The 209,767-nt window shown below is 44.6% G+C and overlaps 18 protein-coding genes, 2 long non-coding RNA genes and 1 other non-coding gene across 44 annotated transcripts; 8 read left to right on the top strand and 13 right to left on the bottom strand.

The window, feature by feature from the left end:
• Nucleotides 1-2,489: 2,489 nt before the first annotated feature.
• Nucleotides 2,490-17,679, bottom strand: abca3b (ATP-binding cassette, sub-family A (ABC1), member 3b). 2 transcript variants are annotated; one of them, XM_049745387.2, is made up of 31 exons: nt 17,419-17,679; nt 16,637-16,704; nt 15,153-15,399; nt 13,696-13,823; nt 13,409-13,574; nt 12,211-12,470; nt 12,003-12,119; nt 11,808-11,928; nt 10,769-10,942; nt 10,413-10,594; nt 9,754-9,900; nt 9,553-9,682; nt 9,279-9,433; nt 9,028-9,183; nt 8,759-8,969; nt 8,504-8,654; nt 8,324-8,422; nt 7,378-7,576; nt 7,012-7,318; nt 6,663-6,936; nt 6,387-6,591; nt 6,086-6,305; nt 5,826-5,984; nt 5,573-5,745; nt 5,318-5,452; nt 5,046-5,240; nt 4,788-4,975; nt 4,545-4,715; nt 4,255-4,451; nt 4,091-4,164; nt 2,490-4,021 (listed from the first exon to the last, which is right to left on the bottom strand). In XM_049745387.2, the coding sequence occupies exons 2-31, from the start codon at nt 16,688-16,690 to the stop codon at nt 3,890-3,892; spliced, it is 5,127 nt and encodes a 1,708-aa protein (XP_049601344.1). In that variant the 5' UTR covers nt 16,691-16,704; nt 17,419-17,679; the 3' UTR covers nt 2,490-3,889. The 2 variants fall into 2 exon arrangements, with proteins under 2 accessions (XP_049601344.1, XP_049601345.1); XM_049745388.2 differs by lacking the exon at nt 17,419-17,679 and adding an exon at nt 16,842-17,001.
• Nucleotides 17,680-17,911: 232 nt separating this feature from the next.
• Nucleotides 17,912-25,764, bottom strand: ccnf (cyclin F). Its single transcript, XM_049745461.1, has 17 exons — nt 24,480-25,764; nt 23,580-23,731; nt 23,312-23,418; nt 23,167-23,234; nt 22,752-22,945; nt 22,595-22,648; nt 22,403-22,507; nt 22,096-22,173; nt 21,864-22,018; nt 21,630-21,794; nt 21,423-21,546; nt 21,043-21,220; nt 20,879-20,966; nt 20,488-20,587; nt 20,274-20,407; nt 19,832-20,007; nt 17,912-19,738 (listed from the first exon to the last, which is right to left on the bottom strand). Exons 1-17 carry the CDS (start codon nt 24,490-24,492, stop codon nt 19,284-19,286), a joined length of 2,346 nt encoding a protein of 781 aa, XP_049601418.1. The 5' UTR covers nt 24,493-25,764; the 3' UTR covers nt 17,912-19,283.
• A 127-nt stretch (nt 25,765-25,891) lies between these two features.
• On the bottom strand, nt 25,892-30,616 carry LOC125983929 (transmembrane protein 100). Its single transcript, XM_049745656.2, has one exon. The coding sequence runs from the start codon at nt 28,373-28,375 to the stop codon at nt 28,007-28,009; it is 369 nt and encodes a 122-aa protein (XP_049601613.1). The 5' UTR covers nt 28,376-30,616; the 3' UTR covers nt 25,892-28,006.
• Nucleotides 30,617-30,757: 141 nt separating this feature from the next.
• LOC125983865 (tubulin epsilon and delta complex protein 2) lies at nt 30,758-34,216 on the bottom strand. Its single transcript, XM_049745561.2, has 9 exons — nt 33,775-34,216; nt 33,346-33,389; nt 32,532-33,027; nt 32,392-32,442; nt 32,229-32,307; nt 31,810-31,954; nt 31,446-31,538; nt 30,977-31,164; nt 30,758-30,901 (listed from the first exon to the last, which is right to left on the bottom strand). The coding sequence occupies exons 1-9, from the start codon at nt 33,876-33,878 to the stop codon at nt 30,758-30,760; spliced, it is 1,344 nt and encodes a 447-aa protein (XP_049601518.1). The 5' UTR covers nt 33,879-34,216.
• trnat-agu (transfer RNA threonine (anticodon AGU)) lies at nt 33,611-33,684 on the bottom strand. Its single transcript has one exon. It is a non-coding gene; the product is annotated as a tRNA-Thr (tRNA).
• hmox2b (heme oxygenase 2b) lies at nt 33,691-37,222 on the top strand. 4 transcript variants are annotated; one of them, XM_049745601.2, is made up of 7 exons: nt 33,691-33,732; nt 34,775-34,873; nt 35,361-35,452; nt 35,644-35,761; nt 35,857-36,348; nt 36,468-36,591; nt 36,667-37,222. In XM_049745601.2, exons 3-7 carry the CDS (start codon nt 35,382-35,384, stop codon nt 36,792-36,794), a joined length of 933 nt encoding a protein of 310 aa, XP_049601558.1. In that variant the 5' UTR covers nt 33,691-33,732; nt 34,775-34,873; nt 35,361-35,381; the 3' UTR covers nt 36,795-37,222. The 4 variants fall into 4 exon arrangements, with proteins under 4 accessions (XP_049601558.1, XP_049601557.1, XP_049601556.1 ...); XM_049745600.2 differs by lacking the exon at nt 33,691-33,732 and adding an exon at nt 33,751-33,864; XM_049745599.2 differs by lacking the exon at nt 33,691-33,732 and adding an exon at nt 34,238-34,292.
• A 499-nt stretch (nt 37,223-37,721) lies between these two features.
• Nucleotides 37,722-41,526, bottom strand: dnaja3a (DnaJ heat shock protein family (Hsp40) member A3a). Of its 8 annotated transcripts, XM_049745522.2 has the most exons (13): nt 41,284-41,526; nt 40,905-41,029; nt 40,745-40,828; nt 40,467-40,673; nt 40,145-40,297; nt 39,819-39,966; nt 39,668-39,732; nt 39,450-39,578; nt 39,255-39,370; nt 39,056-39,153; nt 38,750-38,876; nt 38,634-38,660; nt 37,722-38,602 (listed from the first exon to the last, which is right to left on the bottom strand). In XM_049745522.2, the coding sequence occupies exons 1-11, from the start codon at nt 41,498-41,500 to the stop codon at nt 38,764-38,766; spliced, it is 1,455 nt and encodes a 484-aa protein (XP_049601479.1). In that variant the 5' UTR covers nt 41,501-41,526; the 3' UTR covers nt 37,722-38,602; nt 38,634-38,660; nt 38,750-38,763. The 8 variants fall into 8 exon arrangements, with proteins under 8 accessions (XP_049601479.1, XP_049601478.1, XP_049601480.1 ...); XM_049745521.2 differs by having other exon boundaries at nt 37,722-38,660; XM_049745523.2 differs by lacking the exon at nt 38,634-38,660 and having other exon boundaries at nt 37,722-38,526.
• A 494-nt stretch (nt 41,527-42,020) lies between these two features.
• LOC125983835 (proton channel OTOP2) lies at nt 42,021-45,851 on the bottom strand. The gene is made up of 6 exons (XM_049745480.2): nt 45,364-45,851; nt 45,149-45,285; nt 45,007-45,065; nt 44,067-44,335; nt 43,101-43,972; nt 42,021-43,001 (listed from the first exon to the last, which is right to left on the bottom strand). The coding sequence occupies exons 1-6, from the start codon at nt 45,791-45,793 to the stop codon at nt 42,831-42,833; spliced, it is 1,938 nt and encodes a 645-aa protein (XP_049601437.1). The 5' UTR covers nt 45,794-45,851; the 3' UTR covers nt 42,021-42,830.
• Nucleotides 45,852-47,605: 1,754 nt separating this feature from the next.
• ush1ga (Usher syndrome 1Ga (autosomal recessive)) lies at nt 47,606-53,336 on the top strand. Of its 2 annotated transcripts, XM_049745533.2 has the most exons (4): nt 47,614-48,193; nt 51,430-51,883; nt 51,966-52,756; nt 52,840-53,336. In XM_049745533.2, exons 1-4 carry the CDS (start codon nt 48,030-48,032, stop codon nt 52,841-52,843), a joined length of 1,413 nt encoding a protein of 470 aa, XP_049601490.1. In that variant the 5' UTR covers nt 47,614-48,029; the 3' UTR covers nt 52,844-53,336. The 2 variants fall into 2 exon arrangements, with proteins under 2 accessions (XP_049601491.1, XP_049601490.1); XM_049745534.2 differs by lacking the exon at nt 52,840-53,336 and having other exon boundaries at nt 47,606-48,193; nt 51,966-52,760.
• A 786-nt stretch (nt 53,337-54,122) lies between these two features.
• otop2 (otopetrin 2) lies at nt 54,123-57,002 on the top strand. The gene is made up of 7 exons (XM_049745504.1): nt 54,123-54,339; nt 54,544-54,935; nt 55,032-55,168; nt 55,278-55,336; nt 55,428-55,552; nt 55,904-56,682; nt 56,752-57,002. The coding sequence occupies exons 1-7, from the start codon at nt 54,287-54,289 to the stop codon at nt 56,920-56,922; spliced, it is 1,716 nt and encodes a 571-aa protein (XP_049601461.1). The 5' UTR covers nt 54,123-54,286; the 3' UTR covers nt 56,923-57,002.
• Nucleotides 57,003-57,166: 164 nt separating this feature from the next.
• Nucleotides 57,167-62,724, bottom strand: hid1a (HID1 domain containing a). Its single transcript, XM_049745451.2, has 19 exons — nt 62,504-62,724; nt 61,963-62,112; nt 61,392-61,562; nt 61,203-61,319; nt 60,718-60,824; nt 60,523-60,639; nt 60,246-60,453; nt 60,126-60,182; nt 59,912-60,052; nt 59,684-59,774; nt 59,444-59,595; nt 59,277-59,355; nt 59,010-59,174; nt 58,677-58,904; nt 58,464-58,600; nt 58,286-58,369; nt 58,115-58,206; nt 57,881-58,039; nt 57,167-57,806 (listed from the first exon to the last, which is right to left on the bottom strand). The coding sequence occupies exons 1-19, from the start codon at nt 62,567-62,569 to the stop codon at nt 57,743-57,745; spliced, it is 2,385 nt and encodes a 794-aa protein (XP_049601408.1). The 5' UTR covers nt 62,570-62,724; the 3' UTR covers nt 57,167-57,742.
• A 383-nt stretch (nt 62,725-63,107) lies between these two features.
• Nucleotides 63,108-64,888, top strand: LOC125983931 (uncharacterized protein LOC796453 homolog). Its single transcript, XM_049745659.1, has 3 exons — nt 63,108-63,650; nt 63,974-64,088; nt 64,178-64,888. Exons 1-3 carry the CDS (start codon nt 63,634-63,636, stop codon nt 64,385-64,387), a joined length of 342 nt encoding a protein of 113 aa, XP_049601616.1. The 5' UTR covers nt 63,108-63,633; the 3' UTR covers nt 64,388-64,888.
• Nucleotides 64,889-71,760: 6,872 nt separating this feature from the next.
• Nucleotides 71,761-145,677, bottom strand: LOC125983944 (uncharacterized). 2 transcript variants are annotated; one of them, XR_007486817.1, is made up of 4 exons: nt 145,351-145,677; nt 144,686-145,201; nt 144,145-144,276; nt 71,761-71,885 (listed from the first exon to the last, which is right to left on the bottom strand). It is a non-coding gene; the product is annotated as an uncharacterized lncRNA (long non-coding RNA). The 2 variants fall into 2 exon arrangements; XR_007486816.1 differs by having other exon boundaries at nt 144,686-145,675.
• LOC125983788 (BAH and coiled-coil domain-containing protein 1) lies at nt 80,187-126,283 on the top strand. 7 transcript variants are annotated; one of them, XM_068653434.1, is made up of 29 exons: nt 80,187-80,441; nt 82,484-82,809; nt 103,747-103,929; nt 108,916-109,041; nt 109,231-111,672; nt 112,247-112,361; nt 112,459-112,658; nt 112,743-112,901; nt 113,137-113,420; nt 113,501-113,846; nt 114,293-115,222; nt 116,171-116,340; nt 116,420-116,556; nt 116,638-116,748; nt 118,662-118,776; nt 119,030-119,243; nt 119,332-119,508; nt 120,226-120,399; nt 120,510-120,790; nt 120,916-120,987; nt 121,064-121,196; nt 121,278-121,398; nt 121,544-121,619; nt 122,199-122,307; nt 122,388-122,501; nt 122,576-122,722; nt 122,818-124,049; nt 124,114-124,350; nt 124,421-126,283. In XM_068653434.1, the coding sequence occupies exons 2-29, from the start codon at nt 82,638-82,640 to the stop codon at nt 124,628-124,630; spliced, it is 8,787 nt and encodes a 2,928-aa protein (XP_068509535.1). In that variant the 5' UTR covers nt 80,187-80,441; nt 82,484-82,637; the 3' UTR covers nt 124,631-126,283. The 7 variants fall into 7 exon arrangements, with proteins under 7 accessions (XP_068509535.1, XP_049601330.1, XP_049601328.1 ...); XM_049745373.2 differs by having other exon boundaries at nt 112,740-112,901; XM_049745371.2 differs by having other exon boundaries at nt 121,064-121,398.
• Nucleotides 135,308-141,544, top strand: LOC125983854 (fascin-2). Its single transcript, XM_049745517.2, has 5 exons — nt 135,308-136,631; nt 139,338-139,494; nt 139,569-139,690; nt 139,768-139,935; nt 140,004-141,544. Exons 1-5 carry the CDS (start codon nt 135,809-135,811, stop codon nt 140,207-140,209), a joined length of 1,476 nt encoding a protein of 491 aa, XP_049601474.1. The 5' UTR covers nt 135,308-135,808; the 3' UTR covers nt 140,210-141,544.
• A 54-nt stretch (nt 145,678-145,731) lies between the features above and the next one.
• LOC125983906 (transmembrane protein 235) lies at nt 145,732-151,201 on the top strand. Its single transcript, XM_049745633.2, has 5 exons — nt 145,732-145,872; nt 146,014-146,225; nt 147,489-147,566; nt 148,045-148,182; nt 150,085-151,201. The coding sequence occupies exons 2-5, from the start codon at nt 146,054-146,056 to the stop codon at nt 150,324-150,326; spliced, it is 630 nt and encodes a 209-aa protein (XP_049601590.1). The 5' UTR covers nt 145,732-145,872; nt 146,014-146,053; the 3' UTR covers nt 150,327-151,201.
• An 11,168-nt stretch (nt 151,202-162,369) lies between these two features.
• Nucleotides 162,370-164,922, bottom strand: LOC125983913 (suppressor of cytokine signaling 3). The gene is made up of 2 exons (XM_049745639.2): nt 164,739-164,922; nt 162,370-163,648 (listed from the first exon to the last, which is right to left on the bottom strand). The coding sequence occupies exon 2, from the start codon at nt 163,555-163,557 to the stop codon at nt 162,943-162,945; it is 615 nt and encodes a 204-aa protein (XP_049601596.1). The 5' UTR covers nt 163,558-163,648; nt 164,739-164,922; the 3' UTR covers nt 162,370-162,942.
• Nucleotides 164,923-175,431: 10,509 nt separating this feature from the next.
• Nucleotides 175,432-193,424, bottom strand: cyth1a (cytohesin 1a). Of its 4 annotated transcripts, none has more exons than XM_049745568.2 (13): nt 193,136-193,424; nt 183,391-183,473; nt 182,353-182,417; nt 181,390-181,456; nt 181,186-181,304; nt 180,502-180,582; nt 180,316-180,428; nt 179,819-179,967; nt 179,629-179,741; nt 176,817-176,895; nt 176,670-176,738; nt 176,418-176,572; nt 175,432-176,337 (listed from the first exon to the last, which is right to left on the bottom strand). In XM_049745568.2, exons 1-13 carry the CDS (start codon nt 193,152-193,154, stop codon nt 176,259-176,261), a joined length of 1,191 nt encoding a protein of 396 aa, XP_049601525.1. In that variant the 5' UTR covers nt 193,155-193,424; the 3' UTR covers nt 175,432-176,258. The 4 variants fall into 4 exon arrangements, with proteins under 4 accessions (XP_049601525.1, XP_049601523.1, XP_049601524.1 ...); XM_049745566.2 differs by lacking the exon at nt 193,136-193,424 and adding an exon at nt 190,942-191,132 and having other exon boundaries at nt 176,817-176,893; nt 179,630-179,741; XM_049745567.2 differs by lacking the exon at nt 193,136-193,424 and adding an exon at nt 188,661-188,936 and having other exon boundaries at nt 176,817-176,893; nt 179,630-179,741.
• LOC125983953 (uncharacterized) lies at nt 189,707-193,589 on the top strand. The gene is made up of 2 exons (XR_007486827.2): nt 189,707-189,880; nt 193,089-193,589. It is a non-coding gene; the product is annotated as an uncharacterized lncRNA (long non-coding RNA).
• Nucleotides 193,590-194,327: 738 nt separating this feature from the next.
• Nucleotides 194,328-202,882, bottom strand: usp36 (ubiquitin specific peptidase 36). Of its 2 annotated transcripts, none has more exons than XM_049745413.1 (20): nt 202,767-202,882; nt 200,611-200,876; nt 200,315-200,536; nt 199,992-200,102; nt 199,063-199,165; nt 198,918-198,985; nt 198,769-198,839; nt 198,604-198,686; nt 198,423-198,534; nt 198,190-198,330; nt 197,838-197,938; nt 197,630-197,768; nt 197,184-197,552; nt 196,860-197,087; nt 196,315-196,421; nt 195,626-196,222; nt 195,276-195,451; nt 195,009-195,197; nt 194,813-194,928; nt 194,328-194,687 (listed from the first exon to the last, which is right to left on the bottom strand). In XM_049745413.1, exons 2-20 carry the CDS (start codon nt 200,861-200,863, stop codon nt 194,550-194,552), a joined length of 3,324 nt encoding a protein of 1,107 aa, XP_049601370.1. In that variant the 5' UTR covers nt 200,864-200,876; nt 202,767-202,882; the 3' UTR covers nt 194,328-194,549. The 2 variants fall into 2 exon arrangements, with proteins under 2 accessions (XP_049601370.1, XP_049601371.1); XM_049745414.1 differs by having other exon boundaries at nt 195,303-195,451.
• An 803-nt stretch (nt 202,883-203,685) lies between these two features.
• Nucleotides 203,686-207,800, bottom strand: LOC125983908 (metalloproteinase inhibitor 2). Its single transcript, XM_049745635.2, has 5 exons — nt 207,544-207,800; nt 204,909-204,988; nt 204,740-204,833; nt 204,448-204,572; nt 203,686-204,274 (listed from the first exon to the last, which is right to left on the bottom strand). Exons 1-5 carry the CDS (start codon nt 207,671-207,673, stop codon nt 204,077-204,079), a joined length of 627 nt encoding a protein of 208 aa, XP_049601592.1. The 5' UTR covers nt 207,674-207,800; the 3' UTR covers nt 203,686-204,076.
• Between the last annotated feature and the right edge of the window lie 1,967 nt (nt 207,801-209,767).

Genomic DNA, 209,767 nt, shown 5'->3' with positions numbered 1-209,767 from the left:
AAAAAAAATAATAATAATAAAAATGGTGTCTGCTTGGTGAAGGAAGACCCATGAGCAAGGTGTCTACCTTGTATTTGCGGATATTTGGCCATGAGCAGAAAGGCCCATCTCAACGTGGTGGCGGAGGTGTCGGTGCCCGCAGCAAACAGATTGTTGACCATGAAAATCATATTTTCCTCATTGAAGTAACCCTGCTTGCGACCTGCTTCCTAGAGGAAGTGAGAAACATATTCAATACATTTAGTCGACCAATCAGCATCCAGGGAGAGGGACATCGGTTTTGAATGCGATCAGTCATTTTTAAAAATGTTAACTCATTCACTGCCATTGACAGCTATAGACGACAAATATCCATTTTCACCAGGCTGGCAGGAAATGATTTTATTGGATTATTTTACCTTCATGGCTGAGATGTGGTTGTCCTACAAATATTACTTGCAGCCTAGAAAGTGAGACAAACCTCTTCTTTTTGCTGGCGGACAAAGAAGCAGTCAACTACCCCCGTGCACATTTCGGGGTCAAGTTTCTCCTTCCGTTGGCACAGGAGCTCCTTCACATCCTTTATGGTTTCATCACGGTTGTCGAGAATACACTGCCGGAGTTTCACCCAACGAAACAACCACGGGAACATGTTGTAGAGCTGCCGCATGAATAAAATGGAAATTAAAATAATCTCAAGGCAGGAGAAAAATCAAATAAAAATGCACACACCTGTATCTGGAGCGAGCCAAGGTTTCGAATGCTCTCATTGTTTCGTCGCACCATGGCTGAGAAGCGAGGGTCGCTGTATTCAAATCTGTTCCCGTACACGATGGAGCAGATGATGTTGGATGTCGCCCAACTCATCGGCGATGTCGTATCAAAAGGTTGCCCTGGAGGAAAGGTTTGGTAGTTTGCTCTTTCAAATTCTTCGGAAAACATTAAGGTGGAATTTCAAAATGTACCACGTTAGAATGCATAACTGCATTAAACAGCTCATCATTTATTGACGTGAGAGATTACGTAACAATTTCCATGTTTGAGATTAACGCAGTAAACAAGAATAAAGGTCATCACGGGACACATCTCGATTATACGAACCTGTTTGAGAATAATGTCTGCTATAAAACAATAACAGGAAAGAAGAACAGAGGTCATCACAGGACACAACTGGATTATACTCACCTGTTTGAGAATGTCTGCCATAAAACAATAACAGGAAACAAGAACAGAGTTCATCACAGGACACAACTGGTTTATACTCACCTTGATGGCTCTCCAAAACTGGAATAAGATTGCTGCACTCTTCCAAGACTTTGTCCTGTGTGAGTTTTTTGCCCATGCCAAAGTCTCGCAAAGTGCTGAGGGCAAAACGTCTCAATTCTTTCCATGACTCCCCGTTGGCAAAAATAATCCCTGTGAAAGATACATTTTTGCCTTTTATACAGGTGAATCTGGAAAAATAAATCAATAGAGTTAAAGAAAGGTCCTACCATGACCACTTGTCATGTCGGCGGGCATGGGTTGGACAAAGCGTTCTCCAAATTCCATGGCATGGCCAACCAGAGCCTCTTTGACCGTCTTGTATCCAGCCAGGACCACCACTTTTCGGGTGCCCAGGTAGATGGTGAACACCGAACCGTACTGTTTTGCAAACTACAACAACAAGAAGAGTTAAACCATCCCTTGAGGCAAGCAAAGATGTTGCACATTTACCCGACACAGAGTTTTGTTGAGCCACGGGAGATCCAGCTGCAGCAGGTTGCCAAGCAACGGCAAGGGCCTCGGTCCCGGTGGCTCCTTTCTGCCGTCCCGCGGTGAGCTGAAGTGTTTGGAGACGAAAGCTAAGAGGGACAACGCGGCCACGCACGCCAGCACCGGCGTGGCGCTGAATGAAAGCAAGGCGGCTGAAGAGTCTTCCGAAAGAGACATGTTGACTTTGGGGCGGACCTGGTGTTTGTGTGACACTCACAAGGGCTGTCTCACTGTTTTTATTTGTGGAGCACTCAAAGAGTAGCCTCGCCCACTTTGGTCATCCTTTGCAAATAACTGGCTCAATAACTGGCATCACAAAGTGCAAATAAGTTAACCATTTGAATTTAGTACAATGAAAACAGCAGCAGGGTTAGATTTTAACTTCAAACAATGAATAATAAATTACAGGTCTGTATTGTGTAACACCACTGACAACAATAAAAATCAATCCCTAGCTCGATCCTAAATTGCAGCAATTGGCTCGTCAAATTAGCAGGTCAGAAATCTTAGATCTGGAAAATAATCTTTTAAAAGTATTAAACTTTTTCCTGTTTTTACCTTTTACTTATTGCAGAAGAAAGTCAATGGATTATTAAAGTAAAAAGTCAAATAAATAAAAAACAAAATGAATGACACTTGCCCTTACAGATCTCAAAAACAATCTGCCTTTGAACCGAAACCACTTTTCTGATCCAACCGGTTTTCATTTTGACCCCCCCGAGTATGTGCAAAAACAACAGCAGGCTAGCTCCCAATTGCATAGAGCCTTTTTTTTTTTTTAATGTAAAAAGGAAGATGGCGATACATACATACATATACAGTGGACAGGGTGAGTGAGCTCCATACAGCTACAATGATGTCACTATTCCCTTTTTGAAATATCATACAGCAGCATCAGCAGCGCAAACCCCCGACTAATACGCACTTTTGATTCAAGTCGTGCACCGAAGTGATGATGTGTGCAAAATACAATTATAAAAAAAATAAAAATATTAAAATGCAAGAAAAAAAAGATCATACCTGTGTTAAATAATCTTTGCGGAATGTCAGATTTTAGGAAAGCTCTGCAAAAGCATCTCGAGCTGCCGACACATTAGTAGCGCTTTGTTTTTTTTTTTTGCTTGGTAAATACATTCATCTCACATCTGACAATATTGTACGTTGAGGACAGCAAGATTATTACCGTAACAATTCCTATGGATTAGGAATAGACATATAATCTATTTCATAGTGCAAAAAAAGGCTTTGTAGGAATAGACTTGCGGATTAAAAGAGGAATAACCAGCCGTCCGATCATTCCACATTAGCGAGAAGGCGTTTTAAGTGGGGGAAAAGCAGCTTGATATGAAACACGAGGCATTTGCAGCTTGTCCAGAAGCACACTTGAGAAACTTTCTCTATTGTCAGACATTGATTTCAAAGTATTATATACATTACAGTGTATACGATCTAATCCTCACATGCGCACAAACAGCTTGATGTTTTGTTTTTTTAGTTCAGTTTTTTTTTTTTTTTTGGTGCCACAGCCGTCAGTTGTTTTAAAGGAGCAAACACAGAGAAAGAAAATGGATGCCAGTTAATAGTTTGAAATTAAAAAATATTTTGTTGTACCATTTTCTCAGCCAATCAACTCCTACGCAAACCAACCAAAACTTGAAATGCCCTATTCCTTTTTTGGGAAGGGTTGCACCTTGAGCACATCACATGATTTTTGCAGCTGGCAACATTTAAAGGCTTTAAACAAAGGCAATAAAAAAAAAGAAAAAAAAAAAGCAAACAAACTTAACCTTCATTTGTTTAGGTAAGGCTTTCAACAATCATGAACAAACAGTGGTTAATTTTTCCTTAAGTCCTTTGAACACATTCTAAAATCACCTTTTAAATAATACACGCACACACCAAAAAAGTTGGACGCAACTCGGCGGCGACGTATGACACCGTTGCCTTTCACCTTACTAAAAAGATAATAAAAAGCGATAGCGGCGAGTAGCTAAACGACTCCAAGTCTGTTACGCAACAGTGGTGTGATGCAATGGAATCGGCTGCTTGTGTCAAGTCCATGTCAACCGGTGTCACACACACACACACACACACACATGCAAAGGACGGACGGGTGTCGGATGTGTGTGGAACAGGCGTCGGGGAAGGACGGGCCTTACTTCCTCCTGCCTTCAATGCAGTGTTGGAACTGAGCAAAGCTGAGGAAGACCTGCTCCAATGAGATCTGGCTTACGCAGTAGTCCTCAATGCTGTACTTCTCCTTGGCTGCCTCTAAGGTGCCAAACACCTTCAAAAGAGGACACAGGGATTAAAAAAAATCTAATCAATTTAGCTCAAATTTCCCTGTTCTCAATACCTGAGCCCAAGTTAGCGTCTTGTCCGTCAAATGATAGTGGACCATCCCCTGGTGTTCATCCTTCATTTGACTTCCTGTAAGAGAAGACAAATCACGGCTAAATCTGCCATTCAACACCACATAAGGAGAAAGTCAAATAAAATTCCGTTTAGTGAAGGTCTGACCTGGGAAGGTGCTTTCGATAAAGTCTTTAAAAAGCTTCAGGTCGCTGTCCTCCAACTCGGCCTCGACGCGTACTTTAGCTAGCAGCGTGTAGCCGCTGCCGAATTTGCTCTTCAGGTGCTGGGGGCTCCCGAGACACTTGAACTGCCCGTTGACCATCACGGCCAGTCTGGTACAAAGCGCCTCGCATTCCTCCATACTGGCGGAGGAAGCGCGTTTGGTTAAATATACAACACCTAAAACTTTGGAAATAATACAATAAATGATATAAACGTGTTCCCCTCACACTCACCTATGCGAAGTGATGATGATGGCCTTGCCCGATTCCCGCGTGCGCGTCACGGCGTCCCACAGCAGCCTCCTGGCGACAGGATCCATCCCGGTGGACGGCTCATCCAGGAAGATAACCGGAGGTCCGCCGATGAGAGCCGTGCCGGCGCTCAGCTTGCGCTTGTTGCCGCCGCTGCGTGTGCATAGCGACCGTTACGCTCAGCCCAAAATTAAATCGTACAGAAAAACCGCCATTTTGTCTCACCTGTAGTTGCGCACCAGTTTATCCGCGTGTGGTTCCAGCAGCAGAGACCTCAGAACGTTCTCCACGCAGCCCGACACGTACTTCTCGGGTATTCCTCGGAGCCTGGCGTACATGCTCAGGGTTTCCCTACCCGTCATATGATCCAACACGGCGTCAAACTGAGGGCAATAACCAATCCGCTGTTGCACCTGTGAAACAAATAAGCGGTGGTTCATCACATTCGACTTTTACAACGGACAAACACCAAACAGCACTTACCTTCTTAATGTCTCTCAAGATGCTGTAACCGTCGATGTAGGCGTCGCCGGAGGTCACGGTCTCGTCGCCCGTTAGCATCTTGAAGGTGGTGGTCTTCCCGGCGCCGTTGAAGCCCAGCAGACCAAAACACTCTCCTTTACCCACGGCCAAAGACAGGCGGTCCACGGCCAGAAGAGGCTCGCCATTGCAGTACACCTGAAAAAAAGACCACGACATCATTTTACATATATATACGCAGATTTACGAACCACATAACGAGACATGAAGCACACCTTGCTGAGCTCGTGCAGAATAAGGGGACTCCCGACCATGGACTCCACCATGGGCTGGCACTCAAGAACCCGCTTTCTCTCATCTGCTACATCTCGGTCCTCGGCAAGGAGCGTGGAGTCTCCTAGAAAAGATAACTGACACACAAAAGAGGATTACAGGGAACCCTCGTAATTTCGACTATGAATGAAGATCATGGCTGGCCCGCTAATACTGTCGCAAAAGATCAAGGTCATGAAAGTGAAGAAGTCAAATACCTGTTTTCGCCTCCTGCAGAGGGAGGAGAGGAGTCGTCGGAGAGAGCGGACGCACTGGAGTTCGATGATGAAGAGCAGAAGGATGAAGACGACGCCTTGTATGGTGAAGGCCAACAGGAAGCGTCCCACGCCGGGCTCGGATATGGAGAAGTAGTTGGGTTGGTACTTGATATCTAACACGAGAGAAAGGTTGACATCGCAAATGAAAAAAGAAATTCTCCTCTTCTCAAAATATTACTTGCAGATAACTTACTTAAATATTTGCAGATGGCCTCCGTGACTGGGCTGGACGTGCAAAACGAGATGAATTCGTAGTTCTGATAGAACTGCGAAAAGGACATTCCCAGACAATAGTTTGGGAAGATCAGGAACACTTTGTCCAGTAGGCGGGACATGTTCTGCAGGTTCAACTCTGGGCGGGAAAAGGAAACCACATTGAAAATTATATTTATGATTATATTGTGGATGAAAATGTCTGGCTTGGATCTTCCCAAACTTTCCACTCTCTCTCACCTGGGATGGTCATGATGGTGACGGCCAGGAATGTGGCAGTGCCGGAGATCATGTTGAAGATGGTGAGGCGGGTGTAAGCGGTGGCGGCGGAGGAGAAGAGGAAGCTGAGCAGGTACATGAGCGGCACCACGGCCCAGCCGTACAGCAGGAGCATCAGCAGCACGTCCACCAGCCGGTTGTCCAACGTGAAGGCGTCCACGCTGAAGGCCTGGAACACTCCCTGCCGAAGAAATCACCGTGATGCAAAATCAAAATGCGTTCATGAATATCAAAAGTGTGTCTTCAACATCCTGTTACTGACCAACATGAGGAGACACGGCAGCAGGAAGTTGACCAGGTCCCACAGCAGCGCCGAGAACCAGAAGTTGGACAGGTAGACGCCGCTGACCTTCTGCACGTGTTTGGCCTTGATGGCCGATTCGGTGACGAGGAGGAGCGCGAAGGTGCTGGACAGGGAGGCCATCCCGTACATCAAGTTGATGGCGATGATGAAGCCCGTCTTTCCCCTGAGGAGAGATGGCGACCATTAGCTAAATTGAAATCGTACAACGTGTCATCCCGTATCTAAGTCGCATACAATGTGAGCTGGCTTTGGGCGGCCTCGGAGAGATTGCGCGGCATCGGGTAGTTTCCCGCGTGGATGGAAGCGTTGGGCCCGGCGAGGAGTCTGAATAGAGCGTTGTCCACCATCATGAGAGCCGTGGCGGGCGTGTGGTAGCCCTCGTTGTTGAAGTACGCCGTCGCCTCGGCAAAGTGCTTGCTGCTGCCGCGGAAAGCGGCGCCCACCACGCAGCGCTCGTTAAAGCTGCCGCCTTCTTCCTCCGCCTGGTTCAGGATGTAATCGGTAAAGTCTGGGAGGAGAGAAGAAACATGATTTTAAAGTGGGGCTGACTGATTAATCCAACCTCTTTTTCCTCAACACTTACCCGTGATGTTAACGAGTTCTCCACGCTGAGCGAGGAGCTGCGATCCGAAAATGTTGGCCAAGTCGGAGGCTAAGGCGCCCGCCTCCATCTGGAGAGCGACGGGGACCCGGGTGGGGCCGTAACGGCGCAACTCCAGTCCCAGCTGAGGAGCGTTCTTATGGTTGGGGAGGGTGCGCGCCACCACTAAAGCCACCACGGTGAACACCAAGGGGATGAGGAATTGGGCCACCATAACTTTCCAGTTTCGCCAGCTGTACAGCGCCCTCTTCAGGAACATGGCGTAAAACTGCTGCAGGTAAAGTCTCACCTGGTACAAAAAAAAAGCTGTCATTGAAATCCCTCCAACTTTACTTGATTTGAACTCACCCCTGTGTTCAATTTGATGTTGGAGCAGTCCTCAGAGATGAGAGTGCCGCTGTCGGTGAAGTCGGTGACGTCGGTCATGCCGCTGATGCTGCTGGCGTCGTCCGTCGTCCAGTCGTGCGAGCGTCTTTCGTGCTGGTACTGCAGGGCGGGCAGTTGGATTGCTTGGATGTCCAAACTGGAATCCACCAATTTGCCCACTCTGAACACACAATGCAGAAGTTGATGGGACATAGACTTGGTGAAGCAGCATGTGGCTCACAACCCTAGGTGATTTTGCCCTTTCCATTTCAATTAATTGCTAACAATTAGAGGCTAGATAGATAGCGAGGCAGCTAGTGCAATATAAATAGCAAGAAAGAAAATAGATAGACTTGTGAGTTTAATCCCGGCTAACAAGGGAAGGTGCAGGATAAAGCCACAATAACAAAGTAATAGAACCATTCCCGTTCCTATTATTTTCTCCCTCAAGGAGCAAACATTTATGACATTTGAAAAAGCATGGACAGCCACTGATTGTTTCCTGACTGGATTTGCAGATAATAAGCCTAGGGGGGGAAAACATTCGCAGTAGCACCAATTATAATTTTTCCCGTTGCTAGCCAAAGCAGCATGTTGTTGTAAATTGTTGCCATAGAGACAACGCGGGAGGCAAAATGAAGCAGTGTGAAGTCAAAATGCAGAGGAAAATGATGCCAAGTAGAAACTTTCCTCGAACAGCTGTCCATCTGTGATCATTTGAAATGTGAACACTCGTGGAGATTTATTGAAGTCAAATATTTATCTTTCCTAATTATTATGTGGAATCATTATCAGCGCCTTGACTCCGATGAATATCATTAAGTCATTATCACATAATAAGATAATTATGTTATTGTAGCCTTTAATCTGAGTCAAAGAAGCTCTCAGTTTGCACAACAGACATTTCGTTTTTTCCTACAATTCCGACCTGAGAAACACCTCCTCCATTGTGGTAACGGATGCGCCGTAGCTAGCGATGCCCAATTCTTCTCTGTTCATCTCCAGCTCGGCAAACAGCAGCTCAAACCTGAGAGACAAAAAAAAAAAGCTAGAAATAATACAATCTCAGATTATATTGAGATACCTAAACAGGATCCGCATGACCAACCTGCTGGTGCTTTCCTTCGGGAGGATGTAAGACAGCTCGGCCCCGGCGCTGCTCTCCAGCGTGGCGTTCGGAACGTAGAGGTGAACGAGGCGGGTGATCTCCGACACGTTGCAGAGAGCTTCTTTGACGATCACCATGTGGTAGCCGGCACCTGGAAAGCACAGTCATATTTTATTTAAGTCATTCACTGCCATTGATGGATATAGACGTCCATTTGAGCTGAATCCATCCATCGTCTCAAGAGCTGGTCCTCACCGTATTTGTTCTTGAGGAAAAGCGGCGAGCCGCAGCACTGGAGCTCCCCACCGGCCATGATGGCGATGCGGTCGCCGAGCAGGTCGGCCTCGTCCATGAAGTGCGTGGTGAGCAGGATGGTGCGCCCGCTCTTCTCCCCCTGCAGCAGATCCCACGTGGCGCGTCGGGCTGACGGGTCCATACCGGACGTGGGCTCATCCAACATCACCACCTGGATTGCAGAAGATGGAATTCAAATTTGACAAATAGCATGCCGAGTGATTCCTCACCTTGGAGTCGCCGATGAGGGCGATGCCAATGGAGAGTTTTCTCTTCATGCCGCCTGACAGCGTCTTGGAGCGGGCGTGTCGCTTGTCTTCAAGTTGGAGGATGCAGATTATTCTGTCCACCTCCTCTGGGATCTTCTCTTTGGAGAAGCCTTTCAGCTGAATCACACAGCATATTCATCTTCTACTTTTACGGTTTACATCCTTCACCATAAAATATGAAGCCCATTTTTTTTAAAGACAGGTGCAAATACCTGGGCATAGAAAAGCAGGTGCTCTCTCACAGTCAGATTATCGAACAGAACATCGTGCTGGGGACAGAGTCCGAGACTGCGTCGGATCAGAGCCATGTCCTGACAGATGTCGTAACCGTTGATGTAGGCCCTGCCGCTGGTTGGGGGGAACAAACCTGTGGAGGAAAAAGAGAAGGGGGGGTCACATTTTTCTACAATTTATCCGGTGTCGCTCTTCTGACACAAAATGGAGCCACAGCTCAATATTGTTTACGAAACGTAACATTTTGGTCACCTGTCAACATGGACAGCGTGGTGGTCTTGCCGGCACCGTTGTGTCCTAACAGCACCGTGATCTGCCCCTCAAACATGTTCAGCGTGAGATCCCGCACGGCCTTACGGGTTTTGTTGCCCACTTTGAATTCCTGCCACGGAACAAGAATAAATTATTTCACTTTGAAAAAAAAACAATCAAATTACTGTCTGCTGTGCTTGCCTTGGCAAGATGCTTTATCTTAACCCCGGCGACGACTCCGTTTGGCTCCTCCTCTATAAATTCTCCTTTCAGAGCCTTTTCGGCGTCCTCCTCTTCCTCCTTTTCGTTCAGCAGAGCCATGCGAGGGCTGCTGCACCAGTAGGAAGGCTGAACGTGGAAAAGAAGAGCTTAGACTCAGGTGGCGGCAAATCAAAAATAATGAACAAAACTCATTATCTCACATCCCATTCATTATGGATGAGGCAAAATTATTTACGACGTCAAGCTATCACAATATTGCTCCATACCCTGGGACTGGATGTGTCTTTTTTTTAATTGCAAAAGATTATTTATGTGCCTGTTTTTTTTTTTTTTTTATCATCCATAACTGTAATGATTTGCGGAGGCTATTCAGGCTTGAATCAAATATGACAAGTAGGAGTGGGTGATATGGGCTCAAAATGATATGCTAATTTTCTACAAAATTTTGCAATTATATTTTCAATAATATAATTGCTGCTTGTAGGTAGCAGCAATGATTAATCTAAACTTCTAAGTTCTGCTTCACCGCCCTCACCACATTGTACGTACAATAAAGTGAAACGGACAAACTGTTCCCGTCAAGTTTTGGATTAAATCAGTTTGATTAGATCGTGTGCAAAAAGCTGAGCACAGCGTACCAGTATGAAGAAGTATGAGGGCAACGGCACGCCGTACTCTCCAGGAAAAACTGCCTCCACATACCAGGCCACCAGGCCGTAGAGAACGGCGTCAAACAGCAGCAAGCCCATCACCTGAGCCATCGAGAAATCGTCGTCCACCGTTACCGAATCAAACAAGTTACTCCATTGAATGCCCGTGCCTGCGGAGGACAGGAAAAATTTATTGAATAATTAAATTTGAAGAAAATAAAATCAAAAATAATACATTTTTATTCAACTACAAAACAATATATATTTTTTTTTTTACCTCATCAACAAATAACATTTTAAAAATCAAATATGGCTCTTGAGAACAATAATGTCTGCCGACCCACCTTTGCCTTCAAACATTCCCAAAAGTTGAGCTCCCATGGCCATGGCCACGTTGGAGATAAGGCAGGCCGAAACCTTCTGAGCATGGCTGAGTAGGTCATAACGTGGCCACAGGAACAAATAAGGCAGATAGCTCAGGAAATATGTAAAGCCGCCTGCCGCCGCTGCCACGTTGGCTGCAAAATAAAGAAAAAGGTACACTGAGGAGAAAAAAAAAATAATAATAACGCTAAATATCTGTCTGACAATGAAAAATGTGGCAAGAAAGATATCTTTTTCAGTCGTCGCCATGGTTACCAAAAGGAATAAGCTGCTCCGAGAAAACTAAATACTACAGCAATACATGGCCATTATAAAGTTGACTAAAAATAGCTTTTCATCTGAAATGCATTTGTGGGATTATTGTGTCATGCAAAAAGAATTGATCACTCTGATTAGCTAGTCAACTCTGAGAAAAGTACGCAAAAGAATAGCCTGGTACATTAAGATCAGCATAATTCTTTTTTTTTTACTTGACTGACTACTCCCGACTACCCACACAAAAAGACCAAACTGGACCAAGTGTGAATGCAAGATAATTAATGGCAGAGCCGGATAAAAGAGCTTCGGCTTCCATTTGCGACAAAAAGAAGCTCTCAAAAGAAGTGTGACATTTGGAGTGCACTTACAAAGTGCGTTGCGAGTCGACGTCATGCCGAAGCTGCTGCTCGAGCAAAAGCACATCGACGACCCTCGCAAGTCTAATTAGGAGACTTTGTTATCAAGCATTTTAATTAGCTTGGAAATGGAGCCATGAAATGCGTATCCGGGGATTGTTCAGATATATGATGACATTTACCAGCGTTATTGCCTTCCAGGCCCAGTAAAAAAAAAAAAAACATTTTAATATGTGAATTGCAAAAAAAGGATTTTAGTCTGTATTCACACACATTTAGCTATAGACTAACATCCATGTGACCTGTTGACCACCAGGTCACCATGATACAATTTGGAATAATAAATCCTTAAAAAAATAACAATCTCAATCAATCAATCACACACCTCGTGAAAAGAAGGCACTGATCATGAAGCTGAAGTTGATGGTAGCCACGGCGAAGATTAGAAGAAAAGCAAAGACCAGCGTGGGGTCACTGTAACTCAAGACCGCTCCATTTGGGCTTACCTAAAACAATAAAGCACATACGGTTAGTTAGTTTGCTCGAGGAGGTTATTAAATTACAATTTTAGCAAACTCACTTGAATGCAGAGGAGCAGCGTGACAAAGAAGACTGAGATGGAGAGGAACAGGAAAAACATGAGGAACCAAGCAGTCCAGTGGAGCCAGTTGCTGAGTCCCATCATCCTCATGTACTCCTGAGATCCACAAAAGAGCACAGACAAAAACGATTAGAATGCAAATTGAAATAAATAAATGGATTAAAAAAAAAAAAAAAATTACAGGCACCTTCAGCTTCCTCTCCTTCTCCTGCACCACGGCTCGGACGATGTTGAGGGACGTGTAGGTGAAGCTGAGCACCAGCAGCAGAGGCAGTTGGTTCTGGATGGCCAGGATGAAGACGTCGTAAATGAAGGGCGGGTAAGGAAAGCGGGACAGAACCACTCTGGTCTGTCCCAGAAGCGTGTCGGCCGCCGTCCTGTTGTAAGAGCGCATGATGGCTTTGTCCACGGCGTGCTGCACGGCCAGGAAGCCCTCACGGAAATAACCTTGGAAGGGAAGAAGAGCAGATATTTACTTTCACTCTTAATGAGGCTATCTTGATTCTGGATGGAAACAGAGATGTCTTTTTTTTTTTTTTTTTGCGGCATGAGGGAAACCATGGCAACGGAGAACAATTCAATCTTCTGAGGAGCTTCGATGCATCTTACAAACTCAAGTTGTCCTCGCCACGTCGCAAAGTCTCGAGTGTGTGTACGAACGGCGCCTGAACGCCTCGCAGATGTCACACTGCACAGAGGGGTCACACTGAACGTGGCGGATGGCGGTTTCCACGGAAACGTAGCCTTGTGCCGAGAGGCTGCTGAGATTAAGGGCGGGGCATCTGCTGGTCTGAGGATGTCAAACAGAACTGACTTTTTAAGCACCACGAAAATTTATGGACTTATGGCTTTATTCTAATTCATTTGATTTTATTGCCCTAAAGAAAACATGCTGGGCCTTCATTTTGAAAAATCCAATTTAACTGACTTTTTAAGTATCAGCCTCATCGTAATGGAAATTACAACTGACATTGTTTTGCTATTACACAAAATTACACCTGAAGGGAACTGAAAGGAGCGAGAGAGTTTATTGTTTTTACAGCTTATGGTCTTTTGGCAAACTTGTCTTCCAGACTAGATACAGTGGATATAAAAAGTCTACACACCCCTATACAAATACCTCCTAGGGAGGAGACTAAAGTGATAAACCTCCAGAATATTGAAGAAAAAAAATCACGCATATATATATATATAAAATAAGGCCGTAACACAAAGTTTGGAGAAAGTGCTCCACTTTTATAGAGGCTTTCCCGCAGGAACGATTAAGAGTTAGTGTTCCTCAGGCACGAGATTTATCCGCAACAAATGGCCGCTTTATTTCTAAACCAGCACTGGCACCAGCTTGGATTGAAAATAAAGAAGCACGTTAAAAGAAAGGCTCTTACCAGGTGTTCCCCCATGCCTGTCGTATTGTTCTCTCGGGCCGGGGAGCTGAAAAAGCGGGTAGAGGCTGAGCGTGTGCCAGTCCAAGTCGCTGTTGGGGTCTAGCTCCGATTTCTCTTTGGGTGGTGCGTTGCGAGGGGTGAAGGTGAAGCGCAGGTGGTAGCTGACCTGCATACATGAGCGAATAATAAAAAGTTCAAGAAAGGATTTGAGACAATTGCAGAGCGCACATTGTAGACTCAGTGTTTGGGTTTTGTTATCAATTTTTAATATAGGGTGGCACTTATACCTGAAGGGGCAAAGGCTCGTCATTGTGACAGCAGGGCTTCTCGAAAACCATGGCGGCCAGGAGATTTCCAGACTCGGGGTCATTCCTCACAAAGTCCTCAAAGTGCTTCTCCGTCTCAAAGCCACGCACTGGGGAAAGATGACGTTCTTATTATTTTTTATTATCAAACCAGTCTTATCAAACGCTGACCCACCGCGCATGAGTCATATAAAAGCATCGTCTGCTTTCTTTTTCTATTTGGTCATATTTCCGTTCCAGAAGTTACAAAAGATTGCACTTATCACGGCCACATGCAGGTATTGAGAGTGCGGTGGGGTTCGACACGCATGCCCAGGAGGTTAAATCTGGGTCAGACCCAGCGAGTAAACACACACACACATACACACACACACACACACACACACACACACACACACACACACACACACACACACACACACACACACACACACACACACACACACACACACAGCAGGACAACAAAGGACGAGCAGCTGCATCGGTTCAAATGTGCTCGCTCTGCTTCAGCCTGAGATGAATACTAAAAGGTTCTTTTGCAATTTGACAAAATGGTTCAGTGCAATGACGCTGAACATTTTCAGGAAATTGACGCTGCATTGTCTACACCGTATTTTTTTCAGTGTACACATAAAGCGTGTTCTAAAGGTCACGAAACACTTTCTTTTTTTGATGACCATAAAGCTCCTCTACAATGTATATATGATTTTTTTTTTTTTTTTTTTTGCGTACACAAAGTGTGTTCTAAAGGTCACGATACACTTTCTTTTTTGATGACCATAAAGCTCCTCTGATGCTAAAAATCATGTGGGGGGGGGGGGGGGGTCTTAGTACAAATCAATTCATCCATCGATTCAAACAGTCATGATGAGCCAAATTTTCAATTGATTTTAAATATTAAGATTAGTTTTGGAAAAGTCTATACTCAGAAGTGAGATTACACAATGTCTCATTTCGCAATAAACTGTGAAAAAAAAAAAAAACAGCTAAAAAAAACATGCAGACATTTCAAAACCACGACTGTGACATTTTAAATATCAGTGGGCGTTTCAGCCACTGAACACAAAAGCAACCGAGTTGGCTTTTTGTTGTTCTTGTGCGTACGTACTAATTGTCGGCTCTGGGAACAACGAGGCCGATTTAATTATTCATTGGAGAGAGGTTGCGGAGTGTACAGGACGACACGCTTCACACTGTGGCTTATTGTCAGCTGGCTTGCATATGAGACAAGTCCCACTGCTGAGCAAAGGTTGCAGGCATATTTCTTTGTGTATAAATTGAGAGGAGGGCGTGGCGCGTTTACACTCTTGACCCGGAGGAACCAGTTCTCTCGGTTTTGAATGAAAACAGTGTCTTTGGCCCTGCTACTATAAATGAATTTGAGGTGGTGCTTGGTGTAAAAGGTTTATATAGAAAATGAATGGAGACACCAAACCCACCTGAAGCGATGGCGAGGTTGAGTCGCACATCCTCCGCCACTTGCCGCACGGCGCTGGAGTTGGCCGGCACGTAGGCCAACTGCAAGTGCCTCAAGAAGTTTTGAGGCAAAGCGCCGACGGCGAAGCTCTCGTAAACGGTGGCATTGGGGAAGTCCTTGAAGGGAACCTTCTGGCGCAGTACAATGAGGATGCCGGAGAACAGCAAGGGCAAGATGATCTCCACCAGGGTTACCAAGATTTGACGTTTCTGTTGGGGGTGGGTAATTGAGATCACGGGTTATTGGTCATGACTTGTCGGTCATGGGTTTGACATAATGAGAGGAAGTACATTGCCGCATTCAAGTCTTCAGAGGAAGTGGGAATGATCGCTCTTGATATTTTCAGAAATATTTGCTTACTTTCCTTTGTTTGTGGAAAGTCTTGTTTTTCTAGAACTCAAAAATTTCAGAGGGGCTCTTTGAGAAATATAAATGAAAAGATGGGGTCTGTGCATCCTTCCAGAACGCTTCCTAATTAATGGTAATTAATGGCAACATGGCCTGAAATGACTTGAAAGTAGAAGTAATTGGATTCTTGTGATGGCTGATTGGAACACACAATGACGCAAAGGCAATTCAGTCACGTGACCACATTTCATTTAATGTCTTTTTTCTACCTCTAGGACTCACAGAAAGCATGCATTACATAATTTTCACATCCAATAACTTGAGTCTATATTTACATTACAGACAATATGACAGCTACACCGACATCTCCCTCTACTTCACCTTATTGCAAATTTTAGTTAACAGCACAAGCGAACAGAACACGCTTTTCTTTTTTTTTAGTCATGCAAGGGATTAATTTAGCATGCAAAGTGAGCCAGGGTCAGGCATGCATTGCTGAGATTGGCAGTGTTGTCCCAAAGTGAAGCCACAGGGGTTCAAAGATAACATTAGATGGAGCAACAACAACTTATCGAAATATGTGTTGCATTGTGCAAACTTTAACTGAGATTTGCAAGACGCTATTCAGAAAGGCACAAAGCCTGATCTGCCAATATTTGATGCTCGTCACTTTTTGGAATTATTTCCAAATAGTTCAGCTTTGGGTTAAGTGGAGCCAGGTTTTGATATTTTTCTTTGTAATATTAAGGTTTCTGATTTGTCACTCTACATCAAACATAAGAAGATCACAGAATTCTGTTGTCATCAACTGAACAGCCAGTACTTGCCAGATATTCTTTCAGATCCTACAAAGTTGCTCTCAGCCTCTTTGTAGCCTCCCTGTCCAGTTGTCCATTATCGATATGACATTATCTCAGTTTTTTTTAAAATTATCATCTAGGTCTTACACATCCATATAAAACTTGTACAATACGATATGAGCAGCAGCAGGCAGGTACGAGTCGACTTAATTTACAGCCTCTGTAACCTAAAAACACGCACAGATTCTTTCTCGCAATCGTCACTTGCACTTAATAGCTCCACCTTGCTCCAACTTACCTGGTGAAGGTAGTTTTTCCAGACCAAGAGTCCAAACTGCCGCACGATAGCCATTTTCAACAGTCAGGCTAGTGGCGTGAAAAAAAAAAGTGAAGAGAAAGCCAAGTTTAATAATATAAAACGTGCAGAACGACACACAAACACGAGATTAATTAGACAGTTTCAACAAGCAACGAAGTAATCAGTCCAGTGAATAAGAATTTACCTTAATTATCTCGTTTAATTTCAACACGATCCCGGAATCATGGTCCTAATATTGTTTGTATCTTTACCAGTATTCTTAAAAAATAAAAATTCCTCAAGACACCAATGTTTCCTTGTTGCTACAAGCCACGCCTTCGTACACCCTGATTGGTCCATCGGGACAACCTTGGATAAAATAAAATATAACTTTTAGACAAATAAAATGTAGCTTCATTATTGCTTTGATGTTAACGCAATCCTTAATAACTTTAGTATAATAACCATATATCGTTTGCAAAATGATATCTGCTTTGTTTTATTGAATCTGAATAAATAAACAGAAACGCCTAAAAACGGGAATAGTTTCCTAGTTGCCATTCTGTCCTCCCTGATTGGCCCAGCGGAGATATAACGCTCTGTGATTGGATAACAAACCTGCTCGTCAATCCCAAATGCTTCCTGATGAATGTAAAACGATGGAATTGAAGGTTAATAAATTAACCGAATTAAATACCTCTCGCAGGTATGTCTTCTATTTTGCATTTAAAAACACTATCCTGAATCAATTATTTGGCGTGTTAAAAAAGTCAACAAATTACCTCAGTATCGTTGTTTGGCAGGTTAACTTCCCAGGCTTGCAGTCCCAATTCTGTCTCGTCGACTTAATTTAATAGAAATAAAAACATCCCCGTGTGAATTTTTTTCTTTCTTATCTACGGTCCTCCTCTACTAACATAAGAAATCGCATTGCTCCAACAGCGGGTTTCGCCCTTCGAGCCTGCCGGGCTGCTAGCGAGGCGATGACGGCGCACTAGCTCCGGCGGTGGTGAGCTCGCGCATACATCACGAAATTACAGCGGAATAGTCAACAAAACACACCACGTGACCCACTGTGGAATCGCCGGTGTCACATGACTTCATCGTTCCAACCCAGATTACGGATTGGTTGTTTGTGACGTCACCGACAAATACATCACTATAATTGAAAAACATCAATTCAATACATAACCAGTGTGCGACGCAGATAGTCACTTTCTAAATCAACAACCATTTGATTTCATTCTCAATTTAGAATGCAATAGGTTCAATAACCAAGTTTCACAATCCATGATTTATTTAAAAAAAAAAACTAACATTCAAAAACATCACAGCTGTGTACTGTATGGTAGAAAAATACTACCTAACGTGTGAACGAACAAATTTGTTTCAAGCACATTCTCAAGTAGTAGTAGCACATTTGTTCTTCACATACTGTGCACAAAAGTACAGTACATTTCAGAAAACACAGGCGAGAACCAGTCCAACAACTGATGTTATTCATATTGATATCATAATATGAATGTTCAGTCAACTATCATATAAAAAAAATGAATTTCTGAACCTGTCCGATCTATTTTCCACGACAACGCAGCCATGTAAAATGATGTTAAACCGGAGCATCAAATGATAATCCACTTGCATTCAGTCTGGAATGTTAGAAAAATAAACATAAAATAAAAAACTAAATGCCAGACTTAATTATCACGAGAGGCAGAGCTTGGGGGGAAAAATAAAAAAATAAATAACACTGAATGTGGAGACCTCGGCAGTGTCTTTTTAGTGTGCTGCACTGATGACTGAAGAGCACATGTTGAGATTCACATTTTTTTTTTTTTTTAAACTAAAATAACAACAGTACCTTTGGCACACAGCTTGTTCAGTGGCTTGGCAAATACAAGATGATCTTGTAAGGACAGTGCATTTGAAAAACGGACAAAACCCCAAATAACCGAAGTTAGGGTCCCCTCACAGTTTACAACTATCCACTGTAAAAAAAACCAAAAACAGGTCCTGAGGTACGTCGGTAGTTTCATAAAAGACAACTAGAGGTTTCAAATGTTTTTTTCTTCCTGTAAACAAAAATGAAACGTACTGCGTGATCATCAGTGCTGCCAAGATTTTACATTTAGCGTCATTAGTGATAGGGAAAAAACAACAACGTAAGATTAAGCTCTCAATGGTTCAGAGAAGGCGGCCCACTCACTTACCGCAATACTTATTCGTTTTATATTTACCGCTGATGACGGCTTTTTTTGCCTTACAAATATTTACTGCAATTATGACTTAATTCCATCCACATCAAGTTGCGACCATTGAGTTATTTTGTGCCAAGTGTTTTTTACATTCTAATATTATTAGATTTAATATTAAATCTATTAATTTTACATTAATGTGCAATGAGCTTCTTTTTATGGGTTTTCCCTTTTTACCAATATATCCAATAATATATCTATGATAATAATGAGAGTTCATCACTCTGTGTTTCTCACCCAGAATAAGATCTGTTCTTAATACTAATGCCTTTGGTCCAAATTGGGATAGTTTCGTTTCAATTAAAAGCCATTTTTACATACACTATTCTCGAATCGTGACATTTCATGATAAACCTAAAATGCATTTTCGTGCATCCTGAAACAGTTGCTGTCTACAGAATCCGGAAGCCCACATTGGCTGAATACTGCTCATCTTCCGCCTCTTCCTCTTTTTCCTCTTCCCTCTCCACCTCACCTCCACTGTGCGCCGCAGAGTTCTTCCGCTTCACTTGTTTGCTGGAGTGGCCCCGAGGCCTTTGCATGGGGACCAAAAGGCGAAAGCCCGGCTGGGAATGAGCCGAGGCGGCCTGGTTGGGGTAAGCGGCAAAAGTTTTGAGCGAGCACGGGACAAGAGAAGAGGAAGAGGGGGAGCAGGACGAAGACGTCGAGCTGACACTCGGCACCGACGAGTAGCCTGAACTTTGAAGGTCCCTGGAAAAGAAAAGGCTGCGGGGTTCTTTGGGGAGGCGGGCCTGGTCGCTTTCATCCTCTTCGTCGCTGGACAGCGCTCTGCAATTCTCTTGACTGGTGTCTGGGATGGCATCCATATCGATGGGTATCATGGAAACTGTCAACAAGAGAAAGACGTCATAGGATTTAAACAGTGAACGGAACTGATTCATCACGAGCAGGTGGGGGGGGGTCACATTTCCACACTCACAATCTCCATCTTTCTCCCACTCGCTCTCCTCGTGGTCACCCTCGTAGCCAGAGGAGGTTGTGTCCAGACTCCAGTCCAGGATGTCTCCCAGCAAACTCTGCTCCTGATTGGACAGCTCTGCGGTGGGCGTGGTCACTCGGCTGCCTCTGTCTGTCTGCGTGCCAGCATTGCGGCTCCTAGGGAGAAGATGAGAGGTTGGGGTGAGTCATTAGATTGTCTCACAGATGGATCCAACAAACAAACCCCTTCTGGACTAAACAGTTCACGTCTGTTGTGAGGTGGAAACTTGTAGGATGCAAGCTAAATGAGCACAGCCAGAAGGAGGATTTGTCATTTTGTGACTCATTCATTCATTTTTTTTTTTTGTCTGTGTGTGTGAAGAGGGAAAACAAACAAAAAATAAAACTACAACATTTCAAGTAAATATTTTTGTGTGCATTACTTTTTACTGGTACTGGTAGGTGAGGCAAGGAAGACATGGATTTCTGCTGTTGGGCCAGTGGGACTGGGAGGCTCCAACTGAGGTTCCACTTCAGGAATCTCAAGAATATGACACAGCTCCTTGTAATCCATCACCTTGGAAAGCAAAAAAAAAAAAATTGGTTTATAAATAGCCATCATTTTGGAGACAGAAGAGACCGTAAAGGTGCCTGTACTTTTTCCCTGCTGATGTGCTGGTAGAGGTCATCTTCGAAGCGCTGCTTCACGCCAGTCAGAGACACGTGTCTGTAGTCTGTCGGAGCATCTTGATTGAAACTGGAGAAAAAAATGGAGGGGGAGGCACACGTTTCAATTCCACATTTTAACTTTTGAGCCCTATACATTCGACATCCATCTACAATAATTGTGCCTACAAGAGACGCTTTTACCAGAGATGTAACCAAACCACTTTTTAAACACAAAATAAAAATCCATCAAGGTGGACAGTTTCCTCGGCAACGACGCAAATTATAGGTTGTTGTGAAACCGGTGAATAGCAGGATTCAACATGTGTGTGAAGCGGGGCTGCATAATAGTGGTCGATTGTGCTCGTCGACAGCGGCTTACCACTTGACATAAAGCAGCACGGCGAGCTGAGTGAGGTCTTGCTTGGAGAAGCCGGTGTAATCCACCAACTGACTGGGCCAGACGGGAGCTGCGTTTGTCAAAAATAAAACCAATCAATCATCGGATTCAAACGGCGGCTCTCGGCCCGGGCGGCTGCTCTTTACCGTAGTGATGCAGCGCTCTCGTGAGCAGCAGCACGGCGCAGGCCATCTTGGCGGACCTCGCCGTCAGGGCCGTGTGGAGCAAGGACAGCTCGCAGATGTAGCTGAAGAGGTGAGCGGTCCGTCCCGCCGTGGGGAGGAGGGACAGTAGCACCTCGCCGTAGTCCAGCAGCGTAGGGCTCTGAGGTGGACCACACGGAATAAGAAACATAGTCCATCCTTTACAGACTTGCAAACCACTTTATTAGGTACACCTGTGTGTCTGTGTTTGATAAACCAATTAAATAAAAGCATGCATTGGGTCTTATTAAAACAACAGGCAGTAAAATGGCTAGATTGTTTTTATTTGGACAAAAACAATTTTTTTTTGTAGTTAGACTCACCCTAATTTTCCCCTCCAGCACAGCGACGACCTCTCCCATCATTCGGACCAGGTCCTCATACTTGTAGGTGTTGTCCGTGAGCCACACCGCTTCTCTTATGGTAAGAATATCCTTACTGATATAGCTACAAAAGAGAAAAAAATCTCAAATCTAAAAGAAAATCCACCTCCCTCCAATACGCAGTAACCTGAAAACGATTATTCTTACCGTGTACAAACCACCATGCAGGCAATCCCCAGCAGCTGAAGGCGAACCCTGGGGACGGAGCGCAGCGCCAAGTAGCGGTCCACGCAGCCGACGGTCACGTGCAGCATCAGGCTGGAAAAGTCCTTCATGGTGGTCACCTCCACCAGCCAGTCCACCAGAATGTACCTGCAGAGAGACAAAAAAGGGTGAGGAGCCAGCGGAAGGATAGCGTTACCGCCGAGGAATTGCGCTTACCTCATGGTGTCTTTAATGCCCCGCCTGAGGATAGCGTCACTGCCGTGCTGTTCGGCCTGCTGGGAGGTGTTAAAAAGTTGAGACACCAAGTCTGCGCAGGCTTTAGCCTCCAAGCCCAGTGGATTGCCACTGCTGCACACTTTGGCCAGGGAGAGCTGCAAGGACAGAGGCAAGCTGTTAGACACATAACATTGAAAATTAATTGTATCACGTGTATTGGACACAAACTAACCTGCGCCTCCCAGCATCCTTTTGCAGCGCAATCCCGGAGGGTTCGAATACACTGGAGGTACCTGCCGGGATCTGACATCTGCAAGTCACAAAAAATGTCATCTGTTTAGTTCACTGGGGGAGTGAGAGGGAGGGAGGAAATAAGCTTAAAAATATTCAAAATGGTTCCACCAGTCACAGGTAAGCTATCTCATTTGTAAACAAAACTTGACCCTCTCAAATCAAATATTTACATTTTTTCAGGTATTTTTAATCAACTTTGAAACCCCCAAAGTTCAGTGCCAGGATAGTGGAAATATTGAACTTACAGCATCTTTGCGGTTGTGCTCCCACACAAGAAAGCAGCTCTGCAAACAACCTGAACGTGAAGACTCTTCCAACATGGATATGGCTTCAGCATGTTTGTCATCCTCCTAGACGAAGGTAGGAAAAGCAATGAGTATCACTCCAAAAAATTAAAAGTACAACGCTGACCACACCCGGATCTAGGTGAGACTCACCTCAAATAACTGCAAGATTCTTGCCAAGCAATGCAACAAGTGACCCTTCTTTTCCTAGGAAATGAAAGATGGGAAAAATTAGCGACACATTGTAAGCTTTTGAGAAAAACAAAAAACAAAAACAAACAACCCTGTCTACAATTTTATGGCAGCCCACCTTGTTGTCACACTCAGCCTTGAGGTGCTCAAAGACGACCGCCTTGCAGCAGCTGCCGGTGGGCGACCACGGCGGCCTGATAAACAGCCAGCTGAACGGGTCGGCGGCAGGGGAACGCAGGCTCTCGGCCAGGCTGAAGAAGTGCGACGCTTTACGCCCGCACACGTCGGCGCGACCCTCGTCGCTCAGCAGCGCTATTTTACGGGGAAGGTTGAGCTTGAGTTGAGGCACATTTGGCCAGAAGATTTCAGTTAAAGTGCAAACTATCATTCTTGGAATTTTTTTAGGGTGACAGTAAGAATAATTGGGCCCAGAATGGGTAAAATAATATTTCAAGTTGACTGTAATGGAACAGATCACCTTGCATGTGTTTTAAAGATTCTGCAGTAGATGAGGAAATATAAATTTTACTTACGTCCTTCGTTGTACAAGTAAGCGATCCCTAACTTGATGGCAGCTTCAAAATTCCCTTTTTCAGCAGCTCTGTGAAACAAATATTTGTTAGGCCAAGAAAAAAAAGCATGAAGAAACATACTGATTGATATAAATATTTTTTTTACCTTTCAAATAACCACAAATTTTTAGGGGATGGCCAAGAATCTCTGAAGCTGGTTCGGGCCCAAACACTGGCGTGGTTGTCAACAATGTCACGAAACTGAGAGTGAACCTGCAACAGAGAGCGCTTCATTTAGTCAACACAGCCACAAAAACTAAAGACGCTCAAGCCGAATAAATGCAGGGGGGCACGGCGAAGCGTGTGCTTGTGAAAAGTGGTGTAGACTTGTCAATTGTGTGTCTATGTTACTAATGATGAAAATGGTGACTCACAGCCCTGACAGATGGCAGGTCTTCAGCAGGGAGGCACTGGAACACACAGAGAAGGACCTCCTTGGGTAGACTCAACAAAGTGATGGTTGGCGTGCGCAGGCGGACCCTCTTTCGAACCGGGACGGAGTAGCATTTTGGGCAATGGCAGTGGACTGATGACAAAACAAGGCAGTGGAAAGTCAGAACATGTATTGGGTTTTTATTTTAAAACAGTCTGTCACAGACTAGGAAAACTCATTAAAAATTCAGATTCACAAATATTATACATATTATTGCACTCCGTCTTAATGTCAGTTTCTGCATATTTTAGCTGTGCTAATGTTTAGTTTTCAATTTTCTTCAATTGTCTTCATTGTGCCATTTTATCATACTAAAAAATTGCATGGGAAGAAGTAGGCATTTTCTCGCCTTGACGTCATTCCCCCCACGTTCAAAAGTAGATTTAACAATTGGAGTATTAAATCTGTGTCAACTCATTAAACCACCAACTTATATTCAATACTGAAAATAACATTTAAAAAAATATGGAAAGAAAACATCCTTTACTGACTAGAGTGGATCGGAACGCGCTGGTGAGCTCAACAAGTCAACCCAAGTGAGCGCTCAAATTTCCCTCCTGCGGCGCAACTGGGGTAAACTTTAAATATACGCTAAAATTTCTCAAAATTCAACATTCGCAGTATACTTTTTGATAATTTAAAAACGTAATAGTCATGTTTCACAGAAATACTGAGGCTAATAGCGCGTTAATATACACTATTTAGCCTGTATGCAGAGCTAGCCATGCTAACTCGGTAATAAGTATTGCAATAGTAATATTGTATGGAAGTCCTTCACATGTATTAGTTACAACATTTGCATCAATAAGAGATTATTTAAGAGGAAAACAAAAAGACTTACCACCGGCTTTCATTGCAATTGTACTCAATGTACAGTATCTTGAATCTTCCCACCGGCGATCTTTGTAGCAGCGATTTAAACTAGTGTTAGATACACCGAAACACGTGCAAATTTAAAACTATCTTTATGGGGAAGCTTGTCGTCAAATGACTCCCTCGCTTTTCCAAGTTGGAGCAACACAAACTACTAATGTTTGAAAATGCTGGCTGAATTCAAATCCAACCATAAGTCCCGACTTGCTCGGCACGCCCCGAAGCTCTCTGAGCACCGCCCGCGTCGACTGTTTAAACACTACATTTGATCTGATTGGTTGTGCTGAAGTCCGCCACCATTGGCTGGAGTCAGCCAAGGCCGCTCTTATTGGCCGGAGTTTTATAAACATCAGAACACCACGACGCAATTGGATAAAATGGTTGCAATTCGAAGTACGCGCTCGCCAACGAGGGCGTGGCATTGGTTGACCTGATTATCAAGAACACCCATTGAGGATCGTATTGAGGATTATGGGATATGTAGTTGTGGATAATAACGTACAATTTAAAGGTACGGCATTTAAAGAGACAGACACAATCACCAGAGGGATAAAGTAAATCTTTAACTTTTTTTTTAACTACTCTATTGAAAGAATCGTGTTCAAACAAGACATTGTACAAGATGATCGTACCCAAAAGAAAAAAAAAAGAAATAACTGCAGCCGCAATATTAAATTCTTACAAGAGTATCAGGACATAACTACTAAAACATGATCAACTTAAAATGCAAAACTATATCAGGAGAAAAAGAAAATGGACCTTAATTATGTGTTTTTTCAGATTAGAATTTTTCCAATGACCTGGTGGATTCAAGTGGATTTTAACATTATTTTTTTTTTCCAAAATACAAAGGGAATTATTCCAAACTGTGTTTTGCGATCCAATTGTTTTGTAACTCAATGACCTCAGCTGGAGCAGAGGCTGGGACATTCGTAACGTGGCTGTTTCCATGGAAACTCCAATCCAGTACACTCAATAAAACACAAAGTGACCAGTAAAAGGCTCAGGGGAAACAGAAGGTTTAACCACAGTTAAAAATAATTACTACCAGAGAATAAAAACATTTACTGTAATTGATTTATGAACAACATTTCTTTCTAAATTCTATGAAATCAAAGATGGTTGACTGCCAAGTGCACAGAAAGCAGCGGAGATGGACAGGCGGATGAGATGCTCCCACATCTTGTTTCCTGTCATCTGTGCTGAGGCTTGCAAAGCAACCAACCGCTTCCACCACATGTGCTCCATGGCCCCGTTAGCCTCCACACCCACTTTGTTCAAACATAAACGTCACACACATTCGCACTCACACGCAGCTGTTTTCCAGTAAAATTTTCCTGGCGGCATAACAAAAAAAAAAATAAAATCAAATCAAAGACATTTATTTATTGTTCACCATTTATTTACACCATTGTAAAATGTACATCTACATAGAAATATACAATACAAATATAAAGTTGTTGCATGTACAGGACCAATACACATCTCCACCAACAGCAAAAGCAGAAAACATTGTCGTCCTTGAGGCAAAAGTACAGCACTACAAAGTTGCCCGACCTTGCACAGAGGTAGAATTTCCCTTAGTTTTCATATTTAAAGGCAGAAGGGAAAACAAAAAACCTACAATATCTGGTCACTGGTCTGTCGACACTTCCAAATTCTTCCCAACCGCATGATTCGATACCACACCAGCGAGGGTTTAGAATTCATTACTTCACAGGATACACTCTTGATTGTTAACATTGAACCCGATTTTTAAAATGGGAGACCTCACATGACATCCGTTGTAGTACCAAGACTGACTTGTGAGAGAAGCCAAAGTGCATCCAGACTGCCAGAAAAACAAAGAACAAATTACAACACTTACATCTCACTGATCCTTTTTGAGTTGAATTAAAACTTATTGATTAAATGGTCTCATGGGGCCTGATTTCAATTCAACCCTTCAGACACGCCATTGAATCCCTTATTTTCCCAGGCCAGCGATATGTCATTTTCCTCCCAGTTGGGGTTGACTTTGGCATTAAGTGTTGTTGTATCTGCTACTTCTGGATGCATAGACACATTTGATCGGCGAGTTAAGTTATTTTCGAGAGTAAGGTGGGGGCAGGGCATCAATCTTAATCTTACATACATTCAGAACATTGGACTTTGGACAAGACATTAAGAAAATTAATTTTGGTCACAATACAGATCCAACGTGCTCATAAAAATGCTAATTTGTGACCACAAAATACAAAATGGTGGCCACTTCATACATTTTCTTATTTCAATATTATAATTTGGATGTTTTGGCTGGATTATGTCTTGCTTTGTTAATCACGCTACACATCTGAATCCTATAAGAGGTAGCGTTTCATTGTGAAGTCAGCATTCACATTCATCAAATGGAAAAAAAAAAAAGTTCCATATCAATTTGCATTCACAACTCACCGATGGTCACGAGTTTGGAACAGCGAGTTAAAGACGACAACCCCGGGACACAAGTTCCCTCGACAATGCTACATTGACTCGCTAGTTTGCTCCGTTTCACTGAGTGTCTAATAATCATTTTCAGCTGTGAAAACGATTAGCGGGTCGTGTAATGGGAGATGGACGAAAAAGTGCTGCCTGGGAAAGGAGCACGAGGTTGAGCGCGAGGGCATGAGTTCATATGGAAACATACGAATGTGACAAGAGCCTTTTTCCATGTGTGCTTGGTCAAGGCACGAAGCGGGAGGGGCTTCTGGCTGAGCGGGATCAGACAGGGTCCCAGTTATGGCATGTGTCCTTCAGTAATCCTGGCCTGACTTGTGCGGAGTTGAGGTACCCCGCACAGAGATCCCCGTCATCGCCCATTTGGGGGCTTTGCTTGTGTAAATATTGGTGTTCCTCTGTAAGAAGGTCCCGGAGTCTTTCATTTTGAGGACTCCGATTTGATGCCACCATGGAGATCTTCGCCGACTCAAGTTCCACTCTCCCGTTGCATAAAAAAGCCCCCCCGACACATTGCTGCGGTGTCACAGGACGAGGGAGTGACGCCGTCCGCTGACGTGGGTGCGCTGCTCTTTGGGCCCCGAGTATCGGGTTGCCGTCTTCGGGCCCTTTCGGAGAGTCACCTGTTCCGGGGCGGGAGGAATGCCGCGACTGACGCGGCCGGTGACGCCAGCAGTGACTTTGGCGGCGCTTCTGCATAGCGAGGGAGCTCTGCCAGTGCGCGTAAATATGCACGCGGTGTGCCGTACATATTTGCTTCGTCTCCTTGGAGGTTGTTTTGACACTGGACACCTGCTTGATGATAAAACACTATGTGAGACACGGTGTATCGCTCCTTGCCAATCCAAAACGGTCCAGACTAAACAGATCCGGAACGTCTGTACATTGGCCGCCCCCAAAGCTGGGAGAAGAGAGGAACGAAGGCATACGCCGGAGGTGGAGTGCTAGCTTTTTCAGTCAGCTTTCCAACCTCCGCTTCGGAAGTTCCGACAACACTTTCCCCCTCTCCTCGCGTACGCTTCACAGCGGACACTGCTCCGAAGCAAAGGAGCCTCCTTCTTTCTTTTTCCTCCTCTTCCTCTTGTGGACGCTCCAGCAAGCGGTGGCCATCAGCAGAAGCAACAGCCCGGAGACCAGAAGCACCAGAGACACCACCTTGGTTTGGGGCAAGTCGTTGTAAGCGTAGGTAACCCCCGTTCCTGCTGCCCCGATCACCAAGGAGATGATTCCAAAGGGGAAGATGCAGCGGTACCAAGACTTCTCCATACCCCCCGTAGCCTGGGACAGACGCTCCAAGGAGGAGAGCACCTCCGGGACTTTGGCACTTCCGGCTTCTAAGGACTGGCTCTCTTGCGGCTGGCACGCAAGGGGCCCTGTGGTGCAGCCCATCCTTGCTGCAGGGGCAAGTCAGTCTTCGCTTGAGCCCCTTTTGTACAGTCACTTGGATAGAGAAAGTCCAAACAGAGAGACGAGGTCTCTGCAGACAGGAGCAGAAGAAGCTTTCAGATGAAGTTGCTCTGAAAACCACCCTTACGTTCTCCCCCTCCCTTTGTGAGCGTCTCTACTCTGACTCTCTGGCAGCACATTGTGCACTGGGACTGAGCGCAGTGGCGAGGCTCATATAAAGCAGCGTGGGGAGGGGGAGGAGCTCTGGGGGAGTCCGAGTCCTCCCATTGGTCCTCTTCGGGGTGACGATAGCAGCGAAGGGGAGCGTTAACAGCTTCCTCTTTTTTCCCCCGCATCTCCCCATCAATGCCTCACATTTGTTGTATTTTCGATGTTATCCAGTCGGGGAAAAAAAAAAAAAAAAAAAAAAGCCAGAAGCCGTGACGGAGAATCCCTTTGACGTAAATTTGATATGCTCTGCACCACTCTGCAATAACAAAGGTGTGTCGCTTCACCACCATGTAAAAATTCCCTCCTGATGAGGGGGTCTTCATTTGGATATCTACCCACGCCTTTCCGTGCAGCGAGCAGGCAACATGTTTACATGCATAAACGCTGCTAGCCATCCCCTCGCTCAATATCAAAGTGGTGCTCGGGTTACCCGATCTCACGTGGCCACTGAGTTGAGTCTTTTATGACTGAAAATGCGACCAAAACGAATTAAGGGTTGAAAATTGCAGGAAGTAGGATGACTTTGGCCGTCTTCCCGTGATTCGATAAAAGGACGGCTGCTCCTCAAGGCCCGCATTACGAGATAATTGAAGACTTAATATTCTCATATGAACCACATAAGATCTTCCGAGATAAGGTACACTTTTTTTCCTCCCGTAAGATACAGCACACTGTTTTGCTGTGATATTCGAACATCTTGCTCAGGGGAACGTTGGAAATGGAGAGTACCACACACCCATATGCAGCTGAACACGGTGACTAAGCGGCCAATGCTGTTGCGCCAAAGGAGACCTCGAGAGGCGCAGAAGCCAAAAACAAAAGATGGGAACAGGAGGAGAGGAATGTTTTTGTAAGCACTGAAGGAAAAAACACGTTCAAGAGAAAAGCGGAGATTCCTGGGGGAGCTTTCGAGTTTCTGTGGAATTTCTTTTTTAGCTTCTGGGGCAAAATGAGAGATTCTTCAACTCTGGGTGAGAGGCGGGTTCCATTGAGGTCGTAGGACACATGGAGACAAGCGTTCACGCTCGCATTCAAAACCCGTTGATGACCGAGTTGGCCAAGCACGGCAATTTTTTCATTGCGGTTATGCTTAGACTCCATGAACCCTACCTGGCAGGCGGCCACAACTCGTATTTGACAAATGAGTAATTCTGCTGATAGCTACGGTTGACATCGGAAACAGAATGTCGTCCTCACCGGAAAATGAGGATATTGGGAAAAAGAGAAAAACGGGCATGAGACAGGCAGGGCGAGGCCAAGCGGGCGGGAGCGCTGACCTGGTGACAGCTGAATGATTCCGGTCAGAGAAAGGCTGCGCTACGTCGGCGCCACCACAACTTGGACCCGAGCTGATACGACCTGGCGGAGGATGCTGTCTGAGACTTCTGATCCTTGACGAGAGGTCGGACTTTTAAGATTCACTCGGTAGAACATGTGAACTTCAGCTCTTTTTCTAACCCCCCGCCCCCCAGGAGGGAAACGTTGGCAGTTCCAGATCGTAGCATACGGCCGAGCACCTCCCCGTGTGTATCATCTCAGCCTTGGTGTGTTCAGAGAGCAGGCTTCCAACACCCACGTCCTGCTGTGTGAACTCGGAGCCACCTGTCGCCCCGTCTGGCAAGTCTGAGGCCATCCGAACGTCATCTGGGGGCGCAAGCCCTCAAGGCCTCTTTCGAGGCTTCCGACGTATTCCCCTAACGTCACATTTGCTCAGTAAATAAACCCACAATGGCCGAGTTTCTCCGCATCACAGATGGGGAATTACTTTGTACTCTACACACTTCACTAGAATGAACCATTTTAGTGACATCTTTTAATTCCCTGAAGTCTGTCGCAATGGCTTGAACTTCTGACGGTTCTTTTATCTTTATTGTCCGAGATATTAACTGCGAACGACTAGTTTTCAAAGTTAGACTGTGTGGGGCATTTTAATGGGAACCACATCAACTGAGAGTTTCGAGCCATTTTATGCTCAAATATTGAATTAAACAATCATGAACAATGTGGTGGTTGACTTACTTTGTGCGCCGGTTCAGTCGTCACTTATTGCGAATGGTGGTCCAACTCTGCGCGTCCCCTGCAACAGGCGATGTAGCAAACACAAAAATTTATTTTTATATTCCAAAACAATCTTTTTGAAAAGAGGATCAATCCTTACTCAGGCTCGGAGTCCAGGACGATGGCAGGGAAACGCTGACCTCCTTCACCTAACAGGGAGTACAAGTCTCTCAGCACACTGCGGTTGGTACACGAAGGGATGATGGACGCCAGTTGAGGGGACAGAGCGTCCACTAGAGCCTGTGACGAGGACGGGTAAACGCCATTGGCTCATTTATGAAATATTCCAGAATGAGTGCATTGCGCAATACTCACCTGCTGCAGGTGAACCTCCTGCTGCAGCAGAGCCACTCGCATCCTGATGGCCTCCAGCTGTCGCAGCTCGGCCTCTGAGGCGTAAGTGACGGTCACAGGAAGACGGCTCGTGATCGCCTCATCTTGTACCGGCTCGCCGGCGTGAAGACAAACGGCGTCCGGCTTACATCGATCCCACGCTTCCCACGCTGGTGAAAATTGTTTTTAGAGTGGGTGCAACCGTAAGCCTAAAATATTTGGTGCCTTAGCTCGATGAGCCAGGGCGGCTCAAATGGCTTTCACGGGAAATGCATTATGGGAAATGAATTTTTAATCGCATACCTGCCCACCTCATCAAGTGTCAAATTAAACTACCAAGTAAATATTTAATCCGTCCATAACTGAAAATGGGTTAGGGTACTAATTGTGGAATAAATATGTGACCACGGTTCCCTTTAAAATGGAATTAGCATAGTAATAATAAAAAAACCTTGTTTCGCTCGCTCTGCAACATTCCGAAGCTCCGTTGCTGTTGTTTGCAGTGTCTCGGGCGTGAGGCAGGAGCGGCAGTTTTCTTTCATCCCTGCAAGGATTCAAACAATGCGAGGTGTTCAATGCAAACATGCTTTGAAGATGTTACGGCTTGCAGTCTTGCCAAAAAAAATAAATAATAATTGAGTCAAGGAGAAGCGCAAGAGTGAAAATTCCTAAGACAACCACTTCCAATCAGCTCTCAGGCCTCTACCAAGGTCAAAGTATAATTAAAAAGCCTGGATTGGATTCAAAATGTCATAGTTGTTCCTCTTCTCATGTTTTAGTCTTCTGCCAAGGTTAATTAAAAACTTCGACTGTACCCGCTTCCGCGCTTTGCTCTGAGGTCTGCTGATCCAGAAGGTTCATCGTTTGGCACTGCTGGTCGAGTTCAGCAACCCGGTGAGTCAGTCTGTCGACCAGACTTTCGATCTGCTCTGGGCTTCCAGACGGCCAGTCCTTGGGAAACTGTAAATGTCACATTAACAAAGGATATAAGTATCCATACTTCTGGACCAAGTTATTTTCTAGATTTGCAGGACCATCGGTTGTTGAGTCCCATTCAAAATGGATTGTGTGATTATTTGAGGGCACTCTATGGGGAGTCTAGTCTTCAATAAACGTTCTCACACACGTCGACTGTGAGGCAGATGTGCTAACCGCTACTCGAGTGGGGAAAATGTGCGCGAGAGTTTTCCCACCAAAATTTGGCAGGGGTCACTCGAAAAGAGGAAGGATATACCGTTGCTCTCATTCTCTCCATGAAGCGACTCCTCCCAGCCGCAGGTTTCCTTTGAGCGGCCATCACTTTGTCCCACATTCTGTCCAGGAAGGAAATGGCGGAGTAAGGAAAGTAAGAAACGACCTGTGTAACGGTCGGACGAAGAGGGAGCGATTTTACACACCTGTTTTGCTTGTGCCTCAAATAAATCCACTCTTCCTTCTGCTTGCTTTGTCTGGATGGAGATAAATTAATGTCTCAAAATGGCAGATTTCCACATAATGCAAACCAGTCACGTTCCTATTTAGTAGGTCGAGCATGTACCTTCTCGGTTGAGGCAGACTTCCATCTCCCATGTCTCCTTTGTCATGTGACGACGTAGCAGCTGAAACGTTGGTCCGATGCTCACCACTTGCTGCGATATTAGCTCCGGTGATGCTCACTGGGGCATTCTGCTGAGAACTTTTTACAGCGTGATGTTGGATGGTTTTCAAACGGGTCCCATTTTTACGCGTGGTATTTTTACACCTTCCGGGACCACAGGTGGTCGAGGAACTCGATGATGCCCCGGACTTTTGAGGCGCTTTTTTGTCAGTAGTGGTGGACTTGAGGGTTGTTTTGCTGTTTGTCGGATTTCCAAAGGTCTTTAAAGTCGCCTTTTTAGGTATGGCAGCAAAGTCATTTCGAAACTGAGTGGGTTTGTTTCCCTTGTGGTCTTCACTGGTAAGCCTTTTGCCAGTGCGCACGCAAAGAGCTTTTTCTAATGCTTTCTCAAGCAGCATCATTTCTTGGATCTCCTCTGGAAATGATATGGTTGGGTCTAAAAAAATACACAAACATTATTCCATAATTTAGACGATACATCTACGATATATGAGGTACACTAGCACAATCTAATTAGCTCCATATTTCCTCAAATATTAGCCCCATGTCAGCTAACTAATTGCAGTGTGATGCACCCAGCGTCATCCACTTAAATAAATAAGCACCTCAGCACAAATAGAAGACATTTTCCTGAGCATCGAATGTTCCTCCAAAGTGACTCACAGTTATTTAACACAGCAGTTTTTAATATATATATTTTTTTCCTTTTCTTTTTTTTTTCTTAATATTACCGGGGATTTTTTCTTAATATTACCGGTCAGAGCATCATTAGTCGGTTCTGGTTCTTCTGGAGCAGTCCTGGAGGGAAAAACAGAATGGGAAAAATCATATATAACTAGGAAATTTTAGCAACTACATACAATAGTCAAATTAAAATTCATTTAATTTGATCCACATTGACTTGATATATGCTTTTATTAAAAGATGACATTTTCGTTACTTAATATATGACAACAGCAATACAATCGTGCCTGTTTAATACACCTAGTTAAGTAACATTACGTCACATCGCGTCAAAAAGGCACTGCTGGGATTCGAACCCAGGATCTCCTGTTTACTAGACAGGCGCTTTAACCAACTAAGCCACAGCGCCAGGTGCCCGCTGAGGCGACAGTCATCAAGTTGAATCGGCAGTAACTAGGTAAATATTACTGCTCCTTGTCGAACAAAAAAGGGTACTTACAGGCTATGTAGAAGGTCTTTGTATAACTGAATGCGACCATTTACCCTCGCCTGTTCGTCTTTGCACGACTTGATGGCTGTCTCGACAGAGGTAAGCAGCGACATACTGTAGTTGTTGTGCTGTTCTGAACTTTAAAAAAACATAAAATTGGGATGAGTTGATTCGAAAGCGTCGAAGTGTGCCGTTATATTTCCCCCAGAAAACTAACAAGAAAAAATTCGAATCGCTATGACCTATACGGAAGTAACTGACAAAAGTTAAAATAGTACTAGCAATAATGACAATTCTTAATACGCTTGTGAGCCAAATTACCCCGTTTGACAAAACACGAACGACTTTTAATTACATAAAAACCGACAAAAGCAGGAACGCGACTTTTGTATCCTCGTGGTTTGGAAACTGGCCCTTATTTTTTCCTGTTTTCAATCACATGGTCATATCACGTGATGCTCTAAATATTATTGGGGGTGGAACTTGACATGCGCAGTGGACGTCTAGTTCAAGTGACTGGAGTGAAGGTTAGTACGGCGTTATAGCAATACACCATTGTGCCGTTTTAAATCTGAACTCTAAAAGTGTACAAAAATAATCATATGTTACGTTTGAATCTTAAATTTGCTGACCGTCTTGTTGCAAAACTTAGCCGAGACCTTTCTAGGTATTAGCGTGCGTCTTGTTAGCAAAGTTAGCTGTTGTTATTGTTGTCATAATGACGTTTTTTTTGCAAAACTCTTCCTCAAAGAAGCAGTGTATTAATCGTATAGAGACGAAGGTTGTAAATCTCTCATCAATAAAAGTTGACCAAATTGTAGCCGTGCCATCCATAATCTACGTGAATCACAGCGGGCCTCTTTGTTTTGCTGTTTTTTTTGTTTTTGTTTGCTAGTATTAGTGTAGTTAAACTACCGTTCTGTCCTTTTAACCTACAGTCCCATTTAACTTTAAACCAGGCCTGTTTTTAATCAGCTTTCAACCGACCGTTGCTTTGTCATCTTCCCAGAGGCTGATATCTTGCGGCATCACCACCACCGTAATCTCAGGGAAATCAACACCACAGTAGGGCCACCTCTTTTTCCTGATCCGAACATCTGGCTCTTTGGTAAATAAGCAAAACATTGACGCAGAAAATCCATTCACTCTTGGACCCAAATTTAACTAGGTTGTACTTGCCTTTATATTCTTTTGATTCTGATCTTTACTCACACAAAGTTAACACAGGTTTGTTACTAAGACACATTGGAGCTGTTAAAAAAAAAATACAAAACATAATGCACAATGTTATTTCCTCATTTTTGTTCTGTCATCAATGCATGTGACTGCTTCGTATAGTATAAGGCAAAGTGATTACTCATCACAAACGGTCTCACGCTTTGTACCATTGTACACAATACAACGTCTGACGTCACATTCGGCAAGCAATACAGGTGCTTTATCCGAAATTCTGACTTGACAAAGTTAGTAATTGTCTGTGGCACCTCACCAAACACAATTTTATATTTATCACACTATCAATCACAACTTTGATTTTCCATTCAATCTTACACTCTTGGGGGCTTTCCATATTTTTGGTGTTTTATGATTTCTAGGGGCGGCAACCATCAGACAAGATGGCCGCAACGCCAGAGACTGTGTCCAACGGAGGAGGGCCCATGCACAAGGAGAAAGACGACACCCTCAGGTTAAACCTCTTGGATTTTTAGTATTTCTTCAAACAGAACCAATTGATTAATATTAAAGGATCATTTTTGCAAGTATTATATCACACAAGTACCAAACTATTTTTCTGACACCGAGAACAGAAAACTAAGATGTTGACATACCACCATCAATATTCGTGACCACAGAACATTATTCCATTCTTCTCCCCAGGCCCGATGATTTATCAGAGATGCTGGCTGCTGGTACCAAAGAAGTCCATGAAAAGGCAGAGAACACACAATTCGTGAAGGATTTCCTGAGGGGTAGAATCCGCAAAGAGCTCTTCAAGGTGAGGAACAAAGATGAAAGTAACACAGACGGTTTTGATGGAAATGATATATATATCATTATATATATATCACGATTGCTATTTTTCCCCACCAGCTGGGCGCCGTAGCTCTCTACTACACCTACACAGCCATGGAGGAGGAAATCGAGATGAACAAAGAGCACCCCCATTTCGCCCCACTGTATTTCCCGGCCGAGCTGCACCGCCACGAGGCTCTGGCCCGCGACCTGGAATACTTTTACGGCCCTCAATGGAAGAGCGAGATCAGCTGCTCCCCGGCCACACAACGCTACGTGGAGCGCATCCACCGAGTGGGCCAGGAGGACCCGGCGCTCCTGGTGGCCCATGCCTACACCCGCTACATGGGCGACCTGTCCGGGGGCCAGGTGCTGAAGAAGGTGGCGCAGAGAGCCTTGAAGCTCCCTCCCACGGGAGAGGGCCTGGAGTTCTACCAGTTTGACGCCATCGACAACGCCAAGGCCTTCAAGCAGCTTTACCGTAGCCGCATGAACGAGCTGGAACTGGACGTTGACACCAAGAAGAGCCTGGTGGACGAGGCTGTCAAGGCCTTCCAGTTCAACATGGAGGTAAGACGCCACTCTTGTAATGCAGCCAAGGACAGATACTTTGTTGCAGTACTGAGGTAAATCCCGAACTGTGAAAACTTAAGACAGACAATATTAACAATGGTTACGGGCATGAACAGGTTTTCGAGGAGCTGGAGGAAATCGGGAAAACCTTCCAAGAGGAAGTCTCCGAAGCAGGAATGCCCGTTCATGGAGATACGGGAGGTGACATCAGCAAATGTCCCTACTATGCTGCCAAAATGGGTACGCTTTTGTTTTTATAACATACTTAGCACTCGGCCTACTAAGCACTTTCATTTTTTGTTCCTCTCACTTTAGCGGCAACAGGTGGGACGGCGTACGCTTATCAACTGGCCATGGCCATCCTGCGGCACCCCACAGGGCAAGTCCTCATCGCCGCGTGGTTCGCTGCTTTAGCCGGCGTGGCTGCCTGGTATCTGATGTGAGGAGGGGAAACACTGAAGGGCAGGACGCTGGAAGAAGGCCTCAGGCTCAAAGACCAAGTCAAGTGTATTGAAAGCTGCCTCGTGCAGCCATCGGAAATCTGCCTGGATGTAATATTCCAATGTGTTAACCTGATTGACCCCTCACCCTGTCTATTATTTTTTCTACCTCCTTTACACCATCCGTCCGTCCTGTTATGTCATCACATCAGGTTTTCTCTCACTTTCCCCTAACTTGACAGATGATGGAAGCACAGGTCTTGATGATGTTTAATAATTACTTGGTCAAAACATATGCACATGTTGCGGAAGAGCGTTCTTAGTGTTTTTGGCTATACAGGGACTCGATTTGACTCAGGAAAGAAACGGTTTTACCAATAGAGCGGTTTATTCCTTACACATAATATTATTTGATATTGCAGTGTGCTAAACGGTTGATGTACTGCTAAAATAAAAAAAATGGGTTACATTTTATCATTCCTACACGGGCCTTTCATGTTACCTATTTCCTCACGTATCCATTTATGCAAGTGCAGAGATAAATAGATGGGATAAATATTTTTTTTCTTATCACGTATATTAAAAAATATCCCAAGTAAGAGCTGGTTAGTAGAATATTGTACAATTTATTGTAAGAATCTGTAGATGTGTTTTACAGATGTCATCTCAGCTATGCGCAAGATCGCAATCCATGTTTTATTTATTGGATTGGACAATAATGAGGAATGGGATTTAAAAGAGCAATGGAGGAATTTTGGTATCATGCTTTGACAAGTGAATGATTAGTGCTAAGTATTTGGGAATTATGCACCAGGGCTTGATGCATTAGTTTAAAAAAAAAAAACTGCCTTTTTCTTTTTTTTTTTTAAACATTGCACAGTTTAACCCCAACATGAATGACAGATCAGTTTAATATGCCAAAGGAGTCTATTAATAACACTGCAATACTATTTAGCTTATAGTATGATGGTGTAGACAAAGGAGATTGTTGCTGTGTTTTTTTTTTTTTTTTAAATGGAGTAAAAATAGGGCACATTACATGAAGGCCTATTTGAGTATTTGATGGAAGGTTAGGTATCAATTTATAAAATAGTTTGTCGGTTGCATTCATATTTTTCCTTCCTTTAATTCATACTGTATGCTGGTTTATTGTTTTTGTGTACATGTAGTGTAATTGCACACTTTAGTGATTTTAATTTGAATGCTGACATTTTTAACTTCTGTATTTTCCCTCAGACATGGTGATATTATTTTAAAGGACACTCTAATTTCAAGGCAATACTGAGATCGTATTGTATTTTGGAGACTCTTGAGACAGTCAAAAGAGGGCAAAGCACATGTCCGGCATGCTAAGTCGAATGGAAAACAATGTGCATGCACTTGTATTGCTGCTCTCATTATCTGGACAAAACTCTGCTGTCTGAAATCAAATAAAACCCATGTGACTGATATATGGAATCATTTTTTGTTTTTCTGAAGTGGATCCAATAGATTGACACATGATAAGAAACTAAATGCTTAGTTTTACATTTATTACATATACACAAATTTAAAGATTCTCCGGAAGGCCAGATAAACTTTTCAAGTTATAAAATAAAATGAGCGTGTCAACATGTAAGCACGATTAACAGCAGGGTGTGTAGTGACAAACCTTTCATGATTGCGTCTTCGTATATCATTTATGTTTGTGGATGAGGAGACTGCTACGATTAGCCATCTTTTAGAGTCGTTGAGGCTGAAGTGGACGAAACGTTTTAATCAGCCAAAACGGGATCTTCTTTGCATCGCGGGATGCGTGCGGGAACGCCGAGGGCATGCCGGTCTTTGCGCGGGAGGACCGAGCCTCTCAACTCCAGGAAGACCTCTTACCTGGAAGACAATCAGAAATATACTTGAAATGCGATGAGGACATCGGAGCCCGATAGCCACAAACCAGAGGTGACCTGTACTCGTCCTACCTGGTTTGTGGCTGTCAGGAGGAACTAATCAATTTCTTGAGTCTGGCGAAAAAGCCCTCCTCTTGTTTCAACTGGCCTCCTTTTGTGTCAAGCCTTTCCTCAAATTGCTTACCACTGCTGCCCCCTCCTGGACATACATTCACCCCGCGTCAGACATTACTCGTAAATTAACTACTGCAAAACGAAGTGGTGCTTCAATTTACAAGTGACCTGATTTTTGTTGTTGGGGGGGCTATAACAAATTAAAAGGCATTCCCACTCATTTCAAGGTGGCGAAATGAATCGAGTGAAATGAGCAACATCTACCTGTGGTGGTTGCTGTGACGCCGTTAACCGTTCCTTCTACATCCGCCTCGTCCTCAGCGTAGCTCAGGAGTAGAGCTCTCTGCCGGTCCGTCAGCATCCTTCGAAGAGGGTTTAAAAAAAAAGAAAAAAAGCAACCGGCGTTATCCAAACAGGTCAGGTCTTGCGATGAATATCCACACGTCCCCCTCAAATGTCTTACTTGGGTACTCTAACTTTGATATGGACATAGTGGTCTCCAAATCCGTAGCCGCTGATGCGGGCGATTCCTTTCCCTGCCAGGTGGATTCTATGGTCTGTCTGGACGCCTGCTGGGATCTGATCCAAGGACCAAAGTCAAATACTTGACCACTGTTGTCCTCACGAGGCTTTTTTTTTTTCTCTCAAAAGTATTTACCGCTAAATTGAGCGTTTCGTAAAGGCCTTGCGTCTTGGCTGTGCCACCCAGGATTGCTTGCGCCACAGAGACGTAAAGGTCCGAGTGGATGTCGGCGCCATCCCGTCTGAACATTGGGCTCTTTTGGACCTGAAACCACAAACGGTTTACACTGAAGGATGAATTCCTGTCATTTCCTTAAAAGTTTATTTATTCAAATGCAGATCTGAACTACTCACCCTAAACGTGATGAAAATCTCCTTCTTTCCAACAGGCATTCGCACAGTCTGGCCATCCTCCACTCCTGAAGGAAAAAAATAAACATTCAATAGTTATTTGATATTTGATACTTTTATTGCTGATGGCGTTCACAATGGCGGCGTGACGGACCAGCGGGCACAGGAACCGTGACAGTTTTCCTCTGCTTGGTCTGTCCAGTCCCGCGGCAGGTGTGACATGGGTTGGAAATGACCGATCCCTTGCCGCCGCAGCGTCGACAAGTAGAGCGCATCACAAACGGTCCCGTGTTCACCGTTTCCTGCGGGACATTAATTGCGGTAAGGCACCCATTTGAAAGGAAATCTGCATTAGTGTTACAATGGTCATGGCGCATCCAGATGTTTACTAAAATGATTACGATTCGAGCCTAAGCCACATTTTGAGGTCATACATGCTTAGGAAGGAAGTGCGTTGAAGAAGATAGTAGATAGTATTACCGTGCCGGAGCCATTGCAGGAGTGACAGTGCTGGACCTTGGAGCCAGGCTCGTGGCCCTTCCCGTCACAGCGCTGGCAGGTGGCTTCAGTGTTGACTGTCATCTCCTTGTTGACTCCCTTGGCTGCCTGAGTGAACGTCAGCTCCATGAAGTACTGTGCAAAGAAAACAAAATACAAATTGGGGCTATGCAAACACTTTTTGATAAAAATGTTGATTTCATGACAAACAACAATACTGGGAGGAGATAAAAACATAAATGGAAAGAAAACCAACAAGCATCATATAATCTCTTAAAGCATCACCGTAATCTAGACAACTGACCTCCTGCGGCTGCTCAAAAATGGCATCAAAGTCTCCAAATCCGCGTCCTCCGGAGTATTCCCCAAAGATCTTGCGGAAAAGCTCCTCAGCGTTCACGTTTTGCGTCTGCCCGGACCAGTACTGCTGCCCGCCGCCTGCCTGTCCGGCGTTGAAGCCCGCTTGGCCATACGTGTCGTACTGCTTCCTCTTTCCTTCATCGCTGAGGACCTAAGGAATAAATGTTATAGTGGTTTGAGCCTTAAAAAAAACATTCGAAAGCTAGAAGGGTAACGCTAAACCTCATAAGCTTCAGCCAGCTGAGCAAATTTCTCCTTGGCTTTTGGGTCATCTTTATTGGTGTCCGGGTGGTACTTTTTGGCCATCTGGGGGACGACAAAGAAGCCGACTGTGGTAAAAGAGACAAAATACGTGTTGTAAATCTGCCCAGCAAAAGCAGACCTGATAGTAGGCCTTCTTAATCTCCTTCTGGGTTGCTGTGCGAGGTACCCCAAGGACCTGGTAGAAGTCCTGCTTATTGTTGGCTGAAGTGCTTGTATGAAATCCGCATTGAGCTGCTTTGAATCCTGGGAGGTTAAAAGACAGCACAGATACATCATGAAAAAAAAAATACAAGTTTTGGTAGGGAGTATCAACTATGAAACAAGAAAAAAAAAACTTAAGTCAGCTTTGACGATATCTACAGAAACTGCATACTTCAAAGAACACTCAAAGAACAATATCAAATAATTGTGAGGTAATTCAAATCGAACTGCAAAACAAAAATGACACCTAAATAAAGCCTAGCATTAGCCCAATGCTAAAACAAAACGTCACAAACCTGGTAGCCCTCTCAATGTCAATCCTTTCCCAACAGCGCCACATGCCTTACTCCCACCGGTCCAAAGCGTCCCGGTTCCAAACGTGCAGACGCCCCGGAGCGAGCCACGAGAAGCAGTGACAATAGCGCCCGTCACACGGAGGTGCCGGTGGTGCCCAGACGACACGATGAGAGTTAACCAGCGTGAGGAACAGCGGGCAGCAGAAGACGCCATCATTCCCTCACTTATGGTGCACTGCGCATGTCCGGAAGTCTACGTCACCGTATTACTGCGTCATATTTGTTCTGGAAACTTACCTCTTGAAATGTATAAATTGAAAAAATGGATAGTTGGTACTAACGTGAAAAGCAGTAAAATAGGTTTCCAAATTAAAGTTGTTAAAATTGTAAAATATGGTTCAAATTAAGTAAATATTAGTTCCTTTTAGGAGCGTGTAGTTGGCAGAGCAAACGCTGCCACCTGCTGGTGTTTATGAAACGTTTTATTTCTTATCGATAGATACCATAAGAAAGCATCATCCATTTGAAAAAATCTGAAATACACTTTTTGGGAAGAAATATATAGATTATGTTTTTTTACAATAAAATCCAGTTAATGTTTTTATGATAACAGGAGAATCCTATATGATAACTGTATTGCATCAAGGTCTAAAAAATCTTTAACTTTTTGTGTTATCTCAAGTAATAAATGACCAGAAGCAATTTGACCAGAATGACAAATTACACAAAGGCAATAATCATGACCACCTGAAATCATTTTTATTATTTTTTAATACACGCTGAAGCCTATAAAGAATGCAATTAATTTATTTTCGTTCAGCATCTGTACATTACACCTACACATGTATTTATTTACGGGGTAAAATAAATACTTTTCTCCCTTAATAATAAAATAAACATCATTAGCAATAACATCAGTCAAAACTTTACCACATTACTAAAGTGTCTTTAGAGAAACAAAATTTACATTCATATTGTACAAACATTTTGTGGAACCGCGCAAATGGCGGACACGTCAGCCTTAAACTGCACAGAAAGAGTGTTTGCATGCTTTTTCTATGCTCGATTTGGTTTTCTCATTATGTTGGCTCAAGTGAACACTTTTACTTGTTTGAGTGTGACTGGTTGTTCATTCAGAGTATAACAAACTTTCCCCCTCTTCTTGCCCAAAGTCAGCTTGGATAAATTCCAGCTTTCCTCTCATCCTAACTAGGATAAGTGGAATAAATCAAATCCCCAACCACCAGGCCGCGACTAGTACTGTGCGGCACAAAACGTTTGAAGAAAAAGATATTAATTTGTAAATCTGCATCTTAAAGTTTTGATTTAAAAATCAGGCACAGACTGGACAGAAGAAAGACGCTCACAATTTCCCCAAGATGGGACCGGCAACAACAACTCCGTTGAGTGTTGCTAAAGCTAAGCTAAAGCTAAGTTGTGTTGTTAATCACTTGTTGAAAAATTGCTTAACGTGAAACCGGTCTTCAAAAAGAGTTTGTGGACTATTGGTTTGATAAAAAAAAGAACAAAACACGGAGGTCGTCCACTTAAGAGATGACAAACACTTCCAAGAGGGCGGCCACTGAGTGCATGCGGTAAAAGATGGCAAAAGGCAGTCCGACATTCACAATGGCCGCCCACATGTTAAAGTCGTAGAATTCCGTTTCAGCCGGGTGGTCAAACTGGGGGCGAGCGCCGAACGCCGGCATGATCCACAGCTGGCGAAAAGAAGCAAACGTTAGCAATTTTGTTGTTTTAAAATAGTTGAGTGTAAAAGATCAGCGATGGGTTCGCCGGGTTGGTAAAACGATACTCACAATGATGTTGGCCAACATTAAAAAAACGGAAACTTCCTTCAGGACTCTCCTCTTCCACGTCAGTTTATGCGGGTAGTGCACGATGCGGTTAAACGGGTCCACCGCCGGCACCTCCATCTCAGGCTTGGCTCTTATTTCCGATCCTTGCAGACCGTCCATCTCTTTGCTGTAGTGCTCCACGGCGTAGATGTTGGTCATCGTGGTTATGTGCTCATGATGTTCTTCGTGGAAAGGCTCCCGGTGGAGACCTTCGACGATGAAGAAGTTCTGCAGCCCGATCTGGATCACCATCAGTATAGCCCAGGTCAAGTTGAGCCTGTTAAGGTGGCCCTGGGCTCCAGATGCCACCATGGCGACTATCGTGAAGTAGCTGATGATGAACTGCCCCATGGAGGTTCCCACCAGCAGGCCCACGTCCAAGCTACGTGTGGGGTTCTTCTCTGAGTCGTGTTCCCGGCGGTCCAGCTTGTAGATGGTGGTGCCGACCAGGGTGGCCACCAGCATCAGGCTGATAATCACGATGTTTATGATAAAGTGGATCAACAGCGCTTGGTCTCTCTTGCTGTGGTCATCTTCTTTGTCCTCATTCATCTCCATCTCGTACACGATAAATGTGGCCAGGGCGGCGAAAACCAGCAGAACGCCCACCAGGGGGCCAATGAGTGCGTCTTTCAGGTGGAACTTGTGTGCGTGGCCGTGGCTGTGCGGGTCGTGGGCCTTGCCCAGTCGCCCGACGTTTTTCCACATGACGTAGGCCATGGCCGAGGCGAAGAGGCTGTACTCGATGTTGAAGGGGTACAGGTAGAAGTAGGCGTCTTTGAACAGGGTACAGGACGTGTGGCTGCAGTTGCATTGGTCCTCGCCGTAACTCGCTGCGGCGGGAAAAGAACGCGGGCGTATCAGATCCGCTTTGAAACTCAAATGCGGTTTTGAGCTCAAACGATTCTCAAATGGCATCTTCTGTACCTTTCTGGATGTAGATCATCCGTCCCCACATCTTATGAGAGCTGTTGTCATGGTGGTCGTCGGATTCGTGCGTGTCGTTGCCGTGTGCGCCACCGTGGTCGCCGCCGTGGTCGCCGCCGTTATCGCTGCTGTGGTCGTCGCCATGGCCGCCACCATGGCCGCCACCATGGCCGCCGCCGTCTGGGTGGGCTGTTTGGTGCAGGGACTCGTCCGTGACCGCAGCCATCCACAAAACCAGATTAATGGAAAGGACGAGCATCAGACCGCACCTGCCGGGAAATTATTCAATCCAATTTAATTCCTCAAAAATCTTTTATTTACTACACATAATGTTTTATTGCTGATCGATCCATGCCAGCAACTCATAATGACAGACGGAACAATAAAAAATGCTTTCACTAGATGGCAGAAGGTCAGGGAGATTTTCTCATGAATATGTGCCTGAACCGGATTTTATTTGTTTCATAGTTGACTACCCAGAAAAGGAAAAGAATGGTGGTGCCAATTTTTTTCTCAATTCTCCACCTATTAATACTTGCGTTGCTGCTGCTGTGACGCAAAAACGTTTTGTGGTTGCTTCGCTGGTGTGGCGGAAATCCACCTTTAGAGACACGGGCAGCTTCATGCATGTGTTTGAATGGAATGATTTGAAAATGATTTACTATTGTATATGCGGATTTACGCTTAAGCACTTCTTTGTATAATGAGATGGAACTTGAGTCTATTCTCACGCTCATGCAGTTCAGAATTTAACCGAAACATTTAGGGGAAAATAGACCGCAAGAGTCGAACAACCAGTTCAGAACCACTTGTGACGTCAATCCAGAACTCAGTGTCAATGTATCCGGCTGTCTATACATCCATCGTCCGTCCATGTTTTTGTACATATATTAAAGGGCCGTTGCCTGTTTTAAAGTCAGAAATCCAAATCGTGGCTTACCGTGTAAGGTTCCTTTGGAGCTGTACGCAGTCTTTGGCATGGACCCACATGAAATATGTCTGATAACAAATTTTCCAGTTAAAACCTTCGGGGGTCATTCCAACAATAGCTATTGTAATGAGCATGCACACTTGACATTTACCTGCACAACAATGAAAATAAGTTGGACCACAGGAAAAACAATCTTGATGGCCGACTCGCAGTGGAGGTAGCCGACGTAGCTCGCTATCTTGAAAATGTCCATGATGATACTGAGGAGTCCAAAGAGCACCATTCCTCCTGCAAGATGGACATTATGTTGACACTTATGTATTTGGACCCCCCCCCCCAAAATATGGATTTGTCAAGATTCCATACCCCTGAGCCAAACGGGTCCGGCGTGTTGGTCCCTGTAAGCCACCGCGTTATCAATTCTGGCCGTGAAGATGATGTAGTAGATCATCCAGATGCAGGTGAGGATGAGGATGATGACCATGAAAATCTGGAGGTCTGACATACTGATGTCGACGTGCTCGTAGGCGCTGCCGCTCACCAACGCGATGCCCAACATCAGGATGTTGATGAAGATGACCCCGGACAGAATCCATCCCCAGTTTCTGTCTCTTTCCTTATTGGGAGAACTCGTTTTTTCGTTCAGGTGCTCGGGCTCGCCCGTGTTCTCCGCCACGACGTCGTGCTGGGAGTCGACGTCGTGACCATCTTTGCTCATCCTGCAGGGTTCACAGAGCTTCCCGTCGGCAAGACAGTTGCATGGGATGCCCATGTTCAAGCACATGTCCTGCGACATAACATTGCATTTGAATGACCGGCCTCATCTGAGCGCCTTTTCGAGACGTGACTGGTTTTACAAGCTTGCCCACTGTTTGCCGTTCCCCGTAAAGAACCCGCCCAGGTTCAAATGTTTCCGTGACTGGAATCAACATAATTGGCACTTTGAGATTGCAACACAGGTTCGACTGAGTTCGTCAGCAAATGGCACATAGTTTCCATCTATTGCCAAAGTCACAATACTCAGTACTTGTGCTTCATACAAAGAGGAACAAAACAAACACACTGAATAGAGTTTTTACTTTCACCTATAGACAGTTGGCAAAACCTTTGTAGTGTTCACACAGTGATGAAAAAAAGCTAAGTAGCGTTAGCTCAGATTTTCGCGCCATTTAAACAGCACATTCTAAGACTGACTTTATTAAATTTGTTAAGAGTCATTTAACCTTAAAAATAACTCATTAAGATCTACACTTTTGTAGACAGAGCAACATTGTGAACCGGCTAACAAAAAATAAGCTAAATTACCAATGCTAACAGGAAAAATGCACTTTTCTGTAACGTTAATAAGTCACATGTGCGTCATCATTGTTAAAGACTAATAAGTCCCCAAAATATCAATAAATCAATCAAAATCTCATCTACAGTTCAGTTTACCTCTGTCTATTTTATTTGTATTTATTTTTTTGCGTCTGCGGAAGGTAACAAGCCTATTTTGAAAAAAGTAACAAGCTTATTTTGACAAAGTAAGTAATAGAAAGTACAAATGTCCATTTTCAAATGAAGGCATTAAAAGTAAAAATGTCAGATTCCTAATAAGTCTTTGTACATTGTTACTCTCACCAATAGCATGCACTCATTCAAAATACCCCCGAAAAAAACAGAATGTGGAGGTTGGGACCTTACCTGTAGGCTAACTTGACCGCAAGTGTGGGATGCAGAGGTGTGTGTTCCCCTTTTTATAAGCACCCAAACAGCTGGAGAAGCCATAAAGGTCAATAAATCTGTCGTGAGCCGCAAAACATATTGTGGGCAAACAAGGCCTGTTTTGCTCAAAATATTCCACTAAAGTTCAAAACTTAATTCCCGGTAATACCTTTTTTTCACTAATTCCCATCGCACACTGAAACCGGTTCCTTCTCATAACACACATCAAATGTTCTGTTTGTATATAATTTCTTGACAGTTGACCTTTATGTACATTTTACATTATGAACATCCGAATTTTCTCATTTGCAGGACCGGTAACGCCAACTTTGACTTGACCGTCACAATTTCAGCATGATGGAAATTCACCAAACAGGCGTGAGAAGCAAGTACATTTGCCTATCTTTGATTTGATGCTTGAAATGAATACTTTCAGGTTTTTAATGCTGTTCAAGGCTAAATATACTTATTTTTTAATTAGTTGCCATGCAAGATGCTTGTCAGGGTGGAGGCAGCTGGAGTGCATTTTAGACATTGCAACAGCCCGTATAAAACGTAGAACCTTCCTTGTATGTGCCCGTGATTGTAATCAGACACATCAGGCTTACAATAATCTCAACCTGTTCCAATGAGGAAGTTCATTTAGGTCATGCATATATGCTTTCAGTGAAGTGAGACTTCAACACCAACAGGTTTGAACAAGGCTAACTTTGTTACCGTACAAAAAGGGGCCCAAAATTTCCGCCTTCCAGTCAGTCATTGGGTCAGGGAACGTTTTGCCAACAAAGCCTGATCATCAAAATCTATTCAGAAAAAAAAACAATTGGCAAAAACCAATACCAAAAGAACAGTACGTAGTAATGTTGCTGCTATAATTTTTTTGTTGCAGTAGTCGTAGTTATTTTGCATAGCAATGGTGGTAGTACCAGTAGTAATAACAAAGATGTCATAATATAAATAGTAGTAATGGTGGTGGTAGTATTTGCTCATTATATTTTGAGTACTTATGAGGGTCCCTCATGTGTGCGTGTTTAGGAGCAGATCGGCCACGGGGGAGCAGTGTTTAGGCTGCCTGAGCGATGAGCGACCGCGTCGTCGCCTCCCTGGATACCAGCGACGCGCACAAGCCTTCGGGACTCGGGAGAGTCCGGACACAGACCGACTGACCGACGCTCCGGTGCGGTGGGTGGGAGGGTGACTCGGCAACTCCGCTATGAGGTTAACGACGAGGACTACGGTGGTAGCGGAGGTGCCGCTTTACTGGTGTTACTGGCGCTACTGGAAGTGTCGATGAAGCCAAACGGACCAGGACGGACTAACGGGTCGCCATGAATGACAGGTACCACAAGGCGGCCCGGGACGGCTACCTGGACCTGCTGAGGGAGGCCACACGCAAGGACCTCAACGCGCCCGATGAGGATGGCATGACACCGACGCTATGGGCGGCCTACCACGGGAACCTGGAGGCTCTGCGGCTCATCGTAGCGAGGGGGTGGGTACAAAAAAAAAAAACTCCCGAAGGCACACCTACACTTACGTGAAGACAGGTGTTAAGTGGTTGTAGTTGCGTAATTGTTTCTATCTACTTTCAGTTTTAGCCATCTAATAAAAAAGTTAGCCAAAATATAAGAAATAGGTATCTGCAATGCAATCACAAAGCAGATTCGTGTTTATATTTGAACAAATCTCCCAAACACACACAAACCTTAAATGGTGAGAATGCCGTGCTTGGATAATCCCTACATCACTGAAAGCCTCTATCACACAATTACCCTATTGTTAATAATTGTATTATTTATTTGTTAATTGGTATGAGTTCTCAACAAAACTTAAACGATGGGAATTGTATGTTGGTGAAAAGGTAAGGTGGGGAAAGATGATTCAATTATGATGAAATCAATCGGTATGAAAATGATTCAAATAACCTTTTATGGAAAAGTCACCAGTTTGTGATGAAAAAATGAATCCATAACCTTAAATGGGATTTATTTAATATGCGACTTTGCCACCCCCTATTTTATGTATTTATTTTTTATCATTTTTAACGGACAACATCCAATCTCTCATTCGAGAATGCTCTTGCTTGTATTTGACCTACCCCAAAGTCTGCTATGTGAAAAATGTGGGCCCCTCAGGAGCATTTTTAAGGTGCACATGGTGTATCTTGTATGACATTAGAGGAAGATAAAGATGCGGAAGGTCCTAGACGTGGCGCCAGCAAATGACTGGAAGCAGCAACAACCAGGCAGAATTTCTTGTTTGGTGACTGTTTTAAAAAAACATGAGCCATTGTTCGGGGGGTGGGAAGACTTTCTATGAATTTAAGAGTTTATTTTAACCTGGATTTTACATTTAAATATCAAATAATAATTGGATAACTGATAATTGAACTAAATAACTGTCCATCAAACATACACTCATACAGATTGACTTTTTTTCCACCCTAGAATCAATTAGTTAAAATATATTTATAGATAACAATATATTAGTCATATGCATTTCACACACTAATTTTATTGCTAATTTTACACGTATACGTAAAAATCAGAATAGGTTCTTAGGTTATTTTTCAAATAAATAGTCAATTATTGATATAAACTTTTTAAACAGTTATTTTTAATGAGTTGTTGAACTTGTAAATCATCCTAGGTTACCCAACTTGGACACATTAAGACGCGATAGATGGGCTAACGAAGCTAGCATTCATGTTGCATTGATTTGAACACCAATGGTGCAGCAACTTATGTGGACAAGCAGTTTAATTTAGCTCCTCTCCAAAAAATGATTAATATTACTGCAGCTAACTGAGCAGTCATTAGTGTAATATACAATATGTATAAATTAGCCTGCCCGCTACTGCCCATGTAAGGAATATCCGCCTATATTAATATTCTACTGAATCCACAAATGACCTGGCCCACCTGTTTTGAAAAATCTTGCTGCCCTTGAGCACAAAGATGTGTCCGACTGCACTACCCTCGATTGTGAGCAATACACAAAGGCAGAAGATACTTAGTTATCTTTAACGCCCGGCAGGGTGGTTTAATGACGACTCTGAAATGTCACTACGCCGTCACGGCGTTCAAGGTCATGTGCGAGTTATCGCATTTCATTAAATGCTCTTCAGCCATGCGTTCCCTCTTCAATATTTTACTGCGCGCTCGCCGGAACGTCCACGTTGGGGCCCGTAAAAAGCATGTGAATTACGGCGCCTCCCTAAATGGTCGCACTGTTATGGATGCCGTTGGTGTGACACTTTAACAAGAGCCGGCGGCCATCGTTGTGACTTTTATAACGTGGCTGTTATCACAAAAGATCGCGCTTGATAAAATAAGCAGTGGATCGTCCGTTTAGAAGATAAAGCGGCACGGCGACATTTGTGTTGGCCTTTTACATAAACATCCTGTTTGTCGGAGCTGTTTGAACAAAATTGTGACCAAGGGGAAAAAAATCAGGAAATGGGCCGACTTTTAGTGGAAGAACAAAAGCGTGAGGCACCGCTAGGATGGTAAAGTACAAAACAGGCTCATCGTTAACGGCTGACCTGTTTCGCCTGCAAGTCAGAAAAATGGGCCTATTATGAAGCCTCCTCAATTAAAGCCTGTGTCACACCAACAAATAATTCATGTCCTGTGAGGCTGTCATATTAGAAAATTACAAATCTTTACCGCATCTCGTGATCAAACACAAGAAATCAGACGATAATACGAGCAGTCTGCTGAACAAAACAAAATCTACCAATTCCCACGGAATCTGTGCAAACAACCGTCCCCGCAGGCCTGTAAGGACATAGTATCCCTCGAATGGGACATCATGTACTAACATAAATAACTGCCATTGAATGATAACGATAAACGTGTCTCAGGAACATGCCATGCTCGGCAAACGGCCGTTATGTAAAGAAAACGTTCCGTAATGAGATAAAAGACACTCGAGGGGTAAACAAACGGACGACCCTCTCGTATTCAGCATTTTCAACGACGGCACATAAATTAGCACGCATAAAGCTATCACCATTCCTTACGTTATGTAATCCGAACTGAGAATATCATAAATTATTTCAAATAAAATCTGAACATGGATAATCACATGTCATCTTTTAATGTTTATTTATAGCCTGTTGATGATTTGTTTGAACCTTGTGGCACATCATTTAAGTACGCAGCCTAGAATTTAAAGCGACATGGTGTCACCTCAAAAGCACATTTATACATTTTCTCCCCCCAATATTTAAATAAGTTCACAGGTTTCTTAATTGAAGGTGTGTAACGATAAGGAAAAATGGGAAAATCTTTTGATGCACAAATAATTTGCATTACCTATTTAGCGTCCACTCGGCACTTTCGATTACTAGTACGAGAAAAATAGCAGACAAATTAACGACACATTCTTTAAAGCTCGCGCTACAGGATGTGAAAGATGCACATTGTGCTACCAGTCATGATTAGACTTGAGGAATGCGTCTGAGATCATCCGCCATGCACAATTATGCGGTGGGAGCCGACTGAAACCTTTTTGAAAGGGCGGCGTGTAACACGAGCCGGGGTGGCCGAGCAGTAGCGGCGACAAGCCGTAGATCAAATTGCAGCCGCTGTGTGACTCTCAAGGAGGTGACAACAAGGTTTGCTGGGAACTCGAAACCGAGGGTGCCGCCATGTTTTGAAAAAAGGCCGACATGATTTTCAAAAAGTGTTAGCATAAGCAATTGAACCCCGTTGTGTTTCACAGAGGGAACCCTGACAAGTGTGACATCTGGGGCAACACGCCTCTCCACCTCGCCGCTGCCAACGGTCACCACAACTGCCTTTTCTTCCTGGTGACGTTCGGCGCCAACATCTGGTGCCTTGATAATGACTACCACACGCCACTCAACATGGCCGCCACCAAGAACCACATGGATTGTGTTCGCTACCTGGACTCCATCGCTTCCAAGCAAATGGGGCTCAACCCCAAGCTGGTCAACAAGCTGAAGGAGCGGGCGTTTCGAGACGCCGAGCGGCGCATCAAAGATTGCGCTAAGATGCAGAAGAAGCACCATAAGCGTATGGAGAAGAAGTACCACAAGGAGGCGCCAGAGGCATCCGTGTCGGATGTTATGAGTTTTTCCAGTTACAGCAGCGGCTCCGTTAGCCACAAGTTGCGCAACTTGGACGAGGCCGCCGTCGGTGTGCCATATTCGCAGGTTGTTTACATTTAAAACCGTGCGGCAAATATTAGCGAGCGTTCCAATGTACGTCATTGAATCTCTGCTTTGTTTCTACCAGGCTACTCTTCAAGCCACAAACCGAGGGAAGACAAAAATCCAGAAGAAGCTGGAGAAAAGGAAACAAGGAGACGGGACCTTTAAAATCTACGAGGACGGGAGGAAGAGCGTGCGCTCCCTCTCTGGACTCCAACTGGGCAACGACGTCATGTTCCTCAAACCCGGAACATACGTCAACCCTAAGGATTACGGCCGCCGCAACATCCGCGACATGTTCCCCCGAGATCACGACGACGCCATTTCACGTGCCATCAGCGAGCCGGACCTCCATGGAATCAACGCTGACCACTCGGAGGTCAGCACGGACTCGGGACACGATTCCCTATTCAACCGGCCCGGTCTGGGCACCATGGTCTTCAGGAGGAACTATGTGAGCGGGGGGATGTTTGACATGGGAGATCCGGACGGAACCGAGGGCTCGGGTCACTCTGTGCATTTCCGCGGCAGACTGCACCCTCATCCCAGTCTGGACGAGGACAGCATCGGAAGCGCTCGCAGCCTGCAGGAGAGGAACCTGGAGGAACTTCCTTGGGAGGAGGTGGAATTGGGACTGGACGACGACAATGAGGCCCTCACCAGCCCTTTGGAGGTCTTCTTGGCCACGCACAGCATGAGCGAGTTCTTCTCCATCTTTAGGAGGGAAAAGATCGACCTACAAGCACTGCTGCTCTGCTCTGACCAGGATCTCAGGAGCATCCACATCCCTTTAGGACCCAGGAAAAAGATCTTAGATGCCTGTCAGAGACGCCTTGAGACCATAGAGGACCCAGAGTGCATAGATGACACTGAACTGTGAGTGCTTCTCATTCCTCCATTTTCTATATAGCAGCTTCTTCTCCTTACATGTTTTTTTTCTCCCCCATCGTGTTGCACAGATGATTGAAGCGGAGCTGGGAGCATCACTGCAAAGAGAGACGACTAAACCATCTACCTCTACCATGGAAAGGATCCATGTCAAGATTCAAAGTGGTTGAACAAACTTGTCGTGTCATCGGACACGTTTGCCCCCGTGGGGTTGACCGAGACTCTCATGTTGTCTTTTACACACTTTACATGCATATTTTTGGAGCATGCCCCTCGATGTTATTAATGCAAAATCAAAAAAATGATTCGGCCTCGTATTTGCAGGCCAGACGACTGCATACCTGCAGTTATGTGTGAACTCGAGTCTTGACAATTTTACAATACTCGCTTATCATCATTTGTTGTAATTGCACACGCTGTGTAGTGCATGCCGAGTCAATATTTATGTAGATAATGTCAGTCATAACGATATCTTTGAAGGATTTTATCGTCTCTGTGTACTTTTCTCCGCACAGTGTTAATGTGTTAGTATTTGGTTTATATTATGCAATAAATGCGCTGGACTTCATGTTTGCTTATACTTTCTCAGCGTTTGCGCTTTAATTTGCAGAGTAAGTATGTTGTCATTTTTGCAGGATTTTAAAGTGTTTGATTTATTATCTGTTTTTTCCTCCCGCCATTACAATCACATTGTGATTTGTTTGTTTGTTTGCATGAGTAGAAATCTATGCAAGGAATAACACATTGGAATTTGGTGCCGATCCAGAAAAAGTAATTTCTTTTCTTTCAGTTGCGATGGTACCAACCCGCCGCCAAAACAAAGGATACTCATAATCTGTGTACACTGTCAACCTTTGACATTGCGTACTTCATCTAATCCCCCCAATCACATAACTCGCCTGGCACTGACCTGCAGAAATGTGACGTCACACTCGCTTCGTTAAGAATAAAACGACCCATAAGCCATAAGTCCATAAGTAACTGACGCCACCACACTAGTCATAGGCTAAATATTTATATATGGAAAAAACACGAGACCACAGTAATATAAATAAAATCAAATGATAGGCGGCGATTGCGCGTGCATACTGATAACGGCGCAGTTCGTAACCTGCAAACCGCGTATGTCGGGACCATGGACCACTGCTAGCTTGATACAACAAAATGTTGAGAAATTAAAACGAAATTACTATGTATATTTATTTGACGCGCATTGGTAGCAAGATGCTAGATAGATTGAATGTAATACATGAAAATCTAAAAATAAAGCATGCATTTGTATCTGACCGGAAGTGACGACACGTAATAAATATAAATCAATCTCACCTGGTGGTCGTATCGAACTCCGAGGCTGGACGAAGACATTTCGGCCTTCCATTCTCTTTATATTGCTTGCGTTGCCCTTTGAGACCTGTCAAATTACACAATTTTATTTGAGTTTTTAAGTAAAAAAAAAAGTGTGGCGCCTGTCTAACAATTGACGTCAGTGTTTACTGTCTGCATTGTGTGAAAGACATCATGAGAACTGTGGCACAAAAGATGCTAAGGACCTGCAACTTATTGTTCACAAGGTAAGGCAACACATAAATGCAAAAAAAATGGCGATTTAATTAAGGCCGAATTTGTAAACAGTTGATGCACTGAATCCCAAACTGGGCAGGGTTGGTGTTTTGAGAAAAATTACATTTGAGAAAACGGGTGGGGTGGGGGTGTGTGTGTGTGGACCATTTCTGTTTCCTCTGTAAACAAAAAAAACCTTTCTTGTTTCTAATAAGTACATGCAGGAAGACCTCTAACAGCGACACAGATGCTCACTCATCCAACATCGCAACGGCCGCCCAGATGGAAAACATCCAGCACCTGCGTGACGTGGAAGTGGCCCCGGAGTACGCACACCATGTGGAGGCGCCGGCCCAACGCACCCACCACGGTGGCGCCTGGCTTCTGTCGGTCATCGTGTGCATCAATGTCCTCATTCTGGGCTGCGTGCTGGTTGGCAGCAGTGCCATCAACAGCGTGGCCGTTACAACCGTGCACCGCCAGATTCTCCTCATCATCCTCCTCGCCCTCACAATGCTTTGGATGCTCTTGTACGTCACTGTCACCTACCGCAAGAACGAAAACCTAATGACTCTTGACAGCCATGCCGGGCCGGTGTGGCTCCGAGGTAACCGCGATGGGGATCATTCACTACTCACCTCATAGATTTTCATGATTGAGTTTAATTATTTGAATGCCTCAATTGTTTTTTTTTCCCCTCTAGGTGGACTTATGCTTTTTGGCCTGCTGAGTCTGCTCATGGATATCTTCAAAATGGCCAACTACATCGGCTACCTGCACTGCGACTCTGCTGTCAAAGTGGCCTTCCCTGCCGTGCAAGCAGTGTTCTTAATCACCCAGGTGGTCTACATTTTTAAAAATAATTGAATACATCCTGCTGCTAGAACAAATTGTAATCCATAACAGGTAGGCAGACTGGTCTGACTGGTTGATTATTTTTTCCGCGTAGACTTATTTCCTGTGGGTCCACGCAAAGGACTGCATGCAGTTCCACCCAAGTGTGACACGGTACAAACAGCATTCTCGCAGAATTCCCCTCCAATCTGATCTATTGACTCATTTGTCTGTTTTTTTTTTTTTTTTCTCCTCCCCTTGCCAGATGCGGCCTCATGCTAATGCTCTCTACTAACCTGGTGGTGTGGATGGCGAGCGTCACCGAGGAGTCCCTTCACCAAATGCATGGCCCTTATTTGAATGTCAGCTTCCCGTCCAAGATGTACAGAGGTATTGGACGCATGAGGTCGTCAGTTTTAAGTGGCTCGCCCCTATTCAAATACAAGATGTGAATCACAATACATTTCAGTTCAAGCACTTTTTAGTAAACTTAAGGACACTAAACAATTTTAAGAAAACATTTAAGTCATAGTGCGATGAAGGTTTTTAAAAAGCATTCGTGAAATATTTTTCCACTTTTAATTTGAATATTTCCTCCATTTTCATTAAATACAATAACCTTGGTATGCATAAAATAAACATACAATTAACTCCCTTGCCAACCAAAACAGCAGCACCCTAAATGAATTAAATGTTGCCGCATCTTGTAAACTAGTTTCCATTCATGTGTCTCCATGACAGACAGTTACAACCAAGAGGCCAAGTGCAGCTGCAGTCACTCAGCGTGCAGCGCCTTCAAGGAGGCCTTCTACTACCTGTACCCCTTCAACATCGAGTACAGCCTCTTTGCTTCGGCCATGGCTTACGTCATGTGGAAGAACGTGGGCCGCCTGGCGGACAACCAGGGCCACCGCAGGGCAAAGTTCCGTCCCAAGGAGGTGCGCGTGGGCCCCGTGCTGGGGCTCCTGGTCGTGGTGGTGGGCCTGGTGACCTTCGTCGTGTACGAAGTGGAGATCACACTGGAAGACGAGGCCATGCACCGCAATGCCCTGCTCATCCATTTCGTCATAAACACAGTGATTGTGAGCCTCATGTGCGTCTCCACCGCGGTGGGCTGCGTCATCTACCGACTGGACCACCGCGAACACATCTCTGAGAAGAACCCCGCCCGCAGCCTGGACGTGCAACTCCTGGTGGGGGCCTCGATGGGCCAGTTGATTATCAGCTACTTCTCCATTGTGGCGGTGGCAGCCACGGGGGCTCAGGACCTCCTGGATGCTGTCAACTTGTCGTGGGCTGTCCTCATGGTGGTGCAGCTGTGCCTGCAGAACTACTTCATCATCGAGGGCCTCCACCGTGAGCCCTTCGACGCCATGCAGGAAGACACCCTGCACGCCGAGGCCAGCGGTGTCGCCAACCGGCAAAATTCGAGGTGCAGGCTGACGCTGCCCGTGCGGCCAAATTGGAAGAGGCGAGTGCTGAAGGAAGTGTGCGCCTTTCTGATGCTCGCTAACATTATCGTAAGTTCAGCACAATTTTAACCATAATGGAGTTCCTAGTTTTAATCATGTTTGTTGTTGCCTCGACAGCTGTGGATCATGCCTGCCTTTGGGGCTCGACCTCAGTTCAACCACACGGTGGAGATGAAGTTTTACAAGTTCAGCATGTGGACGGCCATAGTCAACATCGGACTGCCATTTGCAATCTTCTATCGCATGCACTCAGTGGCCAGTCTCTTCGAGGTGTATATTATTTCATAGTTCTTGCCTATCTGTATCTGCACAAGTTTTTGTAATAAATAAAATATTTTTTTAGCAATAAAACTGGAACATAAAATTAATCTCGGAATTCTAATTTAAAATTATCAAAGAATTCTGTCTTTAAAGTGAACATTTTGACAGGCTCTGTTTTTCTCCATTGCCCCAATCTTCAGCATCAAGGGAGGGAAACAGTGCCATCTTCTGGTCAAAAAACTAAGCACTGGTTAAAGCACGACATCAGATGTTCTGTCTCAAAATATTTAATTACTGCATTAGTATTCACCACACATTTCACATTGCGATATGTATTTAGAATAATTTAAGGAAAATACATTTTTAAACAAGCAACGATAGAAATGAAACAATCCTGTCTAGTTGTTTGTACTGATACATAAAGGTGCAAGTTAAATTCACTTTGGGCATGTCAAACTCCCCCCCGCCCCCCCCCCCCCCCCCCCCAAAATCACCTTTTTGTGGCAATTGGCATGGCTGGGGATTCATGTTTGGAATAATTATGAGGTGTCAAACAAGCATCCCAGTGCATTACCAACGCGCATCCCCAAATTGGAGGCTAAAGCCCTCACGCCACAGCGGCAAAAAAAAAAAAAACTTACCGGTGTCCCTTTGACCAAATCGCCTTCTGAGTCAGACTTGACCTGATATATTTTTTTTTAGACTAAAAGCAGCTGCACAGGTCAAAACGACATGTAACAAATTGCCTATGGACAATATTGATACGCGATAAGAAAGAAACGTTTGACATGCTTCGTAAGGATTATGAGAATGCTGCGTTAACGTGGTTGGCTTTACGCTCTGTAGTCTACATCTTCTGAATCTCAAAGAGGCGCACGTCCGTGTCATACCAGATGGGAGGGTCCACGTTACTGGAAGGGGCGGGGACAAAATAGCACCATTAGAATCAATCAAATCACAGTTAATTATCGTGGGGGATACTCACCGCAAGTAGACCACACCCCACATGTAGGTGCGAAACCACATGGCCGTGCCCGCGTTGGCCTGGTACTTCCTGATGAGGATGGGGTGAGGCACAGGCAGCAGGCCAACTAATGTGCCGTGCTGGAGGAACTTCAAAATTTCCGATTCATCCGTCAGACCCCTGCCGGGACATTAACGGGAAGATTTAGCACTCACGGAAAGACGGACAAAGATATCTGATCCAACACACGCGTACTTGTCGATGCAGATCTTCTCCACCTGCGGAACCAACACCTGCAGCAGACGCATGATAGTCTGCAAGGGAAGTTTACATTTCCAGGACAGGACCTGGAAAGGACAAGACCAGAGTGAAATGCTTTTGTGTTCAGGTAAGCTCTTATTATGAACAGAAGGTGAATCTACTCACCCAGTCTGGTGTGGGAACCCAATTTGATGCTGAACTACTTGACAAACGACTTCTCTCCATTTCGGCCTCGGTATAGAAAACATCCTGTGGGAAGGAAGAATTACACATATAATTTTCTTTGAGCTCCAGAGCTCCTTGGATTGTTGCCCCTAAGGCAGAAGAAAAGAAACACACTGACTTCATTGTCTTTGCCCGAGTTGGATTCAGTGTCGCTGGTCCCGCCGGCTGTAATCTGCGCTGAGTGCTGCATCTTGGGGATAGACACCATGGTGCCATCCTCAGACACCTGAGACTTCTCGGTCAGTTTGTCAATGCCTGTAAAGAAATAGATTAGCTCTTTACCATGTCTAGTTCTTGATTGATGATAATAAAAAAAAAAAAGTAGATGTACCAGGTATGGCGACCAGGCTGGTCTTGAGGGTGCCAGGTTCTGCAGGCACGGCGGGTCGGGAACCTTCCATGGAGACGGTCTCCTGCGAGCTGGTGCGGGAGATAACGTCGGGCGATTTCCTCTTTCGCTGCAGGGCCTTCTGAATGGTGGCCGGGTCTGACGGAAGATTAGCCAGCTGGTGGAAAATGTTACGCTTGCGGATGATGGCGTACACCAGGTTACAGTTCCCTGGGGAGGGGAGGGGGGGGGGGGGGGGGGGGGGGCACATTAATGATTAATCACATCTCGAGGCAATTGACGTATGACCAAAACAAAATTAGAAGCATCTCCTACCATCAAACTGATACTGGATGATGTTATTGAACGCCTCCAGGAGGAAAAAGGCAAGATGGTGGTTCTGGACGGCAGAGAACAGGAACCAGCTGGTGGAGAAAGCCTCCAGCAGGTGGAGCAGCTTATTGGCCGCTACCATGGACAGACTTTTCAAATATGGGGACACTGAGAGAAAAATATGGATTGTTAAAAAAAAAAAAAAAAAAAATTCAAACTATTTTAATAGGGAGGACTATTAAATCCATAAAAATGAAGCAAATGAATCACCGTTGACAACAATGGTGAGCAGGCAGTCAAAGAGAGGTTGCAAACGTTGGTGGCCCGTGGTGATAATCTTGTGGAAGACCTGCAAAAGCAAACAGAGCGACAGCTGGTCAGCTCTCACCGGGAAAAAGGTCGGCCGGTCTCCATGGCGACGCGGTCGGGCCGCTCACCACAATCAGCAAGTCGGCGTGAGTGCCCGTGAACACCGGGATGTCCATGGGCACGTGGAGAGCGTAGGGCTTGTTCAGGCGAACGCCAAAGTTCCTCTCGCCGCTCAGCAGCAGGAGGATGAACACACCGATGTGCATGAGGCCCACACGGGCTGCCCACACACAAACATATGCTTCAGTCAGGATTTTCCTGGTAATATTTTTTTTATGGGTGGGGTGAGCAAACATAAGACGACTTACACTGGTCGGCTCTAGCATCGTTAAGGTAAAAAAGGATTGGAACCAGGATATCCAGTACGTCGCTACTCTTGAGGACGAAAAAGAGGAATTTCTGCCACGGGAACACAAAATTGGGATGAATTTTATTTAACGTTGCTCAACTTGCATAAAATGATCATTTGCATGATTTGTACTAGAACTTGGAAATAAATCTATTTTTAACATGTCGAACTGTGGGTGCTCGACTACCTTATTGAAGTCGCAGAGCTTCCAGAAGAGCACCAGGAGCTCCTGGTGGAACTGGATTTTTTTGGTGGAATTGGGCAGGTATGTTTGAGTCAAAGGGTTGGTGAGCAGACGGGCCAACCCTTTTAGTACAAAGTCAAAATCCTGGATGGAACACAAACAAAACCATCAGGGAGAAAATCCTCATGTTAACTCACCGCTGTCGTCAGAGCTCTACCTCCTCTCTGTGAATCCTCGACAAATAATTCACAAAAAGATTTTCGGGGCCGGTAGACTGGGTAGAGAGAAAGGGAGGATTATTCAAGTGAATCATCCAAAGTGGTGGCGGTTAGCAAACCTCGTGCTCCTCCATGCTGGAGGGAGACGACGGGCAGTGGGAAGGCCCTCCGTCGTGCTCCAGGGTCACAATGAGGATCTGCACGGCCTGCTCCACCAGCTGCTCCCGGTAGTCGGAGAAGAGCAGGTGGTTGTACGGGATGCCGTAGCCCACCGGGTCGTAGGCGCTCACCACGTTGAGCAGCGAGGTGAACAGCGGCAAAGCATGCCTGAAAAGAAACTGTTTGCTCGGCCCGCCTCTTTCATATAATGAATGACGAGGACAAACGTCGGCTTACCGATTCTCAGTGGAGCAGAAGAAGGTCACCCAGGGGTTGAGAACGTGGTTGTCGGTCGAGGCCGGCAGATACATGACCTCGGAGAAGCAAGTGAGCAGCAACCTAAACAGCTCCGTGCTGGCACGGCATCCGATCCAAACGACGAGGAGTCAAAAGCGAGTCCGAGCAAGATGAGGGAAAGAGTTGGAAACTCACCGATTCAAATCGTGGATGTAGTTGAGAGGGGGGGACTGTGCGAAGCCTACTCCCGCTTCCCAGATGTACTCGCAGCTGTCTATGGAGTGCATGTTCTCCACAGAGTCCTACAACACACAAAACGCTATCTTCCATGGATTGGCTCAAAATATGTTTTGACTCATTTCCATTTTTATAAAAGGAAGGTTGAAAAAAAAAATCTCATTCAATCTGGCCAATCAAAGTGTGACTTGCAGATAAAGCTCTTTGTGTCAATTACACAATATTTCTCACAACTGAAATGAGTCAGAGCTACGACATTCCTTTCGGGCCCATTAGCCGTAAAGCGCTCTTCCTGTTATGACTGACAATGTCATCACGCTCTGTTTTCATTTTTCAAAGCAACTTGGGCGACAGGTTTAGTGGGGTGGATTTGTAGCAGGAAGGAGGAAACACTGAGGAGAAATAATAAAAATACACCCAAATCTGATCTGGGTCGTTCTTACCGGGCCTCTTTTGTGGCTGTGCACGGTGAAGTCGGGACAGAAGAGCAAGTCGGCGATGGCCAGGAGGAGCGACTCGGCCAGGGGGCGAGCGCCTTCGTCGTCGTCCAGCTCCTCTGTCTGAAGAAAAACAAAAATAGCAGATTGGTCCGTCAGTCACAACAACTTTTTTTTTTTTTTTTTGCCACTCACCCCTGCTCGGCCAGCACCGGGCACGGTGGACCAGAAGAAACCCCTCCAGTCCTGGTCCTCAAAGATGTAGGGGAGGATGCGGGTCAGGATACGAGTGGAGTTGAGGACCACTTGCTTCTCCCTCTCGCTGGGGCAGCCCGAGTCGGCGCCCTGCACCAGTTTCTCCACAGCCTGAGGACAAGCGCCACAAAACTCAAGTTTAGGGTAGAGAATTAATGACTCTAAGAACACACTATTTAAAAAAACATATCTATTTTTTTTTTATCAGACCACATATTCATCTTTAACTTTAATGGACTACATCCACCAGAAAGATCATAAACGCCGGGGCCTCTTTATGAGCAAACGGGGAGTTTGTCTGATCAATCAATTCTTTGTAAAAGCATTAAGAGTGTTTTTCTCAGGGCGACCCTCAGGCAGGAGCCAGGAAGTGGAAAAGAAAGCTGGGGGAAGGGAGGCGACTCGTTTCTTTCCACATCTGAGAGCGGCACATTGTTCGGAAGCACTGGTCCGTGACTCACTTTCCAAAAAGTTCAGTAAAGGCATCAATCCGAATGTTTACAGTGTTTACCTTATAGCAGAGCGTGGCTAAATTGGAGGGGGACTCCTCTCGTAGAGCCCTGATCTCGGCAGCTGGAACCAGTGCAAAGACATCCTGGACTGTGGTGGTGCTGTCTGCCCAGAATTGGTCCCAGAAGGCATCATCTGTGGCTTCCACCGGCTGTAAAACATGCATAAATGTTCAACAAAAATGTAGAAATCGATGCGGCATTGCCTAAAGTACATTGGAAGCATCATTGTGTGAGTCTATTGTGTCGCCTGCTCAGTGAGTGATGACGACAATGTAAACAGCATGCACCTGCTGCCGCATCCATGTCAACACCATGCAGCTTTGATTTAACCAGGCCATCATTTTGTAAAAACATTTTTTTGGGTATGACAGCTATGACATATGTGCATGCTGCTAACGTGGCGTCTTTCCATTTTGGTGAATGCGATCACGAAGAAACGCCGAATGATTATTTAACATGGTTACATGCAGCAAGAGGAGTGACTGTTGTGAACGAACGCGCTGATTATCGTCGCTTACATTTGCAATAATAGGATCTAACCTGCGTTTTGGTTGTCAGCTGAATCACTGCTTTCCTGAAGCTCAGTTTTGAATCGGTACTCCCCATTGTTGAATTTCTATATTCTAATGGGATGATATAATAAGAGTGGCGCCGATGCCGCTGAGGGTTCTTGTTAATCTCCCCTCCGTCCTTTGGTTTGAGTCATAGGAGAAAGGGGCGGGGTTCTGTTTTGCTGTGTTTTCACGCCATTGGTTATTCACTTCCTGGTTTTGACTGACGTCAAAAAGACAATTGTTTTGAGATGTTCACTCATTTGCAATAAATGTTAACGGCAGTATTTTTTTTAAACTAGTGTGGTTCAATATGTATTGTTAAGATGAACTGTTTATATATAAGTAACAAAATGAGTAGAAGAGCCACGACTGCGTTTAACGTGGATGCCTTTGTAAACAGCGACATCTTTTGGATACATTTTACTCCGTTCCGTCATGCTTTTTGAAAGATAAAGCAAATATATCAAACATGTTTTTTTTAAATTAACAATCACAGTGATGTTTTTGCTTTCTGGCATATATTTCTTTAAATGACCCAAAATGGAAGGACACCAAAAGGAGTTTATATTTATACAACATGACGTAAACGCGTCAGTAAAGGTCTCCGCGCAGGCGCAGTACGATGTAAACACAGGCGCAGCGGCTGGTCATGGTAGATAACTTCATTTTTTTAGCCGTTGGATTTTAAAACTACAAGTTTTTTTCAATAAGTTCGGAGTTTATCATGTGTGGAGATTGCATCGGTATGAGGAAAGACAATTAAGGCGTGTTTTAAACGACGAACTTCAGGTGGCTACTTTTCGCTTATCAGCATAAAGGCTAACGCTGTTAGCTTGTGAGTGACGACTAAGAAAGAGGGCTTATACACTTTAGGAGACACCATTTGGCTATTATGTGATATAAAGTATCTGCGAAATTTTCATATAACACACATATAACGTGTATGATTTTCTCACTTGTAACAATGGCTAATTTCATCACATAAAACCCAATTAGCCGCCCAGTTAGTTAAGCTTGCTAATAGCTGCCAAATGCAAGCTACCCGCTAGCGCGATTGTTGGACACAGACGGATATTCTTGAAGGACTTCATCTACGTTGACATTTGGGGTCATCACATGTTGACTGAAAGCAGGTGAGTGATTCGTTCATCTCTCAAATAATAACCATCTGACAGTGATAACAGGCTGTGGATACGTTTTGGCATTGATAAGAAAGTGATAAGAAAAAGAGCACAATCAACGTGAACATTTCCTTTTCTGAGATATACTCAGATGTGGCATCTGTAAAGGAGCTTAGGATATTTTAAGGGTAGTAAATGGAGGACTTACAGTGCTTATGTAATATTTTACTGCTGCACAAAAGATGTGGCACCATAAAGCTGATGTTGATGTCTTCAATCTGTTACATTTATAGTTATTGTGTTTATACAATTGCTAATGTATGTTTGCCACACAGGAAAAGGCAACACAGTGGTGGTGATGAGAGTGGCCACCTGGTTCCTCAAGCCAAAAGGCCGAACCAAGCTCACCCGCTTTCCCCCGAGCTGGGACGAGATGCCTGGGACTCGGAGGTAAAAATAAAAATAATTCTGTTTTACAGCTTGGCCAGACACATTTGTGAGTTGCTCAATTCAATTGACAAGGCGCTTTATTGTTTCAGTGGTCCAACAGCTCCAGCAGCCTCAGCAGCCCAGAGCACGCATCTGGCAGCTCCAGCGGTAGCCGCTGCGCCGCGGGCCCTTGCAGCCCCCTCAGCTCCGGCGAATCATGCGACTCGGCCGCCTCCTATCTGCTTATCAACCGCATTCTGAGGGAGGCGCACTTCCAGAGCTTGCTGAGCCGCTGCCAAACGCGAGCGACGCAGCTGTGACCTCGCGATGTTTGCTAGTCAGCTATCAGGGAGGGGAAAATTATCAGCAATAATTTAAGAACTGGGACCAAACTAATGCTAAAATTGGACGGGAGCTGCCAAAATGACAAGTTTAGGACCAGTCGCTTTGACTTGTTTAGGATGTGTGGGTGGTTTTGCAGTCTCAGGGAGGTCGTGGTTGTGAACTTTTCTGTCCTTTTCCCCTTTCTAGTTAGATCCAAAACACTCATCTCCAGAGCGGCTGATTTTAGCTTGTCCTTTCTGTTCAGTGAAGAGAACGACTACTAAACAAAATGCACAGCGCAAGCCCCTCCATGTGTATTTGTGCCTGGTATGTTCACTGTCCATCCTAAGAGCCAGCCGGGGGGGGGGGCGAAGGCTCAGCCTTTTTTTGAACAGCATTTTTCTCTTCATGATTTTAGTTGTGTACATGAATTTAACTTGACATTGATTGCCACTGTTATTGTAAATGATTTCAAAATAAAAGTTTTTTTTAAAGTATCTTTTGTTTGGTCATCTACAACCACTAGATTATGTAAATATAAAAACACAAAATGAAAGCAACTACAGGGAAATCAGTGGAATGTTATTCATAGCCATATGAGTCAATGAGTATATATTTATCGCACTGAAGGCAAAATGTCCACAGAACAAGCAGGAATCAAAATTGTTTCCATGCCCCGTTATTTATAGACCTGACTACTTTTAAAATTTTTTCCCGACATCATAAGTCTAAGCAGGAACTTTGATCCTCGCATTCTGGCTCTTAATGAACAAGCGCCCGTGCATTGAGTCCCTCACTAATGAGCTCTGACCTGTGAGCAGCCAAAGACTTCTTTAATTAGCACAGCGCACGTCCTTGTCTCACACGCACAATAACAGATCACGCGCATTAGTGTGACCTGCGTCGCCATGGTTACCCCCTCAGCCACAACCGGTCCCTGTTAGTCAGTCCACCCATGATTGATGCTTAATTAGAGATGACAAATGAGGCGATGGTAATTCGGCGCGAGGCATTTCTCTGATTCATGACGGTGTTACTGTACTGGAGATGGCTTCGTTTTATTACGGTCACATATTCATTCGCATCGGTGCTTGTTGTTTTTTGAGGAAATATGTGCTAATTGCTACGATGTCATTTGAAGCAGCAAACACTTTTATATACTGCAATAACACATATCGATCAAACTTATAGTATATTGTAAGATTTAAATATGCCATCATGGTTTAATTATTTCTTTTTAATGGGATGGTATGATTTTTTTCTTACACCACCAAAAATTCCAACTTCAGTGTCATCAAGAATATATTAATGTTGAAAATACATCATGCAATTTCTATAAAAAAATCATTTTCTTATAACATTTGGTTACAATTTTGAACCTTTATGCTTATAATATATATTTTTATGTTGTAATTGTGTGTAGTTAACTATTGTTTTGTCATGTAAAATATATTTTTACGTGACATTAGCCCAACGTAAAATGTCACACAATAACACACAAGATTACAAACAAATTATACAAAATAAATAATCAATCCATCCTTGTATATAAAAATTGAAGAAGGGGGTACAATATTACAAAAAGTGCTCAAAATGCTCAGTAGAGGGCAGCACATGCTCCCTCCTGTAAACTAATTCAGGAGGCTCTGTGTGAAGGTCTTGTAGGAGATCATTTCTCTCCCTCTCTCTATCCATACATACACTTTCTATGCGGCACACAGATATGAAGCGATGATGAATGACTCAAATCAGTTGAGCGAGGAGGCAGGAGAGAGTTAAATGAACTGTCCGGGTTCCGGGGTCTATGTATGCGCATATTTACTGTGGCCAGCAGAAACAAGCGCAAAAAACATAAACGGGTTAGTCGTGTCTCCTTTCTCTTTGGCCGTGTCCTTTGGGCTCGGATCCTAATCGCTCCTCAAAGGCGAGAAGATCTGGGCGACGACAACAAAATTCTTCTATTCATCAGCGTCTGCTTTCACCTTCAACTTGAAAGCTCTGCGAATCGTCTCTAGCCTCCCTTTCAAGTTTCCTCGCAGAAACGGGGCCTTCGGTGGTTTGAATATAACCAAAATGTCACGGTGAACGCGATGGAAAGCAGGAGCGAGCTAAATCCGAGCTCCTCTTTGCCAGAACGTGTTTGGGCAGCTGTTGCCTGGCATGAGGCGCCCGTTGGCTTTGGCGTCCATGAGGTCCCGACGCCAAGCCAAACATCTGCTTTGCCTCCTCCCTGCCGCCATTTTTTTTTTTTTTGCCTCCGTATCAGACGAGAAGGCTCGCCCCCCATGCGAAGAATTAATGACCCAGTGCGCAAATTAGCGGTGCCCTACTGCCCCCGTCCTGCTTGGCACAGGAAAAAGTCGGGGGCACGGCAGTTGAACAACAAGACTGAGGGTTCAATGTGGGAAGTATTTTGCAGGACATTCAAGAGTTGGACTTGAAAGGCAACAGATTTCATACTTGTATTCGGGTTTCTATTCAAAAAATGTGCGGGTAGAGAATTAGCATGGCGATTAGCTTTGCTTCACTAGCTTCGACTGGAAATGAAAACATTTTTTTTTTTTAACATTTTTAAAATTTACCACTAATCCCGCAATAAAAGGTTATAACTCACTTTTGGAGCTCAAGTGCTTCTAAAAGTACTACTTGAGCTCTGCACCACTTCAAATGTCGACATTCACCTGTTTGAAAAGTCGTAAAAGTGCAACTCGCCGTATGGTTGAGGGCCCAGTTATAGTCGATAAAAAGGTTCTTACGGCTCTTACGACGAGCGTAAAAGTTCGAGGACCTTCTCCACTTGTGTACAAATCAGTCGACGCTGGCCCTGACAATCCTGCTCGCTGGCAACGAGAGCTGGCTAATCTCAGCACAGAGTAGCCTAAACACATAGCTGATCCCCCCCCCTCCAAGCAAAACGGTCGACTGGCCTCTCTAGAGCCAGCCAGTGTTTCGAAGGCAGCGCTGAGATAACCGACAGGCTTGGCATGCTCGGGTCAGTGTCTCCGCTTCCACTTTACGGCTTGTCCCCCCCCCCTCCTTCCCTTTCCTCCAACCTCCGCCTCCCATTCAATTTCACACAATGTGCTCCGGAGACAATGTACAGTAGACTGTTTTCATTGCGCGGCCGAGTCACAGTCAAGGCCTCTATCGATCATCATAAACGTTCGCCCCCAGAAGCCTGAAAGAAAGGCTGAGCGCAGTGTTTTTGTGCCTCGCGTCGCAGAGTTTTACGGCCGCCGTTGGCTCCTGTCCCTAAAAACGTGACTCGCTTTTGGAGCTGTTGGAACAGAAGGGCGCTATTTCAAGCGGGACACTCGCATACCAACAATAAGGCCCTAGCTTCTTCTATTTCGACATTGTTGTATTTTCTGGCAATCTGGAAGCCCCTTGACCCTGTGCTACCACCTATTGGTCAGTCGTGGCTACTACAATCGAGATGGTTTGTACCTCCCTTTCGACTGACGGCGACTGCGAACCCGCTACCGGGGCTCGGTGCCTCTCGTAGTCACCGAGGTGCAATTTGTTGCGTTTGGACTATAACTGTCAGGAAGAGATACACTTCCACTTAAATAGCTGCCCATAATCTGCCCATCTCCCCGTATTATCCTAATTGAACCCATGGGCGGCCAGCGCCCATCAATAGCTGAGCTCATCTGCAAATTAATAAAACATGGGCCCTCACCAAATCTATGCCCAAGCTACTTAGAGCCACTGAAGCAGAGCGTTTAGATTCACCGCCAAAGAAATGGGGGCGCAATAAAGTGTGCGGCGATGTTGTCTTCTTTTTCCTTCAGAGGTTATATAACAATTGAATAATTCCTCTTTCAAATACAGTTGTAATCAAGCTTAACCTCAAATAACGGACGCTTTCCTAAGAGTAAATTGTTGCCTCGCCAGTCATGAACCAAACTGCACGTCAGGCCTAGCTTCCAAATGCTGCACTGAGGACTATTAAAGTTATCATGAAGTCAGGTGAATGATCCGTGGAAGTACAAGATGGCTGCAGTGGGGGGGGGCTTTGGACAGCGCGTCGATTCGGACCGACACGTTACGTGATGCGGGAGTCAACGAAAGCGCCGCTCATCATCATAAGACCTCCATCTTAATAACAGCGAATCCTGCAGGGCCGTAAAAAGCAGCCAGAGGTTATTAAAGGCATCTATCAAGTCGGCAGTGCCGATGATCACCCCTCTGTCGAACGTGAAAGCAAGACCGCGGCGACCAAACGCTTCGCTTTCTGTCTGCCGCGCTAGCAACAACAAAAGGCGAGGGATGTACAAAGTGCCATTGCAAGGAAGGAAGGAAGGAAGGAAGGAAGGAAGGAAGGAAGGAAGGACAAGGAGAACCAGTAATGGATACGCGACTGAGAGAAAAGAAAACGCAAAAGCAAAAAAAACCTTTTTCCAAATAAAATAGTGAGTAATGCATTGGACGGAGTGCAGGTAATGACCCAAACCCAAACTACGTTATTTTATTTTTCTCGGACAAGATAATAGAAAGAAAAGAATACAAGTCCATTTCCTAATTTTTCCTCACAATACTTTGAGTGTTGCTCAGAAAACTACTCCCGCATGGAGGCCATGTGCGCTGCATGTGTGTTTGCTAACGCTAACGATTTGCCACGATGAGCATGATGTAACAAAGCGTAATGTCAACTTGCATTACTGGAAATGGAGATCACGCGCCAGTGTTGAAAGTTGCCGCGTTGATTAACATAAAATAAAAACGGGACCTCCACTCAGCGCCATTGTCGCCGGCCGTAAAAAGCGAAGCCTCGAAGACATTAAGTGGGCGATTTACGGCCGGCGTATATTTGAAAGGAGGCTCGCTTAAACCTTATGAAGTCTCCCTTTCGCTTTCCTGCCTGTTGCTTCCGAATGCCTACCATTTCCCCGGCTTTATTTTCATTGGCTTTTAAGGCAGTGCGCTTGATAGTTTGCCTTTCAACGCACGGACGGCGCACGAGAACACACACAAAGAAAGCCGAGGGGCATTCAAAGCGGCGGAGAAAAAAAAAAAAAGGGGATTTTCCCGCTCAATGGCGGTGCAGGGGTCACGCGCGGCAGGTTTTAAAGCGTTTCTCCCGGTCCCGGCAGCGGGGGGGGGGGCATTAATTGATTGTCCGCCTCTCTTTGGTGAAGTGGCTTTATGACGGTTGCTGAAATACAAGCCGCAGTTGTAGATCAGCGGCGGGCGGGCGTACGAGCTGGAAATCGCCCCCGCGCGTTTTAATCTGCCATCTCCCGGGTTCTCATAACACTTTACAGCTCGATACATCTCATCAGCTTTTACGGGGCCGGCGTCACACAAAAGATCACTTTCCGTTTTTTTTTTTCTTTCATTCAACCTTTCAGTCAAATTTCTGAAACTTGCCGTCATGTACTAAGTGCGTCTTTGAAACATGAAGCAGCGCATGAACCTATTTGGAATTTTTAAGTTGACATTTATCGGAGTCCAATGCGAAACGTTTTTATCGTTTGATTCTAATTCCTTCCACTTCAAGTTCCGACAATTGTTCCTTGTCCAATAAGGTTGCTATCAAAGTTACGCCATTATACTCATATATATAAAAAAAAAAAAAAAACGTTGGCTGGTCTGGAGCAGATGGCGCCATCTCCACGCATGGCAACAGCTGGAGTTGAAAGCACATCTGCCCCGCCGGGGACGACGAGCGAGAGCGAGAGAGCCTGACCGCTTTTTTAGCTTTAGCGCTGACCTTCCCCTCGCATGTTTCGATCGGGCTTTGGGAACGCGGCACCGGCGGGGGTGCTCTTCCACTGTCTGATTCACACACGATGACCTATCAAGCTCGCCCGCGGGGGGAAGCAAACGTCCGGCCCAATAACGTCGTTCACACTCCCGTACACACCGCTGTGCTCTTTGTGCTCTGGCCGCTTTTACCTCCTTTTGTTCTACGACTGCTTCGCTCGCTCGCATGACTTTTATAGATGAGCTCGGGGTATCATTTGTACGGTGACACTCTGCCTTCAGCACTGCCTTTTTATTCCAGCCATGTTTGCACAGGTGTACTTGATTTGTTTCATTGTGTGAACGCTGAGCATTTATAAATGACTGCAAAGCGTTTGGCAGTCATGAAGTTGTCTACTTCCTGATTTTTTGCACGATGAAAAACTCCTTTGGGAGCCAACGAGCGTGACTCTTCCATCACCTTCCGCCGCCATACATCTCACTTGGGCCCCGGCCCGTTTTGCCATCAATCTGCCGTCGGTCTCGTCTAATGAGCTCATTAAGCACCGGCGAACGCTGATAAGAACCGCAGCGGCGATCCACTCCGGCGTAAAGACGAGAGCGATCGGCGCTCTTTTTGTTTTCGCCGCTGTAAACGCTTTGTCGTCGCGCAACTCGCACATCTGTCGAGTGCTTTTTATTGCGTGTGAAATTGCTCATTACGGCGCTTTTCTTTTCAGCGTGGGCCTAAACGCGTCCGTATTTCACGCGTGTGCTCGTTTCCACCGCGGCGTTATGGCGGCCATTCAAAAATAAGGTGATGTGTTACAAGTCGGCCTGGAAGTCTTTAAGTTTTATGTGCGTGCTTCTTGTGACTGGTGAGGGATTTGCAAGCTGCCAAATCTACGATGTACATTGTACAGTGATTTTTTTTTTTTTATGCTCCCTTTTTCAAAAAGTTGGTTGAATCCTTACAACTCAGATGTGAAGCAGAAACGATGCTGAGACGGTAAATATACATTTTGTAATTCACTTGATAAAAAATTTGCAGACAGTCATTTTTCTTGACTTCCTATCAAGACATAACACACCAGATAGATTCTTATTCATGTTTTAATTAAGAAAATGCAGTGTCTCGATGTTTTGGAAATTAAGACTACGAGAAGGATTTTGAGCTTTACGCTTTAAAACGCGTTGCCGTTATCCTGAACATAACTGACGGCAGCTGCTAATGAACAGCGCAGCCCATCAATACGTGCACATCAACCAATTTAATGGCCCAATCCCATCCAGTGAAGTTTTTATTCTCAATCCCGCCCCCCCCCTCTTTGGCAGACATTTGGATCTCATTGAATGCGTTTACATCCTGCGCAAATTGAAAACACATGGCGGTCCGACCCACCTGGTTGTGATCAACTACCGAGTTGGGAAGACGACGACGAAGCGGAGCGAAGCTTGAGAACACCTTTTTGATACTACGAACGGCTCCCGTTTAGTTCCGCTTGGTTTCATTTGTTTCATGCGTTTCCAGTTGACTGGGCGGCCGAGACGTTTCGCCACAAGGGGGAGTGCGGCAATACGCAACGTTAGTCAGATCAACACATTTTTTATTTTAGCGGAATTTGTTTCATTTGTTTCAAAGGGGAAAAATGACTTGAGCTATAGTTAGTTTTCAACACAATAAGATCATAAACTCCCAGTGGGATTTATTGTGGTCATCTCCAACTGTGCATTTGTTGTTGTTCTTCAGGATTTGTCTTTTAGTCCTCAAACTTTGATGGCACCATCATTTTCCCATGGATGTCACTGAAGATTAAACAGCATAAAAAAGTTTGGTGAAAAGAAACTAATCCATCAAGTGGACAGCAAATGTCCTCCAAACTTTATATCCCATGATACCACCTCCCTCTGTTGAGATTCTGCTTTTTGTTCCTGAAAGAATTCAGTAATATTTGCCTTCGTATGGTCAGTATAAATAATCTAAGTGCTGCACTTTACCGCGTGGAGAGAATATGTGCGGAGCCTCCGTTGAGTGCACGTTGTTAATGGGGGCATCGGAGAACAAGATGACCTTCATTGGCCCCGCCCCCACCCCCTGCGATCCATCCGTGCCCCATCTCACGCCACATCTGCTTTGACCATCTCCATCCCCCCGCCAGCACCTCATCAATCCCGCGTGTCATCGTTGCCACACTCGCGCCTATTGCCAAAGTAACCGGCGACACGGAGATGTGAAAAAATGATGAATGGATTTTTCCCGGACGGGAAGCGGCGTCGAGGAGGAGGAGAAGGCGCCCCACCCAAACGCATCTCTCCCAAATCCATTTTTCACTCGCTTGCCTCAGCCACATTTCTGTTATCCGTTAACCAAGTGGTCCTGTTCCACAAATATACTCCTCCAAAAATAGGGCTGCGTTGTTTTTTTTTCTCTGAGGACGTTGGGTCCCCACAATGTTTTTTTTCTGGAAGAACCGCCCAGCGCTGTATTTGATCCATTTGTGCTACGTGGACGACTCTGGCGCGTTTTATCGACGCCATTCCTTCACATCTGTCCATTTTCTTTAGCGCTCGTCCCCGTCTGACTTTGGGATGTCTTATACAATCAAAAGCACAAACGGCCATTCACACTTACATCAACACCCAAAGGACAATTTAGAGTTGTTCATGAACAAGAACATTTTGTTTAGATGAAAATCACAAGCCTGCATTGGCAACATTTCTCATGTTTGTGTCCAAACACGCATTTTCTACACGCCGTGTCGGCAATATTTGTGGAATTTGCCATGGTGGGAATGCATCACTGCTGCGGGTTTCACACTCGCGTTGTAGTGGAGAATGTGTCACTTTTTCCCCCATATTAAATTCTCGGGAGGTCTCCTAAAATAGCAGACATATACGAAACCAAAATGTTCTGGGGGGGGGAAAATATAGCTAAAAAAAATACGGGCAACAAATCTGGTGAGATTTGAGCAAGCTACTTTTTTTTTTTTTAAACTAGGCCTATCACTCACATTTCAAAATTTCGCCAGGCATCCATGGCAATCACGCTTTCCCAGACTGTTGTTCATCCATATCCATTCCTCATATCTGAATCAACTGGGAAATTCCAAAATGGAACTTGCCGAAAAATGAACCCAGAACAAGAAATTGTTTCGACTTCCTTCATGGCTCTCCAGACTCAAACGCTCGGCCCACCCCCCACCCGCTCACACACAATAATCAACTGTATGACTAATTAGGCAACGACTTCAGCCGTAATTAATAAACATCCTCTTTTAATTACATGGGGCTTTTCTTGAGATCATTTGTTGTGGTTGGTTTTTCTTCCCGGCGCCTTTTAAAAACAATCCTCGACGGAATCACGCCGCGTCTCTGACATCAATTATATCAAATAAGACAAAGTGCTCTTGTTAAAACCACGCCGCTGACACTACACACAAATGGAAAAAAAGCATCAGGTAAAACACATTTTTCCGACTTTTCTATTTCATCTCATCTAGCCGGTATTATTTCCACGCGCAAACTCGCCTTGCTTGTATGACCAAGAAGAACAATGGCAAAGTCCCGTTTCATCCTTTATGACGCGTATGGAATTTGTAATGATTTTAATTAGGAAAGGTGCAGTTGGCAACGCTGACACTCCAGGGGGCCCGAAGCCAATTAAAAATATGTGCTGATCAAACAGCCGGCCCTCACTAAGCATGCACCGCTGTCCTCCCGCCGCCCTCCCCCCACCAGAGCCTTGTGCTCCCACCAAACAAGCAGCAACACAGATCTGGTTCAAGGTTCAGCTGCTCCCATTAGCCGCACATTACGGAGGGCAATGACCAGCCAGTGGAAGTCCCGGAAGAGAAATCTTCAGAATCACAATCAAACGCCTGTGAGAAAATGTCACGCGGCCACAGAGGTTCCTTTTGATTCCCCCGTCCACGCTCACAAGAGACCCGGCTGAGCCCCCCCACTCGCCGCCTCACACTTCCTCCTATGACAAATGAGAGTGACAATCCAAGCTGGTATTAATTACCGACAGGCCAGAAATTGCAAATCCAAAAAAAGCCAGATATATTTTCCGAATGTTGGTATTTCTGAAGAATCGTCCATCTCTGTCACATCTCCTGGCCCCTATGAAGTCCCTCCTCCCTTTCCATCATTAGGCTGCTCTGTCTCTGCTGATTAATGACACTAATGAGCGTGCGCAGCCAGTCACTCTGTCACATTCCGTCTTGTGGCCGGGGACGTTCGACGTGTCCTCCTGCCTCGAGACGCCTTCAAGTCCTCCGCGAATATGCGAGTAAAGTTTTTTTTTTTTTACTTCTTATCGTTGTTACCCCTGAGCTGACCCCGATTGATGTAATCTAACCACCGAGGGGTAGATGGGACATCGAATTTAATTGGACAAGTGCATGCAAAAAAATAAAATATTCTTGTCACACAAACATATTTGTCTTAGCGCGACACACGGGAAGTTGTTTTGTTTTTAGGAGCTCCCTGGCATGTTTTTCACAATCCCTACACACTTGTCACTGTACATAAACCACAGCATGCGCCGTAAGCCAGCCACTTCTCCTCCGAGGCTTTTTTAGCCCGCTGCGCCGCAACATCTGAATCCAAGAATCTCTTTTGTTTTTGTTTTTTTTAGTCGTCTTGTTACCAGGCAGCCTTTTAACTTTGCTTAAAACCATCACTCGGTAAACAGTGGAAAAAAACGGTAATGCTTAACAAAATTAAAAAGGGAAAATATTAGCAAAAATCAGACACAAAAAAAAATATTGCCTACATTTTTTTAATTCTAAGAAAATAATAGAAGAATCTGTTGAGTGAATAAAATAAATCACATATGGTATTAGAAATAATCGGTTCCGGGTCATTGACAAAAAAGGTTTAGTGTTGACTAAAGTGTAAAAAATAAAACAAAAAATGCAGGCCAATATAAAACTTAACTGGAAAAGCACTTGAAGTAACATTTCAACATTCGATATTATCTATTGTGGGGTAGAAAGAAAGAAAGAAAGAAAAATGGATCCTACGTCTGAACAAATCGGGCCAATGTTTTTGTTGGGCTGCATAATCGGAGCGCGCGCCAAGTGATTTAAAACGCATCAATCTTGAGCGCAAAAACTGGGACGTGAGGCTTTCCTCTGCTACTATGCACACCCCAAAAAAATCTCCTTCCACACCACAACCATTAATCCAAATAAAAAAAAAGTAACAGGTGGCGCTGGAACACCTAACCACAAAGCCGTTTGCGTAAAAAGCTGACAAAACACCGACGAGGAATTACTCTACTAACAGTTATGTTTCAATACGACACGTTGATGAAACAGCAATTAAAACGTTTACATTGTAGCGATATGTTTGCAATAGCGCGTCACCTTGGAATCACAACAGCGGAAGCGCTTGTCTTTTGTGGCAAACAGGAAATGGGAATCCCCGCACTTTCCCCGCAGAGACTAAAATGCAACCTGCGTCAGTCAGATGGAAGAATGCAAACCTGTTGACAGGCTCGCCGCGGGCCTGCAGCAGGAGGAAGGGCAAAGGTGACACATTGTGGGGAGCTGCAGAGAAATGACAAATTTTAAGTCGACGAAAGAGGAATGCGGGCAAACAAGTAGGAGTGATGAACATTGGTATGAAATGTCTACAAAAAATGTATGCTCTAATAGTTTCGACGCCGTAGCTGTGGTGCAACGGCCAAGGGTTCTGGAGTTAAAAAAAACCCATACCCATTCACCAGCCCGTTATGCTATCAAAGGAGTGAACGTGTGCTTGCTTCAAGCTATTCATTAACACTTCACGTTGAAGTTTACTTACATTTTAAACTCACAATTACACATTGTAATCTGAAACGAACTAGCTAGCTTAATGCTAATGCAAAACGCTTGGGCTAGCCAACACGCGTCGATGTCGCCATGTTTACATTTCTTTGCGTTGGAACACAAACGGTGCAGCAACAGGTTCAAAAAAAGAAATTGGGTAAAAATGATCATTCTTGGATATTAAAGTGCTAAGCGCATTTGCTAACCAAAACGGCAGCACCTATGAAGCCACATGAACACTATACGGAAAGACTAGTAAAACTTTGTTCACTATAGTCTGCCTCAACTCTTCCAACAGAATGATTCTTTCTGTTTTGCTTTAAACACCACGTTCACTTGTCATAAACTAAAATAGTAATAAATGCCCTCTCCCATCTGCGGTTGAGTAAATACGTGCCCTCAGGCGCTAGTATCTTTCGCCAGCAGTCTGAGCGGATAATATCAAATAATACGTATATGATCAAATATAATATCTGAACTGGCTCGCGAGAGTGACATGTGTGGGTTTGTTTTGAACAAAAGCGGAAGTCTTGATCCACAAAATGTCATCAAGCGCTTTTGTGCTCTTAATGCTTAATCCTTTTTTGGGTAGGATTATTATTTTTGCAGTTTTTTTTAAACCCCAAAAGATAAGCCGCCCCTGTGAATAAAAATGTCTGCTGTGGTGGCCCACTTTTTTTATTTATTGAGGACATAAAGGCGAAAGGGCTGCACGGTTTGTCCATCTTGAACGTGTTCGAAGGCCGTCTGTCCTGTTGTGGATGTGGGCGGGAGGAAGGCGCTGTCAATCATCAACACTTCATTGATCAAGGACAATCCTCCTTGTAAAACTGCCTTTTTTTTACTTTTACAAGTCACTCAGCCAGCTTTAATTATCACGCAAGTTGTCCTGTATAAATTGTAAGATACATTTTACATTGTTAATTTTTTTTCCTAACCATTTTTATATTAATCAACCGCCCCTTTAAAAAGTAAACCGTATTAAAATGTATGGCTTTTTTTTTAAATTTAGCTTTATTCATATACACATAATTGCAGTCAAGATTATTTAAAATGTATGACTTTTATAATTAATGCTTAACCTTTGTTAAAATGTGCATTAATAAAAGACAGTGTGCATTTTTTTGTGGTAAATTCATATGGGTCATGTGATCAGGGAAGATTTTTCAAAAACTCTCTCATTATTTGGTGGCACATTTCAAATGTAACTTCTTCCAAATGTGTATTAATAATTGGCAGTGTATATTTGTAGTGGAATATTCATTCATTTTAAAGCATTTTATAATATTTTTGGAAGTTCATATGTGTTTATACTTTGTGTGTAATAGTAAAGGGCAGTGTGCATTTTTACTGGGGTGCTCATAAATGAGGGGAATTAAAATATGTGTTTATTTGGTGGTGGCCAACATTAGCATTACATTTCGACTGGATTTCAAAATATAGGCAAGGTGTATGCGGTGACAATAGTACAAAATATAACAAAAAGAGTGACACATAAAGGAAATTTTAATAAATGTGGAATATTTGATAGTACATGTGAACGACTTTTTCCTTTACCATAAATTATAGAATTTGATTGCAGAAATGATGAGAAATAAGAAATGCACGAATTTATTTTCTTAAATGTACTGTTTATATTCTTTGATTTGTTAAGATTATAAGACACATTAAAACTACGACATTGAAGCAGATCTTTTTTTTTTCCCTATCTCCAATGAGTGGGTGCTGACAATGGGAGAAGTGGCAGGCTTGAACGATCGCGCGCGCACACGCTCACACACAAGCATGTCGTTCGCGTCGTCTTTTCCCGAACTCACCGTGCAACCACCCACCCCCCTTTTCCTTTCCACCCCCAAACCGCAAATGTGCAAATTATTTACTTGCGAGCAATTACCGAGTGTTGTTTTTATTCTACCGCACCAGCCAGCCCACTGCGACAAACCTCATGCATGCCGCAGCCGCACGCGAAAACACGCAGAAATGTTTCCACGCGCGTCGTCTTCACTTAAAAACAACAACAACAACAACGATCCACGCACGACAAGCTTGCAACGATTTTCGGTGCAGATTTCGGTGGCAGGAACAGCTCCATTAATGCTCATATCCACGCTATCGTTCCCCCCCTCGCTCTGCAGTAGATTGCCTTTGATTCACGCTTGACTCGTTTGGCTTCAGGGCCAACGGGGGTCCGCCTTTGGATGGGTGGGGGGGTGGGGGGCGCCTTGAAACAGCCCCCCCCCCCCTTCTTATCCCTTTTCATCATCTACTCCAGGGACGCCTTGAAACCGCCTGGACAGTTATTGCCTTTTTTCTGCAGGCAGTCCAATGCGGACTGGCCATCAGCCAATCAGAGGCTTGTTTACATTCTAGTGACTGACAATACGATGGAGGCGCGCCAGCCAATCAGCAGCGCCGGTGTACAGACGCACACATTCCGTTTGTAAATATTCAAATGTATGGATAGATGTGTATTTATCCAATCATTTACTGAATCCCGTTTTATTGGGTGATTAAATAAACAAAATTGGCCTCATGAAGAATGTTTTCCCAACAGTTCCCAAAAGGAAATTTATCATTGACAAAATAAGTGTTTTTCTTTTACCAGGCTAACTCGTAGGTAATACGTTTTAAACTGCAATAAGACCTGAAAATATATCACCTAATATTTTGACATCGTTTCAGTTAAATAGCACATATTTATAAATTATATTTATGTTGAATCCCCTCTGTGCTTATTTTGGCGGACTTTGCGCTCCAGGTTAGACCCACGTGTCAAAACTGCAATAAAATATATGTTTTAAAAAAAGGCTCCATTCACAAGAATCCGACAAGCAGAAATGTGTAAAAACACTTTTCCGTGTTGTTTTATGAATACAAATAAAACAAGAGTCTAATAGAAAGAACCGCATCTGGTTTGACTTGATTTAGCCAACAGCGATTGCTGCCTCCATGCAGTAAATGCTGATTTTTAAAGTGCCGTGCAATTGGAAGCCTCCTCTATAAAAGTCATGTAAAATGGAACGTAAACACTACTGCAAGTGTGTATGACGCCGCGCAAAAACAAACAACAACACGTAATAGCGATCATTGATTGGAGCCGCGCTTCACTCGGCGACTCGCCTTAGGCTGGCGGCTTTCGAAACCTGCTGTGGAATAAAAACGAGTGCTGAGACGGAAGCACGGGAAGTGAAGACGAATATGTCACAGCAATACTCAAGTATAACGTGACACAAAGTGGCTGTGAGAAGGGATGACATTGCAGCAATCGGATTCAAAGTTCATTGGTGCGTTGGCAGGATCATTCAAAATCTAAAACCTGTTGATGAAGAAAGACGAAGACGCATTGCTGGCCAAACATTTTGCTGTTACGAAGCACGTCAGCAACAGCAGCTTTCGTCATGTGGCCAAATATTGGATTGTATTCGTAAAACCTGTGATTATTAGTCAATTTAAAACATTAAATGTCGACAAGTCGGTTCAACTCCTAATTCCCAAGTCAAATGTATGATTTGCATCACCCGGCATGAATTTGCGCCTCGGGTGCGTCCACACTTACGAGCACTGTTTGCAACCCTTTGCATTGAAATGCTAACGCTGCTATTTTAAAATACTTGCGATTTGATAGGATTTGAATTGTTGACTTTTTCAGGCTCCAGAACACTGTTGTCATGTAAACAAGCGGCTTTTCTCCCTTTAAAAGCGGCCTTGTGTGAACGACAAGTAGAGCTCAACACAACAGGGCCAAATATGCAAACTTACATTCGCTTTTTAAATTGGTGTCAGTTTTGATAGTATTTTCGAATTATTGTATGTCTAAAACTGCTAAAAACAACACTGGGGGGTGGGGGTGGTCTGTGTGTGGGGGGGTCAGCCCAGCCCCAGGCATCCCCCGAATCCTCCTCCACCTAACCGAAGAAAAATTTTGAATGGGCAGCAAAATTACTTTGGTCGGTCAATACAACAGATGCATTAAATGTTCCATCTGCTATAAGATATATGGCAGCGAGATATCGGCACACACAACACACAAGCATCAATCATTTTTAGGGGGCATCGCACTCATGTGCTGGCCCCTGGCATCCACTGTGCCTTGCACGCCCCTGTCTTGCATACAAGCATTGTGAACAAAAGCATCCTGTGCTTTAAATCTGCCGCTTCCCTCCGAGTAGATCAGCCAGAGCGACGCGCGATTGGCCAGCGCCATCGACCAATCACAGGCCTCGCTGCTCATTAGCATGCAGGTATCCAACCAATAGCAGCGCGTGTTTACCCTGCGCGCGGGCGCCAGGCACGCAGTTGCACCGGGAGAGAAAAGCGCCGCTTGGAAGGTCGGAGGCGCGATCGAGCCAGGCCGGAAGCGTCCCAGTCCCCGTTGCATCCCGACTCCGAGGCACCTCTCATGGACATATCGGAGCCGCTCGGCCGGCCTGCCTCTGTTTGAACGCTTCACCGCGACTTTCAATGGGCGTCGCATTTTTGCCTGCAGTCTCACCTTCAGCGATTTGTGCGATTTTAATTCATTCGTATGCAGGAATTTAACAGGCCAGTAAGTAGTGCTTCTTATATTATTGTTTTATGCTGCCTTAAATTAATTGAATGGAAAGAAATACAGGGCAAGCTTCCCGTCGTTTTATTGCATAACCGGCTGTTTTTATCTTTCTAAAATCTAAATGTGACGTGTAATAGTCTAAAATAAACAGGATGCGTGGGCTTCACATTGGGCAGAAAATATGAATTAATACAACGAACTGAAAATTGCATTCTTAAATAGTAAAATGTCATTATTATGATTGTTTGACTTCCTTAGCATTCAGATCAAAATAAATGTTTGTCACCATGCATTTAATTATTATTATCACTGGCGTAGTTTTTAAATTAAATCAATTTATTTAATGTGTTTTTCGTCAAAGATATCTCAAATTTAAGTATCTTTAGTATAGTTACTAAATGTGTAAAAAGAAAATATCGGTTGCTGTGTTCAGAAAAGTCGAAACTGTAGCAGCGAATCATGCTCCTGGCTCTCCCCAGCCGAGGTGCGCTCACCCTCGGCCGGCATTGTCGCGAAGGAGCGCCTGTCTCCGCAGCTCGGTCTGAGCCATAAACAAAAAAACAAACTACCCCATAATTAGATTTATTCTCACCCCTTTTACTAATATGCGCCAAATTTGTCAGCAATTTAATTAATTATGTTAAACTGCGTCGAATATTTTTACGTTTATAAACAAATTGATCAGTTTCTCGACGTTTCGGAGCTGCACATTTAAGGCGAAATGAAAAAATCGCGGAACAACCCCGCTCCCCGAACCCCCCCAAAAAATCGACTATTTGTAGATTTGAAGCATTTGAACAGCGCATTTAGCAGAAATGTCGATGACGTGTTTAGACGCGCCAGCATGGCGGGCTAATGGCTGCAAGCAAAGCCGAGACAAAGGCAGCTGACGGGCGGCCATTCGCCTCCAATGAGACCCCCCCTCTCCTCGTTCCTTCTCTACCTCCCTTACAATCTCAGCTGTCATGTATGCAGTGGCCATTTTCTTTACTCTTTTGCGCATATAAGCCGCATGTGCTTGCACGGTAGCTCACTACACGTTGCCTTCCTTTCATCATGTTTTCGACTACGTGGGAGATTTTTATTGTTGTGGATGAAGCACACGACACAGGAGCTATGTGTGTGTGTGTGTGCATGCATGTGTGTGTGTGTGTGTGTGTGTTTGTCATGCATGGGAGGAGGTGCAGGGGCTTGCATGCAGGAGGTTCAGGGGCACATAAATTACAAGCGATATTTATATTATATTATTCAATTAAATGTACTGTGGTCATCCTGCTGGGCGCAAACGTAATTTTATACATGAAAATGTGATTATAGCTCTGGTCCTATGTGTATATATTTTTGGTAATTTATTCACAATTTTATATCTTGGCTGTGCAATAATGTCCAATTGTAATAGCGATAATAATAAACGTGCTTCTCTTGATGTCCCGATGTCATCTAAGTCTTTTGCATGGTTAGAGTGGACTATAATGCACACGCACGCGCGCGCACACACACATACACACACGCAGGCACACACACGCGCACACACACTAAGAGGTTGATGACGCATCTTTGAATTTAAATGTCATGTATCCTCTTTTCACGTGACATTTTTTAAAATCTTGCAATTAGGGACCGACTGATTTAGGAGCTGCGTTGCATTTCTTCATTTCTTAATTAATCAATTTATTTAAAACACTAGGTGGTATTACTGCAAAATGTGACAATTAAATCAGTATAGAGGAGACAATAGAACGAGGACGCACGAAGGGTTCAAGGTATATTTGCGAAAATGTGCTTGTTTGAACCCGAGTAACGAGCGAGGGGGACGGCTGGAAATAGAAGCGTGCAGTGGAGCGAAGCTTGACCGGGGGAGGCACGCTCAAGTCGGCATGATCAATAGAGCAGGGCCCGTTAGGATCTCCGCTCAAAAAAAAAAAAAAAAAAAGAAGAGGGAATCTCAAGCAGTCTAAGTTCAATGAAGCGCCACTAATGTCTTGTTTTGTACTCGCCTCGCATCATTTTGCTTTCATTTCTTTTTTTTTTCTGGGCAGAAAAGATGATCCGGAGCGACGTTTTCGGCTGCATGAGCCCCGCGATCGACTGAATGCAACACACGCAACCGCAGGAGAGGATTATTATATGGGCTGCGTTTGATTTTCCTCACCGGGCCCCATCCGGATTGCGGATTATTGGACATTGTCGGGAATGGAAGGACGGGACTTCGCGGCTCCGGCCCACCTCCTCTCGGAGCGGGGCGCCCTGGTGCATCGAGCCACCTCTCGGATCGCCCCCTCCGGCCACAGCTCCGTGCAGCACGCCGGTCACTTCCCCGCGGGGAAGTACTACCCGTCACACATACCGATGGCTCCTCACTCAGGTTAGTCCACCAAGCCTAACTCTTATTCATGCGTGTGCAGGTTGGTGCAGCGCAATACTGATGGTGCTTCATGAAGAAAAAAAAAAACGTTTTTTTTTAATTTTTTTTTTATCAATGCATACAGGGAGTGGCTGTTGACACGTTGACTACTCAAATAGCAGCTAATGTATCACGTTTTTTCTTGTTCAGAAGTCCTTTAGTTAAATGTAATATCTTTTTAATACTTTTTTAAAAACCTAAACCCAGCACTCCGCCAACTTTGACAGATAAACCTTTCAACACAAGAATAAAATGAAATACCTCGTAAAAATGCAACGCAATACCTTTTAATGGCCTTCATTTTTGCAATTTTCTTTTACTACCTTTGAATACGTTTTAAAACCAAACAGCAAGCAGCGGCAGCAGTTATGGTTGTTTGATACCGATAGTATCGCGATACCGCAACTGCGTGATAATCGATCTATGTTACGATATTTAAGTGATGTTATTCGATTAATTTTACTTTAATGTGATAAGAAATTAATATTGTCAATCTGCATAAAAAAATGATCATACAGCAATGGCGCAATAAATGATACATGAGCTGATAAGCAATGATATCAGTGCTAGTAGAATGAGAACTGCTATAAAGTGCCAAGCCGGATGGATTTTACATCCTTCCTTGCATCGATTAGCATTTCTGATGCGAACTGATGAAATACACAAAAACAGTTGCTATGCTAACGTTTCGTAACATAGCAACCCGAGCAGTGAAAATACCGTGACAGATGGATAAGGATTTGAAATCTTACCATTTATTCATGCCCGATTTCCAATGGCAAGTGATTAAATGCTAACATGCTAGCTGGTTGGTATGCTAACAAAATGCAAAATGGCTACTTGAGTAGAACTACATCAAACTAAGGAATTGACATATAGGTTGGGAATCAGTCACTATTTGTAATGAGAAATGGTGAATCGCTAAAATGCTAGCAGTTGGTATGCTAACATATCGCAAGATAGCAACCTGATCGGCAAAGGTACTTAAGCTGGACTGCTACAAATGGTACTATTTCCCATGACGTCTGATGTCATAGCAATGTGATATGGATATTTTGTCAAAGTAATTACGGCAGGGTCTCTGCATGCATAAGGAGATCAAATTAAAGCCACTTTAAGGCCACATTTCGATCACATTGTGAACAAAATGTGAGCCCATAACAAAAAGCTGCCCCCCCCCCGTTCCTACGACAACCCAAAGATTATTGATGCTTCCGCCCATTCTAATCTCTGTGCCGCCACAACATAAAAACATTAAGAAAAGACAGCAAAGCTGTTCCGTGTTCTTTGAATGACACATTTGAGGATCAAGTGTCGTGTTTGAGGATAATCAAGGCCTTCATTGTTGACGAGGCGTCTCGGGCATGCGTCGCAGAGGGTCGCGGCCGCGCATGCGAAACCTCGCTTTGTCACTTTGCGTTGACGCTGTCGCCTCGTGGACGTGGGCTGCCTATGTGAGCGGGGGGTGGGGAGTGGAAGGTGGCGGTAGGGGGGGGGCGTCCTCCCGTGTTGGCCTTCAAAGCGTCGGGGTGCAAATGTGTTCGCGGTGCACGCGCCAGCTTTGACAAGTGACTCGGGCGTATTTACATTTCTGACACGGCGTTAATTTATCATTTATAAAGCAGCTCCAGAGACAACTGCATTTTTGTCCAACTTGTGCGCGTCTATATCCGAAAAAATTTTAACATTTTTGTTTTTGCTCCCATTTTCACAAGCTACCAGTTAGTATGCAATTGTGCATATTTTAGAGTGGGCGGCCGAGGCACACCTGTGCAATAAGCATGCTGCGTAATTTAGCATGTTAGCACGCTACACCTGCGAGGTGGATGGACTCTCCTCGCAAAGGAGAAGCAAGCGCTTATCAATTTGGCAACACTTTTTGCTTTCTGTGGAGCTCATGAAAAATGGACGCAGAAGCAAAATTGGATGTTTTTCCTCTGTGTATACATTTAGGAAACATGCAACTTTGGGGAGTTTATTCTGAGTTAGTTGGTGGGAGGAAAATGTATTCATAGTACTATATTAGTGTTTTTCTTTCTTTTAGATTTATGGCAGTTGACATTTTGTTGTGGGGAGGTTATTATGCGCACCACATTTTGATCTCGGAAAAGCAGAAGCGTTTCCGAACACAGATTCAGAACCAATTATGTGACAAATAGGCCTTTTGGGCACGTAGATAACATCTCAGATTCTTCACTTCATGAGTCATGAAAAATGGATCAAAAATGAAAGCGTTTATATTTTTGCTCAGCGGAGTTTAATCTGCGTTACTTGATGGCAAGAAAATGAAGAGATTTTTGCTACTATTTCTTTGTTGATATTTTTTCATATTTATATAGATTACTTATATTTCGTCAACGTTGACCCTTTTCATATTGATTTCTCCACACCCAATAAAATACCCGTATGTTCCATTTGTTCCGATTTGTACTTTACACTGACACGGGAGAGGCAAAATAACAAAGAGCTATAAATGCATTTGAAAAATGGTCTTGTTCACACCAAAAAAAAAAAAGATGTGGAATGTGGAGAATTTATTAGCCTTTCATCACTCAGCATTCATGTTTGCTTATGACACCCACACACACACACATGCACGCACACACACGCACACGTAGAAAAGGATGGACCGACTATCTTTTGTGCTGCAGCAAGACGAAAGACTGCAAATGCCAGCGCTCCAGTGCAGTGAACACAGGTGGCTTATTGTTCTCGCCGCTCTCGTCACTTTTGGGCGTGACCGGAGGGAACCTTATCTCCCCGTACAGCCTTTAAAACCCGTTTAATTTGCACATTTTTAGCTCTCTCACTCGCAATTTCTTCCGTTGGAATATTGGAAGTACGGTGATGTATTTAAAAAAAAAAAAAAAAGAACCTGACACACGTCTTTCTTTTACAGCACCACGTGCAGTGCCAAGCTACTGTATTATCTATGTGACATTTATTGTATCATATTTAAAATGAGATTTCAAACGTAAAATGTATGCTTTATGACAGGGGTGGTTTAACCTTTCCTACCGAGGGCTGCGCAAAGAAACATTGAAAGATGTTATTTTATACATTTTGTTTACTAAACATGGCAAAAGCAATCCTGAGCAGTTATATTGTTCCGATGTGGCCCCATTTGTAATTTTAATTTGAAATATTTTTGACAATTTTACTTTACACGTTAGTTTTACCTTTTACAAGGCTAAGCTAACATTTTTGGCAAATGCTATTGTAAATACAATTATACCCAACCCTTAAAGATGATCTGTTCATCCAGCCTGTACGATCACGTTCATTCCAAATTATCTGAAAATTTCTACTGTTGATGTCCATGTACAAGTTTTAAAAAAAAAAAACGATAGCCACAGTTAATGGCAAATGCAACAACAAACTGAAATGGAGTCGAAAACACAAAGTGAAGTGGCTTGGCCCCTCATTAACTCATCATATCCACCTCGTGAAAAGACCTCTCAAAGTATGTCTCAACCCTAAAAAATACATGTTCCAAAACCCAAAGAAACAAAACCTCTCGGGTAGGATGTCCGTTGTTAGTCATTAATGTCCCGGTCCATTGTCTTATATGCTAGCGACGTTAGCCTCACTGAGTATCTTGTTTGCAGAGTGCGTCGGATCCCCTCGGGGACTAACTCGCACACTGGTTGACATCAATATTTAACAGACACGATGAATATTTCAAGGTGGGTGTAGAACAAAAAAGTGTCACGATAAGGTGTGCAATACTTTCAGTAATACTGAACTATATTCGTGATTCCGTTTGAGTAAAAAAGCGAAGCGTGGAGAGCCTCTGTCACCATAAACTTTCACAATCAAAAATTACATTTGTAGAGGATGACTTGATCATATTGTACATTTTAATAAGTAATAGCTGCGAAAAGGGACACAAACTTCTATTTTCAGCCAAGAAATATGAAGGGGATACACTGTTTGCTACAGTGGGCCACAAAAAAATTGGATCACGGGCTGGATCTGGCCACCAGGGACTCGAGTTTGACACGAAACAGTGAAAACACCGGATTACATCAGGAATTTAAATTTGTAGAAAAACACACTGCGACCTTGTCAGTTCATTTTCATTTTAAGAGCGTTTGTGACGCGTGCCAGGTGGCCGGTTTACGGTCGCGCATTGCCGAACGTGACCGCGGATCAACTTTTTCCTCCCCGAGTTGTAAAGTCATTTAATGCGCTCGAATTCAGCGAGTCCATTGACGAGGTTGCGGAAGGGGGTAACGCTATCGTCTGTTGACTTGGGGGACAGTTTGCACTTGGCTGTGGCGGGGACGCGCTGGAAGCGGCCTTTACTGCCGGCCTTTATGGCGGGGGGCTCGTCTTTCAGCCATATTGTTTGAATCGCCGCGCCTTGACGGAGGTGTGCTCGTGTGAAAGCAGCTGTGGGGCGGAGGGAGGGGTGAGGTGGTGGTGGGGGGATCTGTAGCGAGAGGTCATATTTGTGTCATCCCGCACGCTCAAACTTCCACTTCCTTTGCATCTCCCCTTGCTTCCCTTTCCCGCAAGCCGTTCTTTGCAGGAAGAGCCCTGTGTCTGGGAAGCGGCGGCCTTCCTGCCACTTGGGCTCGAGCCGCCGTCCCCTCAGCCCTGGACCATTGTTGGCCAGCCCGGCTTTGTGCGTGTGTTTTACGGCTGCTGTTAAAGATAAAAAACAGCCCCGTCCACCCCCTTTATTGTTCTCTTGTAGGATGTCCCTGTCATTCTCCCAGTTTTTACGTTCGAGGCAGCTTCCCCCTTCAAAGGTTAGCCGGGCTGTCTGCTGTCTCGCTCTCCCCCACTTTTTTTTCCCTTAACCAAAGGGGAATAAATAACTTCACTGAGACTTTTATTGAACATCTCATTGCTGGAATATCCCGTGGGTCTGAGGACGCTTCAAAGACAAACACAGGTGTCTGGAGGGATTAGCAAAAGGGCCGCTTACGACCCGAGCCTTTAAAAAGAATCAAGCCGAGTGAACGGGTTATGGGTCGATTGTGACCGGGGCTGTTTACAACAACCGATAAAAACGACGTCGAATTTGGCCGTTTTGTGACATCATGTTAGTTCCAGTCACGAGATGTCCTTTAATAGTGCCACCTACTGGCCTGGCATGCGCACTACAGTGTTTTGGGGCAATTTAAGGGTAGTTTAGATTATCTAATAAAAGCCTCCAGTTGCACATTGGGTCTCTCAAATAGCCAGTGTTTTTTTATAAAGAAAAGAAAATACATTTTATCATGTAAATATTGTACCAGACAGTCGGTGTTGTTTTCTTATAACGAAAAATAAAATACATTTTATGCCGTAAATAATGCACGTACTGCAGTATTTTTGAGGGTGTGGTCTTATGAGTGATAGCAAAATCTGGGGTCAGTTAGTCTGCGTGTGAGAGTCTGAGTGTGGAGTTGTGGTCCACAGCAGTTTTGTGACTATTTTCATTTTGTATTTGACTGTTTGTACTACTTCAACATGCAAATGATCATGCAAGGGCATTACAGTACCTTGAGTGCTCCATTGACTTTTCACTTCAGTCCAATGGCAGCTTATTAGAACCTTAAATTTGGCACATGACAAAGACAAATTAATGATGATAGATTTGATCGACCGACAACTTATTACTCGACTAAAAAAAAACAACTAGTGCCGCTGTCTTTAACTGAATCTCAAAGTCTTTTGAAGACAAACGATGACTCACAAAGTCACGCATTCATTTCTATCGACGTTGTAGTTTTACATGAAATCTGCTATTTGTAACCCCGCTTCAGCAGCTGCACTGACAGAACATAGGGTTCGGGCCAAAATCCATTCGGGTTTGACTCCGAGCAAGCCCTTCCGCCTTGGCTCCAGTCGAGGTCAGGTGGGGGTGGCGTGATTTTGGCATGTCACAGGCTTGTTTGGGGATTGCAGCGAGATAACATCACCGACGCATCCACCCCGCAAAGTGCAAACCTGGGCAAAATGGCACCTCGCTGGCGTTTCTGCCATCCCCCCCAACACTCCCAGTGGAACCCAAGTAATTTACAATGGCGACCGAAATGTCTTCCTGCCTCGCACTACAACTCAGTGGAGTGCATTAGATTGGCGGCAAATGGCACAACCTCATCGATTGCCACTGCCTGCACATGACCGATTGTTGCCATTAAGATTTGATATGGCCATAATAACCCATTAATTGTTGAATAATGGCGTCTGGAAGGTAAAAATAGAGTACCACCAGCAGAGGCGCTGTTGAGTCTAACAGAAGACTAGCATGAAATGAGCTAAAATTCAAGAACTCTTCTCCGAAAGGCAAAAAAGGATTTTGGCCAGCGAGTGGCCTCGCCGCCTCCGAGAGGGCACTTGAAACGCTGCGCCACCCACACTCCCCCCGCTTGGCGTGTTGCCACAAAGCCCGCTGGCCCGGAGCACGGGGCGTGTACGCCGCGCCAAAACACAAAGGAGACCCGCGGCCGAGCGCGGCGGTCGGCCTAGCGGCTTCTTGTATCAGCTTTCAGGGCGCTGAATTTCACAAGCGTAGCCCTCATCTATTTTTATGCTCGGCGCGGAGGAGAGAAGAATCCAGCTGGGTTTGCAAAGTATTTCTTCACTTCCCATGACCAACAAAAAAAGGACTGGAAATGTATTACAGCACAGTGAATGGATTTTTTTTTGCTTCCAAACTGCTCTTTTCTGATTGGCCGGCCCACCTCAACGAGTGGCGGCGTTGCGTCCGCGTGACAGCTGTTGGACATTATTAACGGCTCATGCAGAAAATCCAGATTACTTGTTTTTTAATTTCAAATGTATTATTCTAAGCGCTCAGTGACGGGAACACACACACGCGCACACACACACACACAAAGAGGGGGGACCATTGTGCCCTATTGTTGTCGGCAGATTTGTGGCGAGAAACAACACTTGAGGTTTGCACGCATGTGTGTGTGTGTGTGTGTGTGCGCGCGCTTTCCAGGACGGCATGACTCGAGCCAGGCACCCTGTGGTTGATTTGGAGGCCCAGACAGGTGCATTGTTAACCCTCCAACGTCTCAGCCGGTCCCTGCAGGATCTGCGGGAAGAGTTCTCCCATCAGGACTTCAGCCCTTAATGCGGCATGTCTAGAGGCCACCAACCAAGCGGGGGAGGGAGGGGGGGGGATCTGAATTTATTTTGCATACATGGGATTCAGCTCAGCAGTTGTTGGTGTGTTTGCTTTCTTCTTGGGAGGTTTTGGTGGCCGTGTGTTTGTTTGTTTGTTTGTTTGGTGGATTAAGCAAAAAACGACTGAACCGCAAAATCGGAGGGTGGAGGGCCTGAGATGGGTGGGGGTGGATCTGGATGAAGGGAAAAGATTTCAGGGTTGGCTCACACAAGACCATTTTATTCATATTTTTATATCATGTGCTGCTCGTGTCCACAATAGCAGAATTTCCTTACAGCAGGTGTAAGGTAGTTATCTTTTCGCGAAAGGCAACTTTGTAAAAATAAAAGGCCGGCGTTATCTTTGCAGCGTGCGCAAGGACGTCAATTTCGTTCCCAAATGACGGCACGGAGGGCTGTCGTTGCGTGTGTCACTCAAGATAATGAGCTTGATAAAGCGTCTCCAGTTAAGTGCATTTTTTGCTGCGACCAGCAAGTACTTCTCGCACAAGTCCAAAATATCAAGAATCAAATTTGAGGGCCGGCAGAGGTTGCGCCGCTAAACATATGCTACCATTTGCCATTAAATATACATGGTGAGATGCTTCTTAAGGATGTGTCGCGCCGTTGGTGAGAAAACAAAGATTAGCATCAGGAATTCCGTTTTAATAAGTCTCAGGAGACCCTCTAACCAGCTGTCTTGTCCTCAATCCAAAGGGGACTTGTTGCTCGGTCGTCTTCGTTCTTTTTCCTTCTCTGTCTTGATTTTCTGCTAACTTTGATTAGAATAAAACAATTTTTTAGCATTTAAAGCTAAATTCTTTCATTTCTGCATGTTCTTTGGTGATCCCTCCACATCTGCCCTTGAACAACTCATTGCTTGTCCTCTCTCAGATCGTTCTCAGGTTTTCTTTTTTGTCCCATGGGACCGCTAAGCTACACTGCCTTTTCCCTCGGACACTGCAGCATGTTCTGAGGATGTGGAGGCAAACGACGGAGGGCTCGGCAACAGATGTGCATTTGTCCGCTGGCGCTGCATGCATTAGCTCTCCCAGCTCGTCGAGCGCGGCCGCTGACCTCCCTTCTGGTGGCCGTGTAGGGGGGGTGGGGGGTGCCGAGTGAGATGGTGTATTTTCTCAAGGACAACCCGACAGTCAGACAGTCAGCCAGACTCGACGGGCATTGTCGCATGCTGTCATACACTCGCCGGTGCATGGCAAAGTGACGCACACACGCGGTTGTCACACGCACTAACACATCTCGTTTCCCAAGAGGCCACGGGGCCGGCGAGATGGAGCGAGCGCGAGCGTCTGCTTTGACTGTTTACATCTAATTATAGTGACAGAACTATTTCTGCAATCGCGGCTGAAGCTTTTTATATTTTTCCTACCAGAGAGCGAGAGAGAGAGAGAGAGAGAGAGGGGGAAAAAAAAAAAGCTCCGACAGGCTTTTCTCACAATGGAAAGTGGTTATCTCATAGCCTCAGCGCAGCAAGCTCATAGTACAGTTACAAGAGTAGGCGGGAGTGGGAGGGAGGTGGAGGGTGCTCACCCTGGATCGTAAGCCCTCTTGTCCTCGCGTAACACCAACGTGCAAATTTACGAGAAGCCGGGCGATATATATTTCCCCCCATTAGTCAGGGTAATACGCTCATCGGGGCCATCGCCGCCAGAGAAGAGTCATTTGGCCACCTCTGCCCGGCGCTCTCGCCGTCCATCAAGCCAAGTCAAAACAAAAGGAGAGAGAGAGTCCAAGCCAGGGATTAACTTGTGTAAAAATGTATCTCGCGTTAAAGAGACGGGGGCAGAGCGGGAGTTAATCCTCAAGCTTGGTGGCTGATATGCAGCCGAGTAGCTCTTATTACCTGAGGGGAGGGGGGGAGAAGGGGCACTTGGCAAGAATCCTCACAAAACAAATAATTACACTCGCCGCCACCCAAAATATTATATGTTAAGTTTTCGGAGCTCCTTCCTTCCGCACAGATATCAACAAGATGAATTGGACGAGTTCCAAGAGAGGATTTGAAGCATCTAGTTGAATTTATGGTGCGTGACACTTGTTGCTATGCGATGATATCACATTATTTATGGAGCTGCTTTCGCAAGCTCCATCATGATTAAGCATAACCAAAAAAACTAAATCAAGTCAAAACATGGCGGGAGCTGGATGCAACCTGAGACAGGTGTTCCCATCCCCCACCTAAATACATAGCACACACACAATGCACAAGCCAACTGTGGCTGCTCTGCAACATTCAGCTCGATGGCAAGCAAATTAATTAGCTTGCGCGGAGATAAAGGCGCACTGTCAAGGCAAGGTGTAACACGACGGCTATAATGATCGCTCCATTGTGAGCATGTCGAGGAGAGCGGCTGATTAATCGTGGGAGGAAGTGACAGGCAAGTACAGTCAAGGAAGGCGCCCTCTGATTGGTCAGTCGTGAGTGTTCCCAGAATTGGCCTACCCCGTGTACAGAGAGCCTCAGAGATTTTTATTTTTTTAGAAATTGCCACAATTTGCCAACATTGTTCTTCTCAAGTTGGATAATTTGCCATTTTAAAGTCGTTCAGAAATTTGGGTTTGAAGAGACATACCAGGGCAACGTTTGAGCCGTTCATCTGGTTCCTTCAAAAACAAACTGGAGATTTTGTCTGCTAAATTTCATCTGCCAGTATGTTACAAAGTAAAAATGTTAAAATGGTAAAAATCCATAGTTTCTGTTTTGATAGATGGAATTCTGCCCAATTTCTCAAAGCATCTAATGCGAGTGGAACATGTTTAATGATTATTTCAAGCATTTGTCATTTAAAAAAAAACAAAAAGGTCGAGAGGGCCCATTTGTCAAACATTTAAGCAATTATTCCACCATGATTATTTTCTGAAGGCACTAGAGAGCTGCTGGGAGCGCACACATCCACGCACACACATCCGCAACACGGTGCTAGAGTCAAGAGTCACGGGATTGATGTGGCACAAGTGGGACACGGCCCGAGCCGGTTCCCAGTATCCATCTTGATCCCGCACGCTGACAGATGAGCTCCAGCTGCGGCCGCGCGAGCGTGTATGTCTGCGCTCGGGAACCCGGTCTCGGCTCTGTCAGCCGTCGAAGAAAAGTAAACTATTAGTGGCGGGAGAAGGCAATTATTCCAGCGAAGAATTAGAAGCACTTGTAATTGCCGTGAGGTTGGGCAATGGTTACATGCTGGCTAATGCTCTGACAGAGCGCTCGCTTGGCTGGCTCTCAACGCTCGCTGGATGCCTTTTGGTTCTACCGCATAATTGGGGGCGCACGTGTGGGTGGCTGCCATGTGGATCTGTGATTAAACTTCCATTCGAGCGTGGTTCGCTGAGCTTCTCCCGCGCCTCGTTCCTCGATTGCAATATCGCTAGCAAATGTCTGCGTCGCATTATGCAACGTTGTTCTCCACCCCAACGCCGGAGCTGTTCGGAGGGCATCGGAAATCTATCAGAAGGCCACGTGTGGGTCGAGGTTTGGGGAAGGTTAAGAGGTCAAAAAAAAAATCCTGCTGATTGCTTCCAAGGTGAGTCATGGGTCTTAGGTAGCCGAGAGTGTTTAAGGGGTTACCCGGGGGGATTAGATGAGACCTTTATGAGGTTTCCTCACAAGGGAGGGCTTGCTGTAGATTATTTACTTAAACGGCCGAGATTATTTAGCAGTGAGAAAATACTTTTACCTCTCCGGGTGAAAAGGGTAAAAAAAAAAAAATTCGCCGACAGTCGAGAGATGGAAAGTGAGTGGATCAATATCGCCGACAGCAGGCTGGAGGAGGATGTTCATTTGGGACAAGCGGGGAATGAAAATATTACTGTACAAAGTGGAGCCTCGCTGTTATTTTAGAAACGTAGCGGGGACCGGCGTTGTATTCACACCATTCCTGCTCCCGGTTCCCATTTAACAGATCTCCTTTCAGAAAGTGGAGCTGCTTTGAGGATCGATACGGCCGCGCCGTCCACCGTACCGCACACTTTTTTACGTCTCATCTGACATTCAAAAGAGTTTTCGTCGGCGTTGTGGCTTCTCTTTCCAAGCGAGCAGATGGCGAACACTCACAATGAAAGCAGATCCTAAGTCCTTTTGGACCCTCATCAATCCACCTCAGATTGTCCTGTGAGGGGCTCGAGTTTCCAAGGACCGACTGGGCCTTCCTAGCTCCGCCCCCCCCCCCCTCCGAGCAGACCGTAGGCTCCGCCTTCCTGTCTTACAATTAAAGCTCACAACGGCGTAAACAAAGTTGACTAGATTGTTGCACTCTCTTAACCCAGATTGCCTCGTCCCAGCGTGGACGGATAATTTCGTTGAGTTTGCCAACAGTCCCCCTGCCGCCCTTTTCGTATGCGACCGAAGACACGGGACATAATTGAGCACACATGCCGCTTTGAAGACTCACGTTTAAGAGAGTCTGCCAAGCCAAACGGCACGTTCACAAAGAGCAAAGCTATACCGGTACGCCATCTGGACAACGATTGTGCGTGTGTGCACGCGCAAAAGTTGTGCGTCTGCTTGAGAGCGAAGATTAAGCCTTTCGAGGGAGACCTCATACTGCCCCTGCTTCAGTCTACTGATTTATGGGTTTGTGTAGGAAATCGCTCATTTGTCACTTCTCATCTCTTTTTTCCCCTCATCATCCCCCCTCCCCTTCTGCTTGTACTCGCAATGGTCGTTCAAATATTTTTCCTGAGAAAGGAGCAGCCAGGAAGAAGGCAATTTGTTTCTATCGAAACACAAACCGTTTAGTAGACATTTAGAACATTCACACATCTTAGATGAGAACATAATTGTTGGAACTAAAAAAAAAAAGAGCTTCAATCTTCAAAAATTCCACAGCCCCACAACACAAACCATCTTTTCTCTTCTGTCTTCTTTTCATGAGCATGGCCTGGTGCTGTAATACTTCCAGCGTACATCGCGCTGCGGCTAATAGCTGCTCGTCAATACATTAGCACGCGGAGGTCCTGGCAAGGTCAGCAGCAGTCTGGAGCCTATTGTGTGCAATTGTGCACTCCCGGTGTGTTTATGTGCCTCCGTGCACCTTACTCGCTCAGGTGCTGGCCGTAAATCTGCCTCGGTCTTCCCGGGCCATGCCGAGGGCACGGCATGGGCGGCCGGGTGTTACCTCCTTTAAAGGGGAGGGGGGGTTGAGAGATAAATCAGGAAAGGGGGGGGAGGGCTTAATGAAAGCTCAGTGGGCTCAGATAATTATGGGACTGGCTGATAGAAATCAGGCTTTTTCTCAAAGAAGTCAATTAACCCGCTTCCCTTCATGGCCTAATTATGCCGCTCCACCAGTTCCTTTAGAGTCACGCTCAGCTCGGTATGCAAACTCATGCTATTGCAGGTTCTAATTTTTCCCCCCATTATTACCCCCCCACACACTGACCCTGCATTTACACTTAGAGTTCCAAAACTTTGCACGGCAATCCTACGCAAAACCACCCAAATTCAACAGACATGCTTCCCTGCTCCATAAAAAATATTCACAGGTCTCACGAGAGTAATACTTCCCAAGCACCATCGGCTTTCGTCACGGAAAAACATTCACAGCAAAAAAATCGAGTCCGAGCCCCCACTGACCAAACAACCAAAATTCGTCCAAATGTTCCGAGTTCACCCGTCAAGTGGAAATATAGTACCGGTCGGCGCCAGAAGGGGGCGCCTCAATAAGAGTCATCTGTTCATTAGAGCACTAGTGGCTTCATTGCCGGTTGTGGTCAGGGTAAATAAGCGGAGTTGTAGAATGTCAACATGAGCAGGCGGCCTATTTCGCAGCACACGCTGTTGACATAACTGCCCTCTTATCTGGCGAGTGCAAAAAGCCCGACCGACCCCACAATAGAAAACGCCGCCAGAACAAATACAGAAAGAAAAACCAACATCCACATAAGGGAATGCGCCGCGGATGGCATTACGTAGCTGCTGGTGACATCATCGTGGCTTTAAAGGAAATACCAGGCCATGCATTTTCAAGCTCCTCGTGGAGTCTTGAGGGTCTTGGTGATCGGGATGGAGAGACGAGGGAAGCGGCACTGATTTGTATTTCAAAGCCACGGTCAAGTACCTGTGTCAAATGTTTTGACACCGGAATATAAGCATGTCAGTCGAGGTCCCGGTAGTAACTCCTCTTTATTCATCGCTTGTGCAGCTCTTCATCCCCTCCTCTGCCTCCACCATCGTGGCCTCTGACTACTTTGTTTGCATTGTGATAACCTGCTGAAAGCTGCCGGCGCTTGCTGGAAATGTGCTTCCTCCCTCTGGTTCCATCTTTTGATGCACATGTTGCAAAATGAGCAGCCGCAAACGGAGGTTACCAGACGGGCCTCCACCTCCTCCTCCTTGCTACTGTCTGGAAGACGGACGTGCAGGACATAGCTGACGTCTCAAGCTGATCAAGTAGCCAGAAGAGTTAAATATTTCTCTTTTGTTCTCCGTGTGAACTCAAATTACACCGAGGTCATCGGCGAGACCTTGAGCAGGCTGCTCGGCGTCTTTCGGCTCTCTTATCTTCTTTGTTCTGTCTCTGTGCCTCGACGGGAAGGATCAGATGGAGAGAAGCCAGGGTTGTGTTTTCTCTCGCGCAGACCTGATCGTTTTTAAGGGCAAACGGGGACAGATCCGAGAGGACGGGAGCAAAGCGTGGACTTCAAATGAGTCCCAAATGTCCCGGCTCTTGACCTAAAAGAAGGACAGGACATTCCAGCAATTTCTTGAAGCTGATTTACGGCCGGTGGTATGAAGAGTAAAAAAAGATGTCCGTCACCATCGCAGGGAAAACCGATGGACAAAAAGAACGTCCCACAGCGGACAGCGAGGAAGTGCTTAAGAACCCAACATATGAGAAATGAAGGCCACTTTGAAGCACACACTTGATGGCAGCTGAGGGAAGACATCAAGGCGATGAGGAAGTGAAGGAACATGAGTTGAACAGTAGGAGGGAAGATAAAAAGGGGGAGGAAAGAGATGATGAAAGCAAAAAGAGGCAAGACGGTCCAAAAAGCTGCCGATGAATTGAAACCCGTGAATTAATACGGTCCTGGTTGTATCGTTGATCGTGCGTTCATCTCACTCAAGTGGACTTCCGAGATCAGCAGAACACACGAGATGAGGTCCGGCCCCGCTCTGCTTTTGCATAAAGTAGATCCATCTACCAGAGCGGGAGGCCAGACCACCCAGGATGCCGTCGGGAAAGAGCCGCTTTTCATGTGGCATGAGCATATGTGCGGCACGAGGGAGCCATCTTGAAAAAACACTTTTTTTTTTACTGCCTCCTGTACGACGTCATTACTTCTCGTTGCTACAGAAGGACTGTGTCAGGGTGGAAAAGTGGAGCCGTATGATCACCCCCAGGGATGGCGAAACCCGCTCAGTCAAACCACGTCCCAATTAGCCAATTCAGTTCCAAACTTAACAGGGGAAGGAAAAAGTGCTGAGCGTGTGTTTTGTCTGCACATCACCTGGATAAATGGATAAAGCCAATCAATATATGGACATCCAGAGTTCTTCTAATGATATTTCCGGTGAAAGACAAAATCACGACAAGATCATTCCGGGATTCAAAATGGCCGCTTCCTGTTCGGTCGTGCAGATGTGTTTTAATGGGTGCCAAATGCAAGGTTTAGTGCCCCCGCCATTGGCCCGCTGGAGTCTCTTGACAACAATGCATTTTGGACTCCAGGCTACAATTTTGGTCTCGCTTGTTGACAATCTGCCTCGGGCAGAGTGTTTGTAACTTCGCCCCCCTCTTGACGAGCGTGCGTTTCATCGCCGCGTTCAAGAGGGGGAGTCACTGCGCTTGCCGCATTACACCAATAAAAAGATTTGTGGTCTGTATGACACAATTGTAGCCGGGCTGGTTTGAGCCCGGAAGCCAAATGTTAGGAAGCAGGCTGACAGAAATCCCGTTTGGGATCGGCTCTAGGATAGCTTTTTGGGAGGGCGGGGCTTATATCTGAAGGCCGTGACAATTTAAGTTCCTCCGTGCTTGATTAACTGTGTATGTGTGGATGAAAAACAGAGAGAGAGAGCAAAGTCTTGGATGTCAGCGAACAGTCTGAAGGGTGAAGGACTCCCCCGATGTTTGGGTGGCCCTGGAGGATTTCTCCCCACTTCCTCTCTAAACACTCATCCCGACTACAATGCTGGGAAGAAATGTGTCATTAACAGGGGGGGGAGGGGGGACCAAAATAATGTTTATGGGCTAAAGCAGCTCTGAAATCATTTTCCATATCAGTGCAACTGCATTGGCCCTGTGGGGGAGTAAATCTGATTTTCTCCTGCCTGTGCCAATGGGAAACATCATGGGAAAGAAAACAGATTGGATTGTTAGAAAGATGGCCTGGCGCAGCTGTGGGCGTCTTTATGTTTGGGTGTGTTGCTGTGTGTATGTGTGTGTGTGGAAAGAGGAAGAAAGAAATTTTAAAAGCGGATGTTTAGCATGCATGCGTGAGATGGATGAGCTCCACTATGATAATGGCGATTTTATGCCTCGGGAATAACGATCCGGAAAGTAGGAAAGGGCTCTGAAAGCTTCTCGTGTTACAATAGGTCAGTTAACAAGCCGGCTCCGCAAACGTTTGGACAGGTAGAAAATGGCTTTCCACCAGGAGGTGTGGAACTGCTCTGCATACAAAGCCAGCCAGCCAGCCAGACCTCTTGTATATTATCTTAAGCAAGAGACAGACACTTTAGATTGGCTTTAATAGCTGGTGCAGGGGCGGGGGTGAGTCAATATAGTACAATGGAACTAAGGTGCTTGGAGAGTAAACACTCTGTAATAAGCTTGGAGCAAAAGTATAGCACCCTGGTCTGGGTTTAATATCGACTTCCTGTGACATCATAAACATGAAGCCAGCGTTACACGACTCTCGGCGGAGACCTTGCTTTTCTTGCCTGGGCTATTAAACCAAATCTGTGCAGTGGGTGTGGGAAGTTGGAGTGTACAAGTGTGGGCGGTTGGTGTAAAAAAAGGAGGTAATGGGCCTTGTCCTGGTCTCATCCTGTTGCTGTTTCAAATCTGTCCTCCCACTCCCTCCCCTGTCCCAGTATGGAATGTCGACGTGTTGGCCTCAATTGAGGCCAGTGACTCGACACATTACGGCATTTTCTCACGGACAAAAGCAGCCCTCGACATCCATCCCGTAGAAAACAGGCTTGTGATTGAAATATCGGAGTCTAGCACATATGGGCCACGGTCTTCCCTGCAATTAGAGGTTCTGGGATTGAATCTCATCTTGGACTTGACATTAGAAAACTGAATTGGCCCAAGGTGTCAATGGTTGTTATATGTACTGATGACCTGACCCGGATCTACCGGCCAGTTGGGATTAGATCCAGCTCACGTGTGACCTTGGACATAATTGATATAGAAAAGCTGTTTCCCCTCTAGCCGTCAAAGATTCCGTCTTTCTAAAATGACGGCCTGGTGGTCGGTGGCGTCGCTGATGCTGATTTTTGCTGTGATTCTCAGAAATTGAGCACCACATGGAAAATTGACTTGGCTGCGAACGGGCGACAGCACCAGCCGAAAATAACAGCCAGAGCTACGGAAAAGCAAAGAGACACAAGAGTGTTGAAGTAACCATAGACAACTGAGGCGTGAATAACAAAATCCGAGATCAAGTTCAGGAAATGGAAGGATGGAGATCATCCAGCTTCTAAAACCTTTGTGTGGCTTGGAACAAGAACATTTAACTTCCAATCTGTTTTCCTTTTGCTACCTTTGCAAGGACATATCTTGTCCTTGGCTTTTTGATATTCGGCGGTTCTTCACAACCTTCTGTGACATTTTTCAGTTGTATATATATACGATGCTCCAGGTCGAGGGAAAATGATCTTTGCATGCCTTTTTGCTCGCCGTGAATCACCAGACCAATGATAACTCCCTAAAAATCCCCGACACCACTATCGGCTCAGTTACGGCCCTGACCCATCATCGCCATGCTCCCCCCCGTTGTACAGAAAAATCTCCCTCACTTTCCTCCACCATCAATTCTTCCAAATGCTTCTCCTGTTCCTTCTCCACCCACGCTGACCACATCCACTAAACTCAGTCCACAGGCATGTAGAGTGTCGGAGGCGTGCGCTGCTGGCACGTTCCCCCGCCCCCGTACTGGGCCCAGATCCAGGACTGGAGCGCCTGCTCGCTCACTTGAGCACGGACGAGCCTCCAACAGAAGACGTGGGCTCGTCTCATCTTACGTTCAGGCCCTCGTGTTTGGTCATGCTGCCACCATCCAATCCAAAACACGTCGGGGTGAAGTAGGGTTGAAGGATTTCGACCCGTTCACCAAACAGTACAGTTCAGTTTAAATTTTTGAGATCTGGATTGTGTTTCCAACATTGTGGGCTAGCCAAAATAAAATCCATGTACAGATACATTTTTATACTGGACCAGGGCGTACAGAACCAAGCTGTAGAGAAGGGAGCTGGAGATACCAGAACAAAGACGTCTGTGACAATTTGTGCGCAACAATCTGGCTACCAATTGAGTTAATGTTTTCAAGATGACTGTTTGAAGGAAATCCACCCCCACCCCCCACTTGAGTAGCCATTTCAAATTCCCTGTGCGTTTTATTGTGAGGAAGTCGATGCTGGGTTAGTCAGCTGCCCTGCTCGGTGGTGTGCGCAGTTTCTCCGAGGCCGCCGACCGTCCGGTTTCAAGATGTTGCGATGATTAAGGAACATGAGGTATAAGTGGAAAGTTTTGGGCACGCAACGAGGACTGTGCTGACAGGAAATCAGATGAGCAACACAGTCTGAGGAGAAACTGTCTGAAAAAGCCTTCGTGATGTTTTTACTTGGTAAGTCAACATTTTCCAGTCTTCATTTTTGGATGACTCTTCAAAATAGACATTTGATAGGTCTGGGAATCGATGAGTCCTAGTCTTAATGACGGTAACACAGATTTAGAACATCTCCAGGTGGCCTGCCATTTTGCTGAAGAGACAATAGTTCGGCTTAGTATGTAAACATCTCATTTTTATCCTCGCATTTAGAGGCGCAAGAGTATCCACGACCTTTGTGGGTGGTTGCTTGTTGTCTTTTTCAGCAGTTTGCCTACACAAACTTCGACATTCTATTATTGTATAATTCCTCAAGACAGCAAAAAAGAATCAGCCTAATCTTACCTCACGGTTAGCTTAATAGGCAAAAAATACTCATCAAAGCTGATTAGTGACCCAAAAGGGGGGGATGATTACCTTTGTCCCTGAAGCCCTCCGATTGAAACTGGATTAAATTCGGTGGGGGAGAGAAAAAACATGGAAGCTACGAGCTCCAATGGGATCTCTGGTGGGCATCACACTGACCGAGCACATCGCCCCTCTTCTGCTTTAATGGCGAGCACTCAGTCGGTCTCCTTGCCTGGAGCTTTGGTTCGCTTTTGTTCCCATGACAACGGGGCCTTTATCCTCCCTGCCTGCTGCTCACTCGGAGCTGTCCATGGGGGCCTCCAGTCCATCTACTTATGAATATGTGTGACGCTGCAGTTGGGAACAAATTGAGCTTCATTGTTCAGTCAACACCTCCACCTCCAGAGGTTTATGTTTCACGTTCGATGAAACGCTTCCTTCTCGCTGAATTCGCTAATGGGATTAATCTCCATTGCTGTGAGGGATGAGAACCAAATCTGTGTTCTGATGGCACCACTTTAAGAACTGCAGCTCAAAATAGACAGAACATCGACACGGTCCTTCATAAGCAAACCGACGTGGAAAGTTGATTTTCTGATGACATCCAATAACCTCTGATCTTCGCTCCTTTGGGCACTCTCGACAACACCTCCGATTCATTCTGCTTCTTGATGTCACAAAACGAAGCAGACGTTAGAGACTCCAAGAAGACCCAAACATGGACCTTCTATAATTTCAATGTGAGGACATGGTCCCATGATGCAGGTTATTGCTCGGTCTGATCAGGTCTTTGTCATCCGGAAGGTTTTTCATCAAGTACCGCTCTCCTGGCTTGACATCCAGACACTCCTTTACTATGTTTTCTCTCTTGTCATCGTCGCAGAGACACCTTTCTCCGTCACCGCTCACAAAAAAAAAAGCCTCGCTGTCACTCCCGATGTCTCTCTAACCCCTTTTTTCTCTCCGGGGCCATGCTGTTAATAATGCAAGAGGATTAGCTGATTTATGTGAGCCCGAGGCACCGAGGAGCATTGGCTTGGCTAACTGGAGGGGAAATAAGCCGAAAACAGGGCAGGAGTGTGTGTGTACGGTAGATGGCAGCGGCAGTTGTGGGTGTCTGACTGATACGATGTGTGCCTGGCAAGCATGCTGGCAATCATCCATCCCCCCACTGTCCTCAACCCCCCCCCTTGCCCGCCCCTGTCGTCTTTGGAGCCGTGACAGGGCTTTACCGCAGGCACTCGGGTGATTTGAGGTGGCACCAGAGATGGAGGCGATAAGGTGTGTGTGTGTGTGTGTGGGGGGGGGGGGGGGGGGGGGGGGTACGAAGCAGAAAGCCTACGACATTGTAGCGTGTCAGCGGGCTGCCACACAATGCCTCCCCCGTCACTTCAACAGCCCGGCGGGATCCCTGTACCGCAAAACAACGATACGGCGGTGGCCCCCTTTTCTGCAGCATGTTCAAGAAACAATTGTCTAGCTCGGGTTCTGTTCAAAACAAGCCGAAGTCTCTGGAGAAGTATTTCACACTGGACGAGGTAAAGTCCTATGTAAAATAAAATCTCTTCAAGCACAGTAGTGGACAGGGATTTGAACATGAAACTTCTGCTGTCCTTGCCAGGAAACCAAACCAAGACCGTTTCGTAAATACATGAATTAAAAAGCCATTCCTTTCATTTCCGGCAGATTCTTAAATTGCTCCAGGGGGACAAACAATGATTCCTTTTAATGCAATCTAATTGAGATTTTATTTGAGATTGAGATTTGTGCGCAATGAAATTTGTGGATTCACGGAAAGCCGCCGACTCAGGTTCCAGTATGATGTACACAGTGCATTCGCAACACAATGCAGGATACAATCGTGTGCATGAGCGCTGTCTTTATACAAAAGCGTAACACTTCACGGTCGTGCGACTCGAGCGGAGTGTCGCGGGCAAATAATGGCAATGCAATTTAAGCAGTGCTTAATGAGTGTGTTTTCCCCGGCAATGCATAATCGACAATCAGCCCCACAGAAGCGTCCGTGTTCAGCATTGTTACAAATGGTCAATTACTCATCGCAGTCTTGTTAAACACACACTTCCAGCAGCCGGCGACGGATTTCTTTGCTGCGATCATTATGGTGGAAAACAAGGCCTAATGCGATGCTAAGCGGCAGAAACGTAAGGAACCGGGAGACGGTCATTTCTCACCAGTGGAGCGAGAGGTGATGTCATTGTAAAGCAGAAGCCACAGAGGAGAAAGTGCAACACGGCATAATTTTGCTAAGGGCCTTCAAGTTTTTGTTTTGGTGCTTTTTGGAATTTGGATTCAACGGAGCGATGAAAGATAATGGAGGGAATGAGAGTGTGGGTGGGGTGGGGGGGCACATTGGGGAACAGAGGCGAAAGTGTGCAAGAGCAAGAGGGAGCGAGCCTGGAAAAGTGTGTGCTCAGCTGTGAGATGGGACTCTTGTGTTATGCTACATTTTAGGGGGCACTAATTTCAAAGCAACGCTGTCCTTTTCTACAAATGTTTTCCTGTGACACATCCATATATGGTCAAATTTGTTTCCTCTCCCACAAAAAGCTTTGACAGACACATCAGATGTTTCTTGCTCTGTTCACACAAATCAAAAGACTCTGTTTTGTCTCCTTCACACAGGCGGTGGATTGATGGGAAATTCCTCCGCCTCCTTCATGGGGACCTTTCTGGCCAGCAGTCTGGGCTCGCCCCCTTCCCACCCGTCTCACCATTCCCGGCCGCCCTCCTCGCCTTCCTCGCCCTCCTTCCGGGGCGGACCCCATTCCAGCGCATCGCAAATCTGGTTCTCCCATTCGCATGAAGGTATCTCAGAAGCACACTCCCCAAACTAACCACAATCCCACAGGGCGCCATTGTTCTTTATTTTTAGGATACGCTGGCTTTTTTTGACCAAGTACGTCTTGTAATCGGGCCGTCTGCCGCCTTTTTATTTCGGCAGCAAAATAGGCTGCGGGCCCAGTATGTTTGGGACGGAACGCTTGTGCCACCGTTTCTGGCCGTGGACACGAGAGTCAAAAGTTCAGCCAGGGAATCTTGCGGTCCTCGCAGCGCGTCAGGCGGAACGCCTCTGGAACAGAGCTCGTAAATTTGGGCCAGTAAAAAAAAACTTCGCCTGGTGTCCCTCCCAACGCTCGGCATCAGAAAGACAAAACCGGGTCGCGCACATGTCGCACGTGCAAAATGAAGAAAATGAAAACACATGCTTTCAGTAGAACGATGCTAAGATTTTGTGGGACCGCTAATGCCGATTTATTTGTTCAAATTTTGTTGTTTTACCTGATGGGAAACAATGACCAAAATAATGTGTTACTGCTTTAACTTGCCCATTTTAACGTACAAATGACCTGGCCTAGCTCGTCATTGGACACAAAAAAGTGGCCGCCCCTCCTCTGAACTATCCACTGGTGCCCTTCCAGCGACCCATCTGAGGACAAGCCCCACAAAAAAACGGATGTGGTCAGTTGGCTGGAAATAACTAGAAGTGGTTTTTGCATTCTTACACAAGTGTATCAACCTTGTAAAAGTCTAGTAAAAGTTAAAAATAATGAACTGTGTGTGCACAAACATCAGATCAAGGTTTCCTGGTTAAACCCGAGAGGCTTTACATTAAGACTAAAAACGGCAGACTTTGTGGTGTACGTTCTGTTCGTACCCCTTTCGATGTTTATGTTGTGTTACCCCTCTGTGATGCCTTTCTGTGACTACTACATAGTCACCAATCTGTTCTTCATTACGTGATCATGGAGCAACTCGCACTGTGAGTTGGTCGTATTTCACTCATCTAGCTTTTAATTATTTTTAATTACTCCGACGGGGGAGGCGTCGTCACATAAGCGATATATGTTTGATTTAATAGCGGTGTACTAAAAGTGAGCCAGGCTCCAAATCCTTAAAAATAGCTTTGACTTTATTTACGTCTACTGCAACCAAGATCCGAAGCACTTCTCAGAAACCAGCCCGTCTGAAAGAGCACCCGTACCAGGCAACGTATTTTCACTCAAAACTTGAATGCTTTTGATTGTCCAAGAAATTTGATTCTTGTGAAAAAGTAGACTAATATTAATAAGAGCGGCGATGATAACGCCAAGCTGAATAAACGTAATGGAGGTGATTACGATACGAGCGGGATTATTACTCGGTAGGCAATGGAGGCTATTATCTGTATTGCAGTTTAATAGCATCTAACGTGCTAAGTGTATGATTGAATCCAGACTTTTCATCAGCCGCATACAGCTGTTTTCTCCTCAAGATAATTGCATATTGTCTTTTTGCCGTGTTTTGCATAAAAAGCAAGTCATCAAAACCAGCGGGACAATTACACACAATCGCACCTTCTCTCGACGGGTATCGAAAGAAACCCGAACTATCAAGCGTGGAAGGCACTGATGTGGTAGGCGACGCTTTAAGGATCTTTTTTTTAGAAATAAAGTGAATCCAAAATGTCGGGATGTTACAGGGTTTCATTAAGTGCAGATGTGCATCAATATTTTTGAGTGGATTTATTGAGTACTTATTAAAAACCGTACCGTCAGAATGGCGCTAGGGTGCCGCCCCTGCTGTGCCATAACGAAATCAAAGTTATACAATACGGAATATTTGCGACTTCAAAAAGTGGACCGTACCCAGGATGCATAAAAGATGACAAAATTATGAACATGTCTTCACGAGGGTTGCTTGGGCCGATAGAAAAAAAAAAAAGAATCAGGCGTCGAGTCTCTGTTGAATTTGGGCCAAGTTGTGATTCAAGATGGAACACATGACATAAACTTGATCTTTTTTGGTCGCAGTTTCTCAAACAGTACGCCGCGCCAATCATTAGTTGGCTTGCGGGGTTTCGCAGCCGATAAAATATGCTTGTGGACTGTGACATCAACTGCTTTGTTGCGGTCGTGAAGTGCATAAATAAAGAAACGGCGAATGTGGCCCAGTTTGGGCCTTGGTCGCTTTGAACATGGAGCAGACACTTTTTGTTTATAGCACAAAGCACCTGGGAAGACATTTTACACATTTTTAATTCATTCACCGCCAAGCCGGTTGAAATGAATAGATAACGTCTATAGCCGTCAATGGTACTGAATGAGTTAAATATCAATTTTCTATCATGCTTGTCCTCATTAGGGTCGCGTGTGAACTGGAAGCAATCCCAGCAGAGTTTGGGCGAAGGGAAGATTACTCTGCGGGCTGGTTGTCAGCCAACCACAGGCACCAATAATTAGCTCATTATAAAAGCGGTTGCTATATTAATCATATAAAGGCACTTCGATGACGAATACGGAAATAATTATAAAGAAGCAGCAAGCAAAGTAAATCATTGAAATTTACTGCATGAATTAGCTTCACATTCGGATCTGCTATTCTTTTTGTTTGCAACCACTTTCTTTTTCTTCCCTTCGGTACGGAAAACACTTAAGGGCTGATGTCATGATTTATTCAGCGCGTTTTCCAGCCTAATCCAAGCGTGGAAGCGGTTTTGCACTTTTATGTTTTTGTTCTTTGCTCTTCAAGTACAAACCGAAAAGGTGTAGAGGAGAAACAGGAAAAAAAATCAGGCAAAATTTTGGGGAGCCTCGCAGGCTTCAGGCCAGTTGGATTGGATCCAAACAATAATCCGAACGCCACTCTCTTCACAAATGCCTCCACACACCTGTCTAATTCATTTTGGATTACTCTTGCCTTTCCATGCCTATCTTCAGTTGTCCATCTTTCCCGTATGTGAGCAGCAGCTCGTTTTCCCCTTTTGAGGGATTTAAAATGTCAAGCTAACCCCCCAAGTCGCCTCTGTTCCTCTCCTGCCTCTTTAATTCTCCCGAGCTGGTTTGCATCCTTTCCTTTCAATTAGTCAGACCCGGAGAGATGCACCGCCACGTAGCCTCTCCCCCTCCCCCCACCAAACAGTTTTCATTTTCTCTCCTCCTTTTCGGTGTCTTGATTCACTATGCCCTTTATTTTGTCTTCGTCATTCAGTTCCTCTCAAACCCCCAAGCTGTGAGAAATACCTTTTCGAGCCCCTCCCGGGTTCTGTTAGTTCTGCCTCCCGCTCTGCCCGCTAAAAACGAGGGCACGCTTAGCGAAATCCCCTCTGTGGCTGCTGACTTGTTTATTGTGGAGAGAGAGAAAGAAAGCGAAGCCGCTGTGCAGTCAGCAGACAGCGCTAACACCCTTCTTGCGTGGCCTGCAGCAAGAGCAGGAGCATCTTCCCTTGTCCAGACCAGATTAATGGCTGAATGGGCGACGCTGTGCCCGGCAGAACCCCCCTTCCCACACGCGGAGGGCATGCTGAAACGGAGCGGGCTGGCATTATCGGGCACAGCCAGACCACACTGTGAAAAGGGATTACGCCATCAATCGTCACACTCACTCTCCCCAAAAAACGAAAAAAAAAAAAAAGCTCGGATAAAGACTCGCCAAGCAGCTCGCTCTGTATTTCTCTTTTTTTTTTCAACAAAAGGATTCCCCCCTTTCTTTCTCCGTGGATAAATTGGCATAAATTTGTGTGCTTATTAATCATGACGGCAAAGATTGAGAATGAGACAAATGGGGATGAGGAGAAAGAGTGGTGGGGTAAAAAAATAATAAAAAAGAGGTGAAGGAAAGTGAGGGTAATTATCACCCTGGTGCCCTCGGTGGAAAGCATCCCCCTCCTGTGTTATTGTTTGCCCTCTTGGCGCATTTCATTAATTAAGACGGGTTGGGCAAAGAGGCCGCCGCTCGGAGCCGAGGTCATTTAGCCCACCACAACACTCCTCCCTTTCCAGAGCCACCACAAGCACTGTCGCCATTGTTCCCGAGAGCTAAAAGTGAGACATCTAACACTGCTGAGAGGGAAGGAAAAAAAGAAAAAAAGAAAAAAGAAAAGCACGCCGCCGCCACACACACATACACACACAAAGCCAAGTGAACTGCATCTGCGCTTTCCAGGATCGGGCCGCGCACTTGCCAACACAAATACATCTGGCTTTCATTTAGCTTGTACAACCCATGTTTCCCTCCCTGTTCACTCCCCACCCCCCTTCTTCCTCCCATCCTCCATTCACCTGTGCGCTATGTTTCAAGATGAGGATGGTCGTAACAATGTGACAGCCTCACCTGTCAATCAATGTTTGCAACAAAGTCTTTATTATTACACGGAAAGATTTGGCGCAAACTATAGCAGGTCAACATCTCAGGAAATTTTCATCAAGTTTCTGATAATTCCTGAATCTGGATTTCTCCTTGATTGTTCAAGAAGGGGGGTGGTCTCAAGAGACTTTTTTTTTTGTTCCAAAGTATCTGTTGAGTGGTTGTTTTCAATCAGCAGCATTGGTCCAGTGGAAATTCCGAACTGAAGAACCCTTTTGGATTTAAAAAGGGAACCATTTTAAATTCCAGTTGCCTTTGACTCAACTTTAGTGGATTTAAGTCCCCTGAAGGGCACAGCAATAAGAGGATCACACTGAATCCAAGAGACGGTCTAGGTCAAAATATGGCAAAAAACAGAACGTGAAGTCTTTACAATCAGATGGACAAAGGTGTCACGGACGTTTCTGGGAGAATGATAGACAAATAGCCATATGTTGAAGAGACATCGCAATCATCCCCAAGCCCGAGCTTATCGTGTATTGTCTGCATTCTAAATTCAAGCGGGAAAGGCAAACATGACAGGCGGAGCCACTACTTATTTGCGTATGAACACCAGCAGCTGCATGGGACCTGGAGGATTATGGAGAGTTTGTGTGGATAAGTGCATCATGGTGCTTACCGGCCCGTCTTATCTGCTATCTGTGCCCCATTCTGTGCTATCTATTTCAGCCGCTGCGGGGTATCCTCGATTCTCAGGGAGTCTGGCCCACACTTTTCTTCCTATGAGCCACTTGGATCACCATGCCAACGGTGGAGTTCTCTATGGTCAACACCGTTTCTATGACACCCAAAAAGGTGAGGCGCGGATGATTAGAATGTAATCAGACAGAAGTAATAAGTAAATTGAATCCATAAAACATTGTATGGCCTAATCCGTTATGGGTATTTATAAAAGAATGCCCAGGGACATGATTGGTGAGATGAATAATGTAATTCTAGAAAATCTCTTTTTCATTTGATTTGTCTTTGCTCTCTTTGTCTCAGAGAACTTCTACATTCGAGGTCTCCCGTCACAGCCTCCTCTCATCTCAACTAATCACAGTCTGCCACCGATGTCCAGGGCGGGCTCGGGACTCACCCAGGGGCCTTGCAGCAGAGAAAGAGATCCAGGTGGTGGAGCGAGTCTGCTCAAGGGTCTCAAAGAGGGAGCGGTGGAGAGGGGAGTTGGACCAGTCAAAGACAAGGAGAGGTCGAATAGCAAACAGGAGGCGAAGGAAAGACAGCAGCAGCAACATCAACAGCAGCAGCAGCAGCAGCAGCAGCAACAACAGCAGCAGCAGCAGCAACAGCAGCAACAGCAGCAGCAGCAGCAGCAGCAGCAGCAGCAGCAACCGCAGCACCACAGCCACCAATCTGCCCTGCCCGCACACCACCATCACCACCATTCTCACTCCCATCAGCAGCACCCACACTATCCCCACCATCCACTGCCCCTGGAGGAAGTTAACAGCCGGGCCCTGGAAAGGCACAAGGCGTCACTCCCAATGGAATACAGCAAGGACCCACAAATCATGGGCAAGCCATTGAGCGCTTGTTTGCACAATGGTAAGATGCAAAATGGAGAGAGCGCCAATGTGGCTGGGCCCAAGACCTCCATGTCTAGTTGTGGAGGGGAGGGCACACCCTTGGGAACTATTGCAGGTGGAGGTAACGGTCACGGCAGACATATGAGCTCCAGCGGAAACGGCCGCTGCACCAAAGAAGGGATAAGTGGAGAAATGCGAATTAGCGAACAGCCCTCAGACTGCCTAGAAAGGGGGCAGGCGCCGCTTCACCACTCTTTGTCTTACTCTGTAGCCCCACCCTTACAGTTGGGCTCCACTGGAGGGGCGCACACTCACCCACACCCGCACACTCACCCCCATACACATGCACACCCAGGAGGCTTCCACTGCCTTCAGCTTCACCCGAGCCACCCGCACCATCCACACCCTTCCCACCATGCTCACCACCACCCAGAATTCTTCTGTCCACCCGCTCCTGCCCCACTAAGTAATCCCGCCTCACACGATAGGGGGCAAGCAAATGCGGGGCGGGAACCTAAAGTCACGGGGCCTACATTTGTGCCGTCTGTGGCAGACGCAGGGGAGAAACATGGCGGGCCATTCCAGCTCGGGAACCCCGACTGCCAGATTGTAGGCAGTGGAGGGGGGACTACCAAGGACAAAAATATGGTAAAAAATGCAGGTGGTGGACACCACGGTAGTTGGCATAGAAAACAGCAGCAGCAACAGCAACAACAACAACAACAACAACAACAGCAGCAGCAGCAGCAGCAGCAGCAGCAGCAGCAGCAGCAGCAACAACAGCACACGTACAGAAAAACGGAGAAGGCTCCGGACTGGATGCAGTCGCATCACCACCATCTCCAAGCCTCTCAGCTTCCTCCACCTATCCAGCAACAACCACAACAACAACCTCCACAACCCCAGAAGCAGCACCAGGTTGCCCGCTCACGCAGTGTTGAGTGTGTAAACAGTGCTGTTGACATGGACATGTTCCGATCCTCATTGCCCCAGGGACCCAAAACTGGACACACTGTCCCGCATTCTGTCAACACTTCACCTTATAGAGACTGTTCCCATTCAGGACCCCCAGCAAATTCCTCCGCACTTGGAAACAAAAATATGAGTCAGCATAGCGCTTCTGCCGGGAGCTGCTCCTTACAGAGAGATGGCCAAAAAGTGGCCAGGATTCGCCACCAGCAGCACGGGCGACCTGGTCCCGATGCTCCGTCTCCGGGTGACCTCAACCAGGGGACGGTGCAGGAGATGAAAAGAAAAATTGAGATGTCGGCTTATGGTTACAGTGGCAACGGTGGGCGGCAGCACCACCAGCAGCAGCCCCCTGTGCCGCAATGGGCCATGAGACCTCCTCACCACATGGCACACAATGAGGAGGACCAGAGAAAGTCCTACATGGAGTTAGGAAGCAGTACTATGCAACATTCGCAGCAACAGCAGCAGAGAATAAATCCGCCTCCTCAGCCAACGACTGCACCTTCAGTCAGTCAGCAACAGCAGCAGCCACAGCAACAACCTGACAGCCAAGGCTCAACCCGGGGAGAGAGCAGTGCCATGAAAAGCTTACTCAAGTATAGCAACCAGCAGCAGCCACAGCTCCTTTCTCAGAAAACCCCCTTCGGTGGTCTCGGGAGCCTGAAATCGGGGCCTGCGGGGGGGAGCTGCGCCCTTCAGATTAACAAACAGACGCTTCCATCAAGGAAGGGCCCAGTCAGCGACAACGAGCGTCCCGATTACAGTGGACGACATCGGGACATCGGTGAAGCGGGCCACGGGGACGGCGAGGTGCGGCAACCGCCGGTTGGTATCGCGGTCGCCGTGGCAAGACAAAGGGAACCGTCGTGTCATTCGTCAGACGGCCATTCCGGCAGCAGACATGGCAGAGTGCAGCCCACCGTGAAAGGTAAAGTCAAATGTCAACTCCTTCATCGGTAGAACCAGCTCAAAATATATTTGCGTCGGGCCTTTTAGCCGTTAGTAGCCGTTTAGTTGGAATCGTTTTTATGATCTTATGGGGTTGGTAAATGATTTTCTCCCATTGTGGTTATGGACTAACAACTTGATTCAGACATTCATCTTCCTAATAGCCTATATAGAAGCTTGCTAAAGCAGCAATTAGAAACATTTCAAACGACAAGCGTTCATACTGACATAATTTACATAAGGACCGCATACAAGCAAAGGCAGTCGTTCCAAATGAAGGAAAATCAAGTGGAACAGCCGGAAAGAAAATATTACATCTAATTTACATCTAAAGTGCAGTCAAATCAGTCTTTGAAAAAGCCACAGTCACTGTGCACAACTCCCCCTGCTGCTTATTGGCTGGAATAGTCTTGCGCGGAAATATTAGCGTACCAAGTCTCTTGTGGCTTAAGTTGGTGTTTTTAAAAAAGCTGAGCCACCAGAGAATTTGTCCTTTCCTTGACACACAAGGCTGAACAGAGCTAGTTAATTGTAAACTAATGTTTGTCTCACAGGACCAGCCCACACCATGTATCCCTCAGATCCGACTACGGAGCAGGAGAGAAAAATGATGAGCGGGGAACAGATAGGTCTGACGTGTTTGGACAGGGATCGAGACGCATATCTCAGGTAAACCACTTCAAGGCATTTACTTGAGAGATTAAATTTGCATTGTTCGATGATTTGCGATCCCCTATGTTTACCTTTCCCTGATATCCCGACACAGAGATAATAAGGAAAGGGTGGAGTTTTCCAGGATTCATCCCTCCAACAGCTGCCACGGGGACCTCACGTCTCATCTCATGGTCCCAGGCGGGACTTCCCTCCAATCTGGCCAATTAGCAGACCCTGCTGCACATTCTGCTCACCACCATTGGATGCCAAGAACTGGAAGCCCATCCCTTTGGATGACAGGACACTCTTATGGTAAAATCGCCAGATTATTATAGAGTTCATTTTAGGTATCACGGATCGATTCGATACAGAGTCCCCATTCTCTATTTAAAGCAGGTATAGGTCATACCGCCCTGCACCAGAATCTTCCCCCTGGTTTCTCCGCAGCCATGCCAGGCCCTCTGCAACCGGTCCTGCCTCTGCCTCAGGATCCCTCTGCTCAGTTGGTGGTCCTACCCACGGATGCCCCTACTCATCCGGCACCCCACCACCTCGGTATGTCCTAATAAGGCCCTTTTCATCTCTCGCCGACTCAGCAACATCACACATCATGACTTTTAGTCCATCTTCACTTATAAGTCCAGTTTGTCTTGAGGTAAATTATTTAAAAAATTAATCTGGTAAAGATGACTAAGAGTAAATACAATACGTTAGGCTATCAGATATTGAAACGGAAATGTCTTTTTAGTTTTAAGAACCCCCATTTGTCTCACTCTCCTGTTCTCATTAGATGTAATGGAACAGCAAGGACTTTGGCCCCCAGTGTACGGCGCCCGGGGCCCAGCCTCCCACATGCAGCATCCCACAGTATACTCTCGATCCCAGTTTCTACGGCAACAGGAGCTTTACGCTCTCCAGCAGCATCAACAGCTTCAGCATCAGCACCAAAGCCACCAGTCGCAGCAAGCACACGCGCAGCATCATCAACCACAGCAGCAGCAGCAGCAGCAGCAGCAGCAACACAAAGCTGTGCACGGCATGGACATGCAACACCAAGCCCCTCATAATCCTCAGGTGACTGGAAACAAATTTGAGCAACTATGAGCAAATAATCAGTTCAAGCGTTTCCTAATGCCTTGTCTAAACCCCAATAGATGCAGAAAAGGGGCGTTGAACCCTCTGTTGACCTAGAGGAACTTCTCCCAAAACCAAGGACATCAAAACCGTCCAAGCCCTACTCCTATAACCCTCCCCAAAGGAACACCTCCCCTGCTGGAGCCTGCACTGCTCTCTTGTCCCCTTGCTGCCAGTCCCCTTCAATGCACCCGCACTCAAAAAGCACTCCCTCAACACCGTGCCGGGCTCCCAGCCCAGCTGTTACGGCCCCTCACTCACCTACCATGAGTCCGGCCCCATCCCAGATGCCTAAGGAGGCCGATCCCCAGGTTAAGCGAGGGGAGGGCCAGCCCCCACAAAATTATCCAGAATCTTTGGAGCCTGGTAAGCAGAATGTGTCAAAAGGATTTATAACTAAGGTTGTTAGTGCATGCAGGATTTGATGTGAGACAGGCATCATCTTTACAAGGTCGAATTCAAGCACTTTTTAAGTACTTGTGAGGATTTTTTCAGCACATTATAGCTGTGGTAAATTATATATTTAGATAGAAGCTTTATATATTTTTTCTTTTATCAGTTACAAAAAGTGTCATTCAGCAGAGTGCAAAACTTTGTCAAGGCCAAACAATCCTAATTTGAATCTGCAGTTTTCCTTTTTTAAAATCACTAAAAGGGGTAAAAAAAATTCCAGGTTTTTGCATAACTGCTCCTAAAAGTTTTGTGGAATTTGCAGATTTGGTTGTAATCCTGTTCACAAACAAACAAACTGATAAGATCATAACCCTCTTGGCGCGGTTACTGAAATAATTGAAATCTCTTTCTCCCCAAAGACTTGCCTCCTGGATACACATACTCTGCCGTCACGATTGGCTACAGGAACGGGCCTTCTCCCCAGAACATTCAGCTTGCAGAACCAGCCGACCTGGAAGCAATCCAATCTGAGCCTTCCGAGCATGCCCCGCAGACTCTTTCTAGCCTTGGGGAGGGGCTTGACTGCCAAGCGGTGGTCAGGCCTCTCTCTGAGCCACTTGAACCTAAGGAAGTGGATCAGGGAGATGAGGGGGGCATCCTTGAGCGAGTCCTGGACCAAAGAGAGGAGGTGGAGGCCGCAGCGGTCACAGTAGCCAACTATGTATCAAGGGAGAACGAGGCGGAGACGCAGGGGGCTTCCGAGGAAGAGGTGCTCGTCTGCCCCCCTGCTGACAGCCCGCTGTGCGAGGCTGCTTCCTGTCCAGTGGTGCCCCTGTGCACGGATCAAGCAGAAAGACCAGAGACTGTCATCACCTTGGAGGACGATGAGCCTATGGGTGAGGAGAGCCAGGTGGAGCCTGCTATGTCAGAAGAGCACACACCCGGCCCGGGCACCATCGTGGAGCTTGACGCTACGACCCCGGCAGCCCCGCTGGAGCAATGCGTGGAAGAAGTCAAGGACTGCAAGCAGAAGCAGCAAGGGAACATGCTGGTGGCTGACAAGGCCCCATTGGAGATGGCATGTCTTTCCCCTGCAGCGGCGTCCGTCCCCAGCCCAAGCCAGGCGACGTCTGCTGAATCCCACAAACCTCTTGTGCCGTGCTACTGGAGCCTTGAGCTGCTCATCGCTGCTGCTTTCTGCACAGACGTCCCCCCGTTCCCCTTGCTTCCTTTCAACTCTACACCGGCGGTCCCGTCACAGAGCAACCCCTGCCAGGGAATGGAGCTGCTCAGTGAGGTGGCCGACCTGGAGCTACAACAGAAGAGGCACCGCAGTGGGGAAAGCAGAGGTAAGGAAACCATTTTTCTGGTAACCAATCACTCGACTGCATTTTTCCACAGAGACCACCTCCCACTTCCCCCTCAGGGCTAGCCTCCGTTGCTCTGTGCTCACTCCTAGGTTCTTCGCTCTTCTTCTCCATCTCTAGAGGCTCTAGTGAAATCTCCCTAGGGAAATCCTCTGCATGCTTGCTTGCCGTTCCTTTCTTTGGTGTGCTAAAGGCAGTTTTATTTCCTAAAAGGCTGCTCTCACGATGCAAAGGCCTCTGGAGGGAGAGAGACGAAAGTAGCAGGACAGGGTCGAACCCTGTAAGAGAGGGTGTTCACCTCTCTCTTTCCCATATATTCTCTTCCTCGGGGAACAATGTTATTTGAGCCACACGCGCACTTGCATAGGTTTCATTCACTAGGCGGTCACTTCCCATCACTTCAGATGTCACAAAACGCAAAGGGTCCCCACAAAGCATCTATCTCAGTAAATGTGTTAACACTGAACAGATATCCATCGTTATACAGTAAAAGAAACTGTATACCACCTCCCCGTACACAACACTATCCCCTAGCCTGTGCGTAATCACAAATGCAGTCAATGTTTTCAGCACCCTGGAGCATTGCCTTGCTAATTAGAACCCATTGTTTCAAAGTGCCTTTAAAAGCTTCCTTGTTTTCCAAAGCGCCATGTGTTTTTATATCATTCAAGCAAAGGATGTTTTGTGTTTACCACAGCGTCCTAATGCATTTAACAGCTCCCAAAAGGGACCTCGATTAAAAAAAAAAAAAGGTTTCATCCACTGATTTCGGAGTCAGTGAGGCGCTTGTGATGAAGCACTGTTGACAGCTTAGGGAAGCGGTGCAATGTTTCAAAGTCACGGCAAGTCTATCAAAATGTGTGGGACAACAAGACAATTCATTAGGCTTTAAATTTTCACCACGAGCATCAAACATGTCTTTTTCCACAGAGGAGGAGTTGTTGATGTTTGACCTCCACAGCCTGGCAACTCTAGCGACAGCCCGATTACTGGAGACGAGTCCACAGGCAGGCAACGCTACGTGTTCGGGTCGACAGTTCCCAGTTCGCAAGACCTTCAACTTGCGAAGAAAATGTAGCTGGACGCCACGCAATGAACCAGTAAGAGTATCATTTTGGTGTCAACACCCTCAAAGCTCTTATTTGGGTTAATGTTAAAGAGACAATGGATACTTTCCAGGTGTGCCAAACCAAAGGCAGCATGGAAACGATGGACGGTCCCGAGCTTGAGATGCGTGTCAAGTTGGCCGAGCTTCAACGTCACTATAAAGAGAAGCAGAGGGAGCTGGCCAAACTCCAGAGGAAACACGATCATCAGTAAGCGGGATACGCCTTTCCGACTATTTATACCCATTTTTCCGACTCACAACAACGTCATTTTGACGTGTGCTCAAACAGAAAAGAGGAAACGCCACGTAGCCCAGCACGAAGAGGACCGGGACGACCCAGGAAGAAGAAGCCCATCCTCACAACGAGCTCAGTGTCATCTGAGGGCCAAAGAAAAGTCAAGTGCGTTAAGTTTTAGTCCCGCCATCTCTCCTACTGCCTTTCACAGGCATTAAACAAAACGAGAAGTCAATCGAACCATTCGAGAAAGTCCATTTAATCCTCAACGTCGGTGTTAATTCTATAACGACATAACTGTGTCAGCTGTGCTCATGGCTATTTGCAGAATATTTATGTTAGGACATACCTACAAAATCTACCCATTAGGTTTCAACTTGGTATTATTGGCACTTGGTTGGGGGCGGGGCTAACAGGCAGACGATGTAATTAGAGTACTGTGAATTCTCTGGTAATCTTCCCCTGTGCAAGGAATGTGACACCTCACTGTCATATGGGCTCAATGGGTCAACGTGGGTCAAGAAGGATAACACGATGGCCGTGTTCAGTTCTACGGATTGAATCCCACGCATGCAAATGGCCACGAGGCAAGGCCATTTGAGTACAGTAAAAAATGAAATGAAATATGTTACTAAAATAAATATAGGTTAGTAATTCTTCAAATAGTGACCTCTGCTCACATGAACATCTATATATATATAAAAACAATATTTACGATGAGGAAAGAGATTTTGACTCTAAATATAACTATTACATGGTGGTCATTCCAAATAGTGTTGTTCCCGCTAAGGCAGAAGAATTGGGAAATCAAATACCGTCAGGCTTGGGTTAGTTGTGCACGCTTCTTTCTCGTGGTTTCCGGGCAACGACAGTGCCCCGAGCTGCCCTTCTACAATGTCACCTCCACTCTTCTTTCAACCGTATCACCCCTGCCCCCTCACCAGGCCATCGCTGACGCCAGGGGAGGGGGACGCTGATGCCGGGTGACAGTGACGCCCAAGTGAAAGGGTAACGGGGCCAAGGCCCTGCAGCAAGGTGCATTGGGGGAAGGGTGGCCCGCCACCGAACATGCTGTCGGGGTTGGCGGGTGTTTTGCAAGCTGTAGCACGGGCTACTTACTCTCCGTGTACAAGTCATAGCTAGTTGTCATATTTGGGTGTCACGACCCAGGGCAACGGGTCAATCAGGACAGAGGCCGAAGCTACATCACTGGTGTTCTTTGTGCTATATTAGCAAAGCTTTTAACATCAGCTAATCAATTGGGAAGGCGAACCCAAAAGTCTTTGCCATGTTTAGCGGCGGACGGCAGAACCATTCTTGCAGACAAGTCGCACTTTACCGTCATTCTCCAGATAGTCTGTTGGCTGACCCCACCACACAACAACCCCAGTCATTGTATTCCCTTAAGGATTGTTCAAGGCTGAATTCCGATGATGAGATAAAAGGGTCTGCTTACTCAGCCATATTTTTACTGAGGAAAAAAAATACGAAGAAAATGTCATTCTAACCGCTTGCAGGGATGGATTATTGAAACGAGTCTCAGTGGACATTTGACATTGCTCCAATCTGATCACTGACAACTTGAAATTAAAGATGTGAGAAATTCTCAACCCATTCACTAGATTTTAGCGGTTGCCGAATTGCACACTGCGCGTACACCATAAATAGTTTTGCAATATAATTTTTGAAGTGGTTGACTTGTGTTGCTTCTTTTGCTCTGGTGAAAGGATCCAAAATGGCAATGCAATTGGAGATCTATAATTTTTTTTCCACTGAAAACAATAGCGCTAAATATAAATATCCTTCCAAGCACTTGCCCAAACTTTTCAATGCTAGGTCACATGCTGTGTGCATTCCCGTGTGCCGATCTCTTCAAACGCAGATTTCTTGTGAGATGGCCAATTTTTCCTCACAGTCCTGTACAGATCCCAGGCTGTCGTCCTACTTTTATGTTGCTCTGCCTCAGACATAGCTTAGTTATTAGATGATTTAACTCTTTTTCCTTGTGATGTCCTCGCTCCCCTCAAACCACTGCGATTCTTGTCTAATGAATTCATCTCCCTTGTTTTGACTGACAGGCCGATGGTGACGGGGCATTCCCTGACGCCTGAGGAGCTCGGAGGGGGAGGAGACAGCCAGAGAAGGAAGAAGAGGCTGTCTTGTCGAGCCTTTGAACAACTTGGAAGCACACAGGTCAGGATCTCGTTGTCCGCTATTCTTTAATTCGCCACGCAACTCCGAATTAAAGAGGCCACGGTTGCATTTAAAATACGACTTTGTTGAGCTCTGTTTCTAATTAAATACAAACGACATGAGTCGAAACCCGAGCACTTGATGTTAATGCATTTTACACCTGGGCACTTAATATTCTGTTTCATCTTTTATAGTCATATTTTTTTTTTTGCTGTAGCTTTAACTAGGTCTCACTGTCCCTCTTCTGCTGTAGCAGATAAAAGCGCAAGGTTGCAAAAAAGGTGGTCCTCAAAGTGTTCTGGGCACCAAGTTGGCTGCCGATGTGGCACAGCTCAAACAGAAGAGCCAGGCGAAAAAGAGTCTCTCAGGGATGCGCTACAGGGACAAGGAGGTTTCACCGTGCAACTCAAAGCATGGACACCGAAGCCAGGGCAACAGACGAGAGTCTGGGGGACACAGCGACACAGGTACATGCTTTGCGATTATTTCACCCGTCAAAACTAATTGTAAGGTCGAGCAAAGCTAGATCTCAGAAGGATTGTCCAACTCTCTCAGCAGCAAGTGTGGACAGTTGTCCTCAGGAGAGCTGGGCTGGGGAAGGGCACCGCGGATCTAAAAAAGAGACACATGGTTCTGCTCATCATAGTAAGACCAGAGTGAGGGTTCACCGTGGACAAAGACGGGAGTCACTGGGAGACAGTTCGAATCCTGAAAGTGACTCCTCGGAACAAGGTAAGATGAGAATATTTGGCAGTCATTCAACACCCAACTTTTTATTGATACGCACTTCACAGATGTATTTTATTAACTGATATTAGATAATGCAAAACACACACAACCACCTTCCACCTCTTGATCCAAAGTGACAAGCACATAACAGCCAACCATTCTGGTTTAAGAGCGGTTGAACTCAAAAGGAACCGCCGTAAACCTCGAGATCAGAGGAATGCCGATGCATGATATTCAGTGCCACACTCTAGTGAGTCTTAAAATCCGCAAATCACTCTGAAGGCAACCAGATGTGGGTGAAAAGGTGAGGAACACCTTGTGTGGAAGACAAGGTGCGCATGGACATTTTGACACTAGCCTTGTTGGCTGATTCCGCGCTACATGTGCAGCTGCGGACACTTGCCTCTGAGAGGCTTTGACAGCCCTGGAGACGGAGAGACTGGTTGGCTCAAGGAGAGCAATGTGACAAACACACACACAGACACACACACACACTCACTGTTGTTTTCCGGCTCTGTTGCATGTGGCTTCACACCAGGAAATATCATCAAGGCAAAGCACTTCATACATCATTTCAATGAACAGTTCAATGTTTACTTGACTGCTAATGAAGTGTTTGTGAAATAATGGAGACATTCAAGATAATCACAGTTCAGCAAGGCATTTGATAAAACATTCTAACCCCAAAAATGCATGCTCTGTATTCTCGGTTCCCATCAGGAGAGGAAGAGGAGGAAGGCAGTAATGATAGTGATGAAGGTCAAGACCTAAGAGCACAACCGCCAAGAGATGTGACTTCTTGCTCTTCTGTGACCGGTCCAAGTCCTTCGTCCATTGTAAAACTGGAGGCCAATCAGAAAGCCAGGAACAAAAAACAGAGACAGGAGCTTTATGGTAAGACTGACAGTTGTTTGATTTATAAGGAATCTTCACGAGAAGCATCTGTTTTGCGTTTCTCTTCGTGGCTTGTTAACGGTGTCTGTTTCTGTAATTGAACCGCACAGGCTCCCATACTCTTTCTGGCGCGGAAGGTGAGGTCAAAGTACGAAAGAAGAACCCCGGTAGACTGAGCCCGGCCAGTGCGGTCAAAACCCGCTTTGAGGACCACAACGCAAGGGGGGTTGGCGGACCGCGAGCACCTAGGCCCAAGGAGCCTCGGTGGGGAAGCCACAGCAACCGGGGCAACCGTTTCCGACGTAGCATGGGGCTGCCAACGTTTCCGACAACGAACGAGAGGTTAAAGAGGGCCACGCGGAAAAGTACCATCTTGAGAGGAACAATTAAGGTTAGCAAGAAGTCATTCTCATAGATGTGCAAGAAAATATCGAAGACTAATTACATTTGTGCATAAAGATTTTCGTAATTTACCCCAAAATCTTAATTACCCCGCCCCATCATCTTGTCCATTAGCGGAGAAATAGCTGGGCCCCGGTGCCAAAGACTGAGGACGGAAGCAGAGGCAGAAGAGCCAAAGAGCACCAGGTACCAGTAGCAGTCACCTTATTTAAATGCAAAATAAATTCCGACATTTGTCCATTTTGACCTCGATCATCCACAGGCAAAAGGCCGAGCAGTCAGTCGACTGTTGGAAAGCTTTGCGGCCGATGAGGGCTTTCAGATGAATAGCAGCAGCTTCTCAGATGAAGACGACGATGAGGACAACAGTGATTCGGGCAAAAAGAACCCCGAAGGTAAACCAAATTACAAACCACATCATGTGGCAATTTTGAAGGGATGCGAAATTATTAATTGGGGTGTTTTGCGTTTTTCAGTTGCAGTTCCTAATTGTGTCTTGACCAAAGAACTCTTAACGGACGGACTGAAGATTCTGGTCTCAAAGGAAGATGAGCTTCTTTATGCTGCCAGGATCCACACTATGGATTTCCCAGATATGTAAGCAACGACACAGTCTGTTTTTTGACTATCCTGGGGAAATTATATTTATTTATTTTTAAGAAAATTGACATTTGTGAGTGACTGCAATTGAAGTATTGGTCATGTATTACCATTATTATTTATTGTTATTTTTGTATTCCAGATTTAGTGTCACAATTGACGGGGAAAGGGGAAACCGGGCAAAGATCTATTCATTGGAGCAACTGCTTCGGGAAGCTGTAAGTTTATCTCCGACAGTCATGACTTGAGCCTGTAGTAAATACTTCAGTTGATGCGGGGTTAGGAACAATAGTTCCATATATTGGACCCGCTTTACTCACAGTGGCCTGAGATAACTAGCAAGATCCTTTGTTGGACGTTAAGAGAGATCATCAACAATTTTCCCCGAGCGCCTTCTTGCACACGCTTGCACACACATCCACGCCTCATCTTTCAAAAGGGTCTCTCGTCATGGCAACAGTAAATGAAAGCAACCTGAAAGAGCCCCCAGTGAGAGGCGGATGTTAGGGCTGCCTGTATTGTTGGAAGGAGGATCTGGCAACCGGCAATCACAAGCTCTCTATTCAGGCCTTCTTTGGTATTACTCAGCAAGTCAGGCTTTAACTACATCCAGGCTTCCGTTGCTTTCAGCCCTGACTGGCACATTGGCATGACACGCAGTAAGCAACCGCTTACAATTGCGGCACACTGGATGCTCATGAACTTGGTTTCAGTTTGCTCAAACTGTTTCAACATGTGTGTCTGGTATTTTGGACAGCTTGTAACAAACCGTAATGACATTTTCATCCGGGTATCAGGTCCTTGATGTACGCCCCGAGTCAGAAGCTATGCTAGGTGAAGGAACCAGGGTGTGCGCTTACTGGAGTGAACGTTCACGCTGCTTGTACCCAGGCTATGTTCGCAGAGGTGAGACGTCAACCTCAATTTCTAGTATCTTGCACATCCCAAATATTCACTCTGGCAAATTTTACGTTCATCTCTTGCAGGGATTTCAACCGATGAGGCGAGGCCAGGAGTAATGGTAGAGTTTGACGACGGGGACCGAGGGAAGATTTCTGTACCAAACATCCGCCTCCTACCACCGGGATATCAAATACACTGTGAGTGTCCGCCTTTTTAAGATATTTATCTGTAAATAAATGCTAATAATTGAAATCAATGTATAATTCCTAAGGTGAGGAGACATCTCCTGCTGCGTATGGACCCAGCTTGAGTCAGGTCAAGAAAAGCTCCAGTTTCAATAATACAGTCAATGACAGATTCAACACTGTCAGTATGGTCAAAAGCAACCAACCGCTAACTCTCCCAAAAAGAAGACCAGGTAAGATTTTTTTTTCGTCCTGCAAATAAAACACTATATTTGTCCTAATTTTCAAGAAAGCTTGGATAATGACACCGCAAAATTTTTCATCCTAGGGAGACCAAAGGGATCTGGGAAAAAACAAAAGCAACAGCTGGCTGAAAATGCCAATAAAAATTCTTCCCTCTTTGTGGCATGGCCTTCATTGACGAGCACCAGGAAGAGGACGTTCCACAATCTATTTCAGCTCAATGGGACACCGAGAAAGGCCTTGAGATTGAGGGAGGATGACTCATTTGCCTTGACTCCCATCCAACCGCTTGCCTCCACCCAATCCAAAGGGCTTTTCAGCAGTAGCTCCTTTGAGGTGGACTCCTTTAGTAGCATTGCAAATGGCTACTCCTCTTTCTGTACCAAGTCCACAGGATCACGTCCAGATTCATCTGTCGGTCCAAAAAGTGGAATTTACGGACAGAAACGCAGACAAGACGAATTGGTTGCACCCAGGGTGAAGAAGTCTAGTCAGGAGTTTCTGGTCAAATTAGATCACGAAGGAGTAACTTCCCCAAAGACCAAGAACAGCAAGGCTCTGCTGCTGCGAGGCGGCTCTTCCAGTCTGAGTGGAATGCCCAAGACGGAGGGTTACTCACATCCGGTCCTTCTTGTTAAAGACAACAAAAAGGGTGATAACTCGAGGGTAGAACTTCTCCTGAAAGGAACCACGCCCCAAAGAAAGCCTTCATTGCTTCTAGGAGAATATGGAGACTTGGGCTTCAGTTCGCACCGAGAGTGTCATAGCTCCTACTCTGATATGGATGATGAAGAGGAGGAAGAGCATGAGAGGAAAAGGGCTGCACTTAGATTAGCTTCAGGGGGTCTAAGGACAGCTGGACATTTCCTCTCTCATCTTGCAGTTTCATCCTCATCTTCTGGTTCATCCAGCTCCTCTTCATCAGGCTCAATATCAAGCTCCAGCTTATGTTCCTCTGACAACGACTCGTCCTACAGCTCAGAGGATGAGGAAAGTTCGACACTAATGCTACAGAACTGCCTGTCTTCTCACCGAGGACTCCTCCAACCCAGTGAAGCCTCCACGTCCTCACGGCAACATTCGTTTGTGGCCAAAGCCTTGGCTGTTTCCAATACCAAAGGACCGCTTGATGAACACGTCTCCAACAGTAAATCTCTTAAGAGGAAAGACTGCGACAGTTCCATTTCTAAGTCATCGAGAGAATTTGTCAAGAAACCGAGAATGCTACCAGATGACATTTCATGTATACCGAGGCCCAAGATGTCCACATTCCTTGCGGGACGCCAGATGTGGAGATGGTCTGGCAGCCCTACACAGGTGAGGATATTATCGGTTTCAGCGCTTGTCCAGAAAGATTGCTGACATGTCTGGATTTCCACAGAGGCGGGGCCTAAAAGGTAAGGCCAAGAAGCTTTTCTACAAGGGCATCGTGAGAGGAAAGGAAGCAGTGAAAGTGGGAGACTGTGCCGTGTTCCTCTCAGCTGGGCGCCCCAACCTACCATACATTGGTAAAATTGAAAACTTCTGGGAGTCTTGGACATCTAGCATGGTGGTCAAAGTTAAGTGGTTCTACCACCCTGAAGAGACCAAACAAGGAAAAAGGCAGCGAGACGGCAAGGTAAGCAGACGTTTGTTCTGCCGGAATATGTTAGTTTTGCTCTGACTAACCTCAAACCTCTCCCAACCAGCATGCCCTGTACCAGTCATGTCATGAGGATGAAAATGATGTCCAGACAATCTCTCATAAGTGCCAGGTCGTGAGTCAAGAGGAATATGAGAGTCTGACACGCAATCAGAAGCCGAACAGTACCGTGCCAGATTTGTATTACCTGGCCGGGACTTATGACCCCACCACTGGTCAGCTGGTCACTGCTGAAGGGGTTTCGATCTTGTGCTGAACCTCTATGAGGGAACTACTGAAGAATTCCTCTGCCGGAAATATCAAAGTCCAATACTTTACAAAGAGGCCCCACTCTAGCCTTGTAAAGTGATGTGTTGCTTGGTTTCGGGCTGTCTGAGACTACACACTGGAGACTACTGATGTCTAACCTACGTGGAAGACTTCAAAAACGTGGACCATTTAAGTAAAACGGCTGAACTCTGGGTCTTCCTTTGCATCACAGCCATCAATAAAACTGGCGTTTTATCGGTCTAACGGTTTCATAAACCTGGCTTCTATCACGTGTCACCGAAACGAAGCTGGGCAAGGCCGTCGCGGTCTCTATAGGACCAATTCGATGAAGGTAGCCTTACCTGAACCAAGAAGTGAAAGCGAGCGAGACTCGGGACTCTCCCAAAGCCTCGTCATTCCAGGGAAGTTGACGACGTGTAAAGTCGATGTCTGTAAATATTTTGAAATGGATCCAAATCAAGCCATACACTTCAGTACCTCTCGCCTGTCTTCAGTGTTCAGGTGTACAGATTGTACAGATGGAATATTGTATCGTTGTCTGTTGTCGATATGTACATAAAAGCTATTTTATACGGGATTATATTGTACATATGAGATGTATCTTTCCATGTTTGCAATTGATTTATTTTTATATGTGTATAGATTGTTGTTGTTGTTATTTTTTGCTTTCTTTCTTTTGCTTTGGGAACTCATTTTTGAAGATGTTAGCGTTGCACTGCTTATGCCCTGCTGAGACGGAAACAGACAGAGCACAAAGAGAGAAGGATATGGTGGATAACCGGGCAAGACTCGCTCTCTGAGAGATTCTGAGTCGTCCTGTTTTAAAAAAAGGTCAAGTGGCTTTTTTGTAAATGTTATTTTGGTTTTTTTAACCTATCATTTTTTATTTATGTCCTTCTCAACTGATTTTTAAGGCAGACCCCAGCGGACTGCAATCATAGATAATAATTTAAGATATGAATGACATTTGAGTCATCACTAATCATGTCCATACAAATGAATTTAGAACAAGACTGGCTCTTCTAACAATGTGCTACATCCTAAAAAACATACCAAAGTGGCTTTAATATCTTGATTTGAATTTATCGTATCGCAAAGCACCTGTATCGAATTTGAATCGGAAATTACTGATCGGAAATATTCCTCCGCTGTGTGTTTTGGCTCTGCTTGTGACTTCTGGCAGTTTTAAAACCCCACCAGGGAGCGTGAGCATGAACGTCCAGGTACTGACAAAATATGAGATTGAGCATTCAAAAATGTTATTTCCATTTGAATATCATGTCGATTTTGTACAGTACGCGCACATACTCGATAGTAACTGTGAAGGACAATCAGATTCACAAAGCAATGGACTAAGTTCATTTCAGTTTATTTAATTTGTGCCAAGTCCCTTTTGTCTACATTAGTCTTGTTTTATATGCAATCCTGACTCTTGTATTGACAAAAGTTTATTTTGTTCGCCAACACTATTTATTTTCACGTCAACGTTGCTGTTTGTCCAAGAGCGCTTTATGAGAATGTGACAGTTTTTCAAAAATGGGTGTGATGTCGCATTTTGCATTTCTTAAATAAAAGTGGTCTTCTAGAGGCCAAACAGTGAAAAGAAATAAAAACACTGGATTGTTCTCGTCCACAAACATCTACGAATTACGTCTGTGATTTTTGGCTGCGCTCTCTTCAACGCATCGCGACGCGGAAGAATTCGAGGTTACATTTGGAGAACACTTATCAGACCTTCGCCTGCCAAATTTTATTTGTTGTGCTAAGTCTTTCTGTGTAAGTGTCTCGGGCTGAGCCGAGTTTGGGCGAGCGTGGAGTTCCATGGTAAATAGACAGATCTGTCACAGCATCAGATAAAGCCTTCTGGCTTTAACTGCCAAGCTCTGTAAATATGATGGCGCCTGATTCAGAGATACAGTCGATGCACATTTAAGCGGGAGCGCACTCTTGCCAGGCTACAAAAAGAAGGCGGAGCCATAGAAAAAACAGATTTAAAAAAAACTAGACTCGATATAAAATGTGAAGGAAATGATCACAAATGATTCGGTAGAAATTTAAAATGTCCGCATCCATCCCTGTCAGCTTTGCCAACGCTTATCTCTGTTAATAGTGAATGAACCGCTGACAGGGCCCGAAGGAGAAACAATGTGGGTCAATGACTTTGTCTGCGGGCCCACGGGTGTTTTTGGAGCAGCATCGCCACCTCCCATCCCCCCGTCGACGCCCTCACCAGGGGTTAATGGCGACATCAGTCATCTCCAACAACAGCCCAGTGAACACAAACAAGGCTGTTTGCTACCACAACCTTTTGTGTTGACGATGGCCGCCTCTCCGTGTCCGAGTCACGGCCCTTTGCTGTCTCAGCAGCGTGCGGGCAGGAGGGGGGAGATTAGGACAAGTGGGTCCGAGTATGATGAGGTTAACATTCTTTGTTTGGAGAAGGACTTGCCTCATTACCTCGCCATGCTTTGAGATACACAGTAAAGATAGGAAAGTTCTGCCTTCTAATTTGGAAAATGTGGGTTGGAAGGGACGCAACCGCCCAACGGATATTCGTGGGAAAGCCAAGGTCGCTTGACTGTTACCTATTGTGATATGCCATGTATATAGTATATGTATATATTTTTTTTTTTTACTGCCTCCTCTCCGGATTAGCTTGCTCAGTATCCAGACGACGTTGCTCAGTGTCAACAGGAGGAATACTTTCTTGCCAAAATATCTGCACCTCATAAATGTCTCGCCCTCTGCTTGACCCTGTCTGGCCTCTGACTGTGAAGGGGGTTGAGGTTGAGCAGGGGACAGACAGCCTGGTGTGCATTAGTCGGTTTGGATGCGTGGATAAAGGTGAGGGGGGGGGCTGGTAAACGTAGCTGAGGTAAGGTCCTGGGTTTTAACAAGATGCTGGCTCTCCCGGCAGGAAAAAACATATCAATCAAATACCGAGTGCCCTTTCTTAAAGGGCACTAAAGCCCCGCTCATTCATTGTTAAGCATATCAATTATAAAGCAATAGAACGGAACCTCATCATATTGCGAGCCCTACTTTAGGTATACCGAGATGGATGATATTTGTAAAGTCCAGCCGGAAAAAGTCAGACGTTCCTGAAGTTGAAAATTTTACAGGATACATAATCTACATTTGAGCTGAGACGTTATGACACTTCCAAAGAGTGGATTGCAACCAAAAGGTACAATCGGATCTTGCCGTTATAAAAACGATAGCGTGCCAACAGCCACAGTTGTTATCTCAGCAGTCCAATAAGCCGGTACAGTAATGGCAAGTAAAGTTACAACCTGTCATAAAAGGGGTCAGGTGGCGGACAACTGGAAATCTCATGAGTAACGACTTTGCTCTTTGTAAGAGGGGACGCGTAAAAGCAGTGAGGCGGATCCCAGTTTGGTTCTCGTACGCAGTTGTAATTTGAAAAGAACCACTTCAATCTGGAAATGTAATTCACGCCGTGAATTACCGAATCACCTATTTCCCCATGTGGTGGTGTTTTGTGCATTCTCATGTTGACAACCCCAAACCTGGTCTCAGGTGTTTACCCCCTTTCAGCAGCTCTGGCCATCCCATCTCTGTTTACGTTGCTCTTCTCTGCTATTGACTCTGCGCTGACTTGCTCTGCTGCACGGCGCTCCAAACAGCTGTTCCATTATAACGAGAGCGGGCGCTTCAACCACAACGCTCTGCCGCACGAGCTCTCGTCGACAGCCATTACCGCTGCCACCGCGATGATTGCCTGCCTTGGCTGGCACGGACGCAAAAGTCATAAAGCTTATAGTCTCCGGCAATGCCAGGAGCGTTCGGGATAAAGTCAGCCAGGGAAACCGTCAGAGGAGCTTGTCAAACCACGATGAAAATTGACCAAGGTCTGCTTTTGATTAGTTTTTTTTTTTATTTTGTGGCGATATAGCCTCAAAATTATATCCCAATATTTTTCTGGATATTTGTTGACTTAAGAGGCACACATTACCAGCTGCAAGGATTAGTCTGACCGTACTATGACGGCACGATTTTCCTTAAATTTTGTTTCAGTTTGTATTGCCAGTTTTCGTGGTTACATTGCACACTGACATGTTCTCGTTCTGATATCGGGAAATACAGATCAAGATACCGATTATCTGGTATGCCTTAATCACTTTTATGTACAGTATACCTTGGGCTATTTTGGTCAACACCATGAAACTCTTGGAAGTTTTTTTTTTTGTTTTTCCTGTTGGCATGCACAGCTGGTGCTGAGTCAGGCGACAGGAAACCTGTCCAAAAGGCCACCAAACAGCCCCAGGCAGCCTGTGGACTGCTGCAAGGCAAACTACTTGGCTGCAAGGACAAGAGACACAGTGCATAAATTAATATGCAATTGCCGATGCTTTGGAGGGGCTGCATGTTGCTACGTATACTGAATATGAAACCAGAAGCAGGTGAAGAGAATTTCTTGAGGCACAACTCGGCTGCAATCTAAAATCCGACATGAAATCAGTTCGTTAACGCGGCATTTTTCAGCTCAATCTCGATCTTTTTAGCTAAGTGGTGACCTGATACAATAAAAGTAGACGTGGCGGCTGAGAGACACATCTGCATGTTAAAAAGTAACAGTTTGAGCAGATTATAAAATCCAGACTCCGTTAGTTGCCAAAAACAACACATCTGTGTTCCTCACTACTTTTAAAAATACACAATCTCTCGGGATAGAAGGTGTTCGTAAGCCTCGTGACTGGCACTTGGACAACTTATTAACATGAGTTGAAGCCCCTGGGCCGCTAAGCCGGGCTTTGATCAGACATTTTGGAGACGCTGCGCTATTGCTTCAAACAAATCCATTGGGGCTAGATTCCAAAGAAACTCATCAAGCATCAAGTGTACGTACTCGAGGATGCAGGACACAGCTATAAATGTACCTTTCTTTTCAACAACGAGGAGGAGCTCAAGAGATTATACACGTGAGGACACAGCAAGCATGGGCAACACTGAGATCATCCGACACACCTCTGCAACCTTGCCAGAGGCCAATCCCAAATGCTCTTCTGTGATAACAGTTGTGTACAGAAAACCAATTTCGTCTTATATCCTCTCTTGAATTTCAGCGACGTCAACCCGTCAGTGGGGGAGACACTGAGTGAATGAATCACGGAGCAAGACAAGGTGGGCTCAGAGCCCGCGGCTGATCCGTAGGGGTCAAAGGCAAGAAAAAAGAGAGCAAATGAAAGCTAAATGGAGCAATTCAGTCGGCAGAGGCAAACAGTGAATTCACCTGAGGGTAGTCTCGTATATTGTTTGTGTCTCCATGGAGACCGGACTTCCTGAGTGCACACTTTGATGGGAGCCGACTGTTGACCGACTAGCCTGCCCGGCGATTGATTTCCCCACAATGTTCTTGACCAGATGGGGACAAAAAGCAGGCCTGTGGTTAGGCCTACCTGCCTGTTGCTGTAAACTGAAATGATGTGGAGGGCGGGGAACTAAATGGTAAATGGCACCGTGGCTTTCTGCCATTACCTTTAAGATACTCAACGTGACTAAGCTCATTTACACGGTAACAGAACTAACCACCCAGGTCGGAATTGATCCAAATGAGCTCTGCCTGGTAATTTGACCTTGATCTGGTCAAACTGGCCTATGAATTGCCCGGGTTATGACCTGTGCAGCATAATAGTGGCTACAGGTTGTCATCAAATTACCTGGCACAGCATTTTGGAGTCAAACTGGTGACTCATTACAACATCCTCAGCTGCTAACATTCCTTCACCAAGTCAGGCTAGCTTAGAAAGTAGTGAATTTCGGCTTAAAGATTTAAAACAGATACCATCTTATTATTATCGGTGTCTTAGATCTACGGTATAGCTTCCACATTCAAGGCTTTTCAATCATCTCTGAACTTCCTCTGCTATCTTGACCATCGGAACCAGATCAGACAACTCAAGCGAGCCTTCATCTGCGGTCCAGCGTTCGGTGTCGGCTTACAGGGCCCACTCGGTACGCACGGCACATTATGGAAGTTTTAATAGGTGATCAGAGCAGCTGCTGCCAGCTCGGCGTTGATTTACCGTGGCTAAGAGAGGGCTTAATGACTATAGAAGCAGACAGCTCTTAACCCTTTGATGTGCTTCGGATAATGTAATAGGATCAGGTAGCCCCCTTGGGAAAGTTGCATGTACGCTCGTGAAAATGAGCGCATACAAGCCCCCGCCGCCGCTTTTGGAATCCAATTACACAATCGAAAAACTCCTTAATAAGAGAGCTCCGCCCCTTTCGGTTGACTTGGAACAACTTGGCTTGAACTGACGGTCAAAGCGTTTGACACGCTTGTAACGGCCATGCACCGGCATGTAAACGCACTCAAATCCAAATCCATGCACGCTTGTGTTTCTTGCTGACAGGTGCTCGAGGAAATAAAAGCTGATCCGGTACAAACTGCTCGGGCGGGCTTAGCACTTCGACAGAACACCATTGGAGCGCTTGTCCAGAAGCTAGCGCTATTTGGATCATGCAAAATCCATCGCGTGGGCTCAAGAGCACATTTTCCTAAGTTCATTTGAGCTTTCCACTGACGATGGTCACTCTCTTCTTGGTTTCGTAAACGCTGAACAAGTTTATTACACCGTGTACAATCATCCGTCTCATTCTTCAAATATTTCACATCACAGGATTAAAAAGCCATCAGAAAATCATTTTTTTTGATACCTTTGGTTGGAAAATGGATCAAACTGTCTTTACATGGCACTTTAGAAGCATTCATCATGCAACAATTGACAATCGTTGCCAACCGGCTGTTCGCCCCAATATAAACTTGGAGCCTGGGGCCCATTAACAAATTCAGGAATTACAGCTCAATTGTCCAACGGCTCTTGGTCTGCCAGGATAGAATCAAAAACAGATGGAATCTTCAATAAAAAAGTGTCCATTATTACAGTAAGGATGTCTCCCAGAAGATCCCGAATTACAGCAAAGCAGATACAGGGACGGTGAACGATGTTGGGCTTGGAGCAGCAGCCAAGTGTCTACCCACCGATGCCAAGTGAGACGGCGCCAGGCACTTCCTGTTGTAAACACGCACAACCCACATTTCGAGTTGGTGGGGGGACAACCGGGGGACGAAGACATGTCCCCAGCTGCTCTATGAAAAGTTCCCCAATGAAACAAATGTCTTCGATTTGTTCAGACAAGCGTCAGTAGTCATTTTGAGGGGAGTGTGGGGACAAATGGCATTGCTGGTGGGAGACGGTTTGAATGTGTTTGCGACTAAATGGGAGAAGCTCCCGCGACGTTCTGTATTCCGTTCCTTGTGTGGTTACCTGAAGTTACCACGGTTTGGATTGTTTCATCAATATTTTAAGAGTTAGGGTTCAAGTTCAATGTCCAAGTTACGCTAAACAAACAAGACCTGTCTGACGGAACCACTGACCAGCTGAAGTTTTCAGGGGGGGGGGTGTATCACCGGTGTTCTGTAATGTCAAGCCACTGTATTCATTCACTTGAGTGTGTATAAATCACTCACCGTTACAATCTGTCCGTGTGGGAATGCAGTAAAACGTGAGGACGGGCAAATAACGTGCCAAGTATGTTTGGCAGGGCTTTATGTGCAACCATTAAGTAGCCCAACCAACATGTGGAGGCACGCCGTACATAAATTACAACGCACATCAGCCTGGACTTTGGAGTCCGGAGAGGGAATTGCCATAAAGGCCGAGGATCTCCCATTTACCGTGTTCGGGAATTTAACAGACCACGTAGTTTCTCGCTGGGCTGCGTGTGTTATTACACGAAAATGAACGAGAATTTTATCAGCGGTATCTCAATTGGCTGCCAGAACCGGCCTTCAAAACACGTACTTGGGCACCGGCAGAGAAGTGTTGACAGCCTTGGATTATGAATGTATTGTTTGGAGCTGATGACTGACAACAAAAGGAAACATTTGCACTGGATTGAGGCTGAATGAAGCGTGAAGGTCAAAACCGCGCGACGAAATCCACTATTAGAGTATGACTAACTGATTTGAATGCGGAATGAAAAGGCGTCGCTTCATGCTTTATCGTGACTCCAAACTAAAATGTGTTGTAGTTTTGGTTTGGAACTTTGGAACTGACTGTGGTTACGTTCCAAGTGTCCACTGTGTGAAAGAGAATTTGTAATTATGGTGTACCATCATTTTTTTTTTCTCCCTCTCAGTCTGGATGACCAATGCTGCGTCTTGACTGGCAAAGAAAGGGGAGGGGGCGAGTGGGGTTTAACGGGTTTGGCCGGTTCTGAAAACAAATGACAGCCAACAAAACAAATGTGCAATTACAAGCGAGAATTAAAAGGCTTGACATTTAGCAAGGCTCATTTATATGGCCGACCACACTCGGCTCATTGGTAAAGTCCCAATTATGGCGGGCGGGTGGAGCGGCGGTGAGAGAGCAGACGTCCGGGCTTGGGATTGGGGCCGAGACGTTAACGGTCCGAGAGAGGTTCATCCAGTAGATGAGGTCAGTGAGCGGCAAGCTGCTGAGGAAGGAGATTCCCAGCCAATGTAGCCATTTTATATTTTACGCTACCTTTACTGCATGTCTCATGGCTCGTTTTCCTTGGCTGGTTTTAGAAGAGGTAGCCGGAGGATTCCAAAGAGCCACAAGACATTTTTTTTTGCAGAAGAAAACCAAAGGGGGCGGGTCACGCCCTGATGTCAGTTTGAAAGCAAAAGCAAATTTGAAAACAGTTTTATTTCCTTCCATGCAATAATTTCGAACCATTATTTTTAATTGCCTTCAGTCTGCAAATGAGCCCGTCTTAGATGGCAAACGCAGTTTTCAAACGCGTACAATGTCACGCCATTACATGCATCGGCGCTTTTGTAATTATTCCAAGCATTTGTTCCTCAGTCTTTTTGCGATTATATCGAGTTCATTGTGTCACTTGACAACTTTGACTCTTGCTCGCAATCGAATCGTAATAAGCCGGTCGCTGGCCCTTTAAACGGAGCGGGCTAATGGATGCCGTGCAAAGGTGCTAATGGATGACAAGTTGAAAAATGGTCTTATCAGAGAAAGGCCCAGGACAGTTACAAATGAAATAATCATACGGGGCACATTAATCCGTGGCCATGCCCTCAGGGGAGACCTTGGCTTAGTGTGAGCGAGCGGTGTGTAAATGTACGTCTGTGTGTGTTTGCAAGTGACCAATGCCTCCCCCCCCCCCTTGCCCGGCATACCTCACATTCAATCATTGAGTATGACAGTGAACAGAGAGTTTGCAAAATGTCAGCTTTTGCCTCTGGTAGAATGGAAAGATAAAAACACAAGAGACTAAATAACTCAAAGGAATCCGTCAGTGGACCCACCTGACTTTGGGCGGCAGGCAGGGTGTACCCCGGAGTGGTCGCCATTCAATCACAGAGCAACTTAAAAGACACAATTGGCAATCTGGCATCTAATAGCCAGCGAGCACTAAGACGCCACCGTAAAAATGATGTAATGTTATTGCTTGGAAGGCTCCTGGAGTGCCAGGCAAGCTCGATGTGGAAAGGGAGGGGGCGGGGCAAAAGAGGATGGCCTCATTAGCGGAATATTAGCATCATTGTCAGTAGTACGTAACGTGACACCAACCGCAGCGTGTCTCAATTTAAATTTTTTTAATTTGTTTTAAAAATCTTGTCCTCTCCATAGACAAACGGACCCGGGGTTATTCCCGTGTCCTTAAACACAAACAAATGAAATCAGCTTTTTGTTTTGTGTTCAACCAGGCGAGAAATTCCCTGAAGACGGACGAGAAAATGAAAAACATTCATCTTAGGAAATGTTTTTCATTTGTCAGCAGTTCAGCCCAAACGAGCAGACATGCGTGAAAGCGCCGCTTCGCATTTGTTGGTCGACACTGCCATCTGCAGCGCATCGGCAATCGGATCACAACTGCAAGGTTGAAAGATGTATAATAATAGGTTTGAGGGGGAACTAGATCTTTTGATTCACTGTTGCAAGCAAATTTGTCACTATGACTTTTTACTAATCCCTCCACAATTTTTATTGACTGGCTTGACCATCTTTGCCAGTTGAGCATAATTTTGAGTCGGTCAAACAAACACTAATTTTGTTTTAGCAGAATGATTGCAATCCCCAAACCCAAAATATTTTTTTTCAAGACCTAGCAAAACACTTTCCGTGCCAAGAAATGATATTCTAAGTGTTTTGGGAGCGTGTTGCTCCCCAAATATTTCATGGAAAAATAATCTCGTATAAGAATTGCAATGCTGCCATCCAGTGAGCACAGGTGGAATCCTGCTTACAAAAGTGTAATAAAGACAAACTGGAAGCGTATATGACCTGGAAATAATATTCAATATGGCTGATGGGTGGATATGAACTCATCACATTATGGTGATGCTGTGAATGCAGGATTTGTAAAAATCAAGTTCAATCAAAAGTAAAAAACGCAGCAGAGGCAAATAAGCCAAGTGCGTGCATTCAAATATGGGCTATTTAAATTCCTGGTTGCTAAGCTCGCAAACGGAAGACTTGGCACTCATGTATGCTGAAACAGCATGTGGCTGATAAAGACGCCTTTGTGTTACCACCTTGGGGTTTAAGACTTTTTCATTCAAGCCTTGAGGCCCGAATGGCTCGTTGATAGTGGAGCGGCTGAATAAAAAGGTGAGACGAGAGCCAACACAATGCAGCTCTCCTCGTTGGGCATTTTCCAATTAGGTTGCGGATCACCGGCAGATCTAAGCAAGGTTAATCCGACGGGTTATGGCATTGTGGGAGCGGCAAAGTGAGCGATATCATAAAGAAGGTTGAACGATAAAGGAAAGAAAGAGTAAATGAAAGGTGATGTACTTGAAGGTACAGCGGGTGTGTTGTCCTGAGTTGGAGGAGGAGTGAAGAGGAGAGATTTGCAGTTGGTGAAAGCATTTGTGACGTCAGCAGCTTGTTGGATTGAGGTGCTTTGTCCCGCTGATTTTAATCCCAAGTCATTAAGGAACCGAGAGCAAGTGTCTGCACAAGTGCTCCGGCGAGAGAGAGAAAGTGACGAGCGACGGAAGGAGCACTCAAGATTCCATCGACGGAGATAAGTAGCTATCTATGACTTAAAGGTAGAGGAGAAGCAATTTGGAGTTTTTCATTTGGAGCGTCTTGCTTGGTTTCTTTCTGTTTTTCTTTGGTCCTTGGAATCCAATCGTGTGGCAAACATGCCCACCAACGGAATCAACAAAGCCTTGAAGCTCCAGTTTGGGCTAATTAACTACGAAAACCGCTACCTAACAGCAGAGGCCTTTGGCTTCAAGGTGAACGCTTCTGGCACCAGTATGAAAAAGAAGCAGATCTGGACCTTGGAGCAGGACGAGCAGGACGGCCAGGTGGTTTTCCTCCGCAGTCACTTGGGACGTTACCTGGCGTCCGACAAGGACGGCAAGATCATGTGCGGGGCTGAAAGTCCCGACACCGAGTGCCGCTTTCTGATCGTGCCCCGGTCCGATGGCCGTTGGGCACTACAGTCCGAGTCTTACCTCCGCTACTTCGGAGGCTCTGCCGACTACCTGTCCTGCTTTGCCCAGGTGATTGGCGAGCAGGAGTTGTGGGCGGTCCATTTGGCCTTGCACCCGCAGGCCAGTTTGCTGAGCGTGGCGCGGAAACGCTACGCTCACCTGTCAGCCTCCGACGGCGAGATCTCGGTGGACAGCAACATCCCCTGGGGGGTGGACTCCTTGGTCACCCTGGTCTACCAGGATGGCAAGTACAGCCTGAAAACCTGCGACGGGCGTTTCCTGAGTAATGACGGCAAACTCGTCAAGGAGAACACCAACGCGACCAGTTTCACGCTGGAGCTGAAATCAGGCAAGCTGGCCTTCAAGGACTGCGACGGCAAATATCTGACCCCGGTGGGTCCCACGGGAACGCTGCGATCCGGCCGATGCTCCAAGCCGGGCAAAGATGAGCTCTTTGACCTTGAAGAAAGCCACCCGCAAGTCGTCTTTCAAGCCGCCAATAACAGATTTGTCTCCGTCAAGCAAGGTAACTCGGCAAAGCGCACATCCCTTGCCGCCAGGCGGCGGAGAACACGACACGACAACCGAAAAGGAAACTCACAGGAAGCGCCAATTAAGCGGTCCATTACTCACAAAGCCTCACACGACACGTAAACCAGAAGAAAAAATAACACAGACTTAAATTCATGTTTTGTGAGTGACTGAGTAGATTATTTTTCATACTTAACTGGGTTTTAAAATGTCAGCCTGTTTTCAAATGTCAGTATAGAACAAGTGTAGGACAAACCCAAAAAATATGCGAGATTCTTACAAAATTGTATTTCTATTTCACAGTGGACGTTTCAAATGTTTCTGTGGATATACTGTCCGACCGAACAATTGTATTATCCCATCATATTAGCTTGAATACTATTTTGATATTACAAAATAAATCTCAAGAATCAATAATGAAATAATCCCCATCTTAACCAAAATTACAACTACACTAACTTAAAACAGTTAAACTTTGGTATTTCTGACACAATGATCCCATTATTAAAAAAAAAAATCTGATCCTGTCGTAATCCGAGTTCCAAGGGCTACAACTTTAGGCACAATCCCAAAACAAAAGCCCACTGTGGCTTTTAGCAAATCCTTGTATTGGAGATTGGAGATGCAAGCTGCAAAAAAAAAAAAAATATATATATATATTCCACAACAACCATACCAACGAGAAACAAAGCAGCATTCACCGATAAATAAACAAAAAAGATGTTCATTAAAGTTAACTGTGTTGCTTTATAATTGTGGAACTTTCTAATACATTTGTCCAAAATCTCCCACTGGACAAAGTTAAGCCTCACAAAACAATTTGCATACATTAGCATTAAGCTTACATTGTGTTTCTCTGTAAACATTCCAAGGTTGCTCGAGTACGCACGAGGATTCTATTTACATGACTGTAATTGCTTGCTCGCAGTACATAAAAATTAATTAAAACATAAATCATGTGAACGAAAGCCAGACTAAAAGGTGGATTTATGAATGCAAATGGTCATGAAAACATTAGTGCCCAGCATTCGGGCTATTTTCTTACAATTGATTTCACAGTCCACTTAGTTGTAATTTTTGATTTCTTCCTTCTTATTACTTGACACTTTTCTTTACAGCTCGCGGTTAACGCAATGTAATTAAGGTTGGCGGTCTTGCCATATCCACAATCATGCTCGGTTTTCATTTAGAAAAATTACAATTTGATTATGTTGATAGTAAAAAATAGTCAGGGCTCATGAGTTTTCTGGCTTTTTACTCGCCCTTCCCCAAGCTGAGCCCTTAATTCACCGTGATGTCATTTTCAGTCGACAGCAAGTGGCAGAACAAGGCAAAATGCCATGTTTGGACTCAAAGGGCACATTGGACATATTATTGAAAGAAACAAGAAAAAATGACTCGACTTCCCCTTTAAATTTGACCACAAAATCAACACAAACACTATTTTTCTATGTGAGGAATTCTGAACCGGTCGCCAGGCCTAATATGACCCTGAATTACAGAAAGACGGTCACATTAAGAAGCCATAACGAGTAGCAGAAAGCCGAGTTTATCTTGTGCGCGTGCCCCCGAATGGTCGTCAGCCAAACGGTGGAGGTAATTATAGTAATGGTCTTTGTCATCTCAGCCTGGAGGAAATTATGCCCTGACGAAATCGTCCTCTACGGGTCAATAAGCTAAACCTTGACGCCGCTCAGTCTTTACTGTCCGTCCCTCTCCACTGAGGGGAAGTTCTCCGTTCTCCATTTTGGTTCTCAAACACGCCGGTGTGGCTATGACAAATAATTACAGCTGAGCCTTGTGAAATGACGCTCACGTCAGCCTGCGAGAGGTGATCCGTTCGCTTCTCCTGTAAAAATTACTCATGCAAGTAATACGCAGGCTGCGCTCCCTCGACTCAATTACAACATCTGACACCATCAGTGGAGAGCATCTTAACTGGAGTAGATTTAGCTTCATGTTTCTACAACCCTCCATTTATTTTATCAGACCAACATTTGAAACTCTACTGTTGGTCCTGGTGGCAGTTTCACGTTTTCTGAAAGCTGCTTAGCGGGCCCCGCGGTGAAGATTTGCATTTCACCACTCAGGGAATTACAGCAAGCGAATGAGCAGGAAGGGAGGGGGGTGGGGGGGTGACTATGGAGGATTAGGGTTGTAACAGGCTTAAGAAAGAGGTTGGAAGGATATTTCCGTGGTATCTAATTTGACCCGCAGCAGACACCGTTGAGTTATACGCGTCTGTGAGTGTATTCGCCACCACCTGACACAAGCAACCAGACGGAGCTAATTCGTGAGGGCTTAAGCAGAAAACATTGGATTGGCTGCAAGCGAGGCGCCCCCCAGGGCACCGGCTGACTGACAGGAAATTATATGCAAAGACTTTATTTGCAGTAACTATCATTAAAAATAACTTTTTTTAAAAAATCACGTATCAAATGACCCATTAGACAAGGTTTCCAATTAAAAGATGGAAAAAAAGCCTCAGATAAAGTACGTGGCATGCTTGTCTTGCTTGTCTGCATGCCACAAGACTTCCCCCAAGACTTGCAAAAAAAAACAAAATCAATGATGCAAAGATCAACAGTCATAACCTGTTGAATGAGTGAGATGCGATGAAATGACGTCCTAGACGAACAAGCAACAAAAATACCGGTGTGAAGTAGAAACTCAAGGAGCCATCTTCTCTTCTTGCTTCCAGGTGTAAGCATTTCAGCCAATCAGGACGCAGAAACAGACATGGAGACTTTCCAGATGGAAATTGACAAGAGGAGCAAAAAGGCCACGTTCAGGACAAACGGGGGATCTTACTGGACTCTTGTGACTCACGGAGAGATCCAGTCCACCGCATCCGAAGTGTAAGTGGCTGGTAAAAGATGTTTAGAGAGCTATAGAAATTAGTTCATCTTGAGCTGTATGTACCCCTTCCCAGAGAGATCAATACAATGTTCGATATCGAGTGGCGAGGCCAGCGAGTGGCTCTCAAGGCCAGTAACGGCAAATACGTGTGCACAAAGAAAAATGGGCAGCTCTCAGCAGTGAGCGATGCAGTAGGTAAGTGCTCTGGGGGGCAGGGGGGGCGGGGCTTAAACTTGATTGCTGTAACAGTACACTATGTCTTGTTTTTAAAGGCGAGGATGAATTGTTTCTGATGAAGCTCATCAACCGACCCATGCTGATCCTTCGCGGAGAGAACGGCTTTGTGTGTCACCACAAGAACTCCAACACTCTCAACGCCAATCGATCGGTCTACGACATTTTCTCACTGATATTCAACGACGGAGCCTACAACGTGCAATGTCAGTTTTCAGAACTTTTCCCGATCAATAAATCCACAACCGCGCTTATTTAACCCATGTTTCGGCAGGTGTGACTGGAAAGTTCTGGTACGTGTCCAGTAGTGGCCTCGTGTGCTCGGACGGAGATAAGGCTGAAGATTTTTTCTTGGAGTTCCTGGAACACGGGCGAGTAGCTATCAAAGGTTCCAACGGGAAGTACCTTCGGGGAGACCAAGGAGGCACGCTGATGGGCGATCGCACTTCAGTTGATGCATCGTCTCTTTGGGAGTACTAAAACCTCATCAAGTCAGTGTCCTAACACAGTGCAAGACCATAATGAGATGAAGAAGCTGCTGCTGTCAGCTCACACAAAGTGGATTGGCTGGCTAACATTTTCATGCCATCTTTTTATACCAGCAGCCAGAAGACGCCCAATTGCATTTTCCAATCAAGACATTTAGGGAGACGTGTGGTTTTGTTTAGTTTTTTTTCAAATGACCACATCATTGCCAACATGATGAAAAAACACAACTAATCAAAATATGTAGGTCAGCAAAGGTACATCACGTCCAAGCAGACACCCGCAACAAAAACATTATTATTACGAGCGTTGCCTTTCAAGTGTTATTTTGCAAAGCCGATTATTGAACCACAATATGCAATATGTCTTGGTAAATCGAAAAATATATTCCTGAAATACCATCCATTCAAAATTATTTTTCTCAACAACCAACACTAAAATTCTGTCAGGTAGAAAAATCCAGATCTGTTGAAATATTGAAACAGGCACACTTAGTTTAGCTCCTCTACATCAATTCCTTTGTTTTGTCTGATGCTTTTAATTCTTATGCTCCATAGGCGAGGCTAAACGTCACTCCGAGCGATCGGTAATGCCCCATTGTCTTTAAAGACGGAGTTTTCATTCATTTTAATGGACCATTTACAGCTTCCATAAAACAGAGTATGACGCAAAGTGGACTCGCACAAATGAACTGTATAGTTCTCTCATGCTAAGCAATGTACAGTAAAGCAAACTTTGAAAAAAACACGCCTGGTGGAACATGTGTGTTGTGAATGGGGGTTAGGGTTAGGGTTAGATAATGAAATGCGCCCATCAGTGTCAAGTGGGAAAAGTTTCTGCATTGCGGCCTTGCGCTGCACTCAACAGTACATGAGATCATTGGCTAGGCTACGGCTACCTCAGTGAATGCTAATAGAGATTGCAGCAAGAATTTGCAAGACCACAAATCGATCGATGCGGTGTTTGCTAACGCCCACCTTGTCAGTTAAGCACCGCTAGCGGAATCCTAAAACTGGTCATCCAGATTAATGATCCCCAAAACAATTCATTTCATCACATACATAAGCATAGCAAGGCTTGGTAGTAAGCTCAAAAATTGCTAAATATATTTAAGTAAGTAGACGGCGGTGGTATGATGGCAGCGTGACACGAGCCATTAAGTTAACACGGTTTCATCTTGCGCCCGGAGTTGGCACTGTTGTTAAAAAGTGACACTTGCTAAGATTCAATCACGGCCAATACGCATTGGCCTTCCTCTCCACTTGCACACTGTCCATCAAAGATTTTCTGAAAACACTGCAGAAATAAAATCTAAATGCGTCTAAGGAACCAACATGAGGTTTGCTTTGTCAGGAAATTCTGCTATGGCACAAGCCTCAACTGTGTACATGCAACGTTTTCATTGCCTCCACTAGAGGGCAGCGTGTGCCTCTTGTCATTGATTCAATTTACGCACACAGTCAGGTTCCGAGGGCTGAGACAACCGCCGCAGCTTGATGCCAGCATCTTTTAGAATCCTAGCACGCTCGCTGGCCCCCAGCCCTGACATCTGGCGCCAGCACACAGCTCCACCTCACCTCGACCTCAAGTGCAAACCTCTATCCTAACAGTATACATACGAAACAAGGACAAAAAAGTTGCACTTCAGAGAGAACGCCTCATGCCAAGCGAAGTTTTTCAACTGGCAAATATGAAAAGAATGGTTGACTCAAAGTAAACGGTCACGGCAGCACTGATATCTTTTCGACAAAGTGGGCCGTGAAAAATTGGCAGAGCACATGGTCGACGTGTCCAAGTGGACACACGTAAGGGATTTAAACGTCCTTGAAATAACTGCAGCGCCCCGTAATATTGTCCCGCATTCAAATTGTAACGCACAATAGAGCCCTCGAAGGTCACCGCGATCTAGTCAATACAACATATTCTACAGAGGTTAATTATTTGGGCGGAAAACGTTCTTCATCGCATCCAACTCGTAAAAACTTTGCAGTACACAGTCAACATTTCTATGTGACGAGTGAACAATATCACAAGTAGATGTGAAGAAACGGTAAGACAATCCAAAAATAAATTTGCAATAATATCGCTAAGCTACATCATAATTATTTGATGTCGACTAAAACTCCAGAGATCCAGAGAGTAGAAGTGAAGAAACAGTAAGACAATCCAAAAATAAATTTGCAATAATATCACTAAGCTACGTGCTGCGCTTGAGAATCATTTGGTGATTTAACCCCCCAATTCCAACCCTTAATGCTGAGTGCCAAGCAGGGAGGCAATGGGTCCCATTTTTATAGTCTTTGGTATGACCCGGCCGGGGTTTGAACCCACAACCTTCCAGTCTCACGGCGGCCACTCTACCACTAGGCACTGAGCCACAAGGTTTATTTTTTTTAGAGAATCTGGATGGGTTTCTAGATATCACCATCTTAGAGGTCTTGGATTTTCACGGTATCGTGAACAAACAACTCTAAAAATAAAACGTTCACTATCATCACAGCAGTCAATTTTTCAAATTACCCGCACAGAAATAAGAATCATTTTACCAGCAGGGTCTCATAGAGGCTTCTTGACAGGTAGTTGTGGGTGGACAGAGGGTTCTGGGAAGCAAGGCTTTCAACATTGCGTGAACTGCGCAAGCACGAATGAAAAATAGCTTCCACACTATATTCTTAAATAGCACAAGTCAACTTTAATTGCCTTTGATAGACAGCAGAAATATATTACCACCTGTTGAAACAATAGCGAATGAAAATGAAATCCTCCATATCCCTGTTTACCCCGAAATCCATGACACATATTCAATCTGTCCAGATAATCATTGAAAATGGGGATGAAAGCCCACACCTTGCTCATGTTTATAGAAGGTGCAGAAAATGGCAGCGCACGATTGGCGTTGGGGTGAAGTGCGCCAATTCCCTTTTCCAATCTGGAGCCACACACCGTTAAGGCCATTGACACCACCCCCGAGACAGCTGGTCGAAAGGATCGAGTTCATTAACCGGGCTGGAGTGTCGGCACAGACGGCGCAAAGTCTGTACTTCCTGATCGGCATGGCCAATGCACCAAAGCGTAGAAAATGAACAGAAAGTCATTTTCATTTTCATGTGACTCAGTGTTCGCGTTGGAGAGTTAAACTCTAAGTCGAATAAAATCATTGCAGTCCAAAAAGTCATTTGTCGTTTTAGCTAATAGTGCATTTTAGCTACTCAATTATTCGCTGCCCATTCCGGCGTTGTCATGACGTCAAATGCAACCGCGCAGCGGGTATTGTGGAGATGCCGAATGACTCACCTCCACACCACATATGCACCTTTATGAAAAATGAAAGAAAGCTGAACCTCAAAGGCCAAGCTCTAAAATTGAGCAGAAATAAAAAAATTAAATAAGAGTTGAGAGGTTTGGAGTTTTGATCTCAGCCGTTATTCTCTGTGTATTGTGTTTTGAGTGTCTACAAACAGTGTTTTTTAATTGCACGACAAAAACATAGCACATTTGTCAAACAAAATTGCCACTTACCTGTACAGGTAAAATAACACGTTCACACTTATTGACAAATACATATTTAAAGTATATTGACTGAAGACCCATTTGTGATTTGTAAATGTAATTTTCTTTGACAAAATTACAAAACACATATGACCAATTTTAATCAATCCCGTAAAAGTAAAATAAAACAAAATTGCCACTTACCTGTACAGGTAAAATAACATGTTCACACTTATTGACAAATACATATTTCAAGTATATTGACTGAAGACCCATTTGTGATTTGTAAATGTAATTTTCTTTGACAAAATTACAAAACACATATGAACAATTTTAATCAACCCCGTAAAAGTAAAATATCTATTACTACTTTCTTATACGTCACTTGATTCCAGCTTTGATCAAATAGTGAAAAAATACATAATGGAAAAAGATCTTACCTCAAGTTGCACAGCGAGTCATTATGACTGAGAGCCTTTGAGGATCATATTGAAAGTTTTGCTCTCCTGCCAACAAGCCCACAAAGAGCGATGCCAGGCAACTTTGTATAGTAAAGCTCCAACCTTGACATCCTAAACAAAACACAAATATATTATTAGTCAAAAATATTTTTCATTAGAGAGTGGTCATTGTGGTCACCAGAAAATGAGTAGGTCATCTTCAAATCAGGTTAACTCTACTTTAAAAATTATACTGCTACAAAAAACGCAACATATTTCTTCTTTTGTTAGCTTGCTAAGATGGTAAAACCAAGCGTGTGATTTTCCAGAAGAATAGACAGCTCAGTCAAGAGCTGACTCCAAAAATGAAGGACAAATCATGCATGACTTGCAAATTAAACAAGAGGCTGCTGATGATGTTGGTGTCCTCCAGACCCAACCTGATAAGAGGAAGATGGTTTATTTGCGAAGACCAATTATATGTATATATATATATATAAATCCAGAGAGAACCTCACGTCATTCCATTGTCCGTGCTTACCGCAGAGTGCTCAATTGCAGCGTTGCCGTTTTTTTGTTTTTTTTCCTCCACAATGCAGCATTTCTCATGTTTACGAGTCCACGTTTGAGTGACTGCCACAATCTTCCAAACGTCAACGTCCTGCCTGGCAAGAAGACAGCAATCAAAACTCAGTGTGCTCCTTTGTGTGTGGTTTTGTTTGTTCTCCATCTTAACATTTTCTACCACTGAAAAAAAAGTCTGTCTTCCCTTTTGTTTTCTTAAACACCACTCTTTTGAGAGAGCAACTTTGTAAGATCCATAGCAGAGATGTTAATTTTCCCCCACGAGAGATCATCACAGAAATTCATTAGACGAGAACGGGGTTGAAATATCCTGAAGTGGAGGCCCCAGTTGTTTGGAAATGTCTCTTCTCTTCCCTCACCAAGGAGTGGACACACTTATTTGTGTAAGTGCAAGGGAATTAGGTGTTCAAAGCACGCACATGATCAGGCTCTAGTTGTCTCCAAAAGCGCTGCTCATTAGGCAGCCATCTTCCTTTTGGAAGGAAAAACAAGTAAGAGCTTCTACAACATCCTCCTCACATCAATAAGCCTTGTTTTTGTTATAAAATACAGCTTTTAAAAGTTCCTTTAAGTTACACCCCAATTTATTTGTTCAACTACCCCACTGCGTTGATTATTTACCTGAGAAGCTAGTGGCATCGCTTTCCTCTCCCAACAATCGACCATGGGGACAAAAGTCAATACCTACCTTGTTACTTGAGTAAAAACAATTTCAGCTGAGGGCTACCATTTTCTCCCGCCAAAGTGTTAGTTGGATAAATGTTACTTGTTTTACGGGTGGATGCTATGTTGAATTCTTCTTCTCTTCTGAATTTGACGATAAAGTCGACATTTTCACATTATAAAACAGCGAATAGACTTGGTTTCTTTGAAGAATGTCACTCCGTTTTCAACAACGATTTAATTAGAGCTGTTGCTATACCTTGCACGGAGACCGGAAACGAGAGTTACATAAATACGCAGATCACAAGTCAAACGATAGCCTTTACCTTTATTTTGAAATCTAAAACAGGAAGCAATTATTCGCTTTCGCCGCACTTGACGTCGCTACCCAGTCGCTGGTTCGCCCTGTTGAGTGCGAATCACCTGTCAGTGACCTCCCTCAAAACAGAAGCATCTCCGGCTGTTATTTTAGCAGAAAAAGTGAGCACAAAGTGTTATTTTTCTAGCGAATGTTCCCAGTTGCACTGAGAGCGGTAGAGACAAACTCTGAGTGAATTAAGAAGCGAAGCTTTTGCGCGTCTTGGACGATCGTTGTGAAATCCGTTTTATTTATTTTTCTAGCGGAAAAATGCACGGAGGATTTTAATAACTCACCTTCACGATGAGGTACGGCTTGGTAGTTCTCTCTGCTGGCTTTTCGGGTTTGCTCAGTTTTTGCTGCCTTGCCGTGTCAATCGGGACTGATTATTGGTACATCATCGATGTGAATAAACCTAACTACACCGACTCCGAGGACCTGAGTTCCTACTCCGGACTGTGGAGAATTAATGAAGGTACGTGCACTTATTGATTGCTGCACTGAAAAGCACATTTTTACAAGTTTTTCTGATTATTTTTTATTTTATATACGTTGTTGCACTGGAATTGATTAGACGCACGTCCTTAATTTGGTTTTGATTGGAACGGTAGTTGAATTGTGATCAGTACATGGATGGGGGGTGACAAATGGAGGCCCTGGGAGGTAAAGCTGGACAGACTTAGATGAATAGGGAGGGTTGAAGTCAGCAACTGCATCCATCCATAAAAAGCTCATTGCAAAACGACCACCCGCCTCCAGCCCCCTGTCTTATCTTGGTACAATAGGGGTCTTCAGTGTGCAAAAGTGGCTTTTCAAATACTGTTTTTCAATGCAAATAAAGCACAACTTAAAATTGACAGAAAGACTAAAGTAACACTTGAAACACCTCATCTCATCAGGTCCTCCTTGTATAGAAATTGCCAACGCGGCTGCAAAATGAAATGGGCAGCAAAATGAAATGGGCTGCAAAAATGTCAACATGTGTCACAGTTAGGCGTCAATTGTCATGACGACGTTTGAATGCAGGCTTAATTCAAAATGGGTCTCAATTTGAACGTCACTGTTCATCCTTCCGTGTACTCCAAGCAACTTGAAGAATCAGCCGCATTGTCATGATAATGCACAGCCATTCACGTACTGATCATACAGCATCAGGAGAAATCAGGAGTTCAGCTTTTGCTGACGTGGGAGAAAGCCACTTGACTGCCCCAGCCGAGGCTTTAACCTGAGCTTTTTTTTTTCTTCATAATTTAATCATTTGAGTTGGATCAACCTACTTTACACTGTGTGGCAGCTACCGAGTATAGCTCTCATTACCATGACAACAGATCTAGGGAGTTGCAACAAGGCGAGTGTTGATGGAGAGCCCGGAGTATGGAGGGCAAAAAAAAACAATGGTCGTGTCGCACTCAGTGTGTGGGCTGACACTCCAGAAACCCAATAATTTGTCAGCAAGCTATTAAATATTCACAATTGACAAAAATTGACAAGACCATAAAAACTTTTAAATGCACCATTACCATAAAGGCTTTTCACAATGCACCTATGTTCTCTAACACAGCAAAACAGGTGTCTGAATGTCTGAGTCATGAATGTAGCAAAAAAAGGTTTTTACCCTTTCCTATGCGAGATCTTCAAGATTACAGCCATTAAAGTGACATCATTTTCTTCTTTCAAATAGCAGATTTGCCTCGATGAGGCTAATCTCCCGTTGAACATTTTCTCTTGACATTTTCAGGATCAGACAAGAGTTCCGTTATCTCTTCCTTTACGGCAAACATGTCGGCCCTGTCTGAAGTGGAGAGGCACCTTCTCAGTGAGTGTTTGTATTTTTTATGCGTTTAAAAAAAAAACTGTCACCGGTCCATCCATCTTGACTTACCATGTGACACTCAACGCCACCTGCTGGTTGTGGCTGGTCACTGCAAACACATCAGTGCGAGCCAACTGTAATGACAGGAGAGTAAAAATTAGTTTTCTTTTTTCGGATCCTCACCCTTTGCAGTCGATAATGGGCACAACTCATTTGTGGAAACCAGCACAAACATACTGAAAAAAAACCTAAATGCAATTCAAAACAGGCCTCTCTGTAACACATTTTCATCTCGGGTAATTATATGCCGGAATGGGAAATCGGACGGTTAAAATCACTTTCATTTTCTCACCAATTGTCTATTATTAGAGCAACAAAAAAAAAAAACAGCCGTGGGGTGTCGATTGGATGACAAGTACAAATAGGAATCCTATAGTCTTGTGATTAATGAGATTTTCGTGTGTGTGTGTTTTTCTTTCAGCTCTGCACAAGGCGGTGGTCATCATATTGCCATTCGGATTAGTGATGCTGGTGTTTGGTTGGATTTGCGGGCTCGTCAGTTCCTTGGCCTACAGCCCGAAGCTGTTGACCGTAACCGCATTCTACATTCTCATCTGCAGTAGGTCCAAATGCAATTGGTTTTCTTTTCTTCTGTAACGTGTGTGGGCTCAATGCTTTGTTTGTTTCCACACAAGATGAACCTTGAGAATCCATTTTTAGCTCTCCACGACTTTTTTTTTTCCTCCTCGAGGCGGCTGTCTTAGTCTCATTCCAGCCTTTGTCAATACGCACTCTGTACATTCCATTGTGAAAGTGAACAGGTGGCAAACATTCCAGTAGTCACTAATTCACTTTTACAATCGTCCGCATTTACGCTTTGCAACTGATTTCATGGAATTGAATTATTGTAGTTGACTTTGAATACATAATTTTGGTTGACTTTATACACACCTACATATATTTATTCTTTTTTTTTTTTTTTTAAATCATCCTGACAAACTTGAGTTCATCAAATAAAATTGTGAATAAATTAATAAATAATTAAATAAATAATAGATTGATTGCCCAGCCCTGCTCGTATTTCAAGAAAACTCTGCAGATGTCTTTTACGAACGAATCGTCCTCACCGGGGGCCTCTATTTCCTCGACTAGAAGAAAAGCAAAATCGGATTTGTAGGTTTTCGGACAACAAAACACCGTAACGAGAACTGCCATGCTGCTAAACGCTCATCTAATACTAATGAGTTTCCCTCAGCAATCTTTTTGTGGCAAGGATTCATGCAGCGCCGATGCACTATTTTATAGGCACTGTCCATAAAGTAAGTCAAGAGAAATGGCTGTTTGCCAAGGAGAGCGGCAACGACTGCACATCACTGCAAATATGTCTCAGACAAAAAACGGCTCTTCATGCTTCAATCTTCTGGGCCAAGTGCATTTCATGCACAATTGTAATGGTGTGAAAGAAAAACACTGCAAGCCTTTTAAGATTTCGTAATGGCTATGACTTATATTCTTTCGGCAAAGACAGTCAAAAGCTTATTTCCGCCGTGTTTGCTGTTGCGAAACGTTTTTTTGGGGGTCCAAAGGTGATTAAAAGCGCTATTGTGACACCTCGCACTGCTTGTTCTTAATGCCGCATTAATGACCATGCCCTTTTTTTGTTTTGCAAATCAAGGCAGCCATTATTCAGTGAGAATTCAGTAGCCACTTTGAGATGAGGGCGTTGCATTAAGGTATTTCGGAAGGGAAATGTAAAAAATGAAAAGATTCTTCAGTGGAAGCCGCAGCACTGAAATGAGGCCGGAATCAAATTTTGTTTTCTAACTAATTCAGATAGGTCATGATTATGGCTTTGCTTTATGATTTCATCACATGCTGTGTGTCAAGAAAATGATTTTCATGCAAGTCCACCAACTTGAGGCGAATTGAACGGTCCCGACTCTGCTTTCAGCCGACCTTGATCGTCATGCAAGACAATTGAGCGGTCAAAAACAATATGATGCTGATAAATGACGGGCTTAATGGAAACGCTAATAGCTCAAATAATGAGCGTGCCAGTTTTTGTTTTTCATTAGCCAGCCATTGAGGACAGATGGCTTGATTTGTTTTGGATTTTTTTATAGGGCTAGTTGCTCTACAGTCGCATTTTTATCTCGTTTTTTTTTTTTGGTGGGGAACCAGTGTTTTAAGTGAAAACACACAACATCAAAAATAACTAGAAAAATATATATTTTAAAATATTTACCGCATTTTCCGCACTATAAGGCGCACCTAAAAACCTCCAATTTTCTCAAAAGCCGAAAGTGCGCCTTATAGTCAGGTGCGCCTTATATATGGAACAATATTGAGCCGCTACAGCAGGCGTGTTCAAAGTCCGGCCCGCGGGCCAAATGTATATATCTTATATATGGACAAAGTTTTAAAATGGGCCATTCATTGAAGGTGCACCTCATAATCCGGTGTGCCTTGTAGTGCGGAAAATACGGTAGTTGAATCCCATCTGTTGTTTTCATCTGTCCAGGTCTTTTTACCCTGACTGGCGTAAGCCTCTACATCGAATACTCCAACAAGGCCATGGAGGAGTTCCGGCGAATCGTGGCTCAGGAGGAGCTAGCTTATGTGAGGGTGTCGTTCGGCTGGTCTTTCGCCATGGCGTGGGTCTCCTTCACTTTGGAGCTGGCCGCCGGCTTTCTCCTCCTGCTGGCTGCCAAAATCACCCAAATGAAAGGGCGCTATGATTGTGGCGTCGCCGTCACTTTGTGAATGTCAAATGTCTGCAGGGTATGGTCACACTCCCCTAAAAATGCAGACTGGGCCAATCACAGTTGAGCACACAACTCAACCGCTAGCCCATTTTAACCATTATTTTTAATGCAGTTTCCAGAATGCCAAAGTATGTAAGCCAGGCAAACGCAAGCTCCTGATAAAAAAAAAAAAAAAACACTGCGCATCCTTTTGTCTGCTGCTTCAATCTTAAATGTAAATCCCCCAATAAGTTTGATAATGCTCCTCTGGGGAATGCATGTGTCAGTTCTTGAAGCTTGATGCTAGCGACAGTTACCAAGAGGGAATGGGTCTTAGTGAAACGTCAGTTACTTGAAAAAAAAAAAAGAAATGCGACAAAAGCCTACCTTGTTCTGTGTGAATACTGTCTACTAGGTTCAATTTTGTCATTGTATGTGAATTTTTATTTCTTATTGTAGAAAAATGGGATTGTGCATTCGTTTCAGTTTTGTTGTATTGATCATTTCACACTTTGTAATTATGAACAAACTGTAATCGATTGAGATCTACTGAAGCAATGTCACAGCAGACAAGACATGTTATGATTTTATATTATGTATTATTGGTTTCTCAATGTAAACAGGTGGAAGTGGGGGGGGGCTAGTGCATCATGGGAAATAAACGCGTCAATCTCGGTAAGCAAGCATGAGCCAAGTCGAACAATAAGCTAAGGATTTAAACTGGAATATACAAATGATAGGCAATAATGGTGGTCTGAGGACAGATCCCTGTGGAATCCCACGTTGAATGCCGTTTTGCCCCCCAAAAAATACCTCAGTTCTCAAAGAGGTCACTGCAAACATCACGTTCCTTGGTGGCTTTCTGGCGTACAGTAATTTTTGTTTCAGCGTATGTATGATGTTGTTGTAGCTTTAACTTATTTTTTGCATTGGTTAATTTTTTTGGGTAGTGCGAATTTGTTTTTAATGTTCTGTCAAGTTGCATCACTAAGCGACATCAGGGAAGGCTACTTAGCCATAAATGTATAATCAAGATATCAATTTGGAGTTTTATGGTGGAAGAAGAAAACAATGTTGTGTATATGTAACTCATTTTTCTTGGTGTTTAATGTCAAAATGTAATGTATTAAAAAATTAGATGTGAAGAGGCCATTGATGTGTGTGCAGTCGATGATAAATATTACATCAAATGAAAATATTTTTCTTGTTTTTATTTTCATTAATGGTCTGAGCACAGACACGTGTGGGATATTATTTAATGAGCTTTTATTTTTTTCAATATACAAACTACCAATGAACGATAATGAATGCCATCCATCCATCCATCCATTTTCTGAACCGCTTAGTCCCCACGGGGGTCGCGGGCGTGCTGGAGCCTATCCCAGCCGTCATCGGGCAGTAGGCGGGGGACACCCTGAACTGGTTGCCAGCCAATCGCAGGGCACACAGAGACAGACAACCAATCGCACTCACACTCACACCTAGGGACAATTTGCAGTGATCAATCGGCCTACCAAGCATGTTTTTGGAATGTGGGAGGAAACCGGAGTGCCCGGAGAAAACCCACGCGGGCCCGGGGAGAACATGCAAACTCCACACAGGGAGGGCCGGAGGTGGAATCGAACCCGCACCCTCCTAACTGTGAGGCGGACGTGCTACCCAGTGCGCCACCGAGCCGCCCCTAATGAATGCCATGTTAGTGTTAAAGTGTAAAAATAATTCTTGCGTCTTAAAAATAATTTACAGATTATTTAATTTCAAAAACTTTGATGGCGTTACAGAAAGCACAAAATAGGAAGTTGTGAGCGAATAGCTGTTAGCTTCAGAAAATATTGTCCGAGCCAATGATGATGGGCCAAGCATTGACCCCTGTGGAACATCAACGGCAATTTCCAATTAATGATCGTGACAATTTATTGCTAGATGGTTGATAGTGATGAAATATGCACTTCAATGATGAAGGACCAATGACCTAAATCAGTGCTACTCATCAGCTATAATGACAGAGGCTGAAGGCTGGATATGATTAATATAAAATTACACAAGCAGTGTGCTCATCATTCCATTTATAGGTTGTGTGGGGGCACGCAATTCTCTCTGAATGGATTTCCTGTGCCCACCTTGATAAAAGTGGCACAATGTGCAGCAGCACAATGATGGAAGAAGTACAAAGAACACTGTGCGACCCTCCTTCATCTTTGTCTCCACTGGCGAGCTCTTTCACCCGCCTCCCGGGCAACTACTTCTCGAAAAACAATGAACTCTCCTTGAAGCACGGCTCTACTTTATCTCCAATTTGCAGCTTAAAGTCACAAGCTAAGCCCAATTACCAAGCCATGTTGTTAAATGATGCGAACAAATAGTGCAGGGAAGCAACGTCTAGATCTGGTAATTAGTAGCAATCACACATCATGGTCCGTTATTTGATTACAGACACCTCCCACGCTGGGAGGTAAGTTCAGTATGGAGGTGACGGAGCTCAATGCACAACGGTGGCATTTGCACCTTTCGCTTGAAGAGCTGAGCTTGTTAGCGACTTCATCTGCATTCATTTCAGGTTCTCAAGTGCGATCTGATGAATGCCAAGCTTAACATTGTTTTTGCATATTTTTTTTTAACTTGAGTGGAATAACTGGTCTTTATTTTTCTTTCTGACTCGTGCTTACTGCTTCAAGAGTGAAAACACCGAGGTAAACAGAGAGCTCAAATCGAGATGTGTACGAGTTCAAAATTCGGCAAGGGAAGATTGCGTAAAGCCCAATTTTCCCTTTTGTTAACATTAACTTAAGTTGGTATTTTATTTAAGTTTTAATCAAGCAATTTTCACACCTCAAGCATTGTCTGCTCCTGGGTGCGAGGCTGCACTCAGCATAATGACAGTTATTTCCAATCTCAATGACATGAAGTGGTTAGGATCGGTTGTTAGGCAACGTCGTACTAAGAGGTAAGTCAGCACCGTCACGGTAAATTGAAAAAGAAACTGCGCAATTGCTGCTTTGACCGTGGATGCTGCTGAAAGAGTTGTCTGGAGACAACTGAACACGCCATGATGAATTCAAATGGCACCTAAAACTCTCCACGTAAAAGAGCACAGCGGCTCTCGTGACGATATTTCTCGTGAAAATTGAAGCGGAGTCACTCTGGGAACGACAACCATATTTTAACCGCCACAGCTGATCAAGTTTTACTTGGGACCCGAGGAACGTGCGTGGCCCATAAACAAACGGAATTAACAGTTAAACGCGGCGGTAAAGATTAATCATCTGGTTTCTTTTTGACGGAAGGGAGATTGCACAGGCAAAGTCATTGACGAAGCCTGGGTAATTAGTCATCCTGTTGGCTACGCTAGGACAATCATTATCTGGCTCTGGACTGGCGTCCCATAATCCACTAGGTGTCAGCGTCCCATCATCTTCTCATCACGCTGCGCCTGCTTGGATTTATTTATAAGGTGTCAACAGGCAGCCAAAGAATGGACATGACCCGTCCAAGACTTTTGACCTCATCCTGGAATCCAGCATGTTAGCTGACAGTGAGCATCTTATTCTTGATTGAACAGTGGCTTCTGTTTTCTTTGTCTTCCATTCACGTACACTGATGTCCTGCGATTGATTGGAAAGAGGTCAGTCCATGTGGCAGGTAGTGTTTGCGGAATGTAGGTCAACGGTAATGTTCAGATACGCCGCTTCAGTTCCAGTGTGGGAATGTTGCAGTAAAGCAATTTGAAAATCTAACAGCACTGCGTTGTTTTACTTTTTGCACCAAATAGAACCTCAAAAATAATTATGACTAGCCACCATCAGACAATTATATAGCAGGGTGCAGCACATACAAAATATTTATTATATTATTTATTTTTGCGGCTCAGACCAGAATAGCCAACAAACAATGGTGCCGTGTTTCCGTGCACATTACTTTAATCTCCCCCATGTCGAGCAGCGCCATCAGTCTGACTCCTGCTGTCACAACAAACATTGGAGAGAAGTATGTTGACTATGGGCAGTATTAATCCACAATACCCCCACCCCTCCCCCACCCACCAACACCACAAACCCGCATGACATGCTAGTACTGGCAAGCCTGAGAAGCTCAATTAAAGCCAAGACGGGAAGAGCCAACATGAGGTCATTGTTACAAGCCTGAAAACACATCCCCCCACAATTTCCTGAACGCGCTACAACATGAGCAGTCAGCTTTTTGGCCGTCACAAAAGAAAAGGGGCATGCCTAGCATTGCCCCGCCAGATCCAGCAGATGGCACTGCGGTTAAAAACAGCAGTGCAATTCCGAACGAATCAACTTTTGAGTGTTTGTATTGAAGCATCATCGTCAAAGTAGCTAAGCAGTCTACAACGATTGTCGAATTCCAGGCAATGCAGTGACGAGGTTAACTAGCTGAGGTGGTCGTTCTTAATGTGACTAAGTCACTATCGCTCACCGAGTGACTCACAAGCTAAAATGAGGTCAGCGACGCTCACCACATCACACATGAGCTCACATGGTTAACTTCAATCATGTGACTGTCAGAGGACCTTTCGCTCAACCGCCAGTTATACTGTCTCGTTATTAAGAAAGAGGAAACCGATGTATAACGCTTGTAATTCCACATTAGTGGCCCTGGCAGGTGGCCACGGTTCCTGTGAAATTCTGCGAAACTAAACAAAGGAAATCCCACACCATCATGAAGCAGATAACGAAAATCACTGTCGTAAAAGTTTATTTTTTTCGTCTTCTGAGTAAAGAAACTGGAGTAAAGGTTATTGGTAAAAACGTGTGTCGGTGTACGCGCGTGTAGATTAAAAATGTAGCCCCTGCCGACACGCGATCCCACTAGCGCTCGCTGACGATGACCTCACACCGGAGGAGCTTGGGTTTCTCGCCAGGACAAATGGCGTCCGTCCCCGTTCATTGAGCTCCACTTCTCGGTTGTTTGCGGACAATTATTCAACCGCGCACGGGAAAAGAAAAGATTGCTCTATCAGATATCCGTAATTCAATCGCGCTCTGGACAAAAAAAAAAACAAATCTCAGGGCTTGCTTTGATGATGCTTTTTGAGTACATGCTAAATAATCAGAGGAACCACTGGAGAGCAGCTTTTGTGGGCAAAGACTTTCATTTGTGTTTTCTGCAATAGGGAAAGTGCTTTTGAGTGTCTCTTTATCAGTCTGTCCGTCGGTCTATCTGAACAGATGGATGGATAATCGGGCAGGTCTTATAAAGCTTTTCGGCGGCAACTTAGCCATGATGTGTGAAGCCGCAGCAACCGTAAAAACGGGCGCACATCTGAACGGTCCCACATGACAGAGCAAATTGAACATAACATGAGATAAGGCAGTGATAAGCGCAGAAGTTTGCTGGAAAGTGCTTTTTTAAGACAGGGTGTGTCCATTTATTCTTTGTCAGGGACGGGGTTACTTGAATGCACAATAAGTTAATGGATGACTACTTTGGACATCAGAAGTCAAAGCGATTGTTCAGAAATTGATTTTTTTTAAAAAGTGATTGGCAACAAAAGAATTTGCCAATACGTACATTTGTAAGACAGTGACCATTTTTGAAATTTCACTATAATTAACTTTTTGATGGTTATAAAAAAAAAAAAAAAAAAAACATTGGCTGGACTACTATGTGGAAACGATGCGAATTCCGTTTTGGTGGTTCTATGAACAAACCGCCCTCAAGTGTTGTATTCATACAAATGCATCCAAACAGATAATTGCACTATGATAATAAAGTGACTGCTCAGCACAGTTTGAATTCCTGCGATTGAAAATGTAAGACCCTGCAGCTGCAAGTGTTTACGCTCAACTAACTGCCCATGAGCTCATGAGTGCACGTCATGGAAAAAAGTATTCCTTCCCACGCGAGTCATTTGGTAAGGTGGACATACTGTTTTTTTTTTTTTTTTTTATGTGAAGGTGTGCTGTCCGCATAGTTTGGCTAAAAGTTATTTATGCGAATGAGTGACAGGGCATAAGAACTTCCTTGAGCCAAATTGTTGGACGGATTGGACATTGGATGGCACTTCCGAGCAAGGTTATCTGCATTAGTGGGAAGAACTGTTCACAAGGTTGACATTTAAAAATTAAGGCTTCTGAATAAAAAAATAAAAATAAAAATATGCGGATATGGACAAGTGATACTATTTAGTATAGTCACTGAGGTGAGTTGGGAGGGTGAAATATTTATTTTCCCGAGGGGCACAGAAAATAATTAATTAAAATAAAGTATAAATTAATAAAATAAAAATAAGGATCTGACATGACAAGGTGTGATTGTGCCGTGTGTTAAGTACATAACATTTTCAAGTTTGTAATGACTGCTTTTTTTTCTATGGCCCCCCCCCTCGGGTTGGATTATATGCAGTAATAAAAAAATTCTAAAATTCTAATACTTTCTGCCAATGTAGCTGTGCGTACGTATGTATCCATTGCACTGCTGCATTTCATGAATGGCCCTCGGATTGACGCAATCCCTTAAGGCAATTCTATCCGATCTGCATTGCTCCAAGGTTTAATTTGATGAATGCATTTGGATGAAATCAAAGCCAGCTGAAACACACAAATGACACACACAAACGCACACACACACAGCGTACTGATGAATGAATGACTCAATCACATTGGTGGAAATTGATTGTTGTTTGTGCTCCTCCCAGCATGTTATTTGAGTTTCTTTTAAAGCAGCACGATGTCCAAGTGCACAGGCAGACAAATCCCATTGCTCCAAAAAATGTGATTGGACGAATTACGGCGAAAGCACTATCATCACCATCTTCTCCTTTCCCAGACCTTGAAAACTTTGTCATTCAAACTCCAGTTTTCCTGTATTCGAGTCAATGACAATGAGATGAAGAATATGAGGAAGGTGGGTAACAAGTGAGTGGTTTCCTGATGTGACTCGTGACTCACATTTCTCAAACTTCTCATTCAGTTCCTTGAATATTAGAATATTAGCATGAGAGTACACGTGGCCCCGCCCAGTGATCCAGACGATAAGAATAATAAAACCGTATTTGTTAGTCTTATCAGTCTTTTGAGGCCTTATCGCAAACGTGGTGTAGTATCAGATATTAATGACTTCTGATGTACTGAACTACATCAGAAAATTTGCTTTCGTAGGAAACCAAACAAAAAGTTCACATTAACGCAATCTTTCATTTTTTCACAACACTGTCGACACTTTGAGGGGGACTTAAGAAACGTGACCATTTCCCAATAAAATGCACAAGGGCAGGATGTGTGTCATGCTAGCAGCTAGCACGTTATCAAACGCATGAATGGCTCACATTCCAGTCATTATGTGTACTTTATGACTCAACATGCTGGAAAAGGGTTTCCATAAATCCCCTTCACCCCACTACTACCATAACTACTCACTATTTCTACTCAAATGTTACCCAGGCTAACGAAATGGCAGCTAAACACTTTCGAGTTCTTGAGTGCTGATTGATTATACAACAGGGATGAGCGTGAAGTCTGCCATCGCATCTTAAGCAGCGTTACATCCGAGAGTCACAGTCTGACCTGGAATGACAAGACAGCACCGAACACATCACCCATCCCTCACTCCCGCCCTTCAGAGTCCGTGGAAGTGGCAGCGCGCTTCACAGGAAAAATGCGACGCTGATTCAACAATTAGGCAGAAGGGAGGCTTTGCTTCTACGAACAACTGAGCGTGTTTTATGACCCTGCGCTTTATGACAATATTTGATCACAGTTTCGTACCGTTTCTTTGTTCAAGTTGTTTTCCACATGCTTTTCTTCAAATATTGCTAGCATACTAGCATATTTGCCCGAGTCATTTTTCAATGTTAGCATAAAAGTAGATAAAAAAATATGGCAATGTAACAAACAAAAATTCAAATGTTTTAATTTTTACGGACTAAAATCATCCAAGAGACTGAGAATACTTTTTTTAATTCAATGTATTTGAAGTGTATTCTGGTAAAACTGTATTTTAAGATTCACTTCCACATAAAGGTCATTGACCTCAAATGAGTCACTTTGTATTTCCTGGAATGATAACAATCACTTGCGCAGCAATCTTACATTACAGCTCAATTCAGATGAAGCGGCCACAAACGCTATCGCTTTTATAAAGCGAATCTCGACAGAAAAACATTCATGTACCTGTTTAACGTTTTTTGTTGGCAATTGTTCAAAGAAGCGTACTTGAAATAGACCTGCTTGTTATAAAACAAGAACAGGTTTCCCAATAAATCCTGCTCAGGATTTGTTCTTAAATATAAAACAATGTAAACAAGGAAGATTTTAACTGGTGTATTTTTCAGCCATGATTATAAACAAGTGTCTATTTTTTTTTTTTGCTGCTATGTTTCTGGTTGCCATGGAGCAGCTAACAAGGGTCGTGTTTGCGCAACTCGAGCGTTCGCTAACCAGAAGGGCGTCACTTCACTGGGGGAGCCTCCAAGCTTTCGTCTGTCACAGTGACTCACGGGGTGTTTCCCGACAGCGCTGCGAGTTTGCTCGGGATTTCTGCTCTGTGACATTTTTTTGTTTTGCATTGTTTGTTTTGCGCGACTATAGTTGTATAGCGTGCGGAGGGAAATCGGAGACTCCCTTGAGCGGTAAATGGTAGCACAAACTACTGGAATTAAAACAGGTTAACTGTCTGGTCACACGCAAACAAAGTTGTGGGATGGGATTCCGCTATGTCGAGCTAGCAATGTGCAAGGACTACATTTACTCGACGACAGACATTGTGAAAGTGTTCAGTGTCATGCACGATGTGACGTAAAGCCATGACTGCGAGGGGGTATCCAACCACATTGTGTCATGACCTAAATCCAATCTGGTTGCTATCCTCCCACTGGCAACAAAAAGCACAATGTTGCCTGTGAAATACTTTTTTGATGTTGTTTTGAAACTTTTTCTGGGTTATTCCAAGGAAAACATTTGGCCAACTATGTTTCTGCAAGTTGACAATTAAGGGATCACCAAAACCTTATCGCACCGCACACTGCTGTGGGATGGCACTCCACTCAGTCAAAACAAAATGTTGCTCGAAAGAAACTTTTTGGGAACAAAGAACTTGGATTTGGCGACTGCTTCGAGAGTCAATCTGTTTGTGCCAAGACGGAACACTATTCTAGCTTCTCCTGGTGAGCTGCCATGTGCTCGTCACAATTTGGACTCCGAAACAAATTACTGCGGTGTTGTTGTTTTTACTTTTAACAGAACAACCTTCAGGCGCATTTTTTTTCTCTCAGCTGGAATGTATCCAAAGTGACGCAAAGATGAAGCATCTTGCATGCTTGGATGAAGCAGATAAAAGTTTACATGGCAGTGGATCCACGGGGGAGGGGGGCTGACAGTAAATCACAAAATATGGAGGAACAGGAGGAGTGTGCCCGGAGAAGACACTTTGGACCGAAGGGGTGGGCGGGACTTACTGGTCCGTGATGACTCATAGATTCTGGCCCGCTCCGTGCTATCTGGCATCTGGAGCTCATTGACGACCGCGCTCCATGGCAACCGGCAGTTGTGGAATTGTAAACAGGCCGAGCCGGTGGAAAGACGAGCGGGAAGCCACTTTCGGCTGCCTTGTGCCCGTCTCACTCGCACGTATAAAAACGCCGCCTTGACATGCTGAGGTCACAGGGAGCACGTTAGGTGAAAATGATCTTGTGTTGACATGCGATACAGTCTCTCCCTCTTCTGTGAAGTTTAGTACAGACCAATAGTTCAACTTCAAGTCACATGGAATATGAACTTGATCCAGCCGCCAAACCCTGTTTCACTTAGAAACATCAAATTTGGTAGGCCCATCTATTATGAAAAGACGCAGAAAAAGTCTATTCCCCAAAGGCTACATGAGGAAGAGTCCAAAGCACATTCCAAATTGTTTTGAAAATCCAGCCCCTAGAACTAGTTTGACTAAGCATTATGAAATTGGGTGGGTACACACAAAAAAAAAAAAGCAAAGCAAATTTGAAGGTTTGGTTTGAAGTATTCCCTCCAAAACTGGCTTAATTCAGACCACAAATTTTGGGGGAAAGTTCAGCCTGCAAAGTCAGTTTGACTCAGCAACATGAAACTTGGTTGGCACTTTTATCATGAGTAAATGCGCAAAAAAAGTCTCAAGAATACAAGCCTGAAAAAACACAGAGAGTCAACTATTTTGGTTGAGAGCGGCCATTTCCATAAAAAAACTGGCTCTAACGCACACCTGTAAATGTTTTAAAAAATGCAGCCCCTGAAGGCACCTTAGCAACAAACAATTGAGTAGGTACTTATAGCTTAAGTGGATGCTCAAAAAAGTCAAAAACCCATAACCGCAAAGACAGGGAGTCAAGCGTTTCATCTAAGTGGCCATTTACATTTTTTAGGATAATGGCTCCATAGTCCAGTCGTAAATGTTCTGAAAATTCAGCCCCCAAAGGTTGGTTTATTTCGCAGCATTATACTTCTATCATGAAAAGTCGCACAAAAAAAAAAAAGTCCCCTTCACCCATGTCAGGAAATACACAGGAAGTCTTCCACTTTGAATTCCTGTCACTTTGAGCCCATTCCCAATTTGTTCCCGTACACACTCAAACAATTGCAACACAACAAAATAACACATTTAAGTGAGACAGATTGCATTCATAATTCTGAAGAAACCGAAATTCTTTGTAAGTCTGTCACGTTTCCACAAAGTGAAAATTGCACAACAGTCAGAAAGAATGCGTGTACTGTATCTATGTATCCATGGTAACGGATATTTAGTATCCGCCAGCGGTCACGCGACGCCCCTACCAGAGAATTTCCTCAGAGCAACACGCTGCTTTTTATAGTGCTCGGCAGAAGCTCTCCCGGGCTTCAACTACTTGTTCGCATACTTTGGAAAGCCCAGCCCGGCGGGCCTTGCACACAACGTGACGACGTCATTCAAAATGCTACAACTATAAAACAAAAACAAAATAGGCATGCAGTGAATTACACCCACGTCTTAATTTAGTCTCGTATCAATATGCTGCAGAGGTACAGAGGAAGTTCTAATTGTTTCCTGACAGTTCACAAATCAGAGCCCAGACTGCTTGTGAGCAAAAGTGCTGTGGAAGCAGGTCCAAGCCCGAGCGGTTTTTCCCGTTAACAGCGCGGGAGGTTACTGTGGATTCCTGCACATCCGTCATTTTAGCAGCTTGCTGTAAATATAGAGCGCCTTAATGCTTCTGGATGTCATCTGTTTTTGATGGTTGTTTACTCCATGGACTTCAATGAGGAAGCACAAGATGAATAAAAGGAAGCTCGGATAAGATCAACAAACAGCGAGTGCAAAGTCTGATAACTTAATTCATTCTGACATTTAATTAAGCTTTTTATTATACATTACAGAATATGGCCTATAATTTAATTTCATGTCACCTTTAGCATCTGTCACCATATTAGGAATCTAAACTGGTTTAAACGTTATGGTGTTGACATTTAATTAATCAATTGAACAGATATTTATGGTGCGTGAAGAGTGTAAAATGATTTGGGGTGAAGTGTCAGGGTATTACATGAAGTAAACGGCTCAGAAGGGAGAGCCCAGAGTATACTTTTTTTGTTGCTTGTTGGTCCCCATTAACCAGTTTGTCTGTTCCTGTGGTGTTCCACAAGGGTCTGTTTTGGGCCCATCATTTTCACACTCTCCATGTTTTCTTTCTATAATAAACAAATTTGAAGATGTCATTGTATAATATTTATGTGTACTATGTATACTATATTACGTATACATATTACTATAAAAACAGTATACATAATTTATATTTATTAAGAAGTAAACATATTTTGAATTTGTATGGAATGTATTTAATTTGCATTGTGCTCATACTAATAGGTTATTTTTAAAGGGGCTAACACTTTTTTTTTTAAAATGTATACTAGAAAAACTACTATAAGCCTAACTGATTTGTAATGTAGCTATTTTAAGCCAAGAGATGCAGTTTCTCATTTGCATGATTTCTACTAATTGTACGATAATTAGGGCTGATTGCCTCTACATGACATTTAAAGCCTCCATGCAAGAGTCGCCATTCAACAGTGTGGGAAACAAAGCACACACCAAGATGCAGCTCAGTAAAAAAATAACATTCTTTATTATAAATTACTGAAATGTCTGTCCACATATAAATAAGTGCAAATCGTTGTGTCCAGCAGACAACCTTCAAGCATCTTAAGTACATCTTTATAAAAGATTTTGTCTTCAATGTAAACATGGAGTTGTAAAAAAAACAAACAAACAAAAAAAAAAAAAGACAGTGGATTAAGACAACCTTGTTTCGTCTCGTTTAAATACATTCATTGGCGAGCGAGTGGCGTTCCTGTCAGTGCCAAGAGTTTCAAAAAATACAAAATATGACCATGTGAATCTCCCGTCACGGAGGATTCAGCCCAAAGTTCAGCCCTTGTAAAGGTGCGACCGCTCTTGTCGAACAAACTCCCAGAATACGCTCTGGGACGGCCATCCCGGGGACTGCCGTTGGACGGATGGACGGGCGCCAACGCGTTCATCGAGGCCTCACAGAACATTGTTAGCAGCATCATTAGCGGAGGGAAACTGTGCGTCATCTTCGCCGGGAACTTCACTCCTGGCTGGCTAGCTGTCCTTCCCTCCCTTGTGGCTCCCCTCAGACTTGGAATGAGCTTCTAAATGGGAGAGTCATAATCCTGCATGTATTGCCTCAGAGGATGTGGCAGCTGGTCCCTTGTGGAGGAAATGTCCAAATGTCCGTTCACCGTCTTCCTGCATAAGTGCTGCAAGGTGGACGGGCAGCACGCCAGCGGTGTGATCAACTCCAGCGGCACCTTCTCGCCGCCAGAGTAAATAAAGTCCACGTTGCGTCCGTTCCCTCTGCTCTGGGGCATGTAGTAATGCACCAGCTTGAGGATGCAGTCAAAGTGGGGCACGGCGTGGATGTTCTTGGGGTCCGTCTGCAGGTAGAAGGAGGCGGCGTCGCACTGGACCCGCAGGTTCTTGGTGCCCGCCGCCGTTTTGACGCTGAGCGTGAAGAGGTGGCGGTTGTCGGAGCTGTCGCGTACCAGGAAGGTGCCGGCCTTCTCGGCGCACAGCAGGCTGTTGGCGTTCTTGCCCGTGATGGCGCCCCAGTAGAAGCCGCTCTCCTGCAGCTTGCGCAGAGTGGCCAGCACCATCTGGTACTGAGCCTTGGACGTGAACGTCTTGTAGCGCTGAGGCAGCCGCATGCCGGGAGAGTCCAAGTGGCTGCTGCTCATGGCGGAGTAGGCCTTGCTGAGAGTTACCATGGCGCTGTGGCCACTATGTGGAGTGGTGCTAGAGGTGGGGCGGCACCGCAGAAGACCACACTGGGACAAAAGTATTCTGAGGAGGTGACACCTGAGGAAGCGGGAAGAGGAGCAAGGTGAGCACACCAAGTCTGGATGCTGTGTATAAAACTCTAAAGTTAAATACAACCGAACTTATCTTAACCAATGTATTGTACAATTTCTATATTTAATTCAGGAACCACCAAAAAAAAAAAAAAAAACGGCACAAGATACGTCATTAACCCGGCTTTCCACTATTTGTGACATTTTGCCATGGAAAATCTGAGCCTTGGCGCAAGAGAGGTTGGGAAACACTGCTTGAAATAATATTGCTTTGCGTCACGACAGAAAAGTTTAAGTGTCAGGATCAGACCAGACAAGAATCTTCGCTAATAATATAATCGGCCAATCACAGTCCAGTAAGTACATCACTGGATTTTAAACTAAATAAACTTTTGACTTTAGAGTCAAATAATTAAGATGAGGGTCTCCTGTTTTCTTTGTGATAGGGTCCACTTAATTGAGGCAATTTCATTTTTGGATCCTTATAAAAGTATAAATGTAACTTTTGGAGGGTAAAAATGCGATGATGAGAGTACCGTTTGCCTAATTTGAAGTTACGCTCAAGTACAGCAACTTTTGATTGCAGCTAAAGGTACTTTAAAGTCACCTTGGAGTCAAACAATGAGCTTTTCGACAGCTTGACTAGGTTTTTCCTGGCAGTGAAACTTGTGAGTGCGACTGGAGAATAGTGCTCGTTTGTTTTAACGCCTTTGAATCATACGTTCCCATTTAGGATGGCGTGCAAATCCGGTAAGTCCTTTTTGTTTGTGCAAGCCTCTGCCTCAGGCACCACGGTCAGTTCCAGTAAAGTTATTGTGAAATTTGCACGGGAAGTCCTTAGTCGCTCACAGACACAACTAGAGCTCTGGAAAAAATTAAGAGACTGATAATAAAAGCTATTTTGAGCTTTAAACTGCAAATATTGGTTATTTGGAGCATTGTTGTTTTTTTTTCCCCCTAAAAAGTTTTTTTTCAATTACTTTTTTGGGGGCAGTCTCTTAATTTTGTAACTAACTGAGATAAACATACTAGCAATAATATCCACATCCATGATTTAAAAGTTATAAGTCTGGGGAAAAAAAAAGATAGATGCTCACCTCTTGTTCCAAAGTCTTTTCAAAATTTAAATCCAAATGGTCCAAATGTTCCTCGGTGATGAGGTGCCTTCTTATTTGGTTTGAAATTGAAATTCCTATCCCAGTTGTGGGAGTTTGACAAAGTTGAGCGCGCTGGAGCAGTTGTGAAAGGCGTCTGCGCCCTGCTTGGAAGCACAGGGCTGCCTTTATACAGATCCTCATGCTGTTCAATGTGCGTCTGCTGGGCTAGCAGGCCCCACCCCCTCCCCCCTCCTTCCAGTAAGGCGCTGGCAAGTTGACAGGAAACTCTATTTCTCTCTCTCTCTCTCTTTCACTCACCCTCCCCATGTCGGTGAATTCACTTTTATTATTCATCCGTCATTTGATTATTTTATCGCCACATCAAACAGAAAAAAACAGGTTATGCTGTACGCAATTGCGTATTTGCATGGTACAAGTTCCTCTTTATTGTCTCGCTATGAGGTAAGGACTTTGACAGTGCCGAAAGGCTTGGTTGTGTAATCAGTTTCGCAGAAATTCACGGTAAGAGGTTTCCACAAAAAAAAAAAAAAAAACTTGCAGGAACCAGCTTGGCCAAAGGGGGCGCTAGAATTCATATCACACAAGACGCGTGAGAAAGCTTTCTACTGTACAGAACATAAGAGTTGACGGCTTGAAGTAAATTTAGAAGTACTCATCTTTTAGTATTCCTGTACTAAAAATAAATAATTAGAAATTGAAATGTACAAATACCTGAAAATACATGATTACTTCTCACCGGTGCATGGGTCATAAGGAGGATGTTATTGGAATGTCTGGAGTGAGCAATGGTGATTCCAGAAGATTTACGTAAAGACAATGTGCGTCTTTGGCAATCGTGTTTGTGACTGAGAAGGTGCTCACGCTGGACACAAGTTAGACTTTGCCTTGCTGACTCAGCCACGAGTTGCGGCAGAAGGCTCAGCTAATCTTCCAGCGCCGTGGCTTTCCTGAACCAGCTCAATAATTTAGTCATCATTATTACTGACAGCATTAGCAAGAAAATCAATTATCAGTCTGGAATTAATATAATAAAAATATCTATTCTTCACCTACAGCAAGAATTGCTGGCTCTGATCTCATTTGCCCCTCATGCAAAAATGAGCCATGATATCAGATGTGAGCAGAGGCGCATCAGGGGGGCAGAGTGGGGGGGCCTTGCGGGTAGCCAGCTGGACCCACAGAGGAATCAGGTGTTGTCTGATTCAGAGGGGACAGGGGGATGGGCAGATAGCGTCGGAACTCGTTTCCAGAAAATCTCTTGTGTCATCGCGGTGAGACACGTACTTAACGTCCCCGTTCAAAGCAACCCCCCGACTCTTTCACTTTCCCTCCCCCAATCCCTGACATAGCTAAGACTCCATATGTGGGGGGGGGCTCGGTTGCTATTATGACCTTGCATCTCACACACTGTAATTTACACACTTCCTAGAAAGGGAAGTCTAAGTACAGCGTTCGCCCTTCAAAGACAAGAAGCAGCTAAAAAGAGAACTGTTGTGGAAATACAGTACTTTGAATTTTACTGAAATACATATTGGGAAAACACAGACTCTTCTGACTTGCTGTCCCACTTTTACAAAAAGTTGAATGGCCTTGTGAACACAAAAGTGGGTTTGTATGCGGCTACTTGGAACACTTGAGCCACATGCTGCTTCACCACATGAGAAAGAAATGGAAGATTCTACCCAATCAAAACGCCAGCGCTTAAGTCCACTGGTTCATTATTATGCAAAGTCAGTCAGTTTAATTATGTAGTGAGGTCTAGTCCATGACAACTCGTGGGTTTAAACCGCTTCAAAAAAAAAAAACAGCTGCTTTTTCCCACACTGACTCAGAAATGTAGCCTCGCTCACCATTCCCGTAAAAAGGCCGTTGGGCACACACGGGAAGTTTGCAGGAATTCTTCCCCCTGGAATGACGAACGAAAAAAAAATAATGTTTTCATACTAAATATTTGTCGTGCAGGCAGAATGTCAGGGCCTTGCTAAGGAAGGGATTGTTACCTCTGCCAGGGAAGCTTTCATTGCCTGGTTGTTTGTTGGCAGAATTAGGGGGGGAGTAATGTTTGGAGTGGGCTAAATTATTTTTTTTTCCTAATTAAAAAAAGCATACTAAGTAAATACAATTAATAAATGAGATGTTTTGAGGGTGGGCTTATTTAGTTTACTCCTTGCTGATATTTTAACAAAACTGTAATAATGAAAGGCATTGTTTAATGTGTTTTTAATAAAAATATGAAAATAAAAGGAAATAAAACGTTTAAAAAAAACCTAGGATCATTTGATTTAAAAAAATAAAGCAATAAATTAGGCTGGATACAATGAAAAAAAAAATAGGAAAAGGGTGATTCCATTTTTAAAATATGTACTGTAAATTTTGGCCAATGAATTTGGACTCGGTAATTTAGTAATGCTAGCAAGCTACATACGTGCCACGCACCCAGGTGGCAGCTTCCTGGCATCGAAACGCACTCATCATCCTTCCTGCTGCCTTCCCGTCATGAGCTGGAGATGTGCAGTCACTTCCTGTGTCTACCTGCAGGCTTCCTCTTTCGTGCGGTGCCGCTTAGCCAACAGGCTTGGCCGCTATGTGATCACTGATAATCTCTTCCTGCTCACTGATCCTCTCTCACTGTCAATGATGGGAAGTGTCAAGCCACGAGACTTGTTCTTGCTTTATTTTCTTTCTTTTTTTTTCCTTCTCAAGAGTGCAATCCTCACACCAAAAGCACGTGCTGTGTGTTGACTCCGCCGAGTGTGTGCGCGCATGCGTGCGTGTCGCAGAATTCCAGGAATTCTCTGGAACATTTTGTTTGTCTTGTCGCCTTCAGGGAATTAGAATACGTACTGCGCATATGCTTGTCTTCTGGATTTTTCTCACTTGCACAGTGAAAAGTAATACATGACACAAAGAGTCATTTTAAATTGCTATACAGCAATAATAATGCATGGCAGATAAAACTAAACTAGTTCTCATTATTTTGCAAGAACTCCGATATTTGAATGCGCTAACCTAATGACCTCAGCTAACTTTTGCAAAATCAAGCTAACTAGCTAATAAGATTGCTACATAGACAAAATGTTTTAAATAGTTAGCATTTTTTCCATTTTTAATTCTCAGGATTTAAAAAAAACATGTTAGCTTTAGCATTAACAAGTTAACAAAATTAAAGCAATGTGTTGTTCTGCGAACGGAATATGTTTTGTGAAGTTAATTAGCTGAGTGCAAAAGTTAAAAACTGGAAAAAAAACTGATCACAGAAGACAAGAAAGGACGGGCGAGGCCTGGAGAACACATGCAGAGCTTCACACGGGCGCCTGCTTCTTACAAGAGTGCTATTTAGGGCGGCGGTGCATATTGTTACTGTCACAAGCCTCTTCTGGGAAAAAGCACAATGCAGCATGCAGATAATAAGTCCTACCATTGATGCATGTCACAAAACCCGATATTACAGCACTACACACAATAGCAAGTCTCCTGTTGGTACAAACGAATTACGTCCGTAGTGGTAGAACCGGATGAAGGAACTTTGTATTTCCAAAACATTCCACTCACCTTTTACATCAGTTATTAAGGTAATTACTATTATTATCTGGAATCAGGTATAACTGTAATGAAACTTGAGCCAAGAAAATAATTCAAAAACCTCCGGTGGAATTATTCAGTGTATATTTTAATTTTCACAAACATTTGTGTATTTAATATATTTTACAAGAGGAAGTTAAAGAGTTCTTTTTGCATCTAAACAAAGGAGACGTGCGTAAAAGAGTGTTGTTGTTTTTTGCGAAAGCACATGTTGCAGAAGCGCTTAACTGTGGTTCTTCCTGGCATCGGACGCTTTACTAAAACAACTGCTCAAAGTTGTAATTACAGCCAGTGTTCTCATTGCTGACACGCGAAGCACATGATGCGTCACAGGTTGATTTGTTTGTTTGTTTCTTTACAGTAATTAAAAAAAAAAAAAATGATGACAATGTGCATGTGCAAAATAAAAAGGTAATTAAAGGAATTTGAAACTTCCTCATCACTTGTTAGCTGTCCTGAAATGTTACGGGAAAGAAACGTGGTGTCATTAAGAATAGACTGCCATGATTAATCACCTTTGACACACACACACATACACATATACACACATACACACACACACACACACACACACACGCCTTGTCATGTAGTCACATTGCGGATGAAAATCATTTGAAGCAACACAAATCTCGCTTGCAACACTCGGGCCTTTTTGTTGTCTTGTTTCATGATGCCAAATACAGCGAGTGGGAGAAACTTGCGCAACTTCAAGCGTACTTGCTTCACAACATTCTGGATTGTTCCCGTTTTCCTCATTGACGACATATCCAAGCTTTCCTAACATGCGAGGACCATCGTTTCCGCGTGAAACTCGAGCACTTACACGTGACGGGGACGAATGTAGATTTAAAGGAGAGATTTCAAGGAACTGATTAGGAAGCATTGTCACAATTCCAGCTAACTAAAGATAAGATTAGGGTGTAGTCAGAAAAAAAGAACTCCATCAAAAATCGTTTTTGATTCAAAAGATGTGACTGTATCGAATCGTTTCAGTTTAAAATATGTCGAATCATGTTTTACTGGAGAACGAAACAGTATCTTGAAGGGAAACTACTGACACGTTCATTTCTATTCCAAAATAACAAGCGTCAACAACAACAAGCGTATATTGTAAAACAAAAAGCGTCTCATTCTTTCTCAAATCCCGCCGAATCGTTTCACTTTCAAATAAACGCTCCTAAAATCGGATCGCACCCATCATATAATCGAAATGCGTATCAAAATCGTCTTTTATTGGACCAATGCATACCCCTGACACACAAATTTCTACGTACATATTCGCTTACAATAGGTGCTATTAAAAGTGTGGATTGAGAAATATTTTTGGGCTTACAGCTCTTCTTCCTGCAACGATGCGAACATTTTCTTGGAAATCCAAGTACTTATTTAGTCAGACATACAGCAGTCAGAATACTATTTATAAGTTGTCTTTTCTCACATCTTTATCGTAAACAAATAGCGTGAGTTTGTAACCCTGATAAGGTCATGAGGTCATAGACACACACACGCACACACCCCGAGTAAAAAATGCCTATCTGGCAAAGAGCTCATGCTGAAAACGGGCCGTTGTTATTCATGGCGGTATTAGGATTGATCCGACCCGGGCTGCCTGGCACCGCCGCCGCCGTCCGTTTATCAGTATCGGGTGGCGGGAGACGGAGGAGGCGGTGACATAATGGGGATGTTCAGAATGGACTTTGATTCCCACCAGCGGGTCTGGAAATAGCAGGCTGATGTCATTGGGAAGAAGGCTAATGAATGTGTCTGCGCTGGAACAGCAGCTCAGACTCAACCGCGCTGATAGCTGAGAAGGTTGTGGTTTTTAAACACGAACACACACACACACACACAAGCACGCACGTATAAAGACACACGCGCATTATTCATATACAAAACAAGCGGTCCAAATTGTTATCCGCATGATGAGGCTATGCAAATGCAGGCGGTAATCGGATCCTGTACCATGCCGGTAAGAAGTTTCCAAATAGAAAGTGCGTGTGTGCGCGCGTGCGCGTGTACGAGTGTGTGTAAAGGTTAACACGACCCACACCTGCAAGGATGGATGGAAGCATGGCTAGATGCTTCCACGATAGCCAGATTGCTGTATAAATGTCCGACGACTACTTGAGAAGTAGCTAAAGCCGAGCGCCGCGCACTGCCGCGTTTCAAAGACTTTCTTTTGAAGGAGCTTTCCTCCTTCACCTGGCAGATGTTTCAGGACGCCACATGCCTTTTGCTTTGATGCCATCAGGAAGCCATTTTCGTGACTCAGCGCGTAAATGTGGTCACACATACAATGAGATCATACGAGGGGAGCGCGAGCCATTTTCGCACGCTTCAATGGAGCCTTTGTTTGCGATGCAGGTGGGGTGACGACACTATCGACATCCTATGACACCAAAATTGTATCCTTAAATGGCAAAAGGGGAAGAAGAAGGTCATAAATGACGTAAGCCGCAAATGTATTCAACAATTCGCCTATTTTGACATCATTGCAACATTGTAACAAGTCACGCCTGGCGCCAAGGTGTCCATCACACAGCATGACACACTTCCCTTATTTTATTTAGGGAGTATGACTTCGTACATGACAGCGCATTTCTACATTTATGCACACAAGCTCATGCACGAATAAACTTGACCTCCTTACAGGGACTCTTTAAGGTTAATCGTGATGTTTAAGAGCTCAGACTCATGACTTATGATTTATCCCCGTCTTATTTTTAGTGATGGGATGATGAAGCTTCAAATCTGCTTCATGAACCAGTCGTATTTTTTGACTCTGCCACAATTGCAAATCTAAGAATGTAGTGCCATCTTTTTTGCTTTGTCTGCACTTTGACTGGATCCTAGGCATTAATAATTCAGCGTTGTTTTTTTTAATGGCCAACTCACTCCTCAATTTGTGAACAGCACTAGCAGATATCAATTTATCTTCCACAAACAAATAGAAAAAAACAGTTTGCCATATTTGGCACTACAACTTTCCATACCGCGAGTCGCTATGGCAACCACCTGACAGAGAGACGGCGAAAGTCACTTCTCGGAATTTACTTTACGGGGTCATTGTCAGCCTCTGCGCGCTGACCTGAAAAGTTAGTCCGCCTGCCGACATTGTGACATGCACCTGCTTGGTGACTGCTTGATAGCACTTCAGTAAATTACTCATGGCACTCGACGGCGCCCACACCAGGTTGTTTTTCACAGTATGGTGTGATTGGAGGAGGAGAAGAAAAAACAATTACAGAAGATGAAAACCAAAATGATACACTATCACTCAAACAGCATTCAAGCCATTTCCTTTTGTTCCCTTCAAAATGGGCGCTCCCCAACGACAGGAAATTCTTCTGGAGGCACTCCAAAAGCACTGCCTGCTGTTATTTTTTTCAAATTCTTATTATTGTTTTGCTCCCTCCCACTTCCCAGCTAGGAATCCTAGAAGGACCGGTACAGTGAGTTCCGAACAGCGGGTCAACTAAACACCTTGCGCCATTTCAGAAAGCTTTGCCGTCAAATGTGGACGTTATGAATGTGCACCACAAGCTTTGGTGGTGGTGGTGGTGGTGGGGGTAACAACGTAATGAGACGTGAGGTCACTTGTTAAAATTCCCGCAGGAGATAATGCTGGCACACCACAAACACACAACCAGAATTCCCAGAATGAAAGCCACACACACACAAATGCACAAGTCAATGAATGCGCACAAAATGCCACATTTTCCTTCTCACCCGCCACCCCCCAAAATCAAAGTCCATCCCTTCCAGTAAGTGGAATAATGAATGCTGGCAATCCGGGCGGTCACATTACATCAACTTCTGCTAACGTGTCAAATCATTGACAGAAGCCTTTTATTGTCTGCACATATTCACACTTACAAGTCGTAAAATGCGGCCTATTTCTATTCTGTTCTGCTGATAAGACGCAAATAAAACAAAACAATTACATGCACAAGTTCCAGGAAAGCTTCTTTTCCTCCTCCCAGAGGCAACATTTGGGAAATCTAAATGGGTACCATTACCAGTGTGACATGAAATGGAACTTACCGTAAAACGGGAACTGGTCGAACAATTTTTGAAATACTACACATGCATGTAAAAACAGTCAACAATTGTGGAATGCAACGTGTACTAAGAATTTGTTTTAGGAATCAAAAAGGAGATTCTTGCTTGCACAGCCTATTAATTTGTCACTCTCTCAAATTTAGTAATATAAAAAAAAAAAAAAGAGAATATAACATTGTAGATTACATGCCTTACCTGTTTTCGGAGTTTGGTCACGTGATGTTCACAAGCTGAGCCGTGATTGGTTGTGACTTGAGGCACGGGAACTGTCATTTTCAGTTGACAGCAGGTGATAAAAAGGCCACCCCCTGAGATGGATCAGAATACCGTGTTTAGACTGGTGGAGCCAGGGCCGAGCGTAATGAAAAAAAAAAACATGCAAATTTAATATAATTTTTCTATATTAAAAAAACAAAATGCATCAAGGTTGTGGTATCACTTGCAAAGAAAAAAAGCATTGTATGAAAATAACCGTTAAATTTACGTCATTTTTCCAAAGCAACGTGTAATTCTATGACAGAAGTTATATTTAATCAGCAGTTGCTTGGAAATATCCACTTCAGCAGTTGCTTGGAAATATCCACTTCACATTATTCATGAGTAAAAATTGTTTATGAAAAAGAAATATTTGCAAGTCAACCAGTGTGACTGAACAGTTTATGATCCACTTCCCTTTTACAAGTGAGATTTCATTGGAAGTCTGAAGAGACAATGCTGCATCACGTGCACAATAGTCATGCTCATCTAACGACACGCAACAATCTATAGGAAGAAAAAGGAGGGCATGTTTTGTTGTGGCTGCCTTCTAATCCTCTTTCTGAGAAACGCTGCCCTCAGGAATCATTCACTGTCCCTCTCCAGTGTATAATGTTGCACCAGTGATTTATTGTATGGCTGTAAAAAAAAAACAACAACAATGCTGCTCACTTCTAAAGTGCATTTTCAATAAATATGTGGCAGTTATATTTTAGCCATACCCCTATTGAAGGATGCAAAAATAATATTCAAAAGAACTACAACGCAATGCATGACGGGATAGCTAGCAAAAACAATATATGATATATATATATTTTTTAATTAAAAGCCATGAATGTGTAGTACATAGAACCATAGAATTTATACTTAGCAAATATGAAACATTCGAAATAATTGTATTTACGTGTATTTTGGAACCGCTTTACACACAAAATGGACGGGCGGTGGAAGACAACAAACTCGATGACGCAATGCATCACGGGATATATTCAACTAACAAATTTCTTGTTTGTTCTCGTTTTGTATTTATTAGGCATTAATTGTTCAAACTCTTTGTTAAAAAAATGTTGAAAATGAAAACAAACTACAATAAAAAACGTTTTTGCTTACATCCGGGGTTTTGCCCCAGCTCTCGGCGCCACGCTACCGTTTCGGATTAACACGTGTGAAAAGTGTAACAGCCAGGCCACAATTGTAATATGTGTTTGTTTGGTAACGTACTCACTTGCCTGTGCCACACCGTTGACATTTTATGAGCCTCAGTTTCCCACGCAAAGTAGGCACTGCAAGGACTCCCGTTGCGGGGTACCTTCGGTTCTCCCGCCGCCGTGCCTGCGCCATGAGGAGAAAGGCGGAGGGACGCTTCTGGGAAACAATCTGGGCCTAATTGGAAGCGGCACACCCGAGAAAAAAAAAAAAAAAGAAAGGCGCGAGGGTCTGCTGGGGAAACCGCAAATGATAATATTGGAGCTATCACTGGGACACGTACAAATTGTTTATTATGGAACCTCTGATCTTTAAATTATTAGTTTCAGTTGGCAAAGCTATAAAAAAAAAAAACTGGCACACTTGCTCCTCAAAAATGTGGCCTACAAAAATGTCCCATGGAAAATTATAAAAATAACGTTGGTGTGATATTAATGCACAAAACCTGATACACTTTTTCCTAGCGGCAAAATTTTATAATTTTTTAAGAAGCACTGTACAAGATGGATTTTTGGGCAGAAATTAGAGTTGTCAAATTTTTGATTTGCATGTTTTTGTGCAGTTAAAATGAAAAAGAAATGTGATGGTCCCTATGAATGACATTTTTGACAACATATCGATCCCAACATTTACATTAAAGTTTGTTTCTGTGGAGTTTTATTTTAACCAAATATTATTTGAAAACAAATTATGGAACAAGGTCTTTATTATTAAAAAAGCTTCTCAACATCTGTTTCCAATAAACCTGTTTGGATTTTCATCCACAAAGTGTAACACAAAGCTCAACAGCTCACTTTGTATGCGGCCGCATGGTGCTGAGAAACAGCTCTGTGTGACATCTGAGCCAGAGTAGGAAACTTTATTAACCCAGCAGTGTAACAGTTATCATCTCGAGCCGTTGCGGTTGCTCCGAGGTATGTCTCTGACTGAGTTTCTTCAGACGGTTAATCGAATTGCTCGTGTTGAAAAGTGCTCGCCTTCAGCCCTCCTCTGGACAATTTTGCAGTGTGTAATTTTTCAGTCGGCTTTAGTGGTGTCATCCAGCTTTACTGTCTTGCTGTTTGTAGTGACGTCTCACGAGGGAGTCACGGGGTCACCATTTTCTCCACGCACAGAGAGCATCATAACCATTATCATCCTCGACGGCTGAGACGTGATAATTCAAGGTTACGTGTGACCTTGTGTCCTCCATCACGTTGCTTATTTGTAAACTGCAATCCTCTCTGACCTGATGTTCACTGCATGAGTGTCCAATCCATTGAAAGTATTCACGAAAGTAAGAGCAATTTTCCAGGCATAATGTACGTATTTCCGCTGCATATAGGCTGAGATCGGACACACGTGCACACGTGAAGCTGTGGAATTGCTTCAGGCTAGAAAAACATGCAGATGTTTAATTCATATGCAGAAAATTAACTGGAAGAAAGTCGGGCTTTTGTATCAGTGAACAAGCAACCAGCCTATTAGAACATTAAGGATTGATTGAAAAGGATTTTATGAAGCCTTTCCTCAGGCTGCACGTAGTAGTCTCATAACGCCCCCTGCCGTCCATAACACACACCTATACTTTTTCTTGACAGAATTTTTATTTTACTTTATTTTAACTTGATTAAATGACAAGAGAATTTTTCTTAACAAGGTTTAAAAAATAAAAGATGGCACGACTAATAGTGAAACAAATCTTGAAAAACAAATACTATACATTTAAGTATGTACAACAAGGTTGATAAATAAACCAATACTGACTAGCAATATGATTGTTTTCTTTCAATTCTCTACATGTTAGTGCACTGAAAATAGCGGAAGCGTAAGAAACATCAGGTACTCCTAATCGCAAAAAAAACCTGTTTTGGTTTGATAACCTGAGACGAGCCACAGTTGAACTTCTACCGGTGGTCTTCTAAAGCTTCTGTATGGAACTTGTACATAAACAACGTGTACTATTATCTAGTTATTACTCTTCGGACTGATTTGCTATCGCTAACCAGCAGCATTTCTCTTGAGAATACCAATTATGGAAGGAAACGTATCTATAAAGTCACTCAATTGTTGGCATTTCCCAACATTTGCATACAAAAGCAAAAAAAGGGAGTAAAGCTGTAAAAAGACGTATCCAAACATGTTAAAGCCTTTTGGAAAAGTTCTTTTCTTATGAGGACTATTTTGTTGCCGCGCGTTCAGACCTGCTGAGTTCGATGTGCCGGGTGGAGTGCGTGTTGAGGGGGCGGGGGGGCTGCCTTACAGAGTGTTTTGTTTTTCAGGAAGCGATGGGCGACTTGGCTTGACTCCATCCTGAGCACTTCCTGCTTTCCTGACCGGCTCAGTCCAAAAAAAGTGAGGAGAACCCCCATCTGCTCCGTCAAGTGCAACATGGTGAGCGTGGGGCGGGGCTCCTCAGTGTCTCTTCATGGACGACACCTTCTTCTTTCTGGCGGCCAGCATCTCGTAAAAGGGGTCCCTGCTGATGGCGGCCCTGCGGACATTTCAAGTATTTCTTTAAGGTGGCCTCTGGAAAAATATTTTTTTTTACAAGAGGAGCCCTTAGTTACGTACTTGATGCTGTTCATCCATTCGTCCTTCTCCTCGGTGGTGGGGGCGGAGATGCGGTAGAAGGTGTGGTTACCCTCCACCACGCGACCGTCGGCCTCCGTCTTGCACGCCTTGATCACTTGGTCCTTGTTGTCGGGGATGAAAAGCTCAAAGCAGTTCTGTGGCGGAAAGAAAGACCACCGTCATGGAGGGAAATAAAACGAGGAACTTTTATGTGTAGTGCCAAAATGCGACACAAGAGTGCAGTGTGCTTACAGGCTTCTTGTCCTCCACTTCCCTGATGCTGAGGTTCTCCAGTGGGATGATCCCTCGTGGCTCTTTGTCCTGCGCACGTCAAGAAGACACAACAAGTTCAGTGAGACGCCCGGCGTCAGAGCGGCACTAAGGTAACGTGGTGCTCACCGTCGTGTATTCAAAGTAGTAGAGGCAGTTGTCGGTTAAGATGAACCATCGTCGCTTCCAGGTCTTAACTCGGCCTCCTGCGTGGCAAATCAAAACCATCAGATGGGCTCGGTGGGAAGGAGGAGAAAGCGCAGGAGGCAAAGCGCCGAGTCTAGCAACACGCAGGCGGACAGACGTGAGCAGGCAGACAGATGGAAGCTCCCGACGAGTCGCCCGCGCACAAAATGGTGCGCCGGGTCCCGTCATGCACTCACCACACCGCCACCACCACCACCACCACCACCACCACCACCATAGGTAGAAAGAAACTCAAGTGCTGCTTTGATGAGGTCATTGAAAACTGGCTGCTGGCCTCATCTGGCCCGATAAACACACACCTCGTAAAGGATGCAGTGTGGGGCCGCTACTCCACTTGCATACCAATACTGCATTCCCGCACACACACGCAGGTGTTTGCTTTTATTTTTATACTACAACTGACATCACCCGCCCCATAAATAGAGTTTGAAACACACATTACTGGAACATCCAGAAGGGTGGGGTGGGGGACTTTATTTTAGATCAATGAAACGAGAACACGGCAACATTACGTGAAACTGGACTGGAAAATTAGGCGGAACCAGAATATGAAAATTCATTTCCTGCCAGGAAAATAGAGGTGACATCTATGCCTTTATTTTTAGAATACTATCTGTAACTGTTATTATCATATTGCAATTGATATCAAGTGAAATTGGAGTGAAAACAACCCCCCCCCCCCCATGTAATTCATCATCTGGTCTTTCTTTACAAGGCCACACCCCCTTTCACGCCCCGGTGGGACTTTTCATTAACTCGGGCATCGCTGACCCTACCTGACCTCTCACCTTAAACACAGCAGGCTAGTTTCCTGTGCGGGGAAACCTGATCTGCATCAGCAGATGCCCCCCCCCAAACAGGATGCCAATGAGGGTCGGGAGCCTGCAGCTACATTCTGCTACTCTAAAGCGTCGAATTTCCTGTTAGGGTCTTGGTTAGCTACAAGTCTAGACTATGTGAGCCCACCACCATGTTAGTTGACGTACATCTACTGGGATAGGAAAGACGGAGTTTAAATCACGGCCCGTAGGCATATGCAGCCAGCCATTCAAGCTATGGTCAAACACCATAAAATGGTCAAGGGGGTGGGGGCTTTCCTCGCACTCCGACTAAGAAGAGAGCGAACTCCTCCGATGCAAGAATAGCTGGGTAGCGGTCCCGGCACATTGTTGCTAAAGGAGGGTTGAGCGGGTGCATGCTCAAGTGGAGGCACGGCGGGATGCTGGCAGCTTTTAAGGATTACGATGCCTAATTCTGTGACCGCTTGGATTCGGTCGGTGGTATCCAATCAAAACACTTTGCTGGCCGCACCGCTTTCTCCAGCCACGTAGCACGCACCCATCCGATCCATCGAATAGCAAAGAGAAGAGCCACATAGTTGAAAAGCTGCAGTATTCCCTTTCCAGACACACAGAGCAAAATCTTGATGTGGCTGCTCTACTGGATGGAGGAAAGGGTATAATGCAGCTTTAGGACGACGAAACCAAAAGCCACATGAAAAAGATAAGTGACCATCAGAAGACCTCGGTGGGAGCGGTCAGAAAGCCAGAGGAGCCCGCGAGGGTGGCAGCCAACCACCCACAGAGATAAAATGACAGGACACGAAAATCAAAAAACCGCCAGCGCGGTGAGTCGACTGAACAGACAAACATCTGAAGTTGGAAATGCGTCGATGGAAGGGACAAACAGAAATATCCACAGACATGGAAAATAAAAAACCCAGCTGGATGTCGGAGGAGAACAAAAAGCAATAATGGCGCACCACCAAAAGCACCGGAGAGCTGAGAGAGCGATGGAGCAGGTCTTTTGTTTTTGTTTGGTTGGTTTGGGAAGAACAGGTGTACATACCTCCTGAGGTAGGAAAGACAACAGCCAAAATCATGGGAACAAACAAACGAAGAGGGAAAAGGAAACAAAATAAATCATCAAATTAAATAAATGAGAAGGAATTATTGCACCACAGTGACGTTCATTTGGCTTTCAGGCTGTACTTCTATTCGCCACATGGTGGAGCTGTGCACACCAAAAAGCCTTGGCTCCATATTGACTCATTTATTTTATCCTCCACCTTGATTTTTTTTTTTTCCTTTTAGCGGAAGACGTCTGACGTCAGCCAGTTGTCCAGATTCACAGTGATTAGCACGATTGACTTTTCACAAATCAGCGTGAATCAGAACAAGGAGGAGGAAACAGAAGGAGGGGAGTGTTGAGGAATCCAAGCGATTTGATTTTCAGCTACCATCAGTTGACCTGTGGAACATCTGGAATGCAATAAGGCAGACCAAAAGTCTCTTTTATATGTACATCTCGAATATAAACCTACGTGTGAATGCTGATTTAAAACTGTCGTCTTGGAAACATGGTAATTATATAATTAAATCTTCCATAAGGACACCTGCTCACAGTTTTAATGGTGCGGAAAATTAAGCGCACTAAAAGTACGTTCACGTTCAGACGCTCACTTGATTGACTTCCTTTCCCGTGCTTATGTGAATGTATGCATCCATCTTGAAACATTTATAAGCCTTCACATATGGTGGTCTGATCTCAAGGCCTCATTCATAATTCATGAGAACATGGCGGCTGCATCAAGTGTGTTTCACAAACACACACACACACACACATTCACAGGTTGGTGACCTCATTTTTAACCCACTTGATGTCTGTGCTGCTACCTGCCCGACAACAAAGCCTATTGTATGATGATATTTGTCTTTCAAGTGATCGTCACTCACCCAGTTTAAGGAGCCAGCCTTCTCGGTCCGGGTTGAAGAAGGTGTGTGTGAGGTCGTTGCCGTCGTCCTCTGGGATTTTAAAAGGCTCATTCTTGATGCTCTCGTAGAGATTCTGCGTTGGGAGAAAAGACGCGGTTAATACGCAGCGCCTCGGAATGGGACCGAGAGCGGCCTTGAAGCCAAACTCGCCCTGAGCAGGTCTTCGGGTAGGTCTCCGCCCTCGTTGATGCCCCGGTTCATGGAGATGAAGCGCTCGACGGTGGGCTTGTCCTTCACGTTGGGGTTGTGGAGGCTAGTGTTGAGCATGATGATGGCGAAGGATAGGATGTAGCAGGTGTCTGGAACACATGCGGCACACTCAAGACCTGATGGGCATTCCGCAGTCTGAAAGTTAGCTTAGCGCGGCCACTTTTCTATTGAAAGGCCGATCATGCAGCTGACAAAGCAGCACTTGATGTGTTGTACGGCCCCACATGCATTATGCACGTCCATCTGCATCCATGATAAAGCCGCTCATCTATGCGCATTATTCCCAAAAGGCGGACTAAAAGACAAGCCGGGCAGACTTTCTGTCTGCGGAAGAAAGTAAAGTAGCTCGGCACGCCATTAGGCCGTCCTCGACTGAAATATCAAGCACTCAATCATGATTATGTGGGAGCTAAATTGAAAAGGTTCTTAGCTGGCACCTGTGGATTGGAAAACGCCGGGGTTGCATTGGCAGTAGCGCTGAGCGAAGGCCTCCATCATGCGGTCGATCTTCTGGGCTTCTCCCGGTAACCGAAAGCTCCACAGGAACTGTCTGTGAGGGCAAAGGTCGCCGTTAGGGCACGGTTTTGTTTTTTGGGGTATGTAGCAATTGTGTGTCGTCTTACCGCAGGGCCTGAACCAGGTTGAGGTCTGTGAATTCATGAAGTTCAACAAAAGCGTGAAGGACCTGGATGTTGAAATCATCTCTACGAGGCAAACAAGGAAATACATTTGAGAAGATAATAAAAGAGGAACACCCTAATTTGAAGAAAATGTCTCAGTCTGATTGTTGAGGCCTTTAAAGCGTGACTGAAGATGTTTTGGTCGTAAAGGGATTGTGCTCCCATCAGAAGGCTCGCCCCTTTGCTAATTCGTTTAACATCTCATCTGGATGATGACATCATCCCGTGACCCGTACGCCCTTCAGAGTAGATGATCTTCCCCCGGGAGCCTCACGCCGCATCACTCCCAGCGGACCAGCAATTGCCTTGAAGCGTGCAGAGTGAAAACAGCCGTTCCCGGACCTCGCCTTTAATACGTGACTGTCTGACCCGTAATCCTCGCATTCCGAAAACGAGCCCCGCATCATTTTCACGTACTCGAAAAACAACGTCGGGCTGTGGAGTCCGAGCTTTAATTTCCCTTAAATGATGCAGACAGTGTCTTGAGCGCGTCACTTAAGAGTGACTAAGACAATTGAAAGCAGATGGAGATGAGTGAGGAGCAGACGTTCTCCAAATGCGGGAACAGAAAAGTATTTTGGTGGAAAGTGAGCACGGTGGAAACTATGCACTTGCTCAGGTCCTCACCTTTCCCCGAGGTAATCCCCAATGGCAGTTTTGTTCAAACCTTCCCCCTTGCAGAGGAACTGAGCAATGTCATCGCTCGTGTTCTTCAGGAGGTCGTTCTCAATGAGGAACTGAATTCCCTGGAAGAGTGACAAAGGACATGCGGGAGGTCAAAAAAAAATTCTCTTTCACACACGTGAGGTTTCATGCTAATCACCGGCCTACCTTTTTGGGGTCCATGTTGAATTTCTTACGGCCCATGGCCACCTGTTTGTTCCTCTGCATGATTTTCCTGGAAGGTCAGATAAATGAGACATTTATGGAGGTAGGACTATGAAGATCGACTCAAACCCCCGAACCTTGAATCTACGGGCCAGACGTCCAAACCACAAGGTCTGACCCAAGCATTTTTCCCAATTATCAGCTGTAAGTCACTTTCCTGATTCATTTATCAAACAGACGAGTCATCTTATCCAACATGACTCATAAATCGCATTACCAAATAATATTTCCCGCCAACTATTCACGTCGACCCTGGCTGCTGTGACTAATCCCGATTATGGGAAGAATTTCATTCTCAGGCCTGGAGCTGTTCAGGGTGGAGTTCTCAAGGTACTTCTGTCGCCACGGCGACCTTCTCCCCCAACCCCCGGTGAGATTCCTTTGGCTTTTGTCTGCTGCTGAGCTTCTTTAAGTCAAACAGCAGCAGACAACAGACCAACGTGATGGTGCGGTGTCGCCGCGATGCCATCGAGGAGCCTTAATGGGTTTGGGAGGAACGCCAAAGTGCGCCATGATTTATCTGCCGTTGATGGGATCTCTCTGACCAAAGTAGTCGACCCCGGCGCCCCCTTTCCCTCGGGACCGCGTATTGTCTGCCTTGGACCGCTGCATTATTCAATGAGGCCTGCCATCATGTGGGGTGTGCGCCGGATAAAACATTTAAAGTGCCTTAAAAGCACGGCCAATGTGGGAGGAGTATTCGGTGTGACGAGATCACCATCGACGATCAATAATTGACGCCTTCATTTGCTAAGTAAATAGAAGGCAAACGAGTCAATTTGGGCGACAGGCGAGGTGTGTTTGCCGTCGGGGTGGGGCGTGAAGGGAATGTTTTTTTTCACAGGCTGTAAATGAAGGCATCTCTGGGTTCCATCTCAAAACCTATAAAAGGTCCATCCATCTTACCTCTCCTCGGTGGAACCCAGGTTCTCAATCTCGTTGGTGACCTCTGCTATCTCATCCTTTAGCCGCTGTGGAAAACAAAACAGAGTTCACTTGTTAATTCTTTCCAATTTATTGTCAAGTCATTATATATCAGAGAATTTGGGGGCACTCTCATTTTAATTAAAAAAAAGTTTGTTGGTTTCTCATCTGAGTGTCAATGTAGCCTTCAGAGACAAAACCCCATTTATGTCATGTTATTTATGCTAACAGTCCCATTAGCCTCCAGTTTTATTATGTCAATGTCCCGTATTGAGTGATAAAGGCCGGATTCATATCCACGTCCCGTGCATAAGGATTTATTCCGGGCCGCACCACAAAGGCAACATCTGTGTCGTCAAGATCTGCGCAATCCCAACGCATTCCTCGAATGCTCGCCTCCGCAAACAATGGCCGGGCGCACACAAGAGGCCTTGACCCGCACGGCCGGCGGAGGAGGGCGTGGGAGTCAGCGAGGGGCCCTGGGGGGGCGCTACGACCAAATATGGAGAAGAGGGTGTGTTTTCGGGCGGCGATGCCAGTCAAGACTCATTAAAGTGCGGGTGTCAGCCTGCGGTGTTTGTCTGCAAGGACAGTTGGAAGCCGACTCTCTCGCGGGGACATCTGGACGTCGGGCGTGACAATCTGTCACCCTTGTGTGTCAATTGTCTAATCACCCATATTTTATCTGAAAGCTTCACATGATGCATTTAAAACTACCCTTCACGTCACTCAGTAGATGGCGACCATTTTAAATGGAGCTAGCCCAAATGTTTTTTCTGGGGGAAATGAGATCTGGGTAGGAAATTCCCGACATTCCACTTGGGTTAAAATGTGTGGCGGGGGAATTTGTAGACAAAGTGGTGGGAGAACGAAGGCGTGGTGAAGGAGTTCGAGCAAATATTTTGACATTGTTTTGCAGGTCCAAATATAAAGGACCACAGAGGCAACACTTCATGACAATTTTTGGTTTTTCTCTAAATTGGGAAGCCTGTAAAAGAAAAACTGCATTCTTGTCAGTACCTGAATGTCCTCCAGCAGCTCCAGCTTGCGCCGGCGGATGTTCTCCAGCTCCTGCTGCTCCTCCGGAGTAAGATCGTCCGGCACTAGGAAAAAAACGGGAGATTAGCGCAAAAGGCACCAAAAACAACATCGGGGACGACATCAACGAGCATTATCGCGATTGGTCGAACTTCAGACCAGATTTAGATCTTCTACCACATTTACCGGCCAACAACAGGCACCAATCAATTCCAGGGTTAAACTTTCCTCAACCTCATGACATCAGTGGTAGGGTTCAAAGGCTAGCTTGGTGCATGGCCCATGCTGACTTGGTGGATGGCTGTGAATAATTTGCAACATAATGCTAATGTCGAGAGAGAAAGAGAGAGAGAAGCGCTACACTTAACATTTAATTAGCAGGGTGCTTTAAATTCCAATATACTGTCAAAAGGTTGACTGATGATTGGCTGCCATTAACCTATAGCATCACTGCCAGTCCAGTTAAAATGAATTTTTGACGTCTATAATCATCATTGGCAGCGAATTAATCGATGTTGAGTATTTGTGGAAAAACCGCTCTCAACAAGGTCCAGAACGGACCAGGACAAAAAGAGGCCTCATCTAGGTTGCTAGCAAGCGTCTGTCATTTCCAAGAACATAAGCAGCACCGCAGGCAGGAAACCATCCACTCAAATTAAATGCCGAGAGCTACTTGTTTCCCTTCTTGTCTGAGAGTCACTACTTGGCTGTTAGTCAGCCAACGTCTGGCCTGGCCCGACCCGATGAAAAGAAGCAGTCATCGGAAAGGAAGAAAAACGAGAAAGGGCGTAAGCGAGAAGGGCAAGTGGGGAAGGTGGGGAACTAATGCATAAGCGTCGACCTTTATATAAGCTCACTTGATCTTGGTTTTCGCGAGTCTGCGTAGACACTATCACAAAACCAGAATTGGACTGAACCAATCCCAAGACTGTCAAGTCTGAACACACCCTTGGAAAACCTGGATTGACCTGAAGCACTTTATGTCCTTCCACCGCAACATGACTAACGTTTCTATTTCAAGCAACGGCATCCATCTGGTCCGAAGACAAGCTTCATTAGGCTTAACGAGGGAAACGGATGTTGGGCCATCCTTACGTGAAGATATCTTGCTCCTCAACCCTCAAGGCTCCAATCAATCGACCCCAAACCGAAACTAATAAGAGTGCTGGCAGCAACTCCAAGCGGTCCATGTCATAATGCATTCAGCGCAAGTCGCAAGCACGTGGACAATCAATCACTAACCTACGGACGCCCGCAAACACCATCGTCCATTAGGCAAAAGGTGATGTAAGATTCATAAGCAGACTAAACGTCATTACAACAAGTCCCTCAGGGATTGCTGTGAAGACCACACACACGGTATTCGGACCTAAAACCAAACAACCTGGAACAAAGACCAGCGGGGGTTTCAAAAGTCACTCAAATGGGCAGCATCCCAAATAAACTTGCTCACCATTGACCTCCTGACTCTTTATTGCCGCACACATGAGAAGAAGAGACCACCGGTTATGAATCGTAAATCCCCAAAGCATCCGACCTGGACTGTGGGAGGAGATGTCCTAAATAGAAGGAACGTTGTGCAGTCGTGACGGCGTGGGATAGAAAGTGAGTCGGTGGAATGATCCCAGGGTGAGTTAAAGTGGGATCAGAAGAATTCCGCAACTAGGTGCAAATGAAGGGACAAATTCTTAGTCTTGGTCTCACAAAAATATCATAATTGAATTACACAAATTAAACTTTGACAGATCGATCTTAACGAGTTCACCATAACAAGACTGATTCCCAAACCGCCGACCACTCACCTGAATGACAAAAACGCCAAGCTGCCCAGTTTTTGGGGTTTCTTATCTAGTCCAAGACTTCCCAGATGACACCGGATTTGTTTTTTTTCTTAAAAATTATCATTTGCTCAGTTCCCTTCGAGCAAGGCGTCCATCCTCATGAGGCAAAAATAGATGCTACGCAGTGTTTTCCAGCTGCACGGCGGAATGAGCAGCTCCCTGCCGGCTTCCAGCTCGAGACACGTGGGAAGAAGCCTCCCTCCTCCCCCGTCTCCATCCCATTTCTCTATTTTGCCTTTGCAAGCTTTAAATGTGGAGGCTCCACCCTGTGGCCATTCCTTACTCTGCCTCCTCCTCCTCCTCTCATAAAAAAACAATATAGGGAGGACAGACGAGGCGAAAACAAACAAGACAAGACACATCGCAGATGTTCTTCACTTGATATTATTTGAAGAGCCGCAAGCAGCAATACTTACGTCATATTTTTCTACATTTTGGGTTAACTGCCAGGCCAGAATATAACTGGTCTATTGCGCCATACAGGCGCCGGGGAATTATGCTACGCTAACAAAACAAAAAAAAGACTATTTGTGAGTATGAAGTTATCTGTAAAGAAGCCAGGAGCTCCAACACTAGCAGACATGAGTCAGCCCGTCACGGCGGGACACTCTCACTCCTGACGAGTCATACCAGGAGTCATACCGATTAACGCCTGGCTCACTCGACAATGCACATCTATGCTTAGGACAATCATTACTCTACACGGGATAGTTTAGTGACACATACCGGGACCTTGAGTAAGATGATGGAGTGTTGCGTCATGTGTGTTCAAGACATGTGCTTGCGACCTCATGTGTGCAAAAACTTTGGTTCAACTAGCACAACGAGGCCGCTGTGAAGGAATGTCGAAGGGAATGTACAGCGAGGAGGCCGCAGCTTCAGAATCAAAACAAACGGAGAAAACACAAACATCCCACGGTTGCCCTCGAATAATCACACGCGCGTAATCCATCGTGGTGGACGTTAAAAAGACGTTGCTTTCTCTTAATCATTTCGTTGTTTGTACAAGCTGGTGCGGACACCCCTGGAAGCGGAAGTGCCGTTTGGACCCGCACAATGCGATCCTTTGTGCTCCGGCGGCCCCTAGCCTCGATTCTTATCGTGGCCGACCAATTATCAACATCCTCTCGGAAAGGGCAACACATGCAGACAAGCCCGTGTGAATATTTCTAGTGCGACGGTGGGAAGTAACAAAATACAAATTCATCTGTTAGGCGCAAATTGAAACTTATTTTTTTTAAAGACAGGAGTTGAATCGGTACTTATGTGTACTTTCACTGTGTATGTGTACTGTTGTGAAAGTACATTCTTGGGGGTTTTTCTGCTTTAAAAATCACGTTCACGAGTTTGTAGCAAAGACGGAAAGTTGCCACATCCTGTGTGGCATAGTTTCAAATGCTGGAGCTTCCTGTTTGTTGGTTCTCACACACACACAAGTGGAACACGCCTGTCCTTTGGGAAGCCTTTCTTTTCTCTCCCTTGGGTGTTTGCTTTCTGTATTTACATATAACAAACAAAGCACGTCATATTTAGTTTCACTTCTTTGTGTGATACCCGCAAGGTGTACCTGCAGACCAGAGCCGCCATTTTGCGGTGAGGACAACACAACTGCAAGGCATGTTAGTACCTGCTGTACACGTGCCTCAAAAAATGAAAGTGGCTGAGACTTCTCAACGTTAACAGTTAATTCACATTTCTAACCCTGGAACATATTATTTCTATTTCGGGGATAGAAACTGCAAAACCTTGGGGATTCCCATTTCTTAATGATTTGGCATTCTTCCCCGCACAAATGGTTGTAGTTTAGTAACACCAGACCAGTGTAAAAACACAATTTTCTGACTGCATTTTACTCAAAAGTGCTGAGTTGAGTGGAAAAAGGGCGTCCACCAATGCAAAAACATGAGAAAATAAAACAAGATTGTGGCGAGACGTAAAGATTGTGGCGGGGGTAAATCAAACCACCGGCGACTTGCGGTGCAGCCGTTCATCACGACTACTTTTAACTCGACGGGCCCACCCGCCAACATGCGGCACAGACACATGGACAACAAAGCAGCTGTGTGGCCGTCTCATCGCGGCAGCACATAACAGGATCAGTCAGCGAGACCGAGGCTAATACGATTAGCGTTCGCGCAGTTGGCGTGGGCTAATTAACGCCGCCTGCAACTGAAGCGCATTGTTGGGCTTGCTGCTAGCACACTTTGTTGGGATTATAAAACATTCAAGAGGGGGTAACGTGAGAACACGTAAGGGGGTGTGTGTGTGGTCGTGCTTCACACCTGTTGCTACAGAGTGTGCGCTAAATATGACATTTAACCCACATGAATGTTCACCTCATTAATCGGGTGACCAATTGTTATTCCAATTGAAATCATTATGATTCAACATCTTTGGTCAACTGTGTTCATGCGATGTGACCTATTCCGATTACATGTGTCACTTTAATAGCCATTTTATGACAATGTCGGATAGACGTAGGCCTACAGAGTTCTTAGTGATGCTAGAGAAAGTAGCCTGAGAGCACAAATTAAAGAAAAATAAAGTTATTGATTATTCATTTTTTTCTATGGCCAGCAATTCTATTTGTGTTCTTTGAATGTTAGCTACAGGAATAGAAAGTGATCATGAATCTTTAATTGGTTCTCTTAGCAAACAGAACAAGGTACTTTTCTCTGTGTTTCTAAAAAAAAAATACTTTAACTGAAACATATTTTGTGTTCATTAGAACTTCATTTTCAGTTTGATGACTGAAAGCGGTATCAGATGTCAAATGTCGAATCACCCGTCTAAAAACTTCCCCATTTATTGACATAAACAAACCCTCCAGGGGCCATTTCAGGGCTTATGAGGGCCGTACAACAGTTGTGAAAACAGTTAACATCCATCCATTTTGTAGTCCAGACATCTTCCTGATTAGGTTGATCTGGAACCTGTCCCAGCCCAGGGACATCCTGGACTGGTCGCAAGCCAATCACAGCACTTATATAATATCCATTCACACTCACACGGACAATAAAAAATACTTGATGAACCTGATATGAATGGTTTTGGAATGTGGGAGGATGCTGGAGTAACCAAAGAACGCACACTCAAGGCAGGAGGAGAACAATAAAAACGCCTCACAGGTTCCAGATTCGAACCCAGAATCTCGGAATGTGAAGCACAAGTGCATTGTAGTCCCCTGAGTATTTTCAAATTCTACAAAAAGTACACAGAACTGCAATATGAGACTAAGTAATGAGAAAATAAACATCCTATATACCTGTAGAAGAAAATACAACTTTTAAAAACCGGAAATAAATGCTAATAGCGACTTCCGGAGCTGACTCAAAAGTTAATATGGTATTACGTGAATATTATTTCCATTATATTTATATAAATATGACAAGTCAAAAGAGTTTGACTCACCCACGCCGTCTTCAGACTTTAACACCATGTTCTCTGTCTGTCTTGTCTGCGTGCTGCTTTCGAGTCCGACACTAAAGTTCGACGAGCTTTTCCAAGCGTCCAAAGTTAATTAATTCGGCTCTGTGTTTTCAACCAACAACTTTAAATATTATCTCGGGAGAGTTAGGCAGTAGACAGTTAAAGGGAGCAGTTAAATCTACTGGAAGTTTCAGTCAAAATCCACCCTTGTCCTGTCTGGTACTGCTGTGTGTGCGTTTGTGTGTGTGAGGAGGGAGGGGGTGCGTCAGTCTATCAAGACAGCCAAAACTACAAGCCAGTTCCGGTCCATATTTTCACAATAAACCACCCAGTCGTTTTGGTCAAGTGTGTACAGAGAAAATAAACATGAAATACAAATTGGGGTTCGTATAATTTTGATAAAAGTTACATAGAGTGCAAAACGTCTAGCTAAAAACACAATAACGTGTTTTTGTGACAGTATAAAGTCTTGTTTTGAAGACAAATATATGACAATCCGGGTGTCATTGTGTTGGGCGAAAGGTGCAGGAAAAGGGCCCAATGACGCGTTCAGGGGCCCACCTCTCCATCTCCACCCTGTTTTGTGCACTGGCCCAGGCACGCACACAGCTCAGGGGGTGGGGAGAGGCGGGACAGCTGGACCGTGTGGGGGCGGGTAGCTTGATTGACACATTCAGCAGTTTTCACCACTTTATCTGCCACTTTTTTTTAAGTTTTAAGTTTATTCCGAGAAAACCCACATAGTGACCAAGCCATGCCACGAATTACAAGAATCAGCATAATAATTGAAACTGCATGTGTGTGCCACAAAATGTAGAACAAATGCACTAGGTGCGTTTAAAGACCTCCAACAAAAAAAATTATCTCTAACGCATACAAAAAAAAAATAAACCTAACAAGAAGTCCATGATTCCACTAGATGGCGCCAAAGTAATACTTTCAGTATTTGAGCATAAATACCGTGAAGACCCGCGATTTTCAGTGAATGTTACCCCCAAAAGTTAGTTTCCCCCTAATACATGCATAATTAACAAGTTTTTTTTTTTTTTTTTTAATTCCAGTGAAAAGGATGGAGCCTGTTGCTACTTGCTCGCGAAGGCAGAAGACAGTTGGAGGTGCAGGAATGCTGCCCTGTGACAGCCTGTGAAAACAACCCCCGGCTCTCACGCGCTCCATGTGCGGATTCCGCGCAGCGGTGTCAGGTAATAGCCACTCATCAAAAAACACATTGTTCCTCTCAAAGATCAGGACCACAGTTCGTTTTGCATGACTTTGCGCTGTGTGTGAATGCCTCACTTGTGATTAAGCGTCGCGCAACAATGCTTCTCGTGTTGAGTTGAAAACTTTACAATGCTACAACTGTTGCAAAAAAATGGGACAACTCAAAGAGGCTTCTCATTTTGACTTCACTCATGTAAAGAAATGTGATCAATGCACAGAAAATGTGCAAACTGTGACCCCTGTTGGTCATTTCTATGAACTACAAGTCCTGATTCAGTTACAGTTCAAGTTTACTGTCAAAGGGAATTACAGGTTATATTACAAGCACACAACTTGGGGTTAGCTTAATGCTAACACACAATGCAAAATGCCATAGAGGAGCTGAAGAATAGTCGTCCATCCATAACGAATCATTATTAACACAAGTCGGTCAAAATTAAACATGAGTGAGGCCTTCAGAGGAAACTTGAGGTTGCGTGACAATGGCTAGCGAGATTTTGCTGTACCCGCATTACCGCACCACAAGAAACAACTTCCCCATTGAGCATCCACGTCATCTCTTTACACACACACGATATACATTCACACATTCGCACAAGCGCTGTGCTGATTCAGACGTTTGGAAACCAGCGACACTTCCCCTTGTGTCACACTCCGTCAGCAGCTGATTCGCCGCAACCCGTCGAGTCATGCCAACAACACTGACTTGCCTTCCAAATATGCTGCTGGGCACCCAAAAATATCAATCTATTTTTTAAATATGTGAATGTAGAGAGAGTCAAGCTTTCACAGTAATTCTAATTTGGGTCAAAATATTCTTTACTCAGTCCAACTCTTTGTTACCAAATACCAGACCTTTTCCGCAGTAATGTTGCAATGTGTCTCAGTGATGTCACAAATTTGCGAAGATTTTCTTACCATACATTTTTGTATTCCACTACACTGCTCACAGCCATTAAGCGGCCACATCAGGAATAAATTCAAACAATTACATGTAACAAATATTAGAACTTACTTAAAAACATTTCATTTAAAAGGTTACCTGCAACTTGCTGGACCACATCCACGGTTGGACACAAGAATAAATGAAGGCTGGACCCACAAAGTTCGCTTACTGTCCCCATGTCTAATAATATTAATAACAGTCAAAAATCAAATTGATAGAAAACTTTTAGCAAGACACTATAGTTATTCCACGGAGAGGTTCTTGAGCTAATCCAGATGACGGTGGATTCGCTCCATCTAGCCTGTTTAAAGATGCGGCTTGTTTTCAGAGGCGGCAACTGCTTCCGCTTTCACCCGGTTCCTCTTTTTTGTGTCGGTTTCTGTTTTCTCTCCAAAAGCCCCTTATTCCCCTCTCACGCCCTAAGAAAATGCTAGATGACACTTTGAAAAGGCAAATGCACTCCCTATGAAAATTGTTCCTTATTGCCCTCAGTTCCAGTTATTATTGTAATTTAATAGTTAAGAGGGGAGCCATTGCTCAAGCAAAATGTGCAGCTCTTTTAGGAGAGGTTTGCTATAACACAAATTCACATATCCTGATTTGAGTTATGAGTTTAGTTTATTCTCTGAACGGATTCAATTTGTATATTTTTATGGCGCTTAATAACAGTGGAATCCATCACTCAACTGTTTTTAATACAACCAATTCTAAAATTTGGGCCTTCTTTAGAAGAGGTTTGCTATTACTTGTCTGAACTCAAACAGAAATGGTAACCATAACATGGCATGATAAGGTTTTTTTCCCCACATGGTCTCATGTGACATCAAGAGTCAAGAGTTGACCCGCTTGTGAACCGCGTCGTCAGTCATCCTCAAGCAAAAAATGCCGCAGTGGTGCATCGGCACAGTGGAGTCAGCACTCTCTACTTTTTAGTGCACTTTCAATTTGAACTGAACTGACGGGAAAACTCAAAGTTGGAAAAGAAAAACTGGAGGTAAAAAGTTAAAGCATGCAAATGAGATTTGAACTCAGAACTTCAGTGCAGCAAGACAGCTCTCTCAGCCACTACTTCCACCGTACCAACATAAAACCGCTAATGTTAGCATCCTCCCTAGTGACTGTACACTAAATATAGATCACAGCTTCAAACTGTCAGAGTAGAAACTTTCCTTGGTCACAATCGGTGCATTTTAATGAGACACTTGCTTTTTGACGTTTGTTTCTGTGTCGTACTTTGTTTTTTCATTATTAACGTCCCCAGCATGGGTCCCCTGTGATTCGGCTGCTTAGCTGTGAATTTGACAGCTCCTTTATTTTCATTCTGCTTTGTTCATGACAAGATGTGTGTGCACACCTTGCACATGTGTCAATCATAGTGGTGGGAGGGCTCACCAGTATGACCACAACAAGCTGCCTCCGAACACATCTGGGTTGGTTGCAGTACAGACAAAAAGCCAAAGAAAAAGAAAAACAATTACTGTCAGGCTATTTACATCATGGTTATCATCATTGCTGACCGTCTGTTGTAGCATGTTTAAAAAATTGCTGACCAAAGTTTTGTCTTTGTGCAGTCAGATGCAAAAAATATAGTATCTATAATTACCTAATATTTTTTTTAATGGAAAACATTATAACTGACCAATTTTAAATATATCAGTACATTTAATAAAAATAATAGACAAACCATGAGAAAAATATAAAAAGTATATTCTTTAAAAAATTCTCAATTCCCATCTTTTATTCTTTTAAACTTATTTTTTCTCAATTTTGTTGTGTTAGGATAAAGGATGATCTAAAAATACATAGCACTAAATGAGGTAATTACATTAATTTGTTTTCAAATATTACCTTAAATATTAAAAAAAAATTCTAAAATATACAAAAAAAATTTAACGTATCAAACTATTTTAAAAATAAAACACAAATGCGCCATACGTAACCATTCATTGAACATATATTCATTCTTTTTGTAGGAAACGTTGCAATGAGGGCAGTGCTTAGTGCTGCTCTATTTTGAGATTCCACTGCAAGCGCAGAATACTAAAGTGATGCATAATTGATAAAAAAAAAAATCTCTCTGTCATTGCCTCACCAACCTCATTCATTCCAATCAATCGTCTTATATCATTTCCATCTTTGATTACACGAACTGGCGAATACAGCAGTAGCAGGCACGTCTTATCTGCAGTGTGACGCTTCATAATCAACATCCCATAACATTTTTTTTCTTTTTACATGTATAGCAAGTCAAATGGTCGATATGAAGAAGGAAGAATTGTTTGGGACAAACCTGGAGTGTCTCCCTCCATCCTGGTGCTTCTCTCGCGGCGTGAAGAAGTCTCAGTGCCCAGAGGAGGGAGGCGGGAGGGAGGCTGTCACCGAACCGCCCGCAGCAAGCCGGAAACCTTCTTGTTCGGTTCTCTCTTTTTATTTCAAATCCTTCTCCGCTTTCCTCCTCGCTCGTATGGACTTTACGGAGCCTGCACCTCGCCACTTTGAACTTCGAACTGACAAAAACACAAACTAACGATTAGTGTACGTGTTGTCAAACGAGTATCGCTGTACTTCTGACGCCACCGGTCAATACACACCCATGCCCCGCCCACACAGACCATGACGTCACCCTTCAACTTCCCCTTTGTAAAATCAGCGGGTAATATCAAACACAGAGCAACTTGACAAAAACTCTTAACTTTATTGCACCTTTTCTTTTTTTTCTTCAAACGTGGTGCAAGTGTGGAAGATTCATTTCGGCGGCCTTGACAAAACGCGTGTGCAGGTAAAACACCCACCGACTGCTCGATTAAAGAAGTCTTCTCAATATATTTATAACTATATATGGCCAATTCAAGGCAGAATCTCTAAACTGGAAAGAAGGGGCAATTTTTTACAGCATGGGAGGACTGTATACGATGCATTTTGTGTCATGACGTTGGTGCAGGAGGGAGGGGTCGTGACCCCGAACCATTTGTTGTAAACTAGTCTTTTGTGGTATTTGTACAGTGTCTTAAGTTTCTGGCGCAAGATGACATCCAATTTCCCCCACCACATATACAAAACAGTTGTGGTCATATGGCGATGGAATACAGTACATATGTGATGGCTTCCTGAGTCCCCGCCCATTTCGTGGAGGTGACCGGGAGCGACGAAAAAAAGTTGCATAGAGGTATATGAATAAATTACTTCGACTGACGTGAGGGGAAGATCAAGCGCAATGTTAAACCGTGAGTTGAGAAACGCCCCCTCGCCGCCATTGCAAATACTCTTGAGCACAACAGTGAATTTTAGCATTAGATTGAATATCAAATATTGTATAATAAAAAACATGAGAAGAAAATATGACATTGTGGCGTACACATGTCCCTTCCTTATGGTGCTCCATAAATTGTGGAAATCAATTAAAAGAATAAAATAAATTCTGTGGGGGAAAACTAGCCACTCAACACAGCAACATAACACAGCGGCTGATAAAAGGTATAAAATCAGAACATTCGGAAAACTAAAATATATGGAGAAATTAACTTAATTCTATTTCATAGAAAGAGATCCAGTGGCCCAGGGAAAAAAAACTGAGGCTGATGATACAAAATGGAGGTCCAGTATTATTTTTGGTGTTTGGCTCATTGAGAATCGAGAACAAAAAAAAAAAAAGGAGAGAGGGATTTTTTTTTTTTGGGGTGTCTCCATTTCCAGTCCAGAAGTTGTCAGCGACACCCGAGGAAGGCTCGCCTCCCGCCGGGCTTCACGGACCACTTGTTGCGGCGGTCCTGGATCTGCTGGAAGATGCTGCCGCCGCCGCTGCCTCGCCACTTTTCTTTCTTCCAGCTTTTTGTTTTTTTCACCTGGTGAAAGCCAGCACAAGACTCTTTTGAAAAGCTTTTCCACATCCATGAAATGTAAATATTTGAAATGAAGTTATTCCTAATGGCAGCAAGGCATATGATTTTTAAAAAGACACTCCTCTCACCTTGCCACTGTCAAAGTCTTCATCCCACTCGTCGATCACCGTATCGCTCTTGGCCAGGCGAGCATCTTGGATGGCGTCTCGACTGATAGCGGAAACCTCGCCGTCCCAACTGAGTACTAGAGCGGACCAAAAAAAAAAAATTATGAATATTTTTCCAAATATAATTCCACTCTGGTTTCTGCAGCAACTCTCTCACCGCAAGCGCCATAGGCTTTGTCCGAGGCGTTCCGCATCAGCTCCTCCACTACGTCGCTGCTCCTTTTGCCATCCCAGGACACGCCGGCACTGGCGAGGGTGCGGGCCGGGGTTTCTTCCGACACGTCACTCGCCGGTGGCCGCCGCTTATAGCCGTCTTTCACCTGGCTGTCCCAAACCAGCACCGCGGCTTCAAATGGCACAAACGTGACGCAATAACTAATCATGTCATTTTTGTTTACGTTTGTGTTTCTGTGGTTGCGCATACCGGTGCTGAGCTTGCGCGTCTTTTCACCTGCCGTCGCATTCTTTTTGGGCGGGGGCTCCTCAGCGTCTCCGTTTTGCGCCTCCGGGCAAGGCTGACTCACTTCTTTCAGCATCCTTTTCTTCTTTTTGACTTTTTTTGTGAGGACCTTTTCATCGTTCGGATCGGCCTTGGAATGGCTGCAGTTAAATGAGATATTACGGAGAAATTACTTTTTCAAAGAAATGTACCTTTTCAACTTAGCTTTGATAAAAGACTATATTCCTTATTCAGAAAGTCTATATGAGTATATGTTCCAAAAGAGAAGAGTTAAAAACTGCTCAAGTCGATGAAGACTTGATAACTCTTCTCACCTTTCTGAAGCGCCAGCTGATGAATTTGTTTGCTGCGGAGCCTCCAGCAGAATTTTATTTTTCTTCTTCTTTTTCTTCTTCTTTAACAGCACGCACTCCGCCTCATGGTCTTTCCCGTTAGTCTGACACGCCGTTTCTGCGGCGGAGTCTCGCTTCTCTTTTGGCTCCTCAGCTTCTTGACGACCGGAGAGATTCCACGTGCCGCCCTGGCACCAATCCTCCTCTTCCGGCTTGGCTGGATCCAGATGGGACGGGAGACTTTCTCTCACCGCTGTCTTCTCGCCGTCTTCTTGGTCTATTTTTCGCTTCTTTTTCTTCTTCTTTTCAGCGACGGGGTTTGACGGCGCCTCCGCAACAGCTTCCGGGTTGACATCCACCTCAGAGTGGCGCCGCTTCTTTCTTCTCTTTTTCTTTTGGTTGACGTTTTGAGTTGGGGGGCGGTTTGGTTCTTCTTGAGGCTGGTGGGAGGACTTGGGGCTCTTTTGCGCAGGAAGGTGGAAGCCGTTCAGAGATGGGCTGGCGTGCGGTGGGAGCGGCGTGACGACAGGGGAACGTTTCAAAGGTGATGCGTGTTTTTTGGGGGAACGGGATGAAGCTCTGGGAATACAATCATTGCTTTTAGTACACACACACAAAAAAAAACAGAGGGACTACACCAAATAAACTAAAAGAAGCAACAAATTCCCGACCTGTGAGTATCAAGCGTCGCGGCAAGGTGGTTATGGTGATTTACATGAAGGGAGTCGCCAGACAGTCGTCGTGGAGAATCAGTGCTGCTCAGACTCCGGCTGTGAGCCTGCAGTTATCGACAAAAATAAAAACTTGGTGGTCTAAAAGAAAAAAGTAGCCATGAATGTGACAAAAAAAGAGGAGAGAATTAAATTAAATAAAGGATGGCGGGATGGCAGGAAAAGATGGAGGAACAAAGAGGAGGGGGCATGGCAGAGAACAAATAGAAATGGTTAGAAAAAAAAGAAGGTAAAAAAAGGAAAAGAAGACAAACCATAGACTGTGTGGTTGATTAGACCGTTACATTCACAAGGGAAGAAACTTTAACGTGACAATTGAGTTCAATTGAGCTCAACAAGGAGGAATAACACATTATTGATTGTATTGATCAGAGTGTGATATTTTCTACTGCCCCCTAAGGACAGTTTAGATGTATTTAAGAATGTTCCAATGGATTCCAACAGTATTTTCACGAAAGTCGAAACAGTTCGAGAATGTGGTTCACCTTCTTGGCCGACAGCGCCAGCTTCTTGGCGGGAGGCGGGGACATGGTGCTGCCGGTGGCTTCCGCTGTGATGTTGTTGAGAGCCGGGGGTTTCATTTTGGCCGTCTTCTGCTCCTCTGCGCTGTGGGAGCGCTCCACACTCTTGGCGGGGGATGCTGTGGCGCCGGATGCTTTTCGAGGGGTGGAGGGAGCGCCTCCCGCTGGTGCACTCTTAGGACCTGCCATGTCCTGGTTTGATAGGAATGTTTTAAAAATCAAATGTGGCCCTTGGGCACATATTTTGCCCACTCTGGTGTACCTGTTTAAAAGCAACGTCGGACTTACCTTTGACTCTGTGGTGTCAGCAGAGGAGGAGTCGGACAGAGACTTGAATGAGGTAGACGCAGTGAGGCCTCTGCTGCCATCTTGCTTTTTGTCTCCATCGGTCCTGCCGACGCCGTTGTTGTTGCCGTTGCTGGACGGCGTCGGTGTGCTGCAGCGCAACTGGCTCTGTGGAGAGGGCTTCTTCAGCTTCTTGAAGGGCTCCTCGATAACCACGGGCCCGCCGGGCAGCTTGGCGGCGCCGTTGGAGGAGGACGAGGTCCAGCCGGAGAGGCGGGGCTGCGGCTGAGTGCTAACGCCGTTTCTGGCCACCGGTAGGCCCAAACCGCCATCCATGGACTGGATCTTACGCAGTTGCGCTGGCTCCAGTTTCTGTTCAGCCACGGAAACCAGATGTGTTCATCAGAAGACAAATAAACCCCGTCGTCATTTTTCTTTTCTACATGTACCTTTGTGACCTGCGGGGAAGAAAGAGGTCCATTCAGATTGAGCCTCTTAATTTGCTCTGACGAGGCGCTGTTCTTCGCAGTATGCAGCATTCCCTGTTTGCCCGACTGTCCATCTGCATTCTTCTTTGTCTCTGGGATTCTTCAATAAACACAACAACAAAGATGGTAGTAAAAGTGTTGACACTCGCAAATGCGCGCCGCTTCTTACCTCAGATAAAAAAGCACGTAGGCCTGCTGATTCAAGACGACTTTGATGTTGCTGGAGTGGACCATGGAGTCGTTCATTTGGTACCATTGTCCGTTGCTCGCCTACAACAGCAAAATAAATATGCATGTAAGGATGATTCTTTATAGACTCAAAACATTCCACAGCGCTACTGTAAACATGAGCTTAGGGCTGTCGTGCACAAGACTCACCACTAGGGGTCAGTGCACAGCAGCATCAAAGCAACCTTTCAAGATTTCTGTTAACTTGTCATGATTAACACTGGCATCTCTCAGGCTATTGTTTTGTTTAGTTTTTTTTTGGCTCATGAAGATTGTGTATGCAATGGTGGCACCTTAACGTAGCAGTAGTAGTGTCCGGCGTGGCAGCTGTAGCCAGAGTGAACCAGGACGGCGTAGAGGCCATACATGACGGGATCGCCTGAGCTCTGAGACATGTAGGGACGGATGTTGAGAAACTCTGGATAGCCAACATCCTTTAAAAAAACAAAAAAGGAGAAAAAGGAAAATATGTGAGGTATGAGGAGAAAGTATGCAGTCCTTCAATCATGGGAAATTATTTGTCGACCTTTGTTATTTTGCCTCCGCTGAAGTTGGCAAATCTCTTGAGCGAAAGCGTCAGCACATTTGACGTTCGATGGACGGTGAAGCGCTTTGTCGCTGGCACTTTCTTTTTGCACCTGAAAGGGGAGGGGCACACATCTTAAATGTGAACAGACCACAAAGTACACAGAAGGTCTTGGACTTACTTGGCACACATGTAAGCATTGTCACCACTCAAAACATCTGGTTTGACAAAAAGCTCCAAGGCTCGCACGATGTTTACAGCTTGCTAAAAAATACAAAGACATTTAAGACGTTACAAGCTGGAATTAATTAATTCTTGTTTCTTTTGTGTATTAGTTTGAACCTACCCGAATCTCCACAGCAATGTCCAGGTAAGGGTCGTAGGTGTCTGACACACTTTTACAAATGGAACATTTTACTGCAAAGAATATACAAGAGCAATAAATAGAAGATCAATCAACTAATTGTCCCGTGTGATATTTTGCTCCGTCAATACCTCTTGAGCGCAGGTAACCTCCAAAAATCTGGTGCACCAGTGTTGTGGCTTGTGTCTGTCTGTCGAGTCTAAAAATATTGTTCTTTGTTATTTAAAGAAAAAAAAAAAGATGTGGACATGGGGGGGAGGGGCAGGGGGGGCATACTTTGGGTAGCCGTTGAGACAGGCTTTCTGCATGGCGTCGATGGTGTACCGCAAGAACTCGTGCGCATCCTCCTGGCTACCGAAACGGAAATGTCGGGCGATCTCTGCACAAAAACCGCAGGCTCAAATCAACTTTCCATAAATCACTGAAATGCCATATTTTCAACTGCAAGTGGTCATTATAGCATTAAGCGGAATAAAAAAATGATGGCATCGAGTGCGTTGTTCAGAATGATCGCTTGTTAATGACTGCCCAAAGAGCGCCGTTAATCTTTTTAGAATGTCACAACAAGATACTTCAAAACAGATTTGGCACACCCTTTTCTGAGTAACCACCCGTGATGTTTTTGCAACCTCCCAACCTCCCCCTAAAAAAAAAAAAAAAAAAAACATTTACAGTCACTTAGTGAGTTTTAACAGGCTGATTGCATTAGCGCTAATGTAGCTCAGGAAGCTTCGAGCCTTCCTGAAGGCACATGAGGGAGGAGGAAAAAAAATACGAAGCTGGTCGATATTTAATACTCTCATCGCTGTATTCCCAGCAATAAGTCACATTCAGTGGGTGGAAATTCAAAATCCTTTTTGTCTTCCTAATAATTTAATACTTGTGACATTGTGTTGTTTTTTCAGGATTTTTTTTGCGCTAAAGCATCCAAGCCTGCAGTCACAAGGAGACGGAGAGGGCACACGAGGGGAAGATGGTGCGGACGGGCGGTGGTTATGGAGACTGCAGCAGTAAGCAGGTAGGGAGGGGGGGGTCGCCAGGAAGGAGAATAGTGGGGGGGTCCTTTGGGACTCCAGCACCTAAACTCTCCCCTCATCTCCCCATACGTCCTCCATTCATTCATTCTGCTCGCCGAATGTACCGCAGTGTGATGTCACAGAGTTGCATCAAGCAAAACAAATACAAAGCTACGGCGGCTGTCTCACTTTTCAGGTCTCTGATGAAGGACACGGGCTTGATGGCGTTGCCCGTGTTGGCAAATGTCTGGATGATGTGGTTCTGCATGACGCAGATCATACAGAAGCCCGACTGGTGGCCTGAAAAACACAAACATTTGTCACTGTGGTAATGACACATTTGTGTGTGTGTGTGTATCCTAAATCAAAAGTCCCCCCCCCCCACTACCACCAAAAATCCAGTTTGCCAGTTTCCAAGTCGCTTTCCTAGTCACAACGCCCTAGCTCCGTCTCTGGTTGTCATGGGAACGCAAACTGTGTAACCCAGGCTATGTTTGGGATGAAACACTCACAGACGCGGCTGTGCTCCTTGGAGAGCAAATAGTTGGCGAGTGGCGGCGTGTAGGTGAGACACTGCACGGTGGAGTTGAGGAAGCAGGTGTTGCCCAGGTTATGGAGGCCGGCCCCCACCCTGTACACCCGCTCCCATTTGAGGGTCAACTTGTTCGCCGGGAAGAGCATCTTCTGCGGCGCGGCAATGCCATCGCCTTGGCCCCCGACTGTATTCTCTGAAACTAGACAATCACATTTGGAATAAAAACAAAGCACAGATGCGCGTGTCGAAAAGCAAAGCGCTCCGTTTGGTTACCTTGCCTCTTGATTTGGGCGGGCTCGCCCACCTTCTGCCCGGGGGAACTTTCATTCCTGGGATTGAGGATCACGTACTTGTTTTTCAAGCTGTCCAGCTGATAGGAGAAACCCTTGGTGGCGGGCTCAAACTCGATCTTCTGCAAGAGGACCTTCTTGGCCGAGGAGGCCAGCAGCTTGTTCAGGTCGCCGTCATCGCCTGACTCCTTTCGACTGGGCTTTAGCGCCTCCTTGAGTTTGTCCACAATCGGCATTGTTGGACCATCACTGAAAAGAAGGGAGGAGTCAATTGTGTGGAATATGAGCCACCCCCCCAAAATAAAAATAAATAATTCCCCTTAACAGCTTTCGTGGCACCAAACAGTTCAGTCATTCGGAATTGGTTTGGATTCATCAAAAATTAACTGCCCATCAGTGCGTTGTAGTCAGGCTACTGTCCCTTTAAATACTGTAATCGCACTAAAAGCTCAGCGTGCATGTGCTTGACCACAAGCAGCGTGTACCAGTCGCCTAATAATCAGAAAGCTCGGCACGATTGTGCTCAACGTAAACATCCTCTTTCTTCGCGTCGCTCCAAAACACTACCCAACACCTAGAAAGACATCACAGAGGGTGGTGATGTCACCAGAATGGGGTGGGGTGGGGGGGAAGCAGGCCCGAACATATGCACAAGGACACCGCGACCTTCATGTGCAGCCGTTGCAGACTCGATAGGATGACACGCAGTCCACGGGTGTGAAGACGACAGCCATGTTGTTATGCAATTTAACAGTCGCCTTTTAATTGCAACCAATTGGATATTGAAGGGGCTGTAAAAGGGAAACAACAAATTGCCAAAGGCAGTAAATGGAAGAATTTTCAATCAATTGTGCCTGCTGCTTCTAAAAATGATATTCCATAATAAAAATATCTGGCATGTGTAGAATCAAGCTTGCAAAAATAAATCACTAAACCTACACATTGCAGATGATGTTGGGCAAAATAAATAAAGTTTAGTTTCTGCAGTTTAAAGCATGTCCTTGCAGCTTACAATAACGTGGCTGCCATCACAGTTTAACAAAAGCGCAGTCTGTGTTGCAAATGTGATTTTCTGATTCCTCTGGGGCCTACTTTTCAAACAAGCAACAAAGGCACATGATTTTAAAAAGCAGCATGTAAATATGAGCAACTTTATTAATATCATTTCGGATTATGTCACCAAAATACTACACCATTGCAGAAATAGGTAGATTTCATCAGGAGTGTCCGGTGTAAAAAAATAAATTAAAAAAAAGACTATGCAACTAATTGGACAAACTGATAATCATCAATCCAAAACAAAATAAAAGTTGAAAAATTAGAGAATTTCATTTAATCCCCTTGTTTGCAGCCGACCAGATCCAATGATGAAAGGCAGTTATGGATACTTGAGAGATGCTGTAAATGACATCTAGTCAAGCCTCTTTATCGTTCACAACAAAACTGTTTACATAGAGAGCTACTCCCATTTCAACCCTTAAATTACATATAAATGTTCCCTTTGAACCCTTACACGTGCTACACTCCCCAAACAAGTACAGACTCCCCAGTGAATGTCTCTCCCTTGTGGGTCAGCATATAACATGAAAACATGTTTGAGGGCAATTGGCATCGACTAGTTCCATGCACCATACGTGACACTAAAATTCGATCGTCGAGTTTGACGTAATTACATAGTAAAAATCAATTCCACCATTTAAAAATGTATATTTTATAAGTCATAGCTCATTTTCACCTCGGCTGTGTCTGTTACTTCATGACCGCGACGTGTCGGGCCACTTAGCGTGGGGTTAGCATGCTAAGTTGCTAACCCCAACCAAGAGCCAATGTCGATATTAAACGGCGTCAGAAGGGCGATGAGATGATGCCATTGCGTCCATGTTAACCCTAAGAGTCGTGTTGAGTGATTTATGTGTCGTTAATTTTGAGGAGTTGAGCCATTTAGCGTGTTTTTAAAGGACGGCGGTGGCTAAAGGCTAGCCGGCTAACCTAACGTGGCGGGGAGGGTTCGCGTTGCCCTCACTCGCTTGCTGCAATGGTTAGCGTCTCCGCGCCCAAAAACGTCGATGACATCACTCAAGCACAAACAAGGCAAAAAAAATTTTTTTTTTGATGTATAAACCTTCTTCATGGCCTCACCTTTGTAACGGTCAAAATCTTTGAGAAGGGAGAAGTCCGTTGGGCAGATGCTGCTTCTCAGTCCGCTGGTATTTTAGCCCATGCTGCATTATGAGAGGGCGGTGACGACATTGATGGGCCCCTAGCGAAGACCTATCGGTGAACAAGTCCCGCCCTTGTGTCAAGGTTGAGCCAATCAGCGGCTTAGTAGTTATTACGCTGTCAGGAAGCGACGTGACGCGGGGCCTATGCTGTTTATCATTTTCAATGATCAACTACTGGAAAACTGAAATAATGCCTTTATTTTTTTTAGAGTTACTACATTTGAGAGCCACAGAACAAGAATGAAATCTTACAAGATGTAGTGGTCAAATTTTACGGGAATCTGATTCGGGAAAATAAAGAGTACATATACATTGATGACATACCCTCCCAATGGTTACGTAACACAGCGGTACCTTGAGATACGAGCTTCGGACCGTCATCAACTTTCTACACTCAAAAAGGATAATTTCCGAAGTGAAATTTGTTAAATGTCACATTATACAGTGGCCTTCATACTTAATAACATACTCTAATGTATTAAACCATATGCAGCGTGACCGCGATTTTAAAATTTCTGATGTGCGAGATTTGGTTACCAAGGCAGCAGTGTAATTTAATCATAGAATTCCACTCAAAGTGCTTTAATCATTCTTTGCAGAGGATAAAAAATATGCAACTATTGTTTGGCTTCTGCACTGTGTACAAATATGCGTTCAATGCAATAAAAAACTGCCACACACTGTAAATGGTATGTTTGCCCGTCTGTGGCGTTTTAAGGCAATTTTAGTTTTAAATACATTTTCAATCTGAAGAAACGGTGTATTAAAATAACCTAGAATAGTTATTCACCATAATTACCACCAGAGAGCAGCAGATTTGAAGTAACCACTACAAATATTACTGTAATATTTATTAAACAAGTCAAAAAAAGTACAATATTGTTCTAAACACCACTGAAATTGGCTTCACAAACTTGTATGGAAAAGAGTGAGATCTAGTTCTCTTGACAGAATCAACATTTTACAAATAGCATATAAAACACAGGAGGGCTCAACCCTCTTTCCACAGTCACTTCGTTTACTAAAATATATTTGGCCTACCAGGAAGAAAAATAATTTGTCAGATATTAAAAACAGTAATAACATTGCAGTGACGCCTAATACTGACATGTGGATTGCTTTAATATCTGCTGAAGCAGTAGTTTATACCGAAGTGCTTGAAGACAAAGTGCTCGTCACCATGAAAAAAAAAAAACACTCCCTATAATTTTTCATTTTAAATGTGAGTTAAGGCTCTTCGATTTCCATGAATTTCTTTTTGGGGTATTCGGCACCCCGGTACCAGGCGCAAGAGCCGTCGTTTCTCTTCATGCAGGCAAAGTGGCGGGACTGGCTGCCGAAGACGACACCCTCCGTCAGGTAATCTGTCCACAAGCACTCAGCGGGGGTGCTGATGGCGCACGGGACGGAGGTGCAGTAAGTGATCTGCGAGGGCAACCAAGGTCAAAGGTCACAAACACTCATTACACAACATCTCCACAACTAAGACTTGACTTTCATCGGTAGGTGCTGCTGTTTTGGTTAGCATAAGGGCGCCACTACTGAGCAGTCTAAAGCGTAAATGCAAAAAGCGTAAATGCAAAATACAAAATTCCTACCTTGCACCCGCAGCCCATTTCGTAGCGATGCACCAGGCTACTCCTTTGCGCAGCGGTCAACTTATTCCACGGCTCGACGAAGTTGCAGAGGTTGACGTGCAGCGTTTGGTTGGACTCCAGTCTGCCTGGAATTGTGGAGAGGGCAAGAAAGGACGGTGGGGGAAAAAAAAATAATAAAAAGACATTTGTGAAAAAAAAAAACATTCTCAGTGAATGGCAATTAGGTTTAAAGCATTGATGAATGGCATTTTTATGTCTATAGTTGGACCATGGGTACAATATACATACATACTTGAGATCAGATAATCGATGCCTTTAGACAGAGTGACTCTGCACAATGGAGTGGTATAGATCAAATCAAAATTCTTGTTAGGGCCCTTGAACATCTGTTTGAAAAAAAAAGTAAAATTCAATCTACTGTGTTCATACATGCAGATACTTGATTATAATAAATATTTTACCTTGGTCTGTTTGATTTTATACTTAATGGGCGTGAAGAGGTCACCATCATCCATCACTCCCACCACCTTTGCTTTGATGACTAAAATAAATGAAATGACATTACAATAAAAATACTGGCATCTAGATTTGAGGATTTGCGGCCAAGACGGCAGCACCGCATGACTGTTTCATCAGCTGTACCCAGCCGGAATCCAAAACACACCAAGGAAGCCAGTCAGCACTTTTGAAGACTAGAATTAAACCACGATAATGCCCTAAAAAAAACCTTCCTAAAAAAAAAAAAAAATGGGGATGGGGAAATGACTCTTACTTTCCAGCTTCCTGATTTGAGAGCTTTGAATGTGAGAGCAGGGATGGAACACATCAAGTTGAAAAGTATTAAGATGATACAAATGTGCCTTTTCAGCTCTAATACAGCCAAGTGCTTAAACAAAAATAGAAGCTCAACGTGTGATTGATCATGTGACAGGAAAGAAAAGTATCATTTGATCATCATAGAGCCAAGGCAGGTGACTCATGCTTCCACGGAATCCATTTAGGGCTGCCAAAGCAAACAAGATAATTTTCTTTGACTTATCATGATTGGATTATAATAGTTGCCTCCAGAACACAGTATCTCCTTTTAAGGAGATGTGCAAAACTGACGCAGAAAAAAAAAAACCCCGAGAAGTGGACAAATGGAGAAAACAGTGCTGATGTTGCTGAGAAAGTCTCCAACAGCTCTGGCTACAATTTGCGGTAATCCTGCTCGCCTGACTTTGCAGAATTGCACGCAAACATCGCTCAACTGGCGTTAAGTAAAATATTTGAAGGGTGAGGATAATCCCAATGAAGGAAAACAGCTCTTTCAGACTGTCAGGATATCTTTTGGGAAAATTTTAAAGTCATGCAAAACTATTGCCTTTTAAATACTTTGCAGTACAAAAAAAAAAAGCAGAGTAGTTTCTTTCAAAACATGATTCAAAATAAGTAAATAATTGTAGTAATTTTTTTGTGACTTTTGCAAAGTAGAGTAAAACCTGTAAAAGATTAAAAACGCCAGAAATAGCAATGATGTACAAAACTTAGGATCATGCTATTGAAGGAATGAGGTCGAAATACAAAAAGTCCTGCCTCGTTACAAAAACAGATATGCTCAAACCTCATTGAATAAAGTACATAAGCAGACAAGTATATTCACATATTAAATAAATAAAAGAAACATTTGAAGCATATAATTATACGTACACACCAAATCAATAAAGAAGACATAACTAGACATTTTTGATAAGTGGTGATGAGAAAGGTTTTTATAACTTTATGATCTGATATATATATTTCTGAGGACTTTGAAATAACAAATGACTTTTGATATATTGCCTAAATAGCTTAATGACCCTTAAGGAACTGTGGAATGCATGCCTGATGTTTTTTCTCTGAATCATGGACACGGCCAGAGTCGTCTTGACCGTTCAGTACTTGATTGTATCTTATGTTTTGACTAATGCTAGACGCCAGTTTTTGATTACTACTGAACGCTCTGCACAGAGGGAAATAGTTTGTCTAACAAAGAAAAGATACGGTTGAATGCGGTACGACAGTGTATGTCCAAGATTGGAGAAGAATGTTCACAGGAAGGTCACGTGGAGATAAAACCAGTGGGTGCCAGAAGGAGCCACCCGAGAACTCGGCCAAAGATGATCGCCAAGGCCGAGAGACGGGATGGAAGACAACAGCCCCCTCCAAACACACACACACACACACCAACAGCCCCCCACCAACACACCGAGTCGCCCATAACCAGCACCACTCCCATGGAAGCAGACTCTCCTTCGAACTTGCCCCACCCCGAAGACTCATCGCCCATCAATCCCAGCCCACAATGTGCTACTGAATATAAAACTGATCTAACAACCTTGGACTTTGCCTTTTCTGAATGGAGACTTTCCGCTCTTGAAGGGCCCAGCGCTGTATTGTACTTTCCTGAAAACAGAGCTTTTTGAACAATAATTGTGATTGAATTCAACCAATCTGTCTAAGTCTAATTTCTGCTTCAGTGTCTTTGCCTTTTCCTAAATCTGAAGAAATCAAACGAGCACGCAGTGAGTAAATTGGATAACAGGTGATTGGCAAAGGCTTTTGCCGTGAGGCGCAGATAACGCGCTCCCTAAATTGTGGACAAAATCCAACACTATCAAGTCTACTTAAAGTGGAAACAAATACAAACGTAACTGATGCACATGAGAGAATATTGACAAAAAATACATTTGCATTTTATATTTCAAACATGTGTAAAACCTCTGCCATGTTCAAATAAGGTTTGCGCATTTTCTTTGGAAATGCAAGAAAATATTTTGCAATTCTCTTTCTGACGTTGATTACACAATAGTGCTTTTGGCAGTCCGGAACAATTGGTACATGTCTAATTTAAAGCTTAGAGACGTCTTAAAAGTTATTTAGATGTCAAATCAACGTACATTTATTATGATGCTAAAGTCTTGAAAAAACATCGTGTCGTCATCAATCAACGTACATTTACTCTAATGGCTTTCAAGTCTGGAAAAACATTAGTTTTATCAATCAATTACCTCAAACATATTACGTCAGGGTATAATTCATTATGGGAAAAAAACTACATTTAAGTTCAAAACTTACCGACATCTGCACGGCAAAGCGCCTGCTGCGGATGCGCTGCGCCACAGGTGCAGGCTTGTGCTCCTGCTTCTAACAGCCACAAGCACAGCAGCAAGAGGGGCAGCACGAAGCTCTTCACCGTCCAGATCATCGTTGACCGATCACAACAACAAACTAACCAAAAAAAAAAAGAGCAAAAGCTTTCAGTTGTTAAAAGGGTTTCTGAATGGCTGGTCTGTTCGCTGCACAAGGCGGGCTTGTTCTGCTTGAGTTCACGTTCTCGAGGCTCTTTTTATGGCTGTCGAATCCGCCCCCAAATGACGTCATACACTGTTTGTGACTTTTTTTTTCACATTGTCATAAAGCACGCACGCATATACACGCACGTATGCGTGCGTAAAAAACGTTTCTGAGGAAACATAAAAGTGAAGAAACATAACTGGTAAATACGATGAAACGGAACCTGGTGATTAGATAATGACTAATGTGCCCACTGTGGTCAGGAGATCACTGGCGGAGCTAGGGGGGGCTCGTGGGGGCACCTGAAATATGCTTGGACACCCCGCACCCTCCACCCAGGGGCCGTCTAGACTTTGACTAGAAAAGGAAAGTCAATAAAAGTATTTTATTGAATTAAATTAGTCAAGTAAAAGGGAAAGACTTGTTCATTGTGTCCTTGAAAAACAAACTTGAGATTGAAAGGTCTGTGAGGCATCTTTACAGTAATGAGCTAAAGTTAGCAGGCCAGCTCATGCTGGCTTTGCGAGTACATGTTTGTCCCAGCATTACCGTAATGGACATTTCCAAAACAACTTTTTTAGAGCATGTCTTCACTGGAAAGGACAGTGGTGGCTATTAGTGGGTGTAATTTATCCACCCCTATCCTCTCATTAATTTGTCACATTTCTTTATTCACACCTTAAATAGGTTCTTCTGAAAAGAAAAAAAAATGATCGTAAAACGGGATTTGAGAAACACAGTGACGAGAAACCTATTTGCGTCACCAAATGACGATGATTTATAATTACATGTCCAGATGTGACATCAATGCCTAGAAAAATGGTGGTGGTAACAATCAACTGAATGCCCCTTAAAAGAAAAAAAAAATCACAGCAACAATGTAAAAACTATGATGCCGAAATATGTACATGGCTGTGACAAGCGCTGAGTCAAGTGGTCTTTAACGACTTGATGGATGTGGTCAGACTCTGTTATTAAAAATACCACCGGCAAAACGCGATTCGAGATGACATCATCGTAAAGTTGAATAGATTCAATGTGGGGGCGATTCAACTGAACCCGGCGCACCTTCTGGGAAGGGCTCGTGGTGTTATGGTCAAAATTCTTCACGTTCTTTTCCCTTACTCACGCAAGGTAATTGGCCTTTTGTTGGAAATTTGACTGCGGAGTGGCTTTTTGAGAAAATGGTCATCTCAAGCAATTTTGCTAAATTTAATCAGATTCATAAGTAGACTAACACTAGGCGTCAAATCACTGTCTTTGTCATTGGGTTTTGGTTGTTGTGTAGCTTTTGAACATTCGACACATAAAGCTGACCATGTATAAATAAGACGACGAGTCTGTTTCTTGCTTCCTGACATCATACTTGGCTGCCTACTGGGTTTCTGGCCACCCAGCGGTTTAAATACTTTTATTATTTTCCGCAGTATTACCAGTGTTGTAAGGCATAATCTGAAAAACAGAAGAGACAGGAGACGTCACGACAAAAGGCTGGCGCAGGGCTTCCATGGAAAAAAGGGAATGTTCCCATACGCACGAAATTTTGTAAGACGACATGACTCGTTGGTCGAGTAACAGATGTTGGCTGCTGAAAGAAAATGGGAGGAAATGACACATGAAAAAAAAAAAAAAGTCAGAATATACCTTCTTGGGAATTCGAGGGTTACCAGAAACCTCTAAATTGACCAAAGTCTGAACCATTCCCGGCATGCCCTCAGCTTCGGGGTATTCATTGCATGACCTCAAAAAAATCATCGGAAACCCTCAAGAATAAAAATAAAAAATTCGAAATATCATGCCGCAATTGTTCCGTATTGTTCGTCAGCAAAATGTCCACCGTGACCTCAGGAGACGTCGGTTTACGCAACCGGTGCCCCCTTGACCGTTTCAACCAGACACAAATCAGGAAGAAGAAGATTCACTTCCTTCTTTTGAGTTTTCTTTCGAAGCTTGTGTTTGCCCCCATGGAAATGGTCAATTGTGACATTCTGTATTTGTTAAGGTC

The sequence above is a fragment of the Syngnathus scovelli genome, chromosome 16, assembly GCF_024217435.2.
Source record: "Syngnathus scovelli strain Florida chromosome 16, RoL_Ssco_1.2, whole genome shotgun sequence".
NCBI lineage: Eukaryota > Metazoa > Chordata > Actinopteri > Syngnathiformes > Syngnathidae > Syngnathus > Syngnathus scovelli.
The sequence above is the reverse complement of the archived record's forward strand: the minus strand, read 5'-3'. Positions and strand labels throughout refer to the sequence as shown.

What these genes read in the sequence shown, in the direction of transcription:
- LOC125983835 (XM_049745480.2), bottom strand. Translation starts at nt 45,793, where the DNA reads ATGTCGCAGGACATGTGCTTGAACATGGGCATCCCATGCAACTGTCTT. An exon ending in CGGACCCGTTTGGCTCAGGG is followed by an intron (nt 45,286 to 45,363) that starts GTATGGAATCTT and finishes TCCATCTTGCAG; the next exon opens with GAGGAATGGTGCTCTTTGGA. An exon ending in TTATTTTCATTGTTGTGCAG is followed by an intron (nt 45,066 to 45,148) that starts GTAAATGTCAAG and finishes ATTTGTTATCAG; the next exon opens with ACATATTTCATGTGGGTCCA.
- hmox2b (XM_049745598.1), top strand. Translation starts at nt 34,254, where the DNA reads ATGCGCAGTGGACGTCTAGTTCAAGTGACTGGAGTGAAG. An exon ending in TTCAAGTGACTGGAGTGAAG is followed by an intron (nt 34,293 to 35,360) that starts GTTAGTACGGCG and finishes TATGATTTCTAG; the next exon opens with GGGCGGCAACCATCAGACAA. An exon ending in TCCGCAAAGAGCTCTTCAAG is followed by an intron (nt 35,762 to 35,856) that starts GTGAGGAACAAA and finishes TTTCCCCACCAG; the next exon opens with CTGGGCGCCGTAGCTCTCTA.
- LOC125983906 (XM_049745633.2), top strand. Translation starts at nt 146,054, where the DNA reads ATGAGGTACGGCTTGGTAGTTCTCTCTGCTGGCTTTTCGGGTTTGCTC. An exon ending in ACTGTGGAGAATTAATGAAG is followed by an intron (nt 146,226 to 147,488) that starts GTACGTGCACTT and finishes TGACATTTTCAG; the next exon opens with GATCAGACAAGAGTTCCGTT. An exon ending in ATTCTACATTCTCATCTGCA is followed by an intron (nt 148,183 to 150,084) that starts GTAGGTCCAAAT and finishes TCATCTGTCCAG; the next exon opens with GTCTTTTTACCCTGACTGGC.
- usp36 (XM_049745413.1), bottom strand. Translation starts at nt 200,863, where the DNA reads ATGCCGATTGTGGACAAACTCAAGGAGGCGCTAAAGCCCAGTCGAAAG. An exon ending in CAAGGAGCACAGCCGCGTCT is followed by an intron (nt 200,103 to 200,314) that starts GTGAGTGTTTCA and finishes TGTGTTTTTCAG; the next exon opens with GCCACCAGTCGGGCTTCTGT. An exon ending in TGTCTCAACGGCTACCCAAA is followed by an intron (nt 198,986 to 199,062) that starts GTATGCCCCCCC and finishes CAATATTTTTAG; the next exon opens with ACTCGACAGACAGACACAAG.
- ush1ga (XM_049745533.2), top strand. Translation starts at nt 48,030, where the DNA reads ATGAATGACAGGTACCACAAGGCGGCCCGGGACGGCTACCTGGACCTG. An exon ending in CGGCTCATCGTAGCGAGGGG is followed by an intron (nt 48,194 to 51,429) that starts GTGGGTACAAAA and finishes TGTGTTTCACAG; the next exon opens with AGGGAACCCTGACAAGTGTG. An exon ending in TCGGTGTGCCATATTCGCAG is followed by an intron (nt 51,884 to 51,965) that starts GTTGTTTACATT and finishes TGTTTCTACCAG; the next exon opens with GCTACTCTTCAAGCCACAAA.
- LOC125983913 (XM_049745639.2), bottom strand. Translation starts at nt 163,557, where the DNA reads ATGGTAACTCTCAGCAAGGCCTACTCCGCCATGAGCAGCAGCCACTTG.
- LOC125983854 (XM_049745517.2), top strand. Translation starts at nt 135,809, where the DNA reads ATGCCCACCAACGGAATCAACAAAGCCTTGAAGCTCCAGTTTGGGCTA. An exon ending in ATTTGTCTCCGTCAAGCAAG is followed by an intron (nt 136,632 to 139,337) that starts GTAACTCGGCAA and finishes TCTTGCTTCCAG; the next exon opens with GTGTAAGCATTTCAGCCAAT. An exon ending in CGGAGCCTACAACGTGCAAT is followed by an intron (nt 139,936 to 140,003) that starts GTCAGTTTTCAG and finishes ATGTTTCGGCAG; the next exon opens with GTGTGACTGGAAAGTTCTGG.
- LOC125983931 (XM_049745659.1), top strand. An exon ending in GAGATGCCTGGGACTCGGAG is followed by an intron (nt 64,089 to 64,177) that starts GTAAAAATAAAA and finishes TTATTGTTTCAG; the next exon opens with TGGTCCAACAGCTCCAGCAG.
- ccnf (XM_049745461.1), bottom strand. An exon ending in TGCTGGAGGGGAAAATTAGG is followed by an intron (nt 21,221 to 21,422) that starts GTGAGTCTAACT and finishes GGTCCACCTCAG; the next exon opens with AGCCCTACGCTGCTGGACTA. An exon ending in GTGCTGCTTTATGTCAAGTG is followed by an intron (nt 20,588 to 20,878) that starts GTAAGCCGCTGT and finishes TTTTTTCTCCAG; the next exon opens with TTTCAATCAAGATGCTCCGA.
- LOC125983865 (XM_049745561.2), bottom strand. Translation starts at nt 33,878, where the DNA reads ATGTCGCTGCTTACCTCTGTCGAGACAGCCATCAAGTCGTGCAAAGAC. An exon ending in TTGAGGCACAAGCAAAACAG is followed by an intron (nt 32,308 to 32,391) that starts GTGTGTAAAATC and finishes CTTCCTGGACAG; the next exon opens with AATGTGGGACAAAGTGATGG. An exon ending in TGCAGAGCGAGCGAAACAAG is followed by an intron (nt 31,165 to 31,445) that starts GTTTTTTTATTA and finishes AATTTTCACCAG; the next exon opens with CGTGGGAAGCGTGGGATCGA.
- LOC125983929 (XM_049745656.2), bottom strand. Translation starts at nt 28,375, where the DNA reads ATGGGCTGCACCACAGGGCCCCTTGCGTGCCAGCCGCAAGAGAGCCAG.
- abca3b (XM_049745387.2), bottom strand. Translation starts at nt 16,690, where the DNA reads ATGGCTATCGTGCGGCAGTTTGGACTCTTGGTCTGGAAAAACTACCTT. An exon ending in AGAAGGAGAGGAAGCTGAAG is followed by an intron (nt 12,120 to 12,210) that starts GTGCCTGTAATT and finishes TGTGGATCTCAG; the next exon opens with GAGTACATGAGGATGATGGG. An exon ending in CCTCATACTTCTTCATACTG is followed by an intron (nt 9,901 to 10,412) that starts GTACGCTGTGCT and finishes TTCCACGTTCAG; the next exon opens with CCTTCCTACTGGTGCAGCAG.
- otop2 (XM_049745504.1), top strand. Translation starts at nt 54,287, where the DNA reads ATGAGAACTGTGGCACAAAAGATGCTAAGGACCTGCAACTTATTGTTC. An exon ending in CGGGCCGGTGTGGCTCCGAG is followed by an intron (nt 54,936 to 55,031) that starts GTAACCGCGATG and finishes TTTCCCCTCTAG; the next exon opens with GTGGACTTATGCTTTTTGGC. An exon ending in CCCGTCCAAGATGTACAGAG is followed by an intron (nt 55,553 to 55,903) that starts GTATTGGACGCA and finishes TCTCCATGACAG; the next exon opens with ACAGTTACAACCAAGAGGCC.
- cyth1a (XM_049745566.2), bottom strand. Translation starts at nt 191,023, where the DNA reads ATGGGGACAGTAAGCGAACTTTGTGGGTCCAGCCTTCATTTATTCTTG. An exon ending in AAGTGGAGGACAAGAAGCCT is followed by an intron (nt 176,573 to 176,669) that starts GTAAGCACACTG and finishes TTTCCGCCACAG; the next exon opens with AACTGCTTTGAGCTTTTCAT. An exon ending in GAATGGATGAACAGCATCAA is followed by an intron (nt 176,338 to 176,417) that starts GTACGTAACTAA and finishes AAATGTCCGCAG; the next exon opens with GGCCGCCATCAGCAGGGACC.
- hid1a (XM_049745451.2), bottom strand. Translation starts at nt 62,569, where the DNA reads ATGGGGAGTACCGATTCAAAACTGAGCTTCAGGAAAGCAGTGATTCAG. An exon ending in TTCTGCTCCACTGAGAATCG is followed by an intron (nt 60,454 to 60,522) that starts GTAAGCCGACGT and finishes GTTTCTTTTCAG; the next exon opens with GCATGCTTTGCCGCTGTTCA. An exon ending in AGCTCTGCGACTTCAATAAG is followed by an intron (nt 59,775 to 59,911) that starts GTAGTCGAGCAC and finishes TTCCCGTGGCAG; the next exon opens with AAATTCCTCTTTTTCGTCCT.
- LOC125983908 (XM_049745635.2), bottom strand. Translation starts at nt 207,673, where the DNA reads ATGATCTGGACGGTGAAGAGCTTCGTGCTGCCCCTCTTGCTGCTGTGC. An exon ending in ATAAAATCAAACAGACCAAG is followed by an intron (nt 204,834 to 204,908) that starts GTAAAATATTTA and finishes TTTTTCAAACAG; the next exon opens with ATGTTCAAGGGCCCTAACAA. An exon ending in AAATGGGCTGCGGGTGCAAG is followed by an intron (nt 204,275 to 204,447) that starts GTAGGAATTTTG and finishes TTGCCCTCGCAG; the next exon opens with ATCACTTACTGCACCTCCGT.
- LOC125983788 (XM_049745368.2), top strand. Translation starts at nt 82,638, where the DNA reads ATGGAAGGACGGGACTTCGCGGCTCCGGCCCACCTCCTCTCGGAGCGG. An exon ending in ACCGGGATATCAAATACACT is followed by an intron (nt 122,502 to 122,575) that starts GTGAGTGTCCGC and finishes ATAATTCCTAAG; the next exon opens with GTGAGGAGACATCTCCTGCT. An exon ending in GGTCTGGCAGCCCTACACAG is followed by an intron (nt 124,050 to 124,113) that starts GTGAGGATATTA and finishes GGATTTCCACAG; the next exon opens with AGGCGGGGCCTAAAAGGTAA.
- dnaja3a (XM_049745521.2), bottom strand. Translation starts at nt 41,500, where the DNA reads ATGATGGCGTCTTCTGCTGCCCGCTGTTCCTCACGCTGGTTAACTCTC. An exon ending in ACGAAACGCTCAATTTAGCG is followed by an intron (nt 39,371 to 39,449) that starts GTAAATACTTTT and finishes TCCTTGGATCAG; the next exon opens with ATCCCAGCAGGCGTCCAGAC. An exon ending in CGTCACAGCAACCACCACAG is followed by an intron (nt 38,877 to 39,055) that starts GTAGATGTTGCT and finishes ATGTATGTCCAG; the next exon opens with GAGGGGGCAGCAGTGGTAAG.